Source organism: Musa acuminata, chromosome BXJ3-6 (assembly GCF_036884655.1).
Source record: "Musa acuminata AAA Group cultivar baxijiao chromosome BXJ3-6, Cavendish_Baxijiao_AAA, whole genome shotgun sequence".
Taxonomy (NCBI): Eukaryota; Viridiplantae; Streptophyta; class Magnoliopsida; order Zingiberales; family Musaceae; genus Musa; species Musa acuminata.
In genome coordinates, this window is record NC_088354.1 from 35,134,972 (window position 1) to 35,378,630 (window position 243,659).

Below are 243,659 nucleotides of genomic sequence, written 5' to 3' on the forward strand. Positions count from 1 at the left end.
TAGGTTTGGTAGCCCCATTTTTATTGGCTTTTGTGGTCGTTTCAAGCTTGTAAATGTAGGTTGTGTGCAATTATCGTGTAGAGATAAAATTATCCAGAAATAAACCATCCAAGCAATCTTTTTGGGAGGGTTTTCTAGTCCCATGGAGTGGTGCAGAGTGTCAACTTGCACAACACCCACGAGCTACCTCGATGGCATATGGCTGGAAGAGCCTTTGGGATAGTATTTAAGGCTAGTTCATTGTCTTATTTCATAGTAATATCACATGGGGACTTGTGGGGACTTTTAACCATGACGAATCACCTTGGAACCTTTGTCGAGTGACCGGTCAGAGTTTGCAAAGTCTATATTTGTCATTCCTATTACCTATTAGGTGTTTGTTGAAATAATTACTTATGAATACCAAGTTAAATAGTTTCTCTAACCTATCTTCTCTTTTGCAGGTCCTCAAGGGACCATAAGAACTTTCGGAGAAGCTAACTTTTTGCGGATGGACACGCAAAGGTGTCGTATGAGTTAAATAAGACCAGTTAAATCATTAATAGCCTATTGTCCACTTATTGTCATTGCTCGGCATCCACGATGAAGAAGAGAGAGAGAGAGGAGGAGAGGATGAGCTACTGGGAAGGAGAGGAAAAGACGAAAGGGAAAGATCGAGCAATGGGAGAGGAGAGGAGAAGACCGAGATAATGTGATGGTGATGACAACCAAGGGAAAGGGGTGGAAGAGAAGGGGTAGTTTGAATTAAAATGAGATAATCATTTGAAAAAATCTAAAATATAAGTATTTTTTTAAAAAAATTCATCCTTATATCTTTAAATAAAATAATAAAAATATTAAAAATTAATTCAATATATTACTATCGAGCTATATAATAAAATATTAAAATATTAAAAAATTAATTCTACATTTTGCTGTGGAGCTATATTTTGGATGTCAATGCTTGATTGGTTTTAGGGAGGAATTAATTTGGCGTCTAGTAGTGAATGGCTTCCGTCAACACGGAGGAGCAGGAAAGAGTTGACTCAATAGAGATGACGTCATAAAAGCTTTCGATTTCCAATTAAATCTTCACGAATAATCCATCAAGAACAAAGCAAGTTCGTTCTAACGTAGGATTTCAACACGTGTCGAATGGAACTGCTTTCGGAATCCAAGCCGCAAACTTATATGGCAACGGAAACTACGCGTCGGATTGACGGAAGCCATTCGGAGACCAGAATCTCTCTCTATATAAAGCCGCTCCATGGTAGGAATTATGCCGAGTTCACACGGTTGAAGTGCGACAAGAAGGCGATGGCGACGATGGAGACGACTCCTCTCCATGGCCATGCCGATTGGGTTCTCAGGGCCTATCAAACTGATGGGACGCCGGCATCGGCTCCGGTGGTGATCAAACTCGGCGACACCGTGATGCACATTCTTGAAGGTCGAGTCGTGGAGGAACCGCCCCTTGCCTACCACACCTTTGTCTTCACTCTCGGCGACTTCCTCCACCAAGCATCTCGCCGCCGGGCGATCTCGACCGTTCTCTTAAGCGCCGGCGTCTATGGTTATGACATCTGCTTCGCCGGGTGGTTGGAGAGACAACTCGTTGCCTTCTGCAATGATCCAGTCGAGACGGCTTTCAACTCGGCAACGGGATCGAGATGATCGTGGACGTAATTTTTGTAAGATTAGTCCTATTTAATTAAATAAGATATATTATAGATATGATTGGATTCTGATTATGGTTATTGGCCAATAGAAAAGAAGTTAATGTTAAAGTAGGATTTCTTAGGAGATAACCTTGATGGGAGGAACTCTCCTAATAACTTATCCTAGACCCTCTGCTCTAGGATAAGAGGAGAAGGATCTAGTTTTCCTTGCAGATTTATATTTCAGATATGAAGATCAAGCGTTTGAAGATCAGATAAGATTTATTTTTCTGAACAACAAGAAAAGGTACGCATCGTAATATTGTCAGATCTAATTTATTTGATTTCAATCTTGGCATAAAAGTTTTTCCGCATTACAGACAACATGATTACAGATTTTATGCTAACAATTGGTATCAAAGCCAAGTTCTTGAGATCAAATATATTAGATCTATTATTGTTCTTTACGATGCCTGAATGATTCGTCGGATATTATTGATCTGTTTTCTTTCTATATGATTTGCTCTATTATTGTTTACGAGCAATGTATAATTTTATGTTTGATCGATGAATTTACTGTTTATTATCATCGATGTTATTGAGATAATCATCTCTGTTGATCGTTGTCGACGAAGGGCCGTGTACCACCCCGCAGTTGCGCATCACGGTCGTGCGCGGGCAGAGGTTCGCTTGCGAGCGGTGGTGGCACCACGGGCATCTCGCACCGCCTGTGAACGTGGTGAATGCGGAAGGATGATGGCCGCAGATGGCGGCAGCCGCAGCTCCCGTGAAAAGAGGGCAGCGGCCGCGCCAAGGCTGCGGCCAAGCGTGGGCAGGAACCGCGGTAGTCGCGCGCAGTGGCAGCGGTCGTGCATGGGCATAGGTGGCACAGGCAGTGCCGTAGCATGGCAACCGCGCACCGGCGGCGACCGCGCGTGGGTAGGCCGTGCACAGGCGATAGTCAAGCGCGGGCACGAACCGTCGCAGCGGTCGCTCATGGGCAGAGGCAGCCCCCCCGCGGCGGCAGCGACCGTGCGCTGGCAACAGCCACGGCCAACCGTGCGCACCGTCTGCAGGTAGGAAAAGCCGCAGCGGCCACGCACGAGCAGCGGTAGTGCCGCAGCGGCCGCGCGCGAGCAGAGTGACGGCAGCGCCGCACGTCGCAACGGCCGCGCCGCACGCGTAGGCGGCAAGGCACATTAGGGTTTTGGCATAATTACAGTTTTGACCTCGAGGTTAGGGTTTTTGTAAAATTATAATTATGCCCTTTGCAAATTTCGTAATTCCAGTTTATGTTTTGTCAACATATTTATAGTTTTACCCTCGAGTCTAATTTTGCCAAATTACAGTTCTGCCCTTCGTGAATTTCTTAATTTCAGTTTATATTCTCATATATTTATAATTTTATTCTTATGAAATTGAGAATTTTAAGTTATATTCTCAATTATAAAATTGATCAATATGATTTATTATAATTATGATTGAATTTAATCATGATTATATTTTGGTTATTTGATTGGATTTAATTTTTGATTTAAAAAAATATAAATTATGGTTATTTTATAGTTTTCTCATATTAATTATTGATTATACATGTGATAAATAAAATCCAATTATTGTTCTTGGATATTTATTTAGTTATTCATATGTATATATTTAAAATTATGAAATAATATTTACCTTTCACATGAAGGCAATGAAGACATGATTTATATGTTATCATGATTATCATATGAGTTTTCTTTTGCTGATTAAAATCAATAATTATTATGATTATTCTATTATTAAACTACTTAGCATTAATGTTCAATAATTATTATGGTTATTTTATTATTGAAACTGCTTAGCATTAATGTTCAATAATTATTATGGTTGTTATTCTATTATTGAACTGCTTAGCATAAATTAAAGAAATTTGATGAATATTATTTGTAATTCATTTCCTTAAGTTTTATCTGACTTGTAGTTGCCAAAGTGGTCTTGGATGATAAACTTTTGTGATATGAATTACAATACATGCCTTATCATTTATAGGACATTTTAGATTGTATTTTATATTTTTGTATTAGTCTTGCAGTCACCAAAATGACCTGGACCGATAATTTATAAAATACATTATGAAATTAGTCCTAAATAATATTAAATAAAAATAATATTTATAATGACATTATAAATCAGGATAAAAAAATTTAGTGAATATTATTTGTAATTTATCTTCCTAAGTTTTATTAGCTACCAAAGTAGCCTGGGATGATAGGCTTATGGGATATGAATTACAATAAAGTTCATGTCATTCATGGGATATTTTAGATTGTATTTTATCTTTTTGTATTGGTCCTATAGCCACCAAAGTGACCTGGACCAATAATCTGTAAAATATATTATGGAATTCATCCTAAATGACATTAAATAAAATAATATTCATGATGGCACATATAATTATGAGATTTAGATAATCCCAAAGGAGAATCTATTTCAAATAATTATGTGATGGGGTAGGATGATACTATTTTGGATATTCTTGCAGTTTAGGGTTGTATATCCAAAGGTAACAACACTATTCCACAAGAATGGTATCAGTCCTTGTATTGAGTGAGTGAGACCTTGATCAGATTAATTGAACAGAATATAATATTAATTACTGAAAGTTCTGTGAAATAAATAATTGATGTGATTGATAAAGAAAGGTATAAAAGACTTAATTTTATGATACTTAGACTTCAGTACAGTTTACAACTAGCGCATGAGAATATCTTAGGATCAATTTAAATTATCTGATAAGTCATTAGTTGACATCTTACTATGATAGTATTTGAGGAATTTAAGATTATATCCTTAAAATAAATGATAAAGCTGTAAGCTCAAGACTCATAATATTTTGAGTACTACTCAAGGAGTAGGTAACACTAAAATAAGGATGAAGCATAATTTCACCTGAGTTTATAATTATTATATAAACTCATAAAAGAATATCTTTACAATAAAATGTTACTTTTGTAGCAAATAAAGTTATGTGAAGAAGAAATATACTATAAGATTTGATTTGAAATGAAAAAGGTATAATTATAACCTTTGTATAGTTCAAATCAAATATTACGGATATTATTGATGGATTAATTTAATGATTTATTATATGTTATCAATAATAGATATTTTTATAAAAAGAAAAATGAAGAGGGATAAAATCAAAAGAGAATGAGATATTTATCAATGTAGGGAATCATCTTAAAGTGAAAGCGATATTAGTTTGTATTTATCGTTTATATCTAAAGATGATTCAATTTGATAAATTTTGAGAATCCATGTTCTTATAATTCTGGGAATTTAAGTTCTTTACCTAGAATTGTTATAATATTATTTCCCTTTTGATGGTTGTAAACTTATTGTGATTCAAAAAAAAATTAACCTTTGAATTATGTATAATAGTCTATGTAGAATTAATATGAATCATAGGTTTACAATGATCCTATAATTAAATATTGAAGTGAAATGTAGTTTTATAAACTCCTTGAAGTTATGTTTATCACTTTATGATTTTGTCTCATTAAAGAGAGACATTTTATCATCATATAAATAATCTGTTGAGATATAATTATATATATATCTAATTCATGTAAAGTCTATGACTATTTACACTCTTGAAGTGTATATAAATGAAGTTGATAGACAATTAGATAGAAAAGTCAAGATCATCATATCTGACACGGGTGATAAATTTTATGGTATTTATGATGAACCCAATTCTTTTGTTAGATTCTTAGAAAAATAAGGTATATGATTTACCAGATGTGTTATAGTAGAATATGATTGCTGAAAGATGTCATCATACCTTATAGATATGGTTAGGAGCATGATAGATTATTATTTTTGTACCCAAATCAATGTGAGAGGAAGCTTCAAGGACAACTATGTATATCTTGAATGGTGTTCCTAGTAAGTAAATTACATGACTTCTTTTAAGTTATAAAATGATAGGAAACATGACTTAAGATATTTACATATTTGAGATTGTCCTATAGAGATAAGGATCTTCAACTCACATAAAAGAAAATTAGATTTAATAATTATTTCTGAATATTTTATTATCTATTTAGAAAAGTTTAAAGGGGTACATATCTTATTGCTTTAATCATAGTATGAAGACAATTAAATCTGGTAACATAAGATTCCTATAAAATAGCAAATCAGTGAGAGTGAAAATCTCGAAATTTAATTTTGATATAAAGGAGATACAAGTTAATACTCCTTTATTATTCGAGAGATTGTTGTTACTCAAATCATTAAATGATTTGATGAAAGTAAACAACAAAATAACATTATTAAACTCCCACATTATATTGATATTGCTATTAATGGTCTTGTAGAACAATCATAATTGATAACTTTGAGAATATCTCCAAGGGGAAGGAATCATGTTATTTATGGTTATTATGTTGTATATCTATAAGAATTATGTTATACGAATCAGAATGGATCCCTTATTTTTGTCACGGGTCATGAAAAGTAATGATTCTGAAAAGTAATATGCTGCAATAAAAGAAGAGTTAAAATTAATAACCAGAATGGTGTCTGATAAATTTATCGAATTGTCCAATAATTGTAAAAGAGTCTATTATATACATGTGACTAAAAGGACAATGTCGAACGATATAATGGTCAGACTTGTGGTTAAAAGTTTTACTCATAAAGAATGTATCGATCATAATGAGATTTTTAATGAACTCGTTAAGAATCATCATGACATTAATGATTCATTATGAGTTTGAGTCATATCATAATGATATGAAAATATTTTTAATATCTAGCTTTATATGGGTTACTCTATATGATTTACAAAGAAAATGAAAGAAATATAAAGTTTGGTATGCAAATTCAGGAATCCATTTATGACTTTAAATAAGCTTCAAGGTAATGATATATAAAGGTTCTTGATATCATTATTTCATATTTAAGGTAAATACTATTAATTAGTATTTATATTAGTGGGAGCAAGTTTATTATATTGGTCCTATGGATAATATTTTGTCTTACCTATAGTGATCTTGATTTATTATACTAAATCAAGAATTTATCACTAAAAATTTTAATATGGTTGATATGAATGAGACATCTTATATTATTAACATTGAGTAATTCAAGGATAGACCTCAATGATTATGAAGATTGTCTTAGAAAGGATATATCAACCGAGTCTTGAAAAGATTTTAATATATAGCTTTGTTCAGTCAATCATAAAAGCAAAGTTTTAGTCAATAGTAAATGCTTGAAGATGACTTGAAAAGAATCAGATAAAGAAGATATTCTTTGTATATGCGCAATTGGAAGTCTATGCCCAAGCTTGTATTAAAAAAAAAGATATCAGTTTTTACAATTAAAATGTTGGGTATATATTGAAGTCACCTAAAAGTAAAAACATTAAAGGACTACAAAGAAAGTAATAAGATATCCAGAAGGGACAAGAGATTATATGCTCACATGTATGAAATTATATCAGCTTGAAATAATGGTATTTTTCATATGCTGATTATATAAATTGCCTCGATAATAGGAAGTCCACCTTACACTTAATATCTATGTAATTAGAGAGGTAATTTATTATTATTAATAATAGAAGTTGATTTTGTGGTATGCTTTGAGGCCACTAATCAAGTTTGTGACTGCAAACTTTTTATCTCAGGACTTGGTGTGGTCAGGCTCAATTACTAAGTCGTTGAAGATATTTTATGACATTGCAGTAGTTTTCTTCTCTAAGAATGACAAGTACTATTGCATCTATATGCATTATGGTATAAAGTACTTGATGGTTAGAGAAGATGAGTCCAGAAACATCTAATGTCAATTAATTACTTGAGTTCCACTGTATTGATTGCTGATCCATTCACTTAGGACTTATAGTCTAAAGTATTTTGAAAGAACATGTTCTTATGATTGGGTTTGTGAGCAACCCATAAAGGATATGGTGATGCATGTTTGAGTGGATACTATAATTGACATTCTTACTTACGTACTTAAAGTTATTTGTTTCTGCTATCCTGTTCACAATTATGTATGTACATATTATGGTTGAATGTGATGACAGGATTGTCTTGACAAGACAAATTATAGGGGTCATTTTGGACTACATTATGAAAGGCTAATAGTATTGTGGTACATAGAAGGAAGTGTGACATTGATGGCATACAACCGCTATGACTCATATTGTTAGTCAGACTTAATGTAGTATTATTATTGTTATTAGACTTATTGGCCTATTTTCTAAAAATTCACACGTGTGTATATAGTTTTTGTAAAATTTCAGAATCCAATTGAGTCAAATTGTTTTAAATAAATTGTATTTATTTATTTTATTTTAAATCCTTTTATATCTTACTGATTAATGGGCCAAATGGGAGAATTGTAAGATTATGTGGCCCTATTTAATTAAGTAAGATATATTATAGATATGATTGGATTCTAATTATGGTTATTGGCCAATAGAAAAGAGGACCATGTTAAAGTAGGATTCCTTAGGAGATAACCTTGATGGGAGGAACTCTCCTAATAACTTATCCTAGACCCTTAGCTCTCGCCTATAAATAGACAGGACCTCTAGGGGCTAAGGGGGGCATCTGATAGACAGGGGGTTAAGAGTACGTTTGAGTAGCATCTCAGCAATTGAGAGATTAAGGTTTTTCTCTCAATCTCCCTCTCCCCTAATCCCCTAATCCATCAATTTAGGTGTTCCTGTGAAAAGATAGGAAGAGAGGAGAAGGATCTAGTTTTCCTTGCAGATCCTTGCAGATTGATATTTCAGATCCGAAGATGAAGCGTTTGAAGATCAGATAAGATTTATTTTTTCTGAACAACAAGAAAAGGTACGCATCGTAATATTGTCAGATCTAATTTATTTGATTTTAATTTTGGCATAAAAGTTTTTTCGCATTACAAACAGCATGATTACAGATTTTATGCTAACATTTTTGGCCCACTTGCCGATCGATGAGGAACCTTCTTGGGACGTCGAAAGCGTCGACGAGGACGGGGATTTCGGTGGCATCCCGGCGTCGACGGACGCGGTGAAGGAGCTGGCGGTGGTGAAGTACGAGCGTGGCGGAGATGTCAGAGAGGAGAGTTGCATCATCTGCTTCGAGGAGTTCGACGAGGGTATGGAGGTGACGCGGATGCCATGCAAGCACGCCTTCCATGGCGGCTGTCTCACTCGATGGTTGGAGAGCAGCCATGTGTGTCCTCTCTGCAGACACGCCATACCTACTTCTACTGATCCCTGAAATGCTTCTCCTCTTCTTGATCTCCCCGAGATTCAAAGACATCTTCTGTTTCCTGCCTCTGGACTGCATATTGCTATAGATGAAGAGAAAATAAGTGCAGTCGATTCAAAAGGTAGATAATGGCTTTGGTGTTGTACATACATTGATGAGGACATGAAAATAAAATGCTATACAATCCCATCTGGTGATCTTTCTTGTTTCGCTCTACTACTCTGTTTGTGTTGTGCTTGTTAGAGCTCTCTGTTTGTGGTAGAGATCTCTCTGTTCTATGCTTACTGCAAGCATCCTCTGTTTATGGCAGTTCAAACAATTGTAGTTATGTGTCGTTCAATTTCGATTGGGAGAGCAAGAGAGTAATTATGGGTCCAATTTCAACCTATTTTGACCCAATTCAGTAATTTGACATTGCTCGAATTTAGCATAATTGTGAACCCTAATTTAACTTCAAGAAAAATTTCAAAATAACATTCATTTTTTTTTGGATATAACACCGAGTCTTTCGGAGAGTCATTTATTCTTCCGGTGTATTAACATTCTTTTGGCATCTCAGTTGATCCTCTAGTGTATCATCATATCTTTCGATATCTCAATTTATCCTTCTTCAACATTTCATATGATGTTCGATTTTTCAGCATAACATCAAGAACCTTTATCACAAGCCCTTGACGCCACTTTTAATCTTCTAGCATAAGTTATGTGCCATTATCACGTATAGGTAAAACTGTCCAGTAATAAACTATCTAAGTAGTTATTTTATGGATTTTCTAGCTTGATAGAGTAATGCGATGTGTCAACCAACATAACATCCAAGAGCTACCTAAGTGGCACATGGCTAGATAGGCTTTTGGGGTAGTGTTCAAGGCTCCTTCGCTACCTTATTCTACTATAATGTCATGTGGGTACTTATGAGGATTTTTACTCACGATAAACCACCATGGACCTTTTGTCACATGATTGTTCGGAGTTTGCAAAATTTATGTTTGTAATATGCATCGTCTATCAAATATTTCTTGGTAACAACATTCGCTTAATATTTTTTTATATACTATTAATATTCCTTAATCTATTTAAAATCATGCTTACCCATCTGATGAAGGCTTTAACAAAATATTTATTGATAATAGAGAAATAAAAAGAGAAGAAAGAAATAACGATATAAATAAATGGATAACTACGATACTCATTTTAAGACAAAGAAATGAATTCCAAAGATAAAAACCGCATCTTCGCATGTGTTGCATGTGGTCATTAGAAAAATAAATATGATATCATTACTCACATATATAATGTAAGAAAAGTACATTGTTCACTATATTCTTATGGTCTCCATTATAATGTTCTTTTTTATTTATAGGCCTAAATTTAAGAATAAAAAGAAAAATATAATTATATCAAATCAAATATATGATAAGTTCCACTTGATAAAGGTAATAATCTTTTACTTGATTTAACAAATAATATTTCTTTCTTAATGACATTATTTTTTGGTATATTTTCATCTTTGTAGAGATGAATTTTTAATATTTTTAGTCAATATTTGTAGTATTCGATTAAGATCGAATCTGATTGAGAATTGACTCATTTGCTTTAATATCAACATTAAATTGGATTTAGAAAGCGTTTAGATTTGGAATCCGAGGCGTAAATTTAAGTGGCAATAGAATCCACGCGTCCAGTGCTAATTAGGATTACTCCCCCACGGCAACGCTATCCTATTTGGGACTGAGACGGCTATAAAGCCGCTCCGTGGAAAACCCGAGAGCACACGGTGGAAGCGCGAGAAGAGGGCGACGATGGAGTTTCGTTTCAGTTCTGCTTCTTGGGATTTCAAGGCTACGGTGACGGGCCGGACGCGGGCGTCGCAATTACATAGACAATTGGCTCCTGTGATGATCAAGCTACGCTACCCCGTGATGACCCGGACCGCGCCACCGCCACCGCTACTTTGCGTTCACCGTCGCCCAGTTTATCCACCAAAGATCTCGCCAACACGCGATCTTCTCCCTTCTCTGCAACGTACGCACCCACGATCCTAGTTTCCTCTATATTCCGCGCTTGGAGCTAGATCTCGTTGCCTTCTCCCATTCTCCAGTTGTGTCGGCTTTTTGTTCTGGCCGTGGGATCGAGATGACCGTCGACATACACTTGTACAACCTCCGGAACATCCCTTATTTCCTGGGAGTTGTCCGCGTGGGCTGGCTTATCCGGAGTATTCCGGAGCCTTATTACGACGAAACCATCATCCGGGACGAGGATGATTTCCGGAACGATGCGGAGTCTGTTCACGACGAATTCGTCGGTCGTGGCCGCGGGGTTTTCCGAAGCCTGCCGCGGCCGTCGGATGCGGCGAGGGAGCTGGTGGTTGTGAAGTATGAGCCTGGAGGAGATTTCCGGGAGGACAGTTGCATAATCTGCTTCGAAGAGTTCGAGATGGAGGAGGAGGTGACGCGGTTGCCATGCAAGCACACCTTCCACGTTGGCTGTCTCGCTCGATGGTTGGAGCGCGGCAACGGTTGTCCTCTCTGCAGACGCGAGCAATCTGCTTCCACCGCTGTGCTCTGAGGCACTTCTCTTCTTCCTCAATCTGCTTCCCAAGATTCCCGGATTTCTCTTTCTTGTTGTTGTTGGAGGTGGGAGAAAAAGAGTGTCAGTGGATGCTGGTTCACCAAAGCTTGCAGAGTCCAAAAAGATGATGGTGTACATATATTGCACAGTAGTGTGCGTCTTTGGCTGATTGAACAGTGAATAAACTGTTCTTGGAATCCACTCTCTTTCAGCATATTTCTCTTTTATTATCGTTCTTACACAAATTATTTTGGACCTGCAACAATCGTGCACATCTGTTCCTGTATATATAATTCTATCGAATTTACAATATGGCGAGAATGTGAATGAACTATGAGAATAGATATAGTGGCGTCATAAAGGCGCCTATGATCATGATTTCCGGTCCACTCGGCGCTTGGAGGAAGATCTCGTTGCATTCTCGGATGTCGCGGTTGAGTTGGCTCTCGACTTGGGCAGAGGGATTGAGATGACCTTCGACTAAGCTTCCGCCGAGTCTGGAGCAGAGCGGATGCTTCTTTCGACGAAGGCGGGGTTTCGGAGGCGTGCCGGCGTTGTCGGATGCGGTAAAGGAGGTGGCGGAGATGTCCGAGAAGAGAGTTGCTTGATCTGCTTCGAAGAGTTCGACGTGGGAGAGGAGGTGACGCGGATGCCATGCATGAACGCCTTCCATGGCGGCTGTCTCACTCGATGGTTGGAGAGCAGCCATCTCTGCTGCCCTCTCTGCAAACACGCCATACCTGCTTCCGCTGATCCCTGAAGCACCTCTCCTCTTCGTCAGTCTTCCCAAGATTCACAGACAATTTCCCTTCTTGTTGGTGTGCACATTGTCAGAGATGAAGAGGAAAACGTGGCAGTGGATGTTGGAAATGTTAGGATTAAAACGTTAGTAATAGTGTTTGGTTGAATTGGCTTCTGAGTGAGTGGAGAGTTGCACAGTGTATTCTAGTTTACGAGCCACGTGTCCCAAATGTTGACATCAACTTCCCATATTTCTAGAAATTGCTGTTATGATTATGTTGACCTAATTTGGAGTCCGGTCAACATTGACCAATCCATGGTCATACTTAAACGTGGATCCTCCAAACGAGATCTGCCCCATTGCGTCACTAATCTTCACATATATAAATCACTATATAATGGGAACAATGGTGACAAAAGCTGCACGTCCAACACATCCACAACAAGGTTTCTCTTCCTGGAAACAATGAGAAGTTGGATTCACTGAAGCAACCAATTGAGACGATAAGAACCAAATCCATGCTTATGAAATTACAGATAAACAAACCCGAATTTGCCTCCCTACCATGAACACAGCTGAGAGGAGAACCAAGGAAGTCAAAGCAAGAAAACAGAGGAAGAGCGCGTCGCTGGTGCCGAGGAATGAATTCCATCAGAAAGCTTCCATCCTCTCCAACACCGGCGTCTTGATCACCTGCAGTATTTGCACGACCTCCGCCATAGAAGGCCTGCTCGAGGGGATCTGAGAGGCGCACACCAATCCTAGCTTGAGCACCGGCAGAACCTCCTCCTCCGGGTACTCCCCCATGCTCGCGTCGATGCACTCCAGCGCCTTGCCCTGCTCCAGCAGCAGCCTCACCTGGTCGATCAATATCACGACATCGTCATCCCGGTACTCCACCGGCTTCCGCCCCGTCACCAGCTCTAGAATCAGCACGCCGAAGCCGTACACGTCGCACTTCTCGTTCACCCTCAGGCTCTGGCACGCCAACTCCGGGGCCATGTAGCCCATTGCGCTCTGGAACCGGCTGCTTATGATGTGCTTGTCGAGCTTCGGCAGAAGCCTGGCGTGGCCGAAGTCGGAGATGATGGGATTGCAGCTCTCGTCGAGGAGTATATTGGTCGGCTTCAGATTGTAGTGGATGATCGGAGGACGGAATGACTGGTGCAGATGAGCGAGGCCGTCGGCCGTGCCAATCACGATGTGGAAGCGATCGGCCCATGACAGCGGCGGCATCGACTCGGGGTTCTCGTGAAGCCTGGAATGCAAGCTTCCATGGCGAGCGTAATCGGATATCAGTAGCTGGAGCTGAGGAGTCCAGTAGTAGCCTCTCAGTGGCATCAGATTCGGGTGCCTTACCTTCCCTAGCACTCGAACCTCTCTGTCGAAGTCGTCGTGGTACTGAACTATGTTAGCTGTCAGGAGCTTCTTAATGGCGACGGTTCGCCCTTCTCCCATCGATGCTCGGTACACCGTACCGAAGACTCCCCTGCCTATCTCAGTGGCTTTCGCCAGTAGAGCCTCAGCGCTTCCAGCCAAGTCCTCCGACCTCAGATCGTTCTTGGGGCCGAACACCACCATCTTCCCTGCAGCGGGAGTCCCCGTCGACCTCGTCGAGCTCGAGCATTTGCTCTCCAGGGCGTTCTCCAGCTGCACGATCCTCCTCCGGGCCGACATGTTGAGCAGAGTGATCACAAGCACACCGGACGCGATCACGAGAGCCGCGGAAATGGCCACCATGGACGAGATGCTGAGGAACTTCCTGTGTCGAACAACCACCGGGTTCGCAGGGTCGACGGTGACCATGTTGTTGCCGTTCCCTCTAGTGTAGGCATCCGGGTCGAGGACCAGCGGCTTGGGGACATTCATCTTGCACGGCTCCAACACGAGGGGAGAGCACAGGCCAAGATTGCCTTGCAGAGCACTGCCATCAAGGCTCTGGAATATGCCTTCCATGGGGAGCCGGCCGATGAGACGGTTGTGCGATATGTTAACAGCCAGAAGGTTGTCCAGCCCACCGAGCTGCTGCGGTATCTCGCCGCTCAAGTTGTTGAACTCCAGCTTGAGGATTTCGAGCTTCTTGAGCCGCGACAAGGAGGCTGGAATCGATCCGTTCAAGCTGTTGTGGGATAAACTCCTGCAGAGAATCATCAGAACAGATCAAGATCGACACAGATTCTTTCTCGTCCAAGGTGAATATGATGATGCTTACAGCAAGTATAGTGATGAACAGTTCCCGATCTCGTCAGGAATTGGGCCGCTGAAGGAGTTGCCGTCGAGTTGCAGAACAGAGAGGCTACCGGATTTGCACATGTCCGCGGGTATAGTCCCGTACAACTTGCTGCTCCGGAGATCCAACACCGTCAGGTAACGGAACAACCCGAACTCCGGAAGCAGCGGCGCCCGGAGCTCGTTCCACGAGAGGTTCAAGAACCTGAGACTGAAGTAGGACGCCATCTCCGGCGGAATAGCCCCTGTCAATTGATTAGCTGACAGGTCGAGTGAGTGAAGGGTCTCCGAAATCCTCGTCGACCCCGGCGGCATCGCGCCGGAGAGTTCATTCGACGACAAGTCGAGCACCTCCAGGCCCAGATTGAACAGGCCTTGCGGGATGCTACCGTTGAGCCTGTTCCCCTTCAGCCGGAGCTCGGTCAGCTTCGAGCATTCCGCCACCGCGTCCGGGATCGTTCCGGTGAGCTTGTTGTTGGATAGGCTTAGATAAGTCAACTCCTTCAGCCCGCCGAGCGACGGCGGCAAGCTGCCGGTGAACTTGTTGTTCGATAGATCCAAGTGCTGGACGGAGGTCAAGTTCCCGATCCATGGCAGAACATCGCCAGAGAGTTGGTTGTTTGACAAGCTGAGGAAGGTCATAGAACTCAGATATTGGACGGAGTCAGGGAGATGTCCGTCGAAGGAGTTGAAGCTCAGGTCCAAGGTGTCTAAGTGCGGACAGAGGCCGATGCCAGCGGGGATGACCCCGGAGAACTGGTTGTGGTTCAACTGGAGGTGCTTGAGGTTATGCAGATCGCCGATTCCGGCGGGGATCGGCCCAGAAAAGGAGTTACGGGACAGATCAAGCACTCGCAGCCGGGAGAGCGGCCAGAGACCGTTGGCGAAGTCCGGCGCCCCGGAGAACCTGTTGTCGGAGAGGTTGAGGTGGAGGAGAAAGGAACACTGCGGCAATGTGGAAGGCAAGGGACCCTCAAAGCGGTTGCCAGCGAGGGAGAGGTAGCGAAGCGAGCCGCAGGTGGTGGCCGAGGAGTGGGAGGAGGAGAAGAAGGAGTCTGGGATGGGGCCGGCGAGGGAATTGGAGGAGAGGTCGAGGGAGCGGATGGAGGAGAGGAGGGAGAGATCGTCGGGCAGGCGGCCGGAGAAGGCGTTGCGGCTGAGGTCGAGGGAGCGGAGGGAGGGGAGGAGGGAGAGGCCGGGGGGGATAGGGCCGGAGAGGTTGTTATCGGCTAGGGAGAGCGAGGCGAGGGCGGGGAGGCGGTCGAGGCCGCGAGGGAGGGGTCCGGAGAGCGAGAGGGAAGCGAGGTCAAGGCGGACCACCCGGGAGGAGGCGACGCCGCACTCGACGTGAGACCAGTTGCATGGGGTGGCATCGGCCTCGTTCCACGAAGCAAGGGCGCCGGCCGGGTCCTCGAGCACCGACTTGAAGACGATGAGACCAAGGACTTCGTCGTTGAGCGGCGTCGGCAGGTCAGCGCCGCCCGCGGAGACAACGAAGGGGGACAGCATGCATGAGAGCGTCGACAAGAGCAGCACCCGAACCAGTTGACGAAGGAGGAGATTTGGGAGCCTCATGCTGGGGGTTGGGCAGGGCGGCCGAAGCTGGAACTACTGCAGCTATCTTTTCTCTTCATCAACGGCGATGAGTGCCATGATCTCGGCCTGTCAAGGCATCCATGGTCTGGCGTCGGTTGTTTAGGATCGCAAGCAAGAGAAGAAGGATGGACAAGCGGAAGCAGAAACCAAAAGGGAGGCAGAAGAGGGGAGTCACGTTCCTGTGGACTGTTGGGTCTGCCTCTGTGGATTGCCCTAATACGACATGGCACGAAAAATAATGGCGGGGAGAGGGGAAGGTGAAGGGTAATAGAATCTAAGACACGGTGTGGCCACATTCGCTGAGGTTAATTACTGTAGGTGTTTGAACTTGATTTGAAATGAGAACTAAAGATTGGAATGCGCTCGCCTGTTTCAGCTGCGACAGGGTTCACCCACTTTTCTTGAAATGAGCACTAATTGGTCTGCTAGATTTGCAGGACAAGTCTTAGAAAGTGGAATGGCTGTTTTGCATGACGTTGATAGTAGAGGTTTTATTTTTTATCCAAAATATCGAGAAATCAAAATTTATCTTATAAGATTTTGAACTCTTAATCATTTGATATATATATATATATATAATAAAAAAATTATAAATCTTAATTATGTGGATTGAGAATGTAAATGGTCATATATTTAATCGAGTTTAGAATATTTAACATTTTATTTATAATTTTTATTAAAATTTTTTAGATTTTTCTTTATCTATTCTTGTATCACTAACATTAATTATTTCATATTTTTTTATTATTATATCTGGATATCTTCTAAGCAACATGCCCATAACATCTTACATAATTTTCGCCCATCATATCTTCTATCGAGATAATATTTAATTATTTAAAAATAAATTTTTTTAATAATCTTACATATTCATCTTAATATTTTGATCTTGACAATATAAAATTATATATATATATTATTTCTTAATTGTCCAATGCTTAAATCCTTTGATCTCACAATTGTCTTATAAAATTTTTCTCTTAATCTATATCCGATAATCATATAAAACATAATAGTTACAGTCTACCAAACCAATTTCTTTAATCTCAACCATCCGTTCTATATTCCTACAAATTTTAGAAACCCTAATTTAAATACTTCATGTTAGACTTGCTAAGAATACAAAGATTATCTATTAAGTTATAATTCTATTGAGATTAATGATTCTTAATTAGATTACAAGAGGATTACAAAACACTGTCAAATAAACATGCATATAAGTAAAAAACAATTAGAAAATCAAGATTAACATTATAATGTGAAGAAATGTAATCTTATCCTATCATGTGTTGAAATAGAACTCCTGATTGAATTAGAGCCCTTCATTTTTTTTTTTTGTATCATTTTTATACAAAACAAATTAATTCTACTAATAAACATTCCAAATTATATAGATTTACAGTAACTCATAATGCCAAAAAAGCAGGAGGCAGATGGAAAACAAGTTCCATCGAGCTTTTGCAAGTGGGGACTACCACGTTCCTTCCATTGTAGAGTCCACATCAATCAACGTTTATGCCAAGAAATGGTGAATCCAACTCCATTCATCTCTTCCTCATATTCTTCGCCGCTGCTGCACACTGAGATGATTTAGAGCATCCCATATTAACCATTCATTCGAATAAGACAATCCAATGAGTTAAATACAGCTGTTGATACTGATCGAGTGAGCAGATACAGACAAAAGAACACTGCCACATCCATGCTTATTACGAATCCAAGACGTGACACACAGGTCTTTGAATCACATGCACCTTACCGACGTGCGGAGGAGGAGAAGAAGAAGAAGAAAAGAAAAAGGAAGACATGGAACAGTAACATCCATTTTCACTGTGTCGGAAGCTGAGAACATCTGACTCCCGTGGCTTAACATTTGTCAACGGCGACCGTTGCAACCTGGCCTGGTATGATAGGATCATAATGCACTAGATGAGAGAGGAAGAAGATAACTGACAACCAAAGACCATGGTGGATTTGGAAGTGTTTGCAGAAATACTATATATAAGGGACCTATTGAGATGGTGGTGGGACACAGTAGCTTCTGCAGGAGGAGGCCCTCGTGAGCCACGCCCAGCCATCCGGAGTTTTGTGGAAGGAGGGAGTCACATGAGGGAGTAGATTACTGAGCCAGGAGATGCAAACTTGGCCTGTCATTTAGTTTTCTTTGATTCTTGTTTAGCAGGAGCAGCATGTCTTTTTGCATGCAGTGGATTCTCTCCCTTATCAATGCTTGAAGAATGATGTTGTGGTGTCGACTGAAATCAAAGCATTCTCTCTCTCTCTCTCTCTCTCTCTCTCTATGGAGGAGAAGAACTGTAGAGTAGAGCCTGCATGCATGTTCGGAACTGAGTTAGGGATTGGATTATAATGGGTTATTATGTGAGCCGCCAGTGAACATAACCATGTGCACAGATGCACATCCTCTCATGGAAATGTGTTGTTCTTCCCCATTTGCAGAATTCATGTACACAGCACAACTGGGATACATGTATCCCAGTATCTAAACTTGGTGCATCCCATGAGCAGATGACAAAAGTAACTCATACGTGCCTCGAGTCTCACCTACTGCTACTACTCACTTCCAGAAACAGTACATAAAAGTTAAACCTAGAGATGATCCAAGCTTCACAAGGAGCCCACAGTGGCAGCACCCAACAACAAAGGTCACGGGTTAAAGCTGTTCGCAGAGAGAGATCACGGGTTTCTTGTTCCCTGCCACTCCATCTCGCCCCCCACACCACCCTATCTCTGCTCTGGAAATCCGTGTAATGGCACCATCTCTCTGCTGGTATTGCTGTCGGATCAACCAGTGGATTCCGCGTTACTTCGTTGCCTCTCTGATTGAGATGGGAGAGGAACACAAGTGGAAGCAATGCCCTCTCCAATCGGCTCAGTTGCCTGCGAGGCAGGGAAGACAGGAAATGGGCAGAACAAGTACTTCAAATTGCACTGATGAATTATCCCATGCAAATGTTACATTATTCAAGGACAATATTAATTATGCATGCATGCATGCGCCCTCTCACTAACTTTTCCTCGTCATTGATGACTGAGTTGCTACGGAACTGATCGCAATCGTCGGCAGGAAGATTTGTCACGGATGCACAACTTTTGGCACCTCACAGGAAAAGTAGAACTTGAGTATTTTTAAATGCTTATTAACCATTAATCTTAATAGTAACTAATATTAATAATAATATTATTATTATTATATAAAATTAGATCTGACCGGTCGGTCTGAGAAGAATAATCGGTAAGTGCAAAGCAGCTTTGGCTGAGCAAACGGGAGTGAACCAAATCAGACCGGCTAGTTTTGTACGAACCGGAAGGACCGACGGGCCCAATAAAAGTGACTCCCAATGGAAGACAATCGTATTGCTTGGATCACTACTTTGCAGTATCTATTTCTACCTTCGATTACTAATATTACGAACAGTCGATATGCATATACAACGGAGAATTAACAGCCAGTGTGTCCTGTGTTCTTCGAGTCATGTCTGCTTCTGATTTGGCTCGTTGTCCCAAAAAGCGATCCGCGTTGGAAGAAGGCGATGATTGGGAGGCCTTTCTCCACCGTGGTGGCCTGCCTGCGTCGATGTTCCTTTTATTGCTGCTCGCTGCTGCTGTCATCTCATCTTTTTCATGAACCTTTTTTGCCTGCAAAAAGATGGTGGCTTTTGCCCCCCTAACTTCCGTGAAGGTTGCACTTGGAATTCTTGAGAAAAATTCTCGGAAAAGGCTTTTTATTTTTTTTATTCTAGTTTTTCATGATAGATACTTTTTTATATTTCTCAAAAGATGTATCCTATTTACTATAATTCTTGAAATATTTTCTGCAAATGCAACTGAAACAGTACCTAATTATACTATATTTCTCAGATGTTTTTGAATATTTGATTATTTGTGTTCCGAAATCAATAATAATATATATTTAAAATTTTATTTTTTTTATATAAATTAATTTCTATTGGATTTTGAGTTCATTTGTCTCCTTTTAAATAAACTTACAGTGTTTTGATTAAAAATATAAAAAAAAAATTCACTCTATGAATCAGTCCACAGGATATAATGTATCTACTCCCTATTGTATTTTAATGATCATGGTAAACAAGGAAGACACTTAGGAAAATATGAGAGATTTTTTTGGAGAATTCATCTAGCAGTCAATATTATTTTTAATCTTATTTTCTCTCTTGGCATTCCCAAATTGCATAACAAAATCATTAAATCCCAAATTGATAGCATAATAACAACAACAACAACAAAAGAAAAACATACTTTCCTGTCATCAAGTGTACTCAACAATAATATGACATGGATTTGGATTCAGGATGTGGTAGTCCATCCCCACAATAGGCATTTAGATTAAACAAGCAGGTTAAATATTAATGCTTGAGATACCAGAGCAGATTTTTTGAGATTCTAACTTTTGTGATGGATAGACAGACAGATAACCAATTGAATGATATGATGCAAATTTACTACGAGTTAAATTAATGCAGAGAAATGCAGCAAAACAAAAAGCTTCAAAGAAAGCATAGACCAAAAAAATAGTATGCTATAATACAGTTATACAGGCAACCATCATCAAATTTGATAATTCAAAAAGTTAGAATAACCATAATATCAAAGGCATATGATGTTTCACTAAGACTAAATCATTTCAAACACACAACTAGCTAAAATCAACATATTCATAAAATTTTCAACCACATCATGACAATGATTTGCTAAAATACAGATCAATCATGATCATCAACAAATCATTTGACAATGACAAGATACATTTCATATGTGATACAACAGCAACTAACATGCCAAGAAAGTATAAAATAGGCATGGAACTGGAAAATTGGTAATTTGAACTTAGTTCAGAAGCATCATGTACTAGCAAATCCAAAAAAAGAACCAGTTTGAAATATGAATGAAACAGAAGGAAGATGCAGTATGAAGAACTAACAAGACTTTATGATAGATAGTATATCACCTATATTATTATGGTAGATAAGAGTCCCAAGAAGCCATGACAATAAAAAAGAACCTAACATTAAGACATACAAGTTTCCATAAATATTCCGCAAAGGGAGAAGAGATATAGACAAGTACAACCTCTTTCAAGAAGAACTTAGCCATAGAAATGGATCTAACGACTACATCATATATATCCACAGGTCACAAAGCAAGAACATCCCTAAATTTGAACTACAACTGAACACAGAGAAATCTAGACATGCTTAAGTATATCCTGACTTTAAGTTGATATAAGCAAATGAATTGAATCTAAGAAAAATGATGTATAAAAAGAATTATAGTAGAAGTCAACTCAACCATAGTCCATAGCCATCAAATAGCTTAGATGACTCAAGCAATGGACCTACTCCAGAATATTCCATCAAATAGCCATCAAAAACTGACCTCGGGATTTAGAGTAGTGACATCAAAATATTCCAGAATACATGAATATATATTACATGCTAAGCGTTTAAACCTAACTAAATTTATACATGCATAAACATACACTTACTGATATTATCTCAAACTGATCAGTTTTTAGGTGAATATACTGTTTATGGTTATAGCTTCATGTTTTACATGAATATAAGCACTCATACAGACAAATATAGATGAATCTAGGCGTACAATTGGTATTCCAAACCATCATGGTTGAAGCATCTTGGCAATCACTTAATACCCAGACACAGCAACAGACCATGAAAACACTGGAAACAATAACACAGCATGGTATACAATGATGCTACATACATGACAAAACACAAAGGGTCGCATAAGGAAAATGATTTCTTAAAAGAGTAGTCCTACCGATGCAACAAATCATCAAATTGAAACAAAGAAATTCTGTAGTCACTGTCAAACAAATCAAAGTCCCATACAAGTGAAATGCAAGTGTCTTAAGAAGAATACTGTGCAACTTAAACACGTCTTCAAGGAAAGATATAACTCCTATTTAAATTATTCATACAAAACAACAGTATGTATAAATCCTTCAAGACACTGAATGGACTACAATAAGGGAACCAAGATAATACACTTGATTATTCCAGAGCATCTATTTCTCCATCTTATCAATTACGTTGAAAATATTTTTATAATTTTTTATATATCAGGATGAGAAGGGAGTAAATAGTGACAATGTCAGGATTAGAGAGACCAGAGCATGACCAAAAATAAAAAAGAAAATGGAACCTATTAGAATAGTAAGAAATCATTATAATGAATAAAAAATTTCACAGTTTCCATTATCTACAAGCTAAGCGGCACGCTGTTTGCTTTATCAGAATACCACAAGTACAATGGAGTACACAGGGCCATGAGCAAGTTTCAACATAGTTGAAAGAAACTTAGACTTAGAGATCAGCTTTACAACAGAATTCATTGACAAAAGCATAGTTAAACAAACCAACTACTAAAAACTGCAATTGGCAAACCTGTAAACGACATATATTATGAAACGAGAGAATGCCACATTAAATTTATGAGACACATATTCCTAATGAATCAGCAAGCACATAATGATCCAATTAGAGTTACACAGAAACAGATCATTCAGCGTGCATAGTTTATGGCACATTAAAACATGAGAACCATTAAGAAAATAAACATTACATCACGGTACTCAATCCATTGACTGATAACCAGCTGGATCATGCTCATGCTCCCACCACTATTTCTTCGCGTTGCCTTTGTTTTTCGAATCTGTGGTGGCTCCTCCTCCTGATGCTTGCCCAGCCTTCTTAGCTGCCTTCTCCTGGAGCGCCTTTGCATCCCTTCACAACAATAGTGCAACTCAAAATCAGTTCTTTTTCTGCCCAATCAATTATTAAAATAACAATCTCACTTAAAATAAAAATAAGATGCAAAAAGAATGTAATCAATAGTAAAATTCCAGAAAGCCCTAACAACAAGAAGCTGGATCAATTAGAACAAGGGAAGGGATACCTCTCGCGGCGCTGTTCGGGGGTCATGCCGTCGTCTTTTTGCTTCCCCTGAGCTTTTCGAGCTTGTGCCCTCTGCCTATCAACTTCCCTCTGGTTTCCCCGTGAATTAGAATTAAGAGAAACATCATCACATCCGTGCATAATCAAGAGACGGAAACTAGGATTCCATCGAATCAGCCATTTACAACGAAACCAACGACAAGTAATCAGATCGAATCATCGACAAGAAAGGTTAACGAGACCAACACGAATCGGAAATCGCAGATCTCGCTCTCTCATCAAACGATCTGGAAAAGATGATAAGAACGAAATCCAAGTACGGAATCGAAATATATCATCGAATAAGGATATGAGTCATCCTCTCCGCTTCTGTGCAGGAAGAACCACCCGACGAGAGGGCACGAAGAATCCGTACCACACGACAGAAAGAAAAGGGGTGAGATGGAGGCAGGAAAGGGAATATATTGAAGAAGGGGAATCGGAGAGGTGTTCGGGTATTGTTCATCTTTTCCTACCCGTTCAATGCTCGCTTCTCTCGCCTATCCTGGTGGGCCCACCCTAGATCAATCATAGCGACCATTAACAGGAAGGTTGGACGTCGGGGTAGATCTGGAGAGTAGGAAAAGTATCGCCCTTGCGTCGGGACAAGGCGTAGTTTCCTGCACCGAGACTACTTGATTTTTCATTGGAGTGACCACTGGGTCCCCCGTGGGGTCTCCCTTCATCACCGATAGGTTAGGCGGGTACGAACAATGAGTGCCAAGCGATTGGCTCAAGACAAAATTTTATTATTATTATTATTATTATTATTATTATTATTATTGTTTAGTAGTTTGGATCATTTTAAGTACCCAAAACGTTTAATTATTTGACTCTTCCATATAAAATAACAATGAGATATTCTCTTTTGATAGTCTATCAGTCAAAATTTTCTTCTCATCAAAAATTTCTTTTTCGTTTATATCTTTAATGAGTTGAGAGATATTTTATCTGCGCTCATCTTACGTTATATTATCTCGACATTGTCTAAGTTAATCATATCTTATCTTGGATGTTTTTTTTAATATATTCTTTTAGATTTTTTCACAAGATACTCTTATTTTTATTTTTTCATAATCATTTAGAGTATCATTCTTACTATTCATAATCCCTCAATGAATTAATAAGATGATATTTTACTATTCACAATCCTTCTATTTTTATTTTTATTCTCATTTTTTTTCTTTCTCCTTAAACCTCACCTATACATATTATTATTATCGACTCTCCCTACCGTTTGTGTAATCCACTAACAGTTTACAAAAGCATAGAACATGATATCTTTTAGCTTAATATAACTGAACTAAAAGAAGATATCTTTTGAATTATTATATAATATAAACCATAAAAACATTAAATCATTATAATAAATATCAAAAGCTATTGCTCACCTCATCCTCTTGTTCATCTTATTTCATTATCTATCTTTTTTTTATCAATTTATGTCAAAAGAGAAAAGAAAAAAATTTATAGGTAAAGAGCAAAAATATTTTATTAGAATGAAGTTATAAATTGAGGGCTTATATGTCTTTTTATAAAGGAATAACTTAGAAATATTCAAAGTTATTAACATAAGATCATAAATAATAATAAAAAGTTGTAAATAGTAATCTCCCTTCCCAAATCTAACAACTTCTTTCTTTTTTGTTGCTTTATCCGAGCATGCGTAAATTTTGATATTATTTTTTTATAAAGTGATACATTAATGGATTCTTCTTGATATAACCAATTGTTAAGTATAAAGAGTTGACAACTATTATCTAATAATAATCTCGAAAGGACTCTTATTAGATGTAGAGCTCCGTTACAAATTATAGGAGAATTAGACTATGTCTAACAACTTTATCCAATCTCAATGATTGACACTCACGTAGTTTCAAAGATATCACTTAAGGAGTAAATTTATTTTTTTAGTTTGGCAATTCATTTGAGGGTGAAGACTTATAAAAAAGTATAACTTGGATTCTAGCAATTTGGACAACTTAGTCTAAAATCATTCCAAGAATCATATATCTCCATCTCTAATGATATTATATAGAATTCCCAAATACTTCATCTTATTTATCATCATCAACTTGGCCACCTCTTTCATTGAGCAATGTAGGGGTGTATCAATGAATATTGTATATTTCGAAATGATCGACCACTATAAGTATTAATCCAAGTCCCTTTACCACCAACAAACTTAATATGAAATATAAAAAAATCTCATGACTTTTTTGGTACGAGCAATAGCTTTAAAAGTCTTATCGACTTTTGGTGCTCTATTACATCTTATTGGCAAATAAAGTATATTCGAACATATTCTTCTATATCAATTCTCATTTTTGACCGATAGAAGCCTCTCTCCATAAGAGTCCATGTTCAGTGAATACTTAGATGTCCTGCCCAAAGGGAATCATGACACTCTCTCAAGAGTTTACACTTCAAATTATTTGCTCAAGAAATATAAATTATATTCCTTTAGGGGTAGACGAGTCCCTCTTGGATTCAAAATTATCATACTTTGTCTTCTTTAATCAATTGTATCATAGTTACTACCTATGGATCACTATACATTCCATCCCTCATCTTAAAAGAAAGTTAGATTATAATTGACTTGCTTGGCTTTCGCCTTCTAATTGCACAACATTCATCAACTATACTTTCTTGCTTAATCCATCGGATACAACATTTGCTCTTTTGGGCTTGTACCGAATTGCTATATTAAATTTAACTATGAAGTCTTGCTATCATTCTTATATTAAGGAGAGCTTTTTTTGAGTTTGGAAGTAATTCAATATGATATTGTCAATTCTTAGCACAAATATGTTTTAAGAAGATAGTACCGACATACTCATAGATAGTGGACTATCATCTCCTTATTGTGCACCAAATATCATTGCTAGGTCTCATTGAGCTTGGGACTCTCATAGATCACCGTGTGACCCTCCTACCTAAGTACTATAATATCAAAGTCCAAAGCATCTATATGGATTTTGAAATGTTCCCCATAGTCTAATAATTTGAGTACTAAGTTATTCTAACATAATAGCCTTTAGGACTTAGAATGTCACTTCATATTTGTCTGAGTATCACTAAGGTTTAATCGGGTTTCGATTAAACCCAATTCCGACGAAAACCGTTTCGTAAAGATATTAACTTGAAAACATATGAGTGTAGTGAAAGCAATAAGAAGATAAAGCAATTTGCAGTAAAGGTAAATTGCTCAAAACGAAATGCAAACTAATTTATAGTGGTTCGATTGTAGTGACCTACATCTACTCCACCGATTCCTTTTATATCGAGGCCTCTAGTATCCACTATTAATCTTCTTTCAATGGGTGAAGATCAACTACTCGTTTACACCCCTCTTTTTCTTTTCACAGAGACAACCTTTTACAAGCACTCACTCCTCCTCCCTAAACATAATTCTAAACTTAGACTTAGAGGAGGAATTCTCTCAAGTGATTGCAACAGCATTTTCCCACTTTTAAGCTCTCTGTGCTTGTGTATGTTAACCAGGGATGAGAGGGATATTTATAGGCCTTAAGTGGATTCAAACTTGGAGCCTAAAAGTGTACCATCCCTGGTTTTTCGGGTCCTGGCGGTACCGTTGCTTGTGTTGGGCGGTACCACTGCTTGCAGCACTAACACTGGGCGGTACCATCGCTTGACACTCTACCATTGGGCGGTATCACTGCCCAGTCTGGTAGTTCCATCGCTTGACAACCTCGGAGACTGAGTCTTGGCGGTACCACCGCCCAGACTGACGGTACCACTGCCTGATAGTCTCGGAGACTGTGCCACGATGGTTTCACCTATTGGGTCACTGTTTAGACCATTACACTTGGCCCAATATAGCCTAATCTTGGGCCAAGTTGGCCCCTAATTGAGTTGGCCCAATTCCAACCCAATTATGTATTAACTATGAATTTTAAGGCATACACTAAGTTAAATAAGTTTGGTAAGTCTAGGTTTCTTCCGGGGAACTTCCGATGATCTCTTAGCAATGTTCCAACGGACTCCCGACAAGCTCCTGGACTTCACAATGATCTTCTTGGTGAGTTTCGACGAGCTTCTTTGGCAAGTTCCTGGACTTCTCGATCAATTCCGACAGAACTTTCGATTAACATCTGGACTTCCGACGAACTCTCGAACTCCCAACGAAATCTTATTCTTGACTTTGGGACTTTATTTTGCTTTATGCTTTGATTGCTATCATAGTTAATCCTGCACACTTAAAACCTACTTTGATTAAGGTAATTATTATAAATTAAATCACATGTTGTCCGGTATGTCATTGGTTCATCGGCGCTTCGTCCGAATCTTCGGTACATGTTGTCTGGTATGTCATTGCCCAATCAGCTATTTGATCTCCGCAACTCCGATATTCTTGGCGCAATTTTCGCTTTTCTTGGCCCAATGTCCGAACTCATGGCCCAAAGTATTCTTTCGATATGTCAACTGATCCTCCGGCTCGATGTCAAATCTTTTGATATTTTCTACTCTGGCCCAACATGATTCTTCCTACTTTTAATTGTCTTTCTTTGATCGAAGCTTCATGCATCACTCAAAACGCATATCAAATCACAAATACTATTAATTGATTTCATCATCAAAATTCGAGATTCAACAAAGACTCTCCAAAAAGCCTATCTAGCCATGTGCCACCTAGGTAGCTCTTGGGTGTTATGCTGGCTGATACTTCGCACTATTCTATGGAACTAGAAAATCCATAAAATGACTACTTAGATAGTTTATTTCTGGGCAGTTTTACCTATATGTGATAACTGTACACAACTTACATTTACAAGCCTAAAATTACCACAAAGCTAACCAAAATGAGGCTACCAAACCTATTATAAGCCATCTAAATGTTGTATAAAATATGAATAAAATAAAAAGATGCAAACATATATGAGTATTAACACATCAAACACCTTAATTATCACTTTATTTGCGATTAAGCGACGATGAAGGTGATAGCGACAATGAAGCGTAAGCGGAGGAAAAGATAGTTTTGATAATTTTTAAACTAGAGATGTGGTTTGAAAATATCTAAAAAAAAATAAAATGAGTGTAACTGTTTAGAAAATATCTAAAATATGAGTATTTTATTAAAAAAATTACCTAAGATATATCTTGTAAATTTGAAAGCTTACTAAAAGAATTTAAAATCAAAATTTTAAGTTAAAAATAAAATATATATCAATCTTATTGGTCAATTTATGATCTAAACTTTGCCATTGAGGTGTTGCAATCAAATAATTGCCAAGATCAAATCCTCCCCTCCCTTGTGATTATTATGATATTTCATACATATTTTCGTAAATATTTATGATTTTTTAATTATTTAAAAAATTCATCTTAATAAAATCAAAATGTTGGTAATAGTTGATACGTGGAATATTGACCTTTAATGTTAAATATAAAGTTTGATGATGAAATTAATTAAAAATTTTAGAAATTAATCTTATAATAAACTAAATTATATCGGGGTATTTTGACTAAAGAAATGGATTGTGAAAGGTTTAGATGTCAGATTAAAAGTGGTATCAAGGGCTTGTGATAAAGGTTCTAAATGTTATACTGAAAAATCGAACATCATATAAGAAGGATAAATTATGATATCGAAAAATACAATGATATACTAGAGGATCAACTGAGATGCCAAAAGAATACTAATACACCGGAAAAATAAATGACTTTGCGAAAGACTCAGTGCTATATCCAAAAAAATGAATGTTATTTTGAAATCTTTCTTGAAGTTAAATTAGGGTTCAATTACGCTAAATTCGAGCAATGTCAAGTTACTGAATTGGGTCAAAACAGGTTGAAATTGGACCCATAATTACTCTTGCTCACTCCCAATCGAAATTGAACGGCACATAACTATAATTGTTTGATCTGCCATAAACTGAGGATGCTTGCAGTAAGCATAGAACATAGAGATCTCTGCCACAAACAGAGAGCTCTAACAAGCACAAAACAAACAGAGTAGTAGAGCGATACAAGAAAGATCACCAGATGGGATTGTATAGCGTTTTATTTGCCTAAGAAAGGCAATTCATTACATACTTCATTTACAATCCGCACAAAAACTTCTTTCATGTCCTCATCAATGTATGTACAACACGAACGCCATTATCTACCTTTTGAATCGACTGCATCCGCTGGCACTTATTTTCTCTTCATCTGTAACAATATGCATTCCAGAAGCAGGAAACAGAAGATGTCTCTGAATCTCGGGGAGATCAAGAAGAGGAGAAGCATTTCAGGGATCAGCAGAAGCAGGTATGGCGTGTCTGCAGAGAGGACACACATGGCTGCTCTCCAACCATCGAGTGAGACAGCCGCCATGGAAGGCGTGCTTGCATGGCATCCGCGTCACCTCCACGCCCTCGTCGAACTCCTCGAAGCAGATGATGCAACTCTCCTCTCTGACATCTCCTCCACGCTCGTACTTCACCACCGCCAGCTCCTTCACCGCGTCCGTCGACGCCGGGATGCCACCGAAATCCCCGTCCTCGCCGACGCCTTCGACGTCCGAAGAAGTTTCCTCATCGCTCGGGAAGTGGGCCAAATGTACATCCACGATCATCTCGATCCCGTTGCCAGAGTTGAAAACCGTCTCGACTAGATCATTGCAGAAGGCAACGAGTTGTCTCTCCATCCGTCCGGCGAAGCAGATGTCATAACCATAGACGCCGGCGCGTAAGAGAACGGTCGAGATCGCCCGGCGGCGAGATGTTTGGTGGAGGAAGTCGCCGAGAGTGAAGACAAAGGTGTGGTAGGCACGGGGCGGTTCCTCCACGACTCGACCTTCGACAATGTGCATCACGGTATAGCCGAGTTTGATCACCACCGGGGCCGATGCCGGCGTCCCCTGAGTTTGATAGGCCCTGAGAACCCAATCGGCATGGCCATGGACAGGAGTCGTCTCCATCGTCGCAATCGCCTTCTTGTCGCACTTCAACCGTGTGAATGAACTCGGCTTAATTCCTACCATGGAGCGGCTTTATATAGAGAGACACAGATTCTGGTCTCGGAATCTGAGACGGGATCGAATTCATCGAGTACAAATCCTAAAAACAATCCGACGCGTAGTTTCCGTTGCCACATAAGTTTGTGGGTTGGACTCCGAAAGCAGTTCCATTCGACACGTGTTGAAATCCTACGGAAGAACGAACTTGCTTCTTTCTTGATGGATTATTCGTGAAGATTTAATTGGAAATTGAAGGGTTTTATGACGTCATCTCTAGAAAGTCAACTCTTTCCTGCTCCGTGTTGAAAGCCATTCACTACCGGACGCCAAATTAATTCCTCCCTAAAACCAATCAAGCATTGACATCCAAAATATAGCTCGACAGCAAAATGTAGAATTGATTTTTTAATTTTTTAATATTTTATTATATAGCTCGATAGTAATATATTGAATTAATTTTTATTATTTTTATTATTCTATTTAAAGATATAGGGATGATTTAAAAAAAAAAAACTTATATTTTAGATTTTTTCAAATGATTATCTCATTTTATTTCAAACTACCCCTTCTCGTCCGCCCCTCTCCCTTGGTTGTCATCACCATCATATTATCCTATTTTTCCCCTCTCCTCTCCCATTGTTTCCCTCTCATCTTTTCCTCTCCTTTCCGGTAGTTCATCCTCTCCTCCTCTCTCCCTCTCTTCCTTTTTCTTCTCTCTCCTTTCCGTCATCTCCTCCCTTCTTCTCCCATAGGCGAGCAATGACAATAAGTGGACAATGAGCTATCACGAATTTAACTAGTCTTATCTAACTCATGTGATACCTTTGCATGTCCATCCGCAAAAGGTCAACTTCTCCGAAACTTCTTATAATCCCTTGAGGACCTAGAAGATAAGTTATATAAACTATTTAACTTGGTATTCACAAGCAATCATTTTAATAAACACTTAATAGGCAATACGAATGACAAATATAGACTTTAGAAACTCTGAACGGTTACTCGACAAATGGTCCAAGGTGATTTGTCGCAGTTAAAAGTCCCCACAAGTCCCCATATGATATTACTACGAAACAAGGTAATGAACTAGCCCTAAATACTATCCCAAAGGCTCATCTAACCATATGCCACCTAGGCAACTCTTGGGTATTATGTAAGTTGACACTCTACACCACTCTATGGGGCTAGAAAACCCCCAAAAAGACTACTTGGATAGTCTATTTCTAGACAATTTTATCTCTACACGATAATTGCCCACAATCTATATTTACAAGTTTGAAACGACCAATAAAGCCAACCAAAATGGGCATACCAAACCTACTATAAATCGTTTACATATTATGCAAAACATGAACAAATCCAAAAGACATAGACATGTATGAGCATTATATCGAACACCCTATTTACAATTTCATCTATAACATTCTCTCCCACTTATTTCTTTAACGTCCTTGTCGAAGTCTTTACAGATGCTACATCTTCTAACTTTTGTTAAATCTTTAATCTTATACTCTAGTTGCAATGCACCTTTTAACTCCCAACTACTCTCCATCGTTGTTATTGAGTAGTCGAACTTGAATCTGCCATGTTACTTCAACTCACCAATGACTCGGACACTAATATAGAATCGACTAAGTTATATTGATCATTATAAGTTATTATAGATAGATGAAGAAAAAAGTCCTTCCTTATTATGAACTTGTCTCTTAAACATTTGTCTGAATTTGGTGGATGCTTGTTTGAACTTGAATAAGCATTGCCTCACAAACTTTAAAGTTTTTGAGGTCTTTCCTTCACAAAATATACCCATCGATATCTCTCCATTTAGTTATCATTTTCAAGTAGGTCAGTATCATTTCTGCTTTTGATTGATATTTTATTAGGAAATAAAGTGAATAGTCTACTCTCGATAATACCAATTATCATTGGTGAGATTTTAAAAACTATTATCTTTCACCTTATTTAAACATAGAAAGAGCTCCTTTATAAGATAAATAAGAAACTAGAGAATTCAATTTCGCCTATTATTTTAAGAGTTGATAAGGTAAAATTTATTTGACTTCGCCCACCTCCTCGAGGGTTGTACTTCATATATTGATTTGGTTACTAGCATTTGTTTACTTTTTGCTCACACTTATGAAGTACCGTAAGTGTTTGCACTCCTTGCATTGTGTTAGCTATTACAATTTACCTTCTCATTATCATCAAACTTTTGGAATGTATGAAGTTTTATTGAAAAGAACAAAATTTTACCTCGATTTGGAGCAAGTCTCTAATAGTTTGTCACATTTAAAATTGTACCTTCTTCTCTATCATTTCTACTGCCTACTCCTTTGAAAAAAAAAGGTATAACACCATGTATTACCTTCTTCATTCCTTAGTCGAGCACTCTTGCAACGACCCGAAGTCCCTCACTTTCAACTATTTAGATAAGAAGATCGTTGACACTGGTCTTGCGAAGTTTTTTTGTCTTTGGCTATTAGCCTTATCTTAGTACTTGGAATTTGTCTTTTATTCTTTGCCTCCTTGGCTTCTTTCATGATCAAGTACTCACCCTTCATGAGAGTAAGGAATCGATAACTCTATGAAAGTCGTGCCTGTATGGTACCATGACATTGTCAAACTCATGACCCTATTATCTGTCATCTTATATTTACATTCCTTTCTAAGCTAATGATATATTTGTCCCTACGACACTATGACATTGGTACTATCTTTTTCATATGCTTGAACTCCATTTCGATAATTACTTGGAAGTTATCTAACGACACCACCATCATGTTTATGCTTTGGCTCTACATTTTGATTTTGATAGGGACCTTCTTTGCTAACCTGAAGATCTACTTAACCTTCGATTTCATAACTTTCATTCAATTTATACTCTTCTCTAGGTTTAGCCTAAGTCATCTTGCCTCTCAGTCAGTAATAAAATTATAAGTAGCACATGTGTCCATCGCATAGGTTGTTTGGTCATTTGGCTTGATGCTCATATACATCAATTTGTTGCTCTATACTTTTTGTTACTTTATCTTTATATTCTCTCCTACTTGACCTTGTAACATATTTAATAAATGTATTGATCTCGTTTGGGGTTCTTACAACTCCTCGTCGTCGTTGTGGGATTTCGAACTACTTGAACTAAGGGTGACGATCTTGCCCTTATCCGATTTGGAGGGATGGATTAATAATGTCAATGCATTAAATGCCTACTTTTGTAGGCACTCGCTCACGATGTTTGATTCTCCACATAAGAAGCATTTGTCAAGTTTTGGGACCTTGTACTTTGAACTCAACCCTTTATGGGAACTCTTTTTCTTTTATTAGATTATAAACTCCTTCCTCGGGAATACTTAAATAAGTGATTTCTAGAAGATTATTTCTTCCCTGAGTTCTTGGAGGAAATAAAGTTAGTAACCTTTTCGTAACTACAATTACCTTAATAAAATCGATGGCATTCCTTCAATGGAGTTTCTATTTTGCCCATGGCTTCGGGCTATCGAAGAAGCTAAACAATTTATCCTTTTTTAGACATATCTTATATGCCTAGCATCAATACTAAAAATTACTCTACGTAGTCTTAAATGGAAGTGCCTTAGTAGAGTTGTCTTAGCTTCATTCTTTTGACAAACTTAGTGTTCTTAGGTTGAAATTGAGTTTTGAACTTCTATTTCAAAGTCCTCTCATGTGTCCATACAACACTGACCTTATTGGATCTCTTTCCAACACATTCAGTATCAAAGTTTTACATCTCCATTTAGATACATGATTTTTATTAAAATTTTAATTTATTCATAATCAAGCTTTGTAGCTTAAAAGTATTATTCCATATTGAACAAAAAATTCTCATGCTCATTCGTATCTCTAGCACCCCCTGGTAATATAGCTTAAGTACCCTCAAGTTTTGTGGTGGAGCTATATAAATGTTGTTCGAGCCCTTATGAGTAACATAATCCTAGACATGAGTTCTCCCATGGCTTTGTATTGGTATTGTATTAAGTTTTTAGTGTCTTCTATCAATCGATCAACTTGGGACTCGACTTTGTTGATATGAGATTCTACATTCTTTTACAAGTTCTTTGCTTCAAGAAGCTTTCGTTGACCTTACTAGAGTTCCTCTAGACTTGTTTTGAAAACATCAAGATCAGTTTTCGTAGCTATAAGCCTCTCCTTATATTTTCTCTTTCTAATTGGCACTTTGTATTATGATTCCTTCACTTGCGAAGAATACCCAAATCTCGCTTACCATTTTTATTATTGTGCTTCTCTTGAGTAGCTATGATAACTGAAGAGTGAGTTTTGAGTTTGCACTTACAGCTACTTGGGGTAATAATTTGACTTACTCCATCTTGCTCGATTCACTATGGTGCTTCTCCAAGCTAAGATTGTAAACTTTTATTATTTGCTCAAATTCCTTGCCTACTCTGATACCAAAATGTTATGAACTTAACTAGAATTACCTAAATTATTAAGCATTTTTATGTTATCTATCCACAAAAGGTCAGCTTAGTTGCAATCTTGTTCAAGTCCCGAAGGACTTATAAAAGAGCAAATTAATTAGTTTAGAAAATAAGTAATGGATAAGTTCGGATATATCACAAAGAGAATAATTTTATAAGCAATTTAACAAACACTTAGTTTACAAAAGAGAAAAGATAGGAAGGAGAAAATAAGGATTTTAAAAGACAAACAAATAGTTGTAAGTCTACAAACGATTGTTCACCGAGTGTTCAGGCATGTTGGCAAGTCCTGGTAAGCTTTACATACGAATTTGTAAATCTAATCGATACCCAATACCCGAGTAGTTCTAAGGTACTAAAATGGTCGATGTTTCATACTATACTGTAGTCTATAAAATACAGATCATGGCAAGTGAAAATTAGATAATTCTAGAGTAATTTTACCCATTCTAGTGAGCAATTGCTTTGCAACCTTGTAAATTATTTTTGCTCATAACTTTTGAGCAAAAATACATAAAAATAAGATAAAACATGTTACAAAATATATGTATAAGCAAACAAAATGGATGAATGATCCATTGATGTGGGTGCACAATGACCATGACAATATGATGCCCATATTTTTTATAATCTCATAGATACCCCTCATTGGTCGTTGCCTCCTATATGAGGCCTCATCGCCTTTTGCTACATCAGTCACCATGCCCTCCCCATGCATCGTGATCATTACTTTTGCCCCTAGCTATTACTTCTACCGTACAAGGCTTCTCCTCTCTCCTCACCTGCATAGCCTACACCTCCTTTTCGAACTACTTTGCACCCCCTGATTGAGTGACAATATGACAAAAGTGAGTAGGTGAAAGCAACGAGGATTGAGGAGCGAGGGGCACAAAATGATCATGATACATGGAAAGGGATTGGTGATCGATGTGAAGGAAGGCAACGAGGCGAAAACAACAAGCGAAAAGGGGCATTTAAGAGATTACAAAACATACGAGGCACTATCTAGAAAAATAAAAATAGAGGCACCTTTTGGGAAAAAAAATTAAAAAAATATATATATATTTTTTTTAAAGAAAATCGTCCTCTAATTTTACAAGATTTTTTTTTATCGAATTCGATTTATTAGTATTAATGTATATTCCAATAGATAGCTTATAAAACTTCACCCTAAATCAATCACTGTTATAATGATATCACTTTGAGTGATGAGGACGCATCGGCATCTGATACTTGGTCTATGGACGTCGGCTTCCATGGAGGAGAATCCATGTAACTGATAAGCTGGCAAGATATCCTATGCCCACCTTCAATGGTTCCAGGCTGGTAGCTTCTCCATCATCACCAAAGCTCCTGTCTTTCCGAAACCCCAATAATCCATCCTACACACAAGGGGGTTCTGCAGCTTCCATGAAAGAAACTTCAGGTAACATAGTTTTTTTCCTTTAAAGTACAGTATTGTGTGATGAAAGGAATCCAATCTGATCTCTGCAGAGTTTAGATTTAGGTTGCATGTCGACTTTAGATGGATGAGACTGATATTAGATGCAGTTAGGTCTAGAATAAGACCTGATAGTGGCATGTAGTTCTTCTAGTCCAATTAGTGTATGCCTTCACCATAGAAGATGGCAATGGATTTGATGATGCCCTCAGGTCTAATGAAGCCTAAACATGAGTTCTAGAGAAATCCATATATGCATCTTAAGCATTCTGTTGATAAATGTCCTGCATGAGATTCATAAAGCATAAAAATATAATAACTTTAGCATTTAGGATGATGTTTTCTGTAGCATCATTCTGAAAACAGGTTGATCAGTAGGAGGATTGATTGTTTCATATCAAAGACAAAAAATTCTTCAAAGATTATCATACAAAGCATGAGGAATGATTCATATAGTAAGTAAATGCTAGATTTTTGGTTGCATATCACATATCAGCCTTGATGTAATTAAAATGATACTAGTAGTTATCTGGACATTTCATTAAGTAACTCAAGTACAGCAATGCTAAAGTTCAGCAAGCTGCAAGGAATTGTGTTTTTCAGGACTGTTACGCTCATTCTCTGCACTGAAATCATTCTCTGACAAAGTGGGAGATGCCTTTGCCAAACTTAGTTCTTCAATTAAGCATAGAAAAGATCATCAGAATCTTAAGAGGAGATTGTTAGAGGCCATGAAACAGAGAGGCTATTCGAACCAAAATACCTTCAGATCAATCAATAGCATCATCATGTGGTTCCCGCATTTCAAAGAAGGGTTGCAAAATATCAAGAATATCTTTGAAAAATACGGTGAGTAGAAATTTCCTTGCTTGTTTGAAAAATTGGTCATCAATTTTAATTTTTGGTACAATGGCAATGGTTAGTTTCTCAATTTGATGCTGATTTAGTACGAGCCGTAATTAAAAGAACAAAGTGTGTTCTGGCACACATTCCAGATGAGGATTCAAATGGCACGATGGATCATGAAGATCTAAAGAAGTGCCTGAGAATGCTGCAAATCCAACTTTCGGAGAAGGATATTGATCGTCTTTATCATTACTGTGGCATGGATGAAAACAAAGGAATACAATACCATGAATTTATTGTTCTCCTTTGCTTTGCTTATCTTCTGGCAGGACCTGACTCTGCAACTAATAATGTAAGCATAAATAAGTCAATTATTCAGTCTGATACACCTGCTACTTAATTGGTGCGTTATAATGTTATCAGATGTCAAATTCTGCATCACGACATGTTGAAGCCACCTTTGATAAGCTTGCAGAAGCATTTGCATTTCTTGACAAAAATGGTGATGGAAAGCTGGATAAGAAGGACATCATTCTGGCACTAAACGAAGCACCTTCAAAGGAGAAATCACCAACTCATATTACAAGCAGAAGATTCAGTAAATTCATGATTGAATTTTTTTTTTTTGTCAGTTTTATAGTAATTGTAATGTAACTATTCTTTTTTGTAAATTAATGCAGAAGAAATGGACAGAAACAAGGATGGAACAGTGTCTTTCAAAGAGTTCCTTTTCTCCTTGATAAAATGGATTGGAATAGACACAGATCATGAGAAAGAACCTCTGAGAACCATTGAAGTTTGGTAACACAAGCTTTATGTTTGTGCTGCAGATGGTGAGTTTAATAATGAGATTCATGTTAATGTCTACTATTTCACTCACTAGACATTGAACTTCCTATTCATATTTGTTGCTTTGGGGTATAATATCTCATGATACTTACTTTTAGGAAATTAAGTTTTGGTGTAGTGTTTTTAATCTGATTTCTGAAGAAGTATTCTGTCCAAAAGTATCTAAATCAATGTACACTAAGAGGTTCCCTAAGCTGAAGTATGATTGAGAAGTGCTGAAAATTTTCTCAACAGTATGTTGATTTCACTTGTTTGCTGCTTGTTTCATTGTAAAACATTGATTAGGATCATTTGAGAAATTGTGGGTATTGCACTTGTACAAGGAAGACTAACATGGAACAATAAACCATGAAGAACCAAAGAAGTTCCTATGTGATATGCAACTTCACTGACAGAGACCAAAGAATATGAGAAGATTAGTCTACTGTTCTTCATTTTTCTTGGTTAATTAACTACATGATCTTTTCCATCTTCCTTCTGGATTGGAACAAGGATGATCAAGGACCATCGTGATCATGAGATCTAGAACCAGTCAGATCATTGCACTTACAGATGAAGTTTACTGATACAGGAATTATTTTCTGCCTTTGGAAATCCACAACTTTCGTGATTCACAAGATGCATAAAGCAAAGTTCCAAAAAGTTTTGGGTGAAGACTTGGCATCAGATTCTGACCAAACTCCTTTAACTTTCTGGAATTCTTGCAGCAAAAGATATGGATGATGGAGACATTTGGAAAGCTACAGAGCAACACATTGTTCTAATGACCTCATGAAGAATCTACAATGTAATGTAGATACAATCGACATTGTGTTCCTTCTGCAACATTTGTATCTCTTGATCAGATCTCAGAAACAGGACTGTGTTGCCGAAGAATGCCTACTTGCAGTGAGCAGATTCACAAGCAAAAGAGTGACAAGCAGTATTTACAAAGACCAAACAAAGATCTCACAGCACGGTTTTGAGTACACAAAAATGAGCTCTGTATCTGAGATCTTACTGTATGCCAAGAGCTTGTATTCTCCTGACCATTGATAGGGAAGAAGCGTTCTTCTCATCCCAGTCTTCTTCACCCTCCTTTCTATGGCTCGTCATTCTCAGTAACTCATCATTGCCATCTAATATGCTTACGATCTGCCTCATGCTCGGCCTCGATTCCGGATTCGAGCGCGTGCACGCTATGCCAAGCTTCACTAGCCTCATTAGCTCCTCATGGTGGAACGCCCCGTCGAGGTTCCGATCTGCAAGCTCTGCCAATGGCCTCTGACTGGATTCGAAATTCCACACGTTCTTCACCAGAAGAACCTCCGGCCGCCGGAAGTCCACCGCCATCATCCCGCTCACGACCTCGAGCACGACCACGCCGAAGCTGTACACGTCCGCCATCGTCGTCGCCTCGCCTGTCCTGATGTACTCCGGCGACATGTACCCGAATATTCCACGAGCCGAAGAGCCGTGGCCGGAAGCAGGGGCGTGGTGGCCGTGGCCGTTCCTGGAGAGGAACTCCGCGAGGGCGAAGCTGCCAAGGCGGGGGTTCATGTCGTGGTCCAGAGAGATGGCGGAGGACGTGATGTTCCTGTGGATCACCTGCTCCTCCCACTCCTCGTGAAGGTAGAGAATGGCGGAGGCGAGACACTTGATGATGTTGTACCGGTGGTGCCATGCCAAGACCGAGTTCTTCCTGTGGAAGAGGTAGTGGCTGAGAAGGCTGGTGGTAGAGAAGTCGTAGACGACAAGCATCTCCCCCTTCTCGATGCACCACCCACGGAGCTGAACCAGGTGACGGTGGCGCAGACGCGCAAGGTTGTGGAGCTCGTCCGAGAACCGGGCGCGCAGCGCCGGGCACGTCCGCATCCCCAGCCGCTTCACCAGCACGTGGAAGCGGTTGTCCAGGTAGCCGTGGTAGCCGGTGCCGAAATCGAGCTCCGCCACCATCTGCGACTCCGAGAAGTTGTTGGTGAGGGCCACGATTTCCCGGTAGGTAATCTCGCGGGGCGTGTCGATGCTCGGGATCGGCTTCTGGGTACGACGGCTGTCGCTGCTGCCTCCGCTGGAGGCGCCGCTGTTGTCGGCGGTGAGGAACATGGTGGTGTTCGCGGCGGTGACGTAGTTGGAGGTGGTGGCGGTGGTGGTAGTGGTGGCGGTGCTGGAAGAGGAGAAGGCGATGTACCGGGGATGTGACTGGAAGGAGGGGAGCGCCGGGAGCTTGGCGGAGGAGCTCTCCGACAGAATCTCCATCACCCACTTCATGGTCGGCCGCGACTGCGGGTCGTAGAGGGAGCAGAGGAGGCCTAGGTGGATGAGCCGCCGCATCTCCGCCAGCGGATAGGAACCGTCCGGCAGCTTGTGGTCTCCGGCGTCCAGGAGCCGCCCCTCGTCGGACAGCCGCCGCAACCAGTCCAACATGAAGATTTGGTCATCCGGGAAGGTCAGATCCACCGCCCGCCGCCCGGTCGCCACCTCCAGCACCACAATTCCGAAGCTGAATACGTCCGACTTGGCCGCCGCCGCACCCCGCTTCTGGAAGCTCTCCGGCGGGAGGTACCCGATGGTGCCGCCGATCCGGCTCGTCTCCGTCAGCCGGAACTGGTAATTCTCGGCGGAGACCGACCGCATCGAGGTGTCGAACTCGTCGCCGTGCTCGACCCACCGGGCGAGGCCGAAGTCCCCCAGCCGGGCATTGAACTCCGAATCGAGCATCACGTTGCTGGTCTTGACATCGCGGTGGATGATCTGCGTGTCGAGTTGCTCGTGCAGGTAGAACAGCGCGGCGGCCAGACCAAACACTATATGCCTCCGCCGGGCCCAATCGAGCGGCGGGGCACTGCCGGTCGCCGGGAGGAAGAGGAGTCGGTCGAGGCTGCGATTGGGCATGTAGTCGTATACCAGCAGGAGCTGGTCGTCGTGAACGCACCATCCCCGGAGGCGAACGAGGTTGCGGTGGCGGAGTTGCGCGACGGCAACCAGCTCGGCCGCGAAGGCCTTCTCGAACCGGTCGCCGCGGCCGGATACGCACTTAACGGCCACGACGGTGCCGTCGCCGGGGAGCACCGCGCGGTAAACCCGCCCGAACCCACCGCTACCGAGGACCTCCTTGTCGCTGAAGCCATGGGTCCCGATGTAGAGCTCGGAGTAGCTAAATATACGGGGACTGCTGCCGCCGACCTTACTCTTAGCAGGCGTCAGGTGCGCGCCGGCGATGTCGACGAAGTGGGACGAGTCGCGAGGGTCGGCATCGTCGGGGACGCACCGGCACCATCTCCGGCCCCAGAGCCAGCGGAGGACGCCCCGGGCGCGGGCGGAGATGTTGCGCCCGCGCCCGGTCCTACCCCTAGGCGGCTTCTCAGCGGCAGATGGTTCGATGGGGTGGACTTCGGCGTCGGAGTCGGCGTGAGCAGGGAAGACGAAACAGAGGCGATCTACGAGCGGCATGTTGCATGCAACAGCTCATGCATGCATGCCTTTCTTCCCAACAATTAATTGCAAGGGAGAGAAGGTGAGAAAGAGCATATAAGAGGAGGGTTGGGGGGGAAGAAGGTGAAGAGGTTGGGGAAGGAGTTGAAACGTCGAGACGGAGGGAGGAAGGAGCGTTTGGTATTCCTTCCGCCGCTGCTATCCAATTTAGATTGAGTGATTGACTTGGAAGGCCACAGTGGGCCAAAGGCTGAGATCACGTAAGGCATCGACCTGCCACAATATAGGAACAGTACATATAATAGTATCACGCTTAGAAGCTTCTTCTCCAACTTGCCAAAAAATCTATTTCTTCTTCCTACATTTGCAGTGTCTATTTCTCTTCTTTTACTGGTCACAGCTCACACCTCCTCAATAATTTTTTTCCTTGGTCTTACTTAGGAAAAATTCATGACCATTGTCTCTTTCCTTTTATTTTCCTTTACTAATCTTGCAGGATTTTGCATCACAATTAAGGAATATGCTTCTTCTAGAAACACCATGTATGCTTGCAAAATTATTATTATTATTATTATTATTATTATTATTATTATTATATATATATATATATATATATATATATATATAATACATGACCATTGTCTCTTTCTTTTTTTTTTTCCTTTACTAATCTTGTAGGCTTTTGATATTATATATTAATGCGTTCTTTATGAGTCATTTTGATATTATATATTTACACAAAGGACACAAAGATACATAGGACAACTTTGGTAGTCATCCTTGTCCCCTTGGCTAAGGAACACCGACAAAGTTTATGGGAGGTTTGCTCCATCAATCTGAAATCTTAATGTATGTCATAATTAGGGGGGACTTCAGATTAATGGACCCTCTAGATCTTGATTTTGTATTCCCACATTCCAAGAAAAGTATGAAAGAGTGTGAACAATAAAGTCAGAAAATTTAGAGGACAAATGAAAACATGGATGCATGTAGACTCGTTCTTATTTGACCTTATTATGTTAATTCACATTAATGTTTCCTATGATTTTTTTATATTTTTTTTCCTATGATTCACGTCAAAAGACAACGTTAGAAAAGTTAAAGAGGTCTCTCAGATGTCCAGCCATGAGATTAATTGGACGGGGGTAGAATATTCTTTATAATTAACTATTTTTAGTATCTCGATTCTTATATTTATCAAAAGAAATTAATTTTATTTTTATTAATAAAAATATTATAAAATTTATCACTGAACACATTCTGACTATATCTTATTTTATTTTATCACTTAACACGTATGACCGTAGAGATTAAATATTTGATTTTTGTAAGTATAAGAATCCGAATGTAATTTTTGAATACACAGAGATCAAGACATTAAATATAATTAATTATAAAAAAATAATATGTAATTAGCTCATCAACATGATAACAAATTTATCGTTAATATAATATAACACCAAGTAAGATTAAACATCTCAAACTTATTTTAGCATATTTTACACATAAAATTTTAATTTATTTGGTAGTATGATATAATTATCAAAGATTAAAAATTCATATCCTCTTTTAATTCGAATGAATAGAGGAAATCGTCAAAAAAAAAAAAAAATCTTCGTCGTCTTCTTTGGTTTGCATAATCTAAGAGCATTGGAGTCTTGTCGGTTCCATCCCTTCCATCTCGATCGAACAATTACGTCTGGTCCCTTCCCCCACCAGGATATGCATCTCCTGAGAGAGCTCTGAGTCACGCTCGTAGATTTAAGGTCATCTTCCTCGGTGACTTCTAATTGACTTACTCAGCCATGTCCTTACCAGTTATAATGACACTGATTCAAGTAGTTGACCTCTCCGAGTCTACTCTAATCCAAACGATACGGTGGTCGAGGAGATCCAAACAGCACATCACAAGTCTGATGGAGGTAACAGGGACAAGCAACGATGGCTTACCCCCGAGTAACGGTCTAGCTGTAACCACACTGACGGTGGCTTCTCCGGTGAGGCTGTGACAGCATCCGAGCTCCATCTGTGTGTCCGCCAGCTGTTTGTCATTTTGTCACCGGCTCCCGGCGGGTTATTTTATGGCAGCAGCTGGCATCCACCACCGGACAAAGGGAAAGGATTTGCTTGGTTGATCCTCGACGATATGGGAGGAGGGTTGTCTTGTTCGGATGGCTCGGAAATCAATGAGAGAAAGGCCTGCAGAATGCGACGCAATCTTCTCCGTGATTAATGAGGGTGGATGATGATGACACCGCGCTCCGCCAAGTGTTCGACGAAATTAATGGGCCCGACTCGTGTCGTTTGCCTGCCGGCGGGCGAAGCAAAGGTGCCGATGATGCCTTGTGTGTGTGCGCTGTGTGTCACTATTGCTAGGGGACCCACGCAAAAAAGCATGATGGTGGAATTGTCGAGACATCCACAAAGTCGATTCACCTAATTATGAATGAATTGGATATATGTGAGCTAATTACATATTATTTATGTATATTTTTTAATTAATTTTTTTTTATTTTTTATTTTTATTTTAAAAATTAAATTAAGATAGTATATTTTTAATTTTATTTTTTTCTCGTATCATCATCATCGATTCTATCTACGAAAATATCATGCATTCTCAATATTAAATCTAAACGAGGTAGAATCAATACGTGTTCAATCATATTTTTATCAATATTCAATCATAATCGATGATATCTCTATGAAAATATCATATGTTCAATTATAAATCCTATAATATTTTTATCAACATAATCGATGGTATAAAAAAAGATTAAATATTTTTTTATAAGTATATAAATCTCATTATAAATTTTAAAAATATAAATATTAAAATATTAAATATAATTAATTATATAAGTTAATATATAATTAACCCGATAAAAGAAAGAAATTTATATTCTTAGTTGGGAACTTCTCGATTCAACCTTAATTCAACATGTTTAAATTCAAATTAATGATTATATGATCTAATTTTTCATATTATATAATCAGACAATACTTCCAAGAATACTATATTCATCTACATTGCCTCACTTATTTGAACCCATGCTTGTTCTTATAATATTACAATGGATCAAATAAGATGGGAACTATCTCATATTATTGAAGTTGGTGTACTTAATTTGAGAAGGTCGTATGAGTGAGTGGAGTTGTTGAGGACACTTTGGAAAAATGTACATCATGTTGCACTTTTATATGCACCAAATGTAGTTCATAATTCAAGTAGGTAAGCTTGCTTACAAATACATAGGTTTAGAAGCATCACACATGAACTTGCTTTATGATCATAATACTATATGGAATATACTTCTACTATAACTCTTAGGTTCATAAGATAAGGTGCTATTTCAATGCAATTATTACAATTGTGCAGTCTTTGCACTGATAAATATTGCAATTCCATGTACCAAAACTCAAAGATATTCTTGTAGGTATAATATAGTTCAGCTATGGGCACTTTGATATGTTCATATGTACAATGTTTTGGATTATATTATGTGCCATGGGATATTTACAATTATAATCATTTGAACATAGTCTAAAATGATGTTTTATAAGATCTATTGCGCATGGTTTGATAATTTTTTTACATTGATGTCTTAATAATTTTTTAATCATGTTGAAAATTCAGACTATATTTTTTTTACATTGCTCGTGTTAATATATTACTTAACTTTTATCACAATCGATTCTCGTATACTAGTATTATCCCCATACCATCGTGTCGTCCATAAAAAAAATTTAGCTCCAAACTAATCTATATCTTATAACTCTCAAAATTATCCTAATTATGTAAAAAATTAATACATTAATAACTGAATCATAGCTACATATTGCCTCCGAACTCTTCTATGACTAAAGTTGAATGAAAACTATTTGATATATTTTCTAAAAATGTGCATGTAAAATATTTATTATTGTAATCCAAATGATATGATTTTCTCTTGGACCTAATGCTCATGTTGCAAATCTAGATGGTATTGATCAATAAGATTAATATCAAATTATATTTAATATTATTGGATGGTATTAAAATTGATATTAGAATTTAATTTTTATTAAATTATAATTTAATTATCTAAAATATCAATTATACGAAAATGTTAGACGTCTTGTCAATTATGTGGCATTAAGGTATCGATCGTTTGACATCAAAAGTGTCGATTGCTTAGTACTGAGATATCGATCGTATTTTACAAAATCAATCGCATGGCACCAAGATATTGTCAATTTTTTTCAATAATAATTTCTAACCATTGAAACTTGGAAATTTGTATGATCAGACACCAACCAAACACACAGCTCTCGTTCTTTGCTACCTGCAACAAAAGGAACACAAATTCTGAAACCCACCACGAGTTGCTTGTCACTTCTCAAATGTGATATCATCTTACACTGATGTCGGTATAAACTAATATTTCTCAGAACCTTTATGTAATTAATGTCAACGATTGACGTCAGGTATCGATCTCAAGTCAAAAAGGCCTCCACTCTATCTTTTAGCACTCACGCCGATGATTACTACCATCCTCAATTTCTATAAATCAATTAATTTTTTCTGTGGAGCCAATTGAAATCTTTATTGGAATACGATTAATACCAATTATTAAGGTTGGCAGCAAGTAATCAAAATTATCATGCTCATTGATGACTGATATGTTAAGTCCTCTTGACATAATAATAGATTACATGTCGAAACTTAAATTCATGAAAATATATATATTTATTTTTTTTCTTGGAAGGAAGAAATTGACTATCTTATTAGCTCGACATATGAATGCATGTGGATTCTTATTTGACTTCCATTTTTAGGCTCTCTCAGAATTCGTAGTTGAACCAGCAAATATAAAGGTGTTCTTTACACGTATCTTAGATAAGTATACTCTCTAGAAGGGCATATTATTTTTCCTGCATATACTCATCCAAAATTCTAATAATTGACTACGATTGATGTCCCTCAGTTGATCTTTTCATCTAGTCCATGTATTCATTATTCATGTTCGTTTTCTAGAAACTTAATTTTATATCAATATTTTGATTAAACAATGTGATACACGGAACTCTTGTTTCTCGTTCCCATTCCCATATGTTCTCAAATTATTTTTTATCCTTCAAGAATAAGAATAAGGATTCTATTTAAACAGTTTGTAATTTATAATATCTTTTTCTTTCATAATTTTTTTTGTTATCTTGTTTTATGTTCACCATTGATGAATCAACCTTATGGAAGGAATTTTAGAAGATAAATTATATATTATCATATGTGATTAGCTATCTTTAGTATTTCATATACTATACTTTAAAAAGTTATATTCATATTATTATAATTACAAAAGTAAAATATATAGGTCTATTTACTCTAATATTATTCGTTTACTAATGAACATATAAAAATAAAAGATAAAAATATAATTTAATATTTGATGGTGATGGATGACAACACCAATGCAGGCTTGGGTGATTATTATGGATGAGAAGAGCAACGATGAGATATGAGGGCTATTCAGCATTTGCGTTGGTGGCCCTTTCATCGCTTGACAACTGCGTTGATGTCGATGCAAATATAAAACGACTAAAGAATCACTCGACAATCGCATCGACGTTGGTGCAGTTACAAAGCGGTCCTTATCTTTCGTCGTCGCTCTTCTCATCTACAATAGTCACTTACGGCCCTCAACAACATTGTCATTCGTCATTACGAACTTGAACATTAAAATTATCTTTTTATTTTTTATTTTCATATTTTTATTGATAAAACTGATGATCCTAGGGTAAATAAACCTAGATATTTTACTTTTATAATTATAAAATATTAATATAGTTTTTTAAAATATAAAAAATCATAATACTAAAGGTAATCAACTACAAAGATAATATATAATTAATCTAAATTTTAGACATTAAAAATATTTAGCTTTCCATTGTTCAGCCTTTCACTTTGTCGACTCTTATTTATCGGATATTCTCTATAAAATAAAATACTTCTCTTATGGATGCATTTTTTATATCTCATAACTTTATCATTAAATTGCTTAGCTCTACTCATCTTCGACATAATAATAGCACACAAAATCAGTAAGCCATTTATACATTGTTTCACTGAAATGTGCCCCTACCTTCCTTCTATTTTTTCTAACATTGTAGATGATATCTTGACCTCGCCCAGTGCACCACATACACTATATTTTATTTTGAGTTGACATAATTATGACTTCAAGTGCACTGAGATGCTTGTTTGTCTCTTCTTTCATTGCAACTTTGAGACCACCCATCGCACTACCAACCTCACTGTACTTCAGCTATGGCCATCAGCTACAGCATACCCACAGGAGACCAACTTTAGAAAGGGGCAAATAATGCAGCTAATGGAGGTGTAGCCATCAAACATGTGTGAGGAGGTTGCTCTCTTATCACTTTCATCACCAAAACACAATTGCCATAAGCAATAATTACTTCTATAAATTTTGAACATACATACTAAGGTCCAATTTTTCTTTTATAACTCGAATCCTGATTATTTTATTTTTTTAAAAAAAATTATATGGCATTAAGACTCAGTGCATATTGATTTATATTAATTTTGATTATTCACCTAGTAAATAGAACAGATATAATTGTAATGTAGGAAGCACACATGATTTGGTGCCCTAATAGCCCAAGGAAGAAGACAACTTCATCACACCATAGAACTATGTAAAAATAATAACAAATCGAGTTTTATATAAGTTTTTATCTATTTCTATGATTTTATATTTCATAAGTAAAAAAAATTATGACATCATGTTGATGTCATCCGATGGTGTTGCAAGATGATCTCATGCAAGAAGGATAAATGAATTATTTACCCTGTAAATAATTAGACTATTAGTTGGAACTTCAAATAATGTTAATATTTTTGAAAACTTATTGTGGTTACAAGAATATTAGGTATGTTTGAATATTTAATAATAAATGATAATGGAGGGATATATACATATTCATAAAATATTTTAATTATCGAAGGTGTATAAATAGGATGTGTGAAAATCTAAGTATATGCATTTAATCTCTTGAAATAAAAAGAAAAGGGAAGGTTATTCATAGCTCGTCATTAATAATCCTATGCATGCATTTTATATTTTTATTACTAAAAATATTATATATATATCATGAACTATATTGTTATTCTTTTATAAATTTATATAAAGATAAGATTACGTATATCGATCCTCTTCCAATATCTTACATCCGTAAAAGCCTTATGCATCATCATCATCATCATTATTATTATTATTATTATTTACTTTCAGAATATATGTTAAATATAAAAAAAATATTATTTTTATATCTGAATAAAATTATATACTATTATATACTATTTGTACTTTTGCAGGGCAGAGAATATTTGTAATTGCACTCTTTCTTAAAGCAAAGTAAATAGGTCATCAATAGTTATTTTTCTTTTGATGATAACACATGAGATCAAAGATGGTGTCACATTGACATGCATTGAATATAATTCTTTTTGGTTCATGATTTGGGCCCAATAATTTACTTGGACTCAAACTCATGGAGCAGTTGAGAGCTGACAAGACTTAGCTCTCCGGAGGCTGGTAGGTCACCGCCCAATTGCCTAAACCACACCGGAGGTCAACCACCTTTTGCGAGCAATGCCAATGCCATGGTGAAGCAGAAGACGTGCATGATGAGAGAGACATGCAGTGGGGGAAGGTCGCAGGTGCTCCTACCAACAGTAGGTTAGGGATTTAGTGATCTTATTTGCATGTCAATTTAATATGATGATCAAGAGGTGACCCAAATCCAGCTGTCATTTCTATATATACTGTATATGCACACTGATATTAGTCTTCCAATTGTTGATAATTATTTTAGCAATTTTCCATTGATTTTATATAGTAGCTTCCAATTTTGTTATCGGGCTTCATCTGTAAAGTCTCATGGATGGATGGAGGCCCAAAAGGTTGGGCTTATAATGGGCCTTCCAAATCCATGATCTTATACGTATATTTCTCCCAAGAAATTAACATATCCTAATATATTGGATGGTGATAGGGGTAAAAGTGGCGATGTGACACGCCATGGCAGCAACCCCCCGAGCGACACACTGCCCGAGGCTCTCCATACCCTGCAGCAGCTCGGCCTCCCACGCAACCCCTGTGGTGATGTTAGACGCCTTGCAGACAGCTACGTCAGGTAACATCAAACCTCCTCTATAAATACCCCTGAGTCCTAAGCAAAAAGGGGGGAGGAACTCACTCAGACACAAAACACTCAGAGGCTCTTCTTCTGCCTCATCCACAATCCCCTCCACATCCTTCTCTAACTTGATCGTCGGAGGGGTCGGGCCGAGCTCCCGGCCCGACCTGTGTGCAGGTGCGAGACGGTGTCGCCTCTTCCCGAAGCTGCGGCGGAGCTGCCTCCCGACCCGAGCCGCCGACCTGAACCGCCGACCCGACCTGCCGAACCGACCTCCCGACCCGAACCACCGAGCTCGGCCGCCGGGAGACCTCGAAGAGCCTACCTACCCGTTGACCACCACCTTCCGGGCCCGAACCAAGCCGCGACGACCTCGAGGTCACGGCTGAACAGTTACTGACCGTAACATTTTGGCGCTAGAAGGAGGGCCCGGAATGACGGTACGTTAGTCTTCTCCTTGGTTGCTCCACTGCAGCCGACCTGCACCAGCAGCAGCGACTTCTGAGGACGGTCTTGGCTCCTCGGCCCCGCGCGTCTCGGCCCCTCGGCCCCACGCGCGCGGCCAGCCCGAGCGCTTCGGCCCCACGCGCGCGACCAGCCCGCACGCGTCGGCCAACCCTCCCGCGTCGGCCCCACGCGCGCGACGAGCCCGCGCGCCTCGTCACCTCGGTCCCACGCGCGCGACCAGCCCGCGCGCGTCGGCCAACCCGCTCGCGTCGGCCAACCCGCGCGCGTCGGTCCCACGCGCGCGGCTCGGCCCCATGCGCCTCGGCTCCCCGGTCCCAGCGCATCGGCCCCACGCGCGCGGCTCAGCCCCGCGCGCCTCCGCCCGCGTCGGCCCCTCGGTCCCACGCGTGCGGCCCGCTGGTTACCGGTCTCCGCCAGGGGACACAGCCACTCGATCAAGGGCCAGACGCTCTCGCCGGACGGCGTCGTGGTCCAGATGAGTCGCGGCCGGATCGCGCCCCGCCCGGAGCCGACGTGCTCGCCGTCCACGGGCGAGTACTATGTCGACGCCTCGGGGGGTGATCTCCAGGTCGATGTGTTGAACTGGACGCTAGCCAACGGCGGCCTCGCGCCCAAGTTATGGACCGACTACCTCTACTTGTCGGTCGGCAGCACTCTCTCCAACGCCGGCGCAAGCGGGCAAGACTTTCACCACGGACCTCAGATCAGCAATGTCCACGAGCTCGATATGGTCACAGGCAAGGGCGAGCTGATAACATGCTCAGAAGAGCAGAACTCAGAGCTGTTCCATGGAGTTCTCGGTGGTCTGGGACAGTTTGGGATCATCATCAGAGCCCGGATTGCACTGGAGACAGCTCCTCACGGGGTGAGATGGATCCGAGTACTGTACGACTCTGCGGCCTTCACCAGAGACCAGGAGCTCCTCGTCTCGCTCCACAACGCCCACCGGAGCGAAATATTCGACTACATCGAAGGCTTCGTCATCATTGATGAAGGCCTCATCAACAACTGGAGGTCGTCCTTCTTCTCCCCCAAGAACCCTGTTAAGGTAAGCTATGTTCACTCCAACACGCTGCTGCCTCGCTGCCTTGGCTCCTCGGCCTCGTGCGCAGCCAGCAAGCAGCACGCTGCCTCGGCCACTCGGCCTCATGCGCAGCCAGCACGCTGCCTTACTGCCTTGCTGCCTCGCTGCCTCGGCTCCTCGGCCTCACGCGCAGCCAACAAGCAGCCTCGCTGCCTCAGCTCCTCGGCCTCACGCGCAGCCAGCAAGCAGCCTCGCTGCCTCGGCCACTCGGCCTCATGCGCAGCCAGCACGCTGCCTTACTGCCTTGCTGCCTCGGCTCCTCGGCCCCATGCGCAGCAAGCACTACGTTGCCTCGGCCCCTCAGCCCCTTGCGCAGCAAGCACTGCGCAGCCTCGGCCTCGGCCCCATGCGCAGCAAGCACTACGCTGCCTCGGCTCCTCAGCCCCATGCGCAGCAAGTAGCACGCTGCCTTGCTGCCTCGCTGCCTCGGCTCCTCGGCCTCACGCACAGCCAGCAAGCAGCCTCGCTGCCTCGGCTCCTCGGCCTCACGCGCAGCCAGCAAGCAGCCTCGCTGCCTTGGCCACTCGGCCTCATGCGCAGCCAGCACGCTGCCTCGGCTCCTCAGCCCCATGCGCAGCAAGTAGCACACTGCCTTGCTGCCTCGCTGCCTCGGTTCCTCGGCCTCACGCGCAGCCAGCAAGCAGCCTCGCTGCCTTGGCCACTCGGCCTCATGCGCAGCCAGCACGCTGCCTCGGCCACTCGGCCTCATGCGCAGCCAACACGCTACTGCCTCGGCCTCATGCGCAGCCAACACGCTACTGCCTCGGCCTCATGCGCAGCCAACACGCTGCAGCCAGCACGCTGCCTCGGCCCCTCGGCCCCATACGCAGCAAGCAGCCCGCTGCCTCGGCTCCTCGGCCCCATGCGCGGCCAGCCCGCCGCCTGCGCGCCTCAGCGCGCCTCTTGGCTCACGGTTAGCTTCGGCCTAACCCCCTCTTTTTTGCATTCGCACGGCTCGGTCGTAGACGGCCTGAGCCCACCTCAGCGCGGCCTGCCCGCTTGAGCGGTGTCCCTCGGTCGCAGCCTGCCTGCACCAAGCACCTCGGCCACACACTGCCGAGATCTACCTCGGCGCGGCCTGTCCGCCTGTGTCGTGATCCTCGGTCGCATGGTGCCCGAGTCCATGTCCTCACGTCCTGCCCGCCTGCGTCGTGCTACTCGGTCGCATGGCCCTCGCGACCACGCCTGCGCGGTCTGCCCGCCTGCGTCATGATCCTCGGTCGCGTAATGCCCGAGACCACACCTGCGCCGTGCTCCTCGGCTCCATGTTCCCGAGACAGACCAGTGCCGCCAGTACACCCGCGTCGTGCCCCTCGACTCCATAAACCCCGAGACACGTCTGCACGGCCAGTCTGCCCGCGCCGAACTCCACGGCCCTATCCACCTGGTTCACGCCCCTCGGCCGCGGCTTGTCTGCACCGAGCACATCGGCAACTCTCTGCCGAAATCCCACCTCAGCGCGGCCTGTCCGCCTGAGCGGTGTCCCTCGGTCGCAGCCTGCCTGCACCAAGCACCTCGGCCAATCACTGCCGAGATCTACCTCGGCGCGGCCTGTCCGCCTCTATCATGTACCTCGGCTGCATGGTGCCCGAGTCCACGTCCTCGCGTCCTGCCCGCCTGCGTCGTGCTACTCGGTCGCATGGCCCTTGCGACCACGCCTGCGCGGTCTGCCCGCCTGCGTCGTGCTCCTCGGTCGCGCAATGCCCGAGACCACACCTGCGCCGCCAGCCGCCTGCGTCGTGCTCCTTGGCTCCATGTTCCCGAGACAGACCAGTGCCGCCAGTACGCCCGCGTCGTGCCCCTCGGCTCCATAAACCCCGAGACACGGCTACACGGCCAGCCTGCCTGCACCGAGCACCTCGGCCAATCACTGCCGAGATCTACCTCGGCGCGGCATGTCCGCCTCTATCATGTACCTCGGCTGCATGGTGCCCGAGTCCACGTCCTCGCGTCCTGCCCGCCTGCGTCGTGCTACTCGGTCGCATGGCCCTTGCGACCACGCCTGCGCGGTCTGCCCGCCTGCGTCGTGCTCCTCGGTCGCGCAATGCCCGAGACCACACCTGCGCCGCCAGCCGCCTGCGTCGTGCTCCTTGGCTCCATGTTCCCGAGACAGACCAGTGCCGCCAGTACGCCCGCGTCGTACCCCTCGGCTCCATAAACCCCGAGACACGGCTGCACGGCCAGCCCGCTTGCATCATACTCCTCGGCCGCGTAATGCCCGAGGCACACCAGAGCGGTCCACCCGCCTGCGTCATACTCCTCGGTCGCGTAATGCCCGAGGCTCTTCAGCCTTGCTCCTCGGTCGTGTAATGCCCGATGCACTTCAGCGCGGTCAGCCCGCCCCTGCCTTGCTCCTCGGTCGCGTAATGCCCGAGGCACACCAGAGCGGTCCACCCGCCTGCGTCATACTCCTCGGTCGCGTAATGCCCGAGGCTCTTCAGCCTTGCTCCTCGGTCGCGTAATGCCCGATACACTTCATCGCGGTCAGCCCGCCCCTGCCTTGCTCCTCGATCGCGTAATGCCCGAGGCACACCAGAGCGGTCCACCCGCCTGCGTCATACTCCTCGGTCGCGTAATGCCCGAGGCTCTTCAGCCTTGCTCCTCGGTCGCGTAATGCTCGAGGCACACCAGAGCGGTCCACCCGCCTGCGTCATACTCCTCGGTCGCGTAATGCCCGATGCACTTCAGCGCGGTCAGCCCGCCCCTGCCTTGCTCCTCGGTCGCGTAATGCCCGAGGCACACCAGAGCGGTCCACCCGCCTGCGTCATACTCCTCGGCCGCGTAATGCCCGAGGCTCTTCAGCCTTGCTCCTCGGTCGCGTAATGCCCGAGGCACTCCTGCGCGGTCACCCCGCCTGCGTTGTGCTCCTCGACCCTCGGCTCTACGCCATCCCGAGACCACACCTGCGCGGTCACCCCGCCTGTGTTGTGCTCCTCGGCCTTCGGCTCTACGCCATCCCGAGACCACACCTGCGCGGTCACCCCGCCTGCGTTGTGCTCCTCGGCCCTCGGCTCTACGCCATCCCGGGACCACACCTGCGCGGTCACCCCGCCTGCGTTGTGCTCCTCGGCCTTCGGCTCTACGCCATCCCGAGACCACACCTGCGCGGTCACCCCGCCTGTGTTGTGCTCCTCGGACCTCGACTCTACGCCATCCCGGGTCCACACCTACGCGGTCACCCCGCCTACGCTGTGCTCCTCGGCCCTCATCGGCTCCATCGGCCCCGAGTCCAACCTTGCTCGACTTCCTGACTGAGTTGCGCACCTCGGCCCCATGTTGCACGAGACGCGTCCGCGCGGCTAGCCCGCCTACGTCATACGCCTCGGATCGGCATGACCGGCCCACCTGAAGTAAGAAGCCATGCATCGGACCCCTTGCATGCAAGAACCGACGCATAGCTCCTTTCGGGGGGGGCATATGATAGGGGTAAAAGTGGCGATGTGACACGCCATGGCAGCAACCCCCTGAGCGACACACTGCCCGAGGCTCTCCATACCCTGCAGCAGCTCGGCCTCCCACGCAACCCCTGTGGTGATGTTAGACGCCTTGCAGACAGCTACGTCAGGTAACATCAAACCTCCTTTATAAATACCCCTGAGTCCTAAGCAAAAAGGGGGGAGGAACTCACTCAGACACAAAACACTCAGAGGCTCTTCTTCTGCCTCATCCCAAATCCCCTCCACATCTTTCTCTAACTTAATCGTCGGAGGGGTCGGGCCGAGCTCCCGGCCCGACCTGTGTGCAGGTGCGAGACGATGTCGCCTCTTCCCGAAGCTGCGGCGGAGCTGCCTCCCGACCCGAACCGCCGACCCGACCTGCCGAGCCGACCTCCCGACCCGAACCACCGTGCTCGGCCGCCGGGAGACTCGAAAGGCTCCCCCACCCGTAGACCACCGCCTTCCAGACCCGGACCAAGCCGCGACGGCCCCAAGGCCACGGCTGAACAGTTACTGACCGTAACAGATGGTATCTGACAAGATTTGATTGCCGCACATGGCGTCGGAGAAGTATCTCATGATTCCTATCAACTGCACGCAAGCATGCACGAGAGTAGCTCTCCATGCACGCAGGGACCCGAACCCCATCTTTGCTTTCTTGAAGACAAAGCATGCAGGTGGTGATGGCTGAAGGGGAAAGCACCAGGAGGTGGTGGTGGATCCAAAGGCTGGAGGAAATGGAATGTCAAAGCCCTAATGATTCCCGATCATGATGAGCCGGAGCAGGCTCTCGATACTCCCTGTTGTTGCGAGTGCTGCAGTCTAATCATCCATGTCCGCTCCACCTTCCTCTCGTCGTCACCGTGAGGAGCGGCAGCGGAAAGGGGACGGCAGTGTTTGCTGCGACATGATGCACTGCGTGACCCACCACCACCACCACCACCACCGATCCCTTTCACGTCAGCTGTCGGAAGAAGTGGCAAGTCGTCGCCTTTTCCCTCCTCTTTCTCCTGCTCGACCCGCCCTTGCATCTGCTGCTCCGAAGCTTCCTCTGCCGAGACGATGAGTCGCGTCCAGCACCAGCAGCAGCAACTCCACCACGTTTGCTCCTCCCCGCAGCAGCAACGATGCGATGACTGGTGAGCTCAACCCGATTTAACTGTCCTCGTGCAAATGGTGTTCAAATCAGTAATCATCTGGAATTCTGGTGTAGGATTTTTCTGGATGTTCCTAGTGATATCACCATTGATGTAAATGGGGTGAGATTTGCTCTGCATAAGGTAATACTCTATGGATCATCTTTCTCATCAGAGATGAAGAGTTTTACTAACAGTTCAGAGTTGATGAACTACAGTTTCCACTGGTCACCAGAAGTGGTCGAATTAGGAAGCTGATCTCAGAGCACAGGGACGCTGCTGACACTGCAAAGATCGACCTGCTTACCTTACCTGGGGGCCCTGAGACGTTTCAGCTGGCCGCCAAATTCTGCTACGGCATCAACTTCGAGATCACGACCGCAAATGTTGCTCAACTTTGCTGCGCGTCCGATTACCTTGAGATGACAGAGGAGTATGCAGAAGGGAACCTGTCGTCCCGTTCCGAAGCTTACCTTGATGACGTCGTTTGCAGAAGCCTGGAGATGTGTGTCCAGGTGCTGCAACAGTGTGAAGGCCTCCTTCCCCTGGCCGACGAGCTCAAGATCGTCAGCAGGTGCACCGACGCCATCGCCTCCAAGGCATGCGCGGAGCAGATCGCCTCGAGCTTTTCGCGCTTGGAGTACAGCTCCGGAAGGCTGCACATGAACAAGCAGGTCAAGTGCGGCGAGGACTGGTGGATCGAAGACCTCTCCGTGCTTCGGATTGACTTGTATCAGAGAGTCATCGAGGCCATGAAGTGCCGAGGAGTTCGTCCGGAGAGCATCGGAGCCTCGCTCGTGGACTGCGCCGAGAAGCTACTCAAGAGGAAGCCCATCTTAGGGGCCAGAGCTGGTGCTTCAGCTGAGGCCATCGAACGCGAGGAGAAGACGGTGATCGAGACGATCGCCGGCCTACTGCCGGGAGAGAAGCACACTGTGCCCATGAGCTTCCTCTTCGGCCTGTTGCGCTCGGCGGTGATTCTCGACTGTCCCATGACCTGCAGGCTCAATCTGGAGAGGAGGATCGGGTCGCAGCTGGAGATGGCTACTCTCGACGATCTCCTGATACCTTCTTCCCAACATGCAGGGGAAACAATGTTCGATGTCGACGCAGTTCACAGGATCCTCGTGGTCTTCTCTCAGCAGGACGACAGCGACAACGATGGCTTGGGCTACGAAGCCGACGGTCCTCGCCCTCTCTCCCAAACTGCGCTGGACAAGGTGGGAAGACTAGTGGACAACTACCTCGCGGAGATTGCTCCAGATGCTAACCTCAAGCTTGCCAAGTTCGTGGTCATCGCCGACGCCTTACCAGGGTATGCTCGCACCACAGACGATGGCCTGTATCGCGCCATTGATATCTACCTCAAGGTGTTTGTTCCCTGCTCCTTTGTTCTTGTCCTGCATCTTGGATCTGCATCTCATTTCCGTTGGATCTTTCAGGCTCATCAGGGGCTACCAGACTTGGAGAGAAAGAGGCTCTGCAAGCTGATCGACTTCCACAAGCTCTCAGAAGAAGCCAGCGGTCACGCGGCACAGAACGAGAGGCTCCCGCTGCAGGCAATTGTGCAGGTGCTTTACATCGAGCAGCTAAGGCTCAGAAACGCATTGTGCTGCTCCTACTCAGAGGAGGACCAGAAAACAGCTCCCCAGTCGCGATGCACCAGCAATGGCGTGTTCAGTGCAGGGCTGTCTCCTCGGGACAACTACGCGTCGCTGAGGAGGGAGAACAGGGAGCTGAAGCTTGAACTGGCCAGGATGAGGCTTCGGCTGAGCGACCTCGAGAAAGGCCATGCCTGCATCAAACAAGATATGGAGACGTCCAACTCGCGAAAGCTCATACTCTCCGTCTCCAAGAGGATCCGAAAGCTCAAACTTATTTAGTGGCGCAGCTTCTGATTTGCCTTCCAGAGTCAGTAGCAAGCCTTGAATCACACCTCGCCATTGATGCACAAACTCAAAGTTTGCCTCTGAGAGATGATGATGTTAGCACTGTAAGTAGTAGTGTATTGTGAGTTCACAAGCTCTGCCAATCCTGGTTGGTTCATTTGTTCTCTTTGTTGTCAATTGCTTGATGTTGCATGATACATTGGTCCAATGATGTAAAGCAAGAAAAGTCTTCCATCACCACAAACAATGAAACACCTGAAGAAGGCACCAAGATTATCCAAACCATCAGTCTCACACCAACAACAGTGGCTCAACAAATTATATATGCAAGTCCAAAACCAGACTAAACTGTTGTCAGAGCAAACCAAATTGAGATGTAACCTTCTTTGTTCTCTTCTCTCTCTCAACTTGCTTCAATTTGTTTGATGCTCTTCATCATTGTAGGGGAGGATAAACACCAAGCCAAATAGAGGATGATGGGGTCTATCAGGATAAAATTCTTCCAGGGAATGCATAGGAACATAAATGAGTGGGATCCTTCAAATTTATATATATAACATTTGGATGACTACATTTCAATCAAGTTCTATCAAACTAGCTGGAGCACAACAGCTTGTCAATTACCAAGTGAGTATATAACATGCAGAAGAAAAGATGGCCAACAGAAAATATGAAAGCATCTTTATGTACAGCTGATAAAGCAAAATAAAAGTCACAACATACTTAGCCATAAACATATCATAGTCTAGAGTTTGCAGATAAGTAGCATATGGCAAAGAGGTCACAATTATTTCATGTGTTCAAGATACTAAACAGGTCCACTTGATATCACAAATGAGGTGTACCACTGCGCCCCTATGCGTCAATCAATGCATCGGCTATACCGTGCACAAGTCAAATTGGTTACTGATCTTGTTGAGTGTTAATGGCAGTGACTGTAGAGACCATGGAATCGACACCGCATACATTGCGACCCCTGCAGATCTTATAGTAACCCTTCTCTCCCCAGGTTTCGCCCCATGAGTTCTTTATGATCCAAAAGGGTTTTTGCTTGAGGCGAATTGGAGAATAACCAGCAGAACCATAACCAACCAGAAGCACTCCATGATCCAAATGCCTTCCACAGATATAAGGACATGAAACTCCTCCAATATATGTTTGCATGTACACTGCATTTATACCAACTGCAAAAAGGATGACAGATATATGAATAACCAATCTCATTCTCATATGAAACATTAAACACACTTCTATGAGAAAAAAATGTCAAAATATCGAAGCATTTCTTGATACGTTGACTCGAAATCTACCCTATATATTAGTATGTTGGTTTTTTTCATTGTGAGCATTCGGGCACCGATTGTTTTAGCATATACATTTAAAATGTAATAGCCCCTGATAAGAGATCAAGTCACGAACAAAAACCAAATATAAGAATGAAGATGGTGGGTTTTTCTAATTTATGGGTGCCTACTTTTCGCATATTGTTAAAAATTTATTAGTGCAGGTATTTTCCTAAATTAAACCAAATTATGACATGAAACCTCTGTAAGATCACCTACTTGCAAGGGGGCCATGTTTCACAAGATTAGCAGCAATTTGATCTTCGTCAATGGAGACAACACTGAAGTTTTGAACTGAAGCAGCAATTTTGGACTTATCAAACTTGCAAGTGCTACGTTGGGACCCAGTATAAGGATAATCTTCCTCGCGCACAAGCCCACCAGATTTGAGTAAATACTGGAATGCGGTTGTCATCAGACCACCATTGCATCCCTGGTCGCATGCATCAGGTTCATCTGAGTCACACTGCAAAATAGTGAAAAAAAAGCATTGGATAAAACTTCAGCATCACAGAGCAAAGCTATCACATTAAAAATTTAGAAATAGTATCCTTGGCAAGAAGTTGCCACCAAAGACAGCTAGAGGATAAGGTACATATACTTAAAAAGGCAAGAAGCAGCAGGAGTTTAAAGAAGTAAAGACTGTGGGACCAGTAAGCTTCTTTGAAGAATGGGCACTCAGCATGATAAGTGAAAAGCTAGAAGATTCAGCAGTAATGAAGCCCGCTTATAACTTACCAAAAAAAATGAAGCCCGCTTATAGCATTAGGCTCTAAATCTTATAAAGACATTAGTTCCTCGGAGGGAAGAGTAACCCGATCAGAGAGAAGCTCCATCATACATGATCGGAAACACGGAGAAAAACAACGATAATGAATTGGAAAAACTATTATTACTTATCACGAAAAGAGAAGAAAATCTAATTGACTATATGCATTAATTAATAGCACAAGAAGAACAAAAGGGGCCGTTTTTCTATCTCATCAGCTACATCAATAATTCGTGATAGATAGACAGAATTATCATCACTCTTCATAGTATTAAATATCATTACCCTGACAAGTTTGAGATGAAGGTGCACTATATTGTGAAAATATTAATCAAATATCCAGCATCATATTTAATTATTTTTGTTAATGATAAAGTTTGAAGGACACAATCAAATGCAAGAAAGAAGAATATAATAAAAACAATTACATTCTGGAAGTATGCTATTCTATTTTTCTAGATGAGTCCTTAACAGTTATTACAAGCAAACAAGTTTCCATTGCTCTAAGACACCCATTTTTGATGTTTCCCACTTAAGACCCTTCTTCAGTTGTTCTCCCAATAAGGCATCTCCTTAAAACACCTTTTGTCTTCTACTGCACACCTTGTATAAAATCAACAATAGGTGTCTAACACAAAGCAATAGGGGTCCGTTTGAGGGGATGGACTTTAATTAGGGAAAAAACAAAGAAAGGTCATAAGCAGGATTTTGCATTAAACAGTAATCTTCCTTAGGAAATTAACCAAACATATAATTGACATTGAACAATTTCTTCTGGAAAGAAAAGTGCTGTGGCAAGCAATCTCTCCTTGCAATTGATCAAGATAAAGTAAATGGTATGAACAGTGTAAACTCAATTAAACTTTTCAGAGAATACTTAGATCCAACTCAGGTTGACCCATCGAAGTCAAATGGGGAAAGGAAAAAAAAAAAGCAAAAACAGTTCCTGCAAATTACTGGACTTCTAAGCTCATAGTGTACCACCCAATCATCAGAAACTACAACTACGAATTGAAGGATCTAATCTGAGTTACATCAGCAATTAATCTAATTTGACTACAAGCATTAGACTAAATGCAAAAGTTTGGAAGGAAAGAGTCTGAGAGCTGAAGGAAATTAATGAGATTAGGCCACCCACTTTGATTGAGGTCATTTCTTTTTAATTAATCTCATGTAGATCATCAAAATCCACTTCTTAAAATGATTTGACAACAGCCACTTCTCAGCAACACTCTTCAAACACTTTCATCCACAAATAGTATCCTTTTACTAAAAGCAGGACTCTCAATTACTTGGCTATATCCTAAACATCTGCTAACAGAAATAAGATCTTACATCAACAACGAGAAAGCAAATCGAAAACTTATTTTTCTAAAAGGTGTGCCCTTTTTAGCAGGCTCGATTAGGGTAGAAGGAAAAGGAGGGGATAAAACACAAACCATATGGTCGCAATCAACAAGCTGCTGCTCACTGAGGCTTTCCAGCTTTCCAGTGGCCAGGAAGTTTGCCCCTTCCAAGGCCGCCGCAGCGCTGAAGGACCAGCACGACCCACAGGAACCCTAAAACAAAGACAAAATAAGACGATAGATCGATTAGTACAAGAAACAACTACAAGAAGTTGGACAAAGGACCGGCCTGTATATAGAGAACCTGATTCTTGACGCCGGTGACGGCGCCGTGGTCCCTCCAATCGAAGTCGGTGGGGAGGTCGTTGGTGGGGAGGATGGGCGCCTGATGGGAGGACGCCGGGGTCTGGCGGCGCAGGCCGAGGTAGGCGCTGCGGAACTCGGCGGGGGTGAGGTCTGAGAACTTGGTGATCCCGTGGACGGCGGTGGGGTCCAGCCGCTGGTGCCGCGCCGCCCGCCGGAGGTTCGCCTTGAACACCTTGAGCCGGTGGGAGCGCTCCTCCTCGTCGGCGTAGGTCTTCCCGAACCGGCTCATGAAGCTGGTGAAGTGCGCCTCCGCGTTAAGCGTCAGCCCGTCCTTCTCCAGGTCCACCACCTGCAGGATCAGCGGATCTTCATCGGGTCCAGCACCCCCGCCGAAGGAGGAGGCGATCACCACCGAGCACAGGAGGAGGAGGAGGAGGAGCGAGAGGAGGAGAGGGCGGCAGCGTAGATGATCCATCGACGGAGGGCTTCGCGTCTCCACCACCTACAATTCTCCGCCAACCCCGTCGCCTCCCCACGATCATTTATGTCGGGTTGCGTGAGTTGATTGATCAGCTACGGTCCAGTAGGCGGATGACACGTATACCGTTGGTAGAATATATTTGGGTTTCGTTAATTCCTTGTCCTACTTGGTTTTCTATTTTGCCTCATCCCAATTTGTTAGGAGTCAATCCACTGCGTGATGCGATAAGAAACACTTGCCCACGGAACAGACAACATTATTATTGGCTCTCCACACGGAGATACAATCTTCAGTTTATTTTTGTCCTCCACCAACGCATCGTATAGAAATAGAGATATGTTTTAGGTACATTAAATATTTTATTTTTTATTCTAAATAAATATATTATGCATAAAAGAAAACAAAATGAGAATGCTTTAAATATATATTTTTGTCTTGAACCCATGAATCACGTCCAAAAGAAAGATTATGAATATATTATGTGTTTTAGATTTTATTTTTCATCCTCAACAGAGGTGTCATATGTAAAAGTAAACTTGGACTGCAACGACCATTTTATATTTTTTTTAGACAAATAGATCATAAATATATGATATATTTTTTATGGGTATGAGATGTTTTTTTATGTTAGACGAATACATCATATACAAAACAAAATGTTTTGGGTGTATGGGTGTATTGTGCACTTGTGCAGATGCATTGCATGTAAAAGGGCACCCTGATATGTCAAATGCTTTGAATGTTTTTTTTATTTTTGATGAACATATTTCATGCAAATTAAATGCTTTGAGGCATAAATAGATCATTTGTAAATTGTGTTGTTCATATTTTTATTTTTTATTTTTTATTTATTTTTGTTATTCATGTTAGCACAATTAGAAGCTTGGGAAAGTAATAATGAGGCTATATATATATATATATATATATATATATATATAGTGGTTCTTTTAAAAAAAAGGTCTTGGGGTTCGACTCGGGCTAAGGTGTGATTTGACTCGAGCTAGCTTAGTTATCGAGCTTAGTCTAAGGATTAGGCTATAAGTTTGTCTCGGACTCCAGTATTTTGTTATTAACTTTGTCAGTTATCGAGCTTAGTTACCAAGAGAACTTATGAACCTAGTCCATGCCTGACGAACTTACGATAGGCTCCAGCTTCGTCAATCGTAAGGATTAGGTTATAAGTTCTGAGTTGACCTAGTCAGGCATGGACTCGACTAGCCTTTCCCAATTAGTCAAATAATTTCACGTAGCTAATGGTTTAGTATTTTTTTAATCTTTTTGTAACTAAATTGCACTACTCAAAGTGTGCTCGGCTAATTTGAAATCTCTCTAATCTTTCTTTTTGTCATGTATCAAGGTCAAGCATTTCTACCTAATCATGTGAAGTTGAGATTTTTCTACTCGATCTGATGAGGGTTGTGTTAGAATATGTGGCCCTTTATAATTGAATAAGATAGAATAACTAATTGGGTTCCGTTGCGATATTTTAGCCAATATAGACGCATCTCTCTGTTGAGGAATTCAGTTATTCTCCTTGACTCTCTCCCCAAAACCCTCTCCCCAGATCCATCAATCTGTGTGATCCTGTGAACGGATAGGAAGAGAGGAGAAAGGGTCTACTCTTCGCACTCCCTGCAGATTCCGCAGCGCGATCGGATTAAAGACGGAGCGCAGCAATCTTGGATCACGGTGCTGAGCAGATCAAACAAGATCTCTGAACGGATGGCATTAAAAGGTACGCATCGTATAATTAGATCTATGTATTGAATTTCAAATCCTGGCATATAGGTTAATTCCGTATTATTGATTTAGCATAATTACAGATTTTTATGCTTACAATTGGTATCAGAGCCAGTTTTTTGAAATCATGCATTAGATCTGTAAATTAATTTACGATGCATAATTACCTTTATCTTCCAAGAACTGCTAAGCAGTAATGGTCACCGTCAATCTCGCTGCAAATCTGCGGTTACGCCGAGTAGCGTACGCATTACAGAACTCATCCCATATGCGGACATTACAGAACTCATCCCATATGCGGACATTACAGAACTCGTCCCATATGCGGACATTACAGAACTCGTCCCATATGTGGACATTACAGAACTCGTCATATGGACATTACAGAACTCGTCGTCCCATATGTGGACATCACAGAACTCGTCCCATATGTGGACATCACAGAACTCGTCCCATATGTGGGCATCACAGAACCCCGTCCGTGCGACGGCATCACAGAACCCCGTCCGTGCGACGGCATCACAGAACCCCGGTCGCACACGGCCACAATCCGTCCATGCGACGGTCGGCCGCACGCAGGCAGACAGCCCAGGTGGCGGCCATGCGTGAGTAGGCCGTGCACAAGCGGCGGCCGCGTGCTGGCAGCAGCCACCCGCGGGCAGGAACCGCCGCAGCGGCAGTGGCCGCGCATGAGCAGTATGCCCCGCGGCGGCAGCGCCGTGGCGGCAGTGGCCGTGCGCAGGCTAGATCTACCGCTGGCAGCCGCGCACAGGCGGCAACCCGCAGCCGCGTACAGGCGGCGGCGGCGGCGATGGCAGATTAGGGTTTTGGCATATTTACGTTTTTGCCATCGAGGCTAGGGTTTTGAAAATTACAGTTTTTACCCTTTGCAAATATCGTAATTACAGTTTATGTTCTGTCAACATATTTACGGTTTTGCCCTCGGGTCTAATTTCTGCCAAATTACAGTTCTGCCATTCGCATATTTTCGATTTTATATCCTATCAAATATTTTCGGTTTTTATCATTATGAAATTGAGAAATTTAGATTATATTCTCAATTATAAAATTGATAAATATCATTTATTATAATTATGATTAATTTTAATCATGATTATAATTTTTGATTATTTGATTGGATTTAATTTTGATAAAAAAAAAACTATAAATTATGGTTTATTTTATGGTTTTCTCATATGAATTATTCATTATATATGTGGTAAATAAAATTAAAATCCAATTATTGTTTTTGGAATTTTTATTTATTTATTCACATGTATATGCTTGAAATTATCATATGAGTTTTATTAATGTTCAATAATTATTATTGTTATTTTATTATTGAACTATTTTACATTATTGTTCAATAATTATTATGGTTATTTATTATTAAACTGTTTTGCATTAATATTCAATAATTATTGTTGTTATTTTATTATTGAATTGTTTTGCATTATGTTCAATAATTATTGTTGTTATTTTATTATTGAACTGTTTTGCATTATTGTTCAATAATTATTATGGTTATTTATTATTGAACTGTTTTGCATTAAATTTCAATAATTATTATTGTTCTTTATTATTGAATTTCTTTGCATTAATGTTCAATAATTGTTATTGTTATTTTATTATTGAACTGTTTAGCAAAATTAAAGAAATACTGATGAATATTATTTGTAATTTATTTCCTTAAGTTTTATCTGACTAGTAGCTGCCAAAGTGGCCTAGGATGATAGACTTTTGTGATATGAATTACAATAAAAGTTTTATCATTTATAGGACATTTTTATTTTATATCATGGCATTAGTCTTGTAGCCACCAAAGTGACCTAGACTAATGACTTATAAAATAATATTAAAGAATTAGTCCTAAATGATATTAAAGAAATAATATTCATAATGGCACATATAATTATGAGATTTAGATAATCCCAAAGGAGAATCTAATTCAAATAATTATGTGATGGGGTAGGATGATACTATTTTAGATATCCTTGCAGTTTAGGGTTGTATACCCAAAGGTAACAATACCTATTCCTCAAGGATGGTATCAGTCCTCCAAAATATTCTTGAGTGAACACTAGATATGTCAATATTTCACCCAAAGGTGTAATATAGATGATATCAATAGTTCATCAATTTTTTGACAAACTCAAAGCATTAATGTTGTTATATATCTTTTTGCAGTGGTACTTCCGCATATACATTCATATGCTTCAAGTGTCCCTGTACTTTCTGGATCAAATTATTCAGAATGGTTAGAGCATGTGCAATTCACACTGGGTGTATTAGATCTTGATCTAGCTTTACTTGTTGAAAAGCCTGCAGACTTGACTGATGAAAGTACTGCAGAACAAGTTAATGAAATGAAGGCTTGGGAAAGATCTGATAGGCTTAGTTTAATGTTCATAAGAATGACAATTGCAAATAATATAAAGACTTCATTACCGATTGCAACTAGCGCAAAGGAATATTTAAAGGTTATTGAAGACAGATTTAAATCTGCTGATAAGTCATTGGCTGGCACATTGATGAAAGAACTGACTACGGCTCAGTATGATGGTACTCGAGGAATTCAGGATCATATCCTCAATATGGCTGACAAAGCTGCAAAACTTAAAACATTAGGCATGAATGTTGATGAATCCTTCCTTGTGCAATTTATTCTCAATTCTCTTCCTTCTAAGTTTGGCCCATTCAAAATTCATTACAATACAAATAAGGATAAGTGGGACTTGAATGAGTTGACTAGCATGTGTGTTCAGGAAGAATTGAGATTAAGGCAGGAAAATTCATATAATGTCATGACGACTACTCAAGGAGGTGGTAATAAGAAAAGAAAGTTGAAGCATCATCCATCAAAGAGATTTGCTAAGTCTGGAAATGTTAAACAGAATAATGAAAAGAAAGCCTTTACTGTAAAGTGCTTCTTTTGTGGCAAGAAAGGACATGTGAAGAAGGATTGCATTAAACGCAAGACTTGGTTCGAAAAGAAAGGTATTAACTCGACCTTTGTATGTTTCGAATCAAACATTACAGAAGTTCCTTCTAACACTTGGTGGATTGATTCCGGTGCTTCAACTCATGTTACAAATAATATGCAGGGATTCCTTTCAATTCGGAAACCAAAAGAACATGAAAGATTCATCATTATGGGAAATCGTCTTAAAGCGAAAGTGATATCAATGGGAACTTATCGTCTACGCTTAGAGACGGGTCACTTGATGGATCTTGTTGACACATGTTATGTCCCTACAATTTCTAGAAATTTGATTTCTCTTTCTAGAATTGATGAGTTGGGATATTGTATTTCTTTTGGTTGTGGCAAACTCAGCATATTTTACGATTAAATAAAAGTTGGTTCTGGAATTCTGTGTGATGGTTTGTACAGAATTAATTTGGATCTTGAGTTTGCAAAGACACTAATGACCCTGCAATCAAATGTTGGATTGAAACGTAGTTTCAATAATGAAAGATCTTCCATATTGTGGCATAGACGATTGGGGCATATCTCCAAGGAAAGAATTGAAAGATTAGTGAAGGATAATATTTTGGAACATTTAGACTTCACTGATTTTGATATTTGTATAGATTGCATTAAGGGAAAGCAAACTAAACAAATAAAGAAAAATGCCACAAGAAGTAAAGAACTCCTTGAGATTATTCATACTGATATCTGCGGACCACTCCACATTCCTTGTTTTAGTGGAGAAAAATATTTTATCACATTTATAGATGATCTGTCCAGATATGGCAAAGTTTATCTGATACATGAAAAGTCTCAAGCCGTTGATACTCTTGAAGTATACATAAATGAGGTTGAGAGACAATTAGATAGAAAAGTTAAAATTGTCAGATCTGATAGAGGTGGTGAATTTTATGGCAGATATGATGGATCTAGTCAGAATATTGGTCCTTTTGCTAGATTCCTAGAACAACGGGGTATTTGTGCTCAATATGCATTACCAGGTGTGCCACAGCAAAATGGTGTTGCTGAAAGGCGAAATCGTACTCTGATGGATATGGTTAGGAGCATGATGAGTTATTCCTCTGTACCTGAGTCGATGTGGGGTGAAGCTCTTATGACAGCTATGTATATCTTGAACAGGGTTCCTAGTAAGTCAGTTTCATCGACTCCATTTGAGTTATGGACTGGTAGGAAGCTCAGTCTGAGACATTTACATATTTGGGGATGTCCTGCAGAGATAAGAGTATTCAATCCACATGAAAAGAAATTGGATCCAAGAACTATTTCAGGATATTTTATTGGTTATCCAGAAAAATCCAAGGGATACAGATTTTATTGCCCTAATCATAGTATGAGAATAGTAGAATCTGGTAATGCAAAATTCCTAGAAAATGGCGAAATCAGTGGGAGTGAAAAATCTCGAAGGATTAATTTTGATATTGAGGAGATTCAGGTTAATTCTCCCATATCATCTCCTGTCCGAGAGATTGTTGTTCCTCAAATCAATGAGAGTATTGATGAGGGTGAACAACAAAATAACATCCAAGAACTCTCACATGATGTTGATGTCGCCGCTAATGATCTTGTAGAACAATCACAATTGGCAGATTTGAGAAGATCTCAAAGGAAAAGGAAACATGCCATTTCTGATGATTATGTTGTATATCTACAAGAATCAGATTATGATATAGGAATAAAAAGAGACCCCTTATCGTTTTCACAAGCCATAGAAAGTAACGATTCTGAAAAATGGTATGATGCAATGAAAGAAGAGTTAAAATCAATGGTACAGAATGATGTCTGGGATCTCGTTGAATTGCCCAATGATTGTAAAAGAGTCGGTTGTAAATGGGTCTTTAAGACAAAACGCGACTCAACGGGCAATATCGAACGATATAAAGCCAGACTTGTGGCCAAAGGTTTTTCTCAGAAGGAAGGCATCGACTATAATGAGACTTTTTCTCCTGTTTCTAAAAAGGACTCATTGAGAATCGTTATGGCATTAGTAGCTCATTATGATCTTGAGTTGCATCAGATGGATGTGAAAACAGCATTTCTGAATGGGGATCTAGATGAGGAAATCTATATGGAACAACCCGAAGGATTCATAGAAAAGGGAAAAGAAAGTTGGGCTTGTAAACTTAAGAAATCCATTTATGGCCTTAAACAAGCTTCCAGACAATGGTATATAAAGTTTCATAATACCATTACTTCCTTCGGATTTAAGGAAAACACTGTTGATCAGTGTATATACCTGAAGGTAAGTGGGAGCAAGTTTATTATATTGGTCTTATATGTGGATGATATTTTACTTGCCAGTAGTGATCTTGGTTTATTGCACGAAACCAAGATGTTTCTCAACAAGAACTTTAAGATGGTTGATATGAATGAGGCATCCTATGTCATTGGCATTGAGATATTCAGGGATAGATCTCAAGGATTATTAGGATTGTCTCAGAAAGGATATATTGATCGTATCTTGGAGAGATTTAATATGCAGCTTTGCTCAACCAATGATGTACCTATTACTAAAGGTGAAAAATTCAGTCAAAACCAGTGCCCAAGAAATGACTTAGAAAAGAATCAAATGAAGAATATTCCTTATGGATGCGCAGTTGGAAGTCTACTATATGCTCAAACCTGTACAAGACCAGATATCAGTTTTGCAGTTGCAATGCTGGGAAGATATCAAAGCAACCCAGGAATGGAACATTGGAAAGCTGCAAAGAAAGTAATGAGATATCTACAAGGGACAAAAGATTATATGCTCACATACAGGAGATCTGATCAGCTTAAAGTAACTGGATATTCAGATGCTGATTTTGCAAATTGCCTCGATAGCAGGAAGTCCACTTCAGGATTTGTATTTATGTTAGCTGGTGGGGCAATTTCTTAGAAAAGTGCAAAGCAATCGCTTATTGCATCATCAACAATGGAAGCTGAATTTGTGGCATGCTTTGAGGCCACAAATCAAGCTTTATGGCTGCAAAATTTTATCTCAGGACTTGGTGTGGTCGACTCAATTGCCAAGCCACTGAAGATATTTTGTGATAACACCGCAGCAGTTTTCTTCTCTAAGAATGGCAAGTACTCTAGTGGTTCCAAGCACATTGAGATAAAGTACTTGGTGGTTAGAGAAAGAGTCCAGAAACAGCAAGTGTCAATTGAGAACTTGAGCACCACTATGATGATTGCTGATCCATTGACAAAAGCCTTACAGTGCAAAATATTCAAAGAACATGTTCTTAGAATGGGGCTTGTGAGCAAGTCATAAAGGATATGGTGATGCATGTTTATGTGGATGCTATTGACATTTTACTTAATTAAAGTTATCTGTTTCTGCTATCCTGTTTACATTTATGTTTATGCATATTATGGTTGAATGTAATAACAGGATTGTCTTGACAAGACAAATTACAGGGGTCATTATGGACTATGTTAGGAAAGACTAACAATGTTGTGGTACATAGAAGGGAGTATGACATTGATGAAATACAACCGCTATGACTCGCATTGATAGTTGGACTTAATATAGTATTATTGTGATTATTGGACTTATTGGCTTATTTTTAAAACATGGCCATGTATAAAATGCTTTTCAAAATTTTTTGGAATCCAATTAGGTAAAATTGTTTTCAAACAAATTTTGTTTTGTTTGTTTTGATTTTGTATCTTTTTTTTATATCTTATCAATTAATGGGCCAAGTGGGAGAATGTTAGAATATGTGGCCCTCACTACGGAACGATTCCTCGGAGATATTCTTGATAGGAGGAAATCTTCTGAGATCTCATCTCATCGTAGACCCTCTGCTCTCGCCTATTAAAGGACAGGATCTCTAGGGGTTGTTAAGGGTGTTAGTGTGTAAGAGCGTCGTAACGTTGACACGTATAGACGCATCTTTTTCTGTTGAGGAATTCAGTTATTCTCCTTGACTCTCTCCCCAAAACCCTCTCCCCAGATCCATCAATCTGTGTGATCCTGTGAACGGATAGGAAGAGAGGAGAAAGGGTCTACTCTTCGCACTCCCTGCAGATTCCGCAGGCGATCGGATTAAAGACGGAGGAGAAAGGGTCTACTCTTCGCACTCCCTGCAGATTCCGCAGGCGATCGGATTAAAGACGGAGCGCAGCAATCTTGGATCACGGTGCTGAGCAGATCAAACAAGATCTCTGAACGGATGGCATCAAAAGATACGCATCGTATAATTAGATCTATGTATTGAATTTCAAATCCTGGCATATAGGTTAATTCCGCATTATTGATTTAGCATAATTACAGATTTTTATGCTTACAGGTTGGTGTTGCTACTCAAGTAAAAGGAGATCTTCTACCTCAAAATGTCTTTTATTAAGTATGAGGATGAGGCCTTCTGCATAAGATGATCGGTCTTCAAATTGTGATAAAGTAAATGGCCAATTTGACTAGATAGGGCAGATTTAGATTATCTTCTTGGGGAAGTGATACTATGAGCAATAGAGAAAAAAATAAAATACCAATTGATGAATGTGATATTCTTGATGGACACTTTTACTTTTTAAGATATAATTGACTTGAGAATATAATCATCTCTCGAATGATGTGATTTTTTTTAAGGTATGATTAACTTATGTAAACAACCAATCCAAAGATGTTAGTCCATTATTAGCATAAAGGTTATTTAATTCGGTGTCACTTTCCTACCGTTATCCTTTTTTTTCATCAATATGAGAATTTCAACTATTATGTACAATTCACCCTTTAGAGTATATTTGAAGGAATTTTGATGGTTTCAAGTCATTTATTAAGTTTCATGAGTATAAAAGGATAATGGTCAACCACTTTATGAGTCTCAACATTGAATCTTGAGATGTAGTTAGATAAGGACTCATCCTCCCCTTATCGAATGGTCAGCAAGGTTACGATAGACTTTAGATATTAGTTGTTGCTAAAGTAAAGTTAAAACTCTTTCACTAACCTCCCAAGGATATTCTTAATATAGAAAGAAAGTGACAATTATTGGTGAATTGATGTGTCATGGCTGATGAGTTAGCACGATCTGATCTATGGGTCGATGTCGGGAGTCTTCGGTCGGCTCACCTTCATACCCTGGACGATAATTTCTAGATTGAGATGCTCGCATCTCAAGGATGGTCACTTTCCTACAAAAATGATCTTCATCGGGTGATTTCTGACTTTGGCCCCTCCGACAAGCAAGTCAGTGGTTATTTTTCTCATTTTTTTCTCTCTCCTAGTCGGATACCGATCAGGGACTTTTATACTATTGTATGAGGGTCGATCGTACGCGGGTTCGACGTGACGGTTGATCCTCGAGAGATGAGAAGATACTTCTGTGCGGTCGTCGTCTCAGGACACGTGAAACGACATCAGACAACGTCGTCTCGAGCTTCTGGGATGGGACATGCCAAACAACGCCTCGGTACGGATTCTGACTCGACGCTTGGAGGTGCTTTGGTTGACTTGGCTATAGCGTGACGTGATATCGACGTAACTTACAATCGAGATATATCCTATCAAGGATATCACTATCTACGTTATCTCATGGAATAGTTGGAAAAACCCGACAAGTGAGGGCATTGAACGTGATCGTGTAGAAGGTCATTAATGCCTCAAATGTAGCCATATGCTCTATAATATTAGTACTTGTATAAAAATTATGAAGTGAGGAAGACACAAGTTAGATTGAATATGTTTTTCTTATATTAGTCGGGTAAAAGTATATTCATAAGATTTCTTTAATAACTAAATTAATTTTAATTTATTATTTTTGAATAAAAATATTAAATATTTATAATTAGTTTAATTTATCATTGAGTTCAGAATGAACACATATTTGAGAGGCTTATTAATTTTGAACCATCGAAATAAGAAAGAAATATTCTCTTTAGTTATGATTTATTATGTTTAATAAGATCTTGATCGTCTCTATAAGCTACTGTAACATATCCAATAGGCATTAAATGGATTCCACCTATCCAATCTCAATTGATCAAAAATAATTATTATAATAATTTTTAAATAAAAAAAGATATTATCCTTCTATTAAAAAATATCGTATCTAATTGAATTTTAATTTAAACCACTTGAAAAGATCAAGTTGACCATCACACAGGTGTAATTAATCTTTTTTCACGACAATATTTGATCCCAAGTTCTTACAATAATTTGATTTTAAACTCTCAAGTATCATATTAGGTGTAAAAAAAATATCAAACGAAATTTTAAGTCCTCAATCTTTGATAAATAAATTTGGTATCTATTATTAAATTAATATCTTACATATAAAATATATCAAATGATATTTTGAACCTCCAACCTTTAATAAATAAATCTGTTTAGTAATTGGTAGGCACCATAATAATCTTAGTAATTGTCTTTGTTTTACGTATAAAATTATATAAGTTCATTTTCTTCCTACTCTCCATCTAAAAAATAAAATCACAAACCTAAAGGGAATTGCGATATAAGCATAAATCTTAATAGGGTGAGGCAAATAAACAATAGTAAGAATTCAAGCTCAATCAATCTACTAAGGAGTTTGTTTGTCCCCTTCTTTCTTTGAACTTTTCTCTATCGTTATCATAATATAAATCGTAATGGTTGCTTTGTTTGTGTCACTCTTAAAGATGAAGTCATACTCGACTAAGCTACAAAGACCTTATGATTTATATTATAGCAAGTGGGACCCTTTTTACATGTAAGATAAAAATTAATAATAAAAAGTTGGTCAAAGAGTTATGGAAATGTTTGGTACTGCTTTATACTTTAAATTAAATATTAGGTATTTAATCCGATAATTTAGTTGTTTCCTAAGGTAAGGAAAGAATATAGAACATATGATTAATTAGGGTCCTTCCTATACAAGTCCCTATTATATTGTACTACCAAATCTATCAAATTTATCCTTCATTAATTTAAAAAATAATTGGTGAAAAATAATATGTTGTAATTAATGTGCTTCCTATGATTAAAAAAAATTAGGATTATGTTGCACTACCAAATCAATCTAATTTATCCTTCATTAGTTTCAATATACTTAGTAAACATTTAACTACTATGCTTACAAAAAAAATAAAATCATAGTCATAATTATGATGAATTAAGGGTCACTTGATCCATAGTTTCTTGAGGATATCTATGTTAAATCTCGTATTTTGATGATGAAACCAATTGATAATTATGTTTATGTTTTAATCTGTGTTTTGAGTGACGCAGGATGCTTCGATCAGGATGAGACAATTCAAGTAGGAAAAATCATGTTGGGCCGGAGGAACATGTTAGAAGATTGGACGTCGGGCCGGTGGATCGGTCGACGTATCGACAGAAGACTTCGGGCCGTGGACTCAGTTATCGGGCCAAGAAAAGCGGGTATTACGCCAAGGATATCGAAGTTGCGAAGTCAACTGACCGATTGGGCAATAGGCCGCAGGAGAGGACGATGCGCCGAAGAATCGGATGAAGCGTTGAGGGACTAATGACATGTTGGACAACTTGATTAATGCTTAGTATTAATTGTCTAGATCGAAGTTTATTTTACATGTGCAGGATTAACTACGATGGAAGTAAGACATGCAGCATGAGTTGCGCCGGAGTCAAGACCATGATCACATTGAGGGTTCGAGAGTTCGATGGAAGTTCGAACGGTCGTCGGGGGTTATGCGGGAACAAATCCGAGAAGTCCAGGAGCTTGCTAAAGAAACTCGTCGGAACTCGCCAAGTGGATCGTCGCAAGTCCAGGAGTTTGTCGGAAGTCCACCGGAGCATCGCCGAGGGTTCGTCGGATGTTCGCCGGAAGTTCACCGGAAGCTCGTCGGAAGAAGCGATTGACGCACCAGAGCAAGTTGCAGTAAATGTCTTAAGAAATATCGTAGTTAGCACGTGGATTAAGTTAGGAATGGGAGGTGATCCCATTAACTTAATCTGGGGGCAATTGGGCCCTTGACATATCCAAATTGGGCCGAATGGATCAACCCATTCGGACCTAGATTTCCTGGCCGGTGGTGGCACCACTTGGGTCGGCGGTGGCACCGCTTGGGTCAGCGGTGGCACCGCCCATGAGCTCAGGAAAGCTGGGCGGTGCAATCGCCCAGGTCAGGCGGTGGTATCGCCTGGGCTCAGTCTCCGAGCGAGACTGGGCGGTGGTACCGCCTGAGCTCGGTCTCCGAGAGGTAGTATCGCCCAGTTATGGCGGTAGTACCGTCAAGACCCCGAAAATATGGGAGATGACACATTTGAGCTCCAAATTCAAATCAGTTGGGACCTATATAAACCCCACCCTTTTCTGCATGAAAGAGTAACCAAAAGGCACCGAAAATCCAATCTTACTCTATGATTTTTAGAGCTCAAAAGTGTTGTATAAGCTAAAAGTTCTCCTCCATCTTTTTTTCCAAGTTTCGATCATTCAAGAGAGGAGTGAAAATCCTGTAAAGGTTGTCTCCTAAGCCCGTCAAAAGGAGTGAAACTGTAAAAGGGTGATTGGCCTTCGCCTATTGAAGGAAGGCCTCTAGTGGACGTCGGTGACCTTGTCGGAGGAGGAAGCCAAAAGTGGATGTAAGTCAAGATTTACTGAACCACTTTAAAATTGCGGTGCTCACTGGTTTGCATTTCTTCTTGCTGCTTACCTTATTGCAAATCTCCATATGTGTTTTACTTCCTTATTACTTTTGCTGCACTCCTTTACGAACTCGCTTTCAAGTTAAGTTTCCGAAAACGGTTTTACGTCGGAAATGATTTCATCGTACGAACGCAGTTTTAATCGTCGAAAGTTTTTTCGATGCACTAATTAACCCCCCCCCCTCCCCCCCCCCCTCTTAGTGCTCTTGATCCTAACAATCTAATCTGCATTAAAATCTTGACGTAAAATTCGATATCAAAATTTTTATAATGATCTAACAAAATTTTATTATCAATCATTTTCAAAAAAATTATAGCATATTCTTTCGGTAAATAAATCAAATATATTTTAGGAGGGTGATTCAATGGTAATTTTTTTAAATCTTGAGTGGATTTGATACCGAGAACGTTGAGTCGACAAATCGAGAGTCTATAAAAATTACATCGATAGCGTGCTCGATAAGGGGTTTCTTTGACGCTTAAGTTAGATAGTGGAATTAGAAGATTGTATCAAAGTGTCAAATCTAAGAAAAGTTAATTGCAAAATTCGATACTAAATTTGGGGAAACTGTTTTTGTTGCGTAAAGAACAAACTTCACATGTCTAAGCGGATTCGGATCGATTGGTCACATCCGATAAAGCAATTGCTTTCAAGCTGACCCGATCCGCTTCGGGTTTTAGGCGTCCAACAAGTCGAGACGAGGTCGAGCAAACCCGCTCCCCCCCCCCTTCCCCCTCCGCCCCTTCTTTCTGTCATCCGTTCTTGGAGATCGGGTGGCGATGGCGTGCCTCTGCGGCGGTGCCGCCGCCTGGGCGCTTCCTGGGATTCGATGTTCCCTCCCCCTTGACCTCCTCTCCTCTCCGCGAGCCCCAAAAATTCCCGGACGTTGGAACGCTGTCCCCCTCTCGAGCCGGTTCTTTTCGTTCTCCTCCTATCCTGTCATTTCGTCGAACGCTTCGTCTGCGCTTTTCTACGGAGGAGCGCAGGCGGCCCAGGCTCCTCCTTCAGCGGCTCCAACGCTTCGTGAGATATGTCGTGGAAAAGTGCCGGAACACATCCTTCAGAGGTAGGTCCCAGTTCTCTCGGCGGCTCTTCTCACTTTCCTTCTTCTGTTGTTTGAGCTTCTACCCTTTATCGCATCCGGACAGACTTTGAATGAAGTCGTATGACTAGTTATTTCTAAGTCGTATGGCAAGTATTTAGTGACTGACAAATTCCATTTCGTTTCTTCGTTCTCAGTACTCCATACAAAATTCATGGATATATGATCACAAAATGTGTTTTTTTTTTTTTGGTTGGAGCAGGGCAGAAGAGATAGGTTATGTTCTACCTACTGATGTTCAACGCCAGTCCTTACCTCTTCTTCTGGCTGGAAGGGATTGTATACTCCATGCTCAGGTGATTAACAATTTAGCATATTGCTTTTGTGGAATGTTTTAAACGAAATGCCTTTCAGATGCTACTTAAAGAAACTACTGGATCAACTATCACAACTTTAACACACTGAAATTAGATTTGTTGTTGAATATGGACAAACAATGAAACTTGGTTCATGAGGAAGTGAATGATAAGGTCTTGCTAGTTGGACGGTGGTACTAGATTGCAGTTGTATTATTGAGAGTCATGTGAAGTGTCATTCTTTCTGTAGGATTTGTGAAGCAGGACCACAATTTATTGCATTTTGGAATTTGGTTGTTTGACAATAAATGGTCAGAAGTTGAGTTGCTGTAGTCCCTCAAGTTGTATTTCTCTAGATGATATTTTGTCCTGAATGGTCAAATTAGATTCTGGGTCAGGCCTTCTTGAAATTATCGGAAATTAGCCTGGATTTGCAAAGATCAATTGAAAACTAGATGGAAATCAGTCAGCATATGTTGAAAGTTGGTTGGGAAAGTAAGGGGTCGTGCTTGAGATTGGTACCAACTATCTATCTTGATGATCCTATGAAAAATTAGGGTTAGATTCATCATCCTATTTCAGTAATTGAACAATGATTTCACTGAAGTGGACAACAGGGGCTTTTGCTAGCTTGGAATGGAATCAGATAAAAGGACAGGTCATTATATACAATACTGTAACACATAGGGGTTTTTGTGCTATAATCTTGTGTACACACTATACATGTTCATGTATGTATAAGTGCAACTTTCTAACCAACTTTGATAGTGGATCAGCATATATTTGTATTCGTGAAAACACAGGTATTTGTTGCTCCAAATAAATGCTATTTAACCAGGAAGCATCTGGATAAACACATTAGTTTTCTAGCAGTTTAGTTCTTCTCGAATTTGGTTCAGATACTATTAACTTTTGCCAAACTAGAGTTGCTTAAATGCATTCATGACAACTGCTGATTTTGGAATGTTAAACATGTGACTGGAGCTTATGTTCAATGCCTGTGGAACCATCAAGTAATGAGGTGTTGAACTGAACTATTGAGTTATATACTTATATTCATATCATAATGGACTAAATGAAGGTTTTCCCGAACTCAGAAAAGGAATTGTCAAAAGAGTTAGTCTTTGAGAAAAGAGCTTATATAAACTTGAACACTTAAAGATTCTTCCACTGGGTGTACATATATGTGAAGATGTGTTTACATGGAATCTAAGTTATAGAGGGTTCAAAATAGTTGACATTTTGTGGGGGAAAATACATGATATCACAATTTCGTGAGGTTATATGCAGAAAACCAAAGTTAATATATCTCTGAGCAGCTCTTAGGTCTTTTTGTTTTTTCTAACACCACCACTATTTTGTGAGGCTGCTGTACATTTGAAACTGGCTTGGACTGTACCACACTGGTGTAGAATTATAAATGGATTGGGCCAGATTGGTTTATCTATGATCGATGTACTGATCAGACCCCATCAAGTTGGATTCCATTGCATCAGCCCTAAGCTGATTAATACCTGATCTGATCTTTCTTCAGATATCCGATTAGATCGGTTCATCTCAGAATGGGATACCGATCAGATAACTTTAGATGTGATTCTGTTGGATCAGCTCTAAGCTGAACAAGTCCTGATCGAGCCATTATTCAGATTCCTTATCTGATAATCTGTTCTGTGACCAGTCCTAATACACAGCTTGTCGTGCATTAATCTCATGTCTAATTGAGCTATTACTATAAAGTCCTAGAATACGGAGTGGGAGATACAGAAAAAGAGTGAACAAGGAGAGAGAGACTGATATTGAGAGAGAGAGAGAGAGAGAGAGAGATGCACTGTTAGACTCTTGTTGGAGGAAAAGGGTGAGGTAGTTGGTTTCTCGCTGTTGGATTTATCTATAGTCAGGAACCTGCATTAGATCCTATATGTAATGTGTAGGCTGCATATAAATATAATAGGATTTCATTGGATCATTGTTGGATTGGGTTAACCCTAAGCCACATTAGATCTGTTATCTGATCATCTGATCGGATTGCTATATGAGTTATTGGGGTGTCAAATTTTGTTTCATATCACGTTTTAGCTGAGAACCACGCCGGAATCATGCTAGATCCAATTCGGTCCAATCCAATCCCTTGATCGGCCTACAGTGGTACACTTATGTGCAAGTGCTTGACATTTATCGTTCGGTGATAGATTTATATCATTGATGCTACTTGTGTTCCATAAAATATGCATTAATTATGTTTTGTGTCCTTGGAAATCTTCTGATAATCTGACAAGTAGTATTTTTCTCTCTAGACAGGTTCAGGAAAAACATTGGCTTATATGTTATCTGTATTTTCAGCTGTAGATTTTAGAAGGTCTGCTGTTCAAGCCCTTATCATTGTGCCTTCCAGGGAACTTGGTATTCAAGTATGTTCTTTATTATTTATAAAAAACGATATGACCAATATTATTATCTTGCTGATCCTTCAGTCTTATTTTTAATTTAAAGGTTACAAAGGTTGCTAGAATGCTTGCTGCAAAGCCAACAGGATTTGAAAAGATGCAGGCATGTACTATCATGGCTTTGTTGGACGGTGGCATGCTGAAAAGACATAAGAGCTGGCTGAAGGTACCTTATCATGTCATTGTTGTGCTTGCATCATTTTTATCATGATTGCAATAAGCAATCCTAATTGATATCGACTTTAATAACTTTCATGCAGCCCGTACAGTTATTTATTGTTATCATAAGGTTTTTAAGTTGTTAGAATTATTGGTTCCAAATCATTGTAAGTTTAGGTTTCCTTGCTGTTATGTGAGGTCTTCGATAGTTTTTTTTTCCTTTTCAAAAATGGTTGACCAAAATTTTACATTGTTACATGGATTGTTTCTTCCTTTTGCCTTGACGTGAGGTTTTAGACTGAGGTGGAACAACATATGACATAGTTCAAGTTCTTCTTTTTCTTCTTTCTTTCTTTGTTTTTTTTCTCTTCCTTTCTTTGTCTCTTATTTCCCTTTCAATCTCTAGAATATTTGCTTCAGTAATATGAACATTACTGATACAAAACTCATGTACAGTATTGCTTAAGAATTTCACTGGTAAAATATTGGACTATTTCAAGCCTTATACTTCAGAATTCAGATTATGCCACAGCTCCTTGATTTTCCTTGCTTAGAGTGGAGACAAAGTCCATGTAATCAGTAATTACTCAATTTTGTAGATTAACCTGTTATTTTTCATTTTGTAATTTGTTTTTGCTAATCATATTTATCATGCTCAGGCTGAACCCCCTGAGATAGTGGTTGCTACAATTGGGAGCTTGTGTCAAATGCTTGAGAAACATGTTCTTAAACTTGAAGCAATGCAAATTTTGGTAATTGATGAGGTATTTTTCAAATATATATCTTTCATGATTTCATCCATTCGATTTATTACTTAATTCAAGTTGAAATTATCTCTGTTGGTGGCTGTCATTGAGCTTGACCGTCATTCATTTCAAGTTACACAGTTTGTTTTCCTCTAGTGGGTTCTAGACTTCTAGTGGTCTTGGCTAAAAATCATAGTTAGTTGCAATATCATCTTCTTCATTTATATTAACTTATTCTTGATTCAAATTGCACTATTTTTTCATTCTTGCTTGTCAGTGTGTCTGACTTGGGAAAAGAAACAGTTATCATAACTAGCTAAGAAGATCCAATCTTATGGTCTATGTGGATTGTGTATTTGGCTGAATCTAATGGGTTATTATCATGAACCAGAAATCAACTTGGCTAACATGGTCGCTACTATCATCTATCAAAAAGTTATGGCATATATGGAGGATGACTCTCAAGGACCTTTATTCGGATTTACCATAACTAAAGTCATACATAGAGAAATGCTCATATAGGGTGTGTACTCAATATTTAGTTATCGTGAGATAGGTGGTTATGTGGGCTTCCATGCATCCTTGATGCTACCAAAAAACTCAATTTTGGATGCCTCACCTATATCGATCCATGGCTGGATCGGGTCGTTCCATGCTTAGATGACGACACATGGTATGTCGGCATGTAACAGTGTACCATTTTGTTGTGGAGGGAGGAAGCATAAGGAAGAGGAGGAGAAGAGGCGGAGGTGGGATGGAGGAGAAGGGGAAGTACCAGGCTAGCAGTGGGCCTCTGGTGTGTGGATGGCGTGCGGTGTGGGTGGCTTCCAGCACTACTGTGATTCCTGAGTGACTGTATAATGTGTTGGCCGAGGGCTTATAGAAGAATAGTGAACTGAACTGGAGTGCCTGAAAAGGGAAAGTCCGCATCCCAGATTATGTCTGGACCATTACAGGCGAAATTGTAACCCTTAAATGCTACCACGACACAACTGCTGCTGTTCATGTTATATTGAGAAACCATTTCCAAGTTTGAGCTGCAACATCCAAGTAACTAGAATAACATATTACGTAACTTTGGGTTTGATATCTATGCAGCAACAGGCATAAAAGTGGTCTCCTGCAGACTGCAGGCATGTGGTACTGCATAATTTATGGATTAATAACAATTCAATAACAAGCATATAAATGGTCTGCCATGGATTGAGTCTAGGCCAAGGATTTGCCACCTGATCTGCATGTATTGGAATGGGTTGAAGTGTACTGTGCCAGTAAGGTACTGACAGGCATGACACTGACTTGTGCTAGATGTTTGGCCTGGCTAGCTTTTCCTTCATGCCAATTGGCATAGGGTACATGTGCTGGTGCTACATGGAATTGCACCTTGCTAGAAAGGTATCGCACTCCCCTATGCCACAATAAGGCAAACCTTGATCTCGACAACAGAATTTTTTTTTTGTTCAATTAAATCCATTCAACCCTTGCAAGCATTTTGTGATGGGTTTTGATGTGTTCATCTGTTATAAGTGTTCCATCAAACAATGCAAAATCAATCCTTGCAGAAGTTTCACAGGTTCTTAGCCTTTTCACCTGAAACTCACTTTTGGTTGAACATTTAACATTTGACCTGTAAAAGACCCGAGACCTTGTAAACCCAATTGTATCCCTGAATTTGCTTTTGAGAATATTAGTTGGACTTAAATACCCTGTTGTTTCTCTATATAATTTCCGAAAACATGAGGATGTGTTTTATATTTTTCATTTCCTGTGCTTCTTTTAGTTTGATATGAGGAACTTCTGATTGGCTTTATCCTGTTGTTCAAGCCCACCTACATGATTGCATTTGGAAGTTAGTTGATTTGTGTTAATTAATTATTTTTTGTTCCACAGTTGAATTTCATTTGCTTCTGTCTGATATCATTTTGATCCACATATCATTGTCTTGTCGTGGCAGGTTGATTTTATGTTCCATTCATCGAAACAAGTGCACTCTCTTCGAAAGCTCCTGACATCATATTCAACAATTGATAATCGCCAGACTGTGCTTGCCAGTGCATCTATTCCTCAACACAACCGTTTCCTGTATGACTGTGTACAACAAAAATGGACCAAGGTTTTTCAACTGTTTTCAATTTTTTGCCTTTTCTGGCATTATTATTAATATTATACACATCTTATTTTTGGTACTAAAAGGGGTCCTAGTCTTGTCTGCTTGAAATAATTATCTTTTTGGTGATTCAGAATGATGTGGTTCATATCCATGTGAATCCTGTGGAGCCAATGCCCTCTCACCTTTGTCACAGATTTGTGGTATGACATTTTGATACTCTCAATGAATGTTAATTATGTACTTGCATCGTTGTCTTGGCTACTGCTTCTTTAAGGACTTTGTATCTATTGTCCATATCACTTTATTAACTGTGGATCATGTAACTACTTCATGGTTTAAATACTTTCTAGATGGATTTACATGAAAATATTACATAGCTCTATTAGTATGCTTAGTTATCTTGTTATGCAAACTGATAGAAATTATTATTATTTTTACTTGTAACTCTGTTTTTGCAGATTTGTAAGAAGAAAGAAAAACTATGTACTTTACTGAACCTACTTGAGCAAGATTCTCCCAGATCTGGCATAATTTTTGTTGGTGAACAGGTTAAATTCATCTTTGAATAATTATTCTTGACAAATCTATTAAGCGTGCTGCCAAAGGACATATGTCATTCTTTTTTTTGCATTTAATTAATTCTAAAATATGTAATTGTAATATAGATTTTTTTCCTCTTGCTTGAAAAGGTTGGTTGCGTCTTCCATTTCCATCAGCATGTTTCACCAGTGCTGCTTCTTGAGTATGGGGTTTGTTGCAGTTTTAATTAACAATAGGTTACTTGCTTAATGGTGCAAAATTAGTAAGCATTTCATGGTTAAAAAATAAGGAATTGAGAAATAATGCTAGAGTTTTAATTTACTTGATATTTTGAAGGCAGGGTTGGTTCAAATTGGCTACTGAAAATTTTCAATTGTCATTAACTTACAGTAAGGTAATCTAAAATCTAAGAATGTTGATTAACAAATCAATTTAGTAAGTAGATGTACCATATTCAAAAGTATATTAATACATGGCTGTCTTGTGTTAGATGTTTAATCAAAGCAAAATCAGATAAGAATCTACTTTAAATTGGAGGATGGTCATTTTTAGCAAGTTGTTTTTAGCATATATCAGGGTATGTAGAATCTCGAAATAAGGATAGCTAGAAACAAAGGAGAAAGTGATCTGTGGATATGTAGAATATATGATTCTTGTATTTGGCTCTTTAAATCAGCACATACCGTTGGTTTCTCTTTGAGCTGCACGATACAGTGCCTTTTTCTGCTGGTTAGCTGCTTTAGAAGCTAAACAGTATCTGCTATATTATCAAAATCTTCCAATTATTAGGCCCCCCAAGTTAATTTTCTCTTAAACTGAGGCTATCTTAAAATGACAGCTACATGTAATCGAAGCAGTTAATGTGCTTAATATAATTGCAAAATCCGTCTCAAATATGAACTTCATGTCCGAGCTTGATAAATCAATTGGATTCTAAATTTTGATCAGGACAGCTCACTTTTGGAAAGTAGTAGCTATTTTTCGGTCTGGTTATAAGTCTAGGTCTTCTCCAGCTGTCCACTAATAGCCTCTATTTATTTTCTATTATCTTCAGTAATGATAAATAACCAGCAGTACCAACAAAATTCTGCTAGTTCAGGATTGAAATTTGAAAGAAGTTCCATGGTGATGTTAGAGACTTATTTAGGTCATATATTTTTCCAGTCAAGCCAAATTGAAGTTACCATCAATATCGGCTTAGAAATTTGAAAGAAGTCCTTTACTTCTTGAGATCTCTGATTAATTTATGACTGATTGCAGCATAACTTCTTGAGATCTCTGCTAAATATTTACTCATGTACATGTAGCTTTTGGTCATTATGTTCTTTTGCCACCCTCTATGATTACACTTTATCAGCAGCTTATTCAAGACAACTTTTATATTGTTCATTCCAAGGAAGAGACTGGTTGACTGTTAAATTATATTTTAAGCATTTCTCCAGCTAGAACCATTCTGCACATGTATATTTGTCATATGCAGTTATTTTGTTAGATTTACATATTCTGCAAACAATTGACTGTATCCTAGTGATAATATTTGCTTATCTGCAAACTTATGAACTTATTTGTAAATTTTGGTCAGTCTGAGAAGTCTAAAAAGGCTGGACAGCCTCCTTCGACGGCTCTTGTCTTGGATTTCCTGAAAGCTTCTTATAGGGGAGGCTTAGAGGTTCTTCTCCTAGATGATGACATGAACTTTAACGCACGAGCAGGTTCATTCACGGTAAATATCTGAATTAATTTGGATTAATACATGCAGGTCTGGTTGCTGGCACATTACTGTAGTATATATTATATAAAGCTAGTCTCATCTTCACCTCTTGTTATTGGTTTATAATGTTATTTATCATCAAAAGACTGATTTATTTTCTTTTTAGTTTTTTAACTGATTGATTTTTTTCCATACGCAGCAATAAAAACTTGTTATACTTTTTTGCTCTGGCCAAACTACATATGTTACATGACAAACTCAAGACTCAAAAGTTATAGATCACGATATCTGTAAATATAAGCTGCTTCCTAGGGTAATATATTCTTTTCCTTTTTTGTTCGAAGCAATAATTGTTATGTGAAACAAATTAGATGAGTAGTTCATTACGTGCTATATACAGTTTATAAATGCTTTATTCAGTTATTATGTTGGACCTTAGGATATATAATGCATGTTGAGCATCTCCAAACATTAATTTTGCCTGATTCATGAATGGTGATTCCAATTAAGCCAATTAACTTCAAGATAAGTGTAACTTAATCCTTGAGTTTCTTATATCTGATGTGTACAGGCTGAAACATACCTGGAGATGCTATTGTGTGATTCTTATTTAGCAAGTAAATCCAACTATTACATTCTCTCTCTTATATTGATACATCAATTTTCATTGCAGGAAGTCAGACAACGAGATTGTCTTTTGGTGTCGACAGACATCGCAAGCAGAGGGCTTGACCTGCCACAAACAACTCACATCTACAACTTCGACCTTCCAAGGACTGCAGTCGACTATCTCCACCGCGCTGGAAGAACCGGACGCGTGCCCTTCTCCAACGACCCGTGCAGTGTCACGAGCCTCCTCGCACAGGAGGAGCGATTCGTGCTACAGAGGTTCGAGAACGAGTTGATGTTTCAATGTGAGGAACTGTTCTTACAATCTATTATGACAACTTGAATCCCTTTCTTGATCTTGTCTAGCTATATTTGTGGTAACATTTTTGCCGTGTTCCATATGACACCATGAACAAGTTCACCATCATCAAGTTAGCTGGACCTGTGCAGGTGGCAGAAAGCACTCCCAAATCTCTCTCTCACGTCTCACGTCTCACGTCTCACGTCTCACGTCTCACGTCTCACGGGAGTCCCGGTTTCATTCATTACTTTGTTGCTCACATGATTAGTACATCTGCTGCACCTACTTCTTTCCTGGCCATTAATCGATCAGTGAACCATCTGCAGGGGTGGTGGTCGCCGAGAAGCCACCTGTTGGATCAGTCACAAAAGCTACATGGCCCTATGATCTTTATATAGCCAGAAGACTTGGTTTGACGTGCTCATAGTTTCGAGAAGGAGCCGAGCGTCATGTATCCGCTGGACGCCAAGTGCTACCGGCTGTTGTACGAGGTGGGCAGCGGCGTGAGCGCCGTGGTGTACAAGGCGACGTGCCTGCCGATGGACTGCTCGGTGGTGGCCATCAAGTCGATCGATCTGGAGCGGTCGAGGGCCAACTTGGACGACGTGCGGCGGGAGGCGAAGGCCATGGCGCTGCTTTCCCACCCCAACGTCCTCCGCGCCCACTGCTCCTTCACGGTCGACCGCCACCTCTGGGTGGTGATGCCCTTCATGGCCGCCGGCTCGCTGCAGTCCATCATCTCCTCCTCCTTCCCCGACGGCCTCCCCGAGACGTCCATCGCTGTCGTCCTGCGGGAGATTCTCCACGCTCTCTCCTACCTGCACGGCCAGGGCCACATCCACCGCGACATCAAGGCCGGAAACATCCTCGTCGACTCCGACGGCTCCGTCAAGCTCGCCGACTTCGGTGTCTCCGCCTCCATCTACGAGTCGCACCCCTCCTCCTCCGTCTCCCTCTACATGTCCTCCTCCTCCTCCTCCTTCTTCAACGACATGGCCGGCACGCCCTACTGGATGGCCCCCGAGGTGATCCAATCCCACATGGGCTACGGCATCAAGGCCGACATCTGGTCTTTCGGCATCACCGCGCTCGAGCTCGCCCACGGCCGCCCGCCGCTGTCCCACCTCCCCCTCTCCAAGTCGCTCGTGATGAAGATCACCAACCGGTTGCGCCTCGAGGAGCACGGCAGAGACAGCACCGGCGGCAACTGCAAGAAGAAGAAGTTCTCCAAGGCGTTTAAGGACATGGTGGCCGCCTGCCTCTGCCGAGACCCCTCCAAGAGGCCGTCGGCCGACAAGCTTCTCCGCCATCCCTTCTTCAAGAACTGCAAGTCCACGGATTACTTCGTCAAGAACGTGCTGCAGGCGGTGCCGGCGGTGGAGGATAGGTGCATAGAGCGAAGGGTAGTGGACTGCAACAGCAACGACAGGGAAGGATCCACATCCCCGCTCGTCAAGAGCCGTAGGGTGAGCGGGTGGAACTTCAACGAGGACGTGTTCGAGCTGGATCCGGTCTACCCGGTGGAGAGCGACGACAAATGCGTCCGCTTCGGGGGTGAAGAGCCCATCGACCAGCCCACCGCTCATCCCCACAGCCATGTCGTGGACGACGACAAGAACGGAAACGAAGATGATGAGAAGGAGAACCACCACCGCCACCACAACCACTCGAGAGCGGAAGAGAAGGAGGTGGCCAAGAAGGCAAGCGAGGCGCCACTGTCGGTGTTGAAGCAGACGCTGGTGCCCAACCTGGTGTCCCTGCTGAGCAGCTTGGACCTGCAGCGGGGGATGGTGATGGACGTGCTCTCGCACTGCGGCTGCAAGGAGGGGCAGCAGGAGAGCCTGAGGGAGCAGCAGCTCTGGGGGTACGTGAGGAGCATGCAGCAGACCGTGGATGACCTAAAACTGCAGCTGCTGAGGGAGATGAAGGTGAACGCGGAGTTGCAGGAGAGACTCGGGCCTCTCAATAGAAAGATGAACGAGGAGACGGGACACACCAGCAGTTGACTTTACTGAGTGAGTTTTGAAGGGTCAACACTGGTGATGCCTCCACTGCTTGTTCTCATCTAGCACATCTCTCTTACAGAGATACATGTATTAGATTTGACCAGTCTAAGCTATCATATTATGCTGATGTCCAAGTACGATGACTTTTACCTAAATCCAACATGGCATCAGAGTTAGCATCCTATGGAGTGATATAACGCTTGAATCATCTACGACATAATCTCTTTCTCTCTAACACTATTGGTTCATTAGTTGTTGTTCTAAGATCTCTTAGTATCAAATTTCCATCTCGGATCCACTTCATTTAATTGAGATAATTTTACCTAGTTTAAGGTATCATACACACTCTCACTATGGAACAAACTCCTATGGTGAAAGCCTCATACCTTTTTATGTCTCACATGGATATGAAATCATTTCATCCAACAATATAAATATAATTATGATCTTATACCACTCACACATTAAGTCGAAAAAAAAATAAACTTATCCATTCTCTAATGATGCATTATAATTTTCTAGTCCCATAAACAACTATAAGAAAAAAAAATAATTATATCAAATAATTTGATAAATTGATGAAGATAATATTTTTAACTTGATATAAATAATAATAATATATATTTTTAATTATATTCTTAATTGATAGACTTATGATGAATATTTAAAATCTTCAAGATTGAATTTGATTTCTTTTTTTTACATTTGTTTCTTTTCTATCCTCCTTGAGTATTATTATATATGTAATATATCCATACACTAATAAAATTTATTAAATAAATAATAAATTAAATTCGTTTTAAAATTATATATATATATATATATATATATATATATATATATATATATATATATCTCAGATATGATTAATTACTACTTTAATCCTCTCATGCAATGGTGTGCTCCTTCCATGCCGACGGAGCTGCACAGCGAGGATCGCCAAGTCACCACGCGGCCGGCCATGGCACCACTTCAGCGCGTGGCTACCCGTGCCGATCACACGCCTACCTTTCTGCAACTTTTTGGGTGTCCCATTGTCTATCCCCATTCCCCCTCTCATCCTTCTTGCTTTTGGAGGAGAAGGGTCAACGGGCATTTGATCGAACACATGGCCACACACTCTGATTCGAAAAAGGACCGCAGCTGAGATCGATAATGCTTATGGCGTATGCATTTGACAAGTGCAATGACAGCCACCACGCAGCAGATAATACCGTTCTGCTTTCTCGGTTGCACCATCGCGCGCCCACACCGCACTACCTTGCCACCAGAAGAATCAGATGGAAGACCGTGGTCTCCTCCCACTCGAATCCATCGCATAAGAGGAGGATCTCGCTGCCATCGTCCTCATCACAGACGGTCTCCAGGATCCATGGCGAGGAACACCACGCTTCTCCTTCTTCTCGTCCTGAAGCTGTTCATGGCCGTGCTGCTTGCAGCATGGGCCTGCATCTGGATCATCCGCCCCACACAGTCGTGGAAGAGATCATGGCACGTCGCCGAAGACCGGGCCAACGCCACCTTCCTCGGCGACTACGGTACCATGGGATCACTTCTTGTGTTGCCTTCTTACCTTCTGCTGAGTGCCCACTAACCTTCGTTCTCCAACCCTGCGTTCAGGTCTCACTGTGGTGGTCTACTGTCTCCCGGTCTTAGCTGTGGCTACACTGGGCTACATCTCTTTGCACATCGCTGCCAAAAAGGACGACCTCAGGTACTCTGCTCCGGTGATCTCCGCATTCCTTGTAGCAGCAGCAGCAGCATGATGGGACTCTGAATTCTCTCTGCAGGAAGAGAAGGCCCTTGATGCCCGCCTTCACGAATCCACTCATCGTCAGCAGCCCAGTCGGCGTACTATCAGCTGCAGAACTCCTTGGTGTAGCCCTCTTCATCGTCTTCCTGGCGTGGACATACTACTCTAACGTCTCCAGCGACTTCAAGAAGATGACGCCCTACAAGTCTCTAAAACTGAATAGGTGAGCCACAAGATCTATCGCTACAACAGCGGTTTGCTTCCCGTACGTCATCACCACCTTCTCTGGCTCTCAGGTGGCAGCTAAAGATGATGCACATGGGTGTTCGGATCGGTTCTCTGAGCGAAGCCTGCCTACTGCTCCTGTTCTTGCCGATTCTGAGAGGGATGGCGGTGTTCCGGATTCTTGGAGTACAGTACGAAGCTTCGGTCAGGTATCACATCTGGATAGGTAATACGATGATACTGCTCTCGGTCTTACATGGCATCAGTATCATGTTCATATGGGCTACCAAGAACAGACTGTCGAAGGAGGCAAGTATATATAGCATACATATATGTTGTTCATCCTTAAAATTCGATCTGTAGTTCTTGCTAATGATTCATGCACTACAGATCATACAATGGCAAGCAACAGGGCGTGTTAACATTGCCGGTGCAATTGCTTTGGCCACCGGAGTCATCATCTGGATAACATCACTTCCCCAAGTAAGAAGGAAGCAGTTCCAGCTCTTCTTCTCGGTCCACCATCTCTACATGGTCTTCATCCTCTTCTTCTTGATCCATGCTGGGGACAGGCATTTCTATCTGGTATTCGCTGGTGTTCTTCTCTTTGCCCTTGACAAGATACTGCGCATCATACAGTCAAGAAAGCAGACATTCCTTGTTTCTGCAAGCATATTGCCTTGCAGAGCTGTGAAGCTCACTCTCCCAAAACATCCCTGTAAGCTCTTAATGCTCTGCAACTGGTTCTTGTTCTTTCTGTGGTCGGAAGAATTAATGGTTTGGTTTGATGTTCTACCACAGGCATGGATTACACCCCAACAAGCATCGTCTTCATCAAAGTACCAGGCATATCCGAGTTCCAGTGGCACCCTTTCAGCATAACTTCCAGCTCCAACATGGATGATTCTGAGCTCTCTGTCTTGATCAAGTGCCAAGGCCAGTGGACCACTGACCTCTACAACATGTTGAACTCGATGACCGATGCCGGTTCCGATCATCCGAAGAGCATCCCGGTAGCAATTGAAGGGCCGTATGGGCCGGCGACGGTCGAACACCTGAGGTAACAGAGCTTTTAGCCGAGAGAATCTTCCAATGTTCGTGTTGAATTTGATGATGTGAAGAACGTCTACCGAAGCAGGTACAGGAGCTTAGTGTTGATAGCTGGTGGATCTGGGATATCACCATTGATGAGCATTCTGGAAGACATAGCTTCGAGAAATGGTGCCATGGAGGGGAGTCCAACGAAGGTACATCTAATATATGCCGTGAAGAAGGTCCAGGACCTCAGCATGCTGGCCTTGATCTCTCCATTATTGCTGACCCATTCTGCTGAGCTTGGCAATCTGCACCTGAAGCTTTTCGTGACAGAGGAAGATGGGCCACCGTTTACAGCAGAGAAGATGCTGCAGGATCTGTCTCGGGTGAAGACGATCACCATGAACAAAGCTTCCCCTGAAGGGTCTGCTGTGCCGACACCTGAAGGGCTGCCGTGGAAGGCGGCCATTACAGCCCTCTCTCTTCTTCTTTTCCTTGCTTCTCTTATCATCTTAACCCATCTTTTCGTGCACCAAGAAAAGAAGTCCTCCAAAAAGAAGAACCCATCATGGATCGGCGACCTACTTCTCCTCTGCTCGTTGGCCATTGCTGCAAGTTGTTGTACAGTGGCCACTGTTCTGTCAAGATGGAGGAAGTCAGTGGATGATAGCCAAGAATTATCTCACAAGCACCATGAACTTGCAGAGATGCTACCTGACAAGGTCCATGGTGCACTGCAGACGCACGAAATATACTTTGGCTGCAGGCCCAATCTTGGAGGTACCACTTTCTCTCTCACTGTGACCTTAAATGCTGTAATTGAGCATCTGTTACAGTTCCAAGACGGTGAAGCTTCTCTGTTTCCTACAGACATGCTCGCTGAGATTGCCACCGGCACGGGAGACTCTGAGGTGGGTGTCTTCGTGTGTGGACCAACTTCCATGCAGGAAGCAGTGGCATCATTCTGCACAAGGCACAACAAGAGGTTGAAGAGGGAGGAGAGGAAGCTGAAGCGTTCCTTCAATGTTCACTTCCTCAACTTTTCTCTGTGAAGTTGATGCAATGTTGGAAGGTGTTATATCAAAAATGGCATCATATATATCATCATGAGTCTTTAAATTATTTGATGATAACATAAATAAATAGACACTTCTGAGCTAATTATATATTTTTATATTTAGAAAAACAAAATATTTTGATCTATATAAGGTTAAAAAAATTATTTTATAAAATTAAAATTTTAAAAAATAAATTATATATATATATATATATATATCGTTGGTCAACTGCCTCAGGAATGGCAGCTAATAACGTGTCCACCCCCGCTGCGTCCGACCGCCTACTGCGGTGTAAGCTTCGGTCGCCATCCACGTTTCACCAACTTGCATGGCTTCTCCGCCGCCTCATCTCCTCCTACCACCAGCTTACCGCGCTGCATTCCGTCTCTCTCCTCTCGACTTCCGACGTACGATATCCCAACGATCGATCGCATCCCGAGCGCGCCATGAGGCTCTTCGTCCACGTCGCCGAGGCCAGGGGCTTGGCATGGCCGCCGTCCAGGGCCGCCTCCCCGTCCGGCGTTTACGCGAAGATCAAGGCGGGGAAGCACAAGTCAAGGACGAGGGCCGTCACGGGCACGCCCGACCCCGTTTGGAACGAGGAGTTCGCGTTCTGGATGGGGGAGGAGGAGGAGGAGGAAGAGGGGACCGTAGGGCTTAAGCTCAGTGTCTTCCGCGAAGGCGGAGGCGACGGTGGTGGAGGACGAGCGGCAAAGCTGCTCGGTCGCGTGCGCGTTTACGTCGAGGAGGAGGCGGAGGCGAAACCCCCCACCTGGTTCTCGCTGCAGCCGCGGCGGCACCGTGGCGGCAAATCCAAGACCAAGGACTGTGGTATCGTCTCACTCTCACAGTAAAACTGTACGAGTTGATGTTGTTGCTCTGTTGTGCTTGTGATGAATGTTCTTCCAATCAAATTGCTGAATCCTACTCATATATCTCCAATCTCTGTGAACTAAATTTCACTTCCAGCAATGATATTTCTTCGACGATCCAACTTTCTTTCCTCTCCTTTGTTCCTTTAGACACTGCGAGTGTGATAAATTGATTGAGATTTTTCTTCTTCTTCTTCTTCTTCTCATAAAAAGGAGTATCCATGTTACTCGAGATTGCTAGCTTCTATGTCATATGCTTCTTTAGTGATGACCTGACAATGATAAGCTTTCAGGGGAAATCCTCCTCACCGTCTCCCTGCATGGAAGAAACTGTAACCATAATGGTATTAGTAGTTCTCCTCATTCTAGCTTCTGCGATGGAGCGGGTGATCCACAGCCTAAATTGCCGCCTGTCGTACTTACGAACATTCCTTCAAGCACAGAATCCGACAACATGATGAACATCGAACATGGGCAGAGAGAAGCCCATTCTGCAGCAACAGAGGGTGACAAGAGCAGAAAAAGCTTTCTTGCTGGTTCACAAAACTACGACTCCTTGGAACTTTCTGATACGCTTCCGGGCATCGAGAGTGCCGAAGATGCGAAATCTCTTGATGGTACCTTCGAAGATGCTATGGAAATTATGCAGACAAGGGATCAAATCGACATTCCGGAAAACCTCCAAGGGGGCATTCTTCTTGAGCAGACATATATGATTGAACCCAAGCATCTCAATTCTCTCTTGTACAAACCCAATTCTCAGTTCAGGAGAGATCTGGCACAGCAGCAGGGAAGTCTTGATTACGAAGAAAAGCCATGGAAATGGAGATGCCAAGACAATCCATGTCTATCAAGGTTTGTTTCCTACACCAAAGCCGCAACCAAGTTGGTGAAAGCCGTCAAGGCCACCGAGGAGCAGGTATATCTCAAGGCAGATGGGAAGAAGTTTGCAGTCTTGAATCGGGTTTGCACTCCGAATGTGCCTTATGGTAATTGTTTTCAGGTTCTTTTACTGTATAAGATCACACCTGGTCCAGATTTATCTTCAGGTGAAACAAGCTCCTGTCTTTCCATATCATGGGACATTAATTTCCATCAAAGCACTGTCATGAAAAGCATAATCGAGGCAACTGCTCGGCAGGGACTCAAGGAGAGCTATGAGAGCTTCGCTGAGTTGCTATCGCACCACATCAAACCACTCAGCTCGAAGGAACATTTGTTAGCTCCATTGCAACTGGATCACCGATCCAACTGGAAATTGTTCATGCAGTACTTCTGTAATCCGACAGTGTGCTCTACAATTTTGATGGTGTTGTATGTGTTCTGCCACATTCTTCTATCAGAGCCGCAAAAGATCCAGGGACTGGAGTTTGATGGTTTTGATTTGCCCGACACATTTGGGGAGCTAATTGTTGCTGGCATCTTGTTTCTTCAAGTACAGCATGTTGTAACTATGATTTCACATTTTGTACAGGCGAGATTGCAGAGAGGTACTTGTTTTCTCCTGTTTCATTTCATTATTGGATCTGGAGATTGATCGGAGAATGTTTTTGGCATCTGTTTGCAGGGAGTGATCATGGGATCGAAGCTCATGGTGATGGATGGCTGCTTACTGTGGCCTTGGTTGAAGGTAGTAGGTTACCATCAGCGGCTCCTGGGTTTCCAGATCCTTATGTCGTGTTTAGCTGCAATGGTAGAAGCAGAACAAGCTCTGTTCAGCTTCAAACAACAAACCCTCAGTGGAATGGTGAGCTTCTAAATCTTATAGCATCTACACCACCATTTGATCTGCGTTATCTGAACTCATCCAAGATCTGTGCAGACATACTGGAGTTTGATGCGATGCGAGAACCGCCGTCGGTGTTAGACGTCCAAGTGTTTAGTTTCGAGGGTCCTTTCGATCGAGAACTCTGCCTTGGGCATGCGGAAATCAATTTTCTGAGACATACTCGTGAAGAACTGGCTGACATGTGGATTTCGCTCGAAGGAAGACTTGCTCGGTCGTCTCGGAGCAAGCTGCATCTAAGAATACTTGTAGGAAGCACCGGAGGAGCTGAAACCATTAGAGAATATCTACGGAAGATGGAAAAGGAAGTCGGGAAGAAGGTAAACCAACGTATGGAAATTTAATCTGCAGGATTGCGACGCCACAGTGTTGATGATCTCTCGCACGATTCTGTTGGGCAGATGAACTTTCCGTCGCCTAACAAGAACTCGACGTTCCAAAAGATCTTTGCGTTGCCGCCGGAGGAATTCCTGATCCATGAATTCTCGTGCTGCTTGAAGAGGAAGTTACCATTGCAGGTGTCGCTTCTTATCGCTGCAGAAATCGACGAGCCTTTCGATCGATATCTATCTGTCTGCCAACACTTATTTTTGTGCTGCAGGGCAAAGTCTATCTATCTGCAAGAGTTTTCGGATTCTATGCCAATTTCTTTGGTTACAAGACCAAGTTCTTCTTTCTTTGGGAAGACATCGAAGACATTCATGTTCTTTCACCATCTCTGACGACGGTTGGCAGCCCGGCGCTGGTCGTCACCCTGAGGAGCGGTCGAGGACTTGATGCCAGGCGTGGAGCTAAAACCTTAGACGAAGAAGGAAGGCTAAAGTTCCAGTTTCAATCATTTGCATCTTACGGCAAAGCAAGCAGGTACTGTTGGAGTGTTCATTTGCTGTATGATCATTTCTTTTGGTAATCGGTATACTGATTCTTGCTCTCACTAGAACAATTATGGCTCTGTGGGGATCAAAATCTAGGGCTGGTGAGCAGCATGCAAAGGTGGAAGAAGACCAAGTAGACCAAGTCTTGTGCTGTGATAAGAGAGGGAATTCTGACTCCATCTTGAGCAGTGAAGACTTTGAGCTTTCCAAGGCATACTCTTTAGAGCTTCCTCTGGATGTCAGTGGGATATCTCTAATGTCTTATTCCTTCCCTTTTTTGTCTGCTGTTGCTCATCTTGCCTTTGTTGCAGGTAGATGTTCTCATGGAAGTTTTTGATGGGGGTTGTGTGGAGAAGAAGATAATGGGTAAAGTTGGCTGTCTCAATTACAGAGTGACTCAATGGGAAGCTACAAAACTGGATTGTTACCAAAGGAGTGTTGATTACAAGTTCAACAGCCATATGTGTGTGTTTGGTGGAGAGGTTTGTAGCACCCAACGCAAGAATCGAACGATCGATGGCGACGGGTGGATGGTCGACGAAGCTATGACGATTCACAATGTCCCATTGGAAGACCACTTCCGCGTACGCAGCAATTCTTGTTCCGCTCGTTTACTGATGTTATGTATATGATGTGACTATGCTTAATGTCTGTTTCTGAAGCAGGTCCATTTGAGTTACAGGTTCGAGAGCCGACCGGCTGTCTTCTCGGCGAGCAAATGTGATGTGTGGATCGGTGTTGAATGGATAAGAAGTACCAAGTTGCAGAAGAGAATCACAAGGAATGTGTGCGAGAAACTTGCGGAGAGATGGAAGGAAATCTTGGAACTGGTGGAGAAGGAAGCATCGGCCTCCTTAGAGGGATAGCAGGATATCAGTCAGGTTTAAGAGGACTGTGAGGATGAGCATGACCGGTGCCGGTGGTGATGACAGCTTAGAGATTGTGGCTGTGCTAACAAAATATACTGACTTGAGAGCACAAGGATTTGTCTAAATCCTAAAGCAACTGCTACTAAGCACAGCAAAAATAATTCTCAGGTGTTATTCTCTCGCATCATGAAAATGTAAACCATTACCTTGTCTGGTGTTGCCTGAAAGAACATGGAATGTAATGATGTTTGAATTCATCATTGATCTTGAGCTATTCATTGCAATCATTTATTCATTCGGTAGCTGTGTTAATAAGATTCTAGGAGCCACTCAAACCAACTGAAATGTGCAAGCATTCACATGAACTTAATCTGTCCAAATCACAAAAGAAGGGAAGTGAAAACCACCATCAGCACAAAAGATTGCCAATGCACAGCAGAAACAAGCATTTCAAATAACAAGTGGCTAGTCATAAAAGATCAAGAAAATGGATCAAAATTACCAGCAGAAATGTGAACAGAAGAAGAGCAGCATCAGAACACAGCATGGTTAGGTCCAGTACATGATACAAAGTGAATGACAATGAATTTTAAGTAGTAAAACCCTGAAACCCAATGAGGCTCATAGCTCATAGTTCGAAGGTTCGACCGACAATGAACCACGGCGTCAAGAGAGAGATGTTTCAGCTAAAAACCCAAGGTCATGTAAGAGATACTGAAATGGCCAAAATCTCAGCCGTTTTCAGGCATAATGCTATCAAGAGACATCAGTAATCAAGCATTCAATGGAAGGAAAGGATACAAGTAGGTTGGAAGTAGCTGACCCAATGCAGTTGGTACATATGGCTGCTGCTTCTTAGCTTTGTCGCATTGGTTTTTTTTTTATTCAAGACAAACCAAGCAAGGGTGTGTATCATGGTAGCAGTTTCAGATCCATCCATCTCTTTACAAGAAAAACTTAACCGATCCTATACTTTGGTAGCCGTTTACTATGGCTTCATAATATAGACACTATCAGCTAGTGGTTGTTGATCTCTGTCGTGAATTCATAGTAATTTCTAATTCCTCAGTGATACAAGCCATCATCTATAAATTCAAATCATTCAAGCCATCAAGTACTACGACAGAGAAACTAATAGATTGGCAAGGGATTAAAAATTTCCCAATTTCTGAAAGCAAAATATATAGAATGATAAATTGGTGAGTATATTAAATTAACTTCATTATTTGTATAAAGCCATTGTGCTTCTACCATAGATCCAATTTCAAAGTCAAACCGCACGAAAAGTTGTCTAAGATGACAATATAAATGACTGAAATTGTTATAGAAGTTGTTCTTTGACTCTTATTTCAACATACCTTTATTCATCATCTATATAAGCCACAGAATGTCTTATGATTGTCTAATACAAAAAAGTTTTTGGTGCCCAAATTGCATCTTCAGCACCAAAAATATACCAATAACTTTGAATAATGTAAATCTTGGACGCCAAAGATATATATGAACAATGAATTGGCACCATAGCAGGCATAATATTTGGTGCCAAAATTTTCTCATAATGAATTGACATGATGATCAAAATACATATTATACAGCCATCTTTCAGCAAAGACAAACGGGAACAAGTTTTAAAAGCAATAAGGAAATAGGTTCACATAATAATACAGCTTCAAGACGACATGTATCTCGATTGCATCTGAAATACAAGAGGATTCAGATTAAATTGTTTGAGGTTAGATTCGCAAAAGAAAGCACTGAGTGCTCAATTCTACACTATAGTTTAAGCATTCATCACTGAAGGGCAAAATAATTTAGAAGATATAAAAATGACAAGAAAGGCCAAAAAAACAGCAAAGTGTAAAAGGTCACACATCAGTCAAACGAAGATCTAAGTCAGGTTATTCACATATTAATTCCAAACTGCCACAAAATGCTGCTCGCTAGCTGGCACGGAGGCAATTGATAAAAAACCTTTGGAGACACAAAACTTGTTCGAAATCAAAATGTGCAATGATCACATGGCGGCGTTTGTCACTGCAAGGCAAAACAAGAAAAGCATGCACTTCCATGAGTGCATGCAAGAGCCATGTCCCAAGATTAACATATCTAGATATGGAATTACTTGGGCATGTATCTATGTATCACAAGAGTGACCAAATGCAAACACCTAGCGGACAGACTATTTTTGCTACAGTTGGTCAAAGAAAGCATAACTGTGCATACTGATCCTTAAGCGAGTGACTCGAAAGTAAATATTTCTTAAATTGATACACACGCCAAGCAAAGGATCACGAACCTAAGGAACAGGGAACAGATTAACTGCTCAGTGAATTCACAAGCTGAGCCATGCAATACTCACATAAATTGTAATGCTAAATACAAAGACGGTACAGAGCATGGTAGAACAATCAAAATCACTCTTTGGGCACACAAAGATGGAAACAGATAACAGTCGGAGCTCACAAATCCCAATTTTGATTGTGATCAGAAAAAAAGAAGGAACATTTACAAGGGTGTCATGACGTAGCATATATAACATGAGGAACTCCAGATATCGATCCAGGTACCGGCAATCAACAAGAAGAGCAAGCGTATATTACACATAGAAAGGAGACAATAGAACCACATGAGCAATCCATGGAAGGGAGGTTACCTCGGGATGATGATACAAATAGTATTAGGAATAGCAGTATTAGTCGTACTTCTCCCTCCAAGAGTAGACGAGGAAAAGGACCCAGGAGAGGCTGAGGACGAGGTCGCCGACGAGCTGGCGAGGCCAGTCGCGGGCGAGGTCCTCGAGGCGGCGCTCGAAGAAGACGCGCCACAAGGCCATGGCGGCATGGAGGAGGATGCAGCCCTTGGCGAAGAAGGCCTGGAAGTCGCGGTCCTTGACGAAGGCCACCATGAAGAGGAGGAGGCCGATGGCGAAGAGAAGCAGGCCGGCGAAGGAGTCAGAGGTCTGGATCAGCAGCTGGTCGTGGGGCGTCGACCCCTGCAACCTCCGCGCCGTCTCCCGCCCGTGCCCCACCACCGCGATCTCGTTCAGGTAGAACATCATCAGCGCCCCGCACGTGGCCGCCACCGCCGCGTGCAGCAGGCAGATCGACGCAAAGATCCCCGACGAAGACGAAGACGACGCCGACGCCATTCTTTCTTTCCTTCCTCCTTTACCTACTCGGAAGCGAACCAGATCGATTCCCCTTCGTGTAATTACTGATGGAACCCAAGCAACACGAAGGGAAGGGGGAGGGGACGAGGGTGGAGATCTGAGGGAGACATTGGGATCGCGAGCAGACAAGAGAGAGGAGGAGATGTTGTTGAGGATTGGGGGGAAATTGGCATGAGGGGGTTTGGACACACTTTTTTTGGGGCTGCAGTTTTGAGACTGGATCGGGGTTTTTTATTAATCTAAATTTCTTTTTTTAGATTGTTTATCGTTGTGTTTTTTGATTGATACAAATATTAAAAAAAATAGATATTTAAATTTTATATTTATATATTAATTGATAATAATGAAGAGTAATAATTAGATGGATTTAGAAGGTTATGGGTGCATTGGATAAGACGTTGTCGTCATCTTTAGAGTGAGGGGTAAAAAGAGTGACGAGGCCAAAGACAAGGAACAGTGTGTAAGAATAGTATGGTGAGAGGCTCACAAGCGGTCCTCCCTCCGTCGGCTTCATCCATCCAATTTCTTTCCCCTTTTTACGTTTTTAACCTTTTCCGATTATATATATATATATATATATATATATATATATATAAATATATATATATATGTGTATGTATGTATGTATGTATATTTAATTTTCTGGGTTTGGCTCTTTTTTACTAACCCAAGTTATGGTAATTTTTTTTTTGTATTGTTGAAAACATAGTAACTAAGTTTAGGAATCATAAATATTTTTCATACATATTTGTTTAATATTTTCTAGTTTATTTTCCTTTGGTATATTGTTTTTAAAAATATGTTAAAATAGAAATCAAATTGTTTGATTTTTTTAATGGAGAACATTTAAGAAAATGTTCATTTTGAAAATGGCTCTCCAGTCAAAAAATAAATATTCAAATAATTTGACTTTTATATGAGTTATAATATTTTTTGGTAAAAACATGTAAATATATTACAAAAATAATATAATAGAGGAAAATAAATTTAAAAATATTAAGAAAAAACCTGTGATTTCTATACCATTGGGGAATCAACTTTAAAAGAAAAACTCATTTATAATCCTTAGTATATATATATATATATATATATATATATATATATATATATATATATATATATATATATATATATATATATATGTATGTATGTATGTATGTATGTATGTATGTATGTATGTATGTATATTTATTTTTCTGGGTTTGACTCTTTTTTACTAACCCAAGTTATGGTAATTCTTTTTTTGTATTGTTGAAAACATAGTAACTAAGTTTAGGAATCATAAATATTTTTCATACATATTTGTTTAATATTTTCTAGTTTATTTTCCTCTGGTATAGTGTTTTTAAAAATATGCTAAAATAGAAATCAAATTGTTTGATTTTTTTTTTAATGGATAACATTTAAGAAAATGTTCATTTTGAAAATGGATCTCCAAGCAAAAAATAAATATTCAAATAATTTGACTTTTATATGAGTTATAATATTTTTTGGTAAAAACATGTAAATATATTACAAAAATAATATAATAGAGGAAAATAAATTTAAAAATATTAAAAAAAACCTGTGATTTCTATACCATTGGGGAATCAACTTTAAAAGAAAAACTCATTTATAATTTTTTAAATGAGTTATGGTATTTTCCTTAGTATTATTGAAAACGAAAAAATGCTATATATATATATATATATATATATATATATATATATATATATCCAATTTCTTTCCCCTTTTTCGTTGGAATATATATATATATATATATATATATATATATATATATATATATATATATATATATATATATATATGTATGTATGTATGTATATTTTTCTGGGTTTGGCTCTTTTTTTACTAACCCAAGTTATGGTAATTCTTTTTTTGTATTGTTGAAAACATAGTAACTAAGTTTAGGAATCATAAATATTTTTCATACATATTTGTTTAATATTTTCTAGTTTATTTTCCTCCGGTATAGTGTTTTTAAAAATATGCTAAAATAGAAATCAAAATGTTTGATTTTTTTTAATGGAGAACATTTAAGAAAATATTCATTTTGAAAATAGCTCTCCAGTCAAAAAATAAATATTCAAATAATTTGACTTTTATATGAGTTATAATATTTTTTGGTAAAAAAATATAAATATATTACAAAAATAATATAATAGAGGAAAATAAATTTAAAAATACTAAAAAAAATACCTGTGATTTCTATACCATTGGGGAATCAAGTTTAAAAGAAAAACTCATTTATAATTTTTTTAATGAGTTATGGTATTTTTCTTAGCATTATTGAAAACAAAAAAATGCTATACATGAGGTTAGGAAAAATGGAGAGGATGAGAGGAAAATGAATTAAAAATATATTAAGAAAATACTTATGAACCTTGCTTGCTTCTTATGTATCCTCAAAAAAGAATTTTAGAAAAATACTTATGATTCCAATACCCTTTATGAATCAACTTAATAAGAAACCCAATTACAATATTTTTGTATTGAGTTATGATATTTTTCTTAATATTGTTTAAAATAAAAAAATACTATAAATGAGGTTTTAGTTGGCTATCAAATCAAAAGTATATTCAAAATTTAAGCAAAGAGGATGCAACTAAAAAAAAAATAAAAATAGGAATCTTTTGGAAAAACAACCTAAGAAAATAATTTTTTTTCTAAAAAATCGTCATCCTTGTCGTCATCATCATCGTCATTGTTGTCATCATATATATATATATATATATATATATATATATATATATATATATATATATATATATATATATATATATATATATATATATATATAGAGAGAGAGAGAGAGAGAGAGAGCATTTGAGAATTCGTTGGGATGGCAATGGTGAGTGGGTGGAGCCCAAATGATGATCATGGGTTTACATGAGACTCCCTCTTCTAAAAATAAGAACCCAATTAACCCAACCAATTGACATATTTATTGCGTTATAAAAGTATTAAGAAGGGTTTGCATGAGACTCAATCACCAAATTGGTGATACCTTCCTTCAGAGTCCATTTAATGCCTTCTTTACCGGCAATCAACATCCATAGAGAAGCTACAATCTACGAAAAGTACAAGTAGAATCAATAGTTTATAATAGAAAATCAATCCCTCCCTCTTTTGATTGCTACTCAAAGGAGTCATCTATATTTAATTTGATTGATGTTATTAATCTTAGGAGATAGATAGGTGGTGTGATTGAGAAGGGATATGAGGATCAGTAGCTAAATCTCTGGCCCAATTTGATGGGACAAAGATCTCGATCAAGAACATCTTGGGAAAATTTAGGTTATAGGGATTCGTTAGGCCCACTTTCTCTTGTTTTTATTTTGACATGATTTTAATCATCAGATCATGGACGTGACAAATCTTTCATTTTGATTAGTTGCTAATTAGGTAAGAATATTTTGACGAGAGTATCTAATTATAGTATAAGAATGAGTGGACAACTCGACGATACGTTATATCTTTACTTTAGTACTTCAAGCTCGACATAAGATGAGTCGATGGTGTCAATAACAATGTTCGACTATTTAAGTGATTTGATAATTTTATGATTTATGTTTTGATCATAACATAAAACCATGGATTGATGATAACAATCCATCAGTATATAACAAAATGTGATAGAATCATGGCACAGCATGTCAGCAAATACTTTGTTGGTTGACAAATGTATGCTTTAAAATGCATCAAATGCTTACTTCTTCATATTGCTTATGCAGATGAAGGTGGCCTATGGGCAGCTTGTATTTAGACTAATGCAAGCTTGATCTCATTAAAAAGATATTCACATCTTAATTTTTTAGCTCACATCCAAGTAAGACACAATGAGATATGAACAACAAGAAACTCATTTGGTTGGTGCATTTATTGCTTACTTTACAGAGCTAAATGCTTATGGTTGACAGCAAAAGCAATGAACATTAGATGCTTGTCTGATAGGATCAATAGCTGTAAGCTGATATGGATTGGGCACATGGAGAGTTGACCTAATGGTTTGGAAGACTTTGATGAACAGACAATTCATCCATGTTCATATCCATTTCTTTATTTCATGGAGGCAATGAGGCCATCTCTTGCCAACCAAAGCCAGCTTCCAAGCTTAGGTCTTCACATCCCAACTCCTTTGAGAGTATACTATCAGTAAGCTACATCTGTGCTGTGATTGAGGTGGTGAAGAACAAAACAAGGGCAGCATTCTTTTTCTAATCATTTCTTGCTCATCAGTGGTTGTAATCCTACATAACTTGTGCCTGTTTTGATAAGAGTCTGTGTGCTGCTAAGAATCATTGCAATCTCAGTCAGGCATGAGCACAGTGGTCCTAATTGAGCACCTCACAATATATAATGAAGATGCACACTGCATTTACAATGTTATGAGTCATGCAGCATTGCTTGGTACATCCTCAATTATGTTACTATCTTACTGCAATACACAATGCAGCATGATAGCATGATGGCAGGTAGAAGAGTGCATAGGAAAGTTAACAGGAGTTGCAGGAAGATGTAGCAGAGTAACAATACTTTTGATGCAGTGTTATCTTTAACTATCTAAAGCAACTTTATCTTGCTGTTAAAAGAATAATAGCAGCTGGGAGACTCCACAGTAGAGTCAACAGGAGGAACATGTAGCACAGCAGCAGATCAAAATAACATTACTTTTTTGATGCAGTGTCATTGTTAAGTATCCAAAGCAACTTTAAATTGCTTTTGTAAGAACAATGGGAACTCCAGGAACATGTAGGAGAGTAGCAGATCAAGATACCATTATTTTGATGCTACTAGTAATCAAGTGCAAAGCATCAAGTGGAAGAAAAGCTTCATGAATCATGGGAATGTGGTCAGATGCTTATAGATCTTTTGAGGTCCACATTGAGAGCTTGATGTTCACTGGTGGTCCAGTTTGGTCCACCCATGGGAAGGGAATAGAAGTTGCTGAGCCACTCACCACTGATGTAACTCTGGTGGACATTTCACATCATTGACAGAGCTATAAGCATTGGAATTCATCTGTGGACATGAAATGGACTTACAACTTCTTTTCAAAGTCAATCCTAGTCATACTCCAATTCAGTTCGATTTTATTTCCAGTTATATTAAGATTCAATTTATAGATTCGATCGATTAAGAGTCCGACTTTAATTAGAAGTAACTCAAGCTAAAAAGAAAGAGGAAAGAAAGAGAGAGATGACAGCAAACTTGCAACACCAAGGAATCCAAGCTACTATTGCACATAGAGAGAGAGAGAGAGAGAGAGAGAGAGAGCTAACAACAACTAAAAGAAAGGATAATCTAACTTGAGATAGAGGAGGAAAGAAAAAAAAGGAGATGACCGCAAACTTGCAATCTCAAGAAATCAAAATTATTATTCAAGAAGTCTGAACTTTGTGATTGTGTGATTAATTTTCTAATTTTCAATGACTATTAATCCTCTCACAAAACATAGATTTATGTTCAAAAAGGATTATTATAGACTCCATTTTATCAAACACATTTCATCATCTCTTAGTTTTTCAGGTTGGAAAATGTATCTCAGTCTTCATGCCATTCATCTCATCTTACAAAAGCTAATCTTGACATTTTCAATTTCTTTTAATGGCTTCAGATGAGAGAGAAAAGAAGAAGAAACACTGGTCAAACAAGTTTAGGAGATAGGAAACAGTAGTTAACCTTCAATCACGAGACTCTAATGGTATCCTACAGCCCCACTCTACTTGCAAGTTGTCCATTTACTTATCATCAAAGACTAAGAACATTCCCCTCTCTTTCTCTCTCTAGGCAAGACAATGAGTTAAGTCTTTTACTGGTGAAGGAAAGGAGATCAATGAGTTAGGAAAAGGAGAACAATTCCAAGAACACTTTTGGACCAAGTCATATGAAGACTAAGGATCATGTCAATCCAAGCGCGTGATGCCCACCATCACATAATGCCTCAAAAATTTGACTGTGATAGGTTCCAAAACTACATGTATAATTTTATGATATACGTATTATTATATCCAACCTTTGTTATACAAAAATTATTAAATTAAGTATATAAATTTTTTATTGAGCATAAATACATTCGTTGAAACTGCTGAGGAGCGAAATAAGTATGTCTTATTTTTAATATATATATATTATCATTAATATGAGAGTAAGAATCTTATTTTTATTATAATATTCTAATTTAATCATATATCATTGGCTTATAAGAGGTCGATCATGATCAACATATTATTATTATTTAATCTTAGATTATGTCGATACTATAATATATTATATAAATTGATCGAGTCGTGACATTTGGTGTTATCATAGGGTTAGTGGTCTCAGAATATCTATTATAAATTCATTATATTTTTTTTAAAAAATAAAATAATTAAAAATTATTTTTATGTTTTTATGATCCATTGAGTTGACCGAAGTCAACGATATTTGCCAACTATGATTCATTCAATCACATAGATGACATCGATACCGGGTTACATACGACAAGGTCGAGACGCGACGCGGCCCGTTGAATACGTGGGCGAATCCGACTTGGGAATAGACGTGGAAGCCGTCCGTTTCCTTGTAATCATCGCCGCCTGGATTCCAATAGCGCGGCTCCCAAACCACTTCCTCCGCCTCCCCCTCCCCCTCCCCCTCCCACTCCTCCTCTTCCGGGGTTGTGTTCGCGCTGTGCATAAGAAGACCCTCACGCGCTCACTCCCCTCTCGTCTCTCGTCTCTCGTTTCTCTCTCCGCTGCGAGCAGAAGCGATAGTTTGCTGCTACTCTAATTTGTCCCGTTCTGGGTCTTGGTTGGGTTTTCGAGATTTGAGTCTTAGGCAGCCAACCACAATTTACCGTGGTTGTGTTCTGTTCTGGGGGGCCGAAACTTTGGGGAAGACGCAGTGGGGAAGGGGGGAGGGAGAGACGCGAACTTGTGAGGAGGAGGAAGAGAAAGGGCGGCAGCAGATCGGGTTGGTCGGCCACTCCGGGGCGCCGCGGCTGCGGGATCTGATCGGTGCCGGGACGTACCGGTGCGGAGATATTTTGCTTTCCTGGTGGCTAAATGGCGGATCTTTTGGGGGAAAAAGGTCATCTTATTTGGTTGGGGAAGAAGTGTTGCTTCGGTATGCCGGAGGCCGGGTGTCCGTGCTCCAAGAAGACGGATTATTCCTGCGAGAACGTCTGCGGGGGGGTAATTTTTTATCCCGATTTCTCCAGATCTTGTGAGAAGATCTGACAAGTTCGTTCCTTTGTTCAAATTTCGATATTTTTTGTGCGATTTGTGGTGTCCGATTTCGTGTTCGTGTGATTTGTCGTTGAGAACCCTATGATGTTGGTTTTGGCTCTCCTGAGTTCGAGCTTCTCGGGGGGCTTTCGATTGTTCGATTTTACGAATCTAGGGATCTGTGGTGCCAGTAGAAACTCGTTGAGTTCCTCAATGGATCGATGAATCATCTGATTTTTTACTGAAATTGTGATCTTCTCTTCAGCGTGCCTCTGTCTTTCTTGTTAACTTTAGCTGTTATTGTACTGTAGCAGGCTTCAAGAGCAGCTCTGAGCATGTCCCGGCGGCTCCGGTGCGCCCTCCAGGTCTTCGATCTCAAGGCACTATTGCTTCTCTTCATCGGCGTTCCCACCCTCGTATTCGTCATCTACGCCCATGGCCAGAAGATCACCTACTTCCTTCGGCCGCTGTGGGAATCCCCTCCTAAGCCCTTCAGGACCATACCTCATTACTACCACGAGAACGTCTCCATGGAGAACCTGTGCAAGCTCCACGGGTGGGGCGTCCGGGAAATGCCGAGGCGTGTGTACGATGCCGTCTTGTTCAGCAATGAGCTCGATATCCTGGAAGTTCGTTGGAACGAGCTCAGCCCTTACGTCTCGGAGTTCATTCTGCTCGAGTCCAATTCAACATTCACCGGCTTGAAGAAGCCCCTCTCCTTTGCAGAGAACCGCCACCGCTTCAAGTTCGTGGAGTCACGGTTGACTTATGGGACTTTTGGTGGGAGATTTGTAAAAGGGGAGAATCCTTTTGTCGAGGAGGCTTACCAGCGGAAGGCATTGGATCAGCTTATCAGGATTGCCGGAATCAGTGATGATGATTTGTTGATCATGTCCGATGTTGATGAGATACCTAGTGGTCACACTATCAACCTTCTCAGGTGGTGCGATGAGATTCCAGAGAAGCTTCATCTCCAGCTTCGGAACTACCTCTACTCCTTTGAGTTCTACCTTGATGATGATAGTTGGAGGGCTTCAGTTCACCGTTACCGAGCTGGGAAGACCACATATGCCCATTTGCGTCAGACAGATGACCTATTAGCAGACTCCGGGTGGCACTGCAGCTTCTGCTTCCGGCACATCAGCGAGTTTATTTTTAAAATGAATGCATATAGCCATGTTGATCGTGTCCGATTTGCTTATTTCTTAAATCGTTTCAGAATTCAGGATGTCATATGCCATGGAGCTGACCTTTTCGACATGCTTCCTGAGGAACACACGTTCCAGAAAATAATTGCCAAGCTGGGGCCAATTCCTAGTACATACTCTGTTGTAAATCTTCCAGGTTATCTGATTCAGAATGCTGACCAGTACAGATACCTCCTTCCGGGGAACTGCAAAAGAGAAAGAGGCTAAGCAAATTAGTGGCTGTTGTAGACTGATTGAGATGTTACAGAAAAACATCATCTATAGACTGATTGTCATCACCTGACATGTAAGTTGAGTATCTGACCTAGGTTGATCTCTATCACGAAGAAGAGGGCAAGCATCGAGATTGTCATGTTTATATGCACAATAATTTTCTGAAGAGCTACTAGTTTCCGTGTGCATGCATGCGGCCCACTGAATAAGCTCTGTTGACTGAATACTATGGGAGATTGTTCACGCCTTCTTTCCATCTTGGCAGGTGATATTACACCTCATTGTTGTAGGATAAAAAACAAGTGACCTTTCCTAATATTTGATTTCTGGGGTTCATTTTTCTCTGAAGTTAATTTATTCATGTATTCTTCTACCAACTGGGCTTGATGCACCATAGACTCCGTGATTGTAATATATGACTTGGTTGAGTTCTGCTTTTGGATTCATTTGTTTGTTTCACCATATGAGGATATAAGAGTGCATTACCAAAAACCTAATGCATCCAGCTTTTGTGTATGTGACTGCAATTATATGTAACTGAAGATTTTGAAACTTTGCTGATGTCCTGCATGTTCTCCATATACTGGCATATGCCCCAGCATTGGAAGATACATGAAGATACTTAGGTGGAAATTATCTTTTCATGGTAAATTCAACTCATGACATTCTTGCCTTTATATTTAGGAGGTGTCACTACCATTAAGATATTCCAAAACATCAAGATTTTCTGAACTATTTGGAGTTCAGTATCTTGGGATTTCTTTTACCATTCATCTGTATATATATACACATCTTTTCTTAATCCTTATGTTTCCTAATCTTCTTTTCCAATGCATGTACCAAATTACTTTTTGTGTTTCATCTTCATGGTCCCTTCTGTACCAACTGTAAGCTGAAGTCATATGCTTATCATCTGCAGTCTTTTTTAAACAGATTTGACCCTGCAAAACCATAATGTAGATATGTAAGGAATAGTGACTTTGATTTCATTGAGTCACAGAAGCTTAGATCAGTCCTTAAACTAGTTTTATTGAGTGAGCTTTGAATCTAATTAACTCTGGAATTTGTTCAGATACTTCCTGTTTAGTATTGAATAATATAATTGCCTGGTTAAGCTTCCTGTGGAATACTGTTTGGACCTTCATTGTTATTGCGAATGTAGCAAACAAGCTATGGCAGTTCTGTATGCCCAATCTTCCTTGCCATTGACCCTTTAAATCTTGTCTCACTTCTTTATTTTTGTGTGACATTGCAGATTAAAGTTTATGCCTTGTGGAAAAGTAGGTGATTCTGCCATGTTGCTATGATATTGTTTTACCTATGTTTTGCTTAAGTATTTTGAGCTTTGCAATTTCTTGGAAGTTCAAGAAGATTTAACTTTTTAGGGAATGCAAGAACATTGAGAAAAGTTCATGTGTAATTTCATTTGGGGATCAGAAATGGAGAACAAAAAATATTGGTTATAAGATTTTACTACCAAATCTATTGTACAGTATCCTTTTTCTTAACAAAGGGGATATGGTTAGATTTTTACCAACTAAACTAAATAGCACCTTCAAGTTTATTATACAATTTTGGTAATAATATTTATTTATTATGTCTGAAATGTTGATAGAAATTTTTATCATCTTGAAAGAGTTTTAGCTTATCTCACTTGTGCCAATCTCCATAGATCTAAAGACCTGTTTATTTATGTTGTTAATGATAAATCATGATGTGAAATAAGATAAAGAGAAAAAAAAAACTAAACTCTTTTTTTTCAAAGAGATAACTTAATAAAATTTGAAAGATGAAAATGTCCCATTAATCCTTCTTTCTTTCCCTTTTATACATCCTTCGGACATTGAATCTCTCAACTACCTAGTTAATGAGTCACAACTTATTAAGAATCAAGTATATATTATAATATATATTAAATTCATGGTGCATTGTACTTTGATGATTTTAAATTTTCATAATTATCTCAAGATGTGAATCATTTAACTTGTTAAGAATCAAGCATATATTATAAAATATATTAAATTCATGGTGCATTGTACTTTGATGATTTTAATTTTTTATAATATCTTAAAATATGAATCATTTTTTAGAAATTTGATAGGGTTAAGCTTGAAATTTATTGTCTTGTAACTTAGGAGCATTCAATACTCATTATGCATTGTATCATTCTCTCCGGATGATAAATAACTCGAGTTGTTGTTATTATTATCTTAAACGTTAAATGTTGAGTGACTGTGAACATTCACAGTGACCATTTTTTCTTTGAGTTTATTGAGAGTTTTTATTGAAAAACGTTTTTTTTTTCAAGAATACTCAAATAAGATCTCCTTCTTCAAAAATCATCATAAAATATTGCTTGTTAGCCTTTTCTTTCTAAACTTGGTTGTTACCTTAAGTGTTTTCTTTGCTTCTTTATGAATTTTTGTCATGATAATAGCAAAATCCTCTCCCTTTGAACTTGATAAAAGTGATTTAGGTATTTTAGCAAGATCTAGATAATGAGGTGAAATACGATCATAAATAATCTCAAATAGACTCTTGCCTATAGAATGATTAACCAAAGAGTTATAAGCGAATTCAGCTTTAGCATGAGATCCCAGATCCCATTATTTTGATCTTTTCAGCAAAGCATTGAAACATATTATCCAAAGTTCTATTAACAACCTTAGTTTGTCCAATTGTTTGACGATGATAATAGGTTGGTGTCAAATTTCTTCCAAAAATTCTCTAAAAGTAATTAAATTTAGGATATCTGATGTAATAGATTTAGGAATTTTGTGAAGTTTGATCACTTCATTGAAATAAACGTTAGCATCCATGGTTTTCTTGCAAGGAATAAAATATTATTTTAGAAAATCGATCAACAACAACAAAGATAGAATATATACTGTTTTGAGTTTTCGATAAATCAATCATAAAATCCATACTAATATCTTCGCACTCGCACGAAGCATTAGGAATTAGTAAAAGAGTATATATATCAAAGATTTTGAGTTTGCCCTTTTGAAGTTTAGCAAAAATATTTTACTAATATCATTTCACATAACGTGTAACATCTTGACAAATTATTGGTAAAAAATATTTCACTTTGATGAGAAGTATTGTTTTGTCTCTCCCAAAATGACCTTCTAATCCATTATAGTGCAATTCAATACTCTCTTAGATAATATTTAGAAATACAAAGTTGGATTCCATGAAAGAGAAAATCATCTTCAATTTTGTGATACTCACTTGTACATAACTTTTATGTTTCCTCAATATCTTCATTATTACAATAAGTACTTCTTATTTCATCAAATCATTTTAGTTTGGCTTGTATAGTATTAAGAAACCCTAATTGTCGACTTAGTACATTTACAATTTTATTACACATTTTATTCTTATACTTCATGACAAAAGTATACTTTTGTAAAAATGTCACCCATGTTGCATGTCATATATTAAGATTTGCTTGAGAATTTATATGTTTAAGAGCTTTATGATCATAATTTAAGATAAATTCTCTTTGAATCAAATAAGGTTTCAAATTGTCGTAGTGCTTGAAAAATAGCATAAAATTCAAATATCATAGGTTGAATAATTCTTTATTGTATTGTTAAACTTTTCACTAAAGAATGCAAGTGGATGTCCTTCTTGGCTAAGTACTCTTATGTGGCATCATAATCAACTTCAAATATTTTAGAAAGATCTGATAATACAATAATAAAAGCAGCAAATAATTTCACCTTTCTTGTTTGCCACAAGTGTCCATTCAAACACTTATTTCTTTATGTAATCAGTTAGAGGAGCTGCAATTGTACTAAAATTTTGAATAAATTAATGATAAAAGAATGTCAACCTATGAAAACTCTGAATATTTTGTAGGAATGTTAGTGTTAGCTAAGTCTAGATAACTTTAATCTTCTCATAATCCACTTAGATACCTGTAGGGGTTAAGGTGAAGCCTAGAAAAGCTAGGCTAGAGGTCATGAAGGAATACTTCTTAAGATTTATGTATAATTTTGTTGCTTTCAATGTTGATAAGATAGTTCTCAAATGTTCTATGAAGTTTGTTATGACTATAAATTAGAATATCATCAAAGTAAACAATAAAAAACTTCTTAATATAAGGGCATAGAATTTTATTCATTACCCACATAAAGGTGCTCGAAGCATTTGAAGGTCTAAATGACATAGTTAATCATTCATATAAATATTCTCGAGTCTTAAAAAATAATTTTCCATTCATCTCTTAGATTAATATGGATTTGGTGATAATCGCTTCGAAAATCGATTTTAGAAAAAAATTGAGCACTAGCGAGCATATCAAACATATCCTCCACATGGGAATAGAAAATCTGTACTTGATGATAATCTGATTGATTGCTCGATTATCGATGCACATCTGCCTAGTTTTATCTTTCTTTAAAGTCAATAGAGCTAGAACGAAACACATGCTTAAGCTTTTTAAAATATAACTCTTGTATAATAGATCTATAACTTGTCTATTTAATTCTTTATGTTCTTTTGGACTCATTTGGTAGTGAGATTTGTTTGACAAAATTACCCTTAGAATTAGATTGATTCAATGTTGAATGTGTCGAAGAAGAGGTAAGCCACTAAAAAGTTCTTAAGAGTAGATGCTTTTGAATTCCTCCAAAATATTTTTACTTCACCATAAATTTCTATATATTGTATGCATTCTTTAGCAACTAATATAAATACAACTCCACTTTTTTTGCTCTATTGTAAACTTATTTAAAATAATGAAGTTATTTCTCTTGTAAACTTACTTTTTGCATGACAAAAATATACTTCTAACTCGATTGAATTTAAAAGTACAGGTGTTCTTTCTACCATCATGTATAGCATACTTATGATATTGTCATGATCTTTCTAAGAGTATATGACTAAAATCTATTGATACTATATCACACCATACGTTATCTTTATAATTTTTTTTTCATCGAAAAAGAAACTAGGTATCGATTAGTAATTTGTACCTCATTGTCTTTCTTTAACTATGGTTTTGTCTTGAGCTTAAGCTTGTCTACCATATCTTAAGACACAATATTCTCATAATTGTCACTATCAATAATAAGAGAACAAATTTTATCTTAAGACTTGTAACATGTCTTGAAAATATTATTTTATAACCATTCTTCATTAGAATCATCTCTTTGAGTAGCAAGCACTCTATGGATTACCAAGCATTCACCTTCTTCGGATGTAATTTCTTCATAAGCCTCATCGTGGTATTCATCATATATTGATTTTTTATCTTCAAATTATTTATTAATATCTTTTTCTTCGGTAAAGTTAACTCATCTATTTAAGCACTCGTTCATGTAGTATCCCACATGTTTGCATTTAAAGAAAGTAGGAAGGTAATTGGTGCGACTAGATTATCATCCATAGTTGGTAGGAGTTAATTCGGATGTATTTTTGATGATTCTGTTAGCTTTCGATCTACTAGCATTATAACGAGTGGAGTTAACTTTAGACGGGTAATGTAAAGGAACATTAGAATATCTCTTTGCTCCACTTTAAGTAAGCTTTACTTTAACTTTTAGCGCTAATTGATAAGCATAAGATAACCTCCATAGTCATTGCATCTTTACTTTATCTATGATTTCAAATCATAATTTGTAGGCCATCGACATATCTTGCAACAAGTTGTTCTTCCATCTCTTGAGTATTATATCGGGTCATCAACTTGTGGAATTCTTCAATGTAGTTGATGACGGTTTTGCTATGCTAAAGGTTGTTAAAATATGAAAAAAAGAGTTTGAACATAATCAAATGGAAGAAAATTCTCATGGAACCAAGATTTCATCTTCTCTCAAGTTGAAATATTTATCTTTCCTTTCCGAAGGCATGGCTATTGCATCTTGTCCTACCATATTGAAGCATAATCGAGAAGCTTTATAGTAATTAATTTTACTTTTCAATCTTCGAATATTTCCTTGTATTTAAAGAATTTCTCAACGGTACTAAGCCAATCAAAAAACTCTTTAGGCTGAAATTGATCATGGAACTTTGGTAAGTCAATCTTGATATTATCATTTGCATGAAAATATCTCTCCATAGATGAGTCTGTGACAACTTCTTTGGATGCAAAGAGAATCGATCATATCTTCGAATACATCACTCGCATAAATGTAACTTAAGCCTCTAAAGCCATGGGTTTCTTGATGTTTAAGGCACATAGTAAACTTTTCAACATGTCTCCTTAGTACTTCAATTTCTACAACCATTTCATCTATATATGGTTGCATCATTCTTTCGTTACGTCACCCTCTACCCCTTGTAATTATTGTAAGAAGAAAGTACTCGAATAGCATAACAAGACTCCGATACCAAATGATGTAAAACAAGATGAAGAGAGAAGAAGAGGATAAGAAAAAGAATTGAGATACAAGAGAACAAAAGAAAAATATCATTTTTTTCAAAGAGAATTATCTCTTTAAAAATATACCTACAAGCTAGTAGCTCAAAATATAAAAGTTTAATAAGGTTTTAAAAATAAAAATATCCTATTAATCTTCTTTCCTTCTTTTTTTTTTTTATAGATCCCTTTTACGTTGAATCTCTCAACCATCTAGTTAACGAGTCATAATTTACTAAAGGTCAAATACAAATTATAATATATATTAAATTTATAATATATTATATTTTGATTATTCCAAATTTTTATAATTATCTAAAGATATGAATCATTTCATTAAAATTTGATAAGATTAAATTTATAATTTATTGTCTTGAAATTCGAAAGCTTTCAATGTTTATTATTGCAATTACTTTTGTGTGAAGCTATCTAAAGGTTTCTGTCATTTACTAAGTTTAAATAAATAGGGAAGAATAAGATTAATCCTTTATAATTCTTTTATAATTAGATGATCATTATGTCACCCGTATAAAATTAAATCATATCTCATAATCCTCTTAGATCAATACTTTTAAGTGAATCTCCACTTTTCAATAGTATAAGATAAAAAAAAACCCAAAAAATAATATAATAAAATTTTAAATATTTTTTAATTTTATTAAATATTTTTATATTTCTTAATATTGATAAAATATTCACGTATTCAATCCCAAATAATTATATATAGTAACCTCGTGCCTTTGATCATTTCTTTATCACGTGATACTTGTCAATGTAAGATTCGTGCAGAGGTTTGATTGAGACTTAAAGAGTTGCATCAGTAACGCATGAATTGTTCATCGGTCTATCATGCGATGGAGTTCGTGCCTGATGATCACGACTCGTGGTAGTGCTACGAGAGCCATCTCCTCAATTCCCTCTCGCTCTCTCTCTTCGATCCTTTCTTCCACCGACGCAGTAAACCGGCGGGTCTTCTCCTTCTCCTCCAGCCAACAAGAAGAAGGCTTCCCGGACTCGCTCTCCCTGGTCGCCGCCCTCAAATCCTGCGCCGAGTCCCTCAACCTCTCCGTTGGCCAGCAGCTCCACGGCCTCGCCCTGAAGTCCGGCCTTGACCGCTCCAACCTCTTCGTCCGCAACGCCCTCCTCAACGTCTACGCCAAATGCAGCCGCCTCGACTCCGTCCTCCGCATCTTCTCCTCCCCCAACACCGAGCGAGACTCCGCATCTTGGAACATTGTCCTGGCCTCCTATGTCAGGTCCGACCGCCTCCCCGGTGCCCGCAGGATATTCGACGAAATGCCTCACCGGGACGCCGTCTCCTTCACCACCATGATCATGGGCCTCGCCCGGAACGGCCGCCCGGACGAGGCCGTCGCCACCTTCCGGGACATGGTCGCCAGCGGCGTCCGGCCGAACGAGGTCACCCTGGCCACCGTCCTCTCCGCTTGCTCTCACCTACGCGCACCTCGAGGTGGGAGCATGATCCACGCCGCCGCCGTGAAGCATGGGCTTGTTGATTTCGTCCTGGTTGGGACCAATTTGGTGCACGTCTATGCTTCCTGTTCCCGGATAGATGACTCCCGATCTGCCTTCGATGCGTTGCCGGAGAAGAATACTGTCACCTGGAACGTGATGCTCAATGGCTACGCCAAGGCCGGACAAGTCGGTCACGCCAAGGATTTGTTCGAGAGAATTCCGGCCAAGGACTTGGTTTCATGGAGCACATTGATTGACGCGTTCTTACGGGTTCAAAGATTGCAGGAAGCTCTCAGAATATACCGTGGGATGCTGCAGGATTTGGGTGAGAGGCCGAATGAAGTGCTGATGGTTGATTTGGTGTCGGCTTGTGGGCGCTGTTCTGCGGTCCAAGAAGGTCAGCAGTTTCATGCCGCGATTACCAAGATGGGACTCGACCGCCACACCTTTGTGCAGTCAACGTTGATCCATTTCTACGGCGCATGCGGTCTGGTCGATCTTGCTTGCCTTCAGTTCCAAGCTTGTCGCCAGTCGCATGTTGCTTCCTGGAATGCCTTGTTGGCTGGACTCTTGCGGAACAACTTGGTCGAAGCAGCAGCAGAATTGTTTGATAATATGCCTGAAAGAGACGTTGTCTCTTGGAGTACGATGATTGCTGGTTACGTCCACAATGGTTCCTCCCACTTGGCTCTACAGCTCTTCCAAGAAATGCAGCACAAGGGCTACGAAGCGAACGACATCACATTGGTGAGTGTTCTGTCTGCCGTTGCCGATTCGGGCACTTTGGATTACGGGAAGTGGATCCACGATCTCATAACCATCAGAAGGATTCCTCTCACCGATAACTTGAGCGCGGGGCTCATCGACATGTACGCAAAGCGTGGCAGCATAGGAAACGCGCTCAACGTGTTTGACATTGTGAAGGACTCAGCATCAGTGTCACCTTGGAACGCTATAATATGTGGCCTGGCCATGCACGGGCATGCAGATATGTCCCTCGAAGTGTTCATGGATATGCAAAGTAGGAGCATCACACCAAACTCCATCACATTCATTGGGGTGCTGAGTGCGTGCTGCCACAATGGCTTGCTAGACACAGGAAGACGATATTTTGAGAGCATGAGAAGAGAGTACAACATCGAGCCTACCATCAAGCACTATGGTTGCTTGGTTGATCTGCTAGCACGAGCTGGTTGCTTGGAAGAGGCAGAGCGGGTGATCGAGTGGATGCCGATGGAGGCAGATGTGATGATATGGGGAAGTATGCTGGCTTCTGCGAGGACCCATGGGAAGGTTGAGATAGGGGAGAGGGCTGCAGATAGCTTGGCTAGGTTGGAACCCAGTCATGGGGCTGCAAGAATTCTTCTGTCTAACATCTATGCAGATGCAGGTCGATGGTCTGATGTCTTTATGGTGAGGAGGGCGATGCAGAGCAGTAGATTGGACAAAACACCGGGATGGAGTGGCATTCTATGACAACTAATTGACACGATATCGGGTAATTTCACTGAGAAATGCTTTGTTTATTTGTAGTAACAATAGTTGATAAGCATTGAGAAGGAGGATGAAAGTTGTTTTTGTATGTATGGTTGGGGAAGAATCAATCAAGCTGAACCCCCCCTCCCTTTACATTTCAAGTTATTCATTTCCAGACTACTTGAAAGAGAAGTTGTGACTAATCTATAGTTGGATTGATTCAGATGTTGAAGCAAAGTTGCAGTAGCCCATGGATGTGTCATGAACAGCAGCAGCAGCAGCAGCAGATCCTAGTCAAGACAAGTCCTTAGATGTTTTAAGGTAAAAGTTCCATTATAATCATATATGTGCTCAACTCAAAAGATCCATTTTCTAGTGTAGAAAATGCCTCACTTTAATATTACTAAAAATATAAAAAGTTTTCCTCTGAAAACAGTTACAAAAGAACACTAGAATCAGATTCATGAGTTGGCACTCAGAGATCCTTTCTCGTTTAGTCATTGTTTCAGACACTACCTCTTCAAACACCGAACCGCTCAATCCGAAGATGGAGGAAGGGAGAGGAAAGGCGGACTCATCGACCATGGTGGCGATGGTTTAAAAGCGAAGATGAGGTTGCGGGCGGGGTTGGAGCCGACCACAATCAATGTATAGCTCTACCACATAGTTGAGGAGAGTTGGGCTGCTTTAGTTGACCTCGCCGCCACCACTTGAGTTGTACTCCTTATTCTGAATTGGTGATGACATAAATTAATCATTGTAAAAGAATAGCCCTTTTTTATGATAATAATTAATTGATGAAGGGGACTCTTACCATCTATATAACATAACATGAACGAGGGTTGTTGTAGCTACACGAGCATCTTCTTCTCTGCACGACTATGGTTGCTGAACTTTGAATACTTAGGTCTTTCGATTGATGCAAAGTTGGGTTTCTTAGTTTTTCTCTGTCTATATCTCATTATATGAGTTAATCATAGCAATAGATTACAACCTTTTTTATAATAACAACTATTTAATGCAAGGATTTCAAAATATATGAGTCTATATACCATGAATTAGGGTCGTTGTCGATGTATGATCGATCACCTTCACCGTTTGACGATATGACTATGGTTGCGACATTGCGAAGTTTCTATGTGGCGCATTTCGTCACTCGCCTTCCATCATCGTCTCCATCTCACCATATATATTTTTTCTTTCTCTTTCCTCTTCTTTTCTTCGGGTGCCTTTGGTGTGTTGATCCATAAGCTTGTTATAGTCTCAAATCATTCCGACTTGGCACAAGTCCAATACCCAAAATTAGATCGAGGCCTCCATGTACTGGTTAAATAATACAACCACCCAAATGCATGACAATTTCGGATTTCCTGTAGCCACTCAGTGAAGTAATATATCAACTGCAGAAAATTCTCCACAGCCATATATATATGATAAGTGCAAGCAAGCTAAGCATGCCTTTTGAAAGCTTGCCATGTTGAATATAATCTCCAATTAATCTAAATTGTACACAAACATATGTTCATTTCTACGTGCATTTATATGTATGTTGGACACAAACACATGAATACACGTAAGCTCCCTATGCATGACATTGATACGACAACCTCAGATGTGTGAAGCAAATGGAGACCAAAGACCTATATATTGGGGGCAATTGTAACATTGTAACTCTATATACATAAACGCATCCTCAGCAACTATGCTTGTTAGGTTTTCTGGTTCAGACTTGGTATCCAGAATTAAAGTAATTCACGCAAAAGATCTAAACAAATCGCTAAACGATGACAACTAAATGGAAATACATTAAGATGAGAAACATTACAGTGTACAGTGTCCCATATTGCTTTGGTCATTCCGTTTATGATTGTCCTTCAACATGCATCACAGCAATCCAACCGGAAAGTGCCCAACAACATCAGCAAACTATGTGACCAGTCAATTAGGTATGATAGATAAAAGACTAATGCTTGGATGATGGACCATCAAATTCGACTTTCCAGTAGGTCATAAATCTCCTCTTGTCAAATTGTATGAAACAATTCCGGTCGCGACACCAAAGATTAGTGGTTTCTCTCCGGTTGGTGTGCTCTGGTCAGCGAGCTTGAGACCCTCCATAAATGTTCGTACCGCTTGCAGTACTCATGCCACCATAAGAATCAATTCCCTCGGCCGATGCCCCACTGGTCATGTGAGCTTGAGGCCTTCCATGTGCTTCAGTATAGTGGGCAGGATTAGCATAGCCAAAACCTGCATCTGCATAGTTTACAATGGGAACATGGCTACCAGCCATGTAGCCACCACCTCCCATGCTAAAGCTGTGATTTGGATAACCAGTGCCTTGTCCTGCTGTCTGATGCATACCTCCATATTGGTTGGGTGCTGTTTCACAGAGGAATTTCAAGAAAAATGTGACTAGATAGAACAATCAAAATATACACAAAGACAAGATCAGAAAAATAAATACCATTTATTATCTGTTCAGTACCTGTCACTTCAGCTCTCAGCCTCTCGACTTCTTTGGCCATAGACATCAGGTTTTTCTCCATGGCACGCATCCGCTCCACTTGCTCGATATTCAAACCCTTCTCATATTCAAAAGTAGCACTTTTCCAAAAAGAAAAAAAATTGCAATTTAGTTATTATCTCAGAAACAAAAAAAAGAAAAAAATTAATGAAGAAAAATTCCAAAGGATATAAGAACCACACAACACACCGTAATGTCTGGTGCTCCTGTCTCAAGCCATCTAACTCAGAATGCATCTCAGGCAACTTTTTGAAGCCTGCCGTTGATTTTTGTAGTTCTTCTGTCACGACCTGTATCTCAGCAGAGAGTTCCTGTCTCACAGTTATCAGGTTCTGTGCCTCCAAATGTGCTTGTTGGAGTTCCTTCTTCACCACATCACCAGAATGGATATCATCTTCCAGTTTCCCAATCTTCTCCAGTAATCCCCTAATTTGGATATCACTTTCAGTATGGATACTTCCAAGATAAGCCTGCACTCTCTGCATTTCTTTCTGAGTAGCAACGAGCTCCTGTCTCATGGCCACATTACTCTCCGCGAATCTCTGGTTTTCTCTTGCAATCCTTTCCATCTCAGCTTCTTGAATTGCAACCTTTTTTTCGAGGTGCTCAGGTGGAAGAAGGGCTTCTCTGGGGTGATGATCAGCAGGACCTGGCCCGGGAAGTGGTCCATGGCGCATCATTCCAGGAGCTTGGATAGGCCGTCGCCCATAAGATGATGGCATACGTCCATGGGCATCCATGCTTCCAAATTCACTTGTATAGGATCTAAATGTATTGAATTAAATATTTAACATGTTGTTAGTATAAATGTTGAAAAGAAACTTTCGGTAAGAGAAGAATTAAAAGAGAACACGACAAATTCACATGTCCAGAGATCCAGATTATAAGGAATAAAATCCATGGCATTCTGTTGTCCATGACAAAATAGTTTGTGTGATTATTCGTCAAAAAATATATTGTTTGAAGAATGTGTCTCCGATAATTGGTACCCACACCACTATATACAGAATGCATAAGCTTTCATGTCTTTGTAAAGATCCAGCAGACTTCACCTTTAATTATCATAAGACAACGTTAGTAGTCATTCCCAGAATCACTTTATCTTATATATCTACTAGCAGCTTTGGTATAATTTACATAGGTCAAGATGAAAAATAAGATGAAGGGTCTACAAGCTTCCCCAAAAATCTTTTGTTGTGTGTACCATCTAGCCCTCAAAATGGTCTAAAGAATGAAACCAAAGCCATCAAAACCACAAAAACAAAATTGTTAAGTTCTTTTAATTTATTCAACTGTAGCCTGCACTGCTGCAATCCCTAGATCATGCGTATTTATCTACATCACAAGAACATTACTACTATATTGTTGGTGCTAGTTAACAAAGTTAAGATGAGTAGAACATCCTAGCACCTTCCACCACCATCACTGGTTCTAACGAGGAACAATATACCGACACCAATCCTGCTACAACACGTCTACATCAACACCCTCCAAGTCAACATTCCCCACCTGAATTAGGGAGGAAGGACGACCCAGTGCGACCCAACATGTCTACATCATACGGTTTGGCCCCTAGTACGAAAAAGACAGCAAGCCAAAAGGCCTTGCATCAGGCATCACTTTTTGACTGGGCATTGTTCCTACGCCAATCACAATTCCCATTGATCCGACCAAAAACTGCCCTTTGCACCAGAGACCACTTCCCCTGTCAAGTTTCAGATGCCTCCTGCCAAGCACCAAACATAATTTTCCATGGCAGTCACCACTCCCCTGGTTAGCATCATTACCGGTCAGGAGTCATCCCGTGTATCACAGACATAGAGGATGTCCCCTATCACCATGAAAAGTACAAAAAGTTCCTCCCTAATTGTACATTATGTAACCAATCCCGTATGGTAATAATAGGACACATTCACTCACTTCAATCCTAATTTTAACTTTCCTACAATTACTTTCACTTGGACTCGGGGTTCCATGAATCCCTAGCCCTTGGGAACTCCCTACTGACTTGAGTGCCGGCAGAGGATTGTCGAAGAAGGCTCTAGCATATCTTTCTGTCTTGCAAAAAACCCTTTTCAAAGAGACGAACGAAGGAATGTGACTCTGGTTGGTTCCACTCGAACTAGCGTGAATTATGACCCTCGTCTTTGTGATTTACGAAGAGATCCATCAAGTTCCAAAGATCTTATTCCTCTTCCAAGAAGTTGGGGCGAGCAGCAAAGTTAAGCAAATGATAAAAAAACAACTGTTTATTCTACAAAATAAAAGATTGATTTCTGTGTTTTCTTATCTTCTCTTCTATTAACATATTTGTTAAGAAATAAAAATCGTATCTTTTAACCATAAATATAAATACAATTTGCATTTCTCGGGCAATAGGCTAAAAGAAAGAAAAACTAAAGAGCTTCTGAATTTAGTTGTGGACTAATCATGTACCAACACAAAGTCAGCAATTGCTCCCAACAAAACCCTAACCATAAGTGCGAGCGAGGACGCCCAGGGTGGAAAAGAGAGAGAGAGCCTTACGTCGGAGCGCGCTGATTATGCTGTGGATTGACGACGGAGCGACGGCGGTGGAACGGTGGAGCTGCGACGGAGGCCCGGTGTAGGTGTCGACCAGAGCCCTAATCGCGTCCCTTCCCACTGCGACTCCAGAGAACCGGGAAGAAAGAGACGGCAAAAAAGAATATAAAAAAGGAGTTCATAAATTAGACTTTAAAATAATAATAATAATAATAATAACAATAATAATAATAATAATAATAATATAGTATTTATTTATTTCATTTTTTTTTCTCGATCGTAGAAATTTTAAATCAAATAATAATAATAATAATAATAAGGTGATTGTGTTATAGTTGATTGGAGAATCAAAATCAAAGTACATCAAAATTGAACTACAAATGTCCCTAAAATCAGCAATTACAACTAATCTCATGTGAGTCAAATTCATTTTGTTTTAAGTTATAATTATATCGTTACAATGTTGTTAAATTACGAAATTATATTTATTTTTTAAAATAATATTAATATAAAACTATATATAATATATAAGATTTAATATAATATATTCGTTTTTAAATTATGGGTGGTAAAAAAATTAACATAAAATTCATGCACTTTAAAATCATATTGTATATTTAAAATATGTCTAAAAAATACAATAAAAGTAAAATAATGAAAAATGATCATGCCATTTAATATAATAACAAATTTTGATATTTATTTGCATATGTCTTAATATTTCTTATTTTTATTTGTATTTTTATCAGTTATTTAGTCTACTTCTATGCATAAAAAAATGTGATCAATGTTCAAATGAATAAATAATCAATCCATTTCGGCCAAAATTATTCTTAAATAAATTATAGATCATGAATCTGTAAGCCAATTTTTAGAATATTTTCTCTCATCTATTACACAATGTCATGAACCTACTTGTTGACCCAAATCATGTGAGCTAATATATATATATATATATATGCTCAAAGTAATGATGATAGAGCAATCTAATCATAAATAAAACATGAGACAAAATTGAGTGTGGAATGTAATTTTGATCCTAACAACAAAATATACTCCAATCCTTTATTAACATTCATTGTGCATGATATTAATATTTTTTTTCCAAATGTAGAAACTATTTAAATTACTTCACAATTCTAGTGCAATAAAACCCTTACCCTTTAGAGCACAAAATAGAGTATAAATGGTAGGTCATTCTCCACCACCAAAATTTTGACTTCCTCTAAATCCTTCAATGTAATTGTAAGATATTTTAAACTCAAAAAAATGTTACAATATAGTAAAAAAACATTTCATGAATTTTGCAGCTTGAATCGTTTTCCAATATAGTATCCATTATATGTATATATATATATATATATATATGTATATATATGTATATATATATATGTATATATATATATGTATATGTGTATATGTATACATATACACGTATACATATATATGTATACATATATACATATGCATATATACATATATACACATATATATACATACATATATATATATATACATATACATATACATATACATATACATATACATATACATATATACATATACATATATATATTCACGATGTGATGATCGAATCGTTCACAAATTGGCTGACGACGACATGAATTTGGGCTTTCTTCCACTCTCGACCCAGCCGAAACGAACAAGCTGCTAGGGGTTGCTCCGCTGTGCCAGCCGAGGCAGGCTACAGGTTTGATGTCCACTGATGTGATGAATTTTACCCACGTCACCATGGGCCCCACTACTTTTACGGTCCACTGTCGGAAGATTTCCCTGAATTGCGTTGTGAGAGGGACAGCCGAGGGGTTGTGGAGCACCGCGACCTTTCGGAAGCCCATCTCGGCCTTCGCGTCGCATCGCATCGCATCGTGCCGGCGAGCAGTCGTTGACACCGCGCGGACGCCCAAAATAAACCCGCAGCTGCTTTTGGGATCGCGTCGCGTGCGCATCGAGCGTGGGGTTCTGGCTCACCAAACCCTCGTTTCGGCATCGATCGGGCCGGGCAGCACAAGCGGAGGGCGGGAGGGATGTCGGGAATCGAGATCAGCGTGCTGCTGGACAAGTCCAAGGAGCTGGACCAGCTCCGCAAGGAACAGGAGGAGGTCCACCAGGAGATCAACAAGATCCACAAGAAGCTACAATCCAGTACTTCACCCCCTATCCTTCTCTTCGCCCCCTTTCACAATAGCAACAACAAAAACAGCATTTTGCTTCTTGAGTTGTTAGTGCTGCGTCTCCTTTCGAGCCATTGTTGATTTCTGTTGCTTTCTGCCTTGATTCTTGTCTTGCTTCTCTTCCACAAGGCGTTGTGTTGAGGTTTGCCTGTCGTGTTTTGCACACTGCAACATCTGGGGGATGAAAGCCTTCGGTCTCGCTAGAGCGCATATGGCAAATGTCAATTCCTCTCGTTTCTTTTTTGTTTTTACTGGAAAGAGTACAAATTGTTTACTGAAGCATGATCTGAAGCAGGTATTGCCTATAAATTAACAAATTTGCTGATAGGAGTTCCGAGTATTGCATTTTTGGCATGATCTACACGGTCCGCAAACATCTATAAGTTGTTAAAATAATGCCTCGCGAACACTGAATTTGTGCACTTTAGTCCACTTTTCGTATTAGTTATTAGATTTGTCCTGTTAACTTGCTGTCACTATCATTGTTTCGATGTGGTTATATAGTTGTTGGTGTGGTACATATCTTCTCTGTTCCTAGATGTTTTGATGTTTCTATCTGTGATGTATCTAGCTCTGGAGGCATCGGATGCCATATTAATCAAGCTCAGACAACTGTATTGTCAGGCCAAAGAGTTGTCTGAAAATGAAGTCAGGTATACACCAAGAACGAAACTTTCAAATTCCATATCAATTTTTATTTACCAAAAGGTTGTACTGTTGTGCATGTAAATGGATAGTTCATCTAAAACTTTTGAGTATAATTTTTTTCAGCATCACGTTGGTTTTTCGAAGTTTAATTAATGACAAAGTTCTTTTAATCATGGAAACATCTGCTAATATTTAGCATTTTTATGAGAATGCCTTACGCATGCATTTTACTGCTTGTGCTTGTTGATTGATGTGGTTTCGTTGTTGAAGAAAATGATTCTGAACATGACTTCTGTTGTTTCTGGATGTAGATGAACCCTTTTCTTTATCTATTTGTCGCATTGTACAAATGAGCCTTCAGCTGCGTTACATAGAAGAACATATGATGGAATTGAAAATTTTAATTGATTCATTCTCTTCCTATTGTTTTTTGTTTATAAAGATTAATTTGAAGACTTTCATTCAAGCCCTAGTCGTTAAATGTGCTAATTAGTGCAAAATGGTGAGAATTTTGTGCATGTATGTTTCTTTTTTGGGGGGATTTTTCCATTAAACACTTCAAACAAATCACTACAATTTTATCATTTTTTTGTTCAATTTTGTATTCTCAAATCACACCTAATGAGTATCTTGAGCATACACTTAAAATAGAGGACGATTGACATTCTCATTTTAAACACCTGCCTTCTGGTATTGCCTAAAAATACATATGTAAATACCAAGCATACTGAATCAGAACAATTCAACCACAGAATCATCACAAGGACAAACCATAATATATGCTTATGTGCTACTTCATATAATCATATTTCATAAGAGCAGTTGCTGAGTGTTTGATGGTGTTTAAAAAATTTCAAGATTGAGCTTCTGTTTGGCAGATGCAAACTGCTGCCAATAAAATAATTTGGATTTATTTGTTATATGATTATGTCTTTGTTCGTAGTGCATATATTTGGGCTATTGTTGAAAGGTCAGGTTTAGGATAGGCAAACCTTTTTCCTTCACTTCTCAGGAGTTTACATTAGTTTGAAATTTAAAAATTTGACGTGCTTGATTCTAGTTATGTAAAGGGGAGATATTTTTCTATGAAAGGTGTAATTTTATGACTGGTAACTAAAGAGAAGGTACATTTGTCGTTGCTCAAAGAACTTTCTGTCATAAGGCAACTTTCTATGCTATTACTTTTATTTTCTTTCTTTATTCTTCTTATGAAACATGTCTCATAAAACATGTTTCCTTAAAGTTCTTGGCTGTTTTCTATTGCAATCGGAATTTTTGTCATCTGCGAATAGGCCCCATGGAACATGTAGGCATTATTGGTTGGTCCTACATCATCAACTGAAAAGAGTGGAATCATCAATATAAACAAATAAATACTATTGGAAGGTCAGCTGCTATAATATCATGTGAATATAAGGGGACTCTTAAGGGGGCTTTTTTTCAGAAGCTGCCACCCTTATAGTTCGTTTAAGGGTATATGCACATTCTATTATGTCAGGACAACAAGATTATCTATGTAGTACGTTGCATTATTTTTAAAATTGTGGTGGTTGGTTGTAATATTCTCAATATTTCTTTGATCTGACATTTTTATATAATTTCATGCTTTAGTGCTTCAAATGCATTGATGAGTCAGCTTGATGCTTTACTACAATCTGGACTTTCAGCTGCGCAAAGGAAAAAAATCGGTAAGGACAACATATTTCAGGTTTTCCTGTTTTAGTTAGTTTATTGTGTTTCACTTTTTTCTTGGTATCGGTTAAGCTTATCGAAAGTTCCACTTTAAATTTTGAGGGTCTAGGCAGGATGTTATCTTGCCATCTAATGCAGCTTCACAAAATGACCTGTAAATATAATTTGCAGATTGTTGGTTCCTTACGATAATTGCAGCTTTGTCCAAGTTTGATTCATTTTTTGTTTTGTTTTAGTAGTTTGAGTTTAAGGCTATGGTGATATTTTTACTGTCAGATAACTAAACATCTCTTCTAGTATCTTTAAATGTCAAGTTAATATTTTTGCTACTTTAGTTTGTTCTTGGTTATAGAGAAATTGTCCATTACATATATATGATGTCTTTGAAATGGCCAACCAAAATGACTTTGTTTGACAGTAAATTGCTGCTGTCTCCTGTTGGCTTATTACCTGTGCTTCCTTTTTCTTGTGTATACTGCTCCAGAAAAACATAAGATTACATATGTGATCATTTAGTCTTGTTCCATGATTTTTTGGACAGTAAGAACTTTTTCTGTTGTATTTCATTACATACGAAGAGTGACATAATCCTTGGATTGTGAACCCATGTGTGGTTGACAAATCTTTCGGTTTATTGATTCTTATTTTGAATATGTTTGATGGTTGGATAGGAAACTTTTATTCTGAGAATATCATTGACAAAATTATCATTGAAACTCAAAAGATTACTATTACTAACACTATAATTTCATGCTCAAATCTTACTACATAAGCATTTTGTTTCTGTTTATTTTTATTAGTCAAGTTGATGATGATTCACTGCAGAAGTAAGTGAGCAGAAAAAGAAGCGGATGAAGTCCGATTCAGATATTGCAAGATTTCCTCCTACTGCATCTATGAGAAGCCAACTTGAGCATGCTGCTAACCTGAAGGGTGAACAGGTACACATGCTAGACCTCTATTGGTACTGTATATAAGATGGTCTATATCATTGCTGACCTCTTTCTGGGAATAATCTGCTTCACATAAGTTCTTTGATTTAGCTCATCTCTTATGTTTCAGAGTTCTTGTGGTCACTTGAGAAATTCTAGGTGGTTAGTCATGGAAGAACATATGGTTGTTTGCACCAACTAAAAGACACTGAAATCTCTGTGTAAAGGCCAAATTATGGGCTGCAGTATGGTGAATAAATTTAGGTTCACTCCAAGAAAAATATTAATTGATAAACTGATGCTTACTCAGTGATGTAGTGAAATTGTCAAGACTTGGTTAAACATGAGTACCAACAGTGAACTCATATATGCTTAATTGAGTATGGCTTGCCACTTACAAGTAAAAGCTCAAATCTAGCAACCCCTTGAGTATGGAAGTGGTGTTTAACGTGTATATTTTGGAAGGAAATCAAGATACGATGCAGGTTTTTAAATATATGCATATTCTTTAGTAAAATTCTGGTCTGGACTCAGGAAAAACTTTACCTGTTGCCGAGTATTTCTCAAGTGTTCAAGTTCTGTATACTGATATGGACCAAACAGATAAAAGAAGTGGATATGTATTTAAACTAAATTTAATCCTGTTTTTCCTGAATACTGTTGTCCAAGTTTGAATAGTATAAGTGCTGCTGATGCTGAATATCTAGTTAGTTTCAGACATGACAAATTTGTGCTTGATCATGTAAATGATCTTGCTAGAGCCTGGTAAAGAATGACATTTATGATCTGAAATCATGTGCATGAATGAAATTTTCTCGAGAAGTTTCAGGAGGGCTAGCTTGTTCCTTGTGGAATTCTTAGGCAAGATGCAACTGTGTTTTGTTCTTGAATTTTTCTTAGTAGCAGTTTAAGTTATAGCAGTTGACCAGAGAAGATCAAATTGTGTTCTGTATAAGCACAGAACAGCAAAATCCATAAGATGCAAATATATGTGATTAAAGATATTTGATGCAAGAATTTGGCTTTCCAGGAACTTAACCAGTGGGAAAAGTGAGTGATGACTCGTACATAGAATGAATTGCATAGGAACATAGATATTGGCATGTGGCTGTTGAGGCTGCTATTTACCATGCTGACATGCGATGTATGGTTAAACCTTGCCTGTCTAATGCCACTAGAGATCTGTTTTGATAACAGATGATTGACAAAAGATGATAAGTATGGTAAATGTGAGTGTAATACGGGTCCAGAGACTTGATTCTTGTTCTTGGGAACAAGATTCGCCGTATCGTACCGTACCAGTATTTCGACCCGGGCTCGGTATGGTATGGTACCGGTGTACCGAGTGGTACATCAGGGCATACCGAGCGGTACACCCTGATGTATCGAATAATTTTATATTTTTTTTCATACTGTAGCAGTGCTACAGTATACTACTGTAACACTGTAGCGGTATCGGGCGGTCCGCGTACCGGTAACCTATCGGACCGGTACGTACCACCCGGTACGGGCGGTATGCTTCGGTATGACAGACCTTGCTTGGGAATATGTTAACCATGACTGTTTTGTACCTTATGCAATGAGCACATATAACTAATCCTCTTTTTCATTTTCTGAAAGCATTGATTGGCCAGTGTCATAAGAGAAAGCTAATAATTTACTTTAACAGTTTCAGTTAAAAAATCTGCAAGGAATTTGGTTTTCATGGAGGAGATATGCTCCTAGATTTTGCTGTCAAGTCAAGATGAAAAATAACAAAGAGCCGGGTTAGAACAAGCAGCAAGGTGGAGGATGATCAGTCTTTGACCAGCTGGAGCAAGTTTGACATTCTGGGTTCTTGTCTGATAGAGCTAAAAGCCAAACTGACATTAAAATGCCTGTCTAAAATAGTGTAAAACTGACGTAGCATCTTTTAGTTAGCTTGTTCTTAATAACATTTTGTGCAAAGAAAATATTGGAAGGGTCTAAGGTAATTTTTTTCCTGTAGGAAGGTGAGAAAGTGTTTTATAAGATTAAACTTTTTTGAAATGAATTAGATGTTCTTTAGCAAGAACTGGAGAAATCTTTTAATGCTTTTTTGTTATGTCATGCACATAGGCTTCTCTGCTTTATGACTTAAGTCACTCCTCTTCAATGATTATTTCTATTATGGACAAGTGCTCAAAAGAGACATATTTCTGGTTAATCAACTTTCATTCAATTATTTTATGAATTTTAATAACATTATTCAATTTTAGTATCTCTGGAAGCACTTTTTATTTTTCAGGTGGCAGCTAGGGTCTCATCTGATGATGCTGAAAAAGATGAGTGGTTTATTGTGAAAGTTATAAATTTTGACAAGGATACAAAGGAGTAAGCCTTCTGCATCTTACATTGTATTAGCTTGATTGTTAACCAGATTATTTAATTGAACTTTTGTTACATTCTGAATTCCATATTCTTTACATAGTGTAATGTGCTTTAATGAGTTATATAAAGAAGACTGGACTGGGAAGGAAGAGGCCTAATGCTAACTTCCTTGCTTTGTGCTTTAAAAATTAAAATAAAATAACAAATGGAACATGGTCAATTATGAACCAGTCGCAAGAGTATGCAATGAGGTTATCTTTTTATATGGTAGATATTGATGTATTTCTTCTTGAAGGATGGAAATTCAAATGCTATTGGGAGTATCCATGAAATTTTGTTACTTAGCAAATATATGCAATAAGTTAAGCTCTGATGCTCTGTCTTGTTTGGGTTCTCTTTTTATCCAAAAATCATTGACCTTATTGGTTGGTTATTTGTTCATAAAGTCTTCTGCAAACAAAATACACTGGTGGACTTTTTTGTGCCAAAAAGTGGATACTTCTTCTGACTAAGCTTCAGCTTAACTCATAAGCATATTCAAAGAAGTCTAATGTCTGGGATTAGAACATTAAATTCTCATGTAGCATGTTTGTGCTGGTTGGTAGTCCACATAGTTTAAATACTGCACCTATCATGCTTGCTGGTCAGTGCCACACTGCATTGCACTTAAAATAAGTGTTGGGTGAAACATTTCATGCTGACAGTATTGATTTCCAGAACTGGGTTTTTCAACTTTAGCGCTCTTGTGCGCATTGCTGGCACACAAATTGGCCTTGGTATTATAAGCAAACATCATTTGAAATGCAATAACATCTTATTCTTAAGCTTCTTGTTCAATGTTTCAGCAAATTCTCATGCACGTAATCAAAATGGTCAACATTCATATTCTAGAACAATCTCCTTGGTTCATGCATATTTTAACAAATAAAATGCTCTTCAGTCATGTTTCAAAAAGATTGAGACAAATGTCTTTATTTGGTAGTCCAAATGCATCTGTTTCATTTAGTTGAGAGGAGACCTTGTTCCTCCAATACCTAGACATGCAATGATAGTCCATGGTCATGTTTATGTACTACTCGTTTGACGTCTCACATCGAACACGAATAGCTTTAGCAATCTTCATCATAATGATAGAGTGGTATAGATTAAAGCAAACAAATCTAAGAGTCCATTATGGTTTCTACTTAATGTTGATTTGTAGTATTAGCCTCAACTTGCTGTACAGACCCATAAAATTTGTTGTATAAATTTGTCTTTCTTGAGCCTAACAAACTGTCATGTATCCACAACTGTTGTCACACAAAAGCTGTTTGCCAGAAGACCTCACCATGCATAAAAAATGATATCACTTTGATTTCTTGTTTGCCAGATGTCCTTAAGGTATTGCGATATTTATTCTAGTTAATTTTACTAAGAAGCTTTTTAGCTCTTTTCTCTTTCCAATTTGTTGTGCTTCACCTCTAGAATGCCTTTTATTGTTCTTATATGTACATTGTGTTCATGCCTATGATTATTTTTCAATATGCATACTTTTAGATGCTTATATCAGATGTTCATCCTTGGTGATAGATTCACTATTACCCGCTAATATGTTTTAGATTATAGTCATTGGTAGAGCTTTATCTTAGTCCAACTCTGGATATCAACTTATGTGGAAATTATTTTTGATCCTTAATTTCTTGTCTTATAAAACATGCAGATTTGAAGTTTTTGATGAGGAACCTGGTGACGATGAAGAAAGTGCACAAAGGTAGTGTCTTCTATTTCACAGATTTTATTAAATATGGAAAATTAATTGAGATAACTACAGAATGCTAGATCATACTCCACTTCGTGAGAAATCTTTGAGTGATTTGGAACTTCTAAGTTTTTTTCTTGGAAGAAAATGACAAACGATTCTATTTTCATGTGCATACACATGTTTATGCTAGATATTGCGGGAAGAGTGTTTGAGACACCACTCATCAACAGATGTCTGCATTTCTTGCCCAAACAACATATACAATTTTATATTTAAATTTGAATTTCCATATTGTCTCTCTAGTCTGTGCAGTGACTAATTAAGCACATAGTTATGTGTTAGTCTGATAGAGTGATAAAAGAAAGTGACTAACTATAAGATCAGTACAATTCAGTATTTATTATGAGTTCTTACTCCACATGTCGAGTTTGGTCATTATAAGTCATCCATGTACAGGGCAACTAAAAGAATCGGAACTATAAAAGAAGCCTGATATTATTATTATTATTTCCTAAGTATGATCTCGGGATACTCAGAGCGAGAAATGAAACTGGTGCCATATAATGTTATGTTATATTCTTGTAATATTTTAAAATAAAACATGCATACTTGATACTATCTGCAACCCACAATACAGGAAATCTATTATTAACATGTGTACTGGTGAAAAATGCCCTAATCTCAATGTCACTGCAAGAAATAATCACTGGCCGTTGAACTGTAAGGACCGCCTGTTCGAGTTGGTTTTTATCAAAAAAAGATGTTCAACTCAATTTTACCTGGTTTAATCTATTGTCCAAGGTCCTGAATTACCATAATACCCTGGAGTAAGGTTGTTTTTATAAGGCCAGTAAGTGAAAACTAGCTTGTAGGCTCCAAATTTATCAAAGATTGGAACAATTGCCTCACTAATTTGCATAAGCCGCATATTTTCTGTTTTCTGCATTTTTTTCTATTTAATAGAAGGATGATTTTTTACTCCTAAAATTTACATTATTTGCCTTGAAAATATTAGTATGTGTTTGTTTTTCCATCCACTTTAATTCATAATACTAATTCAAACTTATTATTTGTTCTCACTCTTTGAAACTAAATCTTGAACAATGATTAAATGATTCTTTTTGCTTGGTAGCAACTCTTTTGTTTTTGTTTTGCTCTAATCAATATCTACTGTTATGTTTTTAACTTTCCGGTTGTACCTTCAATAGGCCATCCTGAACATTGGCTGCTATAACAATGAATTTCTCTGTTCATTTGTGTTTGAAAAACCTTTTCATTCATTGAATTATCTGGTCCTCATCTCCTGCTTCTACAGATATTGTGTGCCTTCTTTCATAAAATTATAATTTTAACTTGTAGATCTATCTTTCTGAAAATGTACAAACTCTTCTTTTTCCCTTGTAAAGGCATAGTGAGAGTTCTTAGATTTGAACTTTTATGTGACAAGTTGTATGGAGAACCACACTTTCTTGAGTCATTGATGCACTTGTAGTGTTTAACTGTTAGCCATCTGGCTTTGTTTTCTTTCAGCTCTCTGGAAGAGTAATGAAAATCTCTCATTGTATGGTTTTTTGTAGTTACTGAATTCATCATTGCATTGAGGAAGCCTGCAATAATTAACTGAAAACAAGCAGTTAGGATAGACCTAATAGATATGATTATGGTATTTTGAACGATTGCTTGACATAATAGATTAATGAAGATTGACCAATGTCTTTCTGATGTATTTCTTTACTCCATTTCAGGAAGTACAAGCTGCCTATGTCACACATTATTCCTTTTCCAAAGAAAAATGATCCTTCTAGTGCACCAGATTTCCCACCAGGCAGACATGTCTTGGCGGTCTATCCTGGAACTACAGCTTTGTACAAGGCAACTGTGGTCAATTCTCACCGCAAGGTAAATAATCCAGTAGTTTCCCTGTTAGCAAGGACTGTTATATTGATTGGCATGTGTCAGCTTGGTTGGAAACTAATGAAAAGAATTGGCATGACACTAACCCATGCAAAAGGTGCTAATGTATTTGTAGGCCTTTTTCATGGCCTATGCTGGTTGGCACAAAGGCATGCTGACTGGCACAGTATCGGATTGTACCATGTCAGAAAGGTATCAGCATGCCTTCATGCAGTAAAGCAATCTTTGCCATTACCACTCTATTTTATAGTTATTTAATCAAAGAAGTCCATTAATTTGACAGTGAGAGCTACCTCTTCAGATATTTTCATCATAAATTTCACTAGCATCTGTCTGGACCATTTGCCATACCTGGTGTTCCGCATACGTAAATAAAATATGCCTGTTAGATGGTTGGGGAGTGTGTGTGTGTGTGTATGAATATATATACTCCTTTCTAAATTTGTCACCTTCAACATGAACAGTAAAAACATGAACAACAATTAGGCAGCAGAGAGGGTTCATTTGATTGCTGATCCTAATATATATAAACATACAATTTTATTTTCCCATGAAACTATATTCATCCTCATATTGAGAAAATAAGTCTTTTTTTTATTGCTGTCTTATCCTCACTAACAAGTAATTCATAATCCATTTCCATTAGATATTTATTTCTTATAAAACAAAAATGCTTCAACAAAACTAAATGGTGTAAGTTTTCAGTAATAAGGATGGTGCAACATATGGAGACTACTGACCTAATAATTTGGTATTATGGCTGAAAGAAGAAAGAAGATGCACTTACATCCAGTTATAAATTCCAGGGATTAAAGGCAAACTAAATTATGTCTTTTATGGTAACAATGATTTTTCTTACACAGCACTTTGTTTCTTGGCATGGATTGGAACAAGTTTTACTATGTTATAAGTGTGTTATAAGTAAAGTATGCTTCCTAGTGTCTTCTAATGAAAATACTCAGAAAATTAACAATACATATTTCCTGATAGATGAGCAGAAATTTTTGCTCAATCTTCAGTTAGCTATTAGATGTTATTTCCATCTGTTGTATAACACCATAACATGTTCAGCGCTTGTTCATTTCATATTTAATTTAAGATGTTTATGGGCAAGATATTATTCTCTAAATTTCCCAAAATTTATGATATTTGCTGCAACATACTGACTATAACTTATCTTTTCTATTATGGTTTCCCTTCTGGCTTGGAACTTCCAGAGAAAATCTGATGAGTAAGTCAGCTATCCTGTAGTGTCATTCCCTTTCTCATACAGATATCTGCAGTTGTTATTTGCTTTAACCTGCGTGATTTGCTAGTTTATATAACATATGTAACATTGGGCAGGAAAAATAAGATTCAAAAAATCAACTCATGGTCATGCATCTTGTGAGTAATATCACTTAGTTACCAATATGCGGATACTTACAGTAATATAACATTTCAAGTGGTTATCACCTTTCCAATTACTCCGTTATGATTGCCAAATTGCAGCTGCACATTTTTTATTTTTTCTATTTACGTCTAACAAGAATTTGGTGATTTTACCCTAAACAGAAACCAATGGCTGAAAAGAATCCATGTGGCCCGTCCCTAAGTGCCTGTCATTGTATCTTTTACAGTGTGGTTCAACTTCAAACAATTACGTTCCAGTGTCTACGTTCTACTTACTGTTGGATCTTTCATTATATTGTTTGTTGTTCAATCTGGCATTCGCTCATCCTCCTATCTTGTGGATCAGCAGTAGTTGTTAAGAGCACAACATATGCCACAGGAGCCCTCTCTTTTAAAAAATGACACAGTATAGTTGCTCTAAATTGATCAAGGCCACTTGCAACTTTTAAACTCTGCATTGGTTTAGGACTTCTGATAACTTCTAAATTGATCAAGGATGTTGACTGGTGTTTGATTTCTTGTTTTTGCTAGTTACCTTCTCGAGTTCGATGATGACGAAGAAGATGGGTCCTTACCACAAAGAAACGTACACTTCTACAAAGTTGTTCCACTTCCAGATGGACATCGGCAATGAAACTAGATTGAGCAGTTATTTCTTAGTCTATAAACCTAGTACTAAGACACAACCTTCCTTCTGAGGCTCTTGGTAGTGCAGTTGTGATGGTAGTGTAACATAGTATATATATGCTTGATCTTGATGCTTATCAAATACATTCACATGTATATCATAATTGTTATTACGGCCTTTTACGATCATCAAGATGGACTGTGCTAAATTGTTGTAGAATGGTGTAATTTGTTTATGACAGTGAGAAATTTGTGAATATATATTGAGTACTTGGTATAAATGATATTTCTGTGGCGCCATGATGGTATTAATATGGAGATAATGTCATCACTTTATTTTTGAAGGTCCTTGAATTCTTTGGGATCAAAGAACTTAGTATCCATATTACACCATTGTTACTTTGATCTTTGTGCTTCGTATTGACATTGTATTCATCTTCCTCGAATTATTCATCTGAATTAACCTTAAGGCCTTAGTCAGATTATAGTGTTTTTGAATTGACTTGTTTATATTTTTTATTATTATGATTTTAATGTTTCAAAAAATGATTTTTATAAGTGTTTGAACGATTATAAATGGAAATTAGGAAGGTTTTGATGTAACTTATTGTGCTTTTGGTAACAATAACCATACCACCAATATCACACTTCTTTGAATGATATATTATATATGCATTAATTTGTGGTGAAAGAATGGAAACTACGAAGAGTGAGTGTTACGGTGTCGATACATTCATTTATTTGCAGGTTTTAGGGTTATATCTGGAGACACCCTAACAACTATAACGGTCATCATATCAGCGTTACGGCGATTAACCGATATGTCATAACGTTGACCGCTGACCGTTATTATATGGTGCGACTATTTCGTCGCCGTCAGATATCTGCCCACAGAACCCTTCACATTATAACGCAAATATTTAACACATATACAATCTCTCTGTGCATCGGTTGGTTCCTCTTCTTGAAACCCTAACGTCTCGGATCGGATAACCAAGATCCCTCACAATGGCGAGGCGAACCCCGCCGCTTCTCCGCCACCTCCTCCGTGGTGCCACTGACGGCGGAGCATCGCGGCCGCCGCTAGCCCATGCCGAGCCCCGGCGGTCCGTCACCTACATGCCCCGCCCCGGCGACGGCGCTCCGAGGCGCGTGACCTTGATCCCCGGCGACGGGATCGGGCCTCTCGTTACCGGCGCCGTGCAGCAGGTGATGGAGGCGATGCACGCGCCGATCTTGTTCGAGACGTACGAGGTCCACGGCGACATGACCGCGGTGCCGGCGGAGGTGATCGAGTCGATCCGGAGGAACAAGGTCTGTCTCAAGGGTGGCCTCAGGACGCCGTTGGGCGGAGGGGTTAGCTCCCTCAACATGCAGCTGAGGAAGGAGCTCGATCTCTACGCGTCGCTCGTCCATTGCTTCAACCTCCAGGGGTTGCCGACCAGGCATGAGAAAGTGGATATTGTGGTTATCAGGGAGAATACCGAGGGGGAGTACTCCGGTCTGGAGCACGAGGTCGTTCCTGGTGTCGTAGAGAGTCTCAAGGTACGTGGCTTTCCATCCTGCCAAGCTTTGGGTTTTAACTTTAATTGCGTTAGGTCTTTTGCGAATTTTTTAGATCTTCTGCCAACGATTAGAAATTCAAGATACATCTGGACTTGGAAAAGGTAAAATACCAAAGTCTTACAAGTATAATGTTAGGGGCTCATCTGATTTCATGATCAGAGTCCCCTTCTTCGAATCCTTTTTCATGGTCTGTCTAATTCAAGTACAAGAAATAGAATTGGAATAGACAAAATTCAAGACTCGCCACTGGTATGAAGTTATATTCATGTTTGTTTGCCTAAGAATCTCTTATTGTTGTGAAGTGTTTGGTCACAATTGATAAGAGAATGTGATTACCTGAAGAAATAAGGAAAATGACATTGATCTTCATAAAAGTAATTATTAGGTAATGACAAAGTGGAGGTGGTGGTCCTGGGGATGATGGCACGTAGGTGGCCAAGTGGGAGGAGCCAGAGTTGATGGAAAAGTTTACAATATGGTGGAGGTGAAGGATGAGGAGGTGAAGACTAGAGCTTGTCGGATTGTGGTGTGGCGATTGAGCAAAATGTGTGAACATGAAGTTGTTTCCTTTCATGCTCTTTATGCATGCTATAATTTTGTTTAATGAGTTGACATGGATGACCATAAACATTTTCAGCATACTCTTATGGCTGATTTTCTATCTGGTATATGACAATCAACCTAGCACACTCATGGCAGATTCCCAAAATAGTATATGGTGCTGATTTTAGTGATAAGATACTGATTTTATTTTCTGTAGTCATACTTTAAGTGACCTAGATATGGAATTAGTTGCTTGATGTTTAAATCAGTTTTAAATAATTTTTGGATGGGCTGGAAGTACGGAACATCATATGGTCAAGTGATAAATATATGATCAAGTCCTTGTTCTCAGCATGTGTCACGTGAGAAAGTAAAAAATATATGAACACCAGCCTTTACTTGTGCTCTGTCTCCCACTTTGTTATCTTCTTTTCTACAATTATTTGTAAAATATTAATATATTATGATTTCCTTGTTAACCATCTCTGCTATATATATTCCATCAACTTGCTACTTTCTGTAACCAATAAACAGAAACTTTTTGCTTTGAAATTTTGTTCCAACAACAAGTTTATAGGCAGACCCTAAACTCCCTATTGCACCTGGGACTGCATTAGTCTGCTATCAGATCTGTTGATCCCACAATGTTGTACTGCATCAACAATTGATTCAAAAAATTAAAAGATGGATCATTATGATAATAGTTGGACAAGAAAAGTGATAAAATTGTAGAGATTCTGGGAGAGCTTTTTGCAATTTGCATGGTATTAGAGACATGAAGATTGAAAGGCTGTTTTACAGTGACCAGATCAAGTCAATATCAGATCTGCTACGCTGAGAGATCATGCCATGTGAATAATCCAGGAGTAGATTGAAGAAAGTGTAGTAACTTGTTGATCAACTAAACATCAAAAAGCCAAAAAAGAGGCAGCAACAAATACAACATATTTGTTGATCCTTACACTGATAATAAGTGCAAAAAGAAGATTAAACTAATATTGATAGCAATTGACGTCAAAGTGAAAGAAGAGACCAAAACTTGACAAATTGTGTCCAGAAAATGACTTTTATTTGTTTCATGAGATAAAGATGCAATGGACCTTGTTAGAATCTTAAACATGGAGAGTTTTGAGTGCATAATTGTTGCAGGCAGCAAGTTGATGCAATTTAAAATTAATTAGGTTTAGGTTGGACCAAAGTTCTTGTTTGATTTTATTAAGTCCAGAGCCCTTTTTCTCCCTTTTTTTTTGGATAGTTTTGAGAATTTTTAATTTTTTTCTTTACAGCCAAAATGGATCTATGCATGCGTTTTTAACTTATTTTGAGTTTCTGTAGGAACCTGATTCACAAAGGAGTACTCAGTTGATAATCTCTCTTGGATCTGTTACAAAGAGCCTAAACATGTCTGCAAATCTTTGTAACAGCTATATTTTCAGATATAAGAATTAAAAATCCATTTGATAGATTCCAATCTTATTATGGAAACACAGTAAATAGAGCTGTTGGACTTTTATTGTTGGTAACACCTTCATATTCATTTAATCAATTCCAATCTTACTTGTTTATGAAGATTTTATTATGCCTTAAATCAGCTTAATTTGTCCCAACATAATGTTTATGTGATGATCCCTCTGTATGTTTGCTAACATGACAAAACCCAGACTTCCACCATAAGATAGATTGCTGAACAAAGATTTGAATGCTGTTGTTTGTCAGGTTAGTTGACTCTTTCTGCAGGATCTTTAGGCTGTATGTACAAAGGAAAACTTCTTTGCTCTCACGTTCCATGAAAAATGCTGGCAATAATTTGCATATATGGAATAAAAATCTTGTACCATTAATGTAGAGATGGTGCCTTGGTGATAGACTGGTCAAAGCTGTATCCTGTATGGTTGCACCTGTTGACCAAACTGGGCAGTCCATCTCATGCTGGTGAGCACTCTTAGGACAGCCGTAAGATTCATGAAAGACTGTCTTCTGTTTTGCTAGCTTCATTCCTTTCATTTTATATTCTGTAGTTATGCTTTATTATTTGATTGCTTTGTTTGCTCTAGTTTTTTTTTATGGTGTCTTTGCTTTGTACTACATCTGAAGTTATGGTTCCTACATACGCTAGTTTTGAACTCTTGGCTTTATTTATGGAGTCAGATCATTCTTCTATTTATCTGATATGGTCAGATGCCTTTTGTTGTTTAACTCTAAGAGAGCCACATAGCAAAGTTATTCTTCAATTAGAGATTTTTGTATACTGTTATTCTTGACTGAATACATCTTCTGCTATTTATTTGTGCAACTCTTTCTTGCTCTCTTCCTTATTCCTTATCCTCTCAACATCTTTGCTAGGTGATCACGAAGTTCTGCTCTGAGCGAATTGCTAAGTATGCTTTTGAGTATGCTTACCTTAACAACAGAAAGAAAGTCACAGCAGTGCACAAGGCCAACATTATGAAGCTTGCAGACGGTCTGTTCTTGGAATCATGTCGTGAGGTTGCAACAAAATATCCAGGGATAAAGTATAATGAGATCATTGTTGATAACTGCTGTATGCAACTTGTTTCAAAGCCTGAGCAGTTTGATGTTATGGTATGCCACTTCATTTTTTATTTACTTTTCAAGTGCAGCATTCTTTTTCTTTATGTTTTTTACTCTTTACAATTCTAATTACGTTGCTTATTCCAGTTTTGTGGTGTTTTCAAGTTCCATGCTCCAGTAGTAATTGGAATTTAAGCATGATTATTTTTAGTTCTATTCTTTAGTCGAAATTTTATGTTGAGAGAGCCTTTAAGTTAACTGTAGTTTTGGTAAGTGTTGATACAATAATTACACAAGTATTATTAGAATACTAGGACACAACATGGCATGGACACATCCATTGGCTGATGTAAATTCTTCCGACATACTGCTATAAGCTGATGAATGGATTATTTTGTGCAATTTCGACAACTTATGATCATAATAATATATGATCTATAAAAGGAAGCTATGGCTCATTCCAAAAGAATTACCAACAAAAATAGATACAAAATGATAAGGAGCTTATTCATTTCCATCACAAGACTGATTGATTTAAAAAGTTGAAAGTACATTAGCCATATGAAAGCCTTCCATTGATCATCTACCAATTTCTTGTATATGTATCATACGTTAGCCAATCCAGTAGTAAGTGTATGCTACTTTTACAGTGCTTCATGTAATCCATTAGCATATCAGTCATTTCATGCTAAAATGTGAATGCTTTAATTATCGGTTGAGGTGTGGGATCATCTAATTTAAGAGTATCATATAATTAATTTACTAAATGTGAAAAACTTGTATATCATGATTAAGATTTAAAATGAGTTGTACTTTTTCAAACACATTTAAGGTTACCCTTATATGAAATATCAGCACCATATTGAACTGGATTATCCATTTGCAGGTCACACCAAATCTTTATGGCAATCTGGTGGCAAACACAGCTGCAGGCATTGCTGGAGGCACTGGTGTCATGCCTGGAGGTTTGTTGATGATCCTTTAATGTCTAATGTGAAATTTGATTTTGCCCCCTTAATTCTCTGTTATGCAAAGTATTTTGAAAAAATTAGGAACAAATTTCCATTACAAAACGCTTACCCATGGAATTCGGCCCATCAATTGTGCAATGCACTCTAACCACTGGGATGTTTCAACAGAGACCTGTCATGCAAAGTAGTTGAAGTTCCATAATGGTCTTTTGCTCTTCTTACTGATGGACAGGACCCTCAGTGATCTAAGCTATCAACCTTTGTGGTTTGATTAATTCACAGATATTGAATATTATAGGTGCCAAGAACTTGGCATCAGAACCACCACTCTTGGGGTACCAACTGCTGCAGTCTGCAATTCTTAGCTTACATATGCTTATTCATGTCTTTTTTGTCTTATGTAATGGTGTGTCATACTTGCTTTGCCTAATCAGGCCACTCAAAATGGTTTGATGAGGCATGGAATTGTCACAGGCACTCCATCTATCTCATGCATTACCAGCATATAATAGTTGGTCCAGGCACCTTTGTAGATTCTACCAACCATTACATTAGCATCGTCACAAGTAAACTTGGTTTGTGATGGTCAGTCCTGCAATTTTTCTTAACGTTATGATATCGACTTATGAGATCATCCTTCTTTCCTTTTCTGGGATTTCAGGGAATGTTGGTCAGGATCATGCAGTGTTTGAGCAAGGTGCTTCGGCAGGCAACGTAGGTAATGAGAAAATAATGGAGCAGAGGAAGGCGAATCCGGTCGCGCTGCTTCTATCATCTGCTATGATGCTTCGGCATCTGCGGTTCCCGTCGTTTGCCGATCGACTAGAGACCGCTGTGAAACGTGTTATCGCCGAAGGCAAGTACAGGACTAAAGACCTGGGAGGTAGCAGCACAACTCAAGAAGTTGTCGATGCTGTCGTCGCAAAGCTGGACTAGGTGCCAGCTGGTTCTCATGGTAGTAATTTGTCATCTATTTGTTCTCATTTCCCTTATGCCCATATCATAATTCTTGAAGATTCCCACATGGAATCTGATGAACCTTAGCTTCGTGCAATAATTGCTGGATCTGTCCCACAATAAACCCATTCATTTGCATAAAGAAAATTGAGAGAGGTTAATTATTGTGTGTTCCTTATAGCAGCTCAAAGAGCCCTCTCTTTGCACGCCATTCTCAAAGGAGTATGTGGAACTGAGAACTTCCCTTCTGCTATTTGATCGAACACCCATCTGTTTGCCGCCTCCGTGTAGTGAACTCCATCCCAAATGATCCTCTTCGATGGATCCTTGCATGATTTCCCAATCACAACCTCGGTACCGTTCACCGTGATCGTCGACCCGCAGCCATTATTCGCGTTGTAGTTGTACTTGCCGCCATGGCCGCAGCAAGCAACAAGCGGCAGCTCAAACCCTGCAAGTTCCCAAGTCAGTAGCATGCACCGCCCACCCGATCGAGCTCTGCTGCGTTCTTCTTACCGTGCTTGGTCGCGTGGCTTATGAGCTCATACTTGACGGAGTATACATCTACGAAGGTGAAGACGGCAAGCGGGAGATCCTCCCGCAGCTGGGCGACGGCCTCCTCGAGCTTCGTGTTGAAGAGCTGCGCGACCTCGTTGAAGGGCGACCCGCAGCCGAAACGATCGACCTCGGGTGCCCTAAGGAGGAGGCGGTCCAAAACGTAAGCGAGACAACCGAAAGGTCCCGTGTTGTGCACCCAGAAGAACCTTCCTCCCCCCCAGTAGATACTCTGCAACAAGAGCTCATCAATGGTGATCATAGATAGAGAGCAACATCGAAGTGTACTTCTCCGACTACCTTTACAGCCATGCTGAACTTGTCGACGATATCTGGGATGGATGCCTTGACCTCTTCCGATGTCATGTTGCTGAAGTAGCCTGCTGTGAGATCGTTTTGCCCAATGTCGAAGGTGTACAGAGCTCGAGAGAAGTATTCCTTCTTGGGCAGTTGATCCTTGAACAGTCCTTGATCGAGAAATGACTGAGACCGAGACTTGAACTGAGAGAACTGCCAGGTCTGCACGTCCAAGGAGAAAGGGCTGAAGCCAGATTGGAACAAGGTCGTGTTCTGTGGCCTTATCGTCGACCCCGCCGTCGCAAAGTTTGCTCCGTGGGAGAAGTTGGTCCCGATCGAATCGAGATACGCGTTGAGACGAGGAAGCCCCAAGCTGTTTGCTGAAATGCCAAGCAAGAAGAAACCGGTACGTACTCGTCCATTGGCAAGACTCGACAGGGCGAAAAAACTAAGGGATACGAACCGATGAAGTCGATGATGACGCGGCCATCGCAGTACCTCCCCGCCGGCTTCCGGAAGAACGTCTCGCCGTTGGGCGGCGGGGCCTGGCCGAAGGCGGCGGACAGCCCTCCGGTGTCGGAATTAGAGTCGCCGAAGTTGAAGATGGCCGGGAAGGCGCAAGGAGCAGATGCCGCTGCGAGCTGGAGCAGCAGCGAGCTGATGAGGATTGACGCGATGGGAGGTAGCACCTGAGGAAAAGCCATGGCGCACAAACACACACGGTGCAGGTAAGGCAGAAAGAGATGAACACCATAATATAGATGGGCAAGTCGATATCCATGCATACGTAATCCATAGGATAAAACTACCACAACATAATCTTGCGGAGCAGATAAGGGAAAATGAAACCAATCTCTTCCATTTGTTTACCTATGACAAAGTTGATAGAGAGAGAAAATATAGATGGATTACTAGATAAGATCTTATAGAATCCATAAATAGAAATGAAAATAAAAATCCAATCTTTCTCCATTTGCCATGTTTGTGATCACAAGTCTGATCTTTTTATTTATGAGAACTTGTTTGCTTGTTCAATGAAGAAGATTCGGATCATGTGTGTCGTCATTTTCTTCTTTTCTCCTTGGATATTGTGGAAAGAAGATTCGTTCATTCCTTTCCGAGATATAAATCCAACAAAAGCCATAAAGGATCAAATGGTTGATAAGAAGTGTGATGAAAGAGCTTTCAGTCCACACTTCTTTTCATCTACTTCTATACTTTTTTTTTTCTCTTTCGAGAGGAATCAATCCATGACATGATGCGATGGTCTTCTTGTTCTGATTTCTTTTCTAAGAGAAATATTTTACATGACATGATGTGATGGTCTTCTTGTTCTATCTAAGAGAAATGTTTTACTAGTAATGTCTGTTAAAAATAAATTGCTTCCTTCATGGCATTTTCTTGGATATGAAAGAAAAATTATAGCTGCTTTCTCTATCATCTCTTAATATATGTTTGTACCATTTCAGAACTTAGCACCACCATGTCTCTGTTCATCCTTGTGTTATTTATTGCTCAAGATGCCATCACACATCCTCTAGGCCTGGAATCATGTTGTTGCTTCAAGTGACAATGACCTTTCCACATCCATGTCAATGGAATCATGTCCATGAAATGCTCACTTGAACTCATGGTGATGACAACAAGAAGTTTGATTGAACAATGGAGACCCGCAAGCTAGTAAAACAATAGAACAGCATTCGTGGTTTGATGATCATGCCATATCTTTATAGCTGAAATTAATTACCAGAAGAAATCTGCAGCTGGAATTTCATTCTAAATTCAACTACCAGTGAAAAGAAACTTGTACTGTTCCACACTCAACATGAGAATTTATGTTACTGATTAGTCTGAAGAACTCTGACCACTAGGAAAAGATGCTTCATGATAAATTGGGCAGACTACACTTTGGAGAACTGGAATTGATCTGTGCAGTCTAGGACAAACAGGGCGCATCCATGTCGTGTGACTGCCATCGATATCTGATTTACTTGACCAAACTTATGACCACTCCACACTTCAGTGCACTTACATGTAGCATTGCCTAGGAACTCGCCACCGAGAACCTTTCCGATGTCGGAAATCTTTGCAGAAATTACTGTTGTTTGAGAATTGAGGTTGAAGAAAGAGAGGTAAATCTCTCCTGCAAAAGTAAGAGGAATGATATCAGCAAGATAAGCAGCTCTCAAATTAATGGTATATATTTTCATCGTAAATTACAAGTTTAAAGGATCTATTTATTTGCAGGCTCTGAATGTAATCCATAGACTAGCATGCTAGCTAACACAAAATGGTTAACGGACTACAGAATACGATATCAGAGCAACACTTTCCAACGCAATACCAAATGCAGGAAGTTTTCTTCCACTTGGTCAGAAAGTGAGCATCAAGGAAAAAATCTCATTATAAAGAGGAAGTTCTTTTAGAACATATTAAAATTGCTACTACCTTTTCTTCCAGTTCCAATCCATGAGCGAATTCCTTCTGTAGAATTAACTGCATCAGAAATCTAGTTAGTTTCTGTCTCCTTTAGAACATATTGTAACATAGATGTAAACATCCCTATAAGTACCTGCTTCAGAATCCATTGTTGCACACAAAGCAGAGTAGCTATTTACAAGAGTTCCACTATCATTTAACGTCCACATCTGCAGATTGTGGTATAACTTAGTTAAGAAAAAGGAAGTAAAATAATTCACTGGACTTTAAACCTTCAAAGTGAAATTTAAAGGAATTGGCTCATGGTGAATAATTTTTCTGATAAATATTTGTAACAAGAAAAAAAAGTGGAGAGCAGAAATGTTTCTGTTAGACATAAAGTAAATCCATAGATATTAATATATGGGAGGCAATTTAGCGTAGATGAAATACCAAAGCTGGTAGTATAGACCTTGAAAGGAGGAAGGTTAGAATGCTACCAGATGTATGTCTATTCTCTAATTCACCCAACCCGATCCCCCAACCCAATCCACTTTTGGAATGTCCAGTACCAAAGTCACCAATGTGTTGGTCATATTTTCAAATTATGGAAAACTCTTTTTCTCTACCCTTTTCCATTATTATTGTTTAGTGTTGTATTCATCAGTCTTTGCGCAAAGTATATTAACCTTTGTCTGGTTTTATTCACCATTAACATTGTCTTAACATGCATGATATTTGTATTTTATCCCATTTATAGAGCCTATGATTGCACATAATGGGGGTACCAGAGGTCAAACATAAAATTAAGGCTATTCCTACAGCTTAAGATTTTAGCATAAATTTGTGAATCAACCAACCATCTTTTTATCAGTATTTAGATATTTAAAATTTTAAACCATGAATCACTAGCAAAATAAAAGAAGAAAAAAAACTATTTTTATATCATCCATTGCCATATTGTTGAAGAGTATATAGCAAAAGAAAAACACAGGACCTTATATAAAACAGATTCATTAAATAATTATATCATGTTTGTCATTTTGTTTTCAATTTCTTCATCTAGGCATAGAACAAATGATTTCAACACAAGTTACTCCTCCATGTCTATAATTGTTTTCTGATGCTTATAGTGTTAAATAACCATACATCAAACAATGAAAGGAAACACTATACTATTTTCTGTCTATTAAAAATAATAAAGGCCAATATTCATCAATTCAAAATGCAGTTGGCAATAAACCTGTGAATCATGCCACTTGCAACCAGATAAAGTGATTCTTCTTTTTCTCTGTTGCAATGTGTTCTTTACAGATGCCTCCAGGCAGGCACTTTGGTTTTGCATTGCCAGTAGTTGAAACATTCCTACATATTCCTGTTCATATTTAATCCCTTGATCCCTGTGGAAAAACAAATATTACATTTGAAACAACTTATATCATATAGTTTTTAACTATTTCTAAGTCTAGAAAAACTTACGGTATCAGATGAGGCATTCTTTTGTACAGGCAGTAAGATGGGTTCTGATTTTTACTGTCACCTTTCCGACATATCTGATTACTATCCATCTCAAACCACCCTTTTGCTCTTTCAGTCTTACAGCTAGTAAGACCTAATACCTTGTTATCAGGTCCATCGACAAGTTCTTGACTCATTGATCTCTTGTTAAGAGCATGATTTCTACTTTTGAGATCTTCCGTGGCAAAGACAAAGGGAAACTGGATTCAATTGATATCAGGATGTGAATCAGTAACTTAACAGGGATAGAGGATGATCAGGATCTCTCCTTGTGAAAAACAGTAGAAGCCTACAAGTTATATTAGGTAAAGTACCTCCTTATTGTTTGTGCTGAAAGAGTTTATCTCAAGAAGAGTAGGATTAGTGATGAGACTTAATGTAATCTCATCATTGTTTCTTAAATCTCCTCCAAACATTAGAGGGGATTTGGCCATAGACCAAAGAGTGACCTGCATGACAAAATTTCTGTAGTTTCAGTATACCCTTGATAATCTGAACAGCAAAAAGCAGCAAAGAACAGCTTGTGGTTTATGTTCCTGGGTTCTTTGTTCATCAACAGTAAGATTTGATTTCCTGTGAGGACCTTGGCGTACACCTGTTTTCCACAAATCCATTTCCTTTAGCTGTATAATATACTATGAATTATAGAAAAATGACAAAGAAATCTGAAAATATCATATCAGATATACTAAATCACACATTTAATCCTAGGTGAGGTTTAACACTAGAAACATAATTGCTAAAGAATGAGCATATCTTCTACTTCACAGTTTGAAGGAACTAATACAAAATTTTCATACATTTAATTTTTTTCCCCATCTAACATAAATCCCAATTATTGTGTCAACTTAAGCATGCTCAGGTTCGTAAATGATGCACCACATTTGCTAAATATTCTTGTGCTAGAAAATTCTTTAAAGTTATCCAAACTGTCATAATCCTAAACATTAAGATTTTCTTCAATATCCCATGTTATATTTAGTTGCACAAAGCTAGAACTTGTAATAAATTAAGGATGTCATATCCACAGATCCAAGCGTTGAACTATTAGAGACGTTTATATACCTAGCAAGTTTTGTGTAAATGCATGCATTTTAATATGCACATCCCAGATACCATGATGCATGCCACAAAAGCGTGCATGATATCATATGCACATTATGAACATGGATTGCAACCTAATGATGATCAAGATTATATGAAAGTAAAATTCAGAGAGGGGTTTTCTGCTGTAAAGCTAATTAATATCTTTTGCAAACATTACTATTAATGTTCGTGACTGTTCATACTATTCCAGTGTTGTTCCTGTGTGCAGTATAGACAACTACTTGAATCCTCGACTGAAACTATATGACAACATATCAGGTTTCAGCAGAATGGATCTTTTAAAGTTGAGAAGATGGCATTACCGGGATCAGTAAGCCACCCAAGCGGTAGCATATCCAAGTCAGGCCAGGACCTTCCATGTAATCCCTTGGCACCAATCAAATTGGCAGAAGAAAAATCCCTGGATGGTATCGACAAAGTTATTTTGCCAATAGTAGTTGAGAGAAACTCGGTGCAATCAGTAGGAGCACTAACCAGGGAGAATGCTACCTCGATATATCGAAATGAGATGCAACATCTGTCCATTTATCCCAATCATCTGCTGTTATTCTGTACATATCCACATAAGCACTGATGCTGCCAGCCATCGAGGGAGTCACATTCGTACCAGGAGAGATTGAGAACAGCACTGGTTGGTCGAGCTCTCGTAGAAGCTGCAGAAAGAACAGTTTAGCCAAGGTCAGAACAAGAATCCTTTACCTTCCAGTAGCAGATCATCACATTACAATTCCACTCTACAATACAGATTTTATGATACCTCGGACACTGTGATAATCTCTTTTGAGTCTAAATCATCTCCAAAAACACAGTCGAGTTTCACTGCAGTCACAATGCAGCATTATTTCTGAATGGAAAAGAGAATAAAATGTTCAGACCATATTATATATAATTCTGTGTTCCTCTCAGTATGATAAATCAAATTAGGATTCTATCTGGTGCATATCTCATAATGTAAACATGAGTAGCAAAGGAAAAAAACAGGGAAATAGTAGATGCAACCAGTCTTGTTAAATTACCAAAATCGACACCCCATTCGGCATACTGTTGATACAAAGATCTCAAGAAAGCTCTTCCGGCTCCAATATCGGTATCAACACTCATAAATCCATGTTGCATCCAAGCACAAGCCCTCTGTGTCATTCCTATATCTTTCGCGGTCCATGTTCGATTACCCTCACGATACACAGAGTTCTACCAAAAAAAATGATCTGCTACATCAATTAGCAACTGTTTACAAGAATGATTCTAGGGTTTCAGTATTCTCATAGCTACACTGCTACTGAGATAAGTTGTCGCAAATCTATGATCCAGTTCTTCAATTCAGTCAATCGTGGTCTCTACACTTCCAATTTTATAGAATACAAGAGAGATTAATCTAGCATGAACAATGCGCAATCTGAGAGGAAGAAGAATACCGATCGAACATCCAAGACGGGTGTGCTTGCATCAACTGCCTGCTTGCTTATTCCTCTCATCACATGAATCCCAAACATCAACCCCATTTCATGAACCTTTCGGGCGACCTCTGTGAACCCCTGCCCACCTTTAGATGACGGCCACCGACCAGGGTCGGGGAACGGCCGGCCCCATGGATCGATGCAGTCGTAGCCATAGGAATCTTCCGAGGCTCCATCCACGTTCTTCCGATACCACAGGAAATCCACCACAACATACTACGCCATTGCAAAGGCAAAGAAAGAAGAAAGATCACTACTTGCTTTCTCACAATTCATCCTGCAGTTGAATGCCACAAATCCGACCTCGTATCCGTATCGATGCAGATTCTTAGCCAGAATAGCAGCATTATCTAGGAACGCTTGTTCGTCGACGACCCACGAAAAGGAGTCATAGGAATTCCACCCTCTCGGTGGCGAGCTCGTGAGCTCCGATGATGACCCGCGAACTCCATACGATTCTCTGGAAGATTTGATGTTACATGGAAGTACGAAGATTTCGAGTTATCCTACGGACTCGAATGCAAAGAGGAAAACGAGAAGAACCTGCAGAAGAAGAGGATACGGAGGAGCAGAAGCACAGCAGATGCCCCCATTGATGATAAAGCAATTGCAATTGTGAGTAGCCCTCTACTAAATATGGGAAATTGCTTGAATACAGGTGATTGAGATTTATTTATTCTATAATCAATGTATATATATTTTAGAGTTTACCAATCCTATGTTTCTTTATCAACTTCGATTTACTCGTGTACGACATACATATGTCACTTCCGTAAAGTCTAAATTAATAACATATATAATTTAGGATTATCTATTTTAACGATTTTAACTATGGACCTCTTTAATCGTTTACTCATATTTAAAATAATTTTTATATTTTTAAAACATAATATATAAGTCTTCTTTCGTCAAACCTAAGTTAACAAATGACGAGATTAAGAGTTTTCATATGTCTCTCCCACACTAAGAGTTTTCCAAATCGCTATTGCTTAGCCGAGATTAAGAGTTTTCAGTCACTAACAAATGACGAGATTAAGAGTTTTCCGCTATTGCTTAGCTGAGTATGCCTCTCCCACACTAATGACGAGATTGAAAGTTTTCATAGTCACTCGTTAGTCAAGTAAATTTCAAAAGGTATTAACGAACTTAATAAAATATCTTTTCAAATCATCTCAAGATATTAGTATTTCATCCCAACTTCAAGAAAGTTCTAGAATGCTAAGATGACTAACGTTTCGCATTGTTATCGTAATTATCATAGCATATAAAAATGACTCAAAAACTATACAAAATAAATTATTTTGTATCATGCGAGCAAGCAACAAACAACGAGTCAATTACAAGATAACACCTTCCCTGATACCTAATAGCTCGATCCAATCCTGTGTCACCCAAAGGGTTCCAAGGTGCTAAGATGACTAATGCTTCACACCATCAGATACAACCACTTCACATCAAATCTGATACATCAACTTTAACTTGAATCAAATATGATCGTGACCCAATGGACCATCTTCAATGGGTTTTGAATCAAGCTTAAATTGTAATCAAAATTTAACAACAAATACTTATCTTGCATTATATATATATATATATATATACACTTATCTTGCATTCACAAAACCTGTTCAAAATTCATCTAATTTCAGTGTTCAGTGACTGAGAAATGAAGAAAGAGCTGCTGGTGAGAACAAGAACCAGATATTGTTTATGTGATAGATAGCAAGACATGGCTCACAAGAAACAGATCTTGTTAAGGTGATCAATAGCAAGACGTGTTGCATATAAGAAATGCCAACCCCTCAGTCTAACAAAACTCAGCTAACTGAGACATCCATAGTTTTTGACAGTGTTGCGTGAAAAGATGGAACTTCTAATGAGACCTCCATTCTTGAAGTAAAGGGCCAAGTCTTTGAGCACCAAGAAACAAGGCATCTGCTAGAAGAATGAGTCCGAGCTGCAATATCAGACAAAGCATCAAAAGATATTCCCTAGCGCTGGTTCACGTTAAGTTTTATTTTTTTATAATTATTTAAAAACTTCTTCTTAAATCAAAAGTCATTACCAAACGACCCGTGAAGACCAACCGGTAACTCCAACCTTCCCTAGCACCTATGGCACGCTGCTGATCCGTAAAACTGAAAACAGATAGTAAATAATGGAGAAATCAAGATAAACATATATAATAATGTAGAGAGCAAGAAACATTGAAACTAGCATTTGTTTTTTTCATTATCACATGATGAGAGAGTCTCGGAAATCTGGTTGTCATGTGCTAACATAGGCATGGCAACATAGTAAACCAAGGAAGAAACTAATTATTTAACATTGAATATGAGATATTACCCGAGAAATTCTGAAACGCCACCAATTCCAGCAAGCTTGAAAGGCTGGGGACCTTCTCGTGGAAAATCCTGAACCAGAAGACGTAACATACTATTTGGTCAATTTATTGGACACAAAATAAAATTCAGTTCATACATGATCTGTGCATGCCAGACACCACAAGCACATAACACTAGTCCACAAGCATTCACAATGCTCTCATACAGCATAAACATGCATCGGGTGGTCAGATAAGCACACTGTAAAATTACATTTCATTCTTGCACAAATGAAACAGAGAGTTCATACAAATTATGGACAAAATACAATTACTCGCTAAACTTTCACATGTTACCTCTTCATCAGCAGCTTCCAGACCTCCTTGTACCCAGAACAAGTTTCTGAAACCTGTGTTATAAAGTTGTTCACAAGCAGCAAGAGATCTGCAGATTTAGATATTAAAATTATATCTGAGACAAAATTGTATTTGACATTGCAATTGGCATTCAGTGACGAACTATGTGTTGAAAGGATAAAGTCAGTATCATAGAAAAGAAAAGACAGAATCAAGGGGACACATTAACCAGAGGGCAGAAGATGCTTGCTATTATCCAATGTACAGAGTTGCACATCCACCTTATTGAACAAGTTGTAGAACTATTGTATGAACAGAACACCAAAGAGCAGAATAGCATCGAGTCTTGAAGAAAGAGTGAATGTTGCTGGTTGTTTGATCATGTGAAGTGACACCTAGCTTGTGTAAGTACAGTTAACCATAAAGAACGACTCAAGAACTATAGTTACCCCTAACAGAACTATAGTTACTCGAACTATTTTTTTACTCCGTGGGTGTAAAAGATAGCATCATGCAATAAAATTCTTTCATTCAAATTAGTAAGTTGATTGCATTGACAGATGAAAGCGAGAACAAATATACCAAATTCAGTCAACAAATATAAACCATTTAAGATAGATCCTTGACTCACATTATAGGTTCCGAAGCAGTAATTATGGCGGGCTCCTTATTGTTTCACTTTGCAGCTTGCTTTCCTGACTCTGGTCAGATTAGTCCAAATGTCCTCAGGTACTAGGTTAGGTAGAGAAACTCCAAATACTATCTCCATCACAGACTATATGCCCTTATCTGTGGATTTCACTAGATTTTAATTTAATCTTCTTTTTCTTCAGTACAAGCATTTAAATGTCTTATTGGAAAAGTTGATTGCATCTATTTTTGTGATTTCAGAATTCTTTTCCTAAAGCTATTTAGAAAAAGAATAAGTACTTATATAATGGCTGTCCACCAACACATATTTACTTCACTTGAACTTGAATATTATGGGTTATTGCAGCTAATAAACTGCATTAAAGATTCTGCGGTAGAGACAAGACTTCTTCAATCTTCATGGCCTACCTGATTCTGATCCGGTGACAACTTCACTTGCACTTTTACTTATTCACTCCTGCATCCACCACAAATTTATTCAAGTCTTTTGGTTGATCATCTTTCTGAAATACCTCAAATTTATTCTACTTCCATGCTTGATCATCTCTTGCAACTAAATCAAACAAAATTAATCAAACCAACAAAATTCCCTTAATTATACATAACTTTCTATATTGTTCACTAGATGTTTTTAAGCTGTTATGGCAAAAAGTTTATCACAATTAGTCAAGACATGAGAAGCAATCAGTTCATGAAAAAACATGAACTTTTACTTGATTCTGATCCGGTGACAACTTCACTTGCACTTTTACTTATTCACTCCTGCATCCACCACAAATTTATTCAAGTCTTTTGGTTGATCATCTTTCTGAAATACCTCAAATTTATTCTACTTCCATGCTTGATCATCTCTTGCAACTAAATCAAACAAAATTAATCAAACCAACAAAATTCCCTTAATTATACATAACTTTCTATATTGTTCACTAGATGTTTTTAAGCTGTTATGGCAAAAAGTTTATCACAATTAGTCAAGACATGAGAAGCAATCAGTTCATGAAAAAACATTGAACCAACATTTATTTTTTAATATAAAAGGCTTTCACAACTTCAAAGAGTCTCCATATGCTCAACCAGGCTTATTTCAAATAACGTAAGGAGCATTTAAAAGAGAACATTACCTTAGTCCCTTTTGACACACTAGAATAAGGTCACTTTCTTTTGGAAACTTCTCCTCAACTTTTGATAGGAAGTCCCTGCATTGATTTTGCTAGATTAAATGTATATAATTGAAATTTATGTAGGATAATATCACAGCAAAATGCTATTATTTAGCTAAAGAACATACCTGTCATACACCAACATAGAGCTGCCACTCCACCAACCACCTGCAGAAAAGTATCATAAGAAAGTAATTGGTTTATTAGTTAAAGTACTCATATAATAAGCATCGCTTAGATCTTAGTGGATCTAGAAATTGAATTTACAGTAAAGCTCCTTCAAATGGTGCAGGCTTCTCATGTCTATGCCACATACAACTGCTTGCAGCGTTAGTTATTACACTGGCAAAAAATTACTCTAAGCTACAATAAAAATTGCCAAGTAGGTTGGTATAATTTTGTTATGTTCGAAAAGGAAGGAAAACATTTTACGAAAATAACTAATCATGGGTGGCCACAGTTCTATTTCCTTGACATTTAGTTTCATTTTCTCAGCATGTCTTTTTTCCATTCTAATCTAATAAATTTGTGCTGCCATAAGCCTTTCTAGGTTAAGAACTGAAGATGTGATAGTGAGAACCCAGTTGTAAAGACTAAAAGAGTTTGAAATGAATCTTAAGGTATTAGCATCAGAATTTTTCCCTCAATAGAGTGGGTCTTCCTTACACGTCAGGTTATAATAATGTGCAAAGGAAACATCTTCAAACAGAAACCAAACGTGGGTGATCGTATTTCTAACTTCCATAGTTAGCATATTGTTCTTCCATTCTAATCTCAGAATATTGTGCTGTCATACACTTTTCCGTTATGAAATAAAGATAGAATAATGATAATTTTACCCATGAAGAGTTCAAAGGATAAAAACTTAAAACGACTAGATGAAAGAGAAAAATATTAAGGTAATGACTTTTTCCTTCAAAAGATAAGTTCATCCCAGATGTCATATAATATTGACCAGTCGAGCTCCAATATTTAGGTTTCCTTTCTAAAGCATTGCCATCATGGAAAGTTCCTCATATAGTTTTCTGGTGTAGTAATAATGAGTCTATTATGACCACAACTACCAAGCTTTTACTCCTTAATACTTCAGGAAGCAAATCTAAATAGATCAAATTAAGTTTCTGCTTCATGGCATCTGATTGGAGTGTTAAGATTAAACATGCTAAAATGTACTCAGAATACAGAAAAACGAAATGGTTCCTAAGTAGTACTCCACTGTTCATAAGAAAGAAGGACTGCAAAAAGTTAAAAAAGATCCTACATCTTTCATGAAGAGAAACTCATAATTTCATGTATCATACAAAACTAAGCAACTAAATGATAAAAACTAGAGCTTATATCTCATTACCCATGACAAAATTTGTGATTCTTTTGGAAAGAGTTCCAATGTCAGCCGTATTTTCTACATCGAATATTGGTATCCAAGTGGAACCTCTAACCCATGCCTGCATATACAACATTGGAGGAATATTATCTGGATGAAAATACCCAATATGGGGTAAAGGAAGATAGCAATGGGCTCTCAACCAATTCAGCAACACGCATACCTTCTCATGCTCAGTTGATGGACGAACATCAAGTAGGGTTTTGTTGGAAAGCTGAATCGCATAACCAGCTTCTCTAGGAGTAAGAACCTTAACCTTCTGTTCCCTGATCTTCAAAACACAGGACGGGACATCTATAAGCATGTAACTTAATATTTCATACTACTGCTGAATTTAGTTTCCATGTAACCATAGAAGAAAAAAAGTATTAAGTCAATTAGCCCAAAGGTTTTCTTTTTCAATAAAATTCATCCACATATGTGCTTCCTGTGCATGTGTCGACTTAAAAATTGTAACCTAGAAATGCTATCCTCCAAATGCATACCCAAATCATAACATACGGCATCTATATCAGTAAATAAATGATTTTGCTGTTCAACCCCTAAAAGTGAAACTAAAGAATACCAGAGTTTCCCATCTCCTCCGAGCCGCGGCCATCTCCTTGGCCTGCCTCATCTCCTCCTCTTCTCCACCAACAGTCGCATCCATCCTAACACTGCCGCTCAATCTCTGTCCCAGGAAGAGGGAAATTAACACCAGAAGAAAAATGCCTACCGGCCGGAATCAGTCAAGAAACAACTTTGAAACGGGATGGATAGCCTCCTCCACCGGCAGGAAAGAGCGGCTCTGCGACCGGCAGCATTCGAACTCTTCTCCTGAAGCCAGCGCCTTGGTGTCGCCGAGGACTTCCACATGTGGTGAGCGTGGTGGTGAAATTGCGACCAAGAGCTTCCATCTTCGACGAGAGTCGCCGGCAGCCGAAGCAGTGCAAACCCACTGATGGATAACACGACGCTTTATCTTCTAAGAAGAAGGAAAGGATAGAGCCATGCTAATAGAGCATGGCTGTTGAACCGATCTTTGACAGGCAGCCATGTTATGACTGCCGGCATACTTTTAATTCAGTCCTTGGAATTTAAATTATAGTCATAATGTTGTAAATTGCCAGAGAAATTATGATTTTGGTCAAATTTTAGAGTGACAAATAGTTTTTGCATATACATCCACAGACCGGAATTATTTGTGCAAAGATCCTAAAAACGTATTCTTCGACAAAACCTATTCGATTACAGATACTAATTTATATATTCCTGGAGATATCATAGTGGTTAAGATGTCTTTGGAGACACGTCTTAACCAATCAGAACTCGAGATGTTATTGACGCAGTCAAAAAGTGAGATTATGATCTTAACCGCACTACTACATCTATAGGAGTGATTTTTATAGTATTATTAATATTATTATTATATAAATAATAAGTATGAAGATAAATCTAATATATTACCCTTGGCTGATAAATCTAATATATTACCATCCAATCAATATTTTGAATGTAGAATATTTAGGCAGGGATCAGTGAGAATTACTTGAATAAGTAAAATATTAGATCAAGGCCAATTCTAATTCCACGCTTACGTTCAATTCTAATTCATCCCAGTAGGAAGAATAAACTTGTAACAACTGATCTTTATATCAACAAATGATTTCTTTTTTCTATGATATTGGACGGCATAGATCGATACAGCACCCGATATAACAGTGCCGGTATCAGGCAAATGTTCAAAAAACCTTGGTACCAATTAAAAAAAGAATATTAATTTATCTAATACAACTTCTGTAACATTATTATACATGTCTGTTGAGATATCAAATGGTTAGTGGATTGTTGCGCCGTTGATGGGTCTCATATTTGAATCCATGCGATAGACGCCATTTAATGTAATGAATAGAAACTATTTTAGTAGAGAAAAAAACATTACTATACCAACTCTTTAGACAGCAAGGAAGAGTGGAGACGCCATCCTTCAGGTTCCTTTAGGAACACTTGATCTTCCAAGTACTGCTCCAGTCTTTTGATGATCTCATTCAACTTTCGATCCCCTCTTTCCCTGAGCGCAGGCAGAAAGCTGCGGGAAATGGCATTGAGCACCTTCTTGAACTGAGACTTGTATCTCCTGTGCAATGCAAATCCTGCCATCTGGGAGCAGCAGACAGGTGGATTTAGTAACAGCAGAAAGGATGACGAGGCAGCAGACTAGTAAAAGTGTGGACGGGACTAACCTTCAAGAAGGCTTCCAAAGCATATGCGGTGGATCTGTTGGCAGGCAAAGCATTCAGAAACCGGGCAAGCCATGCCCATCCTTCTGCTAAGCCATGAGGATTCCTGACACCTTCGATCTCTGTCTGCCAAAATAAATATTGATTCCATTCGTATATGACAATCAGGAAATACAAATAACAACATTTTTTTTTTGTCTGTCACTATAAGAAGTTTTAAGCAAAGAAATCATATACAGCCAACTTCTTGGCCAAGATAAATCTTCGGTGTAAATGACTTGAAGTTTGCTTTAGGAGACATGGAAATGCTGAATTTTGGGAACCTACAAGCTTAATTTCTCACCTTTGCTTCATTAAGAGATTTCTAAATGTTCTCCAGTTTGTTGCCTATATTGTTGTCCTCTCGGTGGATATGCACTTAAAAATACTTGTTTCAATATCTAACTGAGAACAGAAACTATGTGGCTACCAAAGATGATGACCAGAAAAATGTTTCTGACACCATTGAGAGTCACAATTCTAGATGATGGTGTCCAAATGTAATTCAACTACATGTTCCAGAACATTTTTGTAACAAAATCACATATAATAACAACACCATTAGATTAAGGCAATGAATGCAAACCTGGACTATGGCAGCATAAAGTTTCATGTAAGACTGAACTCGATTCAGGTAATTCTCAGAGCTTTCAATCTTTCCATCTACTTCATGATAACCAACCATCTTCCAGTAATCCTTAGTTTGTAATGTTTGCTGGAAAATAAAAGAACATGATCATGAAATCAAATAAAAATTAACCAAGCAAGACTTGCAAATCTGCTTTGGTTGTTTGCACATGCTTCTGAAATTCACTTTACCTGTGGAGCTTCCATCACACAATCATCTACAGAGCAAAAATTTATACTTGCTACTAGATCATCTTAATTGTAACGCAAGCAGTATAAACTTCCTCGGAAAACAAAAAAGACTACAGAGAACCTGATTTTGATATTTGTTTGGAAGTACTACAAAATTTTAAATTTGTCTTATCCGATACTCTGAGTCTAAAACTTAGAAGCAAACTGATAGACTTGGTTATCATCAGGAGACACAGTTCCATATCTCAATAGTTGTAGATGTGATTACAAAACTTATTTACTATCCAATAGAATGACTAGCGAGAGTCTGCTATCAATTAGAATTGCAAAATTCCATCGAAAGCTTTCCCATAAGGCTACCAAGTCTAATTTGTACAGTGTCAAGGAAAGTGATGTACCATCTAACCAGGAAGAAAACCAGGGAAGAACTATAGAAGAACAATCTATTGTCTAAAGAAAATTACAACAGACTTACATCTGAAGGCTGCAGATACTTTGGAACCGTATAGATGCAACTTTTATGGAACTCAGCCAGCACAAAATCCATAACAGCTGGAACCTAGGAGATCCATCAAGACAAATAGACACAACAGAAATGAAAATGAATTGCCTGTCCCACATAATAAATACTAAATAGCTTTATGTGCAAACTGATATAACTCATGGAGAAGTATAACCATAAACCAACTACCAGATTCTGTTTCCAACTTAATGAAAAGCTACCTACCTTAAGCTTTTAACAGATACAAAAAGTGGCCCAGGTGGCCTCACATGCATGCAGTCATGGCTACCTGGCATAAGGCCAAGCTGGCATCAATATGCAGTTATATTGTGTATGCATACACAGTCTGATAAGCATGAAAACGAAGTTACGAGAATGGTATTTAACTTTAAATTACTGCATAGGGTCGATGATAACTTTAAATTGCTACTTAATCCTTTGCACATCCCGTATAACTTATCATTTATTAGATTCTTAAATGAGCGTAATGCCATCCCACAGACTCATAGCCAACTGTAAATTTCTTAACATTGAAACGAATGCAGATGCACCAGTAAATCAACAAACTGAAGTTCAATGACAGTTGGGAAACAAACATTTCCTTTTTCGTAAAATCCCATCAGCTTTTGTATTGTAACAATCTATAATATTGTCTAACATGGTTTCAAAAAATTAAAAGAAGGTTCCTGGGTTTAAGGAACTTTAGAACATAATTTTAAAATGTCTACCAAACAATTGCAAAATTTACCTAAGACTTTCAGGTAATGTTTCTGCCAAATCATCTGGATCCGACCTAAGGATTTTCACTTGGTAGTATTTACAGAAATCTGGACACCATCTAAAGTCTTTGAGTCAATGATTTATCTAATGTCATTGAGTCAATAGTTTATCAAATGTCTTTGAGTCAATGATTTATAGCATAAAGGAAATCAAGGAAACAAAGATGAAATCTTTTAAATTCATCCTAGCTAAAACCTAAAGAGTATTGTCAAATGAGTTCCTCAAATTCCCAAGAAAAGAAAAAACTAATCTTACTGGAGATAATATAAATACATCTAGACCTTGTTTACCAAATAATAAGTACTACTACATTGATTGAATATAAAAATTTGAGCTAAAAAGTTGAACTTTTATGGTAAATGCCCTAAAACCCATCAAATGGAATATCATCGATACATGTGATGATATGGCCTTTATAGGAAGAATTAAGTAAATTATACGAAACAATTACATATCATCTACCTTTAGGCTTGCACTAAAGTTAAGGGGTGCTCACCTAGGCACCCAAGCAATTACATATCATCTACCTAAAAATCATATTTTACCTCCATTTTCAATGAGACTCCTTTACTTCTAGTAGTCACTTTTGTTTACACAATTTCCACCCAGTGAAGTTAAGAGGTGCTCACCTAGGCACCCAAGCAAGGTGAGGCGCTGCTCGAGCGCCGGATAAGTGGGCCAGGCAAATGACAACCTCCTTCTCCTCCCTGATAGCTCCCCTCCCTCTTCACCTCCCAACCAACAATAACCCGCAGCCATCCATCTGACAACAATCAGACATCCACCCCAACCAACAGCAACCCACTCCCATACCTCCTCCCACTCCTTGGTACCTTCATCCTTGCTCCCCTCCCAACTAACAGCAACCCTCTCTTTGTCCTCCTCCTTCTATGTTAATTGTTTTATTAATATAGATTTGAATAATATAATTTCATCCTTTAAATGAATATTGTGTTATTTTTTGTTTTATCATTTATATCTATTAATCATGATATATATTTTTAATCTTTAATAATATGGAGCGCTTAGCTTCGCTTGCGGAAGTACCTAGCGCCTCGAGTGTTTTGACATCTTGGCACCTTTTAACGCCACTCGCCTTTGACTACATTGTTACCACCACACTTTTGATCATACAATTTCCACCAAACACCTTTGGAAATGGATTGCAATCAAATCATGTTTTGCCTCTACTTTTAATTAATTACCTTTGCTTCCACCGGTTACTTTTGATCACACAATTTCCACCAACCACCTTTTGTCGTGCATCGCAACCAAACACTTTTAACAACCCATTACGGGGGACTTAGTGAAGGATTGACTCCTGGTTATCATTTTGGACACAGAATTCCCAATGATGAATATGAAGAATCAAGCACCGGTAGCAACTTCTGGGATAGGAGTCAGTTGAAATGAGCAATAGCTACACATATGGTGCTACACCTAATATATGCAGTGCTGAATAGAAGCAGATGTCATCAGTGATTTAAAAAGCGCTAGGCGCCAAGGTCCAAAAACGCCCGAGGCGCTAGGCGCTCGCCCGAGCGAAGCGAGGCGCTAAAATGTAAAAATATATAATATAATTAATAAATATAATTATTTAAAATTTTAAATAAAATATGTTATTAAATTAAGAAAATCTAAGATACAAAATTAATAGTATTAAGAAACCTAGGAATAATTTCAAATAAATAAAAATTAACAGTATTAAAATCAAAATAATATATTATTAATCTATTAACAGTATTGAAAATTAATCATTTCAAATAAACTTAATAATATTAACAGTTTACAGTATACGTATACTGTTGAAGTGTAAAGGGGTGCTGAGCCTGCTGACTGAGAAAAGAGGAAGCGGCAGCGACGACAGCGGCAGCGGCGAGCAGCGACGGCGGCAGCGGGAGCGGCGACAGCGGCAGCGTTTGCGAGTAGCGATAGCGGCGAGCAGCGACAGCGGGAGCAGGAGTGGCGAGCAGCGTTTGCGAGTAGCGACAGCGGCAAGCAGCGATAGCGGGAGCAGGAGTGGCAAGCAGCGACAGCGGGAGCAGGAGTGGCGAGCAGCGGGAGGCGCAAGCAACGACAGCGGCAACGTTTGCGAGCAGCGACAGCGGCGAGCAGTGGGATCAGGAGCGGCAGCGGCGAGGGTTAGGGTTGGGTTGTCACTTATATTGGTTTTAGTTGGTTCGATTGAACCAACTAACCACCGGAGATCGAACCAGGACCGAACCAAACCTAAAATCCTAGTTCGGTCGCCTTGGTTAACCCAAGCGCTCGCCCGAAGCGCCCAGCGCCTGGGCTCGAGCAAGCGCCCAAGCTTGAAGCGCGCCGCTTGGGAGATTAGCGAGGCGCTCAGGCCTCGCTTCGCCCAAGCGCCTAGGCGAGCGCCCGAGCGCCTTTTTAAATCGTTGGATGTCATAATATCTTACAACTCCTTGAAGTCCTTGCTTTTTGGAGAGACAGTGCTGCAACACTTAGTCCACCTCAATGTCCTTAGCATGATGTTGATGAAGAGCAAGAAATTTTGACTAGTAATATTCACAGAATTGATATAATTATCAATAATTTATTATTGATGTAATATTATCTGAAAAATGATGGATCCATTTAACCAACTTACTCGCCTAGTCTCAAACCTAGGCTCTAACTCAACCCGATTTGTCTCGAGCACACGCCCAAGGCACCCAGCAAACTCATGCGTTCGGGTCTCATCTCGCCTGAGTGCCTTTTAAAAACACTACTAAGCAGATGCAATTAACGACTAATAAAATTGTGAAAAAATCTTAAATTATGTGGATACATCAAATTTATTTCTAGTAATGTATTTATCCAAGCATCAGAAAGATGATGACACATATCGAAAAAATAATAATTGGATTATGAAGCATATCCACAACAAAATGATGTTATTAGTCCCAGGGCATTACTTGAAAATTTTGTAGCTGAAACCCTACACAATAGTGATTTTATGGCCTTCTTTTTGTCACCAAATTACCAACAATTGTCTAGAGGTACATAACTAGTCTTATCACTCAAAATTATTGGATTGATCTATATAGATAGATATTCAAAATTGTCCAGAAGACATGCACCCTTAAGCATCAATGACTATTGTGAATACAACCGCAATAATAACTGAAATAGATATAAATCTTTGCAAATGAAAGTCCAGTAACCACCTGTGATGAAACCAGAAGAATGACCTGGCCACAAGCAAATGCTGTACTGTCAAAAGTTCCTGTTGGGTCTTCACACAGGGAGACCACCTAAACATGAAAACAGTTACACAGACATTCAAAAAAACTGCTATATATGAGGATACAGAACAAATATAAATTAGATACAAGAATAATATGCATAATGCACATGGAATTTACTTCAAAATTGTTAGATTTATGGATGTTGGAAACAAAAATTTTCATAATTTGATCATCTTGCAAGTGAAACCGTAGCTTATTAATGATGACAATCTTAGATGCATTGTCCTGGTGTACTTCAATTATGATATTACAAGTTATGTATTTATTCTTCCTATATTGCAAAAAATATACATTAGTAACCAGAACAACATCCATACAAGCAGATGAACGGTAGATTTTCTTTACAAATTCTAAGAGTTCTTTCACTGAAGCCTGCCATTACATCCATGCTAGTGCAGGCTAAAATCATGCAAGCAAATGGCCAGGTGTTTCAGATGTCATGTTTCACGTGAAACATGACATAGAACAAGATGGAACTATTGGAACTGAGGTATCGAATAACAGAATTAGCTAAGGTTTGAATTCCATGATGATGTAGGAACCCTGGCCATAAAACTTTTACACTAACAACAGTAGCTATCTGGTGAGGTAAGTTGGAACAAGTTAAGCAACTTGAACTTTCTCTTTTGGGTATGCTTGACCAACTAGAGTCTAGTTAATAGGCATGGAAGGTAGAGAGGACCTTCTAAGCAATCACCTTGGGATGAGCAGGACCAGCAGGCGGAATAATAAGGGTTATCAATTTCGATGTGTACCGCCTCATACGGGTGGTACGTACTGGTCCGAAAGGATACTGGTACGCAGACTGCCCTCTACCAGGCAGTACCGATGTTTTTACCTTGTATCAAGCGATACGAGGTTTGTACCGGGTAGTAACGATCGAAATCTGACTATTACCAAGGCATATCAATCGGTATGCCCCAAATTTTGACCATTACCGAAGTGTACCAGTCGGTATATTCCAGATTTCGACTGTTACCGAGGCGTACCGATCGATAAACCCCAATATTTTTTTACCATTACCTCGAGGTATTTTTGGAGGTTTTTCAGCTTTTTTGGGCATACTACCGATACGCCCCAGTGTGCCATCAGTACGCCTCGGTACAGACCAAAATTGAGAACCTTCGGAATAACTACATTTATGTTAGAGATAAATATTTGTCTACCAGATGAAGAAACTATAAATTTTGATGAAATTACTATCACTTGTTTTACTGCTCAAATGGTGGAAGATGAAGACTATAAGATAAGACGACGTGACTACAAAATCTAATAGCTCATCATAAATCATATCACTATTTTGAAGGTGCTTACATTTCAATTGAGCCAACCAGGCAATTCTTAGAGTTACTACAATGCATATAATTGAACATGGCATGTATATGTATAGGTTGTAATCAAAGATTAAAATCTCGATTTGGTGCCAATATCAGCTGATGGTCGGATTCAATGGTTGGATAGGTATGGTTTTGGTCAACATACCAAAACTATATACAATTCGGTACCATCTGGACCAGGGGGAAAGAGGGGGAAAAAAGGGGAGATAGAAGAGCAAGAGAATAAGGAACCAGAGGAGGAGAACATGGAGGAGGTGGTGGAGGAAGATGAGGAGGCAGTGGAAACAGCAGCAGCAATGAGAGGAGGAAGAGACAGCAACAACAATGTGAAAAGGAGGCAGCAACGATGGCGGCAGAAGCTATGGCAGAGGTGGAGAATGAGAAAGAAATGGTCAACAGATTCACAATTTCAGCTGTCAACAGCAACAGTTTTCAATATTGTTGACAGAGGTGTTATTGTTGCCAGTTGTTACCGTTGACAGCAGCTGAAACCTGTGTTGTTGACAGACAGCTGTCAATTAATATTAAATGTTCAAATATTAACAAATTTTGGTTTACCGATCATATTTCATTCTATAGATAGAAAACAGGGAATGTACCATTCAGTACATCCCATTTCAAACCAGGCCAAGCAAAATCACCTGGTCCACATGTCAGACATTTGTTGGACCAGTAAATACCATGGCCCATGCCATACCTCACGGTACACCAGTATTTAGCACCTTGGTTGAAATAGCAACCATGAGATTTTTTGATATTGTAATTTTATACAGGGCATCTATCATGACTATTGTGAACACAGCAATTTGCATCTTCTATTATGTTTCATGGTGTCAAAGCCCTAGTCACGCCTTGGAATATTTTTTGTGTTCGATACAAGGTCCGCAATACCGAATGATATCGCCTGTACCAGGCGGTATGTACCGGTCCGTCAGCAGATCGGTACACAGACCGCCTGCTACCAAGCGATACTGTTGATTGAGGCGTTATCGTCGACGGTGACCGAGGGAGAAGGGGAAGAAAGAAATAGGAAAAAAATGGAGAATCTGGAGATCGCCGCTCTCCTCCTCGTCTGTCGGCGACTTCTCATCCGCACGCGGGAGAAGAGGCAATGGCGTCGCAGGGCAAAGAGAGGCAAAGATTTTTTTTTTATTCTCTTCTCGGGCGACATTGCCTGCAAATTTTTTTTTTAATCTACGACATCACCCAAGAAGGGAGGCGACATCCCAATTTTTTTTTTTTAATCTGCGACGTCGCCTCAACGACGTCGATTTTTTTTTATCTGCGACATCGTCTCAGCGACGTCGCCCCGCATAGAGGTAAACCGAGTGGTTTACCTACATGTACATACATATATACGTATGTACATACATATATATATATATATACATACATATATACCGAGCGGTATACCGAAATATATCGCTTGGTATACAGTACCATCCCGTACCGAATAAGTATCAAAATTTTGGTACGATACGAAATTTCAATCCTTGATTCTTTATATACTTGCAAGTCCTCTTATCATTGTTGATAATTAATGTTGCTCATGATCTTATATGATCAGTGGCCCTCTTACCATTGTTGACAATTACCTTTGCAAGGCCTCCTGGAGGTCATCAACACGCATGCTCCAGGTCATCAGCACGCACGCGCACACACACACACATTTATACACACACACACACACACACACACACACACACACATATATATATATATATATATATAGTATAGTATAGTATTTATTTTCCTCAATCTTACAGATTTTTCCTCTTCCATTGTTCTACAAGAATGCATTACATTTTTTATTCTCTTTAATTTAACCACTATGCCTCTACCTTCATATTTAACTGCTATCGACATTCAACTCACTGTTGCAAGCAACTGGGCAACTGGTCTTATATTGTGGTGGGACATCTTGTTGGAAACAATTTATGCACATCTCAGTAGCACAAATCCAGAGCTTGTCCGTGACTCCATGGCACTTAATCATGAGCTTCTGCAATTATCAAATCCAACTTTATTGGTGCCTAGGGCAATGAATGGGTCAGGTAGGCTCAAGTTTATGTCAAGTCAATCTCATTTTATGGGTATGGGATCAAACAGGACACAATCCAAACCAACAATAGGTCGAAAATACCAAACTTAGTCCTGGCCCAGCCTGCTTAACATTAGAGGCAGGTGGCATCTTGCTAAAGAGAATGACAACACCGAGATCATAACTACAAGCCATATGATCATAACTACAACAACAAGCCATAATGTCTCAACCATTTGGGGCTGGCTTCATGGATCTTTTTTCATTATTGAGCTCTATGTAAAGAAAAATCCTAATCAACATCAAAATCAAAACTAACAACCATAAATTTTGAACTACAATGCTCTTACAAAATAAAACCCAAAACAAATGTTTGTCATTAGAATGCAATAGTACAGTCTCCCAATAAAGTAATAAACACCACTAATCATGTTCCTGTTGATGTATTTGAGATAAGGAGACGACAAGAATAACCACAAGAGGGAGAGTGGGCGTGAAAAAATTATCTAGTTCAAGAGAAATAGTTAGAATAAGAACAAAGGATAGAATTGAGATGAGAGGGAAATTAGGTGAGAGAAGGCAATGGAGTTAATAGATTGGTTTGGTGATTTTTGGAGGATGCATATAGGGACAACGAATGATGGTTCAGGATGGCTAGAAAGGAAGGCAAGTTCAAGTTTGTTGATAAATCAATGGAAGATATAAGCATAAGCATTTAACTGTGATTTCTAGACTCTTTAAACCAAGATCAAACGTTCATTCAGAGTGAATGCTTTTTGAGGCATGAAGATGCTTCATCTAATTAACCGTTCATCTGTTAATAAAAAATCTGTAGCCTTTGATTAATATGACAACAATGAAAGTTTAACCATTTTAATTAAATTAATATATTTTCATCACCCAGACATCTAGTTTTACTGTTGATCAATTAGTGTCCACTCAATTTACGATATGGTACATTTCTCTAGCAGAAAATTTTGCAAAGAGAGAGCCTTTTGAGTCAATCCGTTGCTAATATTGTACAGCAAAATTCAGTAACTAGCATATAAAAAAAATTAATGCTTATTGCCCTTGATGACCTAGAGGACAGAAAATGGGGTCCTGCCTTGGAAAAGTAGAAATTATGCAATCTGCCAGAAAATCTCAGAATAAGCACATGAAATACCTTCTTTGCAAACAGAAATACAGAGATGGAACTGGGGCAGACTGGATTGTTTAGAAGGTCTATGAGTGCATGTGTTTTTGCTCTGTATACAGGTAAACAAAAAGCAAAAGTAGGAAAGAATCAATAATAACATCTAATAGGAAAAGAAAACAAAGGCAACAGAATATATCTAGAAGAAATGTTAAGAATCCAAAATTCCAAGAGTAACTGCATGGGAGCCTATATTTGCAACAAATATGCAACTAATATTATACTCCAAAGATGAAAAAATAAATACAATTGCATCGGATGAAACCATTAAACAAAAGATATAGACAGGCAGACTAAAAAGGCTTTTGGATTAATAAAAATTAGATCAATTAACATATTAAAGCACAATATACTGGAATGATAATTCAACTTTGTGAGGCTCAATATTAATCTAAACTATGGATTACAATACAATTTGAACCAGTCAATAAGAAGACCAGTATCGAACTGCATTGCTACCTTTTTTATACTTGACAATTGTGAGTCAATTTTTTTCTCCATTATTTTTTCCTCTCTATTTCTACCTTTGTATTTCTCCCCTTCACCTCCAACTATGTCGAGCTGCCACCACCCCTTCCCTAGTGTATCACTCCCGCCTTTGCTTCCTTTTGATATGCCTCCTCCTCCTTCCCTCCTCTCTCTCTCAAGAGTTGGTATGCCCCTCTGATATTGGTACCATACAACTTTGGCGGTTAACTAGTATTTGTACTAGACCGAGACTTTAGACCATGATTTATTTTAAACAACCAAAGGCATTTATGAAATATTTACAAATGTCATTTGATGAAGAAAATGAAGAAAGCCGTAAATGCAATCCACAACCAAACAGGGCTACAGAAATAAGATACCAATTATACCCCTATAACATGATCTTGTAATTTTCATCCAACCTGTTTCTATAGACCGACTCAAACAAAATACATCAGTGGCTTGAATCACAGATTGCAATTTCAGGTACTGGCCTCGTATCGGTCCCTGCCCGGACCATACCAGTGTACTAACACCCAATACACCGATAAATACCGATTTAAAAAAAACTAGCTGAAAATTGAGCCAAAAAAAGAAAAAGAATCCTATTTTAGGGTTCGTTCACCTATTCTCTTGGATTATGTAATCAAATTAAATAATGATAAATCATAAAAGCAAATCTAATCTATAAAATAATAGGATCCTAAATCAAAATGGCTACGGATTGAAACCAAAATACCCATCAATGAACCCTATCGCAGATTTCAACTCGTTCCTCCATCGAATAAGATTGCCTTAGAGTTGATCGAAGTGCCCCCTCAAATATAAAGAAGAGAGTGCACACAATGGAGCAGGTGTAGAAACTCTAAAGTATGGAAAAATAAAATAGATTTAAATCCTTTATATATATATATATATAATATATATATATATAAAGGATATTTTAAGGTTTAATCTACAACACAATATTATATTATCAAAAACTTTTTTAAAGCATATGGTTCATCGTCAAAAATTATAATGTCTAAAATTTTATCTAACATTTTTAATTGATAATTTATAACTAATATTTATAAAGTAACATAAGCTGACCTTTTGAGCTTCTTTTTTTAACCTCAAATCATAATTTTTTTTTTGTTTCATCAAGTACTTCGGCCAATTCTTATTTCATCAATGCAATCTTTCCCACCCCGTTGATCCCAATTTCATCCCCAATCCCAATCTTGGTTTTAGAACCTTGCAAATAATGCTACCTAGAGATTCACATATATAAAAAGAATTTAATTTGATTTTGTCCATCACTTCAAAATATGTATGATGCCTCTTCTCCATTGATACTGAATATTCTAATCTAGTAATTAAGCCAATAAGCAAATTAAAAGCTGGGATTGATGACATTTTGCATACACAGATTAGTATCTAATTTAGCTATATTTTTTTCATAATTGGTCGAATTCTAAAGAATGCACTTACCATCATTGTTTAATATTTGACTCAGCACTTGAAGTTAATTCTTCTAGTGTTTTCTCTATCTAATATTAGCATCGGTTACACTAGTGCAATTTTACTATTAGTTTTTCAAATAATCAGAATATAGTTGTGCACTGGTAACCTTCCATGGTACATTGCCATCATTTCTTGTCATTTCACCAATTCTGAATTTACAATAATTTAAACAATGCATAACTCATGACTAATCTAAACAATGATGAATGACTTAAAAGTATGAATCTCTCCTAACTAACATGAAAGAAACAACATGGAAGGAACCAAGAAACATTAAAAAAATAGAAAAAACACACCAAAGGAACTTAGCATACCATAAGTGGTTTTTCTCACCTGACGTTCTCCACAGTTCCGGTTATCTGCTTTAGGTTTTTATAGATCTGCCTCCCACATCTATCAAATTCCTGCCCAATAACTTTAAGAATTGATCTTTGCAGCCATACATTTTCTTTTCTAAGGACAAGTACTGTATGTGATCCTTGACAGCCAGAATAGTTACTTAAACCAAGCTAAGTACTCAAATGAAATAAAACCTTAGCATTAATTACTCAGGATTACTGATAGAATACCTTAGAAGCAATAAGATTGGACTTCTCAGCTACTTCATTGTATATCTTTTGTCTGCTAGCCTCTGCTCTCAATGCAGCATCAACAGCCAAAACTTTTGGCGTAGGACAACCTAGAGGGGAATGTTTTAAGTGATAGGAGAATTGGGAACAGACGAGGTAACAATAAATAAATAAAGGCCAAAACAGAGAAAGGAGGTAAGAAAACACAATTCGCAGAAATCTTCATTCTTCAAATAAGAGAATAAGTGCAGCAAGTTCAACATTTACAAATTCTATAAGGGGAGGAAGGTCTTAAACCAAACTTCTAGCTAACTTACCTTAGTCAGAAGTTGAACATTCATTGTAAGTTGGCTTCAAAAAGGTTGGGACTTCAATGGGGGGTGTAGATGATAGGTTCATTTGAGAGAGGAGAGGAGAGGGTCAATAATGGTCCATTGTCTAAGAGTATGGCAACATTATCTCCCTGAGCATGATTTTTACTAAGGATGAACAACATCACGTTTAGCTACTTTCAAACACAAAATAAACTTTCTTTGAAGCAATAGTGATGGAAGGACATTCTAGCGGAGTTCGACATGATAATGGAGTACAAGCCTAGGCAAGTTAACACCATGGCAAATTCACTACCGAGGAAAGTGAAATTGACAACCATATGGATAGATGGTGGGGTCCATATACATTTCAATCTAACTTTTCATCCGAGATCAAGGATGGATTACTCAAGAACGCACAAGTCGAGATATTGATGCACCTAATTGAGGGAAAGGATTGGCGACACTCTCTAGGTAGATCAATATGGATTTCACATTCTTCCATATACCCTAATCCTTCGAAAGCGTTCATATACCTTATCACCCTCAAAGAATTAACTTGGACAAAAACTAAAATCATGTATTTCTTCAAGTGGATTCTATCCTTCACTAACCATAGAGTTCTTGAAATTGCTATATGGAAATCTTTACCAATTTTAAGATCTAACAATCCTCCACAATATGGCTTACAAATCTTTCCATAAGACTAATCCTGCTCTGTCTAAGCTCTTCACAGATCAAAAAAATTTTCAAAAAATTTCTTGACGCATGGTGATAGTAATGGACCCAATAGAGTCAGTGTCAGATCAGTCTGAGATATGCATACTTTGCTAAATTACCACTCCAAATCTAAGCTCTTTAATAGACACGTTTACTTTAAACCAAGGTATGTAATTTCGAATAATACCGCCCGGTACGGGCGGTATGTACCGGTACACGGACCACTCGTTACCAGACGGAACGATATATATATATATATATATATATATATATATATAAAGCGATGTTGCGTCGCCTTTTATAAAAATATATATAATATATAATCTTTTATATATAAATATAAATATAAATATAAATATAAATATAAATATAAATATAAATATATATATATATATATATATATACACACACACCAAGCGGTATACAGTTTCGTACCGTACTAAGCGAACATCGAAATTCCGATACGGTACGAAATTGCATACCTTGCTTTAAACAATACAAATCTTGTACATCTAATAATACTCGTTGGGGATACCTTTTACCTTCAAGCAAAAACTGCACTTCCTATTTTCCCAAAGATATCCTATAATCTAGTCACTGATTACTGAATATTTACTTTAAATTTCCAATACATCATCCTTTCAAGTCATTTCTCTTGCTAGAAAATTATTATCAGGATTCTACACTTCTACAACAAGATAATCAAATCTCAAATGCTCAACATGTGGGATTATTGGCCATTTTTCCAACAATAACAAAATAAAAGTATTGATAACATTTTCTTGAATGTCACATGAATTTAGTAAGCAACGCACAGTAGCAAGAATAGATACATCGCAACAAATCTTCCCCAAGTATGATAACAAATGTCTAGTATTTCTATTATAAGAAAATATTAAGTGATTGACACACATAACCAATGTCATCCTAAGTGTGATACCAAATGTCTTGTATTTCTATTAGGACACAAATGTTAAATGATTGACATACATAACCAATGTCAACTAGTTATAAAGTTACATTATAAAGATGACCAAGGTTTGCAGTACCGACCCATACCGCTCGATACGAGCAGTATGTACCGGTCCGACATGGGACCGATACGCGGATCGCCCTCTACCCCGTGATACCATAACCTGACCCCGTATTAAGTGATACAAGATCTGTACCGGTCGGTAACGATCAGATTTTAATTGTTACCGATCAACGGATGAGATCGCCCTATTTCAAACGATCAAATTGACCATTTAAACCATAAGAAAGGGTTTTTAAACCCTTTCTTCTCCCCTCTTTCAACTCATATTACTCTCTCAATCTCTTCAGCTTCATCAAACTTATTCTCACTCACATCTAACAACTCAAATCATTTCTTCATAGATAATTCAATATTAATGGAAGGCTGATTCAGAACGTATCATAAAGTTACTCCTTAAAGCCCGAAAAAGATATGTGTCATTATTATTTCCTAATTTAGATTATTTTCGCTAAAATTATACTAAATTTATATTTATTTTCAACTTAAAAACCCTAATCTAACTTTTTCTATTTTTAGATATTTTTGGAGATTTTTTTTTGGGGCATACCATCGATACGTTTCAGTACGTACTGTACCAATCATTGGTCGGTACACCGGTATAGACCAAAATTGCAAACCTCGAAGATGACTCAATAAAAAGGTGATGAAAGGAATACTTTACTGAAACATTTGGTTACCAGTAGTCAGCTGCACCTCTTTTGGCACTTCTGAGCCTGAACCTCTTTCCTTTGTTTCTTCTTCATTATGGTCCATAGATTTCTTTTTTGTATCTTCAGAAGCAGCAGCTTTACTTTCAGCAGCTTCTGCGGCTGCTCTTTGAGCAGCTTCCAGGGCTACTCTTTCTGCTTCTTCAGCCAATTTTGCAGCCCTGAGTTTAGCCTGCAATCATTAATTGGATCTTGTTACAAAAGTCTAGCTCAGATAGCAATAAATTATAATGTCAGTATCACAATTATAAAAAAAATGCTCCACACTATAGGCATTATTGACATACACATGGAATTGACACCTAAATCCTTGTCTTATAATTACTGAATGCTGACTATTAAATATCCATTGCTATACAAGAGTCATCTTGAATTTTTTGGATCTATGAAGAACTATTCTCTAGTGTGATTTTCTGTCACGTCAGGTCTTCAAGTTAGATCTATGCCAGCATCAAAGCTCCTCACTCCCAACACAGGATTAGATTGCAATTCTTAATTTTGATGAATACTGTATGGGATCAAAAGGAATAACAACTAGGATCAGCTAAACTGATCTTGTACTCTCCCGAATGAGCCCATAAATTGGGTTGTTTTTTATCAACATATATAGTCTTGGAAACAACATTGATTCCTTCATGTGTCCCATAGCTGAACTCAAACTAAGTACTACAACATGCCAGATTTGAATGTAAAAAGTATTTTGAACAAAAATTAAAATAATCCATAATGCTTTTTATCAGACAACCAGTTTCATTTAATTGCTAATCCATTGGACTAAATGACAGTTATACAGAAAGGTAGCAACCTTATTCAAGTTTATGAAAGCAAACATGACTCCAACATCCTAAGTATTATTACTTTCACAGCATATTAGTTTGGATAGAAATTTTTTTATTTCCCAGTTATTAAATTAGTTCAGCCTAAAAAAAGTCATGCAGAGAAGTATATGACCTCCTCGTGAAATCGGCAACAAACCATTTTATAAAATTTAACAACCTGCTTGCAACTCCTCTGTGTCAAGACAGAAGGCATTCAGATTTCTCCAATGTGTAATTTAACATGCTTTCGGTGTCAGTACATATCATTCAATTACGGTGCCAAGCAAGTAGAATATCAACGAGCATATTGCGTTTGTGTGCTGATATCAAGATAAATCTTGATGCTTTTTGTCCATAAGACACATATGGAAACTTACCACAATCATTTTTTTACCTTCAATGCCCCACAAACAGGCAGACTTAATTTGCATAGGTATGTACCAAAGTATTTATATTTTTAAAAGCTTGATTCTTGAAGGATCAGTATTTAACTCATAAGATGTTTGTTTCTGAAGGACTTATTGTACAGGCATGCATCTCCTAGATACTGGGTGATCATTAGGCTTCCTGTCTAGCAAGACATAACTTAGCCTAGTAGCACTAAACAAAGCTAGACCTTGCCTATTTCAAGAATGGTAAATAAATAAGTATAATTCAGAATAAATATTGAAAAATGTTCAAGAAAACTAGCACAATAGAAGAGAAAAAAAAAATCCAAAAATATTGATCATATAAACAGTAAAATATCGAAGATAGAGGCAAAAAATGTCTTGTTATTTCAAAACCAAATCATTCTCCTAGGATAATAAGACATTTATGGATGTGCATCTCAATAAGCTTAATTATTTGGTCACAAAACATAGTGCATCTCCAATAATTGTAAGAACCTTTCAAATTTTGATTTTGAAAACACTAGTGTCACTTAGTAAGTCTATAAACAATAGAATCTGTATATTCATAGAACAAACTAACCTCTGCTTCTGCTTTGGCTTTTTCTTGGCGCAGCTTTTCCTCAAGAATGGCCTTCTTTTTGGCTTCTTCAAGAGCCGCATCATCTCTTATTCTCCGTTCTTCAATTTGGGATCTTTTTTCATGATCCCTTCGGACAGCCGACAAGTGGCTATCAACTACTTCAGCACTACAACAAAGCACCAAACGAAGAGCAACCTTGATGAACTAACTAGATGAGGATATAGGAAGACCACAATATATGATGAACTAACTTGATCAACTACTTCAACAACAACAAAGCACCAAACGAAGAGCAATAGAGACAGCACAATAGTTTAATCCTCTAACCCCTCAAAGTTCAACAAACATACAAATATACAATACTTCACCCATGATCATGATGCTGCAACTCAAGTCAAGCCCACCATCCAAAAACAAAGAATAAACAAATCAACATATTTACTTTCTTGAGGAGCTCATCCACAGATCATGTACATAAAAGCATCAAGGTACCCAATAACCTAGCAAGCTCCTGAAGCTAACAAGTACTGACAAAAATATGTTAGAATATAAAACCTTAATTTAACATTTTAATAAAAAGAATATCTGATCCAATACAACCAAAGGCCAATGTTAAAAGACATGCTTATGCCGCCTTTATTCCATGATTACTTAGGTTAGCTGGATCATCTCGTGTAAAATATATCTCAGCTTCATAGATCCTTAACATCAACCCAACATAAAAACCTACGGTCATGCAAAAGATAACCAAAATAAACAAAAAAAATCCAAATAATAATAAATTTTGATATGATAAGACTTTTAGGATTAGTAATAAAAACCTGATGTCGTTTAGATAAGAACATATTTTCATATATAATAATAATATATATAATATATGGATTATTCGTTTACAAAAATTGATGGCCATTAAAAGACATAAGAGAATCTGAGTATTCCCTTGACTCATTAGTAGTCCATTTGCATTTAATTGTAAATTTATAAGGTTACTGTGGATGGGCGACACTATTAAATACTGAAATGTTGTTTTGAAATATTAAAACATAATTCTATATAAAATTAAATTATTGAGAATATGATAAATAAATTTTATATTTATAACTTCAAAAGGTCAATATTAAGACCACCATTGTTGTGAGTGGGTAACTGAAAACCAACTGCTCAAGAAGTTGTAGGTAATATGTATCAATACCAAGGTCTTAAATATTGATGCCAAGGGGAGTTTTGATCATATTTGAAGTACAATTCTTTCCAAATCCTTGTGCACACAGAAGTTGGTCAAAATTAGCACAACTGAACTATAAAGCAGGGATTTGAATCTCGAATCATACTGCTTGTATCAGTCCGCCAGCTGACTGGCACGTGGACCGCCCGTTACCGGGCAGTATCAGCTGACAAATAAGATGAGGAGCACAACGACGAGGAAGACGAGGCTGCAGCGCTCGTTAGACATAGAAGGCATGACGGAGAAGAGACTTGGATGTGGCAGGACACAAAACAGCGCTCCGTCGAGCGGAACGCGATAGGGGGAGGGTCCTTGCTTCGTCGGGCGAAACACTGTAGGAGGCGGGTCCTCGCTCTGTCAGGCGAAATGCGGTAGGAGACAGGGGGATCGTGGTCGCTATGGTCTGGGAGGTCGCGATCGATGGCGAAGGAAGGGATCCTGGCCCAGGTAGGACTGCTGCTTCCCCTTCTTGCTCTTGTCGTCATCTTGGTCTTCTTCCTCACAGTCGCTGAGGGCGCCGGCGACGAGGGAGCGGGAGATAAGCTCGCCCTGGGCAGGATCTCCGCTAGATCCAACTACTGCAGAAGCATTGCGGAGTTCCTCGCGGGGGATGAGTTCGAGTTGGGGATGGAGGCGACCCATCGTATCCTCGCCTGCTCCGCCATCACCGCCTTTCTATTTATCAAGATGGAAAGGGGGTGATGGTTTCTTCTTCTTTTAAGAAGAAACCATCCTCGCCTGCATGCGATATGGTTTCTTCTAAAAGAAGGGTGTATTGCTCGGTACGCCCTGGCATACTGCTTGATACGTCGTACTGTACCGTACCGAGCAAAGCTTAGTACGAAATTGAAAACCTTGCTATAAAGTAGTCAACATGACATCGCAAAATTTAACAGTACTCAAACTCGATACTGATTCAATGAACCTTGAATTGTATCATATCCTATCCTGATAAACACAACTTGCATCAGGCAGTTAAAGAAATGTATTGATGAGCTTGTGCATGACACATTTTGAAAAGATGAGAATATATGTAAAGAATGTAATGGTGAAATTGGTAAAAGTAGCTAAATCTAAAATGGTGTAGAATGAGTATTAATAATTGATTTGAACTGACAAAATAAGGAATACATGTCATCATTAGACATCACATCACATTTTGGAAGAAGGTATCAATTAGCAAGGTATGCAATATCGTATCGTACCGGAGTTTCGACGTTCGCTCGGTACAATATTGTATACCGAGCGATATACCGTTCGATATACCGCTCGGTATATATATATATATATATATATAATTCGGCGACGTCACCTCTCTCTTCTCTCAGGCGAGGCGACGTCGCCTCGTTTATATATATATAAATAAATAATATATTTTTTTGTATATATATAATATTATATATTTATATATATATATATATATATATATATATATTTTATAAAAGGCGACGTCGCCTCGTGTGTGTGTGTGTGTGTGTGTGTATATATATATATATATATGTATAATATTTTTATAAAAGATGACGCGACGCGACATCGTCTCGTTAATATATATATATATCGTTCCGTCCGGTAACTGGCGGTCCATGTACCAGTCAGCTGACAGACCGGTACATACCGCCCGTACCGGACGATATTATTCGAAATTGCATACCTTGTCAATTAGTATCAACAATATAAACAACAAAGGAGAGAAACTACATACATCTTTCGTCGATATTGCTGATCAAATCTTCTATCCATCTCTTGCCTATCTTCTACATATTTGTCAATCTGAGAAATGGCAGAAGCAAATCTGTTCATTTCATTTCTCTGTGCCACCTCCAATTTAGCCAACTTGCACCTAAGTTCCTCCTGACAAATCCAAAATATTTTTATCAAAATGTCAATTATCACAAGAGAAACATGAACCATTGAAGACTATATTATACCACAAAAAAAATGTTGACTTCAGAGTATAAGCAAGTAAGAAAGGCTTCTTTGCTAATGCGGAGTGTTAAGCAGGATGTCAACCAAATCCAGTCGTCAGGTGAGAAGTGACATAGCAAGGAGAACAAATGTCTCAGGCTAACCAAGCTAATCAACATTCTTGTCTTAGAAACTATCCTCAAATTTCAAATTTTGTATACTAATTTACAGTCATGTACCTTGTCACAAAAATGTAATGGCTCGATATAACAGACAAAAGAATTGAACTTGGAAAGAATAGGAAACAAAGGTCCAGGAACAATGAAACCATACATCCATAACAGAGTAAAGCACCAATAACCATCAACAAAGAATTAAGAGAGGGAGAATGACATTGGAGCTAATGTTTATCAATGGAAGTAATGCTTAATCTTACCAAGAAACACTAGGAAATGGCTTTGATATAAAAAAAGAGGACAAAAATGAAACAATTGATTTGATTTGAATCATCAAATAAAAGTAATATACTGGTAAAGAGGTCTAAAATTTATATTATACACTACTCTAGCATTAGCCATAACAGTTGCCTCGTACAAATTGATATTTGTATCCAAACCAACACTATTATTATATACGTACGGAGCTTGTGAACTTTCTTTGTTTAAATTTTATTCGGATGCAGATGACTAGTAAGTAGGTTAAAGATAATAAAGAAAGAAGTTATTTTTTTATATTTTAATGGTGTGCAATTTTCTTTGTCATTCCATTATATTTAAGAAAAAACAACATAACAGTTATCTATTTGTTCAACCAAATTTAATACTAAAATCATTTGCTCTGGGATCTCTATGTTAATAGCCCTTGCATGTTTTCATGGAATAAGACCATGATATGTGGCCACTTATCATGCTATCAGATGTGCTTCCAAGTTTGTGGAGCAATAATGTATCTCTTCTACACATTCAAATTAAAATTTAGTTACTATTCTAACTAAGACCAATCCAATCAAACCCAAACCTAATCACATTTGACATATTTTTTTCTCACATGTAGTCTCTAGAGCACTGATAGTGAACCTAAGCAAAGAAAAGGGATTTTTCAAAACTTAGCTCTTGGCTCCACTCTATGCAGCAGATCCTAACTGTTTGAAGTGCTGTTGGTGGTAACACTGAATTATAAAAACATGGGACATGGTGCAAGACATTTCAGAAAAAGCATTTTATATGTGGGCAATTCATTACACAATACACACCCTTGGAAAACTCTTTCAATATCTTCACCTCTAGACTGTGATATAGATAACTTCTAAAAGGAATTGCATGCTTGAAAAAACAGAATAGTTACAAAAATGTTACTTGTTTGCTCACTTAAGGAAGCTCAACCAACAACATATGACAAAGAATTACAAGTTAATGTATTGATAATGCATCTTCAGATTACCACAATGATATATAGTATCATCTTATTACTCCATGAACAATGACTGGCATGAACATCCAACTATAAATTTGAGTTTATACCAAAGCAAGAGCCTCATACAACAAATTTAAGTTTCAACCAAAGATGGTATTTAATATATGTGTCCTCAGGTACATATGTCACCACATCAAAAGGGATAAATACAGTCCTAAATTAAAAATTACACTTTCCAAGATGACTATTAGAAGAAAAGGTAAATTAACATCAAAAAGGGTGATTTTATCATTCTTCACGCCACTTTACCTTTCAACTTAAGAGACATTAGGACAGTCATCGAGATATAAAAATCTAAAATAACAACCATGCATACCTTAACTCTTAGCTGGTTTTCCTGCTCAAGCATAAAAAGGATGCTTTTGTCAAGGTCTTCTTTGTCCAAAAGACATGTAGTCCTTCCGATTGTTAAATCATCGTCAGACTCTTCAGAATCACTAGGAAAAAGAAAGAATACAAAATGAATTGATGAATGTTCGTAGAACAGATTAACAGAAATGTGCAACAGTAAAACAATACAAACATGGATTTCTCTGATAACTTATTTCTGGTAGATACCCATCAAAAGCTTTTTTTTACTTCATAATCCTTAAATCTTACATACTATAACATGTTATGCAATATAAATAATACAAATGGTGTAGATAAGAGTACAACAAATTATCAAAAAGATAATTAATTTTAAACAAAAAGTGTAACTGCAATATATTGCACAGCATACAACCAAAAGGATGCTGCCTGCTATTGTTTCCTTTATCAACTTATGTAAATTACATAGTATTGTCATTTTATTACCCCTTGTATAGCTCCTAGATATATGGCTGCACCCTTAGAATTATTGACTATTAAGTTCCAATTTTCCAACTAATTATCAGGGAAAACCAACAAGAAAACCAACAAGAATTATTGACTTCGGCAACAGTTTTATATACTCAAAACCTTTATTTTAATACTCAATTGACTATAAAGTATTAAGGTAATCTTTGTCATCTCAACTCGAATATGATATGCAAATCTAAAGTTCAAGCACAATCTAGGGAATTTCAGCAAAGCCCTCAAATAAGTTCTGGTGAAAGCTTTTTTGCCACTCTCCCAACATCCCAGTAACACATCCTCCCAAATAGCCTGTTCAAGAGGTAAAACTTCCCGAGTGAAATCACACCACACTAAGGGATATCACACCACTCTAAACTCTTCCCCCATCCCTGGAAAGTTATTTTTTATACCAGAAGTAGCTTATTCTCTTGCTTTCTTTCTTCCTTGAAATAAGCAACTCAATCGCATTTGAAGGAGATATAATTCCTTAAATACTCTTTAACTTTTTGCTTTCATGGGACCTATAATCTTTGTCATAATTAAAACATTAGACTCTCATCAATGAGAAGGTCATATCATACTGGCAATATTTGGGATAACCTTTGGATGACCTAGCTCATATCAGTAACCTCACTGATATAAAATGCATTTCCATCCACCATGCAACATTCTTCGAGATTGGAAGCTATTAGCGCCATAGTGGCTTCCTCAACAAGTTCTTATATTCTGATACCCCATGTTGCTAACAAAATCAAATGCGCTGTGAATTGCACCTATTGCAATTGACAGATATTGATCATATCTCACCAAATGCTTCTTTACATCTTATTTACAAACCCAAGTAGCCAGTCGTAGGTGTTTGTGATTTTTGGACCAGTTGGAAAAATCGAAATGACAACTGGCAGTGACGTGGTGGGACACCCTCCTTTGAGCTCTCTCATGGAATAATTGTCTTATCGATAAAACATAATTAAACATTAAGATAACTGCAAAATTGAAAGAATAACATGACAACAAAACATCAGAAAACAAATAGCTCAGAATTCGGATTACAATACGAGTTTTACAATAACATATACTATTCTATCTTGTCCTGACTTTCAAAGTTTTCCAAAGATAAGAAATTGATAGTACAAAAAGACTAGAGCAGTAAAGAAATATTATGATCAGAATACTTTTCTTCTTTTTTTTTATTAGCCGATGCAAGAAGTTAAAAGAATCTCAAAGTATGCATCCAAACGAAAACAAGAACCCCATCAACCTTCACCATGGCATCATAATTTTCAATGTCAATGCCATCCACATCTTTACATACTTGACTAAGAAAAACAATCTGGAAAATTGCAGTTTGAAGAAACTAATAAGTTAATTTGGATACCTCGTTCTGCCTTTTTTGGTATTTGCAGTCAACTATACTCTGTGCCAGAAACTAGCAAAACGAATAACATTTAAGCAAAGAGTGTATGCCTGAAATCAAAATCCGGGCAGGAGATCCTCCAGCCAGCCACCATGCTCCCTCCCAGCCTCGTTTTGTCTCTCGCATTCATTGCCTTTTGTCGAGGAGACACCCTAAATCAGAGAAAGGGACGATATATGAGATCATGATAACCTTATAATGGTCCAAAAATATAGCAGTTGTTCAAGACTGAGGACCATTCGGGGGGTTGCTTGAGAGGCACCGGTGGAGAATTATATCCGAGCCGCGACTCCAGGGCTTTGAGCCCGGACACGAGATCGTCCATGGTGGTCCACGGCTCAGGATCGGCCGAAGCGACCACGAGACAGCTCTTGGGGCACGGGAGCTCCAGCCGAACGTATCCTCTGCAAGAAAAAGTGGAGTGATGAAAGCAAGGAGAAACCCCTAAAAAGGAGAGAGAGAGAGAGAGAGGAAGAGTAAGGCAAGGAGAGGAGAGTGGGAAATAAACACGAGGAGGGGCAGAAGGAACTCACGAGCGGTCAGGGGCGACGCCGGAACCCTTGGACGACTCCCACTTCATCTTTGAGGCGGCCGGCGCCGGAACGATCGATCGCTGCGCAGCGCCGGGCGAGGAGAAAACCCTAAAGAAAGGGAGAAAGAGTGAGGCAGGGAGAGAGGAAAGGCTAAAAGGAAGAGGAGAAGGAGAAGGAACTCACGAGCCGGCAGGGATGGCACCGGAACCCTTGAAAGGCTCCCACTTCATCTTTGAGGCGGTCGACGCTGTAATGGTCGATCGCTGCGCAGCGCCGGCCAACGGGTGGGGGCAGACGCGGTGCGCGGCAGTGCCAGTAATAATAATAATGACAAAAAGAATAATGGCGATTTCCTCCCACATTTTCGAATTTTCATATAACGCTTTTTCTTGGAGACTCCCTTATTTTCATACTACCCGTTTCGGTCATAATAAGACTTTCCACATCCTATACCAAAAATTTCATTACTTCAAACATAACTATTTTTATTTGAGACATGATATTTATGATATAACTCATGGGATCTAAGATTGATATTATTCACTATTTATTATACACGAAAATTAAAAATAAATAAATTCCATTTTGGGTAATCATTTGATTTCCCTTTAATTCTGCTACTCAATTCTGTTTTTTTTTAACATATATGATACCTGACCCCCAAAAACATATATAGTTATCAACTTCACCATTCATTAGTTCAATTTGACTGGTTATAGTTTTTTTGAAATGAATTAAGATGTTTTACTTTAGTAGCCACAATAACATATTTTTTATCATATTTCTTCCATAGTGAATGAATACAAATATTATAACCCTTTTTTATCATATTAATTATTATCATTCTAAAATACTATATATTTTTTATTAACATAAGCTGTATTAATAACCCTTTTCGAAATATCAAACAATCGAAGGGTGATCTTTATTTTCTCCTTCACCTTGGACATCAATTGCATATCGATTGACGATTTACTGACATTATACTCCGAGAAAATTAGGAATTTATCCTTTTGCCCAATTATCATATTTACTAAATCAATTAGCTGTTAAATCAGATTGGTCGTAATTTTTTAATGAGTTATACTGTTTTTATTTAGTAATACAAATACTGTATAGTTGAATAATGCAGAAAATAACAATAATGCAGAATAATATATGCTTCATACAGGTTGTTATACGGTAACGGTAATCACACATCTTCAATACTGAATATATCAGAACTATATATCCATAATTCAATATATTATCTCAGCGAGAATGGTTGACTTGGTCATCATTGACTTACAAAGTCAACAATTTCATGTTGGGGATTCCACCACGCAGCTTCGACGATCGGTTGCACTGCGGCTTATGCTTCTATTCCTGTGGAAGCCTTCGTCCCGCTGCTCGGCTAAGTGAAATCTTACATCCAAGTATACATGAAATACCACGAAGAAGAAGAAGAAGAAGAAGAACAGAGATGAGGCTAACCATTATTAGGCCTTTCTGCTGTACTCGGAACACTTTTAGCACAGAAACTATCAATCAAACTAAAGGTTAATTCTTGGGGCTAATGCTTAATCTGGGCGAGCATCAGTCGGACCTCCCTGCTATTAGGCCTCGCTTTGGGGTTATCGTAAGTGCAGAAGCATGCAATCTTCAACACCAGTAGCATCTGCTCCTCAAACCCATTGCCCACAAGTGTTCGATCGATCGCCGCCTCCGGCTCCGCCGACCTCATCGCGTTGCTCACCCAATCCACCATGCGCATCTCCTCCGTCGTCCAGTAGAACCCGTCGGTGGGGAACTTGCCGGTGACGAGCACCGCCAGGATGACCCCGAAGCTGTAGACGTCGCATTTGTCGGTGAACAGCAGCGTCTGATGGTACTCGGGCGCGATGTACCCGATGGTTCCCTTCAACCCCGACCTCATGGGGCCGCTCACCGTGTCCGGTACCACCTTGGCGAGCCCGAAGTCGGAGATCCGGGCGTTGAGGTCGTCGTCGAGCAGGATGTTCGCGGGCTTCAGGTCTCTGTGGATCACCCGCGGGCGGTGCACCACGTGGAGGTACTCGAGGCCGGCGGCGATGCCGAGCGCTATGTTGTACCGCGCCGGCCACTCCAGCTTCCTCCTCCCCGTGGCCGCGCCTCTGATCGCGTCCTGCAAGGTCCCGTTCCTCATGAACTCGTAGACGAGGTAGTGGCAACTCGGCCGCGAAATGTGAGCAAGGAGGGGGAGAAGGTTCGGATGCCGGATGCGGCCGACGGTCTGGATCTCCGACCTGATCTGGCGAATCGTGTAGTTGAGGAGCTTCGTTTCCCCCTCGCAGAGCTGCGCCGCGTCGACGGCCGGCTGGATGATCTTCTTGATGGCGGCGGCGACCCTCCTGCCGTCGACGGCGGCCAATCCAGCCTTGTAGACGACGCCGCAGCCCCCGCGGCCGATGATCTGGCAACCATCGTCGAGCTTCTCCAATAAGGAGAGAAGCTCGGCTTTCGTGATCACGGGGCTAAAGACGGTCAGCCCATCCGCGCTGCTTTGATCCTCGAACATGCCGATCCTTCTACGTAATTTGATTGCTAACCAGCAAAGAAGCATCGGAACTGCAGCCATCAGGAAGCCAACTGCAACCCAGAGAGGCTGGAAACGGAACTTGTCATCTGAATCCGATGAAGATGCAGCAGAATTGTTCGCAGCCACTTCAAGGTGGGAGGTGATGTTTCTGTCCATGAGGAATCTGGCAGCAGCACGATGAGAGATGACCAAGTGGAACGAAAGGTGGAGAAGCAGGGAAAGAGAGGAGGCCATTGACTGGAACATGAAGGACAGAGCCAGTCTTCATTCATTAAATGCGAAGTAGAATAGGCTGCATTTTTTTATTGCCAATGACTCGTTCCTCGATCGACGCTCGGAATAGCGTCGTTTCATTCTCTTTGACTTGTCAGCATCCACTTGTTAGAAGCTCGGTTGGAGAATTCTCAGTCTCATAACTCGTGTTGGAGAGAGTCAACGAAGACTAACCGAGCATGACTTGATGATAGTATGCATGTGTTCACGCGTGGAATAGATCATCCAATCTAAACCTGTGGTGGAAAGCAACACCATCGGGAGATGCAAGAAGGATTACTTATCTTGATCTATGCAACCCGTAGGAGTACACTGATGAGGCTTTTTACATGCAGCAAGCTATTCTTACACACACACTCACATGCCATGAAGTGACGCAGAAGAAACAACAGTTAGCCAGGCAAGCTTAACCTTTTACTGGCTTGCAAGCCATTATTCTTAGACTAGAAAGACGCCTGCTTGCTACTGCTAGTGTTTGATCTGCGCCAGCATCGAGCGGACCTCCTTGCTGCTGGGCCGCTCCTTGGGATCATCCACCGTGCAGAAGATGGCGATCCTGAGCACCAGCAGCATCTGCTCCTCGTACTCGTTGCCCGCCAGCTTGGGATCGATGGCCGCCGTCGGGTTCGCGGAGCTCATCACCTTGCGTAGCCATCGCACCAGGCTGATCTCGTCGGTGTCGTGGAAGAAGGGGTCCGACGGCATCTTGCCGACCACCAGCACCGCCAGGATCACCCCGAAGCTGTAGATGTCGCACTTGGCCGTGAAGCGCAGCGTCTGCCCGTACTCCGGGGATATGTAGCCCAGCGTGCCGGCCACCTTGGAGGCGGTGATGTGGGTGTGGGCGTCCGGCATCTCCTTGGCCAGCCCGAAGTCCGCGATCCTGGCCTCCATGCCGTCGTCCAGCAGTATGTTGGCCGGCTTGAGATCCCGGTGGATGATCTGGGGTTTGTGGTGGATGTGGAGGTACTCGAGACCGGACGCGATGCCCAACGCGATGCGGTAGCGAGCGAGCCAGTCGAGGTCGCGCTCGCCGTCGCGCGCGCTGTTGAGCACCGAATCCAGGCTGCCGTTCTTCATGAACTCGTATATGAGGAGGTGGCAGTCCGGGCGCGTTACGTGGGCCAACAGCGGCAGCAGATTGCGGTGGCGGATATGGCCGACGGTCTGGATCTCCGACCGGATCTGCCGCATCCACTTGTCGAGCAGCCGGCTCTCCTCGTCGGAAGTCGGCTCAGCGCTGTCCGGGGTGCGCTTCATGATCTTCTTGATGGCGACGACCATGCCCGGGCGGTCTGGCTTGCTGGGATCGGGTGGCAGCTGGGCCTTGTACACCTCGCCGCACCCTCCCCGGCCGATGACCTCCAGGCCCGCGAGCCCGTCGTCCTTCTCGAGGAAGGCGAGGTCCTCGGCGCGCTTGATTTGCTTGGGGCTGAAGATGGAGGGGCCGCCGGGGTTCCTGTACCGCCCGCGGATGCAGTTCACCACCAGCCGGAACAGCACCGAGAGGACGGCCCCGGAGACGATCCCCGCGAGCGAGCCGGTGATGAAACCGACGATCCAGTTCCTCGCGCTCTGCTTGTGGCTGCGGCTGTGATGGTGCTCAGACGACGATCTATTGGTCGAGGAATTTGACGGAGCGAGAGCTGGAGTGGTCTTGGTCTCGGCCAATACGTATCGCTTCGGGAAAGGACTCCGGCGGTGGGCGGATCGGTGGGCGGGTTGAGAAGCGAGACGAGAAGGGAGACGGTGAGGGTGGCGAAGGGTCATGCGGCGGAGGGCATGGGAGCCATCGTAGGGATAGATGGCAGAGATGAGAGCTGGGAGGAGGAGGAGGAGGAGGAGGAGTGATGGGAGGAACGCGGTGGCAGCCATTGGCGTCGTCTCGGTGGGTTGATGCCCGGTGGGATAAATGGGGATAGGTGTGTGGAAAACTCGGATCGGCGGGCCCGCCAAATGGACGATTACCGATGGTGGACCCTACAAATCGAACGGATACGATTCGTGGGAAGACTCGGAGGATGACAAAGGCAGTCAAAGGCTTAGTAGACCGCAAGCGTCTCGGCTACTCCTCGTGTTACACCAGCTAGCGTCTCGGCTTTCTCAGTGGGACCCACTTAAACGTGGCCCAAGCTCTCTCGAATCACTCTTGAGGTGCGCCGATGGGAACATCCATCGATTGCTCATGGAACGTTTCGGCGTGCTTGACGAGTCCAAAGGTCCTTCCTGCACGATGGATCTCCTCCAAAGTATGCTACGAAGATATGAAATGGACGGTGGGTGATACCAGAGAAAGGATGATAATACACCGATCAATTCAAATATCTCAATAAAAATAATCGATTCATGTTGTAAAATAGACATATTAATTCTGCTAATTAAGTGTTATGGATTCCCGATGATTAATTATGATTGTGATTTATAAGCAACGAGATGACTGTTTGGAAGAATCTTAGAATCTTAAAAGGCATGAATAGCCGAATTAGGCATCTTGTCGGAACTCGTCTTGTGATTACACATACAGACACTCACTCTCGCTGTAGTCTACCATTTCCTTTCACGAAAACCATGAAGGTGGGCAAGAATTCTATTGGTGGATCCCTCGAGGAAGATTTGCTATGATTACTTTATCCTGATGAGGTGGATCGCATTAGGGAGATTTCACTTAAAGCCAAGAACGAGTTCTATCATGCAAAGATGAAAAGGGACATTAGGCGCTCAGATTGGCTCTGAGGAATACTACCGTGTGCCGTGGAAGCAACCACGGAGGCTGTTCTTCCCATCACTTGTTTGATGTGTTGTCGATGCGGGAAACATTTCATGCAATCATTTATGTTCTTTTTTTTTCTTTTTCTTTTTCTTTTTTGCCAACTATAAGTGAGAAAATCTTCAAAATTTATAGAATTAAATTTCAAACAGAGTCAATACATATAAGTTTATAGGATCAAATTTTATGCCCTCAATCTAAAATAAAGGAACCGATCTATCATCAGCCAAATTAATGCTCTATATAAATAAATGTACATACTTTCAATTTAAAGACTATTATTAATGATATACTATCAAACCTATCATGTTGAATGTACTAATGAATGTACAAAGTAACTTCTGATAAATATCATATCAGACGATGGCAAGACTGTACCTCATCAGATCATGACAAGAGGGATCAAATTCCTCCTTAGCCGTGTCGAAAAAAAAAAATCCCAGATAAAAAATAAATATAGAACAGAAGGAATATACTATATATAACTTTAAAATAAACAATCAATAAAACAAATATTATCAGAGCTCATATTGACACCAATAGCAAATTTATGTTGACCGGCCAATCCTACATCCTAATACAACCAGAACAAAATTATTACCGATTTCCAACACACCAGACAATGATGGCTTTAAAGACAACAAAATCAGCAGAAGAACACAACAATATGACAAGGACATGTTTATATTAGTCTTTTACACTGCCATTTGCCTGTATATCTATCTAAGAACCAACAACCATTCAAATTCTCATCCACTTGACATCCCCGAGCAAATGGTAAGTGGATGTAAGAAAACCAGAAACATGGAATTTGGAGATCAAGTCCCTGTTCGTCTCCATTGGCTAATCCGTGGCGTGAACTAGCCGGATATGCCGAGTTTTCCACACGTTGGTGGAAAGAATGCACACAGTAGACCGAGTCCTTCAACCCTTGACTTGCAAGTCAAGATTCGTCCCTGCTACCAACAAGTGAAGAGTTCCAGTAACTAAATCATATTGCAACCAGAAATAGACTACACTGAACAAGATAGTACAAACATGCATTCATTTAATCATTGGACTGGTGATTCTGGCAATTGAACAAGTCCTATTTAGCTAGAAAATATAATATCTCTGATGGGTAGTCCTTTTTTTAGGAAAGACACCTCTGCAGAACACAAAATGTAAGATGTACGATTCAGATAAGCCAACTGAATTGTTGGTCAGTTCAAATGACAAACCAAGAGGGAGAAAAATGTTGACCAAATGAGCAGGATCCAGTTTTAGTATACTGAGTCCGATGGAAGATTTGGAAAGCCCTGCCATGTGCCTGTATATCTATCTAAGAACCAACAACCATTCAAATTCTCATCCACTTGACATCCCCGAGCAAATGGTAAGTGGATGTAAGAAAACCAGAAACATGGAATTTGGAGGTCAAGTCCATGTTCTTCTCCATTGGCAGATCCATGGCGTGAACCAGCCGGATATGCCGAGTTTTCCACACGAAGGTGGAAAGAATGCACACAGTAGACCGAGTCGTTCACCCCTTGATTTGCAAGTCAAGTTTCCTGCCTGCTACCATCAAGTGAAGAGTCCATTCCAGTAACTAAATCATACTGCAACCAGAAATCGACTACACTGAACAAGATAGCTCACTCATTTGAGTACAAACATGCACTCATTTAATCATTGGACCGGTGATTCTGGCAATTGAACATGTGCTATTTAGCTAGAAAATATAATATCTCTGATGGGTAGTCTTTTTCTAAGGAAAGGCACCTTTGCAGAACACAATTTAAGATGTATCTACTGGTTAGACAACTTGTACTATTCAGATAAGCCAACTGAATTGTTGGTCAGTTCAAATGACAAACCAAGAGAGAGAAAAATGTTGACATCAATGAGCAGGATCTGGTTTTAGTATACCGAGTCCGATGGAAGACTTGAAAAGCCCTGGCTTCAGATACTTTTGGCAGAGACAAAGGGGCTAAAACTTCTCAATGGCATTTAGGTTAACCAGTAGCTCCACTCCTGCCTTCAAATCAAATCTTATAACAGGAAGAGAACTTATGATAAACTAGAACAACAATCACATGTTAAAAGTAAGTTCATGCAAGTTTCCCCTCTTTTATAGCTAATGAATTCCTATTTTCTCATGTCACATGAATTCCAATTTTCCACTCTTACCATTATTGGTCACGGCCACTCTATAATTCCTTCCTATAGATGACCCCAAACTTTGAATTTCAAAGTTTTCCAAAGATAAGAAATTGATCGTACAAAAAGACTAGAACAGTAAAGAAATATTATGATCAGAATACTTTTGTTCTTTTTTTTCTTAGCTGATGCAAGAAGTTAAAGAATCTCAAAGCATGCATACAGATGAAAACAAGAACCCCATCGACCTTCACCATGGCATGATAATTTTCAATGTCAATGCCATCCACATTGTCACATACTTGACTAAGAAAAACAATATTGAAAAATGCAGTTTGATGAAACTAATAAGTTAATTTGGATCCCTCATTCTGCGATTTTTGGTATTTGCAGTCAACTATGCTTTGTGTCGGAAACTAGAAAAAGGAATAACATTTAAGAAAAGAGTGCATGCCTGAAATCAAAATCAGGGCAGGAGATCCTCCAGCCAGCCGCCGTGCTCCCTCCCAGCCTCGTTTTGTCTCTCACATCCATTGCCTTTTGTCGAGGAGAGACCTAAATCAGAGAAAGCGACAATATATGAGATCATGATAACCTTATAATAGTAAAAGAAATATAGCAGTTGTTCAAGATTAAGGACCATTCAGGGGGTTGCTTGAGAGGCACCGGTGGAGAATTATATCCGAGCCGTGACTCTAGGGCTTTGAGCCCGAACACGAGATCGTCCACGGAGGTCCATGGCTCAGAATCGACCGAAGCGACCACGAGATAGCTCTTAGGGCACGAAAGCTCCATACTAAGTATTAAAAAAGAACTTCAGTAATATTTGATTTGAAAAATACAAAGATCGAACTTATACTTTTCCTTTTATAAGTTTATATAGTATTTATAAACTCAGGTGATTTATGCTTCAATTTTCTTTTATTATTATCCACACCTTAAGTAGTGCCCAAAATATTCTTAGTCTTTCTAAGTTTAATCTTAATTCTTTCTAGATACATATACTAGTCGACTCATTTAAGTTTCACTTATCCTTAACTTTATTATAGTGAATTTTAAATGAGCCAAATTAAGAAGAAACAAAATTAAGAATAAATTATATGAGATATAACTTAAATACATTCATGCTCAATATTCTCGAGTTTAAAATTTTGTCAGTATATTGAGGATATAATCTTGAATTCCTCAAATATTATCATACTAAATTTCAATTAGTTCTTTCATTAATATATCAACCAAGAACTTATCAAAAAATTTAGATTAATCTTTAAAAATTTTAGTACACTATAATAAAGTCTAAATATTATTAGCAATTATCATAAGACTACGTCTTTTAGACCTTTTTCGATTAATTATTTCAATTATTTGTTCTATAGAACTTAGTAATTAAGTTTATGATTCTTTCAATTAATCTGATTAAGGTCTAACACACCTAATGTAAATTATATATACTCAAACTATTTATAATAAATTAATTCAAAAAATATAGGGACATTTATAAGACTAAAATGAAGGAAGTACCACTATAATAATATACTATTAATGCTTTGAGTTTTTCAAGTAATGTTTTATTATTGATAACATCTTTATTTCACCTTTAAGTGAAATATAAACATATCTAGTGTTCATACAAAAAAAATTTATGAAGAACTGATACCATCCACATATAATAGTATTGTTATCTTTGGGTAAATAATCATAAACTGTAAGGATATCCAAAACAGCATCATCCAACTCATCACATAATTATTCGAAATAGATTCTACTTTGGAATTATCTAATTCTCCTGATTATATATGTCATTGTGAATATTATTTTTTAAATATCATTTAAAATTAATTCTTTAATGTAATTTTATAAGTTATTGGTTAGACCAAATTGATAATTATAAGACTAATACAATAATATAAAATATAGTTTAATATATTCTATAAATAATAAAATATTTATTGTAAATTACATCTCATAAGCCTATGATCCCAAGGAACTTTGGCAATTACCGATCAAATAAAACTTAAAGATATAAGTTACAAATAATATTCATCAAATTTCTTCAATCTAATTTATACTGAAATAGTTCAATAATAATAATGACCATAATAATCATTGAACATTAATTAGTATTAGAAAAAAAAAACTCATATGATAACTGTAATTATGAAATATAAACTATACCTTTATGTGAAAAATAAATATTATTTCATAAGTTCTAACATATACATGTGAATAACCAAATAAATATCCAAGAATAATAATTGATTTTTTATTTATCAAATGTAAAATTTTATTCATATTATATAAGAAAACTATAAAAAAATTTATAATTTATATATTTTTAAATTTCACATGAAACCCTTATAGGGCAAGCTCAAAATTGGGCTACCCAAATTAAGCTTATAGATTTAGGCTGACCATAAGCTCAATTAAGCCTATCAAAATTAAAATTGATCAAAATAAAAAATTAATCAAATTTTGATTTTTCTTAAATTCGATCAAGACTTGATTGATCGAATCTAGATCTAATCAAGCAGTCAAAATATAATAATGATTAAGTTTGATTAGAATAAATTAAATTAATTAATTTTATAAATGAGGATATAAATAAAAAAATTCTAATTTTTTGAAAGGTAGACCTATAATTTTTTACTTCGGATATATCGGGGAAATTTCTGATTTCTAGAAAGGTAAAATTGGAAAGCATACACAGGGACACAGATTGAAATTATCTTATTTATGAGGGGTAAAACTATCCTTTAGTAAAAATCCTAACTATTCCTTTCTATGATCACAACGGGAGGAGCGATCGTTGCTTGCGCAGGGTGTCGTAGCCGTCATCCGTGGTTGTTGCGTGAGTCGCAGTCACTGCCACCGTGGGCATCTAGTTGACGTTGTTCGTGGCCAGCAAATGTTGTTGTAGTGGTGTTGTTGCAGTCATCTCACGTAGCAGTGCTGTCGTAGCCGCCGCAGGTAGCGACGATGCTATTGTAGTGGTCGCACGCAGCGTCGTTGCGCAACCACTACAACCATCACGGGCAATGGTACTGCAACAGCTACCGCACGCAATGACGCTATGCAGCCATTGCCCGCGACTGGGCTAGTGACAACTGGAGGTCGTCGCCCTCAATAATATTGTCACCAACAGTAAATTGTCAAGCACAAGGAACCTTACATCATTCGCAAGCAAGCAATATGGTGGACTAGATAAAAAAGCAGATTGACAATAGCGACAAATTGTTCATGCATCGTAAATTAAAACTGATTAACAACTTTTGTCGAGCGAAATGTGCTAACAAATAGATTTAAAGTATTTTATTTCATAACCATGACTCTGATACCAATTATAAGCATAAAAAACCATAATATCTACTATTATATGAAAAATTTTAATACCAAAACTTGAAATTAAATAATAATATATTTAAATTTATGATATTTATCTTTCGATGTCATTCAAAAAATATTTATCTGATCTGTAAGCATATCATTATTGGATTCAAAATCTATAGTGATGTCAATCTATAAGGAGAATTAGACTCACATTCTCCTCTCTTTCTATCCTTCGTAGGAAGAAGCGATGGATTCATAAATAAAGGGGAGATGATAGAAGATTTATAATATCTAGTTGATCGATTTATGTAACTAAAGAGATAAAAAAAATCTATAATCTCTCAATAATACCATCGCACATCATGTTTATAATCTCTAGGATGTTCTATATATTTATAGGCGAAAACGATAAGTAATTAACAGTCTCTCTCATCAAGCTAATCTCCTAAAAATTCTATCGTAATTAGATTTTTATTAATCAATAATCGTAATTAGAATTCAATCATATTCATAATATATCTCAGCTAATTAGATACGGTTATATAATCTAAGAGAGGAAAGTAAGGAATAGAAAGGAGATTGGGAAATGAACACGAAGAGGAGGAGAAGTAACTCACGAGCTGTCAGGGTGACACCGGAACCTTGGACGGCTCCCACTTCATCGTTGAGGCGGCCGGCGTCGGAATGATCGATCGATGCGCAGCGCCGGGCGAGGAGAAAACCCTAAAGAAAGTGAGGAACAATGAGGCAGGGAGACAGAGGAGAGGGGAAGAGGAATTCACGAGCCGACAGAGATGACACCGGAACCCTTGAACGGCTCCCACTTCATCTTTGAGGCGATCGACACTGGAATGGTCGATCGCATGTCGATCGCTACGCAGCGTCGGCCGAGGGGGGGGGGGGGCGGAGGCGGTACGCGACAATGCCAATAACAATAATAATGACAATAAGAATAATGGCGATTTCCTCCCACATTTTCGAATTTTCTGTTTTTTTTTTTTTCTGATAACGGTTTTTCATGGAGACTCCCTTTAATTCTACTACTCAAAAGCTTATATAGTTATCAACTTCACCATTGGTCCGAGTGTCATGTTTGATTGGTCAATCACATCAGTTCAATTTGACTGGTTATAATTTTTTTCGAAATGAATTACGATGTTTTACTTTAGTAGCCACTATAGCGATTCAAAATATGATAACAATATCAATCTTGATGTGAATAATATACGCTTGATATTAGACCATATCTTTAATAATAATGAATATATCAAACCCAAATATTCATAATTTAATATATTATCTCATCGAGAATGGTTGACTTTGGTCATCCTTGACTTCCAAAAGTCAAAAATTCGTTGGGGAGTCGACAACGCGGCTTCAACGATCAGTTGAACTGTACAGCTCCTTCCTTGACGCTTCTATCACTGAAGAAATCTTCGTCCCGCTGCCTGATTCAATGAAAAACCACGAAGAAGAAGGAGGACAGCAATGAGGCTAACCATTATTAGGCCTTTCTGCGGCACTTGGAACACTTGTAGCTATATATACATCAAACTAAAGGTTAATTCTTGAGGCTAATGCTTGATCTGGGCAAGCATTAGTCGGACCTCCCTGCTATTAGGCCTCGCTTTGGGGTTATCGTAAGTGCAGAAGCATGCAATCTTCAACACCAGCAGCATTTGCTCCTCAAACCCATTGCCCACAAGTGTTCGATCGATCGCCACCTCCGGCTCCGCGGACCTCATCGCGTTCCTCATCCAATCCACCATGCTTATCTCCTCCGTCGTCCAATAAAACTCGTCGGTGGGGAACTTGCCGGTGACGAGCACTGCCAGGATGACCCCGAAGCTGTAGACGTCGCATCTGTCGGTGAACAGCAGAGTCTGATGGTATTCCGGCGCTATGTACCCGATGGTTCCCGCCACCCCCGACCTCATGGAGCCGCTCACCGTGTCCGGGACCACCTTGGCGAGCCCGAAGTCGGAGATCCGGGGGTTGAGGTCGTCGTCGAGCAGGATGTTCGCGGGCTTCAGGTCTCTGTGGATCACCCGCGGGCGGTGCACCACGTGGAGGTACTCGAGGCCGGCAGCGATGCCGAGGGCTATGATGTACCGCGCCGGCCACTCCAGCTTCCTCCTCCCCGCGGACGCGCCTCTGATCGCGTCATGCAAGGTCCCGTTCCTCATGAACTCGTATATGAGGAGGTGGCAGTCCCGGCGCGTTACGTGAGCCAACAGCGGCAGCAGATTGCGGTGGCGGATATGGCCCACGGTCTGGATCTCCGACCGGATCTGCCGCATCCACTTGTCGAGCAGCCGGCTCTCCTCGTCAGAGGTCGGCTCAGCGCTGTCCGGGGTGCGCTTCATGATCTTCTTGATGGCGAGGACCATGCCCGGGCGGTCGGGCTTTCTGGGATCGGGTGGCTGCTGGGCCTTGTACACCTCGCCGCACCCGCCCCGGCCGATGACCTCGAGGGCCGCGAGCCCATCGTCCTTCTCGAGGAAGGCGAGGTCCTCGGCGCGCTTGATGTGCGTGGGGCTGAAGATGGAGGGGCTGCCGGGGCTCCTGTACCGCCCGCGGATGCAGTTCACCACCTGCCGGTACAGCACCGAGAGGATAATCCCGGAGATGATCCCCCAGAGCGAGCCGGCGATGAAACCGACGATCCAGTTCCTCACGCTCTGCTTGTGGCTGCGGCTGTGATGGTGCTCAGACGACGAGCTGTTGGGCGAGGAATTTGACGAAGCGAGAGCTGGAGTGGTCTTGGTCTCGGCCAATACGTATCGCTTCGGGAAAGGACTCCGGCGGTGGGCGGATTGAGAAGCGAGACGAGAAGGGAGACGGCGAGGGTGGCGAAGGGTCATGCGGCGGAGGGCATGGGAGCCATCGTAGGGATAGATGGCAGAGATGGGAGCAGGGAGGAGGAGGAGAAGGAGTGATGGGAGGAGCGCGGTGGCAGCCATTGGCGTCGTCTCGGTGGGTTGATGCCCGGTGGGATAAATGGGGATAGGTGTGTGGAAAACTCGGATCGGCGGGCCCGCCAAATGGACGGTTGCCGATGGTGGACCCTAGAAATCGAACGGATACGATTCGATGACAGAGGCAGTCAAGGCATAGTAGACCGCAAGACGTATACATTCCCATCCGCTACCCCTCGTGCTACACCGGCTAGCGTGTCGGCTTTCTCAATGGGACCCACTTAAACGTGGCCCAAGCTCTCTCGAATCACTCAGGAGGTTGCGCAGGTGGCGTGTTTGACGGATCCAAAGGTCCTTCCTGCACAATGGATCTGCTCCGAAGTATGCTATGAAGATATAAAATGGAGGGTGAGTAATATTGAATGATCTTGTATCAAACCTATCATGTTGAATGTACTAAGTAACTTGTGATAAATATCATATCAGACGATGACAAGACTATACCTCATCAGATCATGACAAGAGGGATCAAATTCCTCCTTACCCGTGTCCCCAAAAAAAAAATCCTAGATAAAAAATAAATATAGAACAGAAAGAATATACTATATATAACTTTAAAATAAAAAAAATCAATAAAACAAATATTATCAGAGGTCATTTAGACACCAATAGCAAATTTATGTTGACCGGTCAATCCTACATCCTAATACAACCAGAACAAAATTATTACCAATTTCCAACACACCAGACAATGATGCCTTTAAAGACAACAAAATCAGCAGAAGAACACAACAATATGACAAGGACATGTTTATATTAGTCTTTTACACTTCCATGTGCCTGTATATCTATCTAAGAACCAACAACCATTCAAATTCTCATCCACTTGACATCCCCTTGCAAATGGCAAGTGGGTGTAAGAGAACCAGAAACATGGTATTTGGAGATCAAGTCCTTGTTCTTCTCCATTGGCTAATCCATGGCGTGATCTAGCCGGATATGCCGAGTTTTCCACGCATTGATGGAAAGAATGCACACAGTAGACTGAGTCCTTCACCCCTTGACTTGCAAGTCAAGATTCCTCCCTGCTACCAACAAGTGAAGAGTTTCAGGAACTAAATCATATTGCAACCAAAAATAGACTACACTGAACAAGATAGTACAAACACGCATTCAGATATAATATCTCTGGACTGGTGATTCTGGCAATTGAACAAGTCCTATTTAGCTAGAAAATATAATATCTCTGATGGGTAGTCCTTTTTGTAGGAAAGACACCTCTGCAGAACACAAAATGTAAGATGTACCATTCAGATAAGCCAACTGAATTGTTGGTCAGTTCAAATGACAAACCAAGAGGGAGAAAAATGTTGACATAAATGAGCAGGATCCAGTTTTAGTATACTGAGTCTGATGGAAGATTTGGAAAGCCCTGGCTTCAGATCCTTTTGACAGAGGCGAAGGGACTAAAACTTCTCACTGGCATTTAGGTTAACTGGCAGCTCCACTCCTGCCTTCAATTCAAATCTTATAACAGGAAGAGAGCTTATGATAGACTAGAACAACAATCACGTGTTAAAAGAAAGTTCATGCAAATTTCCCCTCTTTTATAGCTCATCCTATTTTCTTATGTCACAGGAATTCCAATTTTCCAGTCTTACCATTATTGGTCACGGCCACTCTATAATTCCTTCCTCATAGACAACCCCAGACTCCAACCCATACTAATTCACACACACGTAAACGTAATTCAACTCATATCTTAATTTGAGCCCAAAATCTCAAGTTTGTTCAGGGTTTGGATTGGGGATCTCATGACCAAAGTCAAGCTAGGTCGGGTTTGGCCAATCGGTTACCTTGGTTGGAATAGGGTTGACGTGCAATGCATTAAAAGGGGATTGAGAGAGATGTGACAAGCAAGAGGCAGTAGTCGAAGAAGAGAGGAATAGGGTTAAGACACCAGAGGGGTCCACACCGACCACTGGCAGACCCACTCAGAAAGGGCAGTGATGGAGATGCAGAGGGCAAGAGCCAATATCGAAGCAGAGAATAAAGTATATTATTAGTCATAGAAGAGGCTACGTAAATAACATGAGGTACAGGGTAATATGCCTGCATTTAGGTTTGATTGGTGGGTATCTGAATGTCAAACCTGATTCAAGTACCTACTTTGCTACCCAATCTTAACCCAAACCCAAATAAACAGCAACCAAACTGGGTCAAACAGGTCAAGTAAGAGTAGGTACTCGAAAAACACTTGATCCAGTGTCATCCCTCGATTAGGGTTAGAAGAGGTGTAGCCTGACCCAACCAACTTGAGTTGATCCCTGATAGACTCCTTCAGTTTTTGTTTGTTCATCTCCTCATTCAATAGTATCACTTCTAGGCAATTTAATGGATATTGAATGAATTGAATCTTTATCATGGACCTATCATCAATAAACAACATATTACATCCAATTAGATCAACTAGATGCACCAAAATGACCCTCTCTCTCTCTCTCTCTCTCTCTCTCTCACTCTCACACACACACACACACACACATACACACACAGTTTATTCACATGGATATAAACATAGAACCATGTAACATATAAGGAAAATATAACAAACTATATACATGGTGGTAATATACATGTCAATAATACCTTAAAAATCCAAAAGCAATTGTGGAAGAATCCTCTCCAAATGGGTGGGTTCAATTTTATTTATACCCTCTGCCTCAGCAATTATAGCAGTGCGTTCGATAGCCTCTGTAAGGAATGGAAACTTTCTTTACTACTTTGTTAAGACCTAATAAAAAAATGAGTGCACATACCTGTTACAAATAACCGGAGAAGTTCACAGCTTACCCTTAGAGCACTCGGATTAGCTGCATGGAAAAACATTTGAAAAACAAAATTGTTAGAGATTCATTTTTCTTCAAAAAAAGAAGTTATAAAATTATCATATAAATGAACACAGTAGAAGGTAAGTTCAAAAACTCTGTTATTGCAAAAGCACAATCAAAATGGTTATTGTCACTGGTTTTAAAGGTAAATCTGAATTCTGAAGTTCCACTCAAAATCAGATTGTCTTTTTTGATCTTGATTGTGATACCCATGACAGCTTCAAAGTCACTGTTCCTACCATAATGTATTGTGGTGACTGTAACCCTAGAGTAGGGCATGCACCTTAATTATAAAGTCATAAAGAGGAATACAGGAATAACTTTTAATTAATTTCCCAAAATGGACTATTTCCAATGAACCTGTCGGCGCCTACTCCTACAGTGTTTAACAACTCTTTATATACTTGATGCTATGGTAGAGAACACAAGAGGCAAAATTTAATTGTCTTATCTCACTAGAAGAAAAAGATTTAGCATAAGTTGCACCACAATCAATCAACTCTAGTTGATTTTGATCAGTTCTAGCAATTTTTAACCAAATGTATCATATGAGAATCGGTTGATACCATGAGCAACAACCCGATACAACCAATACCAATCAACATTAAATGGACCTGCAAGGCCATTTTAGCTACATCCACCACCAAGGCCCTTGGTGCCCTTTTAAGTTTGAGCAAAGAAACAGCTCAAATAAGAATTATGACATTTTAAGTAATGCACGTGCAAGTATTTTCTTTTTTTAATAATGAGCTACAGGATAAAATGTTGCTTTAATTACTTGGCAACAGTAATGAATATGTTGGTCCATTATATCTTCCTTACTATGCTTGTTTTCTAGCCATGGTGCATGCCATTTTACTTATTTTTTCTTTTACTTTAATTGATAATAAGTGTTTTACATAGTATCCTCCACTGAAACTCATCTAAAGGAGATTGAGGTGAAAATTTAACATTCTAGAATTATGATTGAAATGTCCAATATTAAACAACAGATGACAAGGACTCCATCTAATGCAATATTTGGAAATGTGATGCAAGAAGACTACATATGACATACTGCTGGGTTTTCTTTATAACTTACAAATTGGATATGAACTTTTCATATTTATTCTTTATTTATAAAAATGAATCTACAAATATTATATTATTTCTGTGATACTCTTGCGACTGTGCCCACTTGTATACCAAAGCCTCCTGCCTAAGCCTTCATGAAGTTGCTACCAAACTGCCTATGCATTTGGACAACTTTGCTGCATTGCTTCAATCAACTTTTTGTTCTCCAAATGTAAAAATATTTCCAAGAAAAATGTTAGAGTAATCCTTTCTTTTCTCCTCTATTTTTTAACAATAGGAAACACAATAGTTTCCTCATATTCTTTTACTCATCAGGTTACTCTAATCTTATTCTAAGTAATCGGTCTATGAGTAAAAAAAGCGCAAGAAATTTAGCAAGAGTACATATATCTTGCAACTGATTTAATTGCACGATATTTTCCTTTTAGCCTTCTCGATCTCAACTCTCAAGGATAATTTTTTGTAAGATAGAATTAAATAAACTCAAAAAAATTTGTAGCAAGAGAAGTCATTGGAACTGCAAATTCTAATGATTGTAACATCTGTGACAAACTAACAAGTACCAAATGGTAACCCTATAAAAGCATGACTTCTACTAGAAATCTGTTCTCTCATTTTTAATAAGTTTCTCCCATCTTCCCCAAGTCAAACAAGGATAGTTCATTTTCCAAAGCTAATCACGCCTTTCCTTACTGTTCGAGAGGGAAGAACCATTCATTCAATAACACAATGAGAAGCAAAAATTAGGGAAAAGACTGAGGTGCTTTTTCATTATAGAAAAGAAAGAACAATTTACTGCAATACGTAACAAGTATAGGAAATATGACCAGGTGCAAAACAAAGTAAAAATATCATTCCTATATATATGTACAGAAAGGTGCAAGTAGAAAATTAAAGAAAAACACAAACAGGCATCAAGGACATACTTAGGATTGACAAATAATGTCATAGGACCAAAAAATGACCAAACATAAAAATACTTGAAAAAGTAATATACAAGCCCAAAAAAGAAAGCTGGACCATCCAAATCATCAATCCCATCAATCTCATATCCCTTGACTGCTGCCGCAATTTGTGCTAGCTAGGGTGTGTAATTTGAATTTTGTTTTATGGGTGTCTAAGGTGGCGTTAATATCGGAATATCTAGAGAATGGATTATCTCTAGATGTGAAATTCTCGAAGAAAAGAAGACTCAAGTTATAATTAAAAATAGTCTATTTTTATGTGCATATCAGTCAATTTAAAATGCAAATATCTTCTCAAAGCAAGCAGCTCTTTGTGTAGACGAGAGGATTTACAGTACCTGTAGTCGGTCGACTTTTCTTGGATGTGCCAGCACCAACCTGACAACGAACATGGAAGTTATTTATAAATGATAATTGTGATAGGAAAACAAACTGTATGTTAGAATTATAACATGCACCATGTCCAAGCAATGATTTTATAAAGCAGATCATTTACAAAATCAATTGAACTTGAAACATCAAGTACCCCTGGAAGTGTAACAAAATTTATTATGCCTCCATTAGTTTTCATTTTTCTGCAGAAGGTGATTGTAATAACATGAACCTTTATGCAATTGTATACGTGGAAATCCAGAAAATTCTTCACACATCTTTCTCTCTTTTTATTGTACAATTAATAAATTCACTCAGAAAAGGTAACAAAACAAATCAAAGAAAACAAATTATGGTTGGGAGCTAGAGACCATTGGAAGTGCATGCACCTAAGGGAGTTTGAATTCAGTGATGTAAGTCAAAAGTCTGAAGAACAAAAGATTATAAAAAAAAAGAAGGTATGCAAAGACAATTTAAGAGACTACTTCGATAGAACTGGTCACCAGTGGGTGAGGAGCTGATGGCTGACTCTCTGTTAGGAGGTGTAGAATGGAGCATCACACTATCATGTATTGCTGCTGCAGCAACAACCATGCAGCGGTATTGCAACTGTTCAACAACGACAATCCTGTTTGTACAGCAGCCAGACTTTTCAGTTCGTTTGGGTTTTCTTATACTTAGTGAGGCCTGTGGAAGCCTAGAAGTCTCATTTTGCTTAAGGTTTCAGCCTTGTAAGGTTCATGAGTGGAGTTGTCGAGCGGTCATTGCATGGAAGCAAAACCAGGACAAAATAGTTATTTTCTGCATCATTGCAAGGCATTGGGGTCCAATGGCATGATGTCAAAACATCAGCCATCTTAACCCTCTTAAACCCCCAGGTGGCACAAGACTAGATAGGGTTTCAGTACAGTACTTGAGAGGTGATGTTGACATATTCAGCGAGGTCACTTGCCATTTGTCACTAGTGTTTGGCATGTTTTCAACTATCTTTATTATCTCATAAATGGTAGATTAATAACCTACTTTTCTTGCACTTTATCCACTGGTTACATTACATTCTTTGATTAGGAATAAACAACAAATATTTGTTCTCATCCTACTCTTACTCATCTTAAATTGTTGTTTAGATTTTCTCACTCATATTTGTTTGTTTGCAGGACCATTTGATCATTTACCATGAGATACAAGAAAAAAGATGAACCGAAAGTATATTTAGCGGACCAATGTGTATAGAAATTTCTTTTTTTTTTTTGCAAAGGGTAAATGACGAAGGTGGGATTTGAGGCTAGGCCCTTACGATGTACTGTCAAAGTTTTTACCAGCTACACTAACCGATACCTTCATGTGTACAGAATTTCATAAACATAGTTAACAAATAGATGATTCTGTTGTATAACCCTAAATCTATTTAGTTTTTCTTTTTTTCTCTGTGTATGTTATGCCCATTGATTCACATGAACAATCAGTTTTACCCAAATACAGGGGAGATTCAGATAAATGTTTCCAAATGCTTGTCCAGTGGTATCCTAAAACCAATTAAGGCATAGCATCTTTCGATCCCAAAACTAAAATGCACGAAGGCTTGCATGAGAAGAAGACAACACCTCCACGGTCAATCACCAACTTAATAAACTTTATAGTGATCCTTTTCACAAGAAACCTAATACAACTATAGTTCGCTTTCGAACATAGGAATCCGTACCCTGTTAAAAAGGCCTACGAAATTAGTAGGAAGGAACGGCCTCCACAGGGTTCCTGTTGTGTTTAGGGCACATCATTGTTCAATTAAGAGAAAAAATACACAGAAATTCTTGCATTACGACTAAAAAAACAGATAATCGGCTTTTTAGCATTCAACTTGATGATAAGGCCCCATTTAGGGTTTTCCTTTCAAGAAAACAAGTAATAACACCATAAGAAGCCATTTTCCGACCTGGGGATAGCTAACGACAGCAAATAAGTGAGGCTGATCGGCAGACAAGAACACAGAAAGACATAGAGACACACCTCAACGTCGACAACATCGATCTCTTCGTTCCGCTCGGCTCTTCTGCTCCAGACCATCTTGAAGATGGCGTGAATAAGATCCTGAGGACAAACAAAAGAGCAATGCTTGGCGGTCAGGAGCGAAAGGAATCGAGAATCAGAGGCGGCAGGCGAAGGGGCTTAGGGCTCACGGGATCGAAGGTGGCGTCCATCTCGAACCGAGGGGGAAAGCGAGAAACAGGGAGGCAGAGGGTGGAAAACAGAAACCCTACGTTTTCCTTAAGATTCGTGCTACATCGTCGTATCAATAAATCATACGGCTCACAAATTCCAAATTTTATTAAAAGAAACTCTTTATTAATTTATGAAAAATGGAGAAACACGTTTTGCACAAATCAAAGTTAATATGACTTCAAATCTTGTAAATCCAAGTAATCCTATTATTAATTCTCTGGATTCATCGTATCCTCTCTAGCTTTTCTTTCTGGACGACGGGGTTCGCCTTGGCGAGCGCAGCACGGCCGAGCGTCTTATAGTCGAACGAGCAGTCGTGCGTCTCCGACAGCCGGTGCGCGGCGCAGAACGCCCTCCCGCAACGGCACTCGAACCTCGCGCTCGGCCTCACCTTCTTGTGGCACCGCCCGCATCTCTCCACCACCTTCGCCGGCGCCTCGCCCGAGGAGAGCGACGGGTTCGCCACAGAAGACGCCGCGCCCGCCGCAACTTTCCGGATCTCGGCCTCGACCTCCACGTCGGCAACCGACGGCGCCAACGTCTCGGGCAACTCCTTGAGGCAGAGGTCTCGGTAGAACTTGGAGCAGAGGCCTCGCGTGGCGGAGTTTCCGAAGAAGCCGCGGCCATTGGCGCAGAGCCGCGGGCTATGGCAGAGCTCCCTCGATTCCATGGCCACTGACAGCTGAGGTTTCTCCTACTTTAAAGCATTGCAAAGAGTGAGAAAAACGAGAGAAGAACATTAGCAGCTTACGAGCAAGATCTTCAATGTATGCCTGTGAGGAGAAGGAAGAAGCAGCAGCAATATCTGTAGAGGTTTTACCAGTAGTCCGTAGCAGATTAGAATTCAGTCGGATGAAAGTTCCTTTCCTTTTCTGTGCATGTCCAAAAGACCTACTCCAACTCGGAATCAACAGCTCGAATCTAAACCAAATCTAGTCCAGGATTTCAGCAACTAAATACGTTCTAAATCTTTTTGGACTTGGATTGGGAGGGAGCAAAAACCTTGATACCAACTGTTGGGGAACGAATGTGCCAGGCTGGCGAGTCAGTACGGCTAGGTCCACGGACCAATGTCGGAAGCTTTCTACGGGATGATTCGGATGATGAGGTACCTGAGCTCTCAGGAAGGAGTGCTGGTTGACGTTGGCCGGGATCGGGGCTGATTGGCGATTCTTTGGTGTCGGGCGAGTCGCACTCCCGTGTCGAATCCCTCACCAATGAGTGGTCGTTCTCCTATAAAATGATCTCCGTCGGGTGGTACCCGACCGTGACCCCTCTGACGAGCAAGTTAGTAACGAGAGGGATTGTTCTTTTCCTTCTTTTTTTCCCCCCCTCTGGCCGGAGGTCAGCCAAGGGTTTTATATTGTGACGCGAGGGCTAACGGTGCGTTAGGCGGCACCGCCCTGAGTCCTCGGGAGGAGACGTGTGGCACAGGGCTTTGACTTGACATGCTGTGTCGACACGACGTGTTCAGGCTACTAAAATATATTATATCACCAATTACAAACTTGATCCATCTTGACAACATAATCTTATGGATCTAAAAGATACAAAGTTATAGTTACTAGCTTATCAACTGAACACAATTATAAGTTTGATTAATCTATATTCTTAACAACAATAACAAACTCATGTTGACCTTCAGATCAATAAATGATTCTTATCATTTAAATTTTTATTTTTATTTCTATTATTTTTTAATCTTCGTTGTCTCTCCTAATATCATTAATATTTTAATTTTTTTATTAAAGTTAGATTGAATTATCCATAAATAAAATAAATTTCCTATCATTTCTAATAATTATGTTCTTCCATCTTAGTCTTCTTAGTTGTAACTTAACTACCTAACATTTAGATTCATAAATCATCTCACAACGATCATATAGATTTATTTATTTATTTAGGAGATACATTATGATAGCACAAATTAGTCTAATAATGCCTGATATGTTGAATTGGATAATCTCTAAGAAAAATATAACTACACCGACCAAATGTATCTCTAGAATCAATCTCCTTTACGTATGAGATAAAAGTAGGAATTTGATTCCACAAACTTCCAGTGAAATGCTTTAGAAAATGTCATTCGTCATGATTGCCATGCTTTTCATGAATAATTTATATCATCCTTACCATTTATTTAGATAAAAATGACCATATCCACTACGAATTGCCTCCACACACACACATACACACACATCGGATTGAAGTTAATTTCCTAAAAGAAAGTAAAAGAAAAATAAAGAAGAAAATAGAAAAAGGCAATTTCGAGCTCACAAATAAATAGGCGTTCCCGAATCACCGCCCCGAGTCTCTCACAGGCCAGACTCGTGGGCCCCAGAGCCCTCTCCACTCATTCACGAGCCTAACGCGCGGGACCCACGCGGGAGGCCACGTCGGACATGTCGTGCGAGCGGCTCTTGACTACATCTGCAGCGATTTGACGTGAACTCTCCGCATCTCCTCCTCGCCTGCCCCCGAGGAAGCCGGACGCCTCCCGATCCCTCCTCCGTTCCCACTCCTCATCCTCCGCCTGCCCTCCCCGTCGCCGATCGTCGCGAGGTACTTTTCTCCTCTCCCCACCGCCCCCCCTCCCCTCTGCTCGTCCCCTTCTTGTCTCCTTCCTCCCTTCCCCTTCCCTCCGTCGCCTGCAGCAGCAATTAGAACAATAAGGGCTCTGTCGGAGGGGAAACCTTGACTACTATAATTAGAAATCGGTTGGGTGACAAAGGATCTGCGTGCTTGGTTCGGATCTGCTCCAATTACCTTGGACTGGAATACTCCAGGAAACCGGTTTTGCATCGGAGCTTCGCCGATGCGATGATTGTGTTTTTGTTTTATTTGTCTTCTATTATTATTACTGTTACTACTATTACTGCTACTATTTCCTTTTAATTTGCAGACTACTGTGGCTAAATAATAGCTTTCTATGAACGTGGCATGTATGAGGACTGATCTCGTAGAAGTACCAACCCGAACGATGGATGATTGAAAACATTAATCGAAAAAGCCTTTCTTTTCTCCAAATATATATAGATGCAGGCCTCTTGTTCTAGGACGACCATGATAACTCAATATAGTTGTGTATGAAGAACTTACAAAGACCATAACTTGCGAACCCTGGTCTCATATTAACAGTTTGCATTTTCATAGAACGTTCCAATGACTGTATATGTATGCATCACTTTTGATAAGGAGAAGTTTCCAATTTTCTGCCACTTGTAATGTTTAATTTTCTTACCAGGTGATAACTAGGCTAGGCTAGGCTTTTAAGTCATGTGATTTTAAATGCTTCATAGGGCAGCTTCAGTTGACGAAAGATTTATCATCAGTTTAAAGAATCAATATTCTGTTGTAAGCTGAAAGATCAGAAAGATGAAGAGGGTGTTAGCTGCAAAAATATAAAATAAGATGCAACAAGAAGGGTGTTTATTTTATATGGAATGAATAACTCAAGGTTTTGTTTTGAAACAGATGCCCTAGCTGTACCACGAAATCGTAATGCTCCCCTTGTACAACTTGTCCTCTTCATTGAACTGAGTTGAGCTAGGGATATCTGTTTCAAAACACTGTTTGCTTTTGCATTTTTGCTTGACTAGTTTGTTGATAAACCCTGCTTATTGCATTTTGGTTATTATCTTTATCTCTGCTAAGCATTCTGAGAACAATCTCCTAAATTTTTAATCCTCCCAGACAGTTGCTTCTTTTTATCTCCTTAGCTATCTCCAAATCAGGTCTTGGGACTTCCCATATTGCCACTAATGATTTTATCCTTTTTTATGGGTATTTTTAGTTAACCTTAAATTTGTGCAGATTAGCGGTTACTGCATTTAGATTGTCATAAAAGTTCTATTTATGTTTAATTTTCAATGTAATATTTGTTTGTTGTAATTACCATGCCGTGTAATGTTATTTTGATGTACTTAACAAGTTCTGTTGTTATTCTTCGAATATTATGATTGATGATGATTAGCTTATTTGCTGGGTATGCTATGCTTTGATTTTAGTACTTTTTATATGATACATGTTCATCTTGTTTGATCATATTTGTTTTGATTGTTTAAGCCACTGGTTTTCATTTATTTTGGAACCTGTCATCCAACAACTCCCTTCCAATGGTTGTTGCTGATATTGCTGGCCCAGATACAGTACATATGGCATTAATGGGGTTGGAATAAAAGGGTAAAATTGGCAGTACACATCATGCCCAACACAATTTTATTCATTTGTAGTTAGTGAACTTTTCCCTGATTTTATTAGTCCTCCATCTCTCTACGTCACTTGCTATTTCAGTGTAATATGATTTTTCAAAACATTCTGTTCTCAACCATTGCTGTAATACAGTATGAATCAACATCTGACATTCTTGCATTTTCCAGTCCTCTACCAAATGCTATTGACTCTGATTTTTAAGTCCAGTTAAGAAATATGAGTAAATGTATGTTCCGTGATGTTTCTTGCATATTTTAATGCTTCTGTCTTGTTTCACTCAGTTAGTTTTTGTTATGCTGATTGAGTACAATCTATGCTGTCAAAATTAACAGCAGGAATGTTCAGATAACAGACTAAATTATGGGTTGGCTGAGCAAAATTTTTAAAGGCTCGAGCCACAGAATTTCAGAAGGGCAATATCATGAAAAATACAGGGATGATGGAGTCTGGAATGAACCATCTAATTCTTTGGTAATTGCTATGCTTTAGAATTGCTGGTTTCTCTTTTGTTACATTTTCAAGCACTGTCTTTCAGGTTTTCTGTTGCTTCTTAGGAATCATAATTTTGTCACTGCAGTTGTTCCCTGGGTGAAAGATGTATGCAGGATGGAGAAAATAAAAAACAGATGCAAGCAGGAAAATTTAATATAATTCTAACTGTAACATGCCATAAGGAGAAAAGAAATCTACCTAGTGGATCACTTAGTATTTAGTAAATAGCTGGAAATTGCTATACTTGAGTGTTAGCCTCTTTTGATACTCAGTGTTGCTTCTTGTTATTCTTTGATACCATCAGATGCTAAAAAATAAGAGGGTCTGAATGAGCCTGTATTTTGTCGGTGATCTGCTATTACTAGAACTTGTGCTGCTTCTCTGCATTCAGTTTCTTTTCAGTAGAAGAGATATGCTTTGGCTCAACGTGGAAGAGTTACTGTATATCATATTCAGTATTAGTTTTTATCAGATCCCACAACTTTTAGCATATTTGTTATAAAAAGACTCTCTGATCTCTGTGCTAGCTGTATAAACATTGCTTGCACTACTTTATCAAAGAGTTATATCATGTATTGCATTCTTTTCTCCTGCATATTTTATTTGTTACTTTTGTCTCTCTTGGTGTAAATTTGCCAAATTTATTAAATGTGGAGCTACAGACAATAATCTCCAGTTCATGCTGGCCTTTCACTTTTGCAAATGCTATTTTATATAATCAATGTACCACTGCAAGTGTTTGACATGCAATTTATGCTATTTAATTCATTTCTTAACTAAGTGTGTATAAGTACATGAAAACAGAGTATGCTTCATTTCTAAATTGGTGATGAAAGACATGAATTCTCTGATGATGTAGAAATTTCTACTGAAAAATAAGCAGCTACTCATGTCCCGCCAATTGAAAATGAATCGTGATATATCACAACCGTTTTGCATTTTTTATTGTATTTAGTGATATAGCAATATCATCTTTATTTTTTTATGTAATGTATGATAGACATCACAATAACATAACAGTGGTTTCAAGTTGCTAAAAAAATGTATTTTCTCAGTTTCACATTCTTTGATGATGTTAAATGTCAACACTTCCTATTTTATTCCACAATTGAAAAAAATAGCTAAGACAATTTCTTATATCCTGACTGCAGGATACACTATCAGAGTATGAAAACGATGACATAGACCATGCCATTGCACTTTCCCTCTCAGAAGAAGAACAAAAAAGAGCAAAGGCTATTGGTTAGATCTATGCTATTCCCAAGTGCAGATGATAACATATTTTTCTAGAAAATAATTCATTAACATCTTTCTTAAATAATTATTCATGATGCTGTTCCTGGATGCAATTTTTTTTTATTTGTGTACCTCTCTCTCTCTCTCTCTCTCTCCTCTCTAAACAAAAGCAAGCCAGTATAAATCCCATGTTCTTTTGCTTAATGGCTTTCCACAATGTAATGACTTACTCTGTATCTAGCCTTTGATTTTTCTTTCCACAATCTTTGGCTTACTCTGTATTTCAACCTGCTTGATTTGACAGGAATGCTTTTCTTAGGATTAGAATGCTTGAGCATTCTTACTTCCATGATTTTTTAAAGTTATCTTGTTGTGATTATGTTTTAGAACAATGATCTCTTTGGTAGTTTTTAAATTGCTTCTTTGAAAGATTCTTAGTTTTATCAAATTATTGATTATGCATGGGATCTGGCTGGTCAATTGTTGCCTTATATTAGAAAATGCATCTACCTTGGAGGAAGATGAGCTACTTGCGAGAGCTCTGCAAGAAAGTCTTAATGCAGATTCCCCTCCTCGAGAAAATGGCCATGCTTATCAACCAGTGCCATTTCTCTTCTCATCAGGGTTCAGGTGATTTTTCCTTTAAAAGAATTTTGCTTATCTATTTTATTAAATGCCCAAGAAAAATTATTCATCATATTTTATATTTGTATCATCTCGTTGATTTTTCTCAAGGAATATTGCATGAGGAAGTCTCAAATGTATTAAAAACAAGAACATTAAGGGCTTCACTGTGTTTCACATGCAAGAGCTGTAATTTCATGAACATGTAGTGATTTTAGCCATTCATGGACTTTCCCATAGGATCTATATACCTCAGTGGCGTCATCTAAAACTTGTTGACCACATAAAATTAGTTGGTTGGCTTTTGATGTTTCTAGGTTAATATAGCTTTTGTTTTTAATTAATTATCCATAGAAATAGTTTTGCATTATACACAACAACAACAAGCCGTAATGTCCTAATAGCCGAAATAATTTGGCATTATAATAAACTAAATTGTTTCTATTAGCAAAAACATCACTATATTGTAGCCCTAATGCTTCTTTTTCTTGGCTCATAAAATGCTGGCAGCAGTAGTTCAGAAGATCGGTCGCTTAACATATCATACCTTTACCATAAAGTTAAATAATCTTGCAATGATGAAATGCTGCAACAGTTCCTAGACTTCTTGGCTGTAAACTTTGTTGATTCAAACTTTGAAATGGAGCTATTAAGATCAATGATCCTATGTTGAATTAGGTGGATAAGAATTGTAGAAATTGGCTATCGGGAATTATGGTTCTGTTATGACTCAGGTATGTTTGAATTTATGACCTATCAAGTAGGTTTCAAGGAGGGGGAAAAACCCGTAGTTGCATGGTTACCACATGTTTATATGTGAACAAACTTGGTGTTACTCTCTTATTGAATATTATCCAAATTCCATGATAAAAGAATGTCATCTAGTAAATCTGCTGCAAAATCTGCTGCAATGGTGCTGAATGGTGTTTTATTCAGATTGAACCATGTATTATGGTTTAAGGGAGAAGCTATTATTATCTCGATTCTTTGTACTTATGGTTATGATTTCTTTGTTAAGAACTTTCCTGCTTTTGCTGTAGGATATGTGCTGGATGTAATACTGAGATTGGACATGGGCGTTTTCTTAGTTGCATGGATGCTTATTGGCATCCAGAATGTTTTCGTTGTCATGCCTGTAATCAACCAATATCAGATTATGAGGTAAAGAAATAAACATTTATCATCTTTGTAAAAAATTGTCAACTCTGAGACTTGTACTCTTCTCGATACAGTTCTCCATGTCTGGGAATTACCCATACCATAAATCTTGTTACAAGGAGCTTTACCACCCAAAATGTGATGTCTGCAAGCAATTTGTGAGTACTTATCTTGTTAAAAGTTTATATGTCAAAGTAATTTCATTTTGTTTTGGACTGCCATCAAATTGCCTGAAATTTGAATGACTTACTGATGAATTGTTGATGGACATCAGATCATTATTTATTGCTTGTAATGCTTTCTAGAAATCAAGAAAAACTTAATGGGGTCATGTGATTAACCATTATGAATTGGAAAACATTTCCAGTGATGTATTTATTGTATGTCTTACCATGACAAAGGACTTTTTCTGACTTCTTATATGATATAAGATATTGACAAAATTTTAATTATACAATAACAACAACAATAAGGCCATAAGGTCCTAACTGCTTAGGGTTGGCCATATGAATCTTTCGCTGCAATTGAGCTCTATAAAAATCTTATTCTTAATTAAATTAAGAGTATTTAAATCTTTATTCCTCTATCATTTCTCGTATCACTAATATTAATAGTTTTAAAACAACTACAGGTCTCTTTATCACATGTCCATTCTGTTTACAACATCTATAAATGGATATTTTGATTATGTAGTAGTCAAATGATTCTGACTTGTTATTCTACTTCAGTTTTTAGTAGATATTGCTAAGTGAGACTACCTTGTCCAATGAAACATCAGCAAAGCAATATGCTCTCTTGATGTTGAAAATTTTTAATTGCTTATCATCGAAATTCAGGTTTAGTAATGTTTGAAGTTTATGATTTTGTGACTTAGAACCTGTTTAAAGTTCAACTTGTACAATTTTCGTATGAATCAAGAGAGATACCAATTATAGTTTTTGTTCACGTTGTAACAACTGTATGGTGACTCAGGAATTATAAAAAATAGTTCCCTTTTAATCTAGAGGTTTTACCTGATCAACGTTGTATGGTTGGATTTTTTTTCTTCGAAAAATCACCATGAAACAACTTCTGGAACATTATAGTTGGATTACATTTAGGGCGTCATAAGGGCTGTATGCAACTTAAGAGAAAAATTTGCATTTGGACACTTGAAACTCGATCTTGGTTAGATGTTAGAATAAACTCGGAAATTGGTTCAATTCAGGTTGCCTTACCTGGGTATGTGAAGTCGATACTAGTGTCTTAGTTTTTGCAGTATGAGTGCTATACAATGACCTGCTGGCCTATTGCACAGGAATGAAGTGTAGATGTTCACCACCTAAACAGATGAATGTATATTTTTTTAATAGATTTTTTAACAAGCGAAAAACCTGGCTTTTGGAATTAAAAGAAAATTCTGAATTCAACAATGTTTATTAATGAAATACTTGAAATTTATTCAGCTTATAAATGTCCTTAATGATTACTCTTTTTCTGAACATCTGACCCATGTTTGATTTATCATCATGAACTCTTTTTCAGATTCCAACAAATATGAATGGCCTTATTGAGTACAGGGCACATCCTTTCTGGATGCAAAAGTACTGTCCTTCACATGAAATGGATGGTACACCAAGGTGCTGCAGTTGTGAACGAATGGAGGTTGGTTTAAATACTTAAAGATGAGCCTATAGGTCTTAGAAAGTTGGTTCACATCCATTATGCTTGACTCTAGTGCAGGTCATTGGCTCTCCATGTGATTTAGGATAACTTTTTATTTCTTAATGAATTATGTGATTCAATTTTTTAGTCAGTGGTGATGCTTTTTTGCCTGATTTTCTGCAAATTTCCAGCCCAGAGACATAAAGTATGTCACTTTAGATGATGGGAGGAAGCTCTGCCTGGAGTGTCTAGACTCTGCAATAATGGACACAAATGAATGCCAACCACTATACCTTGATATCCAGGAATTTTATGAAGGCTTAAATATGAAAATTGAACAGCAGGTTCCCTTGCTTCTTGTTGAGAGACAAGCTCTAAATGAGGCCATGGAAGGAGAGAAGAATGTGAGCCAAACGCATGGAAAGTTTTATCATTCACACTTCATTTTTGCTAGTGATTTGGTAACTTGTTTTTTCTTGGGTGTAGGGGCATCATCATCTCCCAGAAACGAGAGGCCTTTGCCTATCTGAAGAGCAGACTGTTAGCACGGTGAAAATCTACATAATATAAATTAATTTGAATTGTCATGTTTGTTAAGATTCTCTTTCTTTTTCATGGCTTGAACTATTGATCTAAACAGTTTTGAATTACCAAACCTAGATCTTAAGGAGGCCAAGGATTGGTGCTGGAAACAAAATCATGAACATGATCACAGAGCCATATAGACTTACTCGCCGATGTGAAGTAACTGCAATTCTCATTTTGTATGGCCTCCCAAGGTATTGTTTAACTATTTACTTTTTCTTAAATTAGAAATGATTTTAATTCCAATTAAAAATTTCTACATTTTACAATACACCTGAAAACTTTTAATGCCAAACATTGATGTACTTCTAGCAAAAAGCTTTGTCATTAATGCTCAGATATTTATCAACTCTTTCAGTTCTATATGTTTTGCAATCATTTTTTTATACATTTTTGAATTCTTGTCTGTACAGACTGCTCACAGGGTCTATATTAGCCCATGAGATGATGCATGCGTGGCTCCGGCTTAAAGGTACATCTCTAAATTCATAGGTCGTTAATCTTTATTGCCGTGTTGTCCTCAGTTTTGTATTGTTGTCCTCATTTTTATGTATAGGTCATCGATTTGGTGTATGATCATATCTGTAGTTTTTTTTTTTTCAAATTTCTCCTTCTTGGTTTTCTGTTGAATGAGCATGAGAGCACTTCAGATAAGTAGCTAGCATCAAAATTCATGTATTAGTACTGGAACAATATTGTTGCAGCATCTCAAACTCCAAAAATTGATTTTTTAGATTTAACAAGGCTATTAGATACAAGATTTGGTGATGATTTTGTAGGTTTATTGCTTTCGTGTCCCTGTCATGATTATTAGTCTGACAGATAACCACCATCTCATAATTGATTTCGAGTGATTGTTAGAACATTTCATGAAGACACTTGACTAGGCTTTGTCTTAAGGTTGATCTGACATAGGTTGGTGGGTGTAAATAAAACGGACCATGAGTTCTTAAGTACAAAGTTTCATAATTCAAGGGTCACATTCTTTAGTACAAAATATCTCTTGTTTGTTTCATGACTAGTTCACAACATAATGCATACAGAGACTACTGGTGCATCGGTTGAATTTTGCTCTACTCTTCTGGTTGTCTTTCAGGCTATCGTTCTCTTAGTCAAGAAGTTGAAGAGGGCATCTGCCAGGTTCTAGCACATATGTGGTTGGACTCCGAGATTATCTCTGGGTCTGGCAGTAATGTCGCATCCACCTCTTCATCCTCTTCGGCATCAACGTCATCAAAAAAGGGTTCAAGGTCTCAGTTTGAGAGAAAACTGGGAGATTTTTTTAAGCACCAGATTGAATCAGACACATCACCGGCATATGGAGATGGATTCAGAGCCGGTAACCAGGCAGTTCTTCGGTACGGCCTCCGACCTACTCTTGATCATATCAAATTGACAGGGACATTCCCGTGCTGAACATGGCATGATCTTTTATTATATTAATACATGATTTATAACTCGGCCCTCAAAGTAGATTTCAGGGGATGAAGCCTTCGAAGAAATTATGATGATAAACCAAAAGAAACTTTTAGATCTGATATTTGTAAGCTTCATCCACTAATGATTATTCTTTTTTTCTGTACACTTGTTGTTGACTATACCGAATAAGTTTGATCAATTGTGCATTTCAGAGTAAATACTCAAAAAGTATGGCTGTACTGCTTTGACTTGATGATATGACTGTAGTTTCATTGTTGTCTTGTGAAAAAAGAAAGGAAAGAGAATTTGCTGCCCACAGGACAAAAAAACAGAGCAGAGAACATTAAGCAGTTACTATCAGTTGAAGGTGATGGGATTCTGAGACAAGAAAACAAGAAAGAATGCTACATAGAGAAGATTTGGTATGAAGATAAATAACATAAATTGAAGAACAAGGTGTGTGTGTCAATGTTTTCTCTCACTCGTGCTTGATTCGAAATATTACATAAAGCAGAGGAATGTTCTATGAGTATTTCCAATGATTCATTCATTATACATACTGTTTTACATTAAGGCCTTTGGTTGCTCCTAAATGGGTTACTTATATAGTCTACCCGTAGAGTTTACTGTACATGATCAAAATATCTACATGCAGGAAAAGTAAGTCAAAATTGGATTTAGATATTGCTTTTATGCATTGCGTCTTCAGCTTCCAACCCTCTCCACCGAGGCATGTTCCTTGCTTTGTTTGCTTTGATTGCAATTACAAGTATCAAGTGTAGATGAAAAAGATGGAGTATTGCATTACGCATCAGATGGCATACACTATGGACAGTTAGCATAAAACTAATTGTAGGTGTTTTTAATTGCAAGCATCCAAAACAAGTGTTGTTTTGGGTCTGGCAGTTCATAAATGTCATGGTAATTGGAACCAACTTTTTGACAGTATCGATCCATAGGTATTGTTTGGTAGAACTAGGGATGCTAATGGGCCCTCCTCTTTATCCTATTCCTTATTTAGACGGGACAAATGTGGCGAGAAACTCGTGTGTTTTTCATATTCTTTTAATTAGTTTAAATTAATCAATAGTTATAAATAATAATTTTATTTTTTTTTAATTAATTTAAATTAATAATAATAATAATAAATATTGAATGTTAAATTTATTTATTTTGACATAATAAATAGGCTGTGGGAGAGCGAGTGTGTTATTGTTGGCACCATATTTCCTCGGGTATTAATGAAAATATTTTGTTTAAGATATCATGTTGATTGGATACTGAGGTGGTGGTCACCATACTGATTGGATAGGTTTAAATGGCACCATATCATGATTATGCTAATTGGCCTCCATAGCTAATTAGGTGACATATGTCATATACCAATTGGTTATCTATGTTTTGATAGAATTTTGTTACGAGTCAAATTTTGATTATTTGTTAATTTAGTAATATAATTTGCTTCTCTATAGAGAAAGAAATCTTATTTATGCCAAATCACTATGTTAAGCTCAAGAACTCAATAGTGATTATATGTATCAATAAATGATTAAATAATATCTACTCGACGTAGAGAATATCAGGCATAAGAGACACACGATAGCATTTGGTCATATGACTTAAACTGCACATATAGAGAGTAACAAAGGAAGGACATATGCATGGGCCTTAAGGCATCTCAACTTCAACTTCTCATGTAGGGATTTTTAAATGGAGGAGACATGAGATCGGGATTATGGCATATTGACTTAAACTACTCATGTCGGGATGGTGACTTGAATTGCTTGTGTTATATATTTCAATCGTATGAGACATATGAGGGATAAAAACTTGTCACTTGAAATATCCATGTAGTGAGTATCAAACACAAGAGATGTATGAAGATACCAAGATATGTTTACTTGAATTACCCATGTAGAGAGTATCGGATCCATGAGGGAATTAGAACATATCCTGTATAGAGAGTGTTAGACTCAAAAGACGCATGAGGCCATCAGGACATACTAACTTAAACAACTTATGTCAGGAATGTTAAACATTAAAGATGCAAGAAGGTATTGTTGTATACTGACTTGAACTACTCATATAAGAAATCATAGGAGATGTGTAAAGACATTGAGATGTGCCAACTTAGATTGCTTAGGTAGATAGTGCAAAATATGGAGACGTGCATGAGTGTTGTCGCATAACAACTTGAACTACCCACATATGACATGTTGGAAGCAGGTTTCATGTAAGGGTGTCAGAATATATTGACTTGAACTACTTATAAGGAGAGTTCAAATACAAAAAGATGTGTTCGACAAGGGTGATTGTTCGTTCGTTTCTCACTCCCTTAATAGCAAACTCTTCAAGAGTTGAGAGATCTAACATAACCATGCCAATGATGCACTCGACAACTCTCTTATGATAAATATGCCCCAGACGAACACTAGTGTAAGTTTCTAGCTTTACAATTGTCCTACGTCCTCAATCAAATCAAAAGACCTATTTGGAATTAATAATTTTTCAAAAACTAAAAAGTAAAATTACACTTAGAAATGTTTTCTATCAAAACTAACCTAATTTTTTACTACCTCATCACCTTCTATATAAAGACCTCACTACCACTTAATAGACAACAACATTCGGATAATAATAAAAAAGAAAATAAAGAAGAGAGAGAAACGGAAGAAATGAAAAGAAAAAAAGAAAGAGAGAGAAATGAAAAGAGGAAATAAGTAGGTTTTCTGATTTCTTTTCTTGTTATTTAATTATTATTATTATATTTATTAATATATTTATTAATTTTAAATTAGTTAATCTAATAAATAAATAAATAAATTAAAATAATTAAGACTAACATAAGTCCAAAAGCTTGTAGCCACATGCTTAGTCTACTAGTATGAGCTCATGAAGCACATTAACATAGATAGCCCACGAGTATGTATGCTAAATTGGGTACATAACTAACTAGAGAGACTCTCCTTTTATAGGTCATCGAATCTAATCACTTATTTTAGATGTTATGTTGATTGGATACACTAAAGTGATGTCATGTTGTCACCACATTGATTAGGTAGGCTTAAATGACACCATATCATTATTATGCAAGGTGGCCTCCATGGTTAATTAGGTTACTTATTAGTTGTTTATGTTTTGATTGAAGTTTGTTATAAGTTAAGATTTGATTATTTATTAATTTAGCGATAGCATTTGCTCCTCGGGAAGAAAAATCTTATCTATGCCAAATCAAATTGTCAAGCTCATGAACTCAATATTAATTACTTGCATTTAGAAATGATTAAGCAAAGTTTACTCAAATGTAGAGAGACTTTTGAGCACTAGGGTGCGTCGACTTGGACTTTCTACGTGGAGATATATAAAAATGTTAGAGCATATTGATTTTAACTATTGTACAGGTATAAGAGACACGATAGAAATGTTGAATCGAAAGATCCATGTCCGGAGGTTCGTGACTGGAAGTTGCCGGGAACCTTCTTGCTCGCTCGGGCCGCCTTTTCCCTCGCTGTTCGTCGCTATTTCCCTACTTCTCCTCACTTGTCGACTTCATCTCGGCAGCTCGAAGCAACCTTTCCGCATGGCTCTGATCGACGTCGTCGCCCTCGTTCTCTACTTGGTCGTTGTTGTTGGTGTCCTCTTCGTCGTCGGCGCCATCAGATTCCGCCCCACGTCGAGATCCAGCTAAAGATATCGAGGCGGTGATCACCATTCGATAGAAAACATCTTTAAAAAATATAATTTAATATTTTAATCCATGAAAAATTACTAATTACAAATAGATTCCCTGATTTGATTATGGCATTGGACAATTATCAAGTTAGTAGTGTTCCTTTGAGATAGGTATATCCAAGAGCCTCATTGAGCATATTCTCGATGTAGTTTTGTTGGATTTTGCTATCAAGGGAGTGAGATACGAAGGATGTTGAGTTACATCTAAGAATTAGAATTTGGTCAATTTCACCATGTTGGGTTTATGACGACTATTCTTGTCACTAAAAAACTCCAGTATATGGTGGGTGGGGTTCAAGCGCATCTAGTGCTCTTGTTTTTTTTTATGTTGACTAGTGAGGGTCGACTTTTGCGCTCTTGACTAGCCATATGAGATAAGGGAAGGAAAGAGCATTGTCGAGCCATACGAAGAAGAAGGCTTTGAGCTTGGGCGACAAGTCATCCTTTGTAGTCAATACCATCACCGTCCCGACCAGCCAGCATTCTTCCGTGCAAGAATGGATCTCGCTATTGAACCCCGACCACCATGAGCAGCTCAAAGCAATGCAGACTATATACATATATATATATATATATATATATATATATATATATATATATATATATATATATATATATATATATATATATATATATATATAGTGTTTCTCATTTATTTTTTGTTCATGTACTACATGATTAGCTCACGATGCCAATCTCTACCTGTTAATCTTCAGCCACTCGGGTTGTAAGGGGAAAAAGGTCCATTTGGTTTTAGAGGCAGCAAGTGAAGGTGTGTTGATACTACCGGAATTGGAATTTGTCTAAGACTGTTTACTAAACACATCTCTTTCTCTTTCTCTCTCTGATGATACTGTTGACAGGGTTTAGAGAAGAAGAGCGTATTGCATGTGAGGATCCAACGAAGAAACCTGGCATGTTGGACTTTTTAGACTGCCAAAAGAATCCAAGCATTACTACACAGAGAGCTTATGATTGCTAACACTGCAAGAACTTGATCCCAGGCACGCTCGCTTGTCACCTAATCGATTTTGGTAATGGTAGGTATTTTAGAAGTTCTAAATAGATTCAAACTACTCGAAGAATTAGGACTAGGAATTGAATCAGGGATTTAAGTAGGAAATAATATTTATGACTTGTTTTTCTTGTGACTCATTGGTATTTATGACTTGTGTATTAACAATGTTTCATAACTTGATCTTGTTATTTTTTGAACCTTTTATTGGAGATGAATTATGATGATGATTTCGATCATTGTGTTCTCCTTTTTAGCAATGATTTTGCTGATGACAATGGAAGAGAATCTATGAATCAATGCTATAATTACAAACTTTTATGTGATTCTTGTAGAGTTATGTTCCATTGAATTTAATGTAATTTGATATTCATGATACCCATGATTAAATCTTATGCCATCAAGACAAATAGAGTCTTTCATCAAAAAGATAAAAATTAATTAAATCTTATGTTTTGACAATAAAATTAATTTATGAGCACAAAAAACTAATCTTATGAGAAATGATACCGTGTTAGTCATATGGTGTCAAGCTATCGATCACATGATATCAGGGTATCAATGACATCATGTTAGACGAGTGGTGAGTGGCAAGTGATGTTTGATAACTATTGGTGTCCAACGATAAGCAAGCGACGTCCGATGATGAACGACGATGAGTGGCAAGTGATGTTCGATAACTATTGGCATTGTCAAGCGACAACCGATGTGGAGCAATGACGAGTGGTGAGTGGCATCTTCCTCTTCGTCAAGCAGCGTTTAGCGACGAGCAGCATTGGACGACAAGTGACAAGTGACGTAACTAGGGTTTTGATATTAGTGCTAATAAGAATGATTGACTAGTAGATGAAATAATTATGGGAATAAGGATATGATCAGTAATTAAGGGTATGTTGATAGTATAATTATATTTTATTATTTTTGTAGGGGTTGTCAATAGAAAGAGGTTGTGAATAGTAAGCTATAGATATAAATGCATGAAATTAGCTTAGAGATTAAGATTTGATTTACCTCGATTAAAATAGAAATCAGATCGAGACTTCGGCTTGAATCTTCCTCTTGAGAAAAAAAAAACCCTCCCCTACGAGTTTTCGAATGATTATGAAAGAATTGATAAAACTTTGGAAGACATATATCGAATGACACACATCGGACCAATAAATGCCATCCGTAATGTACCCCAACGTCCTTCGTTTCACCACAATCAGATTCTTAATTTGATGAGAGCATTACGATATTGTAAATTAACAAACAAAAACAATTTTAATCTTGGCCTCAAACAGCATCATCTTCTTCTTCTTCTTCGTGGACGGAAGCAAGCAGTACAAAGAGAATGACAAGAAAAATATGTAACCCCGAAAATAATCCAACAAGAGTGTAACCAAATCCATCTAAACATGTGTTAACAACATCAACATTACAATTTAAACATACAAAGTCATTGTGTCAACATCAACAATCAGGTCATCTTCCTAAAATTAGAGTACAAAAAAGATGTATGGTTTCAAGGGTTATTGACTGTCATATATATGTTAGAAATTTTGATATCAAAATGTGTTTCTAAATTATTATAATAGAAACACAAGAAAACTTAATGTGAAAATAAAATTACATACCTCCGGAGAATTTCAACAATGATTTTTTTTTTAATTTTGATATTTCTCGATTTAGAACTCTCGTTTTAGATGTTGTAAAAAATCATTTAGACTTTAAAGAGATATTTAGACCGGAGACCAAAATCCTCCTTTATATAGATGTTCTCCCATCAAAAACATTTATTATTATCAACTTCGTTTAAGAAGAAATTCAAATTTGTAACGTTTGAATCATAATTAAGAATTTTAATGATACTAAATAAAATATTTAATAATAACAGTTTTATTTATAATGAATAAAAAATTAAAATATTTAAATCATACTAAATAAAAAAATTCATGATAATGAATTACAATATATCTATACTATCATATATTATTCAGCATCAGCATATTACAAGAGAGGCAATTGTTGGGACGAACGCAAACAGTGCAAGTATCTTCATAAAAAGAAAGGACACGTCGAGCAGCGCCAGGACAAATAGTGCAAAGGCTGTGCACTTGAGGCTTCTGAAGAGTTGTAGAGAGACACTGATGTGGTGTTGGAGAAAATTAAGCAGCGGAATGCTGACTCCAGAAACAAAGGATGCGAGCATGATCAAGGTGCAGATCTTGAGGTGAAAAATGTGGCTCTGCTCCCATTGGTTTACGTAGTTTCCAAAGAAGATAGTTACCAATGCACCACCAGAAATGCCGATTGACATGTATGAAAACTTCATGGCACTTTTTATCACTTCTTCTCTGCGACTGTGCAGCACTACTCTTTCATCCGTCGGTTGATTCTGCCATAAGCAAAACCAGAGGGGTTGTCAATTCTAATTTATTTGATATTTACACAAAATGAGGTCCATGTATGCTAAAAATTAAAGATAATGTGTAATGAGAAGGTCGACAATGTTTTGTCAACATGCTGCTCTATGTCATTACCATTTTTTGCAGTAGGTTTATACATCAACACCTGCACTATCAATTTGAAAGACAATCTAAACAAATATCTGGTTATCGATAAGCTAAATGATGTGCTCGTAAACAAAAGTAGACATTCAAACAGGTTCCCATCAGCTTATTTCAGCTGTCTGAAGAGCATATGAAATTACAAGTTTATTTCGAATTCATACAATTTGTTATGAATTCAGATTAGCTAGATATGCAAAAGCATGATCAGAATATTCAAAACTGTCAAAAAAAATAAAAATTTTCTCACGGAACTAAACTGAAACTATATTCAGTACTAAACATCTCGCTGTGCAGATATGAACACAGCTATCAAGAATTTTAGATCAATATAAATTCTAAGATGCAGTCTTCAAGTTTCTATAAGTACCATTTTTTCACGGGTCCTCAATTACCAAACGATCATCCAAACAAATCCATGCCATCATGTTATCCATCTTACATTCGGCCAAGATACAAGAAATCTTTGCATAACATCCACTGATTCCAAGCTCATAGAAATGCCATGAGAATTTAACAGATCACCAGTAACCAAGTTAATAAATATTCTGCCATGGATATCATAATATACAACCTTCTAAACTTTTTTTTTTTTTTGCAAAGGATAAGTGATAAAGGTCGAGTTTTGATCGAAGAACCTTGCGGTGATTTTCTTTATAAACTAAGCTAGCTAGCACATTTTTTAAAATTATAATTCAATTCCAAAAGCTCACTGTTATGCCACTGAAAGATGTTTTGTGCATGACATTTTTGAGTCTAATGTTCTTTGTTTCCTGTGAATGTCCACACAAAGGAGCATTCCTAAATATTATCTTGGGATCATTAACTGCATCATTGATCTTTCATCTCATACATTAAATCGTCTAATTTCAGAACATCAAAAGATCTACTTCTTGCTAGTTGTCCGGTATAAGTTTTGAATCTTATGGCCAACAAAACTCTCTCAAACACCATAACCATTAGGAACATCATTGCTTCCATGTCACATCAATTCACATTTGTGTACATTTAAGAGACAAGGACTTGGTCACTTCACTTTCTTATATATGGAGAAACCACCAGTGTTTCTGACACTACCAGCAACTGATACACTTGGTTGAGAAATGAGTACATAAGAGATCTGAGTTATAATCACCATAGGCCAAGATAAATTCATAGCATACTGATGGTAGTATCATAATTTTAATTAATATGACATTTAAAGTAATGCATATGCACATTTAGCTTTTGTTCGGTTTGTTTATTGTTTAATTACATGAAAACTGAACAAAGAAACAAATTTGTACATCTCTCAATAACACTGTTAATAGAAAGATTATTTAGAAAATATATCCTATTTGTGGGATAATAGTCAATGGCAGAGTAGTCATCTTCTAACAGATACGATGAAGAGAAAATGGATGGCATTTGCTATTTCATAGAGTTACAGAGTTGCCGTACCAACAGTGTTTGCACTTGGATAGCCGTCTCGCCATTAGATGGTTGGGTCACACCTGAAACTCCCAAAGTTGTGTGGAGATGCTGTTTCAATGTAGTTTTCTTCAGGAATTTCATCTCTAGACTTCGAGTATGACTGTTCGGTTAGTAAGGGGGCAATGAACATATTGTATACCTCAGGCATTCGATCCAATGACACACTGTTCACTTGATCATGCTTCTGACTCGGTTCCCCATGGACTTTTTGTTGCAGAGGACTTCTGGGGCTTTCATCATCTCTCCCACAAGCTGGTTTAGAATGTGCATATATGGGCTGCCGAAAGAAAGCATGAAGATTTCCCTTTCGGAAATGTTACTCCAACAAACATATGATAAGGTTAAAAGATCTGGGTGTATGCCATGCAAGAAAATGAGATCACAAGTGGTTGATGTGAACAAACAATTTACATAAACTATTTAGCAAGTCAAATAATCGTTTGCTTTCTGTTCATTCATAGTGAATATCCAACCCATCTTTTGGTCCAATTCAATCGATTTATATGTGCAATGAACCATTCTAAAACAACAACATTAGATGTTGGCATTTGTTCTATGGATTTTTCATGCTCCTGCAGCTCCGATATGTAGACAACTTGTTGGACTTGGGAAAAAGCAGGAAGGGAACATAATCGATAGTATTGAGAGATCAAAGGGCAGAACCCCTCATCAAAATCCACAAAATCTATCAATAGCAAGTCAATTCATGGATTTCGAGTCGATTGAACGTGACGAGAATGAGAAACATGCATACCCTTGCTTCAGAATCTGCTCCTTTCCCCAATCTCGCTTCATCAGATTCAGCAGAAGTGATCTGAAATTTCTGCAACTATACAAAAAGAACAAGAAACCTTTTATTTCTCATACACGTCATTGGAATGGAAGAAGAAGTAGGGGTAAAGAGATTGTATACTTCTCCACTGCCGCGAGAGCCGTTCCTACCCATCCGTTGCTCCTGCCTATGGGCGACGAGAGCCGCCCCTGCATCCGGCAGTCGATGGTGCCCCTCCCGGCCCTCGGGGTTGCCGGCTTCCACGACCTTTTCCGGCATAGTCTTGACATGAGTCTCCACCCCGCTCTCCTGCAAGCAAACAAAGAAGTGCCTTGGTACCTGTAGAAACGACGAGAACAAGAACAAGAAGGTTTTGGTTCTGCAACCCACTTGGCCATCGCCGCCAACCTGCAGCTCACTCTCGCCGGAGTCGGCAGCTTTATCGTCGGCTCAACCAACCTAATATTTTATCGCCTCGTCACATTGTATATAATGACCTCCCTACCCTTCAATAAACAATAAGATTTGGATAATAAAAAAAGGAGAAGAAAAAAAAAGGATGAGAAAAAAAAAAAAAGGGAAGGAGGAAAGAAAAAAAGAAAGAGAGGAAAAGTAAAATTTACGAGACATACATTTCGATATTGCTAAGAAAGTCTTTGGCTCATCTTTAACGACACTATCATCGAATTCGAGATATATAGTGATATCAATGTTCAACAAAAACTAGACTCACTTTTTCTTTTTCTTTTTATTCTTTACAAATCACTATGATCGATAGATTTAGAGATAAAGGGGGTATGAAAAAAGATATACGATCTCTAGATAGTTCACGTGACGAGAAGATGAGAGAAATATATAATATCTCAATCATGTCACATATCCACACATCCGTGTATCAACATATACAATTATTGTGTGTTGTATTATTTTGAGTCCCTAAGAAAGATAAACAATTAGGAAAGTTTCTTCCATCACATCTTTTAAGAAATCCTATCGATTTCCTTTCTATTAATCGATAACCATGATCAGAATCCAATCATATTCATAATATATCTTACTTAATTAGATAAAATCATATAAGTATTTCGAATGATCAATTGTGTATAAATAATTATACATATTGTTTTACATCAAGGCCTTTGGTTGCTTGTCTCATCTTCATCCCTCATTTCTTGTCTTCCTTCTATTCCCCATTTAGATGGGGCAATGGTGAAATGGGGAATCTCCGATGGGAGGCAATAAACTTATGGGTTTCTCATATTCTCTCAATTAATTATCATCATCCTAGTGCATGATAAAACTTATGAGTGTTCTATCTGATAGGGTATATTTTGGGTCCAGGCCACGTTATAATCAATGTCACGCCACGGTACAGTCAAGCCAGCAAGGGGAGCACCCCCACGCACCGAGTCAGAATATGTATCAAAGCGTTGTTCGATATGTCCCGTCCTGAAAGCTTGAGACGGCATCGTTTACGGACGTCCCAGGACGACAAAGATACCATTTCACTTCTCGAGGATCGACCGTCACGTCAAACCCACGTACGACTAACCCTCGTACAGTTGTATAAAAACCCATGATCGACATCCGGCCAAGGGAGGACAAAAAAAAAGAGAGAAAAACATCTAATGACTTGCTCGTCGGAGGGGCCAAAGTCGAGAATCACTCGATGAAGGTCATTTTTGCAGGAAAGCGACCACCCTCGAGCCGCAAGTGTCTCAACCTGGGGATTGCCAACCAGCGAACTAAGACAAGCTGCCAACCAACCTGGAGACCGAGAAACGCTGATCAACACCCCCTCGCGAGAGCCCAGCCTATCTCGGCATCCAGCTCAGCCGACAAAAGACTCCCAATATTAACCCGTGGACCAAGCCATGCTGACTCACCAGCCACGACATATTCGTTCACCAACCATATCTGTCCCATCTTATACCTATGTGCATACTAAAAAATATCATCATCCGAGTTCTTATCCCCATTTATTATCTCAATCCTCAGCCCATTAAGGGTGAAAACAGTTTTCTCGATGATCTACTTGCCCTGTATTCAACTGGTGGCTGGATACGGCCGTAGATACGGAAGATGATGGTGATGATCAAGAAAGTGGATCCGCATAGACCGTGAGTCAACGGGCGACGCCGGTCGGAGTCTTACATCGTCAAGGACGCGCAATGTAGAACGAATCGATCGACGCAGCTACGGAGGTTAAAGTCTGCTTGGATTCGCTTACCGTTCGTGCCATCTAAGTGCCCGGGAACCTTCCTTGCTCGCTTGTGCCGCTTTTCCATCTGTGGTCGTCGCTGTTTCCCTGCTTCTCCTCACTTCTCGACTTCATCTCGTTAGCTCGAAGCAGCCTCGCCGCATGGCTTTGCTCCCCGCCCTCGCCGCTTTCCACGTCCTTGCTGTCCTCGCCGTCGCCTACGCCGACCGCGGCGGAGCTCCAGATGAAGATATCGAGGCGGTGATCACCAGAGCCGACAATAAAGCTGCCGACTCCAGCGAGAGTGAGCTGCAGGTTGGCGGCGGCCATGGCCAAGTGGGTTGCTGAACCAAAACCTCCTTGTTTTTGTTCTCGTCGTTTCTACGTGTACCGAGGCACTTCTTTGTTTGCGTGCAGGAGAGCGGGGTGGACACTCGTGTCAAGACTTTGCCGGACAAGATCGTGGTAGCCGGCAACCCCGAGGGCCGGGAGGTGCACCTTCTACTGCCGGGCGCAGGGGCGGCTCTCGTCGCCCAAAGGCAGGCGCAACGGAGGAGTAGGAACGGCTCTCGCGGCAGTGGAGACGTATACGATCTCTTTACCCCTATTTCCTCTTCCATACCAATAACCTATGAGAAAGAAAAGCTTACTTGTTCTTTTTGTATAGTTGGAGAAATTTCAGACCACTTCTGCTGAATCTGATGAAGCGAGATTGGGGAAAGGAGCAGATTGTGAAGCAAGGGTATGCATGTTTCTCATTCTCGTCATGTTCAATCGTCTCGGAATCCATGAATTGACTTGCTATTGATAGATTTTGTGGCTTTCGATGAGGGGTTCTGCCCTTTGATCTCTCAATACTATCAATTATGTCCCCTTCTTGCTTTTTCCCAAGTCCAACAAGTTGTCTATATATTCATAGAACAAATGCCAACATCTAATGTTGTTGTTTTAGAATGGTTCATTGCACATATAAATCGATTGAATTGGACCAAAAGATGGGTTGCATATTCACTATGAATGAACAGAAAGCAAACGATTATTTGACTTGCTAAATAGTTTATGTAAATTGTTTGTTCACATCAACCACTTGTGATCTCATTTTCTTGCATGGCATACGCCCAGATCTTTTAACCTTATCATATGTTTGTTGGAGTAACATTTCCAAAAGGGAAATCTTCATGCTTTCTTTCAGCAGCCCATATATGCACATGCTAAACCAGCTTGTGGGAGAGATGATGAGAGCCCCAGAAGTCCTCTGCAACAAAATGTCCATGGGGAACCGAGTCAGAAGCGTGATCAAGTGAACAGTGTGTCATTGGATCGAATGCCTGAGGTATACAATATGTTCGTTGCCCCCTTTACTAACTGAACAGTTATACTCGTAGTCTAGAGATGAAATTCCTGAAGAGAACTACATTGAAACAGCATCTCCACACAACTTTGGGAGTTTCAGGTGTGACCCAACCATCTAATGGCGAGACGTCTATCCAAGTGCAAACACTGTTGGTACGGCAACTCTGTAACTCTATGAAATAGCAAATGCCATCCATTTTCTCTTCATCGTATCTGTTAGAAGATGACTACTCTGCCATTGACTATTATCCCACAAATAGGATATATTTTCTAAATAATCTTTCGATTAACAGTGTTATTGAGAGACGTACAAATTTGTTTCTTTGTTCAGTTTTCATGTAATTAAACAATAAACAAACCGAACAAAAGCTAAATGTGCATATGCATTACTTTAAATGTCATATTAATTAAAATTATGATACTGCCATCAGTATGCTATGAATTTATCTTGGCCTATGGTCATTATAACTCAGATCTCTTATGTATTCATTTCTCAACCAAGTGTATCAGTTTCTGGTAGTGTCAGAAACACTGGTGGTTTCTCCATATATAAAAAAGTGAAGTGACCATGTCCTTGTCTCTTAAATGTACACAAATGTGAATTGATGTGACATGGAAGCAATGATGTTCCTAATGGTTATGGTGTTTGAGAGAGTTTTGTTGGCCATAAGATTCAAAACTTATACCGGACAACTAGCAAGAAGTAGATCTTTTGATGTTCTGAAATTAGACGATTTAATGTATGAGATGAAAGATCAATGATGCAGTTAATGATCCCAAGAAAATATTTAGGAATGCTCCTTTGTGTGGACATTCACAGGAAACAAAGAACATTAGACTCAAAAATGTCATGCACAAAACATCTTTCAGTGGCATAACAGTGAGCTTTTGGAATTGAAATATAATTTAAAAAAATATGCTAGCTAGCTTAGTTGATAAAGAAAATCACCGCAAGGTTCTTCGATCAAAATTTGACCTTTATCACTTATCCTTTGGAGAAAAAAAAATATATATATAAGGTTGTATATTATGATATCGACGGCAGAATATTTATTAACTTGGTTACTGATGATCTGTCAAATTCCAATGGCGTTTCTATGAGCATGGAATCAGTGGATGTTATGCAAAGATTTCTTGTATCTTGGCCGAATATAAGATGGATAGCATGATGGCATGGATTTGTTTGGATGATCGTTTGATAATTGAGGACCCGTGAAAAAATGGCACTTATAGAAACTTGAAGACTACATCTTAGAATTTCTTTTGATCTAAAATTTTTAAGGTACTTGATAGCTGTGTTCATATCTGCACAGCGAGATGTTTCGTACTGAATATAGTTTCAGTTTAGTTCCGTGAGCAAAGTTATAATTTTTTTTTTACAGTTTTGACGGTTCTGATCATGCTTTTGCATATCTAGCTAATCTGAATTCATATCAAATTGTATGAATTCGAAATAAACTTGTAATGTCATATGCTCAGCAGACAGCTGAAATAAACTGATGGGAACTTGTTTGAATGTCTGCTTTTGTTTACGAGCACATCATTTAGCTTATCGATAACCAGATATTTGTTTAGATTGTCTTTCAAATTGATAGTGCAGGTGTTGATGTATAAACCTACTGCAAAAAATGGTAATGACATACAGCAGCATGTTGACAAAACATTGTCGACCTTCTCATGACACATTATCTTTAATTTTTAGCATACATGGACCTCATTTTGTGTAAATGTCAAATAAATTGAAATTGACAACCCCTCTGGTTTTGCTTATGGCAGAATCAACCGATGGATGAAAGAGTAGTGCTGCACAGTAGCAGAGAAGTGGTGATAAAAAGTGCCATGAAGTTTTCATACATGTCAATCGGCATTTCTGGTGGTGCATTGGTAACTATCTTCTTTGGATACTACGTAACCCAATCGGGACACAGCCACAATTTTCACCTCAAGATCTGCACCTTGATCATGCTCGCATCCTTTGTTTCTGGAGTCAGCATTCCGCTGCTTAATTTTCTCCAACACCACATCAGGGTCTCTCTACAAGTCTTCAGAAGCCTCAAGTGCACAACCTTTGCACTACTTGTCCTGGCACTGCTCGATGTGTCCATTCTTTTTATGAAGATACTTGCACTGTTTGCGTTCGTCCCAACAATTGCTGTGGTTGTGATTGCCTGTGTGATTGCATTCGATGATGCGCCGTCGACGAGTGATGACCATCATCAGCAATAGCCTCTCTTGTAATATGCTGATGCTGAATAATATATGATAGCATGCACAACTTGAGTATAGATATATATATGATAGCCAAGAACCCCTGAAACCATACATCTTTTTTGTACTCTAATTTTAGTAAGATGACCTGATTCAGTTGGATTAAATCAGTTAGACATCTGCGGGATGCGACACATTCACTTTGTATGTATAAATTGTAATGCTGATGTTGTTAACACATGTTTAGATGGATTTGGTTACACTCTTGCTTGGATTATTTTCAGGGTTACATATTTTTCTTGTCATTCTCCTTGTACTGCTTACTTCCGTCAGACGAAGAAGAAGATGCTGTTTGAGGCCAAGATTAAAATTGTTTTTGTTTGTTAATTTACGATATCAATCTGACTGTGGTGAAATGTATGAAAGACATTGGAGGATATTATGGATGGCATTTATCGATCCGATGTGTATCGTTCGATACATGCACGGGTGGTTCGATACATGCACGGGTGGTAAGTCTACCCGACGGTGACCCAATCTTTAACACCTTTAAACTAGTTGAATCTTTTTTCCTTTTCCCTTCTTTACTCTTCTTGTCATCTTTCTCTTACTCTAATTGTCCTTTAAATATCTTCTTAAAATTTGTCAATTCTTTCATAATCATTTAAAAACATGTATAGGATGATTTTTTTTTTCAAGAAGAAAATTTAAGCCAAAGGCTCAATCTGATTTCTATTTTAATCAAGGTAAATCTAATCTTAATCTCTAAGCTAATTTTTGCAATTATATCTAAGCTTACTATTCGCAACCTCCTTTCTATTGACGACCCCTACATAAATAATAAAATATAATTATACTATCAACATACCCATAATTACCAATCATATCCTTATACCGTTAATTACTATTAATTAATTAAATTAATTAATAGTATCTTACTCCATTGATAGCGAACTAGTTGATGGATCCAATAAAACTACATCAAGAATGTGCTTAATAAGGCTCCTGTGATATACCTATCTAGAGGAAACACAAACTTTGACAATTGTGCAATGTCTTAATCAAATTAAAGGACCTATTTGTAATTAATAAATTTTCATGGACTTAAATATTTATTAGAATATTTTTCTAAAAATATTTTCTATCAGCACCAACCTAATCTTTTACCACCTCATCACCTTGTATTTAATGACCTCGCTGCCCCTCGATAAATAATAAGATTTGGATAATAAAAGAGTAGAAGAAGAAAGAGAAAGAGAAGAAGGAAAGAAAAAAAGAAAAAGAGGGAAAGGAAAAAAAGAAATAAGTAGATTTTTTTAATTTATTTTTTTATTATTTAAATTTTTATGTTAATTAATAATTTTATTAGTCTTTAAATATATTAATATAATTAATTAATTAATTAAGATGATTAAAACTAGCCCAAGTCTATAAGCTCGTAAGCCTCACATTTTGTCCATGAGCATAAGCCCATAGGCTAGCTCATGACATAACATAGTTAGTCGACGAGCATGTAAGCCGAGGTGGGTGCTTAAGAGAGGTCATTTTTTTACGGGCTATTGAATCTAATTCTCTCGAGTATTAGTGAAAATATTTTGTTTAAGATATCATATTGATTGGATATTGAGGTGGTGGTTACCATACTGATTGGGTAGGTTTAAATGGCGCCATATCATGATTATGCTAATTGGCATCCATAACTAATTAGGTGATATATGTCATATACCAATTGGTTATCTATGTTTTGATAGATTTTTTTTACGAGTTAAGTTTTGATTATTTGTTGACACACAATAGCATTGGGTCATATGACTTGAACTGCACATATAGAGAGTAACAAAGGAAGGATATATGCATGGGCCTCAAGGCATCTCAACTTCAACTTCTCATATAGGGATTTTTAAATGGAGAAGACATGAGATAGGATTATGGCATATTGACTTAAACTACCCATGTAGGGATGGTGACTTGAATTGCTTGTGTTATATATTTCAATTGTATTAGACATATGAGGGATAAAAGCATGTCACTTGAACTATCTATGTAGGGAGTATCAAACACAGGAGATGCATAAAGATATCAAGATATGCTTACTTAAATTACCCATGTAGGAAGTATTGGATGTATGAGGGAATTAGAACATATCCTGCATAGAGAGTGTTTGACTTAAGAGACGCATGAAGTCATAAGGACAAACTAACTTAAACAACTTATGTCGAGAATGTTAGGCATTAAAGATGCAAGAGGGTATTGTTATATGCTGACTTGAACTACTCATATAAAAAATCATAGGAGATGTGTAAAGACATTGAGATGTGCCAACTCAGATTGCTTAGGTAGATAGTGCAGAATATGGAGACGTGTATGACATGTTGGAAGCAGGTGACATGCAAGGGTGTTAGAATATGTTGACTTGAACTACTTATAAGGGGAGTTCAAACACAAAAAGATGTGTTCGACAGGGGTGATTGCTCCTTCATTTCTCACTCCCTTAATAGCAAACTCTTCAAGAGTTGAGAGATCTAACCTAACCATGCTAATGATGCACTCGACAACTCTTCTCTGATAAATATATCCCAGAGGAACACTAGTGTAAGTTTCTAGCTTTACAATTGTCCCACATCCTCAATCAAATCAAAAGATCTATTTGGAATTAGTAATTTTTTAAAAACTAAAATACAAAATTACACTTAGAAATGTTCTCTATCAAAACCAACCTAATCTTTTACCACCTCATCACCTTCTATATAAAGACCTCCCTTCCACTCAACAAACAACAAAATTTGGATAATAATGGAGAAGAAAAGAAAAAAGAGAGAGAAAGGAAAGAAGGAAAGAGAAAAAAAAGAAAGAGAGAGAAATGAAAAGAGGAAATAAGTAGGTTTTCTGATTTCTTTTCTTGTTATTTAATTATTATTATTATTATATTTATTAATATATTTATTAATTTTAAAATAGTTAATCTAATGAATGAATAAATTAATTAAAATAATTAAGACTAACATAAGTCCAAAGGCTTGTAGCCCCATGCTTAATCTACTAGTATGAGCCCATGAAGCACATTAGCATAGATAGCCTAGGAGCATGCATGCCAAGTTGGGTACATAACTAGAGAGGTTCTCCTTTTATAGGCCATAAAATCTAATCCCTTATTTTAGATGTTATGTTGATTGGATACACTAAAGCGATGTCATGTTGTCACCACGCTGATTATGTAGGCTTAAATGACACCATATCATTATTATGCAAGGTGACCTCCATGGTTAATTAGGTTACATGTCAAACAATTATTAGTTGTTTATGTTTTGATTGAAGTTTGTTATAAGTCAAGGTTTGATTATTTGTTAATTTAGCGATAGCATTTGCTCCTCTACGATGAAAAATCTTATATATGCCAAATCACAATGTCAAGCTCATGAACTCAATATTAATTACTTACATCAAGAAATGGTTAAGTAACGTCTACTCAAATGTAGAGACACTTGGGAGCACTTAGGTGTGTCGACTTGGACTTTCCACATAGAGTGTTGAATGCAGGAGATACATAAGAGTATATTGATTTTAACTATTGCATAGGGAATAAGAGACACAAGATAGTATTGGGGCATGCACCTTGAATTACACATGTAGGGAGTGTTAAATGGAGGAGACATGAGATAGAGTTGCAGTATGCTGACTTGAAATATCCATGTAGGAAAGTTGACTTGAATTGCATGTATTATATGTTTCAATCACAGGAGGCATATGTGGGCATTGGAGCATACCAATTAGAATTATTTATGCAAGGAGCATCGAACACCGGAGATACATGAGGACATCAGAACATGCTCAATTCAATTTTCCATGTAGGGAATATTTTATACATGGGATGCATAAGGGAATTAGAACATGTGGAATTGAATTACTTACCTAGGGAGAGTTAGACTCAAGAAACATACAAGTTCACTGGGAGACCTGAACAACCCATGTTGGGAGTGTTATATATTTGAGATATAAAAGGACATTGATGTATGCTGACTTGAACCACCAATATAGGAAATTGTAGGAGATGCGTGCGAACACCGAGATGTGCCAACTTAGAATGCTTATATAAGGAGTGTCGAATATGGAGACATGCATAAATGTTACGACATAACAACTTAAACTTTTCCGTGTTAGGCACGTATTAGATACAAGAGACACGCAAGTGTGTCAGAATATGTTAACTTGAACTACTAGCGAGGGGAAGTATAGAATGTAAAAGGATGTGCTTGACAAGGCTAACCACACCTTCGAATCTCACTCCCTCGATAGTGAACTCTTTATAAGTTGATGAATCCAATAAAATCATGTCAAGGATGTGCTCGACAAGGCTTCGATGATATTTATCACAGAGGGACACTAATGTAAAATTCTAACTTGACAATTGTCCAATGTCCTTAATCAAATTGAAAGACCTATTTGTAATTAGTAAAATTTCAGAGAATAAAAAGCTGAATTATGTATTTTGAAAATGTCTTCTATCAAAACCAATCTAATCTTTTATCTCCTCATCACCTTCTATATAAAGACCTCCCTACCCCTTAATGAAAAACAAGGTTTGGATAATAAAGGAGAAGAAAAAAAAAATAGACAACAGGGGAAGAAAGAAAAGAAAAAGAAAGAGAGAGGGAAAGGAAAAGAGGAAATAAGTAGGTTTTCTAATTTATTTAATTATTATTATGTTAATTAATATTTTATTAATTTTTAAATTATTTAATCTAATAAATTAGTTATTTAATTAACAAAGATGATTAAGACTGGCCCAAGTTCATAGGCTCATAGGCCCCACATTTAGTCCACAAGCATAGGCCCATAGGCGAACCTATAAACAACAATAACATAGATAGCCCATAAACATACAGGTCAAGGTGGTTTCATAACTAGAGAGGTCCTCCTTTTATAGGCCATGGTATCCAATCTTATATGGTACTAGTGGGAATATTTCATTTATGTGATGTCATGTTGTTGTCATATTGATTGGGTAGATTCAAATGACACCATATCATTATTATACTAGCTAACTTCTATGGCTAATTAGGTGACATATGTCAAACACCGATTAGTTATCTGTCTTAATTGAATTTTGCTATGAGTCAAGTCTCGATTGTTTATTACTTTAGCGATATCATTTGCTCCTCCATTGGGAAAAATTTTATCTATGTTGAATCATAATGTCAAGCTTAGGGACTTAAAAGGTGATTACCTGTATCAAGAAATAGTTAAGTAAAGTCCACTCGATATATAGACACTTGGGAGCACTAAGATGTGACGACTTAGACTTTCGAGAGTGTTGAACGTAGGAAATGCATAAGAACATTATGACATTTTAATTTTAACTAGTGTATAGGAAATATCATGCATGAGAAACACATGATAGTGTTGGGGCATGCACCTTAAACCGTATACATAGAGTGTGATAGATGAAGAACATGTGCGAGGGTATCAAGACATCTCAAATTCAACTTCCCATGTAGGGAGTGTTAAATGTAGGAGACATAAGAGGGAGTTATGATATATTGTCTTAAACTACCCATATAGAGATGCTGACTTAAATTGCATGTGCTATAAATTTCAATCACAAGATATATATGAGTGGATGTGTCGACTTAAACTATCTATGTAAAAAAATCAAACATAGGAGATATATGAGGATATCCAAATATTGTCACTTGAATTACTTATGAATGAAGTGTTGGAGACATGAGATGCATGAGGGAATTGGAACATGTCAATTTAAATTACTTGCATAGGGAGTGTCAACTTAAATACATGAGGTCATTAGAACATTCTAACTTGAACATCCTATGTTGGGAGTGTTGGACTTTAAATATGCACGAGGATATTGATGTGTGCTCACTTGAACTACCCATGTAGGAAGTCATAGGAGATAAGTGCAGATACCAAGATGCACTAACCTAGATTGCTTAAGTAGATAGTGCAAAATATGAAGATATGCATGAGTGTTATGGCATAACAACTTAAACTACTCATATAAAACATATTGGATACAAGAGACACGTGAGACTATCAAAACATGTTGACTTGAACTACTCATGAGGGGAATTCGAATGCAAAAGAGCATGCTCGACAAGGGTTATTGCTCATTCGTATCTAGACTCCCTTAATGGCAAACTTCAAGAGTCGATGGATCCAAAATAATTGCATCAAGGATGTGCCTAACAAGATTCTTCTTATGCATTTGTCTCAGAGGGACACCAGTGTAAAATTTTAATTTGCCAACTATCCCACGTCCTCAATCAAATCTAAGGACCTATTTATTAATAATAATTTTCTAGAGAAAAAAAATATAAATATACTATTTCTAAAAATATTTTCTAATTAAATCAATCTAATCTTTTATCACTTCGTCACCTTCTATATAAAGACTTTCCTGTTCCTAAATAAACAACTAGATTTGAATAACAAATAAAAAGACAAAGAAGAAGAGAGAGAAAGGAAGGAAGGAAAGAAAGAAAAGTAAGAGAAAGGGAAAGGAAAAAAAAAATAAACAGATGTTCTAATTTTTTTTCTTGCTATTTAATTATTATCATGTTAATTAATAGTTTTATTTAATATGATGAATTAATTATTTAATCAATTAAGATGATTAAGAGTAACCTAAGTTCATAGGCTCGTTGGCCCTATATTTAATCCACGAGTAAGAGCTCATAGGTTAGTCCATGAACCACATTAAGAGGCCCTCCTTTTATAGATCATACAATCTAATCCCTAGGATATCGGTGGAGATATTTTCTTTTAGATGTCATGTTGACAGGATCATACTGATTGGATAGGTTTAAATAGTATCATATTATTATTATGCAAACTAGCTTCCATGGCTAATTAGATGACATACGTCGAGCACTAATTGGTAGTCTATGTTTAGATTGAATTTCACTGTCTTCTTCAATTAGTATGTAAGCAAATCAGGACACAGCTACGGTTTTCACCCCAAGATCTGCACTGTGATCGTGCTGGTGTGCTTGGTTTCAAGAGTCAACATTCTACTGCTTAATTTTCTAGAACATCACAACAGTGTCACCTTATAAATCTTGATGGACCTAAGTACCCAACCTTTCATCATCCATCGCATAGGTGCTTAATTGGTTTCTCTCATTTTTGTTGATATTTTAAGAGCTTTTATAGTCTAATTTAGTCCATTTTCATCTTAGTTTTATATTGAATGTAGCACAGATCATTTACCAATCTTTCACGATAAAAGAAAACATGATATAAATAATTATTCTATTATTTTTTTCTTTTTAAGTAATATTAGGGATTTTTAACTGATTCACTTCATCTAAGCTGAATTATCTAAAATATTTGTAATTATATAAAATTATAAATCAATATAGTCGACTTGAATTGACTATATTGTTATTTTTTGTCTCAAATAATAATATTCATTGTGTCATATATTTGATAAGATGAGGAAAGGAATCAGATAATACAACGCACATCAAGCAAGTCTCGTTGAGACGTCGTAAGTGTTGGAGTAGATGACTGCACGGAGGGGCCAATCATGCTCGTGAGGCTCACGTGACATCGTCGTGTCATGGCCAATCGAGCCACCAAACGCCGAGGAGTCATCGTCTCAAAGATTCCAGCTGTTTGAGCTCCCATCCAAATGCTCACATGGTGGGTTCCCATGCACATCAACTTCATCCCATCAACACCAACTACGTGAGATTGAAACCCCAACGGGTAGGATGGATAAGTACTCAAACTACCCAATACATCATAAACCTAATTGAAATATGCATCTACAACTCCATTAATGGGTTGGATAGACATCTACAACTCCATTAATCGTTCTCTTATATTTGATAGGTAGAGTATGTACGAGTAATTGCTCAATTGTCATTCTGATGTGATTTTGCCAGAGGAATCAAAATTGGAGTGGTGTTTATCATTTGGTGCGAGGTGCAAAAAGAAATAAAACAAAAACATAAACGAAAGTAAAAACAAAGTCCCCTAATTCCAAATTAGGTGTTGACCCACCACACATCACATCAGGATTCGGGAATCACGATCCAGATCCTTCGAGTTGACTTTTGGACGATGGCTACGAGATTAGAGGTGCTTTAGTCTGACTATGATTCTGATACCATGTTAGAAATAAAATACAAAAAAGATATTATAGAGTTTGATACGATACTTCTTATTTATATATATTAGGAGGAAGGATTTTCCTCAACAGAACTATGATATTTCCTCGTGTAGTTGGAGAAATCATGACTATTGTTAAAGCTATTTATTAAGGAAGATCTTAACTGCTATCACTTCAAGTGCAAAATGAAGCTTATCATGAAGTAATTAAGTCTCTAAATTTTGGAGGATCTCTTCCTTTCAACCATTTTTAGAATTACTAATTACTCAGCTTTTATCATAGTATAATAGAACTAAACATAACTGGTCATAGTAGCTGATCATGTGTTCAAAATATATGTACAATATCTTTGCCTTGTTTGGATTAATACTATGCATTTGGGTTTGATTCCTCATGTCAAACATAATCCAACTTTTAAGCTTTCGAAATTATTATTGACTCAATAAAGTAGCTTCCTTCTCCCTTAGGTATTGTTTGATATATAATAAACTCATGTACATGTCATGAGAGAGAGATAGAGAAAGAGGACAATTGTGCTGACCAAGTATGACTTTACTTAAATATATATCTTAGTGTTAAGGTTCTGTTTAGTTAATAGGTAAGAGGGAAGAGACAAAGGAAAGTGGTTACTTCATCTTACAATTGTATTCTTCTTAATTCTCTTGAACTTGGTTGCATTCAACTGAGAGAATCTACTACTATTTTTTTTTATCTCCCTCTTATAATTATTTAACTATTGAGATTGGCATGTAACTATGAATTACTTTTCATTTATGGTAAATTTTGCTTGGTTATTTATCTTATGATGATGGTAAGACACCAGGATAGATCCGGCCAAGTTCTTCCACTGCTGACCTACCTTGGGAGTTAATGTGTGTGTTCAGGCAGTGAGTCAAATGCTGGGATGAAAATGACAATCTCCATGCTGCATGTGGTAGCATTCAATAGGACTATTGGGAAGTTTTGGTGGTTGGCATGGAACAGAAACGTCAAAATAAGGTTGCTGAGGGGAACAAGGAAGCATGAAATGGGATACAGGCCTTGCAGTGTCGGTCTTAACAATCATAAGTTCTTGGTGTGATAATGTTTGGAATCTTACTGCAGTCTCAAAAGTCCAACATGTCAGCCTCATCCGTCGGATCCTCACATGCAGTATGGTCCTCTTCTCCAAGTCCCATCGATAGCTTCATCACACAGAGAGAGAGAGAGAGAGAGAGAGAGAGAGAGGTGTTGAATAGGCATTCTTAGACAAATCCCAAGTCAAGTAGTATCAACACATCTGCACAGGCTGCCTCTGAAACCAGATGGGGTTTTCCACTTTGAACCCAAGTGGTTCACAGATTAACAGGCAGAGGTTGGTATCGTAATGGCTAACCATGCAGTACGTGAAAGAAGAGAAATGAGCAACAATAGGAGAATAAATATATATAGATATATATATCGGCATCGCTTTGAGCTGCTTGTGGTGGTCGAGGTTCAACAGCGGGATCCCTTCTTGCACGAGAGAACGCCGGCAGAGACGGTGATGGTCCCGACGAGAGACGACGACCTGGCCCCCAAGCTCGAAGCCTTCGCGTAGCTCGACGACGCTCCGGCCCCGGACGGCGTGAAGAAGGCTCCGTTCAGCATCTGGTCCCCTTCCGACCTCCAGTTCCACTTCTTCCACTCGCTCTCCTGTGCGTCCTCGCGTTTAGTCACCTGCACATCCATCGTGCTGCTTAGAAGTCGTTTCACAGGCCTTATTCTTTCTACTACGTACGTTTACTTGCAGCAGTGTCGAAGTACTTGCTTTGCTACCTTGTACTCTAAATTATCACCTTATGCATATATATATAGGGAAAAAGGGTAAAAGGGAAAAAGGATAATGTAATCTGCTGCACCTTTATGGTGCACCTGCAAGAACACCATGATGAGACAGCTTTATATGACCTACCTTTTCACTTTCTTCCTTTCTTAAGGATTAAGATGAAGACAGAGATAAATATATATACCGTACTGACCAATATTATTAGAAGAAATAGTAGTTATAGTTGTCGGTGATAAATGAAGGTCCCATGAACGCACTCACCTCTTTTGCAAATCGATCATTGGGCGCAAGAAATCTGTTGCCTTGGCTGTTTATAGTGGGAGCAGCACTCCCACCAATTGCGTACATCTCCCAGTGGGTGTAGTCATTGTTCACCACGTGGAAATAGCCATGCCGACACCTGCATCCTTGGTTAGATGTGAATTCCACCATGGATTTGCTGATGATTACCTCTATTCATAAGAACAATGGGTCGGTGCTCACCTTGGCATCCTCTGAACCAGGTCTTCCCCGAAGTGGTTGAAGGCTATGGTGACCTGCATGCTCTTGTCGGACGTCAACTCATCGCTGTGACCCAGCAGCATGACCTTGTCATGGTGGCTCAAGTAGTTGTTGGAAATGGTGATCGCGGTGGATCCATGAATGGCGTCGATGAGGCCGTCGTGGCAGTTGGACAGCGTGCAGTGGTCGACCCAGACGTGGCTGCCGCCGAAGATGGACACCCCGTCGCCGTCCGACACCGTGCGCCACCCGTAGTGCCCTGGGGAGTCGCGCACGTACGCGTTCCCGCCCTGCTTGCAGTCGTGGATGTGGACGCCGTGGATGATGATGTTGGTGACGTACTGGATGGTGATGCACGGCCCGCCGGAGATGTGGACGCTGGCGCCCCGGCCGTCGATGGTCTTGTGGGAGTTCATGATGAGCTCCTCCTTCAACTGGATGACCATGTCGCGCTTGAAGATGATCCACAGCGGCTCCTCCTGGATGACGGCGTACCGGAGCGTGCCCGGCTTCGGATTGACGGGGTCGTCGTCGCCACTGTCGGTCACCACGTATATCTCGCCGTCCCTCCCCCCAATCGCGTTCTTCCCGAACCCGATGGCGCAGTCCGCGAGCCGCTGCCGGTTGTCGGCCCAGTCAGGATCGCACCGCCAGCAGTCGTCGATCGGATTGCCGGTGCCGCATGACAAGTAGCCCAGTCGCCGCCGCGACACGTTCAAGCTTCTGTGACAACAGCGGCGTCGAGTTAGAATGCATGCATCAACAGCGCTGCATCATGTGAAAAAGTTGACCGAACCTGCATGGATACTCTACCTTTGTACTTCCTGTACTACTAATTCAGGGTCGCGGACAGCTGCTGACGTTAAGGGTGCACGAGAAGAGTAGACGGGGGCAGTGAAGGCTGCGATGGTGAGGAAGAACAAGAATGCTGCCATTTTTGTTCTCCGGTAAGTTGAGAGTTGTGAGTAATGCGAAGAGGAACGAAGGGATTTAAAGGCAGAGGATGCTATGGATGAGAGAAGGAAGAGAGAGGAAGTCGTGTGAACAATCTATGCCGGTGGGGTCCAAAAAGGTACGTGATTTGGGGAATCTTAGAAGCTAAAGATAATGGGAAACGTGACGCACCTTTCTCCACACATACTCTGTTCCTCTCCGTTCATCTTTTGGTAGATTTGACTACCAAACCACCATGCCCTCAAGAACAAAACACTGAGAGAATAATTATTCAGATGCATATATACATTACCTCCCATTGCCATGTCTGTTCTATTGTCTTCTTAACAACCAGAGACATGATACTACAGTAAGCTTTGGTAGTACAACATCAGAGAAGACTCTGTCTCAGGGCTGAAAGAGGGCATGGAGGCGAATTGAATTGCCCAGAACATTAATGAATGAGAACCCTAAGTTATCGAGGAACGGAGAACAGTTATTGTTGCTGGTGTCTCAACTTTAGCCCTCACATGGCGAGTGTCAGGCAGAGTTGAAAACCCCCAGAATGGATTGTGGACGCAGACAGTGCAGCGAAAGATTGAACTGCTGGCGTTTGCGCATTCCAACCACTGCCTTGTTCCAGAGAGAAGCGCAGGTTGGTGCTGTGGCTCAATCTGGTCCCGTAGCATTGATGAAGTCCCAAGAGTCTCTAAGCAACTTAGCATCCGATTCACGGTTATTACTCTGCTAGCAAAGGTGAATGGGGGTAATTGCCATGACCAATACCTGGGATCTCGGCACGCTCATCAATGCGTCCTCTTTGGGTACACCAAACTCGTCCAAGATGCAGGAGCTCCATGGATTCGGAGTCATGATCTTGTTACTGTGACTACACATGCGAAGGAAGAAAGGGATACAATAGGGGTGTTCACGGCACTGCACAGCACATGGGATGGCTTTCGGCCGCAGAGCGCGGCCTGACTTGTATCGATCGAGCCCGCTGCGATTGTGCCATGTCAGCGGGTGGGCTTCCACTCGTTTCTGTTGATGATGAAGATGAGGTGGCCGGCAGCGCATGTTTCTCCCACGTGAGCTTCCCACCATTCCCCTCGCGGCGTGGGCCCCGTCGGTCGATCTCGGGTGAGTATGTGGGCCGTCGATCACGACATTAGGACGATCCCGTCCGTCCGCGACGCGATGGGGGAGGGAAGGAGAGGTCTCTTTTCGCGGCCCACATGGCCTTTTTTATGCCCACCCTCTAATTGTGTTGGATAGTGTGATGGCTCCTCTCCAACCGTCATCTCTCTCTCTCTCTCTCTCGCTCTAGCTTTCCATGGTCACAGGGCAAAACCCATTCAAAGAGCTTGACAGTCTACCATCGTGTTCTAGCTCTTACAAGTTGCATCCAACTTGCAGTATGCAGCAGATCACGCCATTGATGTACTAAGCGTCAACAAATGAATTCAAAGTCAAAGCGTGCACTTTTCTTCCCTTAGATTTATAGTACAATGTGATTGAAAGCCATGGAAACAGTTTTCAGAGGTAGATATGCATATCATGTGGTAATGTCGCATTAAGTAGCCCTGCCTTCTTAGGAACAATCCCAAATCCTTTACTTGAAGCTTGAGGAGAAGCTGAAGAAGTAAATAGCTGCTAGCTTCTTGTTGACAATATTATTTTTTGCTGCAACTAACAACTGGTGTAGTGTTCTGCTGGTTTTGAGTCTAATTATATATCTTCCGATAAATTTATGAGAAATCATGTTCTAGTTGTTCAATGAAAGTATTGATTTAGCCATATCATTCTGCATGATTGAGACAAATAGCAAGAATAAGTACATTCTGTCTGCTGCTGAGAGGATCAAGAGCAGCCTATCTTGATCAAAAGTAATGCATGTCAGCTGCTTGTTCTAATGTCATCATATTGTTGATAAAGAGTCTTGTGTTCCATCAAACACCAAGGTTAACACCTGCACATCTTTCTTTATCATGCACTACAACTTGTTCTATCGAAATGTCGATATCCCATTACAATGTCACTGCTTGAATGAATCTTTAAAGACTATAGATAGTGTCATCAGCAACATAAGCAAAAAAAAACAGTGATAATGATAGTGAACAAAGGGACATTGTAGCTTCTATTGTAGCTTTGTCATACATCCAATTCCCTTTCACCACTTGCACAAAATTATTGTGATGAGACCCTTAGAGAGCACCAATTTGCTCTGATCTCTTAGTCAGAGTGACCAACACTGAAGCCTATGATATTGGTGCTAATAGAAGCATTACTATCAGTAATGCACTACAACTATAGGAACAGTTGTAAACACCCTGAATCTTAGTAACAATCCACACAATCAAAAATAGTAACAAATGACCACAGAGTGAAGAAAACAGAGAATGGAGAGAATTTGATGTCTTATGTCTAGGAGCATATATGAAGATAATGCACTATATCAAAAGATTAGAAGTACTAGAGGATTATCACACACAATCATCAGTACCATCGAAAGACGTCTTGAATTTTCTTGAATTCGATTTATCATATGAATACTTCAATCCCTTCTTATAATTGCTTCACTACAAGTCCTGTTTTTGAACTTGAGAGATCAAACATCCCTTTGTTCTTGAGGCAACAAATGTACTTCCTTTGCCTTTTAATTGCTTGAAGTCTTTACATTCTTTGGTAAACAATGTTCTCTATGCAAGACTAA

At 39.0% G+C, this 243,659-nt stretch overlaps 31 protein-coding genes and 1 long non-coding RNA gene across 44 annotated transcripts; 15 read left to right on the forward strand and 17 right to left on the reverse strand.

The window, feature by feature from the left end:
- Positions 1 to 2,204: 2,204 nt before the first annotated feature.
- LOC135641443 (uncharacterized) lies at positions 2,205 to 8,905 on the forward strand. Its single transcript, XM_065156804.1, has 2 exons — positions 2,205 to 2,713; positions 8,569 to 8,905. The coding sequence occupies exons 1-2, from the start codon at positions 2,205 to 2,207 to the stop codon at positions 8,903 to 8,905; spliced, it is 846 nt and encodes a 281-aa protein (XP_065012876.1).
- A 2,127-nt stretch (positions 8,906 to 11,032) lies between these two features.
- Positions 11,033 to 11,467, forward strand: LOC135641444 (uncharacterized). The gene has a single exon (XM_065156805.1). The coding sequence runs from the start codon at positions 11,033 to 11,035 to the stop codon at positions 11,465 to 11,467; it is 435 nt and encodes a 144-aa protein (XP_065012877.1).
- A 1,240-nt stretch (positions 11,468 to 12,707) lies between these two features.
- Positions 12,708 to 16,254, reverse strand: LOC135641562 (probably inactive leucine-rich repeat receptor-like protein kinase At3g28040). Its single transcript, XM_065157004.1, has 2 exons — positions 14,425 to 16,254; positions 12,708 to 14,349 (listed from the first exon to the last, which is right to left on the reverse strand). The coding sequence occupies exons 1-2, from the start codon at positions 16,014 to 16,016 to the stop codon at positions 12,864 to 12,866; spliced, it is 3,078 nt and encodes a 1,025-aa protein (XP_065013076.1). The 5' UTR covers positions 16,017 to 16,254; the 3' UTR covers positions 12,708 to 12,863.
- Positions 16,255 to 29,288: 13,034 nt separating this feature from the next.
- On the reverse strand, positions 29,289 to 30,023 carry LOC103989828 (probable E3 ubiquitin-protein ligase HIP1). The gene has a single exon (XM_009408773.1). The coding sequence runs from the start codon at positions 30,021 to 30,023 to the stop codon at positions 29,289 to 29,291; it is 735 nt and encodes a 244-aa protein (XP_009407048.1).
- A 5,649-nt stretch (positions 30,024 to 35,672) lies between these two features.
- Positions 35,673 to 38,434, forward strand: LOC103989279 (probable calcium-binding protein CML22). 5 transcript variants are annotated; one of them, XM_065156490.1, is made up of 6 exons: positions 35,673 to 35,879; positions 36,498 to 36,743; positions 36,818 to 37,092; positions 37,164 to 37,338; positions 37,421 to 37,573; positions 38,297 to 38,434. In XM_065156490.1, exons 1-5 carry the CDS (start codon positions 35,753 to 35,755, stop codon positions 37,543 to 37,545), a joined length of 948 nt encoding a protein of 315 aa, XP_065012562.1. In that variant the 5' UTR covers positions 35,673 to 35,752; the 3' UTR covers positions 37,546 to 37,573; positions 38,297 to 38,434. The 5 variants fall into 5 exon arrangements, with proteins under 5 accessions (XP_065012562.1, XP_009406356.2, XP_065012563.1 ...); XM_009408081.3 differs by having other exon boundaries at positions 36,890 to 37,092; XM_065156491.1 differs by lacking the exon at positions 38,297 to 38,434 and adding an exon at positions 38,161 to 38,269.
- On the reverse strand, positions 38,331 to 41,335 carry LOC103989278 (receptor like protein kinase S.2). The gene has a single exon (XM_009408079.3). The coding sequence runs from the start codon at positions 41,019 to 41,021 to the stop codon at positions 38,586 to 38,588; it is 2,436 nt and encodes an 811-aa protein (XP_009406354.1). The 5' UTR covers positions 41,022 to 41,335; the 3' UTR covers positions 38,331 to 38,585.
- A 13,865-nt stretch (positions 41,336 to 55,200) lies between these two features.
- LOC135640985 (BTB/POZ domain-containing protein At5g48800-like) lies at positions 55,201 to 57,380 on the forward strand. 2 transcript variants are annotated; one of them, XM_065155903.1, is made up of 4 exons: positions 55,201 to 55,330; positions 55,405 to 55,471; positions 55,546 to 56,697; positions 56,770 to 57,380. In XM_065155903.1, exons 1-4 carry the CDS (start codon positions 55,254 to 55,256, stop codon positions 57,208 to 57,210), a joined length of 1,737 nt encoding a protein of 578 aa, XP_065011975.1. In that variant the 5' UTR covers positions 55,201 to 55,253; the 3' UTR covers positions 57,211 to 57,380. The 2 variants fall into 2 exon arrangements, with proteins under 2 accessions (XP_065011975.1, XP_065011974.1); XM_065155902.1 differs by having other exon boundaries at positions 55,546 to 57,380.
- Positions 57,381 to 57,885: 505 nt separating this feature from the next.
- On the reverse strand, positions 57,886 to 61,499 carry LOC135640986 (cysteine proteinase 1-like). Its single transcript, XM_065155904.1, has 4 exons — positions 60,979 to 61,499; positions 60,768 to 60,887; positions 58,779 to 59,025; positions 57,886 to 58,400 (listed from the first exon to the last, which is right to left on the reverse strand). The coding sequence occupies exons 1-4, from the start codon at positions 61,453 to 61,455 to the stop codon at positions 58,120 to 58,122; spliced, it is 1,125 nt and encodes a 374-aa protein (XP_065011976.1). The 5' UTR covers positions 61,456 to 61,499; the 3' UTR covers positions 57,886 to 58,119.
- A 14,010-nt stretch (positions 61,500 to 75,509) lies between these two features.
- Positions 75,510 to 85,259, forward strand: LOC135641648 (DEAD-box ATP-dependent RNA helicase 58, chloroplastic-like). Of its 2 annotated transcripts, XM_065157187.1 has the most exons (12): positions 75,510 to 75,847; positions 76,086 to 76,179; positions 78,474 to 78,587; positions 78,670 to 78,789; positions 79,442 to 79,546; positions 81,483 to 81,641; positions 81,770 to 81,838; positions 82,097 to 82,186; positions 83,761 to 83,901; positions 84,563 to 84,803; positions 84,949 to 85,033; positions 85,126 to 85,259. In XM_065157187.1, the coding sequence occupies exons 1-12, from the start codon at positions 75,561 to 75,563 to the stop codon at positions 85,184 to 85,186; spliced, it is 1,566 nt and encodes a 521-aa protein (XP_065013259.1). In that variant the 5' UTR covers positions 75,510 to 75,560; the 3' UTR covers positions 85,187 to 85,259. The 2 variants fall into 2 exon arrangements, with proteins under 2 accessions (XP_065013259.1, XP_065013261.1); XM_065157189.1 differs by lacking the exons at positions 84,949 to 85,033; positions 85,126 to 85,259 and having other exon boundaries at positions 84,563 to 84,854.
- LOC135641649 (serine/threonine-protein kinase BLUS1-like) lies at positions 85,249 to 86,989 on the forward strand. Its single transcript, XM_065157190.1, has one exon. It carries the CDS (start codon positions 85,249 to 85,251, stop codon positions 86,803 to 86,805), a length of 1,557 nt encoding a protein of 518 aa, XP_065013262.1. The 3' UTR covers positions 86,806 to 86,989.
- Positions 86,990 to 88,046: 1,057 nt separating this feature from the next.
- On the forward strand, positions 88,047 to 90,940 carry LOC103989285 (ferric reduction oxidase 8, mitochondrial). Its single transcript, XM_009408087.3, has 8 exons — positions 88,047 to 88,343; positions 88,426 to 88,519; positions 88,596 to 88,781; positions 88,855 to 89,092; positions 89,174 to 89,501; positions 89,585 to 89,843; positions 89,922 to 90,598; positions 90,689 to 90,940. Exons 1-8 carry the CDS (start codon positions 88,178 to 88,180, stop codon positions 90,868 to 90,870), a joined length of 2,130 nt encoding a protein of 709 aa, XP_009406362.2. The 5' UTR covers positions 88,047 to 88,177; the 3' UTR covers positions 90,871 to 90,940.
- Positions 90,941 to 91,289: 349 nt separating this feature from the next.
- On the forward strand, positions 91,290 to 95,608 carry LOC135641445 (C2 and GRAM domain-containing protein At1g03370-like). The gene is made up of 9 exons (XM_065156806.1): positions 91,290 to 91,707; positions 92,042 to 93,238; positions 93,316 to 93,495; positions 93,571 to 93,854; positions 93,936 to 94,052; positions 94,136 to 94,398; positions 94,473 to 94,651; positions 94,725 to 94,993; positions 95,075 to 95,608. Exons 1-9 carry the CDS (start codon positions 91,323 to 91,325, stop codon positions 95,273 to 95,275), a joined length of 3,075 nt encoding a protein of 1,024 aa, XP_065012878.1. The 5' UTR covers positions 91,290 to 91,322; the 3' UTR covers positions 95,276 to 95,608.
- A 2,125-nt stretch (positions 95,609 to 97,733) lies between these two features.
- LOC135640183 (uncharacterized) lies at positions 97,734 to 98,652 on the reverse strand. Its single transcript, XM_065154407.1, has one exon. The coding sequence runs from the start codon at positions 98,424 to 98,426 to the stop codon at positions 97,971 to 97,973; it is 456 nt and encodes a 151-aa protein (XP_065010479.1). The 5' UTR covers positions 98,427 to 98,652; the 3' UTR covers positions 97,734 to 97,970.
- A 6,488-nt stretch (positions 98,653 to 105,140) lies between these two features.
- Positions 105,141 to 107,525, forward strand: LOC135641637 (uncharacterized). Of its 2 annotated transcripts, none has more exons than XM_065157162.1 (2): positions 105,141 to 105,625; positions 105,973 to 107,525. In XM_065157162.1, the coding sequence occupies exons 1-2, from the start codon at positions 105,497 to 105,499 to the stop codon at positions 107,071 to 107,073; spliced, it is 1,230 nt and encodes a 409-aa protein (XP_065013234.1). In that variant the 5' UTR covers positions 105,141 to 105,496; the 3' UTR covers positions 107,074 to 107,525. The 2 variants fall into 2 exon arrangements, with proteins under 2 accessions (XP_065013234.1, XP_065013233.1); XM_065157161.1 differs by having other exon boundaries at positions 105,155 to 105,625; positions 105,970 to 107,525.
- Positions 107,526 to 114,243: 6,718 nt separating this feature from the next.
- Positions 114,244 to 117,032, forward strand: LOC135640569 (pentatricopeptide repeat-containing protein At5g19020, mitochondrial-like). The gene is made up of 3 exons (XM_065155138.1): positions 114,244 to 116,420; positions 116,623 to 116,719; positions 116,896 to 117,032. The coding sequence occupies exon 1, from the start codon at positions 114,296 to 114,298 to the stop codon at positions 116,396 to 116,398; it is 2,103 nt and encodes a 700-aa protein (XP_065011210.1). The 5' UTR covers positions 114,244 to 114,295; the 3' UTR covers positions 116,399 to 116,420; positions 116,623 to 116,719; positions 116,896 to 117,032.
- Positions 117,033 to 118,176: 1,144 nt separating this feature from the next.
- On the reverse strand, positions 118,177 to 121,615 carry LOC103989289 (protein FLX-like 4). The gene is made up of 4 exons (XM_009408093.3): positions 121,452 to 121,615; positions 119,115 to 119,690; positions 118,887 to 119,005; positions 118,177 to 118,780 (listed from the first exon to the last, which is right to left on the reverse strand). Exons 2-4 carry the CDS (start codon positions 119,663 to 119,665, stop codon positions 118,494 to 118,496), a joined length of 957 nt encoding a protein of 318 aa, XP_009406368.1. The 5' UTR covers positions 119,666 to 119,690; positions 121,452 to 121,615; the 3' UTR covers positions 118,177 to 118,493.
- A 1,666-nt stretch (positions 121,616 to 123,281) lies between these two features.
- On the forward strand, positions 123,282 to 135,224 carry LOC103989290 (SAGA-associated factor 29 homolog A). Of its 2 annotated transcripts, none has more exons than XM_009408094.3 (9): positions 123,282 to 123,614; positions 124,215 to 124,296; positions 125,903 to 125,979; positions 126,809 to 126,924; positions 129,182 to 129,267; positions 130,964 to 131,014; positions 132,751 to 132,904; positions 134,137 to 134,150; positions 134,843 to 135,224. In XM_009408094.3, the coding sequence occupies exons 1-9, from the start codon at positions 123,497 to 123,499 to the stop codon at positions 134,943 to 134,945; spliced, it is 801 nt and encodes a 266-aa protein (XP_009406369.1). In that variant the 5' UTR covers positions 123,282 to 123,496; the 3' UTR covers positions 134,946 to 135,224. The 2 variants fall into 2 exon arrangements, with proteins under 2 accessions (XP_009406369.1, XP_065009793.1); XM_065153721.1 differs by having other exon boundaries at positions 123,482 to 123,614; positions 126,812 to 126,924.
- Positions 135,225 to 135,850: 626 nt separating this feature from the next.
- On the forward strand, positions 135,851 to 141,668 carry LOC135641040 (isocitrate dehydrogenase [NAD] regulatory subunit 1, mitochondrial-like). Its single transcript, XM_065156028.1, has 4 exons — positions 135,851 to 136,483; positions 139,391 to 139,630; positions 140,466 to 140,544; positions 141,212 to 141,668. The coding sequence occupies exons 1-4, from the start codon at positions 135,947 to 135,949 to the stop codon at positions 141,484 to 141,486; spliced, it is 1,131 nt and encodes a 376-aa protein (XP_065012100.1). The 5' UTR covers positions 135,851 to 135,946; the 3' UTR covers positions 141,487 to 141,668.
- On the reverse strand, positions 141,618 to 143,127 carry LOC135641039 (GDSL esterase/lipase At3g26430-like). The gene is made up of 4 exons (XM_065156027.1): positions 142,823 to 143,127; positions 142,363 to 142,739; positions 142,024 to 142,294; positions 141,618 to 141,958 (listed from the first exon to the last, which is right to left on the reverse strand). The coding sequence occupies exons 1-4, from the start codon at positions 143,061 to 143,063 to the stop codon at positions 141,693 to 141,695; spliced, it is 1,155 nt and encodes a 384-aa protein (XP_065012099.1). The 5' UTR covers positions 143,064 to 143,127; the 3' UTR covers positions 141,618 to 141,692.
- On the forward strand, positions 142,964 to 148,291 carry LOC135641042 (uncharacterized). Its single transcript, XR_010497550.1, has 2 exons — positions 142,964 to 143,087; positions 147,661 to 148,291. It is a non-coding gene; the product is annotated as an uncharacterized LOC135641042 (long non-coding RNA).
- LOC135641041 (uncharacterized) lies at positions 144,084 to 149,477 on the reverse strand. Its single transcript, XM_065156029.1, has 14 exons — positions 149,403 to 149,477; positions 149,163 to 149,319; positions 148,818 to 149,075; positions 148,419 to 148,593; positions 148,160 to 148,221; positions 147,892 to 148,055; positions 147,705 to 147,802; positions 146,814 to 146,890; positions 146,610 to 146,744; positions 146,257 to 146,495; positions 146,021 to 146,177; positions 144,932 to 145,007; positions 144,808 to 144,855; positions 144,084 to 144,502 (listed from the first exon to the last, which is right to left on the reverse strand). Exons 1-14 carry the CDS (start codon positions 149,450 to 149,452, stop codon positions 144,261 to 144,263), a joined length of 1,938 nt encoding a protein of 645 aa, XP_065012101.1. The 5' UTR covers positions 149,453 to 149,477; the 3' UTR covers positions 144,084 to 144,260.
- A 1,067-nt stretch (positions 149,478 to 150,544) lies between these two features.
- Positions 150,545 to 155,758, reverse strand: LOC103989295 (rhodanese-like domain-containing protein 11, chloroplastic). Its single transcript, XM_009408098.3, has 10 exons — positions 155,475 to 155,758; positions 155,300 to 155,404; positions 154,898 to 155,005; positions 154,699 to 154,795; positions 153,479 to 153,518; positions 153,312 to 153,386; positions 151,540 to 151,627; positions 151,206 to 151,273; positions 150,925 to 150,997; positions 150,545 to 150,816 (listed from the first exon to the last, which is right to left on the reverse strand). The coding sequence occupies exons 1-10, from the start codon at positions 155,628 to 155,630 to the stop codon at positions 150,733 to 150,735; spliced, it is 894 nt and encodes a 297-aa protein (XP_009406373.2). The 5' UTR covers positions 155,631 to 155,758; the 3' UTR covers positions 150,545 to 150,732.
- Positions 155,759 to 156,452: 694 nt separating this feature from the next.
- LOC103989296 (mRNA export factor GLE1) lies at positions 156,453 to 181,740 on the reverse strand. 2 transcript variants are annotated; one of them, XM_009408099.3, is made up of 16 exons: positions 181,583 to 181,740; positions 181,400 to 181,507; positions 181,103 to 181,270; positions 180,917 to 181,018; positions 178,950 to 179,070; positions 176,958 to 177,106; positions 174,028 to 174,193; positions 172,208 to 172,409; positions 169,464 to 169,573; positions 169,228 to 169,298; positions 166,891 to 166,972; positions 162,267 to 162,353; positions 158,287 to 158,370; positions 157,579 to 157,707; positions 156,957 to 157,079; positions 156,453 to 156,873 (listed from the first exon to the last, which is right to left on the reverse strand). In XM_009408099.3, the coding sequence occupies exons 1-16, from the start codon at positions 181,627 to 181,629 to the stop codon at positions 156,655 to 156,657; spliced, it is 1,968 nt and encodes a 655-aa protein (XP_009406374.3). In that variant the 5' UTR covers positions 181,630 to 181,740; the 3' UTR covers positions 156,453 to 156,654. The 2 variants fall into 2 exon arrangements, 1 of the variants encoding a protein (XP_009406374.3); XR_010496957.1 differs by having other exon boundaries at positions 156,736 to 156,873; positions 156,957 to 157,075.
- Positions 181,741 to 182,734: 994 nt separating this feature from the next.
- Positions 182,735 to 184,359, reverse strand: LOC135641205 (leucine-rich repeat receptor-like serine/threonine/tyrosine-protein kinase SOBIR1). The gene has a single exon (XM_065156402.1). The coding sequence runs from the start codon at positions 184,200 to 184,202 to the stop codon at positions 182,952 to 182,954; it is 1,251 nt and encodes a 416-aa protein (XP_065012474.1). The 5' UTR covers positions 184,203 to 184,359; the 3' UTR covers positions 182,735 to 182,951.
- Positions 184,360 to 184,494: 135 nt separating this feature from the next.
- On the reverse strand, positions 184,495 to 186,180 carry LOC135641204 (leucine-rich repeat receptor-like serine/threonine/tyrosine-protein kinase SOBIR1). Its single transcript, XM_065156401.1, has one exon. The coding sequence runs from the start codon at positions 186,102 to 186,104 to the stop codon at positions 184,698 to 184,700; it is 1,407 nt and encodes a 468-aa protein (XP_065012473.1). The 5' UTR covers positions 186,105 to 186,180; the 3' UTR covers positions 184,495 to 184,697.
- A 7,763-nt stretch (positions 186,181 to 193,943) lies between these two features.
- LOC135641814 (leucine-rich repeat receptor-like serine/threonine/tyrosine-protein kinase SOBIR1) lies at positions 193,944 to 195,452 on the reverse strand. Its single transcript, XM_065157558.1, has one exon. It carries the CDS (start codon positions 195,423 to 195,425, stop codon positions 194,037 to 194,039), a length of 1,389 nt encoding a protein of 462 aa, XP_065013630.1. The 5' UTR covers positions 195,426 to 195,452; the 3' UTR covers positions 193,944 to 194,036.
- Positions 195,453 to 196,139: 687 nt separating this feature from the next.
- LOC103989300 (protein MHF2 homolog) lies at positions 196,140 to 202,948 on the reverse strand. 2 transcript variants are annotated; one of them, XM_065157559.1, is made up of 6 exons: positions 202,860 to 202,948; positions 202,690 to 202,770; positions 200,649 to 200,688; positions 198,200 to 198,253; positions 198,030 to 198,134; positions 196,140 to 196,468 (listed from the first exon to the last, which is right to left on the reverse strand). In XM_065157559.1, the coding sequence occupies exons 1-5, from the start codon at positions 202,878 to 202,880 to the stop codon at positions 198,031 to 198,033; spliced, it is 300 nt and encodes a 99-aa protein (XP_065013631.1). In that variant the 5' UTR covers positions 202,881 to 202,948; the 3' UTR covers positions 196,140 to 196,468; position 198,030. The 2 variants fall into 2 exon arrangements, with proteins under 2 accessions (XP_065013631.1, XP_009406378.2); XM_009408103.3 differs by having other exon boundaries at positions 196,140 to 196,465; positions 202,860 to 202,940.
- Positions 202,949 to 203,125: 177 nt separating this feature from the next.
- On the reverse strand, positions 203,126 to 203,572 carry LOC135641446 (zinc finger A20 and AN1 domain-containing stress-associated protein 4-like). The gene has a single exon (XM_065156807.1). It carries the CDS (start codon positions 203,570 to 203,572, stop codon positions 203,126 to 203,128), a length of 447 nt encoding a protein of 148 aa, XP_065012879.1.
- A 1,769-nt stretch (positions 203,573 to 205,341) lies between these two features.
- Positions 205,342 to 214,525, forward strand: LOC135639399 (protein DA1-related 1-like). Of its 2 annotated transcripts, none has more exons than XM_065153140.1 (12): positions 205,342 to 205,464; positions 207,447 to 207,585; positions 208,758 to 208,848; positions 209,340 to 209,472; positions 210,507 to 210,627; positions 210,699 to 210,782; positions 212,149 to 212,268; positions 212,460 to 212,672; positions 212,755 to 212,817; positions 212,929 to 213,047; positions 213,267 to 213,325; positions 213,950 to 214,525. In XM_065153140.1, exons 2-12 carry the CDS (start codon positions 207,475 to 207,477, stop codon positions 214,267 to 214,269), a joined length of 1,434 nt encoding a protein of 477 aa, XP_065009212.1. In that variant the 5' UTR covers positions 205,342 to 205,464; positions 207,447 to 207,474; the 3' UTR covers positions 214,270 to 214,525. The 2 variants fall into 2 exon arrangements, with proteins under 2 accessions (XP_065009212.1, XP_065009213.1); XM_065153141.1 differs by having other exon boundaries at positions 205,356 to 205,464; positions 207,450 to 207,585.
- Positions 214,526 to 220,938: 6,413 nt separating this feature from the next.
- LOC135640518 (uncharacterized) lies at positions 220,939 to 224,337 on the reverse strand. The gene is made up of 6 exons (XM_065155034.1): positions 224,204 to 224,337; positions 223,955 to 224,122; positions 223,796 to 223,870; positions 223,181 to 223,318; positions 223,009 to 223,089; positions 220,939 to 221,396 (listed from the first exon to the last, which is right to left on the reverse strand). The coding sequence occupies exons 2-6, from the start codon at positions 224,090 to 224,092 to the stop codon at positions 221,001 to 221,003; spliced, it is 828 nt and encodes a 275-aa protein (XP_065011106.1). The 5' UTR covers positions 224,093 to 224,122; positions 224,204 to 224,337; the 3' UTR covers positions 220,939 to 221,000.
- A 1,565-nt stretch (positions 224,338 to 225,902) lies between these two features.
- On the forward strand, positions 225,903 to 229,834 carry LOC108952012 (uncharacterized). 2 transcript variants are annotated; one of them, XM_065154870.1, is made up of 6 exons: positions 225,903 to 226,349; positions 226,431 to 226,598; positions 226,681 to 226,755; positions 227,209 to 227,346; positions 227,439 to 227,519; positions 229,143 to 229,834. In XM_065154870.1, exons 1-6 carry the CDS (start codon positions 226,176 to 226,178, stop codon positions 229,590 to 229,592), a joined length of 1,086 nt encoding a protein of 361 aa, XP_065010942.1. In that variant the 5' UTR covers positions 225,903 to 226,175; the 3' UTR covers positions 229,593 to 229,834. The 2 variants fall into 2 exon arrangements, with proteins under 2 accessions (XP_065010942.1, XP_065010941.1); XM_065154869.1 differs by having other exon boundaries at positions 225,907 to 226,349; positions 227,206 to 227,346.
- A 9,099-nt stretch (positions 229,835 to 238,933) lies between these two features.
- On the reverse strand, positions 238,934 to 240,985 carry LOC135639357 (probable pectate lyase 18). The gene is made up of 4 exons (XM_065153082.1): positions 240,827 to 240,985; positions 239,996 to 240,736; positions 239,774 to 239,912; positions 238,934 to 239,403 (listed from the first exon to the last, which is right to left on the reverse strand). The coding sequence occupies exons 1-4, from the start codon at positions 240,946 to 240,948 to the stop codon at positions 239,182 to 239,184; spliced, it is 1,224 nt and encodes a 407-aa protein (XP_065009154.1). The 5' UTR covers positions 240,949 to 240,985; the 3' UTR covers positions 238,934 to 239,181.
- Between the last annotated feature and the right edge of the window lie 2,674 nt (positions 240,986 to 243,659).

Excerpts from the sequence above, each read along its gene's own strand:
- LOC135641443 (XM_065156804.1), top strand. The coding sequence starts at position 2,205 with ATGAATTTACTGTTTATTATCATCGATGTTATTGAGATAATCATCTCT. Across the intron at positions 2,714-8,568 it reads ACCGTGCGCACCGTCTGCAG|CATGATTACAGATTTTATGC; the intron begins GTAGGAAAAGCC and ends CATTACAAACAG.
- LOC135641444 (XM_065156805.1), top strand. The coding sequence starts at position 11,033 with ATGACCGTCGACATACACTTGTACAACCTCCGGAACATCCCTTATTTC.
- LOC135641562 (XM_065157004.1), bottom strand. The coding sequence starts at position 16,016 with ATGAGGCTCCCAAATCTCCTCCTTCGTCAACTGGTTCGGGTGCTGCTC. Across the intron at positions 14,350-14,424 it reads TGTTCATCACTATACTTGCT|GAGTTTATCCCACAACAGCT; the intron begins GTAAGCATCATC and ends GATTCTCTGCAG.
- LOC103989828 (XM_009408773.1), bottom strand. The coding sequence starts at position 30,023 with ATGGTAGGAATTAAGCCGAGTTCATTCACACGGTTGAAGTGCGACAAG.
- LOC103989279 (XM_065156490.1), top strand. The coding sequence starts at position 35,753 with ATGCCCACCTTCAATGGTTCCAGGCTGGTAGCTTCTCCATCATCACCA. Across the intron at positions 36,744-36,817 it reads GAATATCTTTGAAAAATACG|TTTCTCAATTTGATGCTGAT; the intron begins GTGAGTAGAAAT and ends GGCAATGGTTAG. Across the intron at positions 37,339-37,420 it reads TATTACAAGCAGAAGATTCA|AAGAAATGGACAGAAACAAG; the intron begins GTAAATTCATGA and ends AAATTAATGCAG.
- LOC103989278 (XM_009408079.3), bottom strand. The coding sequence starts at position 41,021 with ATGCCGCTCGTAGATCGCCTCTGTTTCGTCTTCCCTGCTCACGCCGAC.
- LOC135640985 (XM_065155902.1), top strand. The coding sequence starts at position 55,254 with ATGAGTCGCGTCCAGCACCAGCAGCAGCAACTCCACCACGTTTGCTCC. Across the intron at positions 55,331-55,404 it reads CAGCAACGATGCGATGACTG|GATTTTTCTGGATGTTCCTA; the intron begins GTGAGCTCAACC and ends ATTCTGGTGTAG. Across the intron at positions 55,472-55,545 it reads TGAGATTTGCTCTGCATAAG|TTTCCACTGGTCACCAGAAG; the intron begins GTAATACTCTAT and ends GATGAACTACAG.
- LOC135640986 (XM_065155904.1), bottom strand. The coding sequence starts at position 61,455 with ATGGATCATCTACGCTGCCGCCCTCTCCTCCTCTCGCTCCTCCTCCTC. Across the intron at positions 59,026-60,767 it reads TTGTTGATTGCGACCATATG|TGTGACTCAGATGAACCTGA; the intron begins GTTTGTGTTTTA and ends ACTATTTTGCAG. Across the intron at positions 58,401-58,778 it reads GAAACATGGCCCCCTTGCAA|TTGGTATAAATGCAGTGTAC; the intron begins GTAGGTGATCTT and ends TCCTTTTTGCAG.
- LOC135641648 (XM_065157187.1), top strand. The coding sequence starts at position 75,561 with ATGGCGTGCCTCTGCGGCGGTGCCGCCGCCTGGGCGCTTCCTGGGATT. Across the intron at positions 75,848-76,085 it reads CCGGAACACATCCTTCAGAG|GGCAGAAGAGATAGGTTATG; the intron begins GTAGGTCCCAGT and ends TGGTTGGAGCAG. Across the intron at positions 78,588-78,669 it reads CCAGGGAACTTGGTATTCAA|GTTACAAAGGTTGCTAGAAT; the intron begins GTATGTTCTTTA and ends TTTAATTTAAAG.
- LOC135641649 (XM_065157190.1), top strand. The coding sequence starts at position 85,249 with ATGTATCCGCTGGACGCCAAGTGCTACCGGCTGTTGTACGAGGTGGGC.
- LOC103989285 (XM_009408087.3), top strand. The coding sequence starts at position 88,178 with ATGGCGAGGAACACCACGCTTCTCCTTCTTCTCGTCCTGAAGCTGTTC. Across the intron at positions 89,502-89,584 it reads CACTCTCCCAAAACATCCCT|GCATGGATTACACCCCAACA; the intron begins GTAAGCTCTTAA and ends GTTCTACCACAG. Across the intron at positions 90,599-90,688 it reads CTGCAGGCCCAATCTTGGAG|ACATGCTCGCTGAGATTGCC; the intron begins GTACCACTTTCT and ends TGTTTCCTACAG.
- LOC135641445 (XM_065156806.1), top strand. The coding sequence starts at position 91,323 with ATGAGGCTCTTCGTCCACGTCGCCGAGGCCAGGGGCTTGGCATGGCCG. Across the intron at positions 91,708-92,041 it reads ATCCAAGACCAAGGACTGTG|GGGAAATCCTCCTCACCGTC; the intron begins GTATCGTCTCAC and ends ATAAGCTTTCAG. Across the intron at positions 94,399-94,472 it reads TCTTACGGCAAAGCAAGCAG|AACAATTATGGCTCTGTGGG; the intron begins GTACTGTTGGAG and ends TGCTCTCACTAG.
- LOC135640183 (XM_065154407.1), bottom strand. The coding sequence starts at position 98,426 with ATGGCGTCGGCGTCGTCTTCGTCTTCGTCGGGGATCTTTGCGTCGATC.
- LOC135641637 (XM_065157161.1), top strand. The coding sequence starts at position 105,497 with ATGGCGGATCTTTTGGGGGAAAAAGGTCATCTTATTTGGTTGGGGAAG. Across the intron at positions 105,626-105,969 it reads GCGAGAACGTCTGCGGGGGG|CAGGCTTCAAGAGCAGCTCT; the intron begins GTAATTTTTTAT and ends ATTGTACTGTAG.
- LOC135640569 (XM_065155138.1), top strand. The coding sequence starts at position 114,296 with ATGCGATGGAGTTCGTGCCTGATGATCACGACTCGTGGTAGTGCTACG.
- LOC103989289 (XM_009408093.3), bottom strand. The coding sequence starts at position 119,665 with ATGGATGCCCATGGACGTATGCCATCATCTTATGGGCGACGGCCTATC. Across the intron at positions 119,006-119,114 it reads CAGGAGCACCAGACATTACG|TGCTACTTTTGAATATGAGA; the intron begins GTGTGTTGTGTG and ends TTTTTGGAAAAG. Across the intron at positions 118,781-118,886 it reads GCTGAGAGCTGAAGTGACAG|CACCCAACCAATATGGAGGT; the intron begins GTACTGAACAGA and ends TCTGTGAAACAG.
- LOC103989290 (XM_009408094.3), top strand. The coding sequence starts at position 123,497 with ATGTCGGGAATCGAGATCAGCGTGCTGCTGGACAAGTCCAAGGAGCTG. Across the intron at positions 126,925-129,181 it reads CTAACCTGAAGGGTGAACAG|GTGGCAGCTAGGGTCTCATC; the intron begins GTACACATGCTA and ends TTTATTTTTCAG. Across the intron at positions 131,015-132,750 it reads GATGAAGAAAGTGCACAAAG|GAAGTACAAGCTGCCTATGT; the intron begins GTAGTGTCTTCT and ends ACTCCATTTCAG.
- LOC135641040 (XM_065156028.1), top strand. The coding sequence starts at position 135,947 with ATGGCGAGGCGAACCCCGCCGCTTCTCCGCCACCTCCTCCGTGGTGCC. Across the intron at positions 136,484-139,390 it reads GTGTCGTAGAGAGTCTCAAG|GTGATCACGAAGTTCTGCTC; the intron begins GTACGTGGCTTT and ends CATCTTTGCTAG. Across the intron at positions 140,545-141,211 it reads CACTGGTGTCATGCCTGGAG|GGAATGTTGGTCAGGATCAT; the intron begins GTTTGTTGATGA and ends CTGGGATTTCAG.
- LOC135641039 (XM_065156027.1), bottom strand. The coding sequence starts at position 143,063 with ATGGCTTTTCCTCAGGTGCTACCTCCCATCGCGTCAATCCTCATCAGC. Across the intron at positions 142,295-142,362 it reads AGTTCAGCATGGCTGTAAAG|AGTATCTACTGGGGGGGAGG; the intron begins GTAGTCGGAGAA and ends CTCTTGTTGCAG. Across the intron at positions 141,959-142,023 it reads AAGCCACGCGACCAAGCACG|GGTTTGAGCTGCCGCTTGTT; the intron begins GTAAGAAGAACG and ends GGGAACTTGCAG.
- LOC135641041 (XM_065156029.1), bottom strand. The coding sequence starts at position 149,452 with ATGGGGGCATCTGCTGTGCTTCTGCTCCTCCGTATCCTCTTCTTCTGC. Across the intron at positions 148,056-148,159 it reads AGATTATCACAGTGTCCGAG|CTTCTACGAGAGCTCGACCA; the intron begins GTATCATAAAAT and ends TTCTTTCTGCAG. Across the intron at positions 145,008-146,020 it reads GCAAGTGGCATGATTCACAG|ATGTGGACGTTAAATGATAG; the intron begins GTTTATTGCCAA and ends CACAATCTGCAG.
- LOC103989295 (XM_009408098.3), bottom strand. The coding sequence starts at position 155,630 with ATGGAAGCTCTTGGTCGCAATTTCACCACCACGCTCACCACATGTGGA. Across the intron at positions 153,387-153,478 it reads TCTATGTTGGTGTATGACAG|GGACTTCCTATCAAAAGTTG; the intron begins GTATGTTCTTTA and ends AAATCAATGCAG. Across the intron at positions 150,817-150,924 it reads TGGTCTTCACGGGTCGTTTG|CTCGGACTCATTCTTCTAGC; the intron begins GTAATGACTTTT and ends CTGATATTGCAG.
- LOC103989296 (XM_009408099.3), bottom strand. The coding sequence starts at position 181,629 with ATGAAGTGGGAGCCTTTCAAGGGTTCCGGTGCCATCCCTGCCGGCTC. Across the intron at positions 166,973-169,227 it reads GGAACTGTGGAGAACGTCAG|AGCAAAAACACATGCACTCA; the intron begins GTGAGAAAAACC and ends ACCTGTATACAG. Across the intron at positions 158,371-162,266 it reads TTCTTCTGGTTTCATCACAG|GTTCCAGCTGTTATGGATTT; the intron begins GTGGTTACTGGA and ends TGGATCTCCTAG.
- LOC135641205 (XM_065156402.1), bottom strand. The coding sequence starts at position 184,202 with ATGTTCCAGTCAATGGCCTCCTCTCTTTCCCTGCTTCTCCACCTTTCG.
- LOC135641204 (XM_065156401.1), bottom strand. The coding sequence starts at position 186,104 with ATGGCTGCCACCGCGTTCCTCCCATCACTCCTCCTCCTCCTCCTCCTC.
- LOC135641814 (XM_065157558.1), bottom strand. The coding sequence starts at position 195,425 with ATGGCTGCCACCGCGCTCCTCCCATCACTCCTTCTCCTCCTCCTCCCT.
- LOC103989300 (XM_065157559.1), bottom strand. The coding sequence starts at position 202,880 with ATGGACGCCACCTTCGATCCC. Across the intron at positions 202,771-202,859 it reads TGGACGCCACCTTCGATCCC|GATCTTATTCACGCCATCTT; the intron begins GTGAGCCCTAAG and ends GTTTGTCCTCAG. Across the intron at positions 198,135-198,199 it reads TCTCCGGTTATTTGTAACAG|AGGCTATCGAACGCACTGCT; the intron begins GTATGTGCACTC and ends CATTCCTTACAG.
- LOC135641446 (XM_065156807.1), bottom strand. The coding sequence starts at position 203,572 with ATGGAATCGAGGGAGCTCTGCCATAGCCCGCGGCTCTGCGCCAATGGC.
- LOC135639399 (XM_065153140.1), top strand. The coding sequence starts at position 207,475 with ATGGGTTGGCTGAGCAAAATTTTTAAAGGCTCGAGCCACAGAATTTCA. Across the intron at positions 208,849-209,339 it reads AAAAAGAGCAAAGGCTATTG|AAAATGCATCTACCTTGGAG; the intron begins GTTAGATCTATG and ends GCCTTATATTAG. Across the intron at positions 210,783-212,148 it reads GTGATGTCTGCAAGCAATTT|ATTCCAACAAATATGAATGG; the intron begins GTGAGTACTTAT and ends ACTCTTTTTCAG.
- LOC135640518 (XM_065155034.1), bottom strand. The coding sequence starts at position 224,092 with ATGCCGGAAAAGGTCGTGGAAGCCGGCAACCCCGAGGGCCGGGAGGGG. Across the intron at positions 223,871-223,954 it reads GCTCTCGCGGCAGTGGAGAA|TTGCAGAAATTTCAGATCAC; the intron begins GTATACAATCTC and ends CTTTTTGTATAG. Across the intron at positions 223,319-223,795 it reads GAGCAGATTCTGAAGCAAGG|CCCATATATGCACATTCTAA; the intron begins GTATGCATGTTT and ends TTCTTTCGGCAG.
- LOC108952012 (XM_065154869.1), top strand. The coding sequence starts at position 226,176 with ATGGCTTTGCTCCCCGCCCTCGCCGCTTTCCACGTCCTTGCTGTCCTC. Across the intron at positions 226,599-226,680 it reads GCTCTCGCGGCAGTGGAGAC|TTGGAGAAATTTCAGACCAC; the intron begins GTATACGATCTC and ends CTTTTTGTATAG. Across the intron at positions 227,347-227,438 it reads CATTGGATCGAATGCCTGAG|CATCTCCACACAACTTTGGG; the intron begins GTATACAATATG and ends ACATTGAAACAG.
- LOC135639357 (XM_065153082.1), bottom strand. The coding sequence starts at position 240,948 with ATGGCAGCATTCTTGTTCTTCCTCACCATCGCAGCCTTCACTGCCCCC. Across the intron at positions 240,737-240,826 it reads GTAGTACAGGAAGTACAAAG|AAGCTTGAACGTGTCGCGGC; the intron begins GTAGAGTATCCA and ends CTGTTGTCACAG. Across the intron at positions 239,913-239,995 it reads CTGGTTCAGAGGATGCCAAG|GTGTCGGCATGGCTATTTCC; the intron begins GTGAGCACCGAC and ends CCAAGGATGCAG.